The 288,358-nt window shown below is 47.7% G+C and overlaps 2 protein-coding genes across 3 annotated transcripts; one reads left to right on the top strand and one right to left on the bottom strand.

The window, feature by feature from the left end:
• Positions 1-71,891: 71,891 nt before the first annotated feature.
• On the bottom strand, positions 71,892-144,073 carry LOC147659629 (uncharacterized). 2 transcript variants are annotated; one of them, XM_086951586.1, is made up of 4 exons: positions 143,980-144,073; positions 92,969-94,661; positions 79,661-79,777; positions 71,892-73,550 (listed from the first exon to the last, which is right to left on the bottom strand). In XM_086951586.1, exons 2-4 carry the CDS (start codon positions 94,629-94,631, stop codon positions 72,385-72,387), a joined length of 2,946 nt encoding a protein of 981 aa, XP_086807712.1. In that variant the 5' UTR covers positions 94,632-94,661; positions 143,980-144,073; the 3' UTR covers positions 71,892-72,384. The 2 variants fall into 2 exon arrangements, with proteins under 2 accessions (XP_086807712.1, XP_086807713.1); XM_086951587.1 differs by having other exon boundaries at positions 71,892-73,547.
• A 25-nt stretch (positions 144,074-144,098) lies between these two features.
• LOC147659628 (uncharacterized) lies at positions 144,099-225,569 on the top strand. The gene is made up of 3 exons (XM_086951592.1): positions 144,099-144,322; positions 177,998-179,154; positions 224,169-225,569. The coding sequence occupies exons 1-3, from the start codon at positions 144,099-144,101 to the stop codon at positions 225,041-225,043; spliced, it is 2,256 nt and encodes a 751-aa protein (XP_086807718.1). The 3' UTR covers positions 225,044-225,569.
• The last annotated feature ends 62,789 nt before the right edge of the window (positions 225,570-288,358 follow it).

The following is a 288,358-nucleotide window of genomic DNA, read 5'->3' as shown; positions in this document are numbered from 1 at the left end:
AGGGGCACGATAGACGAATGTCCACCGACGTCGGGTGATTCAGGTGTGAAGAGGTGAAGCTTGACTCTGCAGCCATGAACACCAGGAGGCGTTGATGATGACCAGGAGCTGGATTCGAGCTGTCCCACAAAGGATGTTGCGTGCTGCCATGTCGATGGCCAGATTGCACTTAACAAACTTTGGCAACAGCAACCCACCCAGAAAGAGAAGAAATGCTTCGGGCGGAACAGCAAGGTCCGAGGGACTCACCAATTGGCAGGGAGTGAGGGCACATCTGGAGCAACCAGGGAAGCCCACGAAAAGTCAGAGTTTCCTTCATAGGGACCCACCAGTTGACAGACCAGGGATCGTGAAGGGGCCTCGAGCGGAAACACACAGAACTGGCTTACGGAACACTCGTGGAGTGTAGGCCTGCAATTTTCAGTGCAAAAGGTGCTTAGGGCTTGGGCTACAAGTAACCCAAAGCACAGCCTCAAGGAATGTTGAGAAGTGGATGCACTTGCAAATGTGTACGGTGTCCAGGAGTTCCGCTTCCACGGTACTCACAAGGGCTGCTGATCTCAGCTTTGCTGGGGACTTGGGTCGGCCTCTGAGAAGTCTGAAAATCCACCTCATGGGCTACAAATATTTCAGAGTCCGGCAGCAGCTTCGGAGATGCAGACCGGCAAGTGCTTCGTTGGTGCCTGCCAAGCAGGGGAGTAACTCCTTTATTCCAAGGGATATTCTTCAATCATCTAGTCGTGTAGATCGTCGTACTTCTGGGATTTCTATAGCAGCGTTTCGTCCAGGTGTAATCTAAAGTCCTGTTGCCAGGGGTTCCTTACTTATACTCAAGGAAGGGGATGGACATACTCTGGGGACCCACCTATGGGAGGGTTTTGAAAGAGGGGTGGCTACACCCATTTCCTTTGTCCACTTTTGCACCAGAGCAGGGGCTGGTAGCCCCTGCAACCGGTTTGAACTGGACTATGCACAGGGACACCAAATATGCCCCCACCCAGCCCCAATACTCTAAAGCCTGTCTGGGAGGTAGTCACACCTCCCTGTGACAGGAAACCTATTGTCCAGGCCTCCCCTGCCGGAATTCCGTCCAGCAGCATGAGGCCAGACTCGTGTCTGTGGCTGCAGCACCCATTTTGTGATGCCAGGGCTCTTTAAAACTGGTACCGGGTATACCGGTGTGTACATGTCTCTCCCTCTAGAAGGATGGGATCATACCCCGCTGCCAGGACTGGCAGGGGGTATGATTTCAAAGTGTTTGACGCCAATCACGACATGTTTCCGCGTAGCCATCCCAAAGTTAACATTTACTGCAAGTTTATAATGCATTTAAAAGTATATGGTATGGCTGCATCACAGAACAACCCCGGAGAATAGATACCGAAGGCTGCAGAGGTGCTCTGCTCATGCATGGGCACCCTCTCACACAAAACCCAGCACCCTCCCTTCAGGATTGATAAGGTCTGCCATAGGGGTGACAGGTTTATATGTGTTGTGATTTAAGGTAGATATAGGTAACCTATATCTAAGTATGGGGTGCAGGCACCACCTTACCCAGGCTGCAGTACCAGTCCTGTTGTGAAATTTTGGAAGGCTTCCCAGGGGTGGCATAATACATGCTGCAGCCCTTGGTAGGCCTCTGGGGTACCCATGCCCTGGGTACATAAGGTACTATATACTAGGGACTTATAAGGCAGCGTGAGGGGAGCTGGCCCTTGAGAAAAAGCCGCTCGTAGGTGGAGACTTTGTTCTGGGACACTCTCTGCTCTGCCTTCACGGGACTCCAAGGTCCAGGAGCCCTGCTCACATCTGCGCCTGTCCACAAGCGCTACATTAATGCCCATCAGCGTTATATCACTCCTCGCGGAGCTGCTCGTAGGAGAAGAATTTGTTCTGGGACACTCTCTGCTCTGCCTTCACGAGCAACTCACCGGCAGCAACAGATCGGGAGTCATGATGGCAACGGCTGGACGCTCTACTTCTCTCCTCCACGCAGTGGAGGCCACGGACAGCGTTTCTGGGAGAACTGCTATTCCCAGCAGCCCTGGGCACCCCAGGCGCACTTTTGACACTCCAGCCTGAGCCCGGAGGCGCTAGATAACCGCTGAGCGCCCCAGCAGCGCGGGACGCGCGCGGGCGGTGCCCACCCAAGGGCGGGCCCTTCCGAGGCCGGGCTTCGCCACCTTTAGATTTTGATATTCTATAAACAGCTGGACCCTGTAGCGGTGAGTGGGGCGTTCTTTGAACATTAATTGATTGTCTGGGGCAAATAATAATATGGCCAAATGGAATGTAAGCATTGTAACACGTAATACTACGTCCATAGACACCATGCCGGAGAGGTAGATGGACTTAGTCAGCAGCGAAAAATAGTACCCTTCAGTACAGACTGAGATTAGTGATGTTCAAACAATGACACTTGGTGAGGATGACCTTCGCGCACACCCATTAACTGGAGAGAACATATTGAGTGTGGAAGGGCCTGGTAATACAGGAGCAATAGTAGAACCAGACCTTGTACTTGGGAGTGGTCCAGATGATGCACTTGCTCTGGCTACTCCAGCCATATCTCCTTATCCCGAAGTAGGCGGGGCGAAAAGGAAAAGGAAGGCAGTAAAACCAGTTTATTCCAAACGGAAAGAACCACCACGCCAGAACTCACAATATGCAACATTAAATAAATGGGTTAAGGGCTCGAATGCCGTAGTAGACCTAACTCCCAGCAGTGATACAACTAATTTAGTCTCATTGGACATCTTAAGTAATTCTGCACACACCCAGACGGAATCCATACAGACTGCTTTCTCTAATTTCACACTCGGGGACACTGCTATGGATGTTATTATTGACACACTTTATGAACGTGTTAAGGGGCTTGTAGATGAAAGTTTTGTAAAGTTATGGAAGCGTTTAGACCGTATCGAATCCCTAATCACCAAGGTAAAACCATCTTGTATGGAATCCAAACAACCATCCCAAGAGGCTAGTCCTCAGGAAAACTTAGCCCTGAGTGGGCAACTAGCACCCCAAACTGCAAAACCACCATCTGATCCCCGTGAAACTAATAGTAAAACGAAAAGCTCTATAGTCCCTAAAAATTGCGGCGGATCTGGTAATACCCAATATATAACTCTTAGTGACACCCAGGCTGGCCCGACAGTCTATACGAGTACAGCTGACATTCGTACCAGTGGGGATGTGGAGCTCCATAAGGATGTTTTAAATCTATCCCCTGCTACTTGCCCGTATGTTCTGATTCTTGCAGAGGTACCCCCATTAAAGAAGAATAAACCAGAACCCTGGGACCATTTACGGAACAGATGTATGGATTGGCTGGGTAAATATAAAGGGTATAGGAGGACTGATATAGATGATATCATAATGGTACGAAGGGTAGGATGGGTGGGACCAGCAGAAAAAACCATAAGGGGCGATTGCATTGTTATCAATTTTCGTCGCCCAGGCACTGTTAGATCTATGCTGAATGCTAGAGAGACTAATTGCCCCTTACCCACAAATATTTGTGAATTATCTCTTGGTTTCTTCTATAGACCACCACATACACTTCGCCCATTCACTAGCCCAATTTTTCAGCGGACAAACAAGTTCTCTGCCATTTCTGATTTAGACACTCTTGATTGACCTCTACCCCAATCCCAACCGATTGATTCCGCTTTTATTGCTCCCATGGAGACTCTTATAACCAATATGATTAATGAGGTGGGAATCATTTCTTCAGGTGATCGTTCTGACTCATCCTTATTACGGGTGTTGAGCTGGAATGTAGCCGGTTTGGCCTCTACTGAAGAATGGATTAACATGACATATCAATTTGACATCCTTTTGCTCCAGGAGACCTGGGCAACTAAAGAGTTATACCTTGAAGGATATGAGTGTTTCAATATTTTATCCCCTCATCCCAAGCTTATCGATTTGGGTCAGCATTGTTTCAGGTGGTAGAGTGAAATCAATCCCCACCATCAATGCTAACTTTCAAGCTTTGGTTTACACACATGGTATTTCTATCTGTTTTATTAATTTTTATAATAATGACTTTTTAACCTCACCTAATGTAAATTTTGTTAATCTTTTTAATTTTATCTCGGGCATGGATAACTTGCTGGACAAGTATAAACCGGTAGGGATATGCCTGGGTGGTGACTTTAACTCAAAAATAGCAGGGGGAAACATTGCGAGCACCACTGAACATACCTCAGTCAATCCATGCAAGAGAGGACACATACTAATATCCCATTTATCAAACAGTAGTCTTTTAAACATTATGGATATTGCAGCTGTAAATAATGAGGCTAACTTTATACCTACTTATAGAGGTTTTGGACGAGCCTCAACTATAGATTATGTTTTTATATCTGCTCAGTTGGAAGATCATTTAGTTTTGGCAGAGGTCAGGGCAACAACTTTTGGGGACCACAATCCTATTTTTGTTTCTTTTAGGGCAGTCCCTAGACCTAAAAGCAGAAAGGAGCCAGGGTCTGGTAATTTAGTCATCTCTACTGATAACCTAAGAGTTAAATGGAAGGGTAAGGACTGTATGAAGGTTTTCCAACAGATGGTTAAAACCTATCCATCACTCTGCGAGACCTGTCTTACATTTGCTGATCCCAACCCAGAGGCAGTCTCTGCTTTCATCTCATTATGTGTAGGTATCAAAGAACTTATTTCTAGACCGATAGCCACACCAAAATCTGACCCTATGTGGTTTGATAGAATTTGCTCCAGGGCTAACAGGGAACTTAGAGCTGACCTGTCAGTTTCCCCCAGAGACCCTGACCTTATTAGAGTACTAAGGCATACTTATAAAAGTGCAGTAAAGGAATAGGCGAGACGTGATTTTAAAAGAGCATTGGAGTAACCTGGCATGTGCTGCCAAGCTTAATAACACAAACGGTTTTTGGTCAGCCACTAAATCATTAAGAGCGTTTGGTACTGTATCTACCCCGTTAAGTTGTAATATAACAAGCGAAGAGTGGGTAGCTCACTTTAAAAAAATATATGCCTCCTCACTTCAATATGAAGACATCCTTGAAAATCATATTCTCCAGTATTAGGGGTGTCTTTCATAGATTCACAGGCCTGAATCATTCCCCGTCGTCGGAGTGGGAGTCCCACGGTACATAAAAAAGCAGTATATGCCATTTGTACATAGCAAATAACAGTTATACCCAACCAGGAAGTAAAGTAGCCCCAGCTACAGTGGAAAAAACTTCCACATTAATGACTATCCAAGTCATTATGTATAGACCAAACTGCAGCCAATCAGGCCACAGCTCCCACCAGAATGCTCTCCCCAGAGACCCAGGCTCTCAGATTTTTTACCGCACGTCGTGTGATAGGGAGTCTCTCTGAGCTCTGCTCAGTTTTTTCTCTACTTCTAAAAGATTTCACTTTCTAACATGTCTAAATCAAAGTCCCTGTTCAGGGCCTGTGAATCCTGCGGAAAAGCAAGGCTGTTTAAGGAGGATCCGCATACTCTCTGCATCTACTGCTTGTACCCTGATCATCAGGCTAAGGAGTGCAAGATTTGTCGCACCTTTCCTCCAAAGACCCTCAGGGACAGAGAGGGTCGCCTGCTGCTGTGGATACAGCGGATTAAAGATAAGGATCACCCACTTTCTGAGGTAGGAAGTTTGGCCTCAGTGTCTTCTATGGGATCTAGAAAGAGGATGGCTGAGAGTAAGGTGACTACTCCTAAGGCTAAGGTGGCAAGACAGGCCCGGCTCACTGAAGACGCTGGTGAGCCTTCTACCTCTAAAATGAAAAAATCCTCTGAGAAATCTGGGAGGACAACAGAATCAAAAAAGACTGCGTCTTTATTGTCACCTCAGAGGCCTGTGACCAAGGCAGCGACTACTCTGCCGTTTTCCTGTCAGGCAGCCACTGCAGTGACTTCTACTATGACTTTTTCCTCACCAAAACCTTCAATGGTGATGTCCTCAGCGTCCTCTCCAACTTTTGTACATGTCCAGGTTCGTCCCATCTCGTCGACGAAAATAGTCACACCTCTCGTTGACGAGCCTCCGCGACGAAGCTAATACCACCGTCGACGAAAAGCTTGCTGTCGACAACAGCCTTACCGTCGACGAAGAAGACCTTGCCGTCGACTACATCATCGGCAGCGAAGCTGCCGTCGACGATCCCACCGTCGACGAAGAAGACCCCGTCAACGGACACGTCGACGAAGTCATCGTCGACGGCCTCGTCGACGAAGAAAATAGTCCCGTCGACGGCCCCGTCGACGAAGAAAGTAGTCCCGTCGACGGTTCCCTCGTCGACGACGAAGTCCATCTCGTCGACGAAGACTAAACAGCCACAGTCGTCGACGGAGCAATTATCGTCGACGAGTACATCGTCGACGACGAAGAAAAAGCCACAAGACACAGAATTAATAATGGCACAAGAGAATCCTACAACACCAAAGCTGTCTTCTTGCACAGATCTTCAAGTTTGGTCAGCAAGGAGCAATGTGATACCGCTGCCATCTCCAGCCACCACTGCGGCACTATTACAAAAGCGTTTTTTTTTTTTAAAGTAATTTTTATTGTAGACACACCTTACGCAGGCCAATAGTTACACATAGTCAGTATCAATCAGAGTGCTACAGTCTGGTATACCATCGTCTCGTTTACACAGCCTGCAGGCCCACATCCCGGGGGCCGGGCGGCAACAAAGTCTCTGCATCCACATGCCTGGTTGTACTTCCACAGGATTATTGTCTCAGAGTTGTGTGTGTGCCTACTTTCACGTCCTCAACTAAGTAAACCCTGAACTCCCCCCCAACTCCCCCCCCCCGGTTCGAAGAGTCTAACCCCCCCCCCCCTGCCCCCCCCCCCCCATCCCACCATCCGCACGGGAGCCTCTCGATGTGTACCTCTAATCTTGGACTTCAGGCTTTCCCTTCTACCGGTTCTCTTAACTCCTGATTATTGTGATGTGCTGCCCCCGGCCACGTCTAGGTCCTCCCCTTCATCCACCATTCCACTATCCCTGAGGCCCTGTACCATTACCTCCCAGGCCGTCGCTTGTTCTAGCGCTCGCTCATTAGCAGTTCTATGCGCTATCTGATATCTATGTGTGCTATCGCAGGCCGCCCACTTCAGGAATTCGTTGTACCACCTCTTATGCGTCGGGCCCGTCCTTGCCTTCCAGTTTCTAGTAATCTCATGCTTGGCTACCATCAATCCCATATCTATGAATTTACTTGAGAGCTTGTTTTTGGGGGTATGTGGGAACCAATGCAGGAGGCACGCCGCTGCGTCAAAGTCAACAGTCCGGTCCGTCACCTCGTTCATGGACTCACTCACGGCCCGCCAATAGTCCGACAGGGCCGGGCATGACCAGCGCATATGCACCAGCTCGGCTCCTTCTGCCGCGCAGCGGGGGCACCTCGCGTCGGTCGCGCCAAAGTATCTCAGGATTCTCCCAGGGGTCATGTACGCCCTGTGCAGTATATAATAATGGATAATTTGAAATCGAGCGTTCCTTGTGCTATTACGCGCCCTCCGCACCAGTTGTGCCCACGTCGTGTCCGGAATGGGCCTGCCCAGGTCAGTCTCCCACTTGAGTTTCAGCGCGTCGAGGGGCAACAAATGCTCGTGGAGCATTCTGTTATATAAACAAGACACCGCTTTCACCGTTCCCGCCGCCATCATGGTGTATTGGCAAGCCAGGGCCGTCTCCGGCTCCGCCAGTCCCAGTCCCCAGTGTTTCTGCATTGCCCTTATCACAGCTGCGTGAAGGAGATAACCCCCGTGCGGGAGGTCAAATCGTTCCTGGAGGGCTAGGAACGGGAGGAGCTCCCCGTTTTCGAAAAGATCCCCTACCACCTGTATTCCCGCCTCCTCCCACTGCTGCAGGCGGGACCAATCGCCTCCATGGGGCAGCGGAGTTAGTATGCCCAGTGGCATCTCCGGGGCGTAGGAGTGCTTAATCCCCGCTCGCTTCTGCGCCCGGTTCCAGCAGCGCCGAAATGTATCCTGTTCGAGGGATAAGTCCCGGGCGGCAAGTTTCTGTCCCAGAGCGATGTAGGCTAGTATGTGTCATGGCGTACCCCGCAGTCGCCCGTCTTCCGGGCCCCGGTAAAATTACAAAAGCGTTCATCGCAGTCTGCATCTATGTCGCCACTAAAAATGCCAGACAGGCTATTAGATTCTGAGGAAGATGAATCTGGTGATGAGTTATTTCAAGCAGCTAAGAGCCCATCTGATTTGCTTATACAAATAAAAGATCAGGAGGAAGAGGAGCAAGAGATACAACCGCCTAGGTTGGAGACTGAACCAACACCAGGGATGCAAATGCAAATGCCAATGTAACTTTTCCAAAATTTGCAGCATATGTTGAGCGATTATTATCGCCGTTTTCCGCCTTCAGAGTCAGGCGAATCACAAATCTCTTCTCCACGGCCTCGAGTAACCCCGACTCCAATGGCTACAATGACAGAAGAAGCGGAGCATGCCCGACCATCAACAGCGGTGTCCTACCACCAAACGGAGGATGAGAATACTGATGAGGAAGCTCATGAAGAAGGTGAATTAGATAAAACGGACTCGTCGGAGTATGAAGATTATTAAGCTGACACACCTACTCCAGAGGAACAACCAAAAGCTGAGTCACCACCGGTGGTGTTGGACTTGGCCCTTAGGGCAGGTTCACCCCTAGACTTTTTGCCTTATGCGTGACCCTGTGTCAGTGATTTTTGGGTCTCTGCGCACTTTCCCCTGAGTCCCAGAGTGAAAGTGCATGCGTGTAGTATGGCTGGCCTGCCCTCCCATCGGAATGCATGGGGAATGTGTGTGTCCCTGGTAGTTCCTGATGCGTGGGGAGTGCAGGCTCGAGTTTAGTATGTATAAACTCGTGAGAGTGAATGCTGCGAGATGGTGTCTGCGGCATGTGTGTGTCTAGTTGGGAAGTGCTACTTCTGGACATTGAGATATGTGTGCAGTGAGGGTGCTGGAGCGTGATTGGCTGGAGCTGGCTGGCATGCCAGGCTCCAGGAAGTCTAGATGGGTTTGCCCGGTGGTGAGTGGGAGATTAGCATGAGTGATGTGTGGGAGGAGTGTACCTGTGTCCTGGATGGGCTGGGTTTTCCCCACACAATGCTGGCTCCGCCCCCCTGTGGTGTGTCTAATGACCCTAGCCTCCCCAGTGAAAGGAATGGGTGGTTGGGCCATCAAGAGTGCTCCAGAACCAGCTGCGACTGGTTTTCCCCCCACCCTGCACCTTGTAACAAAGGATTTGTTAGTATAAGAAGGGGCTGTGTCCCCTTGGAAAATGTTCTACTTTTGGATCCTGCCAGAGGGGGCTTTTGCTGCTGCTGGGGCCAGGAGGACCGCCACTTGGGGAGTCTCCCTGCCTGGAGACCCAGTGTGCTGGCTCTGGCCCAGCCTTGCCCCCCTGCCTGCCTCCAGCCCCTGCTGGAGCCCTGTCCTGTCCTCCAGTGCTGGGGAGCACTGAGGATTCTTTGCCTGCAGCCTGAGAGCGCTGCTCTCTGCCCTTCAGCGCTGGGAGCGCTGAAATCGCCTGCCTAGCGCTTGGAAGCGCTTGATTTCGCCCCTAGCGCTGTGAGCGCTGCATTTTGTCCTGGAGGCGCTTGGGAGCGCCTGCCCTTCGTTGCTAGCGCTGCTAGCACTTGGTGTGCACAGCCGGTGCCCACCCTGCATCTGATCGCCCCGTGTGGTGTTTTGGCGGCGCGGGTGCCACCCCGCTCATTGCCGCGTTGTTTTGCCCGTTTTGTTGTTGATCCACGAGGGAGCCCACTCCTCGGATCATGGGAGCCCGCCTGCCTGCCTAAAAGCGAGCCGCCGCGCTGCCCGCGGCGACCCGGAAGCACTGGGCCGGCTGACCAATTGCAGCGCGGCCCGAGACAGGCAACCCGGAAGTCCCGCCCCTCGCAGCAGAGAAGCTGCCTGCCGGGTCCCCGAGGCTCCCCGAGTGGAGAGGAGAGCCCCGGGACGAGAGAAGAGGAGCCCCGCCGCCCAGGAAGAGTCCTGGAACTTCGAGGCCCCGGAGGAGAAGTGTGGAGAGAGCCCCCGAGGAGCGGGAGCTCTCGTGCAGGAGCCGCCGCCCGGAGTGAGGAGCCCAGCAGCCGGTGAGTGAAAGCCGGTCAGGGAGAGAGGCGCGAGGTCGCGCACCCTCTCCCCCCCCCTTCTGCCTCTACTCGAGCGGCCCCACGTGACAGCGGGCCGCTCCACCAGGGTACACAGTTGTTTCCCGAGTCAGAGGTGGGGACTCCCACAGAAGCGCCCCACGTGGTCGAGGGTCCCCCGTGAGGGGCCCGACGCCCACATCATTGTTGACGAGCCCAGAGAGGCTCTGAGGGGCCATTTCGTTCGTGAGCCTGCGAGGCTCTTACAGGGCATTTGTCTTTGCTCCGGGTCCCCAGAGAGGGACCCCACAGCCCAGCGAGGCTGCACCTTTGTTACTGGAGCCCTGAGAGGCTCAGCAGTGCCCTTATTGGTTTAAGAGCCCCGAGAGGCTCCCCAGTTGTGCCTGGGTCCCCCGTGAGGGACCCCCCCCGCCTAGTGAGGCAGAGTCCGTTGTCTGAGAGCCTGAGAGAGGCTCAGGAGGGCCAGTTCATTGTCCTTGTCCAGAGCCCAGAGAGGCTCGCCAGTGCCACAGTGGTGGTTCTTTGAGCCCAGAGAGGCTCCAACGTTGCCCTAACTTTCCCTGCACCAGTTGCCCAGCACTTTGTGGGCAACTGCTACGTTTAGGCCCCTGACATTGGGACACAGGGACTGTCACAGGTGGTGACTGATTTAAGTTTTGGGCAATGTTATTTCTACACCTCTGAATGTTAATGCATCATGTGTTTTGTTTTACACCCCTACAGGTATTGTGATGTGTAGGTGGTTGTTTTCTCCCTAGTACAGGTGGTGCTAGTGAGGTCCTGTTTCCAGTGTTTACTGGTTGTGTGCTCTATGGTTATATTGTGTGCTACACTGATTTTACTTTCTAAAGTGCTATTGCTGAAAGTATTGCTTCTAAAAGTGCTGATACCCTTGACAGTGGTCCAAGTGGCCCTGTCCTGTACAAATATCCCTTGTAAATTCCGCCCGTGCCTGTTGGCACAGTGTAACAAGATGTGTGTTTTATCTGATGTATATTTATTATAATACAAAGGCTATTTTTATATAACCTTGTGTGGAGTGTTCCTTTGTGGTGGGCCTTTGGTTGTTGTTGCTGGGGTGCGTGCGCAAATACTTAACTTACATCGCCTCCAAGTTTAGCCTTGACTGCTCGCGCCACGTTACCTAGAGGGCGAGTGGGGGTTGCCTTGGTGTGTGACTCCCTTGCCCTGACCCTTGGAAATGGCGATCCCTGACTGACCTCGACGCGAGTCTTGGCCGGCCAGGGTCCCGTTTCCTACATTGGCGGCAAGCGGTGGGATAAGGATTTGTGTTTGCGTTGTACCACAGTGGCAACTGGCCACTACAAAGCTCTGCTTTTTAGATGACCACATTTTTGGGGATTATTGTGTTTTTGGTGAAGTTCCATTATTGCTTCTCCTGAAGAGTGTCGTTTGATAATTGTGTTCAGTACATTTGTCCCCCGCCCTGCTTCCAGAGTTTGGTACCTGTGTCACATGTGGTCAGGTTGAGAAGTCAGGGGTGGTAGAAACTACCTTACCGATCCGAGGGGAGGGTGTGTGTGGATGAATGGTGTGTTTCCCTGGACGCATGAGTGAGTTCTTTTTTAAGGAGAGTGTGGAAGTTTTGGAATTGTGTACTTTTACTTCAGATTGCTAGGTCCCTTGTGTTGCATGTGTCTGTGAGCATCCTGTCAAGATGGAATCTCCTTTTAACCTTTGTGGCCTGTTTAAGTACAGTGTGCATGAGTTGGTACGGTTATGTAAGGAGAGAGACATCCCAGTGAGTGAGTCAGACACCCAGTCCAAGCTTAGGGATAACATGATCCTATGGCAGAAGAGTGACTGGGAGCGTGAGCACAGTGAGAGGGAGAGGGCCCGGACCGCACACCATGAGGGTGGTGGGTCTGAGGGGAGCCCTGAAGAGTCTGATGTGGAGAGTGAGTTTGACAGTGAATGGGCGCCAGCAGAGAGCGAGTACCCCCTAGATAGGGAGTCCCTTGCTGGGTCCCGTGTCAGATGTAGCCCCCCATCCCTTTCCCTGTCCCCAGAAGAGTGAGTGGATAGGAGAGAAAAGAGGGAGCACCAGCTGGCCATAGAGAAGCTCAGGTTAGAGCATGCCTGGAAGATGGCGCAGCTGGGTGTGAATGAGCGGACTGCAGAGGCTGAGAGGGCCTTGGCCAGGGAGAAGATAGCCCTAGAGTGTAGGTTATCCCCTGACCGCAGTCATAATTTTCTGGATCCCCCAGGGAGGGTGGAGTCCAGTGGTGGCAGCTTTTTAAGTGTTGGTGTTGACAGTCCCACTCCCAGTTCCCAGGGTATGGTTCCTGTTTCTCCAGAGGAGGAGAATAGGTTGAGGTTTAGGAACCTTAGAAAACCGCCTCACCAGGAATGGAAGTATTTTGTGGATGACTGTTCAGATGCAATGTGGGACTGGCTGAGGGCTAACTTGAACGATGAGGTGGATGATGAGGTGGACAGTGTGGTAAATATGTTCCTCAAAGAGCAGTTGCTCAGTGTTGTCTGTCCAGAGTTGCGTCAGCACCTGCTGAAGTTGAAGTGTTTTAGTCCTTGGGGCCTTGCAGATGAATCAGAGTGCTGGGAGAGCGCCAGAGGTTCTGTAGAGTCATTGGTGAGTGAGTCCAACAGTAGTGGTACAGGGAGCTTCCAGCCCAGCGTGGTGGAAGAGGCTCAGTGTAGCCCAGCTAGGTCCCAGTATAGTGAGAAGGGTGGAGGGGCTGACTGCCTGGCTCAGTGGAGCAGGAGTCAGTGAGTGGCTGAGAGCCCCCAGAGGCCCGAAGCCCTGTCTCAGAACTTGGGTGGTTTCTTGAGGGAACACCAGGTTGGGGACCTAGGCTGTCCTGTGAGTACACTTGAGGAGGATCTCCTAGTGTCTAGGGAACCTGGAGCGTCTGTAACTAGAGCTCCAGGGGTTCCAGTGTCCGGCAGTGTCGCTCCAGTTGGGAGGGCACAGAAGTCCGAAGCGAGGAGTGATTGGGGGATGAGTTTCCCAGTGGACGCACCAGTGGACCAGAGACTAGCCAGTTGGGCTAGATCTTCTTGGGTGGACCCGGGTGGCGCCACTTCTGTGCTGGGGGATCTTGGCGCACTGTCAGGTGGACAGGAGGCGGGTGATCTGCACCAGGCAGACAGTCACACGACACATGGGTCATGTGTCAGCCTCAGGGGGATTGCGTGTGAGTCCCCAGAAGTCCTGGAGTGCCAGGCAATTATTCCACCAAAGGTTTTAGACCGGAGGTTGGGAGGCCAGGTTCAGGATCGGCCTGACCTGAAGGGTGGGACTTCTGTAACCAGAGTCCTAGCCAGTGCTTCTTCCAGAGGAACTTCTCCAGTTGGGAGAGGGCAGACCTCTGGAAGGGGGTGCAGAGGGTGGGAAAGCCCACCTCTGACCCCGGTGCAACCTGAGGGGTTAAACCCTCGGTTGGAATGGCGTTCTAGGTGTCCCCCTCGCACGGGGAGGAGGAACCCTAAAAGAAGAGGTAAGGGGAGGAGAGCCTTCCCTGAGACTCCTGGTCCGCCTGAGGTTGTAGACCAACGGCTGGTGAACCAGTGGCAGTCTAGTCCTGTCTTGCAGACAGGGAGAGTGGAGAATGGACACTATGTGCCAGGGGTTACTACCCCCTGCTCTGCGAATTGGCAAGGACCGGTGGCACCTGGGTGGCCCAGGGCCTGGTCCTGGCCGCGGACAGCTGAGGAGTACCAGTGGGGTAGCCCAGTTGGTCCTTACAGTAGCTTTAGAAGGAACCATAGGGGTTCACCGTGGCATAGAACAGGAGGGTGTCCCGGCAGTGGCGGGCCTGCGTCCGTGTTCTATCGCCCCAAGCAGGGAAGTCCATCACAGTGGTGATTGTTCTCCCCTGCGTTTTGGCTGGAAGGGGGTTGTGTTGGACTTGGCCCTTAGGGCAGGTTCACCCCTAGACTTTTTGCCTTATGCGTGACCCTGTGTCAGTGATTTTTAGGTCTCTGCGCACTTTCCCCTGAGTCCCAGAGTGAAAGTGCGTGTGTGTAGTATGGCTGGCCTGCCCTCCCATAGGAATGCATGGGGAATGTGTGTGTCCCTGGTAGTTCCTGATGCGTGGGGAGTGCAGGCTCGAGTTTAGTATGTATAAACTCGTGAGAGTGAATGCTGCGAGATGGTGTCTGCGGCATGTGTGTGTCTAGTTGGGAAGTGCTACTTCTGGACATTGAGATATGTGTGCAGTGAGGGTGCTGGAGCGTGATTGGCTGGAGCTGGTTGGCATGCCAGGCTCCAGGAAGTCTAGATGGGTTTGCCCGGTGGTGAGTGGGAGATTAGCATGAGTGATGTGTGGGAGGAGTGTACCTGTGTCCTGGATGGGCTGGGTTTTCCCCACACAATGCTGGCTCCGCCCCCCTGTGGTGTGTCTAATGACCCTAGCCTCCCCAGTGAAAGGAATGGGTGGTTGGGCCATCAAGAGTGCTCCAGAACCAGCTGCGACTGGTTTTCCCCCCACCCTGCACCTTGTAACAAAGGATTTGTTAGTATAAGAAGGGGCTGTGTCCCCTTGGAAAATGTTCTACTTTTGGATCCTGCCAGAGGGGGCTTTTGCTGCTGCTGGGGCCAGGAGGACCGCCACTTGGGGAGTCTCCCTGCCTGGAGACCCAGTGTGCTGGCTCTGGCCCAGCCTTGCCCCCCTGCCTGCCTCCAGCCCCTGCTGGAGCCCTGTCCTGTCCTCCAGTGCTGGGGAGCACTGAGGATTCTTTGCCTGCAGCCTGAGAGCGCTGCTCTCTGCCCTTCAGCGCTGGGAGCGCTGAAATCGCCTGCCTAGCGCTTGGAAGCGCTTGATTTCGCCCCTAGCGCTGTGAGCGCTGCATTTTGTCCTGGAGGCGCTTGGGAGCGCCTGCCCTTCGTTGCTAGCGCTGCTAGCACTTGGTGTGCACAGCCGGTGCCCACCCGGCATCTGATCGCCCCGTGTGGTGTTTTGGCGGCGCGGGTGCCACCCCGCTCATTGCCGCGTTGTTTTGCCCGTTTTGTTGTTGATCCACGAGGGAGCCCACTCCTCGGATCATGGGAGCCCGCCTGCCTGCCTAAAAGCGAGCCGCCGCGCTGCCCGCGGCGACCCGGAAGCACTGGGCCGGCTGACCAATTGCAGCGCGGCCCGAGACAGGCAACCTGGAAGTCCCGCCCCTCGCAGCAGAGAAGCTGCCTGTGGAGAGGAGAGCCCCGGGACGAGAGAAGAGGAGCCCCGCCGCCCAGGAAGAGTCCTGGAACTTCGAGGCCCCGGAGGAGAAGTGTGGAGAGAGCCCCCGAGGAGCGGGAGCTCTCGTGCAGGAGCCGCCGCCCGGAGTGAGGAGCCCAGCAGCCGGTGAGTGAAAGCCGGTCAGGGAGAGAGGCGCGAGGTCGCGCACCCTCTCCCCCCCCCCTTCTGCCTCTACTCGAGCGGCCCCACGTGACAGCGGGCCGCTCCACCAGGGTACACAGTTGTTTCCCGAGTCCCCCAGAGGTGGGGACTCCCACAGAAGCGCCCCACGTGGTCGAGGGTCCCCCGTGAGGGGCCCGACGCCCACATCATTGTTGACGAGCCCAGAGAGGCTCTGAGGGGCCATTTCGTTCGTGAGCCTGCGAGGCTCTTACAGGGCATTTGTCTTTGCTCCGGGTCCCCAGAGAGGGACCCCACAGCCCAGCGAGGCTGCACCTTTGTTACTGGAGCCCTGAGAGGCTCAGCAGTGCCCTTATTGGTTTAAGAGCCCCGAGAGGCTCCCCAGTTGTGCCTGGGTCCCCCGTGAGGGATCCCCCCCGCCTAGTGAGGCAGAGTCCGTTGTCTGAGAGCCTGAGAGAGGCTCAGGAGGGCCAGTTCATTGTTCTTGTCCAGAGCCCAGAGAGGCTCGCCAGTGCCACAGTGGTGGTTCTTTGAGCCCAGAGAGGCTCCAACGTTGCCCTAACTTTCCCTGCACCAGTTGCCCAGCACTTTGTGGGCAACTGCTACGTTTAGGCCCCTGACATTGGGACACAGGGACTGTCACAGGTGGTGACTGATTTAAGTTTTGCGCAATGTTATTGCTACACCTCTGAATGTTAATGCATCATGTGTTTTGTTTTACACCCCTACAGGTATTGTGATGTGTAGGTGGTTGTTTTCTCCCTAGTACAGGCGGTGCTAGTGAGGTCCTGTTACCAGTGATTACTGGTTGTGTGCTCTATGGTTATATTGTGTGCTACACTGATTTTACTTTCTAAAGTGCTATTGCTGAAAGTATTGCTTCTAAAAGTGCTGATACCCTTGACAGTGGTCCAAGTGGCCCTGTCCTGTACAAATATCCCTTGTAAATTCCGCCCGTGCCTGTTGGCACAGTGTAACAAGATGTGTGTTTTATCTGATGTATATTTATTATAATACAAAGGCTATTTTTATATAACCTTGTGTGGAGTGTTCCTTTGTGGTGGGCCTTTGGTTGTTGTTGCTGGGGTGCGTGCGCAAATACTTAACTTACATCGCCTCCAAGTTTAGCCTTGACTGCTCGCGACACGTTACCTAGAGGGCGAGTGGGGGTTGCCTTGGTGTGTGACTCCCTTGCCCTGACCCTTGGAAATGGCGATCCCTGACTGACCTCAACGCGAGTCTTGGCCGGCCAGGGTCCCGTTTCTAACAGGTGGATATTGCAAATTTCCATAGGATTATGGACAAAGCAACTAAGAGATTTCTCATTACCATGGAGGCTTAACAGGACGTATGTTTCCTGTACGACTTTAAGAGTTTGTCTCAGAGGCAAAGTTGGTCTATTCCTATTATAGACTTTATTTGGAAGGAAGGTCTAAAGATCATGGCCACACCAAATTCTTTACCTGCGGTTTTACCGCAAGTGGATAAAAAGTACAGGGCACCTATTTCTTCACCTGCTTACCTGATCGGCCAGGCCAAGACGGAGTCAGTCATTGCGCAAGCAGCTCAAAAGAGAGAACGGAACCCGTCATCTCAGATCTCCACTCCTACGGACAGAGATAGGAGGCGACTCGATACCATTGGGAAAAAGGTATCGACTATTGCAGCGACCACAGTTAGGGCTGCTAATTCGCTGGCAATTCTCGGCAGGTATGATAGGCAGATGTGGTCAGACATATCGCCATACATTCAAAAACTGCCTGAGCGGACCGGACCGAAGCCACAAAAATTCTGCAGGAAGGGGAGTGTGCTTCGTCGGAGATCATTGATGCTGCAGTGGACGTAGCAGCTACAGGATTCAGGCGGTTGGCAGGAGCTGCAGTCCTTAGAAGAGAGGGATGGTTGAAATCTACATTCTTTAGGCAGGAGGTGCAAGCCAAGGTGCTGAATATGGCTTATGATGGCGAGTACCTATTCGGCTCGCATGTGGATGAGGCTTTGCTAGCCATTAAGAAGGATACAGAAACTGCACGTTCGTTGGGTACTCTGCAGTACCGGAAATCTTCCTTTCGTGGTGCTAGAGGAAGAGGTAACTTCACAAATAGAGGAGGAAATTACCAACAACGATCCTATACGAACAACCAAAATAACCAGAGGTACCAGCCATATAAGCAACAACCTTATGGCCAAAGAAGAAACAATTATTCACATCCCAGAGGGAAAACAACATATCGGGACAGAGACAACACTAACAAAAAGTGAGGAACACATCCTGCCACCACTTTGTCCCAGCCAGAAACAAATTGGAGGAAGAATATCCCTACATTGCTCAGAATGGTCAAAAATTACCACAGACAGATGGGTCCTGGATGTAGTTTCCAAGGGCCACATATTGCAATTTGTAAAAACCCCTCCAAATTCACCCCCAAAAGGACCGCCCCCAGCACATCTCAAGGAGCTGTTCATCCAAATCAATACAATGATTCGAAAGGGGGCAATCGAGAGAGTACCTCAACATCAGAGAGGAAAAGGTTTTTACTCTCGTTTTTTCTTGATACGCAAAAAATCGGGGGAATGGCGCCCCATCCTCGATTTGCGTGCCCTAAACAAATACATCAAAAAATTAACGTTCAGAATGTTGACACTCCAAGAGATCCTCCAGTTTCTGACAGAAGGGGACCACATGGCAACACTCGACCTTCAGGATGCTTACTTCCACGTACCCATTTTTCCCAGGCACAGGAAGTTCCTAAGGTTCAGAGTGGCTGGCAGGGATTTCTAATTCAAGGTGCTTCCTTTTGGACTAGGTTCAGCCCCGAGGGTATTCACAAAGATGTTAGCACCTGTAGCGGCCCACTTACGATTACAGGGTATTCAGATATACCCATATCTGGACGACTGCCTTATCAAGGCCAATTCCTACGCCACAACAAGCAAGCATGTCCAGAAATGCCTTTATCTGCTTCAAAGCCTGGGTTTCTCAGTGAACTTCGAGAAATCAGATCTGGTACCATCACAAAGAAAGTCTTTCCTAGGAGCGACGCTGGATTCCAAGCTCGCTCAGGTCTTCATTTCAAGCGAAAGACAGGAGAAGATTAAAAAAATGGCGACTGCACTCCTCAGAAAAGAGTGCGTTTCTGTTCGAAAATTCAAATCTTTCCTAGGGATGATCTCATTGTGCATCCCTCTCACTCCAAACTGTCGTCTGAGAATGAGACCCTTGCAAGAGGAACTCAGTCACCAATGGCTGCAGGTATCAGGTTCCTTCGAGGATATCATCACCTTAACGCCTCAAATGAAGAATGCAATCCTGTGTGGAGTCAGGAACACAACCTGCAGGTGGGCTGTGCTTTCCTCGCAGAAGTCCCCAGATTTATCGTGACCACGTGAAGGACTGGGTTTTTCTAAGACCCAGCGGTGCCAGGGATAACACCTAAAACCTTCGTGGGTAACCTGTTCCGGCGTACAAATGACAGAGACACGGGACACTTCCTTCGGCGTCAAAGATTCGAGGTTTATTACTGCAGGGAACACAGAAGTCACAAGAAGTACACCAAGTGTAGGTTCGTGGAGCCTGATTCGAATTGTATCTGTGGATCGCTCCTTTTATACAGTTTTCTCTCATAGGTTAACATGGTACACAAAGGTTTACAACTTGGTTCCCATCGTAAAGACCATAAGGGATCGCTTTCATGTATTCAGGGCCCGGAACATAAGTACAGTGGCATTTGGTAGTTCCCAACTGTAAAAGCACCTCTTCCCACCATTAGTACATTCCAATCAGCAGTAAACAAATCGAGGAAGAGACAGAAACAGGTGCAGAGGAAGACAGAAACAGCGAGCAGAACGAAAAGGGTGTAAAAGGGGTGGTATCGGGAAACACGAGCTGCAGGCATCAAAGGGGGCGTGCTTAATGAATGCACAACTAAGACAATAGACCGGCACGGCAAGATGAGCCTCGAGCGGGCCATCTGCCTTACAGTGCCATCCCCCTCATCATAAAGACACTTTCAAAGGAAACGTGTCTTCCACAAGAGTCTTGGGAATCCCAGGGTCGCGAAGCGGACAGCGTCCGTTTGCTGGCTACTTGAGGGCAAGAAACAAAATGGATGCCGTATCTAAGATGGAACCCGTGGGTTCAGATGGAGAAACCCACGAAACAGACGAATGGTTTAGGCTAGCACAGCGAAAACGCGTACACCCACTAAACTCGTCATTTGCGGTTCGTAGATACCAGACTCGACCATATTCGTGCGAGTCGAAAACATCACTTACAATTGTCACGGAACCTCAGACGCTCCTTTTGCCCTCATGTAGGCAAGCACTAGTCGGAATCATAATCGATCTCGATATTCATCAGACCATCTAGATGCTGCTGCAACATAACTCTATCCATCAGAGTTCCTTTGGTAACAGGCGGCTGTCTCATACACGTTGTAGCACAGAGGCCACATAAGGCAGGACCACACTGCACACAAAGGCAACACGTGAACAGAAATGCTACAACGACCCCGATGATCATCAGAATTTTCCAACCCCAGGTCGACATTAGGCCCCAAAACCACCCAAGTAACGTCCAATCCCCTACGTCCACGTGTATGGACTCAGAGATCTTGTGCAACTTTGAGATGGCTTGATAGACAGTCGGAGCGTTGTCTGGAATGAATATACAACAACTCGAATGGATCACCTTACATACTCCACCTCGATCTGCTAGAACAACGTCTAAAACCATACGGTTTTGCAACGTCATAAGCCTATCCGCCTGAAGCTCTGCCGTAATGTTGCCAAGGGCACTGGCAGTGATATTAGCAGTCGATTCCACCACTCGAGTCAACTGTCTCAGGTTCCTACTATTGACCATAGGCCCCCAAAACGGAAAGAAACCCTTGAAAAAGTCTCCTGCCTCTTGACCGGCAGTGTCCTCTTTTCCTCTTTACTAATCACGCCCCTCACAACTCTAGTCTTGTGGTAGTCTGCATCAACGGTAAACGTCGGTGGCAACAAGTTTGCAATATAACATGTGCCTGCGAAGTCCTGGGGCAACCATGTATACGCACGATCGTAGCAGACAAAGTACGTACCCTTGGCAGTCAGGAGAACAGGGGAAGAGAGCATCGGTAAGACATACGTCTCAGAGCAAGCACTCTCTCCAAGGAAAGCTCTCGGGCTTCGGCCACGGCCTTTCAAGCAGAAGTTACCAAGGTGGGGTACGACCCATATTGGAGACGAACTTCTAAGCTGTTTATCGCCTACGAGCGCACTATACTCAACCTCACTCAGATCCCTATATGCTCGCACCTCTTCCTCTGGGATGAGCGAAGGCTCATAGATATCCCTATCTAAATCAGCAATCGCTATCACCAAAGACTTATGGTACGGGCCGGGACCAAAGTGCGGAGGACGTGGCTCTCGATTGGGGTAGGAATCTAGTGCACTTCGAAACATTGTTTGCAATGCTCGAGCTGAACCCTGGGAACTATAAGGAAGGACCAAGTACGGAATTCCCTTATCCGTGGTATGTGGCATTAACCCACACACCCAACAATTGGTAGTGTTCACCACTAACTGATGCTGATGAAGGAGCTGAACGAAGGAATTGTTCATGAATTCCGCACGTCTAACCTGCTCGTGTTGGGGTAGGATGTGGAAGGAATGAGGAGAAACAGTGGAAGTAGGTTTAGGTTCAGAAGTAGGGGTAGGTAAGGCAGAAGGCAAGAAGGACTGTATCATATAATACACCCCACCCGCCAATAACGAGGAAACAGTTAGAAACAGAAGGAACACCTGAAACATGAAGCATTTTGTACGAGTAATTTGCTGGAGCTTGAATCTTTGGGCCTGAGCTTTTTCCAAATCCAACAGCTTTGAGAAAGCCATCCTCTAAAACCGTCCGCAACGTTTTTGACGCACTTCGTTCTGTGTAGTAGTAGTCAATCCCCAGGAGTTCCCAGGAACCGACGGTCTCCGACCTAGTGTCAAGACCTACTAACCAGAAGGAAGTACACGCGCGGCCCTACGGCTCACCCGGATGTAAGGCATTTTAATTTACAAATATATATACAAAATCTCCTAGCTGTGGAAGCAAAAACACATATGTAGAAAAAACTCAATATTACAAAAATCACAGTTATACGAGTGTGTTCAGACTGAATGGTGGCAATGGGGTAACGTGGATGTCAAGGGACAAAGCAAGAATTTATTAGTCCTTGTTATTGGATCGCAGAAAATATCGGCTTCTCCCAGGACGTGTCTGTTCGTCAAACAATGGATCCGATGAAGGGACAGAGTTCTGCTGATCAGTCAATTGTTCAGATCTTGAGTTTTGCGATGACAAATGTTCAACAATGTCGTTCTGCTGCACTGAGGATTCTCCGACAGGCTGAGCGTCGCTAAAAGGGACGAAGCTCGGCAATGTTTCTGTTTCAGACGAGGCAATGCCCTTCCTCACCCACAAGTCTGCTGATAAAGGTATAGGTACCTTTTTAGTATGGGTGGCATGCACCCAGTTTTTCCGTCCTTCCAAACGAACAGCAGTCCTCGTGGCAAGGAGCACCTGGTAGGGTCCAGTAAAACGGGGTTCAAGGTTTCGCTTTCGTCCAAAGTTGCGTGTTACCACCCAGTCTCCGGGCTGGAGCTGGTGGCCTGGACCCTCCGTCTGCGTCGGCAGTGCTTCAAAGACCTGTTGGTGAATTAACCTCAGTTTAGCAGTCAGATCATGAAGATAATCGATCAACATTGGGTGCTCAAGATCAGAAAACACACTCGGTCTAGGGACCCCCCAAACATTCGCAGGACGGCCGAACACTATTTCGTAGGGACTGAGCCCTACTCGGGAGTGTACAGTCGCCCTTGTTGACAAAAGAGCTAGAGACAAAGCCTCAGGCCACGAAAGACCAGTCGTAGCCTGAATCTTCGCTAACTTCAATTTAAGGGTGCCATTATACCCTTCAACCAAACCTGCTGACTGGGGATGATTGGCGCTATGGAATTTTTGAGTAATTCCAAGGCCCTTACACACACTCTTCATCACACTCCCCACAAACTCACTTCCGTTATCAGACCATACAATCCGTGGCATTCCATACCGAGGAAAGTATTCCTTCAGTAGGATTTTCGCAGTGGACAAAGCAGTGTTATCTTTGAGAGGATAGGCTTCAATCCATCGGGAGAATGCGCAAACCACAACTAAAACGTATTTAAGGTTATTGCATCGCTCCATATGGATGAAGTCTAGCTGAATCACCTCAAAGGGACATGAAGGGGGAGCAAAATGGCCAGGAGGTGTAGGGGTTCCTTTACCAGGATTGTACATCATACATATCATGCAATTCTTAACCAATCTCTCAGCACATTTAGTAATACCGTCATTCTTCCATACAGGGGACAATAACTTACAGATACCTTTCGCACTAATATGTGCTAAACCGTGTGCCATCGTCACGACAGCTAGCACATACGCATCCGGCAACATCCATCTCTTATGCTCCGACAGATCAATCCAGCAGCCATTCGCATCCAACTTTCCCGTACTCTCTTTCCACTTCGTCTTTTCAGCCTCAGTGGCCTCGTTCTGAATCGCTTTCACACTCTCGATAGTATCCTCACACATACCAGTCTCTGTAGGCCACCTAACCAAACTCGTCACATACATCCTAGTGCTAAGATTCCGGGCAGTCTCCTTAGCAGTCTCATCCGCAAACGCATTACCACGACCAACATCATCCGTCACCTTACGGTGCGCACTACATTTGACAATCGCCACCTGCTTAGGCAATGTAAGTGCATCCAAAAGATCATTCACAAGCTGTCCATGCTGAATCTTAGTGCCATGCGACGTCATAAAACCTCTCTCTCTCCACAACCGTCCAAAACTATGTGCGACGCCAAAAGCATATTGGCTGTCGGTAAACATATTCACCCGTTTCCCTTTCGACAACACACACGCTCTAGTCAAAGCAATCAGCTCTGCCGCCTGGGCAGAATTCTGATTCAATCTCGCAGTTTCCACAACAGTATTCAAAGTTACCACAGCATACGCAGTCGTCACATCACCATTCGGCAACTTAAAACATGAACCATCCACATACAGGGTCCCATCGGGATCTTCCAAAGGAGTGTTTTTCAGGTCCACACGACCTTTTGTTTCCTCCTCCGTCCGTAAGTAGCAATCATGAGGTGCTACTTCATCTGATTCCATACTAATTGGCAACAAAGTCGCCGGGTTCAGGACATTGCAACGTTTTATTTGAATGTGACTTGCCAAAAGCGTCAACTCGTACCCAGACAACCTTGCACTCGTCAAGTGTTGGGTTTTCGTACTATTCAAAAGAGTGTCAACTGCGTGTGGAACCATCACCGTAAGCATATTATCCATGACCAATCCTGCAGATTGTCGGATGGACACCGCAGCTGCCGCCATTGCTCTCAAACAACTCGGCAATGCTCTAGCTACCGGGTCCAAGGTCGAGGAAAAATATGCACATGGACGCTGCTTACCACCGAATTGTTGTGTCAAAACACTCAACGCGCAACCTTCCCTCTCGTGAACGTATAGTGTAAACGGCTTACTGTAGTCAGGGGTACCTAACACAGGAGCCGAACACAACGCGTCACGCAATTCAGAAAAACTTTTCTGACATTCTTCCGTCCATGGCAAAGGAGTTGGAACATCCCTGCACGTAAGAGCCACCAATGGTTTCGCTAGCAATGAAAAATTTGGAATCCATTGCCTGCAGTATGACGTGATACCTAAAAAGGCACGCACATCTCTCTGAGTCGTTGGTACAGTCATTCGAGCAATCGCTGCAATTCTCTCTGGGGTCAACCTTCTTCCCTCCTTTGACAATAAGTGACCTAGATAGGTTACTTCTTGGCAACAATATTGCAGTTTAGAAGGTGACACCTTGTGATGTAAGTCACAGAGATGCTGCAACAACGACACCGTAGCAATTTTGCAAATGTCCTGAGTGTCTGCAGCCACCAATAGGTCATCGACATATTGGATCAAGGCCGCACCAGCCGGCAACACAAACGCATCAAGTTGGCCTTTCAAGGCTTGACTGTGTATATCGATGGACTCTCACAGTAGCCCTGAGGAGCACGTTTAAACCTAAAGCTGCGGCCACCAAGAGAGAAACCGAAAAGGTCTCTACTCTCCTCAGCAATCGGAATGCTGAAGAACGCATTCTTCAGGTCGATCACTGAGAACCAAGATGCAGAAGCTGGAATCAGAGTCAGTAGAGCCGTAATGTCAGGCACCACAGGGAACTGAGGAATCACAATTTTATTCACCTCCCGTAAATCGATAACAAAACGATAAACAGGAGGCTTCGAAGGATCAGTACGTTTCAAAATGGGTAGTACAGGACTATTGCACACGTTTCCCCGAGTCTCCTCAATGACGTCTTTCTCAATCAAATCGTAGATGATTGCTAACAACGCTCGCTCACCATCAAGGGAGATACGATACTGGGGAATACGTGGCAATCGCACATTAGATTTCAAGTGAACAACATAAGGGGAGATATCAAGCAGGCCCATGTCATTGGGACCTGTTGCCCATTAAGATGCAGGAAGCGAACTCAATTCCGGTGGAAGCTTATCGAGAGACAAGTACATTGGAGAGATAACTCTCTCACCCAAAGTAAGCTTTACCCCCGCAGGAGAACAATACAAAGTCGCATACAGACCTTTAAGCAAATCCAGGCCCAAGATATTTTCGCCACAACCAGTGGTCAAAATCAGCGAGCTTGCAGCTCACGAGGCCCAATTGTAAGGGGCAAAGGGCGCGAAACTGGATTGCTAACAGGGGCGCCAGAGAATCCAACGGAAACATTTGTTAAGCCAGACAAAGGTGCGCCAGGGAGTTTCGAATGCATGATGGAACTTTTCGCTGCACCAGTGTCCAACAGAAAAGGCTCAACGACGCCCGAGGTGGCAACTGCGACGTAAGGCCCTCTCTGATCAACCGGAACTGATACTACTCCCTCTCCTTATCTATGGCTGTCCTAGTAATTACCGTCGTCAGTGCCCTGATCAACGTAATAATCGTCTACATTATACTGCGCAGATCTTCCTTGCGATGATCCACGCTGATCAAAACAATTATTAGAGTCTGAAGAATTGTCTGAACGATGATTTTGAACACCACGGCCTCTACCACGTGATGCCTGTTGCGGACCACTACGACCTCCTCTAGATGAACTACCACTATTTCGATCACGTAACACTGGACAGTCGAATTTCAAATGACCCTCACCCCTACAATAGGCACACTGATTGTACCCCAACGAAGATCTCTGCGAAGAGGAGTCATTTCGTGATTGTGACCTATTTGACTGAGACTGTGATCTATTACGCTGTTGCGAGTCATTCTGATTCGAACGCGGAGGATACGCTTGTTGCAACAATACTTTAGTTTTTAGCTCTTTCGTCTTTTTGTCAGCACGATCATTCTCCTCTTTCTCCCTATTTTCATAATACTGTGCCGTAGCCAATATTTGAGCAGAAGTAGAAACAGCCCACGCACTCTCAGAATTCCTTAATTTGTTGCTTAAGTCCGGCAACAGGTTAGAGACAAATTTGTCCACGAACAACCTCTGACCTCCCTCGGTACCCATATCCTGACCACTATGATCGATGAATGCCTCCTCAAATCTCGTAAAGAAATCAGAGACACTCTCGTCCTTCTTCTGTTTGCAAGCAGACAACTTGTCCCAATTCACCTTCATAGCTGGCATAAGCGTTTTCATTAGGGTGATAATTCTCTGAGGGAGATTAGCAATCAGCTGGTCAGGTTTAGCCCCGCCAACTTGCAAGGCATCCGCCGCAATAAGAGCAGCCCAATCACCACCTAATTCGTTTACATGATTTTCCTGACGAATCTTCGCCCATACCGGTTGCGGTACGACATTACCGAACAACATGTCAATGTCGGCAAGGTTCATAACCGTAGCATCCACTAGCTGCGACAATTCCTTATAGTACCCCGCAGGATTTTTGCGAGGGTCTGGCAAAGATTGCTTCACTTGCAAAACTTCTGATCGTTTCCACGGGAGGTGTATCCACACTCTCTGGAAGAATGGCAGTATTGGAGGATTAGCACCGGGGTCACCAGGCATATACACCGGTGGTACTTCGCGCATGGGATACTGACCAGGCGCTCCTAACGGTCCCTCAATGTCTTCAACAAACAGCATTATGGAGGGACGAAAAGACAACAACTGCTCGACAGCACGTCGAACATTGGTGCCTACTAACATTCCGCTCGCAAACTGAAGCTGAAGATTTGTCAAAGCAGTCAATACATCGTCAGATGCAACAGCCGATATTTGGTCACGTAAGAGCTTACACATTTCATCAAACACGAACCTTTGTGTCGGTACGTTAAATTGACAAAACGTATCAAGCACCACACGTGGAGGATTTCTAATGGGGTATTTCATCCAACCCATCGCCATATTATACAATGTGTCACGTTCCCTACTACCGGGAAGCTGACTACGTCTTTGAGGACCATCCGAACCAGCGGACTCAAATATAGGTCCAAGCGAATTGAAGAAGTTAGCGGCAACAGAAGGAGTACGACGTCGAACAGATGGAGAAGAAGAGTAACACAATGGATTAACAAGGGAAGTGTCGGAAACAGAAGGGACAGCGGGAGTAAGTAGAACGGTAGAAGCAGCTGGAGCAGGAGTATGAGGAAGTACAAGCGGAGGAGCAGTAGGAACAGAAGCAGGCAAGGGAGCAGGAACAGACGGAAGAACGGGTACAGGTTGGGGAACAGGTTGTCGAGCAGGTACAGGAACAGGGGCAGGAGGAACCACAGGAGCTGCGGTACCCTGTGCGTACGGAGGTGGTGACTTCAAAAGATAGGACAGCAAGGGGTCCTCAACTGATTCCTCCTTCTTATCCGTACCCGTCGGTAAAGCGGGATAACATTTATCTATAGTCATACGCTGCAATCTATCGAAAACTTCCTTTTCCTTTTCCTTTTTATCTCGCTGAAACTGCTCTGCATTTTTCACTGTTGTAACAATTCCTTCTCTCTTATTACGTTTTATCTGTTTGATTTCTCTCTGCTTGGCTTCTTTGCGCCATAACCGAAAGGAATCAAACATGGCCGGCCTTGCTTTTCTTTGGAACAATTTAGCTTCAAGATTATCTAAAATCGGGGTCTCGAAACTACCATGGGGTGGCCAACTGACTACACCATCTTTTTTAGTGTAACGAACCCAATACTCATTGAATGTAATTGGACCTAATCCGTGTTTGCTGTACAGTTCGTAAGTTGGAGTTCCAACCGGAGGTATCGGACACGTGTCCTCCAGTCGGGAATCCGCACCACACTTTCTAAAACAACTGAACAAAGTACTTCGGCCAGGCATCTTGCACACCAGCCGAGTTTCACAAACTTCAAGGGTTATAGGATTTACAAAGTCCCTGCAAAGAGCAAAAACCCTCGGTTTTTGGCGACTGCAGACGTCAAATATCACAACAAAGAACCAAGTACTAAGAACCACAAATGCAATGGAACCATGCAACAACTAAGCACCCACAACTAAGGACTATGGGAGCGACCCACAAATACTTAACTCAAAGATCGATGGCGTCACCAGGAAGGCCCGTCAATCGTCTCGCTGTACCAAGGTCTACGCCAGGCGCCAAAACAGGTCTACAGTCAGGGCAGCAGTCCGTCGCAGCCGTCAGGAGGCGGGAATCTTCGCGGGAAAATTCGTCGGGCCACTTGTTTCGACAACAGGATCGATGAAGCGGGGTGCACCTTCCCTCGGAGATTTCACACGAAGTTCCTCACGATCGTCGGGCTTGGACCGGTACCACTGATGCAGCCCCACGTTGGGCGCCAACTGAAGGACTGGGTTTTTCTAAGACCCAGCGGTGCCAGGGATAACACCTAAAACCTTCGTGGGTAACCTGTTCCGGCGTACAAATGACAGAGACACGGGACACTTCCTTCGGCGTCAAAGATTCGAGGTTTATTACTGCAGGGAACACAGAAGTCACAAGAAGTACACCAAGTGTAGGTTCGTGGAGCCTGATTCGAATTGTATCTGTGGATCGCTCCTTTTATACAGTTTTCTCTCATAGGTTAACATGGTACACAAAGGTTTACAACTTGGTTCCCATCGTAAAGACCATAAGGGATCGCTTTCATGTATTCAGGGCCCGGAACATAAGTACAGTGGCATTTGGTAGTTCCCAACTGTAAAAGCACCTCTTCCCACCATTAGTACATTCCAATCAGCAGTAAACAAATCGAGGAAGAGACAGAAACAGGTGCAGAGGAAGACAGAAACAGCGAGCAGAACGAAAAGGGTGTAAAAGGGGTGGTATCGGGAAACACGAGCTGCAGGCATCAAAGGGGACGTGCTTAATGAATGCACAACTAAGACAATAGACCGGCACGGCAAGATGAGCCTCGAGCGGGGCCATCTGCCTTACAGTGCCATCCCCCTCATCATAAAGACACTTTCAAAGGAAACGTGTCTTCCGCAAGAGTCTTGGGAATCCCAGGGTCGCGAAGTGGATAGCGTCCGTTCGCTGGCTACTTGAGGGCAAGAAACAAAATGGATGCCGTATCTAAGATGGAACCCGTGGGTTCAGATGGAGAAACCCACAAAACAGACGAATGGTTTAGGCTAGCACAGCGAAAACGCGTACACCCACTAAACTCGTCATTTGCGGTTCGTAGATACCAGACTCGACCATATTCGTGCGAGTCGAAAACATCACTTACAATGGTCACGGAACCTCACACGGATGCCTCGCTAGAAGGTTGGGGCGCTCACCTTCAAGGGATGACGATCAGTGGCAAATGGGACAGACAGCAAAAGAAATGGCACATCAATTTATTGGAATTAAGGGCCATTTTCCTCGCCATGAAATCTTTTCAAGCGATACTGGAAGACTCGACAGTGTTGATTCGAACAGACAACACAACGAGCATGCATTACCTGAACAAGCAGGGGGGCACAAGATCAGCCCGGTTGTCCCAGCAGGCTCAAGAGATCTGGAATTGGGCTCTGGATCACAACATCAACTTGTCAGCGGTGCATGTTCCAGGAGTAGCCAATGTGCTAGCAGATTCCCTGAGCAGATCCAAGAGCAGCACTCACGAGTGGGAACTGCATCAACCAGCGCTGGATCAGATCTTCCAGAGATGGGGTCACCCCGATCTAGATCTTTTCGCAACATATCGAAACAAGAAATGTACACACTTTGCGAGCTGGATTCCCCACAGAGAATCTTGCGGGGATGCTCTGTCAATGAATTGGGAGCGGATATTTGCCTAAGCCTTCCCGCCAATTCCATTGATTCCCAAGGTCATCAAGAAAATGAGAAGACAACCGTGTCGAATAATTTTGATTGCTCCACGGTGGCCACGACAATATTGGTTCACACAGCTTCTTCTTCTCTCAGAACGCAAACCAGTCCAGCTGCCTCAAATTCCAAATCTTCTGACAATTCAAGAAGGCAGGGTATATCATCCGGATCCTCATTCTCTGAAATTATCGGCTTGGCTCCTCAACACCATGAGTTTGCACACTTGAACATTCCACAAGACTGTCAAGAAGTCCTAGCCAATGCTAGAGCGCCTTCGACGAACAAAACTTACAAGCTTAAATGGAAGCGTTTTTGTGCTTGGTGCCAAACTATGAATTTACATCCCATGTGTGCTGAACCGGAAAAGATCTTACCTTTCTTTTTGCAGTTGGCTAAATCAGGTTTGGCGCACTCAACACTTAAAGTGTTTCTAGCGGCTATATCCCGATACCGTCAGGATGGTACGAATTCTCTATATTCCTCAAGAATAATCCAGCAATTCTTTAGGGTTTATTTCGTATGTTTCCACCAATACGTCGGCCACCTCCATCCTGGCATTTGAATATAGTACTAGCTCAGCTCATGCGCCATCCCTTTGAGCCGATCCATAAAGTTGATCTGAAGTTCATCACTTGGAAGGTCGCATTACTGCTGGCGTTAACATCAGCCAGAAGGGTTAGTGACATGCAGGCGTTCACGTCTAAACCACCTTTCTTGCAATTCACGAATGACTCTGTGATACTGCGCACCAACCCGAAGTACATGCCCAAGGTACCATCGGATTTTCATTTGAATGAGCCAGTGATACTTAAGACATTCTTTCCGAATCCGCAGTCGCCAGCTGAGCGGACTTTACACTCGTTAGATATCAGGAGATGTCTTAAGTTTTATCTTTCAAGGACAGCTGCCATCAGGAAGACGGATCAGCTATTTGTAGCGCATGGCAGACTGAGACAAGGCTGTGCAGTGACAAGACAGACTATCGCTAGGTGGGTCTCATCAACGATAGGGCTCTGCCATCAACAAGCAGGTAAACCCTTACAGACCTTACCTAGAGCTCATTCTATGAGAGCAGTCTCTTCTTCAACTGCTTTGTTTGCTGCTGTGCCTCTCCTGCAGATCTGCAGAGCTGCAACATGGTCCAGCAGGCCCACATTCACGAGGCATTACTGTCTGGATTCTTCAAGTGATACCGATGCCTCGGTGGGAAGAGCAGTCCTGCGTAATCTTTTTCAATAAGGTGAGCCTCTGATAATCTCTCCCACCTCCTCTTGCTCTTTTGACGCTTTAATATGTTATTGCATTACATTATGTTCATGCATGAAAACTGTGTAGCTTGGCGTCCAAGAGCGATGTATTGTATTACTGCTAACTACTCTGATTCAGGCATGTGAATCTATGAAAGACACCCCTAATACTGGAGAAGAACAATAGTTACTTACCTGTAATCTGTGGTTCTCCAGTATTGGTGTCTTTCATAGATTCACATGCACCCACCTACCTCCCCTCAGAGTCTCACTCAGGCTATGGATATATATATATATATATATATATATATATATACTCAGGTACACTCCGGTGCTACAAAATATGAGAACCTGGGTCTCTGGGGAGAGCATTCTGGTGGGAGCTGTGGCCTGATTGGCTGCAGTTTGGTCTATACATAATGACTTGGATAGTCATTAATGTGGAAGTTTTTTCCACTGTAGCTGGGGCTACTTTACTTCCTGGTTGGGTATAACTGTTATTTGCTATGTACAAATGGCATATACTGCTTTTTTATGTACCGTGGGACTCCCACTCCGACGACGGGGAATGATTCAGGCATGTGAATCTATGAAAGACACCAATACTGGAGAACCACAGATTACAGGTAAGTAACTATTTTTCATCCTTTCCAAATTCAAATATCTCTGACAGAAGTTAAGGATGCAATAGACCAGAGCTTGGGAAATAAAGCCCCGGGCCCTGATGGGCTTCCAATTGACCTTATAAAATCTAGGCCAGAGTTTTGGGCCCCATTGCTACTTAATGTTTTTAATAATTTAACAACAACAAAGATCCCAAACACCTGGTCCACATCTGTAATCGTCACCATTTTCAAAAAGGGAGATAGATCTAAACCCAGTTGTCACAGACCTTTCTCCCTAATTGACATGGATGCAAACATATTAAATGCCAGCTGGGTTTCTGAAGTCATCTTGGAATGGTGGAACAGTGTTTGAACCTCAATTTAATCATAGGGAAACATACCATCGCCCGACACAGTCCCCTTTACCTGGCATGTATGGATCTTACATCCGCTTTCGATTTTGTTAATCGATCTAGGCTCTGGCAATGCCTTTTAGATTATGGGTTGAACAAAGATATGGTGTATTTTTTAGCATATTTGCATAGGGACCTCAGGGCTCGGGTGAGAATAAGCAAGGACGGGGCAATTTCAGGGGACATAGTAGTAGGCAGAGGCATTAGACAATGGTCCTTGCCTCACTATTTTCATTTAATACATTAATGAGCTACATAATGTACTGTCCAATAAAACTACAGATGTCCCAATAATCAATGGTAATAAACTGCCCTCCCTATTATATGCGGATGACGCGGTTTTATTGGGGCGCACACCCAATGCCCTACTAATTTTAGTAAGGGGTTTTGTAGCTTTTATGAATAGTTTGAAACTTTGTACAAATTTTAAGAAATCCTTTTTAATGTGTTGTGGTCTCAAAAAAAACGTTCTATTAATGCTATTATTTTGGGCACAGATTCTTTGCTATGCACTCACACTTTTCCGAATCTAGGCTTACAATTTTCAGATAACGGGTCTTGCTCACCGCACCTGGCATATGGACGAACCACATTTTTAAAAGCAATAACTTCCCTTACAAGCCTCCCCCAACCAAAAAGGTTTGAGGTGGTACTGTCCCTACTTAAAATCTATAGGACAAAATGTGTACCAGTCATGACTTATGGGGCTGAGATCTGGGGCTACATAAATCTGAAAAGTGTCCAGGCTGAAGAAAATAGATTTTGTAGGAGAATCTTAGGTCTACCGATTTCATCATCTACTTTTATTTGTCATAATGAGCTAAGATTACCTTACTTGGAGGACTATATTAGGTCCCGCCCTGTCATGTTTTGGCTAAAAGTCTGGCAAAAACCAGCTGCCACGTTAACAAGGGAAATCTTGGCTGATTGCCTAAAATGTGACTCGGGTGGTGACATACCCTGGATTGCAGAAGTATGGGCAAATTTGACAGCTGTTAATCTTGGCCATATTTTTCACAACCCCGACCAATTAGATAGAATCGATGGAAAGACTATTCGTAAAATTTTATATAAACATTATGGGGACAAAAGATACTCCCAGGAGTCCACTAAAGCATCCGTGGGACAATATATATATCAATGGCAGAAGAAGGCGGACCTCCATCTTGTTTACCTGCTAGTTATTTGCTAGGAGAGCCCAGCCGAGCCGGCGTCGATGGCGGACGCGTGAGCCCTCGGCTCCTCGCAAAGCTCCAGAATTATCCTGCTTGACTATCCTTGATGTGCTCGAATTGGCTATAGCTTGTCTGGAACCATCGGCTGGCACCCCGGGCAGTGATCGATGATCTTTTTGGACGGCTGCAGGGCGTGAATTCCTGAACATCCCGGGGCATTGTGCCTGGTGGCGCGCCTGTGGCGGACTAGGCCGACAGCAGCGGGCTATCCTGGAAAAGAGGCCGGGCGACGTCACTGTGCGTGCGGCCACGATTCCGGCGGCTGTCGCACACCGTGCACACCGAGGCGCGATTGGAACGGACCCTGGATTGCAAAGCCCTCCACCTCCTACCCCACACTGCCCCGGTGGGACAGGGGACTGGAGAAGCAGCGGAGCGGTGGAGCACACGAACTGAAGCACCGCGCCACGTGGTGGGGCGACACCGAGCCCGGCGCTGCAACCTGGCTCACTTGCACAGACCGCATGAGGCTCTGCCATCTCCCCTTATTCTGCTGAGGGACTGATTATCTGGGACAGCTGAGAGGGACCTGACCCTATCTGGCACTGGGCCGTTCTGGAACCTGCGGACAAGGAAGTACTACCCGCCATTGCCGCCGCCATTTTCCACGCATCGGATACCTGACCGCTGGCGACGAGGTATCGAGGACCGGAGTAGACACCTGGCCGGCCAGTGCTCGGTGCTGCCACGCATCGTAAATACCATGGGGAAGAACGAAGCGACACAGGGGAAGATCTCCTTTGAACGGCGCCGTCTGAAGGGATCAGAGGTCCCGGCACCGGACACATCGCCGAAGGGTGCAGCAGCGGCGCCGACCCAGGCTCCGACGGAGCTCCGGGACATGTTGGCAGCCATGGAGAAAGGCATTCAGGAGAGTATAGCGGCGGTGGGCACCAAGATAGACGCTCTGTCGTACCGCATGGACCGTATGGCAGAGCGTGTGGACAAACATGCGGAGCGCCTTGACATGGCGGAGCGCCGGCTCACTGAGGCCGAAGAAGCCCAGATGGAGTGGGACAAGGAACGCAAGCAATTCGACAGACTCCTGACAGTCATCAGGGACAAGACAGAGGACCTGGAAGCACGTTCTCGCAGATCCAACCTCCGTATCACAGGAGTGGCGGAATCCACGCAAACGGGGAAAATGGAACTATTTGTGGAGAAACTCCTGAAAACACTCCTGGGAGAGGAAGTCTTTTCCCCCATGTTCATTGTGGAACGCGCCCACCGCACACTGGGCCCGCAGCCCCAGCCTGGCTTGCCACCTCGCCCCATAATCGCGAAACTGCTCAACTATCGTGATCGGGACACTGCCCTGAGAGTGGCGAGGGAGAAGGGCAAACTCCAGCATGAGGGCATGAACATCTCCCTCTATCCGGACTTCACAGCCAAGGTGCAGGAGGAACGGCGGCAGTTCGCGCCATATAAGAAGCAACTCAGAACACTAGGCCTGGACTATGCAATGATGTATCCAGCCAAACTTCGGATCAATACAGGTGGGAAATCGTACTACTTCACGGACCCGAAAGAACTGCATAAGTCCCTTAAGACCTGGACTCAGGAAAGGAAGGAGAACCGGAATGGCCGGGAGGACGAGGAGGAGGTATCTATGGAGGAACAGGACTAAAAAGCGGCTGAAGAGGGGGTTGATCCTCTACACACTGGTCGGATCACGGACCCGGATGATATGGGCGCCCCGGCCTTGCACTGGCACCTGCTCCATGATTTGGGGATGGACAACTTGGTTACCCTATGGCGCTGGTAAGGGGTTGTGTGCTTCGTGGCAAAATACACTGTGCCGGGGGAGCCAGTCAGAGTGGGTCTGAGTAACACTTTCTACCATGCCTTGAGCATTGACTCTTGAATGGAGCTGAGAGGGGAGCGGTACTTGCACTCTCTTGGAACAGTTCGGGGTGTACTGCATTGGTGTTCTCTGCCCTTGAGCTTTTGGTTGTTTTTACTCACTGAGGGGTTGGTGTCGGACTATTTGACACTACACCTGTAGGGGGTACATGGGGGGGGAGAGTGGGGTCTGTCTGACCAGGTTGGGGGAGGTCGGCTGTGGGTGGGTTGCTGTACTTGGGGTGGGAGCTAGACTCGGGGAGGAAAGGGGGGGGTGTTTGGTTGGGGTTGTTGACGGGGTTTGACTGTGAAGTGTGTGAATTGAAGTGTTCTGCTGTCCCTGTTCGCGAGCGCCGGAGGGCGATTATGAGTTGGGGTGTCCTACTGTGTCCAGCACTATCCATCCTTACGGCCCATGCTCTGAAACCACTTAGCAATGGCTGATGCCACACCGACTTTGCATGCACATGCCCGGAATGAGCTGAAATTACTGACTTGGAATGTGCGGGGCCTGAACGACTTCCGCAAAGTGAGGAAAGTCCTTAACTATCTTAGCAGACACCACGTTGACATAGCACTGCTGCAGGAGACACACCTGCCACTCTCCAGCAGAATGCTCAAATCCAGGGGTTTGTCGGGGAACACAGTGGCGGCCGGTTACACTACACATGACCGAGGGGTGTTAATTTGGGCCAATCCAAAGTCACAGTTGCGGCTCATTCCGGTGCATTCAGACCCAGACGGTAGATATGTCCTGGCGAGATGTGTGGGTAAGGGGATGGACATACTAATAGTGAACGTCTATGGCCCTAACTATGACCACCCTGAATTCTATAAGACCCTGTCAGCTATGGCAAGAACGCATGCTCAGCCCTGGATGTTGTGGGGCGGGGACTTTAACTTTGTGTTTGACCCATCAATTGACCGCTCTGCGGGCCCTGCCCGGAGACCTGTGGCCTCGGCCACGTACATGGCGGCTGAAATGATCAAATCTGACTTGCTGGATGTATGGAGGGAAAAGCATCCGAGGGCGGGTGGGTTTACACACTATTCTGCATTTCACGATGTACACACCAGGATAGACTACTGGTTGGCACCCCCCCTGGTACTTAACAACATTAGCACATGCACAGTCCTCCCACGCACGCTTTCAGATCACTCCCCTATTCTCCTCTGCCTCGCGACGCCCAGGAGGGGGATCCCAGCCTTCACCTGGCGGTTCCCGCCTTTTGCACTGCTTGACGAGGCCTTCAGGGGGGAACTAGCAGAGGAAATAGAGCAGTTCTTTACTACAAATATAGGCACAGTGGATGACTTCTTTACGGTGTGGGAGGCATTTAAGGTTTACATCAGGGGGGTAGCGATGTCGAAACATTCCAGTGTGTTACGATCCATACGGCGAGACCTAACTACTCTGGAAACGAAGATGGCGGATCTTGAGGCAGAGCAGCTGCGGCTGGGCGGCGAGGCGGGAGACGGGGCGCTGTCCCAACTCCTGTCCGAGTTTCAGGCACTGGCGGACAGAGAGGTCCTCTACATGGGCAAATACGCCACGGCGAGACAATATGGGGAGGGTGAGAGGCCAGGGGCGCTTCTAGCACGCATGGTTCGCAGCACCAGGCGACCGCTGGTCATAGAGGAACTGAGAACTCCGGAGGGAGACACAGTGACGGACGAGGAGCAGGTACTTCAGACGTTCAGGAGTTATTATGCGGAGCTATACCGAGCTAAAACACAGGGAGTGGAGGGTGAGATGGAGGACTACTTAGACCATATAGCCATGCCGTTCCTCAAGAACTCGGACAGGGAATTCTTAATGGCCCCCTTCCACCAAGACGAAATATTAGAGGCACTGGCGGGCATGCGCTCGGGTAGTGCACCGGGCTCAGATGGCCTCACGGTGGGGTTTTATAAGGCATTTAAGGATCTGCTGCTGCCACACCTAATCACCCTGTTTGACGCCATCTGCGAGAACGGTGAAATGCCGACCACCATGCGGGAGGCGCTACTCATCACCATACCCAAGCCGGGTAAACCCCCCGATCTCTGCGGCTCGTATAGACCCCTTAGTCTCCTTAATGTGGACGCCAAAATTTATGCCAAGGTCCTGGCCACTCGCCTGGCCCTGCTAGTACCTGGGTTGGTTGCCCCAGAACAGTCCGGGTTTGTCCCGTGCAGGAATTTAACCTACAATATCAGAACAGTGTTAGGCGCGATGCAGCATATCAAGCAGGAGAATAGCGCATTGGCTATATTCCTTGATATGGAAAAGGCGTTCGATTCGGTTGAATGGCCCTTTATGGTTCGGGTGTTGCGCAAGATGGGATTGGGCGAACAGTTCCTTCAGCAGGTTGGCGCGCTGTACCATCGACCCTTCGCGAGGCTCCGCCTGGGTGACAGGGTAACGGATCCGATTGACATAAGCAGAGGCACTCGACAGGGCTGCCCATTGTCGCCGTTGCTTTACGCACTGGTGGTGGAACCCCTGGCGTGCGCCATGCGGGAGTACCACAGCCTAGAGGGGGTTAGCTTCCCTACATATAAGATCGGGATATCAACATACGCTGACGACACGCTGTTGTACGTCAGAGAACCTGAAGTTAATTTGCCTGCGGTGCTCCGCGAAGTGGTCCGTTTCGGCTCGCTATCGGGCCTGAAAGTGAACTGGGACAAATCGATCGCGTTCCCGCTCACTCCGGTGACACGACAGTTCGACATGGACTACCCACTGCACTGGTCCGCCGACTCAGTTCGCTACCTGGGCATTCAACTCCACTCGGACCCGGAGGTCCTTGTTCGAGACAACTACGGAGTGGCCTATAACAACCTAGTGGATGACGTAGATAAGTGGATCCGTCTCCCGCTCTCCCTCTCGGGTAGGATTGCACTAATGAAAATGGTGGTACTCCCCCGATTTCTGTTCCTCTTCCTGAATCTACCTGTGGTTTTATCCAAGACCTTCTTCCGGCAGCTCACCTCGGTGATGGTGAAACTAGCTTGGGGGGGGAAACAGCCCAGAGTTAGTTGGAAGACTTTGATTCTACCTTGCGAAATGGGGGGGCTGGGAGCGCCGGACCTAGAACGGTATTATAGAGTCGCCCAGGCATCGCACTTATACTCATGGGTGCACGGTGACCCTCGGACCCCGCACCTTATACTGGAGCGGTTGTTCGCGGACCCGCTCCCTCTGCCTGCTACTGTCTGCCTACCCACAGACCGCGCCATTGGCCGGATGGTCTCGCTGAAGGCGACCAACCACGCCTGGAATTGCCTGGTGCGCTCTCGGGGCTGCACTCTGCTTTACTCCCCACTGTTACCGGTGGAGTGGGCCCTATGGCTCGACCCGCTCGGTGAGAAGGGAGTGGTCAAGGCGCTGAGTTCTCTTGGTGTAACGAAAATGGAGGACCTGTTTGAGGGAGGTGTACTCAAAACCTGGGATCAGCTACTAGTTGCCGGGGCAGGCCACACTCTATTACAAAAATTCCAATACCACAGGCTCCGCTCGGCCTTTCGTGAGCTACTGGGCCCGGATTTGGAGGAACCTGAGGAGATCCCGGAACTAACATATATTCTGAAATCCACCTCTGCGGCGAAACTCATTACACAGCTTAACAAGCTGGGTGTGACGCACCAGCGTCTGCAACAGTCGAAGGCCAGAGAGGCCTGGCAGGCAGACCTACAATCCCCCATAGATGATGGAATGTGGCGCTACTGCTGCACAAGCACGCGCAAGATATCTTTAAACGGACGGCACCGCTTGGTGCATTTCAAATATTTACAACAAGTGTATTACACCCCGGCTCGCCTCCATCGCTATGGCCTCCGCGCCTCGGCCGAATGCGAACGCTGCCGGACTCCGACAGCTGATTTCTACCATTTGGCATGGCAGTGCCCAGGAGTGCTGGCATTCTGGGGGGAGGTCTTTGCGGAACTCGATCAAATACTGGGGGAGCCTTTGTCTCGTGCCCCTGCTTTGGCGCTACTCGGTTATTCTAAACCACTAGCCCCGGGACTGCGTCGTCTGGTGGACATGGCGTTGCTCCTTGCAAGGAGGGTGGTAGCGACCTGCTGGATGAGGGGGCCCCTCCCCACAAAAGCTAAATGGCTGAGGGACCTGCAGTACTGCTGTACCCAGACAGAACTGTATAGCGACCTTCTTCCGCCCAGAAGCAGGCCCAAGAATTTTTGGGACCTTTACAAAGAGTACAAACAGAGGAGTGACTCTGACACCGCTGAGGAGGTGGAACTGCAAGATAGAGTAGAAGAGATCGAAGCCAGCACTGCACACGGTGACACGGGGGAGGCGGGAATAGGGTGGCTGTGAGAACTCGGAGATGGGCTGCTGAAGGATAGTAGGGTAAGGGCAGGTTTTAAGGGGTGACGGGGTGGGGACACGGGGTAGGAACACTCGGGTGATTGTATAGTCGGGACGGGTTAGGCAGACACACAGACACACACAGGTGGGTGGGGGGGCAGTTTGTTGGGCATTGTTTAATTTCTTATAGTAGATATGACGTTGGATCGCTGACTATCATGTGGACAGGTTGATTGCCAGTTGTCACACCACTACAATACGCTACCTGTGTTGGGAGCCCTCGATTGGCATGGTTGTGCTGCTACTTTACTACCTCGCCGCCAGGCCTCCGGGATGCTGGCACTAAGGCTGTGTACGACTTACATCTAGCAGTTTCTGAGAAATTGGCGCCGATCCCGGAGTTAATTCATGCACATGTGATAATGCTGGTGATGTCAATGGCTTTGCTGTCAATAAAGATCTTTTGAAATAAAAAAAAAAAAAAAAGTTATTTGCTAGGAGACATTACTCGGTGGGAGAGAAGCCTTCTTTTTCGCATTAGATCGGGTACAATAAAATATCTGCTATGTTTCCCCTTAGGTTACCAACCCAATATTGACGATCTGACCTGCCCATGTGGCAATTTAGGAAAACAGTCCATGCTGCATTCTTTGTTTTTCTATACCTTTTATCAAAAATACAGTATGCAGTTATTGATACCGTTTTTTAGGTCAAAGGGGATAAAGGATTTTAAGGTTGCTTACATAACAATTCTGCATGTTAATAATGATGATTTAATATACAGAGTATGCACCTTTTTGAAAATGGCTATCCGTTCATGCTCCTCTATGAATTCTTAAATGTTGGACCAGGTCGCACTTTATATATATTTATATATATTGTTGGATTGGTGATCCACTCCTTGCTCCTGCCTCGAGTGGTCGCTCCCCTGCCTGCTTGCTGCTGAAAGGCGGTATTGTGCTACAAAGCTGAGTGATTCATTTATTTTAATAGCGCCATATCGTTTCAGCGTTTCAGAGTTGCTTTACTTTCTATTTGCATAGCGCAAAGATTTTATAGCGTGTGAGCATTTAATTATTTATTTAAACAGCGCCAGGAATCATTAGCATTTCCCACCGCCTGGTCACTGCTTCACCGGATGCTTGCTTGGTCGCTCCATTACTTTCCTGCATTGTGTAATTGACATCGTGTGCTATCGGCGCCCTGCTCTGCCCTCCCCTCCATTTTGGCTCTGTTACTGTTGTTGTTGTTCCCTTGAGCCCGCCACGCCTCCCAGCTGAGCCGCCCTCGCCCCTCCCCCCTCCACTACCCATATATGACAGTAGTTCCCGCGCGCAGCGTTCACGCGCAGCGATCGCGCCCAACCCGCGCCGAAGGTGCGCCAAAGGTAAGCCCGTCTACGCCCGTCCGCGCCTGGACCGCGCCCAGTGCCATACCCCCTGGCCCCCGTCCCTCCCAGCCCCCCTGCATTACCTACGATGCCGCCACCCTCCTAGCCCTTAACCCCGGTCGCGCCCCCAACTGCGTCCAAGCCGCCCCTGGACAAACCCACGGACCTTTCTCCTGCTTCTCCTGCAAATTCAGCGGCACCAACAACATCTCCACTACGACCACACCACAGATACCCGACCCCAACCACCTACAATGCATCTTGCTCAACACCCGATCGGTCCACAGGCATGCCATCGACCTATGGAATCTACTAGACACCACTTCTCCGGACATCGCCTTCCTTACGGAAACATGGATGAACGCTTCCTCCGCACCAGACATCACCATTGCCATCCCTGAAGACTATAAGATCACTCGCAAAGACCGTACCAGCCACACAGGAGGAGGAATCGCCATCGTCCATAAGAAATCCATCCGCATCTCAACCAGCTCCGACGCCAACCTCGCCAACTCCGAACACCTTCACTTCCAGATCCACACCGACCCCAAGACCACACTCAGAGGCACACTCCTCTACAGGCCACCAGGACCCCGCGCAAAATTCAGTGAAGACATCACGGACTTCATCACCCCACACGCGCTCCCCTCCAAAGAATACATCCTTCTGGGAGACCTAAACTTTCACCTCGAAAAGATCAACGACCACAACACCGCCACCCTCGTGGACAACCTCGCCAACCTCGGACTTAAACAACTGGTCACTTCCCCCACCCACATCGCAGGTCACACTCTCGACCCCATCTTCACCTCCAGCAATCATGTCTCCTTCAGCCACACTACGGATCTCCTCTGGACTGACCACAGCTGCGTCCACTTCACCTACAACAAGCCCAAACCCACCAACCACCTCCAACCAACTCTGCAAAGAAACTGGAACAAAATCACCACGGACCAAATCTCCGCATCACTCCTTCAAAACACCCCAGCCCTCTCTTTTAACGTTAACGAAGCCGCCGCCAACCTCACCCTATGGCTATCCAACACCGCTGATACCTTAGCTCCACTGAAAAAACATCAAAACAAACCCGGCAACAAGAAGGCCTCATGGTTCAACGATGATCTTAAGAAATCCAAGAAACTCTGCCGCTCCCTCGAAAAGGCCTGGAAAAAAGACCCTACCACCAGCACCAAGGACGCCTTCAAAAACGCCACCCGTACTCACCACCAACTAATCCGAAAAGCCAAGAAAACAGCATTCAAGGATCGACTTGACAACAACGCCCACAACAGCAAGGAACTTTTCAACATCGTCAAGGAATTCTCCAATCCCTCGGCCAACTCCAACGACATCACCCCCTCTCAAACCCTCTGCGACTCCCTAGCCTCATTTTTCCACAACAAGATTGCAGACATCCACAACAGCTTTGACAACCAACACGGAAACCAACCCACCCTACCATCTGCTGTACACCTTCCCCCCGTGAACACCCTTAACGCCTGGAACCCCATCTCCACTGAGGACACCATCCGCCTGATGAATTCCATCCACTCAGGATCCCCCACAGACCCATGTCCTCACCACATCTTCAACAAAGCAGACTCCGTCATAGCACCGCACCTCCGAGACGTCATCAACTGCTCCTTCAACTCCGCTACCTTCCCAGAAGACTGGAAACACGCTGAACTCACCGCCCTTCTGAAAAAACCCACAGCAGACCCCACCGAACTCAAAAATTACCGCCCCATCTCGCTTCTTCCATTTCCGGCCAAAGTCATCGAGAAAGCTGTCAACAACCAGCTCGCCGCCTTCCTCGAAGCCAACAAATCCCTCGACCCCTCACAATCTGGCTTCCGAGCAAAACACAGCACTGAGACCGCCCTCATCGCAGCAACAGACGACATTCGAACTCTACTGGACAATGGAGATACAGTCGCCCTCATCCTCCTTGACCTCTCTGCAGCATTCGACACAGTCTGCCACAGCACCCTTTTACAGCGCCTCAGAAACATCGGGATCCAAGGAAAAGCACTTGATTGGATCACCTCGTTCCTCACCGGAAGAACCCAGAGAGTCCGCCTTCCACCATTCAAGTCCGAGGCCTCTGAAGTCATCTGCGGCGTACCACAAGGATCCTCACTCAGTCCCACCCTCTTCAACGTATACATGAGCCCCCTCGCGGCCATCGCACGCCATCACAACCTCAACATCATCTCTTACGCGGATGACACCCAACTAATCCTTTCTCTCACCAATGACCCCAGCACCGCCAAAACTAACCTACACGAAGGAATGAAAGAAGTTGCCGAATGGATGAAACACAGCCGTCTGAAACTGAACTCAGACAAAACTGAAGTACTCATCCTAGGTACGTCCCCCTCTGCATGGGACGACTCCTGGTGGCCGGAAGCCCTCGGAAAAGCACCCATCCCGACGGACCACGCACGGAACCTAGGCGTCATCCTGGATTCCTCACTCTCAATGAACAGACAAGTCAGCGGCGTATCCTCTTCCTGCTTCAACATTCTTCGCATGCTCAGAAAAACATTTCGCTGGATCCCCACCGAAACAAGGAAAACTGTCACCCACGCTCTGGTCACGAGCCGACTGGACTACGGAAACACCCTCTACGCAGGTACTACCGCAAAACTCCAGAAGAAACTCCAACGAATCCAAAACGCCTCAGCCAGACTCATATTAGACATCCCACGCAACGAACACATCTCTGGTCACCTTAAAGACCTCCACTGGCTACCCGTCAATAAGAGGATCACTTTCCGACTGCTTACCCACGCACACAAATCACTCTACGACATCGGACCAGAATGCCTCAACTCACGTCTGTCCTTTTACACCCCCTCCCGCCAACTACGCTCTTCCAGCCAAGCCCTCGCCACTGTCCCTCGCATCAACAAGACCACCATGGGAGGCAGATCCTTTTCTTACCTGGCTGCTAAAACATGGAACTCTCTCCCCGCATACCTTCGCCTCACCCAGAACCACCTAGCATTCAGAAAGCAACTTAAAACTTGGATATTTGAAAAGTAATCCTCCTCCCCTTCCTAAGCGCCTTGAAACCCTCTGGGTATGTAGTGCGCTATATAAGTTCTGTGACTTGACTTGACTTGACTATATTCAAATAGAGGAATATGCAATATAATCAATATGCGGGTGCATAGAGCACTTTGTTTAGATTTCAATAAGTTTTCTTTTTGCTATAATTTTTTCTTGTTTCTGCACACTGGCACTTTCATATAATGCTGCTATCTGTAATCTTAAATGTGATTTATTAATCTGCCTGTTCCCTGCATATAACTCTTTGCACATCACTCTTTGGCACTTTAGTATTGAAGCTGCAATTGTCTATGTGTGATATGTGTGATATCCTTGTAACATTTTATTGATTAGTTGTAGAATTGAATCTGGTTTTTATTATTTTATTGATGAGGGATTATGTAATTGTCTTGAGAAAAGTTTTAACGATGAGCTTGTAATACAATCAATGTTTAGTTATAACTTTCTTATTGATGATGGATTATGTGCAATATGTGTACTTTTATCAATAATACATATCCGAATTAAGATCAATGATTGATTGATTGGGTACCCCAGTAACCAAACTGGAGTGTACCTAAGGTACATGGAATCACTTTAGGGGAGAAAGCAGCTAGGCTGGGGACCTGAAAAGCAGGTTCCCAGCTAAACTAAGTAAGAAAACCATCAAAACACCAGAATAAAAGTACAGTTCCGTACACCCACCATGGGTGCAGGGCCCAAGAAAAAGGATCTAATGGTACTGATTGGTCAGCTGGAGACCGGTGTCAATATTGACTCCCAGGGTCTTCACATGGGTAGAGGGTGTGGGGTTGGCTCCAAGTAAGAAGGTCATCAGGCAGAAGTCGACAGGGAGGCATCCCACTGGTGAGAACTGCCTCAACCATTGCTTGTCAAGCCGTCTCTTTACACCAGGCTGGTTTCTCAGACTTCCATCATCCTTAGGACAGGATGTGTTTATGCTTAGGACAGGGCACAATTATCCTTAGAACAAGAAACGTTTATCTTTAGGACAAGAAATGTTTATCCTTAGGACAGGACGTGTTTATCCTCAGGATGGAATGGGTTTATCCTTACGACAGGATGCGTTCATCCTAAGGACAAAATGTGTTATCCTTAGGATAGGATGCGTTTATCCTTAGGAAAGGATGCGTTCATCCTTAGGACAAGATGCGTTTATCCTTAGGACAGGATGTGTTTATCCTTAGGACAGGATGTGTTTATCCTTAGGACAGAATGTTTTTATCCTTTGGACAGCATGTGGCTATCCTTAGGACAGAATGTGTTTATCCTTAGGACAGAATGTGTTTATCCTTAAGATAGGATGCATTTATGTCTTGGACAAGATGAGTTTATCGTTAGAACAGGATGCGTTTATTCTTCGGACAGGATGTGTTTATCCTTTGGACAGGATGTGTTTATCCTTAGGACAGGATGTGTTTATCCTTAGGACAGGATGTGTTTATCCTTAGGACAGGATGTGTTTATCCTTAGGACAGAATGTGTTTATCCCTAGAACAGAATGTGTTTATCCTTTGGACAAGATGTGGCTATCATTAGGACAGAATGTGTTTATCCTCAGGGCAGTCTGTGTTTATCCTTAAGACAGAATGCATTTATCTCTAGGACAAGACGAGTTTATCGTTAGGACAGGATGCGTTTATCCTTTGGACAGGATGTGTTTCTCCTTAGGGCAGTCTGTGTTTATTCTTAGGACAGGACACATTTATCCTTAGGACACCACACGTTTATCCTTAGCACAGGACCTGTTTATACTTAGCAGTGGACGTGTTTATCCTTAGGAAAGGATGGGTTTATACTTAGGACGGGATGGGTTTACCCTTAGGACAAGATGTGTTTATTCTTAGGGCAGGATGCATTTATCAGTAGGACAGGATGCATTGATCCTTAGGAAAGGATGTGTTTATCCTTAGGAAAGGATGTGCTTATCCTTGGACTAGATGGGTTTATCCTTAGAACGGGATGTGTTTATCCTTAGAACGGCATGTGTTTATCCTTAGGACAGGATGGGTTTATCCTTAGGACAGAATGTGTTTATCCTTAGGAGAAAATGTGTTTATCCTTAGGACAGAATGTGTTTATCCTTTGGACATGATGTGGCTATCCTTAGGACAGAATGTGTTTATCCTTAGGACAGAATGTGTTTATCCTTAGGACAGAATGTGTTTATCATCAGGGCAGTCTGTGTTTATCCTTAAGATAGGATGCATTCATGTCTTGGACAAGACGAGTTTATCGTTAGAACAGGATGCGTTTATCCATAGGATAGGATGTGTTTATCCTTAGGACAGAATGTGTTTATCCTTAGGCCAAATGTGTTTATCCTTTGGACAAGATGTGGCTATCCTTAGGACAGAATGTATTTATCCTCAGGGCAGTCTGTGTTTATCCTTAAGACAGGATGCATTTATCTCTAGGACAAGACGAGTTTATCGTTAGGACAGGATGCGTTTATCCTTTGGACAGGATGTGTTTCTCCTTAGGGAAGTCTGTGTTTATTCTTAGGACAGGCCACATTTATCCTTAGGACACCACATGTTTATCCTTAGCACAGGACCTGTTTATACTTAGCAGTGGACCCGTTTATCCTTAGGAAAGGATGGGTTTATCCTTAGGACGGGATGAATTTACCCTTAGGACAAGATGTGTTTATTCTTAGGGCAGGATGCATTTATCAGTAGGACAGGATGCATTGATCCTTAGGAAAGGATGTGTTTATCCTTAGGAAAGGATGTGTTTATCCTTAGGAAAGGATGTGTTTATCCTTGGGACGAGATGGGTTTATCCTTAGAACGGGATGGGTTTATCCTTAGGACAGGATGGGTTTATCCTTAGGACAGAATGTGTTTATCCTTAGGACAGGATGTGTTTATCCTTAGGACAGGATGTGTTTATCCTTAGGACAGGATGCATGTATCCTTAGGACAGGATGTGTTTATCCTTAGGAAAGGATGTGTTTATCCTTAGGACGGGATGGTTTTATCCTTAGGACGGGTTAGGTTTATCCTTAGGACGGGATGTGTTTATCCTTAGGACAGAATGTGTTTATCCTTAGGACAGAATGTGTTTATCCTTTGGACATCATGTGGCTATCCTTAGGACGGAATGTGTTTATCCTCAGGACAGAATGTGTTTATCCTTTGGACAGGATGTGGCTATCCTTAGGACAGAATGCGTTTATCCTTAGGACAGAATGTGTTTATCCTTAGAACAGGATGTGGCTATCCTTAGGACAGAATGTGTTTATCCTTAGGACAGAATGTGTTTAATCTTAGGACATAATGTGTTTATCCTTAGGACAGAATGTGTTTATCCTTAGGACAGAATGTGTTTATCCTTAGGACAGAATGTGTTTATCCTCAGGGCAGTCTGTGTTTATCCTTAAGATAGGATGCATTTATCTCTAGGACAAGACTAGTTTATCGTTAGGACAGGATGTGTTTATCCTTTGGGGAGGATGTGTTTCTCCTTAGGGCAGTCTGTGTTTATTCTTAGGACAGGACATATTTATCTTTAGGACAACACACATTTATCCTTAGCACAGGACCTGTTTATACTTAGCAGAGGACGCGTTTATCCTTAGGACGGGATGGGTTTATCCTTAGGACAGGATGTGCTTATCCTTAGGACAGAATGTGTTTATCCTTAGGCCAAATGTGTTTATCCTTTGGACAAGATGTGGCTATCCTTAGGACAGAATGTATTTATCCTCAGGGCAGTCTGTGTTTATCCTTAAGACAGGATGCATTTATCTCTAGGGCAAGACGAGTTTATCGTTAGGACAGGATGCGTTTATCCTTTGGACAGGATGTGTTTCTCCTTAGGGCAGTCTGTGTTTATTCTTAGGACAGGACACATTTATCCTTAGGACACCACATGTTTATCCTTAGCACAGGACCTTTTTATACTGAGCAGAGGACGCGTTTATCCTTAGGACGGGATGGGTTTATCCTTAGGACGATGTTTTTATCCTTAGGAAAGGATGTGTTTATCCTTAGGAAAAGATGTGTTTATCCTGTTTATCCTTAGGACAGGATGGATTTATCCTTAGAACAGGATGGGTTTATCCTTAGGACAGGATGTGTTTATCCTTAGGACAGGATGGGTTTATCCTTAAGACGGGATGGGGTTATCCTTAGGACGGGATGTGTTCATTTTTAGGACAGGATGCATTTATCCTTGCGTTTTAGAACAGAAATGTGTTTTAGAACAGAATGTGTTTATCCTTCGGACAGGATGCATTTATCCTTAGGACAGGAAGTGTTTATCCTTAAGACAGGACCTGTGTATTTTAGGACAGAACGTGTTAATCTTTAGGACAGGATGTGTTCATCCTCAGGACAGGATACATTCATCACAGGGACTGTCCCAGTGAATCAGACTGACAGCACCAGAGGTCTGCGGTTCAGTGTTACACCGAGAGGAGAGGTCAGTGACCCCCAGGACCTGCCCTCACTGCAGGAGCTAGGCAGAGCACATAAGCTGCTGAGCGAACCCTAGTGACCCATGAGATGCGTGGGGAAGTGACTGGCATCTACCCTACCACAACTGATTGGAGCATGGAGGTCAGAGAGCCATAGCTGGTGATGCAGGAAGAGGACAGTGTAGACGTAAACCTTCCAGCGGATATTATGTCTGTGAAAAGAAGTGGGAAACTCAGGTAAGTAAGAGCCTCTTTATTATTGACCAGTCCTGACAACTCCCGGGCAGCAACTGCCAGAGCGCCCACATTCCATGTTCCACGCAGGGAACATGGATGCAAGAGGTTCCATGCAGACACAAAGAAAGGACCCAACAGTCTGCCACTGATTTGTCGATAATGCGTGACTGTCACCCCTGATGCGTTGTTCTTGTCCTGCCTGAACAGTATTGAATGCATCAGAGAGGATTAGAGCCTGACCCAGGGGCTGTGGCGGTGGCGGTGGCAGTGGCATGAGTGGCCAGAGCCGCTGTTGTCCCTTACCTCGCCAGATGCTAGAGGCCAACCCGAGGTGTGGGTCCGCGGATCTCATTAGTGTGGCCCCAAGTTTGCGGATCTTGCTAGTGTGGCGTCAAGTTCGCGGATCTCGCTAGTGTGGCGTCAAGTTTGTGGATCTCGTTAGTGTGGCACCAAGTTTGCGGATCTCGCTAGTGTGGCGTAAAGTTCGCAGATCTTGTTAGTCTGGCGTCAAGTTCGCGGATCTTGTTAGTGTGGCGTCAAGTTCTCAGATCTCGCTAGTGTGGGGTCAAGTTTGCGGATCTCGTTAGTGTGTCGTCAAGTTCGCAGATCTCGCTAGTGTGGCGTCAAGTTCGCGGATTACATTAGCGTGGCGTCAAGTTCGTGGATCTAGCTAGTGTGGCGTCAAGTTCGCGGATCTCGTTAGTGTGGCGTCAAGTTTGCGGATTACATTAGTGTGGCGTCAAGTTTGCGGATTACATTAATGTGGTGTCAAGTTCGCAGATCTCGCTAGTGTGGCGTTAAGTTTGCGGATCTCGCTAGTGTGGCATCAAGATTGTGGATCTCGTTAGTGTGGCACCAAGTTTGCGGATCTTGTTAGTGTGGCGTCAAGTTCTCAGATCTCGCTAGTGTGGGGTCAAGTTTGCGGATCTCGTTAGTGTGTCGTCAAGTTCGCAGATCTCGCTAGTGTGGCGTCAAGTTCGCGGATTACATTAGTGTGGCGTCAAGTTCGCGGATCTAGCTAGTGTGGCGTCAAGTTCGCGGATCTCGTTAGTGTGGCGTCAAGTTTGCGGATTACATTAGTGTGGCGTCAAGTTTGCGGATTACATTAATGTGGCGTCAAGTTCGCAGATCTCGCTAGTGTGGCGTTAAGTTTGCGGATCTCGCTAGTGTGGCGTTAAGTTTGCGGATCTCGTTAGTGTGGCACCAAGATTGTGGATCTCGCTAGTGTTTTCTCAAGTTTGCGGATCTTGTTAGTGTGGCGTCAAGTTCGCGGATCTCGCTAGTGTGGCGTCAAGTTCGCGGATCTCATTAGTGTGGCGTGAAGTTCGTGGATCTCGATAGTGTGGCGTCAAGTTCACAGATCTCGTTAGTGTGGCATCAAGTTTGCGGATCTCGTTAGTGTGGCGTTGTTGGACTTGGCCCTTTTCCCCCAAAATTTTTCGCCTTTTGCCCCCTAATGTAGGATGTCTCCCCCATGGTAAAGGTTACTGTATATGCCATGTGTGGTGTGAAACGCCATGTTAATGTGTAATGTCATGCAATAGTGTGTGCACTGATTTAACCCCCATTGTAAACATGCACCCCAATGAAATGCTGTGTTTAAAATGGCTGCCATGGCTATGTGTGTGCCACCTGACTGCAGGAGGTTAGCGGTCTAGTCGTTAGGCACCCAGCCAGCCCAGCATTTGGAGGGTGAGCCTGGCACCCAGGGTGCTCTACTCCTCCCCCTGAGCTAGTTTAAACCAGTTCGCCAGAAAATTCCAGATGCTGCTGGCACTGTCTGGGAGGGGGATATAAATAAGGGGGATGTGCCACCATGGGCAGAGACAGAGCTGGGACAGGAATGTGAGGGGACCTGCTGCCAGGGGATACCGCCACTTGGGCCTGTGTGCTGGACCCTGCTCCCATCTATCACCCCCTCCTACTGTCCCCAGGGCTAGTGGAGCCCCACTTCAGGAGTTCAGGCGGCTGTGTAGGAGGAGGGCCATGCTACAGTGGGGATGGTGAAAGCCTACCGCCCTGTTTTGATGACGCCCCCACTAACTACTGACCTGGCCCAGTAGTGCCTACTGCTCTGTCCCCCGGGCCCCTGAAGAAGGAGGGCTCCGCAAGGTCCCTGAAGCTGCCGGGGCCTTGTGCCATGCAAGCGCTGCGCCCAGAAGCGCCTAGAAGGGAAGGAGCATCTTGGACCCCCCCCAAGGAGGTGAGGAGTGTTACCATGGGGCTTGCTGCTGGGACTGTCTGTCCCCCTTTCGCTGTGTGCGGGAAAAGGCCACTACAACGAGGCCGTTTCCACGAAAACCTTAACCACGCATGCATTACACCGCATGCGTGGTTACAACGAAAGCCTTTACCACGCATGCGTTTACTACGAATTACGTAGTAAAGGCATGTGTGGTAAAGGGTACAATTAAAAAAGGGGGGGTTAGGGGGGGAATCCCCCCCACAAAAAACCTAAAACTAACCAAGTCGGAATGGGCTGGCAATCGGCGTCGTATAAGAGGAAACGGAAAAAGAAACCGCTTCCTCTTTACGACGTATGACGTCACCACGGAAAAATACGTGGAGAAAGATTAGCGTGGAACTACCATTCCGTTGTAACGCATGCGTGGTAAAGGCATGCGTTACAACGGAGATCGTTGTAAGAACATACAACCGCTGTGTGCATGAGAAGAGCTGTGCCACTGGAACCTGCGGTGGCTCGTGAGTGCTGCCTGCTAAGCGCTATACTGCCTGAGCCCCCAGCGCTGTGGTAAAGAAGCCATGCCCACCTGCCCTCAGAGCTGTGCTTTCTAAGCGCTGCGCAGCTGGATGAGGCTGCTTTTGTGCCCACCACATTGTATTGGCCTAGGAACTGTGGGCCCTTTGAATCGTGGGCCCTTGAAGCGCTATGCCCACAGAGCGCCTTGCTGCAGAAGCTCTGTGTGGCCCACAAAGGAACTGATTGTCTGAAAGCGCTGCGGGTGCCTATCCCGCGTGAGGACGCGCCACTGGTTGGCCATTTAAATAAAAGCGGGAGCCTACCCCGCGTTTTGATGCCTCTTTCGTAGGTGCCCACCCCGCGTTACGCCGCGCGTTGATGCAAGCAACTCACTGCCGCTGCCCTGGGAACGTGAGAGAGAAGAGGCGCTATCCCGCCTGATCACCTCCGCGGCCCGGCGCCCCCTTGTCGAGGTGCCTGCTATTGCCTGCATTCCTGTCGCGGCCCCCGGAGAAGGAGAGGGCCGCCGTGACATTGAAGAAGCCGGGCTGGGCTCTGCGAAGCCGTGAGGGGCGGCATCACGTGGCTGGGGTGCCAGTGACGTCACTGTCCGCGCCCCTCAGCCGCCGCACACAGATTGGCTGTTGACAGCTCGTCCCCTGGAAGCTGTGCACCGATTGGCCGGCCCGCAGAAAGAAGCCGGAGGGGCTGTGGAGCGCCCACAGTACCGCGCGCGTCTTGTGAGGGTGGAGGGGGCCTCAAGGCACTCTGTCGGTGCCCGCCCCCTCCGCGGCAAAAATCCCTGCGGCCTTGTCAGTGTCCCGGGCCCCCAAGAGGAGGGACCCAGGTGGAGAGCTAGGTGGCGGCGGCTGCTGAGACGTGAGAAGAGGCCGGCTAAAGCGCCAGGTCCCCGTGAGAGAGGAGGGGCCCGGGTGAGGCTGGGAGAAGAGCTGTCTTCGGTCAGGGCTCCAAGGAAGGGCTGAGGAGGGCCCCAGTGCCACGGGAAAGTGTTGCCTGCCCGGAATAGAGCCGACCGACGCCTGCAGGGCTCCCGGTGGTGAGTGAGCCCTGCAGCACCTACAGAGCCACCCAGGAGCCCAAAGACATCACAAAGAGCCCGGTGAGTGGAGCTCAACTGTGAGAGGGTTGGAGGTGTGTCGGGGCATATGGTCGGTGCCCGCCCCGGGGACCATCGTGTATTTAGGGAGCCCCAGAAGAGGGACTCCCTCACGCCACCCACACAGGACTGCCGTCGCACCACTGCCCCGCTGGACAGAGGGTAGATGCAGCGATTTGAGGCATTATTAATTTTAGGGCCACCCCATGTAGGAAGCCTGACCTGTCAGGAAGAGGGATATGTTGGAAATGCCTTAGTGCTTTACGCCCCGGTATAGGGTTGTGCCTGCAGTAATGAGTTTGCCTGATCCCATGCCGAAAGTGGAGGTCAGGCTATGAAGTTTATTTGCAGAAGGTCTTGCCTAAGGTTTGGATGCCCAGGGTTTCCATGTTACCACTGTGTACCTGTGCTGGATATGCCCTATTAAAGTTATGCTCCTGTGCTTCGCCTACATGATGGTGCCCATGTTAAATGTGATTATGCCTGCCTCGGCCAGATGTTAGTATTGTGTCTATTGTTCCATTTTGCAGGAGGTGTTACTGCAAGTCAGGCTCTGAAGTTTATTCGCAGATGTTCGTGCCTCAGGTGTTATGCCACTGTTAATAGGGTGATACCGGCCGTGAGTGCCTAGGGTTTTCAATGCTAAGTTTATGCCTAATGTTTTATTGTACGCTTAAAGCCTGCTGCTAAGGTTAGGACAAGGATTAAGGCCTGTGTTTGCCCTGCAATACTGACCCGGTGTTTCATGCATTGGATAACGTTCTTTTTATTTCAGCTGGACACTAATGGACTTACTTACCTTTTTCTTACTTTTCCCATTTTTCCTTGTAAATAATCCCCCTGGTATCCTTTGCCCTGGCGCCAGTTGGTGCCCCATTGTGATTACTGTGCATTACTGTGTCTTACCTTTGCTGGTTGGAACTAATACTAAAGTTGTTCTTTTTCCATCCAGAAGCGGTGTTGTGTCTCTTTTGTGATGTGCCTGGTGTGTCGTCTGTGGGTACTGCGTGGATGCTTCACACATGTCGTCAGGAGTTTGGCCTGCCCGCTCTGCTCCATGCTATCCCCCGTAGAATTGTCAACCCCATTTCTAATAGGCGTCATGTTCGCGGATCTCGCTAGTGTGACGTCAAGTTCGCGGATCTCGTTAGTGTGGAGTCAAGTTCACGGATCTCGTTAGTGTGGTGCAAATTTGCAGATCTTGTTAGTGTGGCGTCAAGCTCGCCGATGTTGTCTCTGCAGCTTTGCTTCTATCTCACGGTACATGGAGTCCAGCCGTGTTGTACGAGGAGCACACAGTGTGCTGCGCTTCAACAAGTCACCTGGGAGTGGATCAGGCTCTGCATCTCCACACGCAGACAACAGACTATGGCGCCTGAGAAGGAGCAGGGCAGAAGAGCCTCTATTTCATGACGCTACCCAGGAATCAGGGAGGGTGGGGGTCCCGGGAGGGTGGGTGTCCCGAACATAACCATGTATTGTTGGGCAAGTACCCTACAAAATATCGGACACATGCTTAGCTCAGCACAATCCCGCTCAATTCATAAACTTACAATGGGGGGAAAACTAATGGTTTGTTGTTGAAAAATCTGGAACCTAGCTACTACAAAAAAAGAAAAATGTAAGTTCTTGTTAGGGGCTTCTTGGGTATGGCGACAATGTAAAAAGAAAATAAATGTACCTAAATATAATTACCATGTGCCGCTATGGAGGACACCCATGCTATTGGTGAAATTCCATGACTCGATAGTAAGGAATTAGTCGCTAAACGTAATCCTACAGTTGGGCAATTAATTTTTTGGAGAATATATAAACTCATTTGGGGATCTTTGGGAGAAATTTGGGAATATCAATCAGCAGTTCTTTAAATAGCTCCAGCTTCGGGATTTTATAAATAGGTTGTTGAATACCTCCGGGTCAATGATTCGAATGTCTACTATCGAGGCAATCGATAAGGGAGCTAAGATTGGTCTTATTTATGACCTATTGATGCAAAACCTACCGGACCATTTAGAATCTCAGCATGCTAAATGGGAACATAGGTTAGAGACAGAGGGCTCGATACTGCAAAAATCCTTGGATATCGGTGATAAGGTGTTACTAACAGCTGGCCTAAAGAGCCAACACTTTAAAACTCTAGGGCATATTATCAAGCACGATGTTAACATTATCGCTGCTTTAGCGGCAGAAAACTACTGCTAAATCGGCAATAATGGGCTTGATAATACGCTGTAGAGAATTCCCAATGAAGCCCGTGTTCACACCAGACCATGGGATTCTATGGGAATTCACATGGGCATCTTATCAAGCCCATTATCGCCGCTTTAGAGGCAGTTTTCTGCCGCTAAAGCAGCGATAATGTTAACGCTGTTTCTTGATAAGAAGCGGCAGTTAAAGGATACAGTGGGCATCTGGTTGGGATGGGCGAAGATCAGGTTAAGCGTATGACCCGCCACTTAAGCAGCACCAATTCCAAGTTTGGAGCGAACGTGAAGAGTATGAGTCATTAAAGTCTGTAGTGGTGCCTGCAGCGAACCTTAAATAATAAGGGGACAGGCGGGTCGTAAATGCAGGAGAATTAATAAATCAAAAATGTATGTAGTAAGAGTATTGCTAGGCCCATCAGGTCATATGTACTATTGGACAGAAAAGTGAGGAACAGAGACTAAATGAATCTGAGCTTCAAGAGCTTAGCAAGCGGCAATGTGTTCAGAGGAACTGAGCAGAGTCTATGACTGACTGCCAGCATGCCCCTGGGTTTCTCAAAATAAAGATGAGAGCGATAAAAAAATGAGATGGAACAGCAAGAGGGGGATGAAGCCACATGTTTCCAGATTCAGTAACAAATAAAACCTCAAGTGTATGTTCAAGAATCAAACCATGTATGTAAAAAACTGCATTAATGCGCTCTCTCTTAAAAAACACGTTTGACATACATTCTTGAGAGGATCAGTCCATTATGATGGTCAAAACAACTGTAACCAAAGTGTTCGTTTTCCCAGTACTCCTCGGAAATGATTTTGGCTGATGACAAAACAGCAACAACTGGGACTACCTTTATGGCTCTCCGCGGAGCATTACTGTAAATAAATTCTGCATGTTGTGTTATCACTAATAGCAGTTGTTAACCTGTCTTTTACAGTACAAACTCTATAGACTGGTTCACACGTTCCATCCGTATATCAGTTTGTGGATGATAAACGAGCATCAATTTTATGATACACAACCAGCCTTCCAAAATCTGGACAAAAATTCATGCCTATGGTCAGTGATTATCACAGAAGGTAATCCAAGTAACCTAATGGCACGTTGTGAGGAGATGTTAGTTAATTCTTTACCGCTGTGTATTTTTTGTAAAGGCACAATTTGTGCCTTTTTGATCAGTAAATCAACTACAACTTTAATTGCAGCGAATCCTCCTGTTTTAGAGAAATAAGTGACAAAAACCAAGCTGATTGGTATGAGTTGTAGTAGACTAAATAGCGGTGTGTAAGAACGTTTGGCAATTGCAAACATCGTATAATGAATGAATGCACATCCTTGAACTGAGTTTTCCACTAAAACCATATCTAATAAAGTCTGTAATGTTTTTGTTTTTACGGAATGACCCGCCTGAGCTGAGGGATGACACTATTAAAAAGCTTGCTCTTGTAATTCTGTCATTAGTTAAATAGACCATCGTTAATATTAGGAATTGAGTCCCTCGACCACTCAACTGAATTTAGTTATTTTGATTCTAATCATATTTTGTCCAGAAATGAGTCCATATCAATCAAGCCTATTACAGTTCTTGTAATAAACTCAGTGGTACGTGAGGTTCATCTTGTTTCTCAAAACTTCCTATCCTCAATAAGGCTCAGGCTTTTTCATTCGTAGACCCTGATTGAGAAGTTACTACAAAATCAAATTCCCTACAAAATAGCATCCAAATCATCTGAATACAAAAGTTGTAAATTCCTGTGGTACAAACAGTTTATAAGTGTGTGATAAGCTCAAGAGGTAATGCGTCCACTCTTGGAACGCCATCTTGATCAGTAATAACGCGTGTTCACCGATGGTGTAATTCTGGTCTTTGGGAAGAAGTGTCTTGGAAAGATCGACACTGGATGCAGATGTCCAGACTTTGAATCCCTCTCAAGACAGAGAGATGCAACGGCAAACTGAGAAGCTTCTACCAGAAATGTAATGCAGGGTGCAGATGCGCCACACTGAAACGATTGCTGAATTCTCCTTTAACCTTTAAACACCTGCTCAGCTTCTGTCTGCTACATAAAGAGACCCCCGTTTTACCAAAATTGTGTGATGGGGAGTCACAAGATTGAAAAAAATTCAATAAATCCTCTATAAAATAGATGGACTAAAAGTAACTTTGAATTACCATTAATCAGTTAAGAGTAGTAACAGAAATCCTAAAAATTTAAATTAATTTCTTTAAAATGTGCAGTTCTATTTTGGTGTAAGGAGGGCGCTCTCTCAAGCATTGCAAAACTCCTTGAACAGGCGCAATTTGCTCAATTATGGACATATTGAAATATCACTAAATACACAATGACAAACACATGGAAAAAGTCTTGAAGTAAGTCATTTATGATTAAAAAATAAATAAAATGAAAGCAGCCAGGTCATTTCAGAGCCTAAAGGTATAACATATTACTCATGGAGCCCATATTTAGTCCAAAATGTGGTCTTCCACTCACCTCTATCTTGAGATCTGATAAGATGGTACAACCCGGGCAAGTCCACTTTGGAATAAATAGTTTCTTTGCATACCTGATGAAATAACACTTAAAGGCAGAGGATACAACTTAATTATGATTTAGTTTAATACCGAGTACAGGTGCAGAGGCCACCTGGTGAAGACACTGGCAGCAGTGAATGTCGTACAAATCCTGTTAGCAGAGGGTCAAAGTATTATTGTAGGTGCTCACTTTCTTGCTCACTTAAAGTGAAGACTACATTATAACAGTTCCTGGTTGAAGATCAATACAGCAGTCTGAGTGTTGGTGGGATACTACTGTGTACATCGTGAAAGCAATCAGAGAACTCCTGTTGCAAAAGGAAAATGCTACTTACCAGTATGCATCTGTTCTTGGCATGTAGAGCTCACACTGAGCGTTAGATCGCCACCTGGTGCTGGGCTCGGATGATTGCATGTTGTTGTCTTGGAAGAAGTCTTTGTAATCACGAGATAGGTGACTCCTCCCTTGGACGATAGTGCACATGGGCATCGACTCCATCCTTAGATTGTTATTTTCCGCCACTGGGTTCGGATGGAACTTTTACGCTGCTGTTCGAAATCTACTTTCTAAGTAGTTCGACGTGTCAAAAACGAACTTAAACTCTTCTAAACAACTTTCGACATCAAGAACCATCGACTCAACCTCATGCATTTGATGACAGTTTGTGACTTCATCATGCCACAAGATAATTCAGTGTAAATTACAGACTGAACTGGCTCACATTCAGTCCCCCTATGGAGTGAGCTGTATATCTGGTGAAGCACCTGGAGAGCACGGGACCCACATCAGGGCATACCCGTCCCACTTAGGGCAACAAATGCAAAAAGAACAATTGATGGTCGTAATGCTGAACAATGTCAAATATTCACCCCCGCGCTTGCTGTGCCACTGGATTCAAGCTAGCCTGGCTGATGAGGAGTGATACCCCACAACTAGTCCCAGGATGCTTGTTTACCAGTCCGGGGACCACCTGGCAGTTCGGGATGGACTTTTCCCATGGGGAGAAGAGTCAAGTTTGATTTGCATGTGGCTGGGTTTTTCCACTGATCGATTCCTGCTGCTCCACGGCCAGTCCGCAGTTTGCAGTGATCCCACTGACGACGAGCACACCGGAGTACGTGGAGCTCCAGCGGCCGCTGATCCGCGCTTTCCAGGGACGGCTTTCTAGCGGGGTTCGAAGCCGACCGAAGTCGCTGGGGGGGGGGCTTCTCCATCAGCGCTTTGCCACAGTTTTCTCTGTCTGAAGCCCGCGTTGAGCCCACATTGAGTCCGACAGCCGACAAAGGAGGGGCGTGGCGGAGCTTTGGAACCTTCGGAGACGCGAAGGCTGTTGAGCTGCGTTGCGCTGTCCTGTGCTGCGCTGTGCCCCCCCGGACTGCCATCCCAGTGGGAACACGGACAGCTTTCCGGCCAGAGGCAGCTGAGCCACTGAAAAAGCCACCGAACAGCTGCTGAGTCTCCGGGGAGGGTGGGGGGGAGGGGGTATGGGGTCAGCTTGCTCACATCCAGCAGCCAGCGCTCGTCATTTTCCAGCATTTCCAGCCTGCCTACAGCCCACAGTCCATCGCCCGCTCTCGTCCTCTCTGGTTCTTTTCACTCACAGGACGGGCGGAAGCGAGTAGGCAAGAGCACCTAGCATCTAGCACCTAGCGGAAGCTCGGGGGAGCAGCTGACGTTGGGAAGATAGAGGGAAAACAAGCATCAGCAAAAGCAACTGGCAACGGCAATAGGCTACAGGCAACAGGAAACAGCGCGCCCCCGAGTCTGGGGGGGAAACAGGTGTTCACAGCGGCGCTTCACCAGGTCCATGGTGCAAAGAGAAGTAGAGCAGGGCAGAGAAGAGAAGAAGGGCGCAGGAGAGCTACGATTAGAGAGAAGCGAGTCGAGGTGGTGGAAAGGGGAAACGCACGACGACGAAATCAGCAGCAGCACACACACCGTAAGTCTGTGAGTCTTCTGCTTCTATGAGTCTTTTGCGGTTCCCAAAACCCTCCCAAAACCCTTCAGCTGCTCTCACTACACTGCACTGCTGTCCGCTGTCCCAACAGAACAGATCAGAGGATCTGAAGAGGATCAGACGTGGGAGAGGCCAGAGGCCACAGGACAGTGGGGGGTAAGACTGTGAGACCACGAGACCGAATTGCTGGCCCCCCCGTACCCTACGGGGGCTTGCAATACCAGGCACTACGAAGAGGGCTGGGGGAAAAACCTGACTGACCCAACACCCCTACCACCCCAACTACATCTCCCCAACCTCCCTTCTTAGGCCCTATCCAAGCATGAGGTCAGGCAAGAAAAGGGCCCAGCCCGAGACTAAGTCCAAATCCAAGTTAAAGTCGAGGGCCACAACAACAGCCAAACAAAAGGACAATACAAACCAAGCCAGTGGGAGCCGGGACTCATCTCTAGAAGAAATTGGAGCATGTAGCGATCAAGCCTTCCAGGCTGTGATTTCTCACCCGAATCTTCGCCGACCAAAAATCACATCAAAATTTCAATTTTTGAAGGACCCACTTTCCACCATCTTTTCGTCCAGTTGGAAAATCTTCCTCCCGGACTCCTTACTTCCACTATCCCCTCTTGAACTGCAAAAAGATCAACCCTCTGGCCAAGCTGGAGATATCATTAACACTCCTCTCATAACAGGCGGCTTACCTGCACAGGGTCAACTTGCTCAAGGTAAAACAGGGCCAGCGGGAGAGGGGGAAGGGGAGTTTATGAACAGGGCCATTCGCAGCCCACTTGCACCACGGTCAGGCAACAGGGGGGCCAGGCCAGGCCTGCGCTCATCCCCCCCTCCCAAGCACACTAACTCCTCACCTACCCCAACCACTTCACCTTTACCTTCGACTAGTCAGAAGGTAAGGCATACTCTTTGTGCAACCTCACGTCCTGCAGTGGTAAGGACTCTAACCAATGGCAAGAAGACCTAAGCACCTTAACCCAAACAACAAAGACGGCCAATATCCTCCCGCACAAACTGGACGTCTCAAAATCGTGCCAACAACCCAATGAAGAAAATGCAGAAGAGCAGAGTTCCGATAAACACCGGAAGGAGGCCGTGGAAAACAAACCAAACTCTGGGGGTGACGGCCCCGTCAACCTAACTTATCTGGGATCACAGGAGTGGGCTGATCTAGTTGCTTCCTACATCCCAGCTACACCGGTTAAACTATCTCTGCCCACAGATGAACTAAACAACAAAACCCAGTCGACCAAACGGCTCCGGACCAGGAGGCTATACTCTCGAATTTAATAATTTCACAACATTTTTCTTTTTCCTCAACACCCAATAAATCTTCAACCCAAAAAAGGCCCAAACCTAGGACTCAAGCACCAAAAGTGTCGAACACCTGGGACATTCTTTTAAACACTATGCAACGAACTGTAGACACTCTCCACTTTCAATCTGACAAAATGGACTTACAGTTGACTCTACTTGACACCCTGGCTGTCTATGTGGGGCGGATTGACGAGAAACTGGGCCAACTAAATTCTTTAATCGGCAGAGCCCATCAGGAAGCAAAGTTGGCGTGCAGCTGCGGCCCGATCATCGACAAATTAGCAGCACTCCCAGAAATAGTATCTACTCTGCTAGAAGGTCTGCCAAAAGGGCCTCACGTAAGGGACCAGTACATCAATCCCCGTGAAACACCCATTCTCGAACCCTCAATAGAAGAGTCCATTACTGCTAGCATTATAGACAAGGATGTACTGGCACCACCAGCGAGCTACTTGTCAGCACGCTACTCTTCACCTCCCAAGGTCCACGTACCAATTCAGAATGCCAAGGGTCGGTGTCAGCAAAGAAGGTACGGTCGTAACAAACTAACAATCTCAAGTACGGCAGAAGTTTACCCACTCTTTAGGTCTGAAACCAGACAGGAGCCCCAAGATCAGGGCCCAATCACAGTAAACAACGCAAGTACAGAACAAACTTCCACGGCGCTCAGCGTTTCTTCAAAAGGGGAACACGTGGCAGTAATCATAGAGGCACCTACACAGGGGACCGGCAGGGCCCTGCCCTCCTGCGAAACCGGCAATTCAAATATTACGGTAAATCGTGGCCCTGGAAAAGGGTAGGACGTTAGCCCTTCCATAGCGCTACCAACATTCCAACCAAGGGGGGCCCCTCCAAAGCACAGTCTGGATTCGGCACGGGAAGCTATGACCACCGCTCACTGTGAAAAATCACTGGCTCAAGAACCCATGTAAACAGGGCCTTCGTGCACCCAAACCCAGTCATACTCCTTTATAGTGGGGAACCTCACAGCTTATCTGCCTCTGAATCCCATAAATTCTCCTCTGGTGACACCCTCATAGAAACCTTAACACAGTCCGACACTAACAGAGGGATTCAAGCCCGTAGCAACCCCCCAACAGCTCAGACGGAGGATCAAAACAGGAATTCTACTATTATCCTCTTTACCCCAGAGTACGAATCAAAGGGTGCATTCGATATTCTGAATAGAGGTAATCTACTTTGTCTCCTTAGCACCATACCATCTCTAAATGGTTTATGCTCAGCTGACCTATCTGTAGAATTCATAAAAACTGATAAAACTCACGATAAGGAAGCGACAAAAGCAACCTGGATTTCGTCCGAAATTGTAAATAAAATCCTAGATGAGCAAAACATTCTCAAAGCCTGGGGGATTAAACCTGCCCTACATCATAACATAGGATATCCGCTTCCTCTGCTCAAGAGACCCCGGTACAGACCAGTTACAAAAAACTTGATGACAACGTCAGTGCTTAGGGGCGCATTGGGTCGATCTACAAAAATACAGACAACATTCACCCAAAAGAGCTTGACGGTCTCTAACTTGGACAATCCAGATGATCATCAGCTATTTAGAATAATGAACGCACCAAGTCACCCACAATGACAAGGGAACACAACAGAGCCAGGCTCACATTTGGCCACTTCACTTCTGAAACTATGCTCGTGGAATCTACATGGGCTCAACGACATGGCAACAGACACTGAATTCCTACAATATGTGAAATTATTTGATATTATCCTCCTTCAGGAAACATGGCTGGAGGATCCATCACACATAGAAGGCTACACCTGCTTTCACTCCCCAGCCACAAGAAAAAGTAAATTCATCCGGCTGGCGGGCTGGCGGGTGGCTTAGCAACTTGCATCAAAATCTCATACGTCGGCAGTGCGCAGGAATTTACCACCAACTCTCCTGCCATAAATACAGTTCGGATTACATTAAATCTTAGGGTGAAAAAAGAAGAGGTGCTGCTGATTAACACCTACATCAACCCAAAAAAGAAGAAACAAGAGTCGAAACGTCTAATGGGCCACTTATACCACTTAATGACTTCGCAAACTACACCCAATTTAATTCTTTCTGGAGACTTCAACCGATACATTTTAGGTTCATCCTCAAATAGTGACGTTCAGGCCCAGTCCTACTACTGGAATATTCCAACTCAATCCTTCAGCAGCCAAGGTAAAACCTCCAAGCCAGAGAAGGAGCTGCTGGAAGACCTGGAGCACATCGGCCTGAGGGTCCTAAATGGAAGATTCCCTGAGGACTCTCCATCTGTGGCCTCGTTCAATTCAGGCAATGCAACCTCTACAATAGACTACACACTAGTCTCCCTCCCACTTTTTCAACATATACTGGGCTTTAACCCAGGAGACAAGGAAGATAGTGATCACCGCCCCCAGGAAGTCTCTTTTCTTGCCTTTTCGGACTCAATTCTCCCCAATCCAACAGGACCACACGCCTGTCACACCATAAATCTTAAACGAATTAAAACATCGGTTGCAATCACGATGGAGGCCCTTCAAGCAGCAAAACTACAATTAACCAGCTTAAATTATCCTGTGGGTAAACCAGTAACCGTATGGGAAATCTTTACGGCTGAATTTGCAAACACATACTCAACAACAGTACGGCACTTTCCAACTTTTGGCTCTAAGGTCACAGGGAAGACTTCAAGCACCCAGAAACTAGCCTTAAAAGACCACAAAAAAGTGATTAATAAATCCCTAAGATTATTGAGAAAAGGCCCGGGCGAAAGGGATCTTCTCGAACAGCTTCGCAAACACCGGGCAGACCTTAACAAACTGAAATGGTTGGTCAAAAGATCTAATGAAGAAGATTTCTGGGCTAAACTTCACTATGACTCTAAGGGAAATAACAGCACCCGATTTTGGTCCACGCTAAACAAACTTTTAAATCCTAAACATGGTGGAATAACATCGTACATAACCAAAAGCTCCTGGGAATCCTTCTTGGACACTCACTTCAATCAACATGCCGCGGTGACAAAAAAGCCTCAGGTTGCCCGGGAGAACCATCTCCGACAAATAATAAAACTACAAGAAAAAGTTAAAATCGAATTTAGTGCTGCTACACTTAGGAAATTAATCTCCAAAGGGAGGAAGGATGGTGCACCGGGGCCAAACAGAATTCCTCCAGCCGTCTTCAAACTTGATCCGGAATACTGGGCAAAATCCTTGACCCCCCTCTTCATGTCTGTCAGCCATTCTAGGTGTCTTCCTGCATCATGGAAGGGTTCCGTTATTTCACCGATTTATAAGGCGGGAGACAGAACGTTACCAAAGAACTACCGCCTGATAGCCCTTCTGGACATTGAGGCAAAATACTTCGCAGGGCTTTTATTGACTCAGCTGTGCGAATGGGCAACTCAGTGCAATATAACTCCATCTAGTCAAACTGGATTTTGTAGAGACACGGGAACTACAACAAACCTCCTGGCACTATCGTTAATTATTGACAAAGCAAAACTGACTAAACAAACTCTTCACTTTTGCTTTGTGGACTTCAAGGCGGCTTTTGACAATGTCAATCGAGCCAACCTTTGTAGAAAACTAGCCTCCTGGGGAATCCCGGCCCCTCTACTAAACCTGTTGATCGAATTGCACTCTAACACGTGGGTGCAGGTAAAGCTTGGGAATGGCACGCACCTTTCTAGGCGTATTCCGACTGTAAAGGGCCTTAAGCAAGGGTGCATCATAGCGCCTACCCTTTTTAATTTATTTACAGCCGACCTGCCACCTGCTCTAGAAGCCTGCAATGCGCATTCACCCCGACTGGGGGGTAAAGCCCTGCCCAGCATATCCTACGCAGATGATGTGGTCCTGGTTAGTCACACCAAAGTCGGACTACAGAATCTTATCAACACGCTGCATGGATACGCCGAAGAGAATTTACTTGAAGTAAATATTGACAAAACCAAAGTACTGTCAATAACTGGGAATAAAAAGCTGCACACTTGGGTCCTTGGAACACAGGTAGTTGTAAACTGCTCTGAATATAAATACCTTGGAATCTTAGTTGACAAAGGAGGTCGCTTCTCAAACCATCTTGAGGCCACAAAGAGAAAAGGTATGCTGATTGCGACAACACTCAAACAGCTAAAAACTAAGCTGACCGGCCCCACTCTTTTGCCACTGCTCCGCGTTGCCCAAGTAAAAATACAGTCATCGATCACCTACGGCAGCGAGGCATTAAGAGGCACAAACGCGAACCTGCTGGACACAATCATTTCAAAATCATACAGACTTCTCTTAAATTTGCCATCTTATACCTCACAAGCCCAGATCCGGTTAGAATTTGGACTTATCAGCCAAATGCTTGCAAGGAGAGGATCATATATCAAGTGCTGGCACAAAATGAAGAATTCACCAGAGAATACACTGAACCATCAGCTCTGGCAAGATCTGTCCAGCTGTTCCAAAACGCCGGCGAAAAAACACTTGGAGGAGTCCTTGATTGTCACAGGACTGGAAGAACTATGGGAAACCCCACTACCGCAGGCGCAATTCAAACGCGCAGTAAATAAGAGCATAAAGAGACTCTTGCACGTAGAGGACAAAGCTACTTTTTCCAACCGGCGTCACGCCTGGATGACTCTGTGTACATACAAATCACCTGGGTTACAAGCGTATTTTGGACTGGGGTATTGCAGGAAAACAGAAGAAGCCTTTTTAAAACATAGGCTAGGAATCCTACCAGCGATACCACATTTACAACCATGGTTGAGAAGGAACTGTGGGACAAAATGTAGGCTATGTGGCGCAGGGAATGAAGATATCAAACATTTGTTATGTACCTGCATGAGGCTGAAAGAGGAAAGAGCAGCCCTGCTAAAAATGTCTTTTAACAAACACAGAATACGCACACGCAGACAAGCAGTTCTTGCTGGTTTTGATCCAGGACTCCGTCACTAAATGGGAAGTTGGTGAAATTCCTGAAATTAGTGGAGCTGAAATTAACAATCCAAGAAGTCGACCCAGACAAGACTTAATGAATTATGTTCCAGACATGATTTAATGAACTTTGGTCACTTCCCAAACTCCACTGTTATACTAGTATAACTATTAATAATCCTGATCTCTCTCTTTTTAATCTTAAAACTTTTAATTGATGACATGTGCACTCAAATGTATTTTTGTAATGGTTTTAATTAATCAGAAACAATAAACTTTTACTTACTACGTGGCTGGGTCTAAACTGGGGTGACAAAGTGAGCTAAAGAACGATGAATTAAACCCAGATCTGTGACTGGGAGTGAAGGCTTGACAATGTTCAGCATTTTAGAAAGTGTGCATTTCTCTCTTAGCTCTTTTTGTGCCTTACAGCCTGTCTCCAATACACACCTGGGCTTCGGTGACAACTACACTTTGTGCATTCCCTCGAGGTAGCCACAAACGCAGGTCACTCAGCTGTATCTGCATACATCTGCTTTCTGAGGGGGCCCACTGGGCAGGAAGTGGAGGAGGTAGCACACTTCAATAGGTAGTGTCCTGCCCTCACACAAAGCACTGATCAATCCCCTAGGGTAGCCCGGCAGACAGGGCTGGGCTGAATGGGGACCTGTGCTCATCAATAACTTTCCTTTGAAGTCACCTCCACTCCAAAGTCATTTTAGGCTGTATATACTGGGGCTCTGACCCCTTCTTATCAGACATGTTTGGACCCGTAACCAGACATCACTGGCTCTACATCTACACATTGCCTGAAGGCACTGTTGTGCTGCCAGGTGGGACTGCCACTCTGTTAACTGCTTTGCTGTGTTGACCTTCTGCTTGTTAGGCTGCAGCAGGGAATGCCACATTTTTCGACTTGCCTTGCTGTGCTGGCCAGCTGCCTACTACCTCTGTGAAATGCAACCTATTTGTGTTCTCCAAGAGCTTGTTCATTTGCCCCCTGTTGCCCCCTGTTCCTAGAAGTCTAAAGGCCATGAAAGAGTTTGCGTACACAACGCTTGCTGCTGGGCTGTACCAATCTCAAGTTCAACTCTGCTTGATTACTTCAGTGAGATCTAAAGTCAGGGCAGAGTGCCTGCAACTGTTTTTGGTGTACAAATCACTCGCACCCACGCTGTGTGATGTCCATGTATCCCTGTGCCTTACAGCTTGATTGCCGACCATTGCTTTTCCCTGCAACACCGAAGGTTGCCCGGCATGGCTCAGTGCACCCCGCCCTACATGTGGGATGGATTCCTCGTAGCAGTGCTGTGCAACCTGCCAATGAATCAATTTTCCTGCCGGTCAATCACTGATCACAGTACGATGCCACATCAAAACCCTGTGCTTCCGGTTCCCGTGCCTGATTTCTGTGTGGCCCGCACTGCTTCGGATTGCATTCCAGGAGCTCCCACCATCCTGGACCGAAACCGAAGACCAACAACATAAAAGGAAAGGAATTGAGACCGCCGAGACCCCTGTGGTCTCGACCGTCTACCTGCACTCTCGTGGGCAGCCCACCCTGGGTGATTTCCTCAGCCTCCCATAATCCATTAGGACAGTTTGTCCTTTAGCAACTCCCAGCAAGTATTGTTTTTGCGCTAACATGAAAAGGAAGCAGAGGGTCCGTTCCAACTGGGATCATAGCAGTGGCAGCTCCTCAGCTAGGGCGGACAAGCATTGCCCCTACGCCAGCACTCTCAAAAACATAAAACTATAATAAAATGGGTTTGAAACCGGTTTTGTTTTTCTTGTGCTGAGTCTTGGGGTGCAGCCAGGGCGATGACCAGCTGGAGGGGGAGTGGTAGGCACTGCCATCAGTGTGCATGTGGGTTTGGCCAGCCGTCTCAGGCCTGCCACAACCACATGCGCAGTGAAGCTCTCTCCAACCCCTGTGGCATTGCCAAGTAGGAGAGTGCATGCATAGGCTCCCAGTTTGTAAGAGAGCGCAGCTCATCTGCGCTCAGGCCAATCCTAAAGCTGCTGTCATGCATGAGAGCAGCTTCAGGATTGGCTGCAGGGCAGTCTGGGAGGATGTGCCTGCCTGCAGTGGAGAGAAGAAGAGCAGAGGAGCCCGATCCTGGAGGGCGGCAGGTAAGTTGCTATAAAAAAGTTTATAATTTGTCTCCATTGTCGTCCCCCCTCACCCCTCTTTTTTCCCCAGACACGAGCCGCTTCTGGATCATAGTCGATTCACACTGTGTACCGTAAGGAACAGACTAAACGAGCAAGTGTTCTTGTAGCACCATGATTGCATACTCTCTTTAAAAGCTCATTTGCCTGCTCTAATCATAAAGTATTGAACCCAAGCGAAGCCAGTTTAATTTTAGTGCTAATGTTATTGTTTCTAAGCATTGAATGTGATACTTAACAAACATGATAACTTGAAAAGTACTTATATAATGCTTATGGTTTTGTTTTGTTCAGAATATAAACCTATGTGGAATCTTTTTGTGGTGTATTCATTGTGTTACTGTGTGTGTGTGTGTTGCACAAATACTTTACTCATTGCTTCTGATGATAAGTCTGCCTGCTCTGCGCCACGCTACTAGAGGGTGAGCACAGGTTATCTTCATTCTGTATCTAGATTACCCTGAATAGAGTGGTGGGTTATTCCTGGCATAGCCTAGCCGACCAGAAATCCCATTTCTAACAGGGACCTTTCATTGGATATCCCCCACAGGCAAACCGCGATAACAGAGGAAGGAGTGGAGGTAGAAGAAGCGCCCTGTCCATGTCCATCAGTTCTTTCCGATTCTGCCTCTTTGAGCCTGTGCGGATCATTGAGGAAGTCCCTTCGGTTGTATCTTCTCTCGGTCTTTGAAAGGCCATGTAAAAATCTTACAGATTCTTTGAGAAGAAGGAAGGCGAACAATACAAACTGCACAAGGGTGTGTTTGAGCCTCATTTATCCCACAGTTAAAAAAAACGACATTTTGTGAAGAAAAAATATTTGTTCCGGCAAGAAGTAGAACAAAATGTGCTGCCTGTATTTAAGGACATTGAGTGAACACATTTTTCAAAGATTTGCAAAGGTTTACACATAATAAAACGTCCACAGGTGAAGCTCAGTGCTCCAGGATCCTTGCAGCAGGACTCGGAAAACAAACAAGTGGCCCACCTGCAATCTCCAGGGCATGATGGGATACTGGAGGTATCCTATACATTAAAGGAGCAGCAGAGTTTTACCAGCTTCTCAGTCTATTAGTCAACATTGTACCTGTTTTTTCATCCTTCCTTAAAAACGGTTTGTATACCTAGTGAGTACCTAAAAATAGTTTTTAGGTAAATAGCTGAAAATTGGCCAATATAGCACTTCAAAGGTTGCTCTAAAAGTTTTCTTCTTCTTTTGTGTTTTCCAAAATAAAAGCGTAAATTGATTTGTCATTTGTGTTTTGTAAGAATTGCTTGTGGATCCCACGCGTGGGTGGGTCGGTTCAGTGCTCATGTCTATTAATGACGATCCCGTCAGGGGGAGCAGAGTTGAAGCCACAGGTTGTGGCAGTGACTCGATTGGGTGAGGAGCTGTAGTCAAGGGCTCAGAAACACTTGAGGTGGGTGACCTGTTTCAAAAGAGACAGAGTCAATGTAGGGCCCAGGTTGTGGCAGTGACTTGATTGGGATGAGGAGCTGTAGTCGAGGGCTCAGACACACTTGAGGTGGGTGACCTGTTTCAAAAGAGACAGAGTCAATGTAGGGCCCAGGTTGTGGCAGTGACTCGATTGGGATGAGGAGTTGTAGTCAAGGGCTCAGACACACTTGAGGTGGGTGACCTGTTTCAAAAGAGACAGAGTCAATGTAGGGCCCAGGTTGTGGCAGTGACTCGATTGGGATGAGGAGTTGTAGTCAAGGGCTCAGACACACTTGATGTGGGTGACCTGTTTCAAAAGAGACAGAGTCAATGTAGGGCCCAGGTTGTGGCAGTGACTCGATTGGGATGAGGAGTTGTAGTCAAGGGCTCAGACACACTTGAGGTGGGTGACCTGTTTCAAAAGAGACAGAGTCAATGTAGGGCCCAGGTTGTGGCAGTGACTCGATTGGGTGAGGAGCTGTAGTCAAGGGCTCAGACACACTTGAGGTGGGTGACCTGTTTCAAAAGAGACAGAGTCAATGTAGGGCCCAGGTTGTGGCAGTGACTCGATTGGAATGAGGAGCTGTAGTCAAGGGCTCAGACACACTTGAGGTGGGTGACCTGTTTCAAAAGAGACAGAGTCAATGTAGGGCCCAGGTTGTGTCTAAGGCGCTCAAGGAGGGGCAGGGGCCCAGGTTCTCCCTGTGGTCTGTATTCTTCTGATTCTTAGGTTAACCTTCGGATTTCCTGACGTTTGTCTGTAGTTCCACTTGTACGGCTGATAAAGAGGCAGCCAACGCCTTCTTTGCTGAAACAGGATTATTTCTCTGCGCATCTCCTGGAGCCGCAGTTTGAGTCATGTCACCTGGGAAGCAAAACTATTGTGCACTAGTCTGCTACTCCACAAGCAGATTTTGTGAATCATCCCAGTCACTCTCCTGGTCCGCAATAACATAACGTGTATTTGTACAGTGTGCGTTCACCCAGAAGGGCCTCTTGGCACTGAATAATAGAGGTTTATTGTTACCCAACTCAATGTTACTCATTTTTATCAAACTCAGAAGGAGTAAAGGCTGGGTGGACCCACCGGGATTTGAACCTAGGACCACAAGGTCAAACACAGGCCCCTACAGAGGACGCATTTGTCTATTAAGCCACCAGACCCGACTATCAATCACCACAGTAGCCAACTAGCTTGACTCAAAAGAGTGCACATGACCTGTAAGCCCCATATGTGTCACAGTCAAATCAGTGCCCAGCTCTCTCTGTGGTAAATTAAGGGAGCATCTGTCCATATGCACATGGAGAACATGGAGGAAAGGACACATCTTCACTATTATAATGCAAGAAGGTGTTCTTGAGAGTGTTAAAGTGTAATGACATTCATCCTGCACTCACATAGAATTACTGCCTTTAACCGATTCATCTTGGTTTGTCCTTCAGACGATATAGTTAACGAAGAGTATATCTCCAGGATGTTTCTGTTTAGCCAGACACATTATATGACAGGTTCGATTGCGATCATTTCAGCAATAGAGAAGAGTTTTTTTAAAAATGAACTGCTGCCCTGAAAAACAGCTGCACAATGAAAGACTTGCAGGCACTGATTACGACTGAATCAAGAGGAATAATTCTGGAATATTATCTGTTATCGTTCACAAAGATATATTTTGGTCCCTCTCAAATTATTTGTGTGCATCGACATGAGTACGTATTTATAACATCACAGTGAGGCCTCTCTGGAACAAGACCGAAAAAACATAATTTTACTGTTTTTATCAGTGCCGGCATCCAAATCTTCCTGAAAAATGGGTTCTGCTGTAAGAATCTCCCTGGTATATTATCCCTGTGTACTACAGAAACAGACAATGAAGCTGATCCGATAAATAATGACTACACATACAAAATCCCACCAATTTGCCTCTAGAAATGCACCAGGTTAGCTATTACTCACCTTATACAGGCATATGTGAAGATCTTTACAAATATAGAAACATATATTACTCTCACTAAGGTCCACTCACTAATGCCAGAAGAATTTCTTGCAACACAGGAGTCCATATTTTGCACTCCAACATTCTGACATGTGCAATCCACACGTTCTGAGCAAACTGAAGGACAAGAACTCAGCTCCCTTCAGTAAATCAGCTGTTTGAAAAATACCCTTGAATGACCTCCATTATCAGTTTCTTCTTCCGAAGTGATGGGGATTCATCCAACCACTATATTTTAATAGGAACCGTGTCCGATGACCGGAAAATGTGGATTACGTGCACAGTGTGGCTTGTGCCTTAGGCAGACCAGTAGCCATGGACGTTGCTATGTGAAAGATCACTTTGCGGCTCCTACATCAATAAGATAGATTTCTGCACACAGTATACTTTTATACTTGTAATGTACTTGTAACACTTAAATACTTGTAACGTACGTAAAATACTTGTATACTTGTAATGTACGTGTAATATTTGTATACTTCAAATATACATGTAGTACCTGTATACCTGTAATATATGTGTAATACTTGTAATGTAGCTGAAGTACTTATATACTTGTAATGTAGGTGAAATGTTTGTATACTTGATATGTACATGTAATACTTCTAATGTACGTGTAATACTTGTAATTTACATGTAATACTTTTCTTGTATACTTGTAATGTGCGTGTGATACTTGTGATGTTTGTGAAATACTTGTATTCTTGTAATGTGCGTGTGATACTTATAATGTACGTGTGATATTAGTAATGTACTTGTGATACTTACATGACATATTCTACAGCATGTCAGGTTCAAGGCAAAAGTAAAATCTAATGTATATCCATTTACTGTGGATTTGGCCAGTGGAAAAGTGTCAATGTTTACTGGTAATGTCAACAAATATATTATACTAGGGAAGTCCTATTACAAATAAAAAAAGAAGAGAGTATTTTCAGTGCATTCTATATTTGCAATATATTATACATACATGGTTGAAATGTGCTTTATAAACTGATTAATTTCTTAGCTAATTATATAACTTTAAATCAAGGTGTGATTGTTTCCATTACAAGATTATCAGGAACTGCAAAAGGACCCATTTTGTAATTGTTTACAATAATTCTGAACAAAGAAATGTTTTTTACCTGCACTGCAAGAGGCAGGGAAATACTGATTTAAATGCAATTATTCCCTAGTAAGACACAGCAGATAAAAAAAATACGTCTTATGAACCAGTTAGTTCAAAGACCACCTAGGGTAGTACAAAATTACATATAATACTTGCAAAATTATAGTTCACTCTGTTGAAGGAGGAGTCAAATGTCAGAAGATCGGTCGCCGAATGAATTAAGGGACAACAGCGATGCGTTACGTCAGTGCATTACATAAGATCAATGAATGTCAGCAGAAAACGGGATGTTGCCAGCATAGTTAAAGGATCCGTGCCCTTAAGGAGCTGCACTCTCCGTTACACCAACTCCATCTTTCTTCTCCGCATGTAGTCTCAGATGTCGTGAAAGAGATTGTTTTGCAGTGAAACTCTTCTCACACGCAGTACAATTAAAAGGCCTCTCTCCTGTGTGTGTTCTCTGGTGTTGTATTAGAGTTGTGCTCAGAGTGAAACTCTTTTCACAGACAGTGCACTTGAAGGGTCTTACACCTTTGTGTGTTCGTAGGTGTTGAATGAGGGATGGTTTCAGAGTAAAACTCTTATCACACTCGGTGCAGTTAAAAGGTCTCACTCCTGTGTGAATTCTTTGGTGTTGTAAAAGAGCGGTCTTATCAATAAAACATTTCTCACAGTTTGTGCAGTGAAAGGGCCTAATCCCCTTGTGAATATTTAGATGCCGTAATAGAGTAGATTTAACAGTGAAACATTTTGCACACTCAGTGCAGGTAAAGAGCTGCACTCCTGTGTGTATTCTTTGGTGTTGTGTAAGAGCTGTTCTCACCCTAAAACTCTTTTCACACTCCGTGCACGTGAAGGGCCTCACTCCAGTGTGTATCTGTTGGTGTCTTAGAAGAGAACCCTTTTCAGTAAACCTTTTCCCACATTCTGTGCAGGGAAATGGCCTCACTCCGGTGTGTGTTCTCTGATGATTTAGGAGATTTCCTTTTTTAGTAAACCTTTTCCCACATTCTGTGCAGGGAAATGGCCTCACTCCGGTGTGTATCTGTTGGTGTCTTAGAAGATATCCCTTTTCAGTAAACCTTTTCCCACATTCTGTGCAGGGAAATGGCCTCACTCCGGTGTGTGTTCTCTGATGATTTAGGAGATTTACTTTTTTAGTATAGCTTTTCCCACAGTCAGTGCACTGAAACGGCCTCTCTCCTGTGTGTATTCTTCTGTGAATTACGAGATCAGACTTTAGAGTAAAGCGTTTTTCACAGTCTGTGCAGGGAAAGGGTCTCAGCCCTTTGTCGGGTCTCTGGTGTGCCGCAAAAAATATCTTAGTCCTATATGCCTTCTCCCACTCACTGCTGGTCAAGCGTCTTTCTGTTGTCTGGAGACCGTATTGTTGATTTAGGATGAAATTGTCAGTAAACGTCTTACACTCCGTGGATGTACTGGTCTCTCCCCTGTTCACACTTCTTTCTTCTGACTGGAAGGCTGCTGAATGAAAAGAAATGTAAAAAAACAGGGAAATAGTTTACATAAACGAGCACCAATGTGTGATGTTACATCTCAGTGGTTGGCAGTACTGCTACAGGAATGTTTTGCATGTTACAATGAGAGACAGTACCAAGGATTCCTATGATACACAAATGTTGGACACTCAGGTAATTTCAGACAGATAACAGACTCTTGTCGCTCATGAGACATACTTATGTCAGTCAGGTGACAGACCCACATTAGTCTAATGAAGGACGCATGTTGGACAGCCATGTGGTATGCCATGTTATGCAGATTTGTAGATGGCACTGTTCTGGCCCTGAGCAGGTTTGAGTCGAGCCAAACATATGGACTAGTGGCACTACTCGAAAAGTCAGGTCTTCATCTTATTGTTGCATTCAAGAAGTGAGGGGGAGGCTCTTATGTGTAGTGACAGGTCCTTCCACACTTTACGAGTGAAGTAGGAAAAGGTGTGACTGACAGATATGGTTTTTCGTGTCTGTGGGATTTGGGCAAGGAGTGCGGACGAGCAGAGGTGTCTGGAAGGTTTCTTTGAGCAGATGCAATTGTTGAGGCATGCTGGGCCAGTGCTATGTAATGCTTTGAAAGTGTGGGTGAGGAGTTTGAATTGTGTTCGTTTTTGTATGGAAAACGAGAGGGGGTGCTTCAGGTGAGGAATGATGTGAGTTCGGCATGGGAGCTTGAGAGTGACTGGCCTTAGAGTTCTGAATAGTCTGCAGGCCTCTGTGAGTTTTTTGTTGATCCTGGCATATAGGATGTTCTCGTAGTTCAGCTTGCTTGTCACCAGGGTGTGCATGACGGTTTTGCTGTTGCTGATTGAGAGCCGTTCAAAAATCATCTTCAGCATCTTCAGGGTATGGAAGCATGAGGTTGTGACGGCATTGACTTGAGCTGTCATGTTGAGTTTGCTGTCGATGACAAGCCAGAGGTTATTGGTGGGGATGAGTGTCAGTTCAAAAACTATTGCCCACCACGTAAAGCCCCAGGTGAAGTGCTATTCTCCAAGATCATGATTTCAGTCTTGTCAGCTTTAGACAACTGGTCTTCATCCAGTGGGTGATTTCAGTCATTCTGGTCTGTGAGGGAGGGCTTGAGCTGTGTGTCGTTGGCATAGGAGAGGATGTTGGGAGAGTGGATGATGCTGGCTAAACAGATCAATTCTGTGTTGCAGAGGGTCAGGCTCAGGGAGGATCCTTGCAGAACTTTGCAGATGAGGTCACCGGCATCAGAGGTGTGTGGTGTCAGGCTAATTGCCTGGGTCCATCCAATCAGGAAAAAGCAGATCCATCAGATTGTGTGTCCTTAGATTGCAATGTTGTGCAGGCTTTGGATGAGGATGGGGTAGGGGACTGTGCTGCAGAGTGTTCCAGGAGAATGAGGCCACCATGTCTCCTCCATCCAGAGTCATACGGATGTCATCTGTGGCAGCGATGATGGCAGCTTCTGTGCTGCTGTTGGGTCTGAAATTAGACTGAGTGATGTTGAGCTCTGGTCCTGTCTCCTGATCCTGATATGACCTGACCTCTTGTCACCCCCCATGCCGCACGGCTCCTCCTGGTGGCCCGTGACTGCCCCACTGCTGCTGCTGCAGAGGGTTCGCTGCAGGTGTTCCCCTGGTACCTGTTTTGTTGGTTCTGTATTGTTGCTCTGTTTTTCCCCATACCTGGCTGTTTATTACTGTACCTCTGATTGCCGTTCCTTTGTGCCCTTGCCCTCTGTGCCCCCCCGCTCCCCGCCGCTGCTCCCATGTGGCCCCGCCCCCTCTTTCCTTCTGTGCCCCGTGCCCTCGCCCATTGGCCGCCCGGCTCGCGCCTCCCAGCTGTTCCTCCCTCCCACTTCGCCTCTTATGGAGGGCGCCACGCAGACGCGCAGCGGGCACGCCGCTGGAGCACCGAAAGCGCGAAAGGCAAGCCCGTCTGCGTCCGTCCCCGCCTGGACCGCGCCCAACGCCAGAACCCCTGGACCCCGCGCCCCGCAACACCAGACTGCCCTACGACTCCAGCACCCTCCACGCACGCAACATCGGACGAGACCACCCCTGCTACCAGGCCACCCCGAAGCGCACCCAAGGGTCCTTCGCCTGCCGGAACTGCAGATACACCAGCATCCGGCCCACCTAACCATCAACCAGAGAACCCAACCACCTCCGATGCACCCTCCTCAACACCCGCACCGCTCGCAAGCACGCCATCGAACTCTGGGACCTCCTAGACTCCACTGCCCCCGACGTCGCCTTCCTGACGGAGACCTGGATGAACGCCACCTCAGCACCAGACATCGCCATAGCCATCCCACAGGGCCAACCCCAACACCACCTTCAGTGGGACTCTCGTCTACAGACCACGACCAAAGTTCTGCGACACCATCGCCGACCTCGTCAGCACCCACGCCCTCGCCTCCACAGACTACATTCTCCTCGGGGACCTGAACTTCCACCTCGAGAACAACAATAACGCCAACTCCACCGCCCTGATCGACAACCTCGGACTTAAACAACTCGTAACGACACCCACCCACGCGCTGGACACACACTGGATCCCATCTTCTCCACAAGCCCCCACGTCTCTTTCAACCACACCACCGAACCCCACTGGACCGACCACAGATGCGTCCACTTCACCTTCAGGAAACCCACCACACACCACCGCACCCTAAAGATATCATGCCGCTGCTGGGGCAAGGTCACCAAGAACCAACTGACTACCACCCTCGCCCTGAGACCACCCGCTGACCCCACCAACCCAGGCACCGCCGCAACCAACCTAAAACAATGGATCAGCGACTGCGCCAACACCCTCGCCCCTCTCAAGACCTCCACTACTAATCAACTCCGACACCCCCACACCCACCACCGATTCCACCACCCCTGCGATCACCACCCGCACATGCCGCTTGACCGCCTGGACTCACGACAGCGACAAAGACACCATCAAAACCAAGAACTCCATCCACTCCGGATCCCCATCCGAGCCCTGCCCTCACCACATCTTCAACAAAGCCAGCACAACCATCGTACCCCACCTCCGGAAAACAATCAACAGCTCCTTCGAGACAGGAACCTTCCTGGTTAGCTGGAAGCACGCCGAGATCAACGCCCTTCTGAAGAAACCCAAGGCGGACCCCAAGGACCTCAAGAACTTCCGGCCCATCTCCCTGCTCCCGTTCCCGTCAAAAGTGACAAAGAAGATTGTCAACAAACAGCTGACCCGTTACCTCGAAGACAACAACGTCCTGGACCCATCCCAATCTGGCTTCCGTAGCAACAACAGCATTCAGACCGCCCTCATCGCCACCACCGACGACATCAGGATCCTGATGGACAATGGAGAAACAGCCACCCTCATCCTCCTTGACCTATCAGCTGCCTTCGACATGGTCTGCCACCGCACCCTATCAGCCAGCCTTCATGACGCCGGAATTCAAGAGAAGGCCCTGGCATGGACCACATCCTTCCTCTCCGGCAGAACCCAGAGTGTCTGCCTCCCTCCCTTCCGGTCAAGAACCACCGAGATCATCTGCGGCGTCCCACAGGGATCCTCCCTCAGCCCGACGCTGTTCAATATCTGCATGGCTCCACTCGCCCACGTCGCACGACAACACAGCCTCAACATAATCTCCTACGCCGACGACACCCAGCTGATCATATCCCTCACCGAAGACCACAACACCGCCAAAGCCAACCTCCACAGAGAAATGAAGGCCGTCGCCGACTGGATGAAGGACAGCAGACTGAAGCTGAATTCAGACAAAACGGAGGTCCACATCCTCGGACCCACCCCATCAGCCTGGGACAACTCCTGGTGGCCCACATCGCTAGGCACACCCCTGTAACCCACCGACCACGCACGCAACCTGGGCTTCATCCTCGACTCCTCCCTCTCCATGACCAAGAAAGTCAACGCTGTCTCGGTGTCCTGCTTCAACACCTTCCGAATGCTCCGCAGGATTTTCAAGTGGATCCCTCCCGACACGAGAAAAACCGTCACCCAGGCCCTCATCACCAACAGACTCGACTACGGAAACGCCCTCTACTCAGGAACAACAGCCAAGCTCCTGAGATGACTACAACGAATCCAGAATGCCTCAGGACGACTGATCCTCGATGTCCCCCGGCGCAGCCATATCGCACCCCACCTGAGAGACCTGCACTGGCTCCCAGTCAACAAGAGGATCACCTTCAAATTCCTCATCCACGCACACAAAGCACTACAAAACACCGGACCATCATACCTCAACAACCGGCTCAGCTTCCACACCCCCACCCGCAACCTCCGCTCTGCCACCCTCGCCCTCGCCACAGTTCCTCGTATCCGGAAAACCATCGCCGGCGGCAGATCCTTCTCCTACCTCGCCGCCAAGACCTGGAACGATCTCCTTGCCAGCCTACGACAGACCCAGTACCTGCTAACCTTCAGAAGACTTCTCAAGACCTGGCTCTTCGATCAGTAGCAGCCCCCCCCCCCAGCACCTTGAGATCCTCACGGGTATGTAGCGCGCATTATAAATGCTTGATTGATTGATTGAGAAGTTTGTAGTCATTGAGGTATTCAGTGAGGAGTTTGTTGATGATTTTCTCTAAGATCTTGGACGGGAACAGTAGCAGGGAGATTGGTCTTCAGTTGGTAAGCATTGACGGGGAAGTGGGGGGTTCCATCAACAGTGGGAGGACCAGTGCCTATTTCCAAGCATCTGGGAAGGTCGTGGAAGAGGAGGAAACATTCAGAATGAGTGTGAGCATGGTGCTGATGGATTGCAGTACTCTGGAGATAGTGTGGTGGGGGCAGGGTTCTGATGGGGCTCCTGAGTTGATTGACTTCACGCTGGGAGCAGTTCTTATGGGGTGATGGCGAGCATAAGTTATTTGGATAAGATCAGGAGGCCTTTGGAGAGGTCTGTCTGGTCCATTTGAGGGTTGAAGTTGCTGTAGATAGTGGTGATTATGTTGCTGAAGAACTGAACGATTGTTGCAGAGGTCCTGCGAAGGGGTGATTGAGTTGAAGGCAGCCGCCTGTGAGGTCAAATCCTTCACAACAGTGAACATTTCTTTGCTTCTGTTGGTGCTGGCATTGATGCGATCCATCAGAGCGGCACGTTTGGTCTTCTAGTTCCTTTGGTGGACTTGTCCGTAGGTGGATTTGGACGGTGCTCCTGTCTGCATTGTCCTGGCTCGTTCTCCTTTCCTCTCCAGTTGTTTGCAGTGGTGATTCATCTGTCTGAGTGTTTGTGTACAAGTGTCCTGGGGTCTGGATCTTGCTGTGCTGCTGTGCTTGGGGTGAAGGGGGGAGGAGTCCGTGCAGGAGGTGACAGATGTAAAACATTGGGCAGTGGTATGACTCACTCATGTTGGACAGTAATATGATAACTGTGGCAGACATGTGATAGACGAATGTCAAGGCATCATGTGACAATCACATGAGGGACAGTTATATGACACTCCCAAGTGAGACAGACATGTGACAGATCCATGACAGTCATGTGAGAGACCCATGTCAGATTTGCAACAGAATGATGAAACAGGCCCATGCCAGTTCTGAGTCAGACCCATGTTGGGCATGTGACAGACCCAAGTCTGCACTTTTAAAAGTAGACAGAGATTCCCTGCAGGTAGGTGCAGTGAGTGACTGCACCGGCCAACAAGGGGACCCCTAGGAGTCCATGGCGCCCATTCCCCCCTCCAGAGGCCTGCTCTCAGGAGGCGCACTGTCAGCACAACTCCTGACAGCTTCTTTGCCTGTGCGCCCGCGTCCCATGCAAATGAGAGAACACACTCTGGTGATAGCATTGGCACTATATTGGTGCAAGCACTATCTGTATTACAAAAAGGACAGCACAAGCGTCTGTGGCCCCTTCAGAAATATCAAAGTGCCCCAGGGCACGTAAAGTGGGCAACCATGTTCATTTTGCCCCTGGGGCACTTTCCATAATACGACCCCGGAAGTGTAGATGGCCAGGTGCTCTGTTGAGGCACGTCTTCCCCTAATACCAGAAGTAAGGCTAGGCAGACCCTTACTGGAGGCATGTGTCACTGTAATCCCAGCTGGAGCTGTCAGTTTGCGTGAGATTCTATGTAGGAAAGCATCATATCTTACCTGGAGCACAACTGACATTTTGTGTTTCCTCTGGCCTCGGATAGGTAGTGGGATGGCTCTCCTCCTCCTCCTCCTCTTTAATGACGACCGAAATTATATTGGTCATCGTCTCATAGCCTAAAATGAATTCAAACCAAAAAATAATTACAACATTTACATTTCAATGTACTGTCTGCATGAGTGTGAAATCTGCTGACTGACTGCATAAAGCCCCAATACTCTGCACAACTGGAACATAGAACTCCAACTTGATGAGCGAAGAATGAAGGGAAAAGGAACTCTTTACACAACTCCCATAAGTGTATCCGTGCAGGTGCCGTATTATGAAAAGTGCCCTGGGGGATCAACGGGCATGCGCCCCGGCTTTGCACGCTCCTGTGGCACTTTGGCATCACAGGAATGGCCGCAGAAGTTTGTGCGGCCCTATCTGTAATACAGATAGCGGTGACGCACACATAGCGCCAGTGCAATTACCAGAGGACGTTCCCTCATTTGCATGGGGGCGTGGCTTCTTGCAAATGAGGGAATCTCTTTGGCTCTGAGCCCGCATATGATTATAGACACGGGCACGGAGGCAAAGAAGGTGTCTGGAGGTGCTATGACAGTACGCCACCTAAAAGGTGGTGCACTGTCAGTGCACCTTCAGAGAGAAGCCCTCTGGAGGGTGGAAAGGGGGGTTTTATGGACCCCCGAGACATCCCTTTGCAGGCAGATGCAGTCACTCACTGCACCCACCTGGAAGGTGGTCTCTTTCCCTTCTTAAAAGTGCAGGGGAATTGCTGCCCGTCCAGTGAAACACAGGGCGGCTGCTTCAAAGCTGCGCTGTATTTCACTTGAATGCGCAGCCCCCAGGGCAGAGTTTGCAGCTGCCCCGGAGGGCAGCGCATTGAACATAAGAAGGCGCACTTTCCCGGGTTGCACCTGGCACACCTTTTAAAAGCTGCGCCCGGCACTAACAAGGAAAATGCACCACATTTAAAAACGCATCTCCAGGTCTTCATGGGCATCTAGGCTATGAAGCAGACTCCTAAAAGTACACGCTTCTCTTCCTCCTGAACGATGGATTGACACACTCATCTCTCACCTCCTAAGCGTGGCATGAGTTACAGTCAATAAGTGTCTGCCGCGATGTCGTGATGCATCCAGTGTTCAATCAGAGTGACGCTATTGTTTATTGCAGCCTGATCTTGGTTTGTATCTTTAGTTTATGTGATTTGTTGTATGGGTGTCAGCTGAGGAGTTAGATTGGAGGGATTGGATATGTTTCTCCGATGCGGATTCACCCGCTCGTCTTTAAACCAGCGGCCGCCACATCCCTCACCCTCTCTAGTAAGACAGAGGTACCCAGATTGTAAAAAGTCCCAGAAACACAAACACATCAGTCGCTGGGGTGAAAATGATACTCTTTCTGGGGTGGTTTTGAGCAGAAGGTTGAATCATAGTTGGAAGCCTGACAAACACCGGTCTCATCTGAATTACGCCCGTACCCAGCATTAACAGCAGACGACAGGGTGGAAGGTAAAACCCTTAAAATTTGTTTAAATAATTGAATGGAAGACAGCTTGTCACAACCCTTTCTACCTGATAATCTGTATATATTGCACCGGTAGAGTTCAAAGCAGGGGAGCCAAAACCAACTGACACCGAAGTACATCAAACTGATTAAATGTGTTTGCAAGAAATTTCAAACTTGTATTAATGTAATCTGTTTTGTGAAAATAAAGACATGTACTATCCATGTCTCATAACTCAAGTGACCTTTGAGTTCCATTATCTTGCAAAACCACTTGCCCTTCAGCCTCATTCATGTTTCACAAGGGAAGTCCTTGGTGACTTGTAATATGTTTATAATTACAGCAGAGGATACTTCATCCTGTTTTTAGGTCTCGCCTAGGCAGCGCTTTCGCTGTCTCTTCGAGACAGGCAGTATCTAGGGTAAGGGATTGAAAAAACGCCCATTTTTTTCACTGGTTCCTATTGCTGTCCTTTAGAAATGCTGTCTTTTCATTGGTGAATACACTTAATAGTCCCTGCTTTCAGAATGTTGTATCCTCCCATGAGGACTGTCACTCTTTCACATGTTCTTACTGTTCAGGTTATTTATACTTAGACAGAACTCTTTTTTTCGATTGGGCTGTGTCTTTGCTCCTTAAGTGTTCTGTTTACTTGTGCAATTAAACTTCCTTTTGCTTAATTTGCTTGCAGTGGGGTCCCAGTGCCTCCCCCTGACTCCTCCCACAGCTCTACTCCAGACCCCGGCACCCCTCTGACGCCGTTGATGTTTTCCTCACAACACTGCTTTTATGATATTTAAAAAATGTTGCTTTTATTTATATAGCACACTTGCTCATGGGGGGGAATTAAAGAATCCAGCTGACGGCAGACTTGCTTCGGGATCCTGAGCTTCCCAGTTGGCAGCTTCCACCGCTGCGCCATATCCTTTCCTCAGGCAGGTTGCAGGTGAAGTATTATATGCGGTCAATAAGATCCCTCAGGACACCTAGTGACCGTCTGTGGTACTGCACCCTCACAACACTGCCTGTTTTTGCTGATGTGAGGCTTCTTGCATTTCAAATGTTTGGCCCGCATTAAGACAAGCTACATTCTTGCAGGGAACAACCAAAAATAAGTGTTCTTTGCGAGAGCCAGAAGCACCTGTGTGCCTCTGCTTGTGCATGTCGTATGTTTGAGTAAGGGGAGTTTGGGAAGTTGCCGGAGTCCTTCCTGCTCGGTTATAAAGAAGCTTGCACAGCCAGTGCCCAGGCTGCACCTGTTCTGTTTTAAGGACTCATAGTTCTTCTGCCTGCACTGTAACTAATCTGCGTGCGAGGGGAGCTTGGAAACAACCCGTGCCTATGCTGCTGCCCATCACACACATACCTATGCTACTGCCCATGCCAACAGTGCCTATGCTACTGCCTGTGCCACCAGTACCTATGCTACTGCCCATTCCCCACATACCTATGCTCCTGCCCATGCCACCCGTGCCTATGCTCCTGCCCATGCCACCCATGCCTATGCTGCTGCCCATGCCACCAGTGCCTGTGCTACTGCCCATGCCACCAGTGCCTGTGCTGCTGCCCATGCCACCCGTGCCTGTGCTACTGCCCATGCCACCAGTGCCTATGCTCCTGCCCATGCCACCCTTGCCTATGCCACTGCCCGTGCCACCAGTGCCTATGCTACTGCCCATGCCACCAGTGCCTATGCTGCTGCCCATGCCACCAGTGCCTATGCTACTGCCCATGGCACGTGCCTATGCTACTGCCCATCCCACACATACCTATGCTCTTGCCCATGCCACCCGTGCCTATGCTCCTGCCCATGCCACTCGTGCCTATGCTACTGCCCATGCCACCAGTGCCTATGCTACTGCCCATGGTACGTGCCTATGCTACTGCCCAGGCCACCCTTGTTTATGCTGCTGCCCATCACACACATACCTATGCTACTGCCCGTGCCTATGCTACTGCCCATGGCACACATGCCTATGCTACTGCCCATCAGACACATGCCTATGCTACTGCCCATCCCGCACATACCTATGCTACTGCCCATGGCACGTATACCTATGCTACTGTCAATCCCACACATACCTATGCTACTGCCATGCCACCTGTGCCTATGCCTCTGCCCATCCCGCACATACCTATGCTACTGCCCATGCCCCCCATGACTATGCTACTACCCATGCCTATGCTACTGCCACATGCCACCCATGTCTATGCTACTGCCCATGCCAATGCTACTGCCTATGCCACACATACCTATGCTACTGCCCATGCCACACATGTCCTACACGTGAGAAACGTGTGCAGTGTTTGATCTGTGTTTGCAATCCTGTTCGCTACACAAAAGCCAAAATGATGCCTTTGCCACTGCTTGTTTTATTATTGTTGCTGCGTAGCGTTGTTGTTGCTGTTCGGCCATTGTTGTTGCTTGTTATGCAATGCACTATGCTTGCAGTGCCTGGAGGTCCTGCAGAGAGCCCAGTTGGTTTAGTGGTGGCACATGAGCCCCTTCTGAGACTGTGTCCGAGGGAGGGCAGTGGTTGGGCATGGGGTAAAGGGGGCACTGCTCTCTTGCCACCGCTTTGTGGTTGGTGTGTTGTCCACCTTCATCCAGTTCCATTAGCCAAGCGTTGGGTTTGTCTAGAATAATGAAGTGATTTTATTTACTTTTCCTGACATATTTTGTCGGACTCCCTGCCGGGATTAATGCATCTGATTTCAAAGGGGGTTCTGGGAAAGCAGAGCGTGCAGCAGGCGTAAAAAACAAAAAACAAATACCCACTACTATAAATGAATAAAAGTTACAGTTCTGTTGAACCTAATTCTATGGCAGTCCACGGCGGCTTCGGATTATGCTTCTCTTTCTTTACTGAAAAAACACCGCAGCCAATCAAACTTTAAATAGCATAGCCCGGAAGGAATGCCCCGCCATAGTATGCACCAATCAGGTCCCCCCAAAGGTATAAATGTCCTGACACTAATCTTCTTTCTCTTTCTTTGCTGCTGCAGCAGCGAGTTAAGTGCATTCATTTTATTATATTTAGAGTGATATGTGGTTACTATGCGATTTATTTCAAATGTATACTGTGTTTTAATGGTCACGATCAATCCGCGTTACAAGTAAATTGCTGTATTGTTGACGATATATATTTACTGGTGGCTTGAGTGGAGCAGGACAGACGCGCTCTGGCCGCTCGGGGAGCAGTCCCCTTTTCATTGCCACTGGATTCGTGCATGCGCAAACAGCCGTATCAGGTTTTTATTACCTATCGGCTGAGCGCGCATACGCGTCTAAGGACAGCTCAATCCCCGGTCCTCAGTGAACGCCCGACGGGGGGGATAAGCGTTGCAGGGCACCGCCCTAGAAGGAATGAAGGGGTGGCTCCCTCCACACTTAAAGAAAATAGTTTTTCCTAGTTAGTTAGTCTCCTAGTTAGTTGGGATACAGAGTTTTGGCAAATATATTGCATATAAAAGAGATAGGCTTTGGGCCTAGAATAACTTATACTCAGGTTAGGGAGGGATTGTAGGGCCTTTGTCACCACTGGGTCCCCCCCTCTGGAACCTTCTCCACACCTTCAATAGCACGATGGCGTACTACCCCCAGGCGGTTGACCAGTGGGCAGATTATAAGGACTACGTGGAATTTGAGGAGGTGTCCTATGAGCAACAGATGGAGGAGCAGTTGGTGGAAGCCCTGGATACCCACGTCCAGGGGTCTGTGAACAGGGCGCTGGTCGAAGCTTTACAACCATTTACTAAGCCCCTGGAGAACTATGGAAAGCGCAAATTTAAGGCATCTCTGGGCGAGCCATCATTTCACTCTTCAGCTGAAGTCTTTTCCCTGGTGGCGCCTAATGTCAGTAAAGACCATGGCTATGGCGGGTCCCTCCCTTCTCGAATTTCAGCTCTATTGAACCCAGGGGAGGCGGAGGAGTCTCCTCCTGCCGCCCTGGACACCTCTGACTCTGAGCAGGACAGGACAGAGAAAAGCCTAAAAAGCAAACAAAAGAAAGCCCAAAACTCACAATGTGAGTAGTGGCCCACCTAATAAAAACCTGCTGTTCGACCCCAGAAACATTACCACCCAAGGTCTACCGAATGGGTACCGGGTGTTGAGGTAGCATACCATGTACAGGAAAACCTCTGACAGGGATCTGAGGGCGAGGTGCGCGCTACATTGAGGTCAGAATACCCTAGACCATCCTTATTGGGCAAAGTGGCAGACACGCTAGAGTTGGATCCTAATAGGGCTACGTTTATGAAAAAGCTGCTAAAGAACCAAAAAAAATGGCTAGACGGCATGGAGAGGGTGCCAGGATAAACCACTGGATATACCTGACTAACAAGTATTCCCAATGCACTCAAAAGTAAAACATAAATTCAGTAAATTGTAGACAACAATAAACAGTATGCAAAAGTAACAGAGGAATGTGGGAATCTCCAGAGGAAGAGTAGTCGATGGAGTCCTTTATTTAGTGTAACAGCCAGCCGACACCTGTTTCATCGCTATTGCGAATCCTCAGGGCTTAGTATGGCTGTGTAAATACCAGAAGGTCGCTCTGCTGGTGATAATTCCGACCCAGCCGGGCCCTTGACCATAGGTGAACGGATATCGGTATCAGGGCTGTTGACCCTTGTGTATGATGATGGTCTCTTGTTAAACGTAGCGTAGGAATCCAATCAGTACTTCTTAAAGAGTATGTGTACGAGTCGTGGAAAACTATATGTCTTCAACCTTTCGGGGGCTTCGAACTGCATATGTGACGGTTGACCGGGAACACATCCAGGATTAATACACTGCGACGGTTGCTTGCACACCGGTATCGGGCATTCTACTCCAGCAGCGAGTCGCACCTGACTTGTTGGCTGCACATATGCAGTTCGAAGCCCCAGGTGCACCACTCCACTTGCTATACCCTATCAGTGTGTCTACTTGAGGTTGTGCACCCATTGTTCTTTCCTGACTAAAAGCCTTGAGGTTTTGTCCCACTGGATATGCCTGGACCTCTCACTAAGATCCTTGATTCAACTGTTCAGGCTAAAGATTCCAACACCCCAATAGATGCAACAGAGATGCTAGAAAGGGGGCAGAGAGCACTCTGTTTTCTTCGCAATCCAAATTGCGCTTTATCAACTGATAGGAGACTGTCATTCCTAATGCGAATTGACCCACAATTTGTGGACATGGCTACGACGGAAGCTGGTACCCTGGAGATGAGCTACAATTTGGTGACAAATTTGTAAAAGAGTTGGTGAAATATGTGGCGACATTCACGGCACTAGACAAAGCCCAAAGTAACATCAAGAAGGTTTTTACCAGGGTCGGACGCTTCAGGTGTCGAGTGACCGGCCGTGGATTCAATCAGACATCCAGAAGCTTTGACCAAAGAGGACGTGGCGGAGCCCAGCGATCCAGCCTCTACCCCACTCGAAACTGTGGTGGCAGAGGCAGGCAGCACAAGGGAGGGTATTGAGGACAGAATAACAGCAGAGACGCCACCTGTTCAGGTAAACCGGATTCAGTGTGGACGTCACAGTGGGAGGCCGGATTGCCTTGTTTCTACACAGGTGACGAGCGACCCGTGGGTACTTCAGACAGTACAGGGTTTACAGGTCGAATGTTTTATGCAGCCCCACAACAGACACCAACCTCTACTTTTTTCCAGTGCAGAAATGTCTTTCATAGACAACGAAGTGGCGTACCTGATGAAAAAAGGGGCAATTGTAGAGACAGCCCCTCACAATCACAGTTACATCAGCACCGTATTCTTAGTTTCAAAGACGGATCAGGGGTTCAGATTAGTTTTAAACCTCAAGGTGTTCAACTCTTCAGTAGTGTATCGCTACTTCAAGATGGAGGGCATTATTATTATTATTAATAATTAAATGTATTCAGCGCAACAGCTACCCGAAGTTTTCCCGGCGCTAGGAACGCAAAAGATGAAAAAAACAGACAGCTCAGTGCAGATGGAGAAACTATTGATTAAAAAGCCAAGTTTTTAAGTCCTTGCGGAACTTCTGATGCTGTGGCTCAATGCGAAGCAAAAAAGGCATAGAATTCCAAAGTACTGGAGCCAGATGGGAAAATGAGCGTCCACCCATTCTGGTTCTTTTAATCCTCCGGATTTGAAAATTGTGCTGATTAGCGGATCGAAGGGAGCGTGTAGGTCGGTATTGATGCACTAAGGCCTGAAGATAGTGAGGCGCTACTCCAGCGTTAATCCTGTGCATATAGCATAGAGTTTTAAACTTAACGCGATTCTCAATTTTCAGCCAGTGGAGATCACGTAATGCGGCTCAGGCAGATGTTCTTGTATGAAGATTGCAAAGCATTCTGGCGGCAGCGTTTTGTACCACCTGTGACCTGTGTAGCACTTCCTTGAGCACTCCCAGGTACAGAACGTTACCGTAGTCCAGTCTAGATGTTATAAGAGCTTGAACTACCGTTCTTTGAGTGGGCAAAGGAAGCATCCACAGGATTTTTTTCAGCCATTTCAGGATGACAAAGCAAACCGAGGCTACCTTACCAGCTTGTTGCCTCATGGTTAGTTGGTCATCAACCATAAATCCAAGATTCCGGACAGATTGTACAGGAGTCGGGAGTGGCCCCATCTGAGAAGGCCAATGCTGAGGGCCCCAGAGGGTTTTATTTTTGCCGAAAAGAAGGAGCTCAGTTTTACCACCATTTAGTTTTAGTTTGTTGTTATGCATTCAATCTGCGATGTTTAACAATCCGGATCTCAGCAAAGAGGTGTTGTTGTTCGATTTGGTCGAAAGTGAAAAATAAGCTGGGTATCATCGGCATAAGAATACACCGTGAGCCCAGCTTGTTCCGCAATAGCAGCTAAAGGGCATACATTTACTTTGAGATTTGCTCTTAGAAAAAGACTGGATGTGCGTCTCGATTTAAAAGATGCGTATCTAGCGGTGCCTATTTTCTCTCCACATCAGAGGTTTCTTCAATTCCAATGGTGAACCAAATGGTACTAGTTTTCTGCCATGCCGTTCGGACTTTCATCTGCCCCTTGATGTTTCACCAAAGTCCTCAAACCAGTGGTTCAATTCTTGAGGGAGAGAGGTGTGAAACTCATCATTTATTTAGATCACATCCTTATTATGGCACAGAATGGGAATACAGTTCTTTGACATCTAGCACGGACGACTCAACTCTTACAAGATTTGGGGTTCGTCATCAATTCAGACAACTCCATTCTGACTCCGGCACAATCGACTGAGTTTTTGGGGTTCCAGGTGAACTCAATAGTGGCACAGTTATTGCTCCCACTGAAGAAAAGAATAGCGATCAAGAAGGAGTTGAGGAGAGCACTTGCTACTCCGACTATATCCTTGAGGACGTTAGCCCGGTTAGTAGGCCGGTTAGCCTCATCGATTCAAGCTATCTTCCCGGGGTCCCCTTCACTACACGGCTCTCCAGAGGTTGATAATTATTTATTTACACAAAGGCCTGGGCGTAGGGGTCTCCAACCTTTTCTGTACTGAGAGCTACTTATGTTCAATAAAACACATTAACAGCTACTAATATTATTAATGCAGTATAATTTCAATTTCTTTATATGTATATTCATTCAACTAAGCAAACTCTTTCTAATTTAATAAGCTGGGCTGCACACAGGTGAGCTACTCAGAGTTAGTTCAAGAGCTACAGTAGCTTACGAGCTACAGGTTGGAGACCCCTGTACGGTATGCGGACCAGATTCTGCTTTCCGAGGAGGCCAAGACAGATGTCTCTTGGTGGTTGGAGCACATGGACACATGGAATGGCAAGGCCATATTTGCATCAGTCCCAGAAGTAGTGATAGAATCAGATGCCAGCAGATGGGGCTGCAGAGCCCGCAGCACTTCAGTGGAGATGAGGGGCAGATGGTCCGCGGAGGAATTGAAACTCCATATAAATTGTCTAGAGCTTTTGGCAGGTTTGTTTGCGGTCAGCAAACTTTCTCCACAGAAGGAGAGTTGCTGTATTCTCCTGCGGATGGACATTTCTCAGCAGTGAGATACATCAATCGTCTAGTTGGCACGAGGTTCTTGTCTTTTAGTGGAAATGGCCATAGAATTTTGGCACTACTGCCTCCCTCATCACACCTCGGTGACAGCGGAGTACATTCTGGGCACCTGAAATGTGTTGGCGGATTGGAACTCACGTTTCCTTCGAGACTCCAGTGATTGGAAACTTCATCCCAGGGTATTCCAACAGCTAAACAACAAGTGGGGCCCTTGTTCGATAGATCTGTTTGCGTCCAGACTGAAGACGCAATTGCCTCAGTGTTATAGTTGGCGAAAAGATCCTCTGGCGATCAACTCAGATACATTTCTTCAATCGTGGATGACGGATATGCTGTATGCATTTCCTCCGTTTGTCAGTATCCAGAGAGTATTGGTGCAGATCTGTGGGCTGGAAGGTGAGGTGTTGTTGATATCTCCGTGTTGGAGAGCACTAGCTTGGTTCCCAGCAGCGCTGACCTGGTGTTGTACTCCTCCAAAAAGTCTGCTATATATGCAGAGATATTGACGAACCCTCTGGGTCAACCGTATTCATTAGTGGTTCAGGAACAATTGTCCATCATGGCATGGAATCTTTCAGGAGACGTTGGTAAATGCTGGGAGTTTCGCGGGAAGTAACGATTTTCCTGTCTCAATCTTGGGCGCCCTCTACGCATAAACAATATGAATTAGCTTGGCGTAAGTGGGTTGGTTGGTGTTCTGAACGACAGGGGATCCCGTGGGTTCCGAAATTCATATGAAAGTTAATTTCCTGTCGGAGATGGCGACTAAAGGTTTGGCCTATCAGACAGTTAATAATTTAAGGTCCGCCATCTCAGCCGGTCATCTTCATGTGGACGGTAGGACGGTGGCGTAGCATCCTTTGGTATGTAAGATAGTGAGAGGCATCAGATTGGGGAATCCTCCAAAACCGCAATATTCACAACTCTGGGATGTAGACGTAGTTCTGTGTTTTCTCGGGAATTGGCTCGCAAATGATGGTTTGTCGCATAAGCAACAGTCGGCGAAACTGACACTTTTGTTATGTTTAGTTTCATGCAGAGGAGTATTTGACGTGCGAGCACTGAACTTAGCAGGTAGGGTTTTCACTCCATCGGGGGTCTAATTTACAATCTCAAAAAACAAACTCTAAGTGTGCTTCTTATCCTGCGTTTCCTCTCCATAGTAAACTGTGTGTTGTACAATGTTTAAAATGCTATGAGAATTGTACTCGAGAGTTTAGAAATGAAGTTTCAGGACAGTTGTTGAATTCCTTATAGAGACCTTTTCGCCCAGTCACTGCAGCAACCTTAGCCGGGTGGGTCACTAGGTTATTAGGTCTGGCAGGTATTGACACTTTGGCTTTGGGAGCCCATTCGGTGAGAGGAGCTACAGCTTCTAAAGCTTTTGCTGAAAGTTCTCGATTAGAGGACATTATGACTGCGGCAGATTGGTCTTCCGATTCTACTTTTAAGACATTTTATCATTAGCCATTTGTTGATGTGGCATCTACAGTGGGGGAGTAACTTTGAACTAGCATAATCCGAAGCCTCCGTGGACTGCCATAGAATTAAAAGAATTCTAGCTGACGCGTCAAGAATTTTCAATTCTATTAAGGACACGGAGGCGAGGATTATCCCACCCTAGAAACATTGATATTCAATATGTGATATGGATTGTTCATAATGGAAATTGTGATTTCATGCATTGTTCTGTATAATGATGTTGGGTTTCTTCCCGCCTGTAATAATGTTTGAAGTATATCCAGTGAGTGGTATGTTACGGCTTTCTATGATCTCCTGAAAATATAAGAGAATATAAGCCGTAATATACCACTCACTGGATATACTTCAAACATTATTACGGGCGGTAAGAAACCCAACATCATTATACATAACATTGCGTGAAATTACAATTTTCAATATGAACATTTTGATGTTTTGTAAAGAAGGAGGAAGAAGATTAGTGTTCAGGACATTTATACCTTTGGGGGTTACATGATTGGTGCATAGCATGGCGTGGCGTGGCAGTCCTTTCGGGTTATGCTATTTAAAGTTTTATTGGCTGCTGTGTTTTTCAGTAAAGAAAGAGAACCATAATCCTCGCCTCCGATTCCTTAATAGAATTAAAAATTCTTGACGCGTCAGCTAGAAACATTTTTATCCCTGTGTTTCTTCTGAAAGGCTGATGAAGTTGATTACCTTTGATTTCTTTTGGAAACTTATTTCTTGCTTTGGGAGTCTGAATGGACTGAGTGAGTCCTTTGTGGTCTTTGGCTGTTTTACACCGGGCGACTGTGGCTACAATATCTCTCCTCTGCGCCTTTTTTGCTGTGGGGCCGCTGTGGCTACAATATCTCTTCACTGTGCCTTTTTGCTGTGGGGCCACTAGTGCATTAAACGGCCATGCATGCGCCGTCCCAACTCAGTGCCCCGATCACAAAGGTGGTAAATCAACTTTAATGGAAACCAGAACAGTTTCATTATTGTCATGCCCACACCACCAAGATATTTTTTATAAACGGGGCCAACTTTTTATTCTGCAGCAAAATTTTCTAAATATGTTCGGTGAAAATAGTAGAATTTGATAAAAAGGCCCCAAGATACATGTACAAAATATTAAAATCTGGCGCAGTGCCCATGAGCGGTGTGAAATAACGTGCCCACACTTTGCCTAAAGGTGGTAAAATAAATGACTTTATATTTTCTGGTGAATAAAAACAGCATGTACTCTGGAAAGACCCCTCCAAATTAGACCACACATGCTCTTCATTTTCATTCTTTCTCACATAGACTGCACACTGGTGCCAGCCTTACCCATGAGCATACATCACGAATGGGAACTCCACCACTGCCACCTCCCACGCCCAGTCTCCAGCCGCCATGAAAGAGCCAGTGAACCTGTCGACAGGAGAGGTGGGAACAGATCTTAACTCCAGTCCCCATCACATACCAGAGGGCTACAGGCGTTAAACGCTCAGTGCTGACAAATACCGTGATCTGCAGGTCACGAGTAAGGCCAACTCATGCTTTCATCCTTTCAAGGGTGGCAAACTGAGTGCCATTAATTTAAGTTTTAGAAACACACCTTATTTATAGCACTTAGAACCAGTAGAAGTACTGTACAAAGTGCCACATAAAGATGTTATTATAATGAACAGATTTTCAGGATACCTCAACGACCGCCTCAACTTCTACACTCCCACCCGCCAGCTTCGATCGACCAGCCGTGCCCTCGCCGCCGTCCCCGTATCCGAAGAGCCACAACAGGAGGAAGATCCTTCTCCTACCTGGCCGCCAAGACGTGGAACTCCCTCCCCACCCACCTCCGCCTGACCCAAGGCCACCTCGCCTTCAGGAAGCAACTCAAGACCTGGCTGTTCGAGCAGTAGCAGGCCCCCCCTCCACAAGCGCCTTGAGACCCTCCGGGTGAGTAGCGCGCTATACAAATGCTTTGATTGATTGATTGATTGATATTCAACTCTCCTCAAACCTAGAACAGAGACATTTTCTGGTTTCAGACCTTCTTGTACAGTGCACAATGCCCGAAACCACTCCACAACCACAGCCCCTTCTTAGTTTCCAGGGCCCTTGCACTGGACATAATGTCCCACACACCACATCACACAGGCTCCGTCTTGTACGCAGAGGTTCTTGTAGGGTGCCATTGCCCGTCCCAGCACCCGCAGCCCATGCCTTACACCTACAGATCTTGAAATGTGCACATTAACCAACAAACCACCACCACACAGCCATGTACCCTTCTGCGTAAACACAGACTGTGAAACAAATACCTGGCATGGCTGGTAGTAGAACCGATTCCAGACTTCTCCTCGCCAATGCGCCTGTGAGAGCCGTCCCACCTGCACGGAGAGTGTCCCGTCCGAGGCATGATGTGGGCGCGGATGTACTGTGGGCATCAGTACATGGTGACACTACCTTGTAATCCACGTCTGCCTCATGTACATCAGGACGCACCGGCTGCGTGCGCTGGTTCCACTCTGAGCCACGCCCACCAACGGGCAATGGGTCTGGCTTTAGGTGTTCACCTGGTTCCTTCCCATCGGGAAGCACTAGATGCAAGCTGTGGTGCTGCTGTGGTTCATGCCCTGGTTCCTTGCATGGGCCCCGCTGTAGTCCCTGTCCAGATGGAAGCACTTGTTGCAAGCTGTGGTGCTGCTGTGGTTCATGCCCTGGTTCCTTGCATGGGTCCCGCTGCAGTCCCTGTCCAGCTGGAAGCACTCGTTGGAAGCTGTGATGCTGCTGTGGTTCATGCCCTGGTTCCTTGCATGGGCCCCGCTGTAGTCCCTGTCCAGATGGAAGCACTAGATGCAAGCTGTGGTGCTGCTGTGGTTCATGCCCTGGTTCCTTGCATGGGTCCCGCTGCAGTCCATGTCCATCTGGAAGCACTCGTTGCAAGCTGTGGTGCTGCTGTGGTTCATGCCCTGGTTCCATGCATGGGTCCCGCTGTAGTCCCTGTCCAGATGGAAGCACTCGTTGGAAGCTGAGGTGCTGCTGTGGTTCATGCCCTGGTTCCTTGCATGGGTCCCGCTGCAGTCCCTGTCCAGCTGGAAGAACTAGATGCATGTCGAGGTCTTGCCCCCCCAGCAGTCCTGGTTGTAGGTACAGTTCCTTCTGCTGGTCCAGCCGAGTCTGAAGCATGGGCCCTGTATGTTGGTCCTTCTGCGAGTCATGCACCCCTGGAGATGGTGGTTTCATGAAATGGCTGTCTTGTGGGTCCCAACTATCAACAGACAATGGCTCTTCCTTCAAGGGTTCATCTAACTCCGGCTCACTTGATGGTAAGCCGGGGACCCGCATTGGGTCATGACTATCAGGAAAGACTTGTAGACTTGGGCTAGGCACCCCTGGGCTCGCTGGACGAGCAGTTGGAAGGGACCTGGGGAAGCTACAATCTCTGACGCCTGCTGGACTCACTGCCTCCAAAGACACTGCACCGCCTTCTAGGAAATCTCGACCCTTTTCTACCCAGATCTTTTCCATAAGATGTGCAACTCGAGAAGGGACCTCTCCCACTGAATTGTGCAAGTTATCGAGTTTGGCTTCCAGCCGCTCTAGCATGGCCAACACTACCAGAGTGGGAGGGTGCCCCACATGGGACTCTGGATTAGGACCACTGTCCGCATTGGAGGTCATGTTAGGGGGGGTGCGAGTCCTGCTTACAGTTGTGCTGTAGTTGTTCACATCCTTCTCCAAAGCATTTATGAGGATGCTTTCTTGAGTGTCTGGCATTGGTAGCTTTCCAAACTCTTCCTGGGCGGTCCATTCACAGATCTGGGAACCCAGGTTGTTGGCACCTCCAGGCCTGTGGAGATCTTCAGGTCGTGGTCTTGCAGCAGAGAAGTTATGACTTGGAAAGGCTGCAAGTGTTGCTCTTAGACCTTCAGGTGAATTTGGGACTTTTCCATCCCTTTCTGAAGCCTGCGCTCTCCACATTCTGAATGTTGATGTTCTGCGATCCAGTGTCTGCAAGGGGGTTGAAAAAAGAGCAGAAACATTTTAAAACGAGAAAATCAAGGCAAAATGTTCAAAGTAACAAGAGAACGGCCAACCTATATAAAAACTCCCTTGGTTTTGTGATGCAACTCACTCCTTATACAATCTCCTCAATAGTTTGAACTGAAAACTGAGCCTTATGCTCACAATGTGTGCAACTCCCCTGCCCCTGCCGTTCCTCTGGGGCGGTTAGAACAACCCAAATACACTTTACCAACTGTAGGTTGCACCACCTAACATAAGAAGTCCATAAAGAAGTAAATATACGAATGTCCGCCCAATGTTGAGAAAAATAAGAGTTCTTTATTCTTCTTTACAATATTGACAATTGTACACCAAACAGCCAACACGTTTCATTCTATACGAAGAACTTCATCAGGGCTGTAAAACAATATTTAAAAACACATATGTAGGGCGTGGCCAAGATGGCGGCTTGAACGGACGGCGATTTCTGTGGCTCCCCGTCCCGATCCCCATTGCCGCCCTTTATATTGCGGTTTAATCCACCCCCCAGCACCACACAATCTGTCAGCCTTGCGGGGGGAACCCTACAACTGCTCCGCTGAGCCCAGGTCCTGACCAGCGCGATCTCCGGGCTTCCTCCAAGCGGTGGGACACTCGCTGACGAGGGCAATCGTAATGGCGGCTGACTCCGCCGAGTAACAGCGGCCGGCCGGGCTCCCTGCTGCCGACCGAGCCCACCCACGGCACATCGCCGGCCGTGCTCCCGGCCCACCTGCTTGAGGCCGGGGACCCGCGACAGCGGCGAAAGAGAGAGCACCCGCCGACGCGTCACCCCCGGCGGTGGGAGGCAGAGCCCGCCGGGAGGAGCAGCACTCGAGGCCCCGGCTCCGGGCCTCTGCGGGAACCGCGGCGGAAGACCTTCACCGAGCCGGCACTACGCGGGACCCCTGGCGGCTCCTGGGAGACCCGAGGAGGCAACCGGCTCAAGCCCACACGGAGGTGAGGAGGACAGCTCAGGCTCGTGGGAGCGGAAAGTCAAAAGTCAAAGTCAAAGTCAAAGAATTTATATAGCGCACTACATACCCATAGGGTCTCAAGGCGCTTAGGGAGGGGAGGAGGATTACTTGTCAAATATCCACGTTTTGAGTTGCTTTCTGAATGCTAGGTGGTTCTGGGTGAGGCGAAGGTAAGTGGGGAGTGAGTTCCATGTTTTAGCCGCCAGGTGTGAGAAGGATCTGCCTCCCATGGTGGTCTTGTTGATGCGAGGTACAGTGGCGAAGGCTTGGCTGGAAGAACGTAGTTGGCGGGAGGGGGTGTAGAAGGACAGTCGTGAGTTGAGGCATTCTGGCCCGATGTCGTAGAGTGATTTGTGTGCGTGGGTTAGCAGTCGGAAAGTGATCCTCTTATTGACGGGTAGCCAGTGGAGGTCTTTCAGGTGGCCAGAGATGTGTTCGTTGCGCGGGATGTCTAATATGATCCTGGCTGAGGCGTTTTGGATTCGTTGGAGTTTCTTCTGGAGTTTAGCGGTAGTACCTGCGTAGAGGGTGTTTCCGTAGTCCAGTCGGCTCGTGACCAGAGCGACTGTTTTTCTGGTTTCGGTGGGGATCCAGCGAAATGTTTTTTTGAGCATGCGGAGAATGTTGAAGCAGGATGAGGATACGGCGTTGACTTGTCTGTTCATTGAGAGTGAAGAATCCAGGATAACGCCTAGGTTCCGTGCGTGGTCTGTCGGGATGGGTGCTTTTTCAAGGGCTTCCGGCCACCAAGAGTCGTCCCATGCAGAGGGGGATGTACCTAAGATGATGACTTCTGTTTTATCTGAGTTCAGTTTCAGACGGCTGTGTTTCATCCATTCGGCAACTTCTTTCATTCCTTCGTGTAGGTTAGTTTTGGCGGTGCTGGGGTCATTGGTGAGAGAAAGGATCAGTTGAGTGTCATCCGCGTAGGAGATGATGTTGAGGTTGTGTTGGCGGGCGATGGCCGCGAGGGGGCTCATGTATACATTGAAGAGGGTGGGACTGAGTGAGGATCCTTGTGGTACGCCACAGATGACTTCAGTGGCCTCTGACTTGAATGGTGGAAGGCGGACTCTCTGGGTTCTTCCGGTGAGGAACGAGGTGATCCATTCAAGTGCTTTTCCTTGTATTCCGATGTTTCTGAGGCGTTGTAAAAGGGTGCTGTGGCAGACTGTGTCGAAGGCTGCAGAGAGGTCGAGGAGGATGAGGGCGACTGTGTCTCCATTGTCCAGTAGAGTTCGAATGTCGTCTGTTGCTGCGATGAGGGCGGTCTCAGTGCTGTGTTTTGCTCGGAAGCCAGATTGTGAGGAGTCGAGGGATTTGTTGGCTTCGAGGAAAGTGGCGAGCTGGTTGTTGACAGCTTTTTCGATGACTTTGGCCGGGAATGGAAGGAGCGAAATGGGGCGGTAATTTTTGAGTTCGGTGGGGTCCGCTGTGGGTTTTTTCAGAAGGGCGGTGAGTTCAGCGTGTTTCCAGCTTTCCGGGAAGGTGGCGGAGTTGAAGGAGCAGTTGATGACATCTCGGAGGTACGGTGCTATGATGGAGTCTGCTTTGTTGAAGATGTGGTGAGGACATGGGTCTGTGGGAGATCCTGAGTGGATGGAGTTCATCAGGCGAATGGTGTCTTCAGTGGAGATTGTGTTCCAGTCGTTGAGGGTGTTCAGGGGGGGAGAATGTTCAGCATATGGTTGGGTGGGTTGGTCACCGGGTTGGTTGTCGAAGCTGTTGTGGATGTCTGCAATTTTGTTGTGGAAGAATGAGGCTAGGGAGTCGCAGAGGGCTTGAGAGGGGGTGATGTCATTGGAGTTGGCCGAGGGATTGGTAAATTCCTTGACGATGTTGAAAAGTTCCTTGCTGTTGTGGGCGTTGTTGTCAAGTCGATCCTTGAAAGCTGTTTTCTTGGCCTTTCGAATTAGTTGGTGGTGTGTGCGGGTGGCGTTTTTGAAGGCGTCCTTGGTGCTAGTGGTTGGGTCTTTTTTCCAGGCCTTTTCAAGGGAGCGGCAGAGTTTCTTGGACTTCTTAAGATCATCGTTGAACCATGAGGCCTTCTTGCTGCCAGGTTTGCTTTGACGTTTTTTCAGTGGTGCTAAGGTGTCGGCGGTGTTGGATAACCATAGGGTGAAGTTGGCGGCGGCTTGGTCTGGGTTAGAAGAGTGGGCTGGGGTGTTTAGAAGGAGCGATGAGGAGATCTGGTCGATGGTGATTTTGTTCCAGTTTCTTTGTAGAGTTGGCTGGAGGTGGTTGATGGGTTTTGGCTTGTTGTAGGTGAAGTGAACGCAGCTGTGGTCAGTCCAGAGGAGATCCGTAGTGTGGCTGAAGGAGACATGATTGCTGGAGGTGAAGATGGGGTCGAGTGTGTGACCTGCGATGTGGGTGGGGGAAGAGACCAGTTGTTTCAGTCCGAGGTTGGCGAGGTTGTCCAAGAGGGTGGTGGTGTTGCGGTCGTTGAACTTTTCAAGGTGAAAGTTGAGGTCTCCCAGAAGGATGTAATCTTTGGAGGGGAGCGCGTGTGGAGTGATGAAGTCCGTGATGTCTTCACTGAATTTTGCGCGGGGTCCTGGTGGTCTGTAGAGGAGGGTGCCTCTGAGTGTGGTCTTGGGATCGATGTGGATCTGGAAGTGAAGGTGTTCGGAGTTGGCGAGGTTGGCGTCAGAGCTGGTTGAGATGCGGATTGATTTTTTATGGACGATAGCGATTCCTCCTCCTGTGTGGCCGGTACGGTCCTTGCGTGTGATCTTATAGTCTTCAGGGATGGCGATGGTGATGTCTGGGGCGGAGGAGGCGTTCATCCATGTTTCTGTTAGGAAGGCGACGTCTGGAGAGATGGTGTCTAGTAGGTTCCATAGGTCAATGGCGTGCCTGTGGACCGAACGGGTGTTGAGCAGGATGCATTGTAGGTGGTTGGGGTCGGGAATCTGAGGTGTGATCGTAGCGGAGTTGTCGACGGTGCCGATGAATTTGCAGGAGTAGCAGGAGAAAGGTCCATGGGTGTGTCCAGGAGCGGCTTGGACGCAGTCGGGGACTCGACCGGGGTTGAGGGCTAGGAGGGAGGAGGCATCGTAGGTAATGCGGGCGGGCTGGGCAGCGCGAGGGGCAGGGGGTCTGGCGCTGGGCGCGGTCCAGGCGCGGACGGGCGTAGACGGGCTTACCTTTGGCGCACCTTCGGCGCGGGTTGGGCGCGGACGCTGCGCGTGAACGCTGCACGTTAGGGCATTGGTCATAAATGGATGGTGGAGGGGGCGGAGCGTGGGAGGGGCAGCAGCTGGGAGGAGGCGGTGGCGGGAGGAGGGGCGGACCAGGGGATAAACAAATGCACAAAATGGAGGGTCAAAGGCGAGCACAGCCAGGGCCAGCAAATGCACAGCGTAATGAAAGCCTTACACGCACGAGACAGCTGAGAAGTCAGAGTTACTGCCTCAGCGACGTCGCGCTGCTAATGAAATAAATAAGGCGACAGTGCGGCACAATAAAATAATTAAATCAGCAGAGCAGCGCTATTCAGGAGGTACAAATTAAATCGGCAGTACAGCGCTATGGAGCGATAGTGCAGCGCTAGCAAATAAATGGATGCAGGGCAATGCAGCGTTGGGAGCTGAGAATTGGTAAAGCAGAACGATACCAGCGTGAGGGTCAGCTGGAGCGTGGAGGAGCAACCGGGCTGAATGAGGGTCCAGGGCACGATCGAGCCCCCGGCGAAGGGCCCAGCTAGGCCCACAGACCGCAAAGCGAAGGCGGCGAGGAACGCGCGCCTGAAGACAGGGCCACTGAGAGGCGAGGCAGGGAGCTGAGAGTGGAGGGGTCCTCACAAACCTCCGCCAGGCGACCAAAAAGGTGGAACTAGGGGGCCTTGCGTGCCATAGCGAGGGACCTGCCCATGACGCAGTGACCGTTTGCCTCGGGGAACGCAAACAGCCCCTCACAGACTCCTCGTGGTAGGGCCCTGGGGCTATAACCACAATAGAACCTTGCCTGACTACCAACACCCTCTGGCCTGGGAAGCCAGATCTTCGTACCGGCCGCTTCACGCCGGGACCACCCATCACCGGCCACTGAGATCAGGAGGACGGAGACCTTGCCCTTGGTCGGCGCTGCCACCTACCGCGATATCGGGGACAACTGCGTTGGGGGACACACACACGCACAATTCTGCCCTAGGGGCCCCGACGGGCAGGGCCACCGGTCTGACAGAAGCGCAGCGGACAGTATGGCGGGTCTCAGGAAGAAAGGTAAACGCACGCTTCCAGAGATGCTTGCAAAAGGCAACGCCAAACACGACAAAGGGCCACCCTCCCCCGAGGTCCCCAAGTCACGACGGATGCCCGCTGACGATAATGTGCCAATCACTAAATCTTTCATGGAGTCCTTGTTTAACTCCCTTAGAGACGACTTCAAAGCCCTGAAGCAAGCGGTGGCCGGAGAGGTTAGGGAGCTTAGGAGAGATGTGGAGGGCCTGGGAGAGCGCGTGGCCGCCATTGAGGAAGCCAATCAAACGAGAAGCGAAGAGGTCGAGCAACTCCAGCAGGAGGTCCTACGGCTCAAAGATCAACAGGTGGACCTCCAGGCCCACGCGGAGGACGTAGAAAATCGGTCCTGCCGTAATAACATACGTGTCCGGGGGGCCCCTCAAAAAGCAGAAGGGACGGACGTCACTGGCTATTTACAAGATCTTTTCCGTGAGATACTGGGAGAACCCTCCGACTTTGTCATTAGGATAGACAGGGCACACAGAGTGGGGCTCCCCAGGCGCTCATTTGCCCCGCCACCGGATATTTTAGCGTTCCTCCCTGATTTCCCGCTCAAAGAAAGGATTCTCCGAGAAGCTCGACGGAACCAACCCCTTCAGTACCGCGGCCACCCCATCGCCCTGTATCAGGACCTTTCTGCTATCACTCTCCAGAAGAGGAAGACATTCAGGGTGGCTACGGACTTTCTGCGTCAACAAGAGGACCCCTACTCCTGGGGACACCCGTTCCGTCTGATCTTCAAATGGAATGGGGCCCTACAACAGCTGCGTTCCCTCAAGGACACCTGCACACTACTGGACATTGAAATGGTAGACAACGCATCTCCAGTGGGGCCCTCCCAGGGGTCCTCCCGGGGAGGCTGGCAAACGGTAGGTCGAAGACGATCCTCGGACCTACGCTCCAAGCTTGAAGCCCACGTCATCTCACAGGAGAGAGCTACGGCCATTCTAGAAGTGGCCAAAGAGACATCGTCCTCTGATTGACTTCTCTGACTGGGGGGGGGTTGGAGGGGCGGGGGGGCTGTGTATCACAGCATTGTTGCATACTAAGAGGAGGGGACGGGCGGGGGGCCACGAAGGCCGCCATTGGACATCACCCCAATAGGTATTGTTACCACAGACCTGTGTTGGACTGACAGGACTGGGACATTGTATCCACAAAGTTGGGAAGTTGGGATCCGGGTGAAGGGAAGCGGGGGACTGGTCATTGGGACTGGGGGTTTGTTGGGGTTGGGGATGGAGGGAGGGCCGGGAGTTTTTTGGGGGGGTGGGCGGGGAGGGGTGGAAGGGGAGGGAGGGAAGCCGGTGCGTCACAGGGAATTCCACATTCTGGGCTTGTCGCCCTTTACCCTCGTTTCAGAGCGCAGCGCTGTCATCCTCATACAACACCTCTCCTTTACCTGATTTGTAATGGCTAATTCTGCCTTGAAAGTGTTGACCCTAAACGTGAAGGGCTTGAACAATCCCATCAAGCGGAGGGCAGTGATCTCAGATCTAGGAAACTCAGGGGCGGGGATTTGTCTACTTCAGGAGACCCATTTGCTTACGAAAGATTGGAATAGGATGCGCTCCCGCGCTTTTCCACAGCAGTTTTTCTCCTCACTCCCATCGAAGAAGGCGGGTCGGCCATTCTGATTTCTAGGCACTTCAGAGGGCGGATAGAGGATAAAGTGGGGGAAATTAAGGGCAGACTCCTGGCCTACACCTTTCACATTGGCGATCAACACCTCACCATTGGTTCCTTTTACGCCCCTAACACAGGTCAATAGCCCTTTATGAAGGGTGCCATTTCAGAGGCGCTTCAGTCACCCGACCCCCTCTTGCTCCTTGGGGGGGATCCCAACCTAGTGTTGGACACTCATATGGATAGGTCCGGGCACAGATATGGGGACACGGGCGCCCTTTCCTGTGCAGGTAAGGCTTGGTTACAGGAGCGGGGCTGGGTGGATTTGTGGAGGACTAAGCACCCTACTGCGTCCCAATTCACTTTCTACTCCCATGTGCACGGCACTTACGCCAGGCTCGACTACTTCCTAGGATCCTCCGACCTGGCCACTTCCCTCGCTGACGTCAGCATTGTCCCTGCCGCCCTCTCCAATCATGATGCCGTTGAGATATTGCTCGAGCTTCCTAGCCCTAGTCGCCCCCCGGGGCGTGGAGACTACGCGAGACTCTGTTACAACGCCCAGAGGTAACTAAACAAATCCGTTCATGTATCACTGATTACTTAACCATTAACGACACACCGGAGACGCCAATCACGGCTCTGTGGGGAGAGCTGAAATCGGTGGTCCGTAGTGACCTCATTGCCATAGCGGCAGCAGAGGCTAAGGCTTGTAAAGCGAAGCGAGAGGACCTCTCTGCCCAGGTCTCTGAACTCGAGAGAGTTCACAGTCGGACCGGGGCTCCACGGGTGTGGAAACAATTGAAGGCTGCCAGGGCCCAATTAGCCAGCCTAGATACCGACAGGGTTGAATTCGCGGCTCTCCGACTGCGCCACTTGTACTACATCGGGGGGAATAAAACGAGCCGACTTCTGGCCAGCGCGCTGAAAGCCAAGTCACAACACTCGAAGATTTCCGGCCTTCGAGACGACAATGGTGTGGCGGTTGAGGGGGAGACAAAGATCGCGGAAACATTCAGAGACTTTTATGCCTCACTATACCACACTGATAACGCCCTGAGCGGGGCTATTGACAGCTATTTGGAGACAGCGGAGATTACCGCACTCTCCCCGGGAACGGTGGATACCCTGGAGGCCCCCCATCTGCCTGGAGGAGGTGCTGGCAGCTATCTCTCGCCTCCGCCCTCTTAAATCTCCGGGGCCTGACGGCTTTTCGGGCGGTTTTTATAAGATCTTCAGCTCACTACTTGCTCCTATCCTGACCCGGCTCTTCAATTCCTTCACCGGCCCGGGTTCCATATCCCCCGGTATGCTGACGGCCGAAATTGTGGTGTTGCCTAAGCCCGGCAAAGATCCCACACACTGCTCGGCATTTTGCCCCATTTCTCTTCTCAATTTAGACCTGAAGCTTTTCACTGGAATATTGGCCACGCGCCTCTGGCCGTGTCTGCCCGGGATTCTGGAACCCGACCAATCAGGCTTTGTCCCGAGCCGCCAATGTAGCGATAACACCAAACGGATCCTACATTTGGTCGACAAGGCCCAGTTCCAGCAATCGGACTCAGCTCTTGTCGCCATCGACGCAGAAAAAGCGTTTGACCGCATCGATTGGAACTTTTTACAGCGGGTACTAGCCCGCATTCGGCTTGGGGATCCCTTCCAATCCTGGATTGCGAGTTGTTACCATCGTCCCTCCGCACAGGTCCGCTTGGGCGGCTACCGTTCTAGCCCCTTCGAAATACAAAGAGGCACAAGGCAAGGGTGCCCACTCTCACCCCTTTTATTTGCCCTTTACGTCGAGCTGCTGGCGCAAAAAATTTGCGATAACCCCAATATTCACGGCATCACTTTTGGCGGGGAGCCACACACGATCGGCCTATACGCCGACGATATTATTGCCGCCCTCGATAACCCGGAACACTATCCCTGCTTTTTTGGAGGAGATTGACACCTTTGGCGCCATATCTGGCTTTAAAATTAACAGGGGGAAGTCGCTGATCTTGCCCCTGGGCAGGAACGCCCGAGCTCTAGGCGATGCGCCATCATATGGCGGAGGTCTGCAGACGACAACACAACTCCCTTATTTGGGCATCGTGCTCACCTCCACCACGGAATCAATGGTTTCCCTCAATTACGATACCCTCTCCTCCGGAATTCGAGCTGACCTCGTGCGGTGGTCTAAACAACCGCTCTCTTTGCTGCGCCGTGTCGCAGCAGTGAAAATGTCGGCACTGCCCAGGATTTTGTATATCTTCCAGACCATTCCGGTAACTCCTCCAGCTGGGGCTATCGCACATCTCCAGACTGCCTTTCACCATTTTATCTGGGGGGGGAAAGCGCCCGCGCCTACACAAACAACTGGCATATCGCGGTGTCGATGAGGGCGGCCTTGGGATCCCCAATCTCCAGCAGTACTTCCAAGCTTCCCAACTCTGTTATCTGGTGGAGTGGTATAGGCCGGAATCTGAAAAGAGATGGCTATTTCAAGACAGGGCGATGGCCCAGACTTCCCTTTGGAAAATCCCGTTCCTCCGCCGCCAAGACCGACCGAAATACCTCCAGAAATCTCCTATCACTCGCACTATCTTACGCATGTGGGACGTGGTTGCAAGTAAGAGAAAATTGGCAACTTTTCCCTCCCCGCTCACCCCCCTCCTGGACAACCCCCGAATTCCCACCGGGCACCGACCCTGCACCTTTTTTCAATGGCGAGGCACGAGCTGCAGGTCGGCGGGCCATCTCTTCGACCCACAGGGTTTTCTCCCTCTCTCCGAACTGTCAAAGGGTTATGATGTTGTCTCTCCCCACTTGTTTCAGTACTTTCAAATCAGGCACTGGCTCACGCACCCGGATTATGCTCCCCTGGTGAGCAGGCATATGACAAATTTTGAGTGGTGGCTGGTGACAAGAGAAACGGACAAACCTCTTATATCGGACCTCTACGAGATGCTCACACCCCCAACCGCCTTGGGTCGAGTGGCAGGACAGCGATGCTGGGAGACGGAATTGGGGAGGACATAGTTGGCCCAGGAATGGAGCTCCATATACTTTAGGGCCTCTCACACTACAAGTAACACAGCGGGCAGAGAAGCGGCGGTGAAGCTAGCCCTTTACTGGCACCTTACTCCTGTTAGGCTCAACAAGGGGAACCCGGCTCGTAGTGCGCTCTGCTGGAGAGGCTGCGGGGAACAGGGCACCATGACTCATCTCCTCTGGGACTGTCGGGAGGTCAAAAACTACTGGACTGCAGTCTTAAATGATATAGATAAGACTTTTGATACCGAGATCCCACACTTCTCTGCCTATGCTATCTTAGGCCTTCCCAATGCGCTCACCTTCCCCTTGAAATCAATCCGAGGGCGCCAGATGGGAATTGCGATGCAGGCAACACAACACATTCTGTCACTCTGGGGATCCTCCACCAAGCCCACCCACACAGGATGGCTGCATAAACTCTAGTTTACGCTAGGCATGGAGCGCGTTCAAGCTACACTCACACAGTCCGCAGACACGTTTCGGAAAGTGTGGCTGCCATTGCTGTCCCTCCTCTCCACCGAATTCAACGAGATCACGTGTCCCAGGTATCTCCGCTTACTGCGCCTCACAGAAATCCCTGAAGAACCTCCATGACCTCCTGATGGGACAAACTATACCCCTTACGGGTGGCTTAACGTTTGTTTCTCAATTTTGGCACTCCGGCTGGGGCGGGGGGGAGGGGGGGCAGTTTGAGGGTCTTGTTTTCAAAGTTGTGCGTCTCTGCTATACTTGGCATATATGAGTTTTGCATGTACCTTGCTTGCAACTCGATTTGTGGAGAAGCCTTATATGTCTGTACCCGGTGCTTCCTTTACATGATGCCTTTCTACTGCGATGCATTGTCTGTCATTGTTTTTGAGACCAATAAAACAAATTTAAAATTAAAAACACATATGTAATACAATATAATGAAATGCATATTTTTATACATATAATTCATTGTATACAAACAATTAATAGCATAGCCTAAAAAACAGGAGAGCCTGACTTATCTCCAAGAGATTGACAATACTCTCATTCTTAACCCAAAAACCTCACAGATGATTATATTTGTTAGTTAACATCATTCACTTTTATTGCCTTCGTGTCTTTTACCAATAACCTAATTCCTACTTGTTGACGTTTCTCACAAGTGTTCCTTGTTAAGACCTTTAAAAAGTATGCATTATTGCCCATTGGTTGGTCATAATTTCTCTCCAGAGTGAAAAGAATTGTACATTAAATCTGCATTTTTTTTTAGAAGAAGAGTCAGCATCAGAGCATTTTAGAAAGCATTCCCCAGTATCTGAACTCAGGTATACCGAGTAATCAAACTCAATTTCATGAAATATGACCCTCACATTAGACAGCCAAACCCATTGTTCATAATGACAGAATTGCACAGGTAGGGGGGGAATCAAAACAGGTAACTGGAAGAACTTGTGATGCAGGCATCATTAGCATGGCTACTCGTCTAGGTTTAGAGGGGCTTGTGGTGGCACTGTGAACTAGCTGGCCGAAAGGTCAACACATCCTGAGGGGGTGCTTGGAATCAGTCTGGCACCATCCCAACAGTTAAGCCATCCTCAAACGTGCAGTTCCTACCGTGGAGTGGAAACTATATGGCAAAGTCATGGTTGGAGTAAGGTGAGAGTAAGCATGGGCGGAAAATCCGTTTCGCTCGCGGATTTTGCGGATTTTCGGGAAATTCGCAATCCGCGAGATTCGCGAATCTCCCGCAAAATCCGCAAATCCGCGAGCAGCGGATTTTGCTCGCACTGCTCGCACTGTTCGCGTGAGTTCGCGTGAGTTCGCGCCCCGCGAATAAGTGCAAAATTGCAGAAATACGATTTTAGCAAACTGAAAGTAACTACTTACCAGGTTCAAAAGTTCAGGCTCATCATTAGTAGCCATTTCCTGTAGTGCTTGCTGAGGGGCCCCTCCAGAGTTGCCGCAGCAAAAGCTGTCTGCAACAAAAAAAAGTATGATTCTGCCACAAGTTGTCTGAGAGCTTTACTCTGGCTGCCCATGAGACAAAGAGCCACGTTTAAGATGCTATGCATTGCCTACAAAACGCTTCACAATACAGGCCCTTACATTCTTCGAAATAGAATTAAGTTCTATGCCCCTGCGCGGAACTTACGTTCACAAGCCTCTGCCAAAGCAGCCACTACTCGGATTAAGCTTTCCAGAATGGGCGGAAATGCTTTCTCACATATTGCTGCGAAATGCTGGAATGAACTACCGATTAACCTTAGACTCACGGACTCCTACCCCACCTTCAAGAAGAAACTAAAAACTGCACTGTTCCCCACTTCAGAATAATCAATATGCTCCCTGGTTACTGCCTTGGTTTTGACTGTTGTTTTTTTTGCAGCGCCGTGATATCCTTGTTGGATGAATGTTGCGCTATACAAATACAAATAACAATAACAATAACAATAACAGTTCAGTTGCCAGTTGCAACTATTATGTGACCCTGCTCTGAACCTCAGAATAGTTACACATATGCCACAAAGGTCCTGAATTACAGCTAAGGGAGACAAGCAGGAGCCAGGCTGGCAGTTCAAATCCATTAATCAGCCCCTAATTCATTATTGTCAGTTGGGGCAGGGCAGGTGTTGTAACTAATTTTGCAACAATGAAAGCACTTAGCAAGTGCAAAAGTTCACTAATCAGGAAGCACTAAGGAAGCAGGTGCCAGCTAAAAAAATATTCTGTGACACATTAATCAGCCCCAAATTAATTCAGGTCACTTGAGGCAGGGAAGGTGTGCTTGCGTTGCCACAATAATGTACACTGACTGGACAACCAGAGGGTGCTGTGATGAAACAGAGGGTGGCATGGGTGGGCCAGAGGGTGGCATGAGTAGTCAGAGAGTGGCAGTGGTGACAGAGAGTGGCAGTGATGAAGAAGAGTGTCCCAAACAGGCTGGACACGTAGAAACAACAAGTTCGCGAAACTTGCGACCCGACAGGTAAGCTCGCAATTTGCGACATTGTACAAAACCCTCGCGAACTGGCAGAAACCCGCGCAAACACACAAAAAAAAAAATCCGCAAATTCGAGAGAATTCGCGGATTGCGAGTTCGCAAATCCGCAAAATTCGCGAACGCGAGATTCGCAAAATTCGCCCATGCTTAGGTGAGAGCCTGTTGTTCCCTCTAAATGAACATTACCAGGCAGGCTTGTGTTGGCTGTTTAAAGGACCAGTTACAAATCAAGAATTTTAACATCTTTCTTAAAGGTGAAAATGCTCTGCTCGGAAAGGGTTTCTATTAAGGACATAAAGTTTCCTTCCAGCTGGTGGGTTTCTTTTTTTGTTTAGGACATTTCCTGCCTCTCAGACGTACTTCCATTGGTTGACCTGGGACTTCCATTGTTTCAGTCTGCAAACAGTGGTCAGCTCCATGGCCAAGACAGGCAAACCATACATCTAGGCAATATTGGGAAGGTCTTTGCTGGGATAATCTTGTGTCACCTAGATACTTAAATTGGTATTGAGTGACATCGTGTGGCGTTGGAAGCTGATTTTGGAAAATAACATTCCCCCTATGATCTGGTTTTGTCAGATCTTAAAAGCTCTTTAGATGCTGCATAACACATGCTGGGCAATGAGGCTCTACCATGACCAAGCACAGATTAAGAATCCTTTTGCCCAGTCACTCGTGCTCTCATCCTCTCAGAGGAATATATTAGGAATACACAGTGGGATGTTTATTGAACCAACGTGATTCTTGTGTAGAGTATATGTGCTGCAATGATCAATAGACAGAAGCAAATGAAAGCTATTAGAAGTATTAGGACAGTGAACAGAATGAAAAGTTCCACCATCGTGCTAAAACAATTTATACATGCAAGCAAATAAAGCAATATAGAAATCTGGCATACTCCTACTATGCAGTCCTTAACCGGAGTGTGTGTGTTCTGCCAAGAATCCACGTACGCCTGTACGCCCAGGACCCCACCCCCCTGCCCTGGACAGACCACATGCTGATACCAATGCACTGGTCACTCGATACATCACCAGGGCCCTCTCATAAAACCAGGGTACAAACCAGACGATGGCATAAATTAGTTCCAGAGGTATGGGAAGCCAAACTACGCAATACCATCCCCTCTTTATCCACGGACCCCAATACCGCGGACAGAGAACTCATGGATTGGCTAGTTCAACCCCTAGATAGCTCCATTCCACTAACCACCTCGCTAAAACACATGAAAAGAATCAGTCCCTCCCCCTGGTACACACCCGCCCTTGCCTCCCTCAAAAAACATTGCAAAAAGACAGAACGCCGATGGAGAAAATACAAATCAGCTGAGGAGAAAAGCGCCTACCTCTGCTCCATGAAAGCTTATAAACAAGCCCTACATGACGCTAAAAAGACTTATTTTGAAGAAAAGATAAAAAATTCTGCCTGCTCATCCAAGGAGACCTTCTCCATTTTTAAAGAACTCCTCCGTGTCCCTGCCCCCCCCCAGAAACCCATGGACCCCAAAGAAGCAGAGGAAAAATGTGCCATGTTGGCCTCCTTCTTCGATGAAAAAATAAAAAAAATACTCTCCTCCCTCCCACCTGCCAACTCCAACATCTCAGAAAGAGCCAAGGAACTGGCGCCTCTCGTAGACAAAGCGCCTCCCGTAGACAAACCCTTTCTAGAGTCGCTTGGCCCAGTTTCAGAAGAGGAAGTTAGAATCACATTTACCTCAACCAAGAGCGGAGCCCCTAGCGACCCGGTCCCCATACGCTTCGCAAAAATCATCGTGCAGACTATAGTCCCTCAACTAACTGCCCTGATCAATATCTCACTGGAGCAAGGAGTGGTCCCTTCCACCTGGAAGGAAGCCGTAGTCAAAGCGCTTTTCAAGAAACCGTCGCTTGACCCTACCGACCTCTCCAACTACAGACCCATTTCACTTCTCCCCTGGATAGGCAAAGTCGCCGAAAAATTAGTTAACAAAAAGTTGTCACAATACCTCGAGTCTAACCATCTTCTCAACGACTCGCAGACTGGCTTCAGACCTGGCCAAGGCACAGACACTGCACTCCTTGTGGCAGTGGAAAGAACCAGGGAAATTATCGACTCAGGAGGATCAGTGGCAGTGGTCCTCCTCGACCTGAGTGCGGCCTTTGATACGGTCAGCCACCAGGTCCTAATCCACCGCCTCGGGACTGTCGGGGTCAAGGGCAAAGCCCTGATGTGGCTCTCGTCCTTTCTCTCCCGACGCTCTTATCAAGTAAGGGAAGGCGAAAGCCGCTCATCTTCCATCCCCCTCCAGTGCGGGGTGCCACAGGGCTCCTCTCTGAGCCCTACGTTATTTAACGTTTATATGGCCCCACTGGAGGAACTTGTCTCACCCTTCGGAGTCACTATCGTCAGCTACGCCGACGACACACAACTGGTGGTTACACTCTCCCACCCCAAACTCGAGCCCTCCAACCTCCACGACTGCCTCTCCAGCGTATACCAGTGGATGAGCGACTCCGCCTTGAAGCTCAATGGCTCCAAGACAGAGATCCTGGTCCTTGGACAAAAAACTATCAACATCCCTTCCAACTTCTGGCCCGCCTGCATGGGCGATCCTCCCACTCCCAAAAAGGAGGTCAAGAGCCTCGGTGTGTGGCTGGAGACCGACCTTACCTTCCGGACCCAGGCCAGAAAGACTGCTGGAACCTGCTACGGGTTACTTAAATCTTGCAGGAAAGTAATCCCTCTCCTACCTCTCCAGTCGCGCCTTATGCTGATCCGGGGCTTAATCCTATCCAGGCTGGATTATAGCAACGCCATCTACCTGGGCGCCCCGGAATCCACCTTCCAAATTCTGCAAAAGGCTCAAAACGCCGCCGCCAGACTCCTAACAAGCACCCCGGCCAGATCATCGGCCAAACCCGCTCTTAGGAAGCTACACTGGCTCCCGATCAAAGAAAGGGTCACGTTCAAGGCCCTCTGCCTGGCCCACAAGGCTCTCCATAACACCGGCCCCCCCATACTAAACAATTGGATCACCCCCTACAGACCCACGAGAGCGCTCCGCTCAGAGCACGGAAACCTTATCACGATCCCCAAGGTGAAAAAGGCCCGGATAGGGGGCCGCCGCTTCTCGGTAAACACCGGACTCAAGTGGAACGCACTCCCCCTGAACCTCAGAACAGAGCCTGATCTACTCCGGTTCAGAAAAACCCTCAAAACTCTCCTCTTCCCCTAAACCGGTCTCTTACCTACCCGCTCCCCCCCCATGAGTTACAAGGTCCTAGCGCTGGGATACCCTCGTGGTGACTACGCGCTCTACAAAACTTTAAAATAAAAATAAAAATAAATAAATGATCCAACCCTTGTTACTTGAAGGGAAAGAATGGAGGTCTCCATCGTGGTCACGAGCAGGACATCCCTTACAGAGATATCAGCAGGCTGCTGGGCCGAAGCATCAGCATGTAGAGACCTCGCCAATAACGGCAAATCGCTCTACTTACAAGACTAGGAAACGGATGTTTATTTATAATGTAAAGCATCCTTGCGAGTCCTGGGCAAGACAGCGTTGTTATGGTCTACAGATAGCTATGTCACCCATGAATGAAAAATAGAACATTTGCACAATGTATGTCGGGCCTTGGTCTTCAAGGAGTCGTGATAATCTTAAGCAAAGTGGACGCTGTAAGCGAAGAGGTTTCAAAGAAACAAATCCAACATTGTCACACATGCAAATGTGTGTAAAAGGTTATTGTGCGAAAGGGAAGGCAACTTAAGAAAAAGGTTCATGATGAAAGACAGCATCGTTCTATGTGAGCCTAAGAACTTTGCAGAAATGCTTGGGAAGGGTCCATTTACTTCCCAACACTGACCCTTTGTTACAAGACACATAATCGCTCTTGCAGCCCGCAATCAATGACCTTACACAAGGCACCAAAGCACTCTTGCATCCCACTATCAATGCCTTTATACAAGACACCAAAGCACTCTTGCATCCCACTATCAATGACCTTATACAAGACACCAAAGTGCTTGTGCATCCCACTATCAATGACCTTACACCAGGCACCAAAGCACTCTTGCATCCCACTATCAATGCCTTTATACAAGACACCAAAGCACTCTTGCATCCCACTATCAATGCCTTTATACAAGACACCAAAGTGCTTGTGCATCCCACTATCCATGCCTTTATACAAGGCACCAAAGCACTCTTGCATCCCACTATCAATGCCTTTATACAAGACACCAAAGTGCTTGTGCATCCCACTATCCATGCCTTTATACAAGGCACCAAAGCACTCTTGCATCCCACTATCAATGCCTTTATACAAGACACCAAAGTGCTTGTGCATCCCACTATCCATGCCTTTATACAAGACACCAAAGCACTCTTGCATCCCACTATCAATGACCTTACACAAGGCACCAAAGCACTCTTGCATCCCACTATCAATGCCTTTATACAAGACACCAAAGCACTCTTGCATCCCGCAATCAATGACCTTACACAAGGCACCAAAGCACTCTTGCATCCCACTATCAATGACCTTCTACAAGACCACAGTAAGTGAAACTATTTTTCCTTTTTTTAGGTCGAGCCTAGACGCAAGCAATGCTAAGCATTGCTTAGTCTGCTCGACAACTATTGTCACCCGTTTCTGGGAATGTGGACACAAGTTGGGCACGAGCGCAGATTTCAGCTCGTGGGCGCGCACGGCGTCGTGCCCATCTCCTGCCTCAGATTCCCGTACGCAAACACAAACACAGCCACACTCACGCATGTGCACATACACAGCCACACGCATACACAGGCACACACACACTGCATACACACACGCACCCCCCCTTAAACAGACACACGCGCACACAGACAGACACACGCACAGACACACTGGAACACGCACAGACACACTGGAACACACACAGACACATGCGCGTACACCCCCCCCTCCCCCTCCACTCACCGGGCTCTTTCCGCTTGTCCCTCGGCAGCCACCATTCAGCTTGCAGGGTTCCAGGATGTTCTCCCGGCAGTTCCTTCCTGTTTCTTTGCAGGCCCCGCCCACGTCCCTGCCTGACTTCCGCTAGCACTCTGTGGCATCACGCTGAACTTGGCTTTCGGTCACGAAGCAGACAATGCCGGACACGGGTGAGTGACGACAATGGTTCCCTACAGAGGTGTTTGGGTGCTGCTTGTTGTATTATGTATTAATAACGTGGAGTTAAACACACCAGTCTGCAGAGCCGCTTTCCTCGAGTACCCCGTTGCACATTTGATGGACAGCGCCGTTTAGCCTGCTGGGGTCCCACCCCGCCAGCGCGAGGGCACCGGAGGATGCTGGAATGTTCTGTGGGGTAGAGGCGGCCGCGAGATGCCCTGTGAGGAGGCTCTGCTGACTCGGCCCGTGAGAGCCTCCTCTCCCTCGGGTTCTGGCACCAGTCCTCTGCCCTGGAATGCAGACTGCCCAGGAGGTGGGAGCCGAAGGCGAGCAGCCCGTCGGACAGCCCCTCTCCCCCTCAGCGCCGAGAAGCCTTGTGTGTTTACAGTGAGCGTTTCACTGCTCGCGCATTATGTTAGGAACGAAAATAGTGCACAATGGGTGGGACGGGCCGCTGGCTGTACAAAGCTCTACTGATGACGCGCATTATTTATATTGGGAATTACGTATTTCAAAGAAACAGAGAGGATTATGTTTCTTAAATAACCCGGGTGCAAACCAAATAGCACCTCAGCTCTGAGGTTATGGTAAACAAATGAACCTCAGTGGCCATGAACGTTAACTCTATAAAAGCAATAATGGACGCTAAGGGTGGGAGCCCGAAGTATTCCTCTGACGTTTAGCGGGGCATGTACACTCGGCTGTCTTGTTTTCAGCAGTGTATAGAAAACTCAAGTGTAGAGATATGATTTAGACATACTTTAGACAGCCAGACACAGGAACCGCTTAAATACGGACTATTACGTTTTTTTTTCCTGCATCCTCTCTGGCCTAAGGTTAATTCGCAGTCTAGAGCGGTCGCGCTCCCTCACGCACTTCCTTGATGATCAATGGATCTATCACAGTTCAGAAGTAGTGTCCTCCTTCTTATTAATTTTTTTTCTTGATATGCCTTGTATATTGTGTTTGATTATGTAAACATACAGTAGGTTGATCCTTCTAAATGAATAGGTGATAATTGTCATGTTAAAAACAGTTGTTTATTTATATCTATTGCGTAAAATATATGCACTCTCTTTTTTTAAAGTTACAGTTTCCCATATATGTATAAATTAACGAATGTATTGCTTCTGACTTCACTGCAATATTCATTGGAAAGAGAATTACATCGCTATTGATACTGTTTTGGGGGGGACCACATAATTACACTCCACATAATTACACTGCGCTCAATGCAACATACACTCCAAATCCCACTCAGTGCCACATAATTACACTGCGCTCAATGCAACATACACTCCAAATCCCACTCAGTGCCACATAATTACACTGCACTCAATGCAACATACATTCCAAATCCCACTCAGTGCCACATAATTACACTGCACTCAATGCAACATACACTCCAAATACCACTCAGTGCCGCATAATCAAATGCCACATAATTACACTACACTCAATGCAACATACACTCCAAATCCCACTCAGTGCCACATAATAAGACGCCACATAATTACACTGCACTCCAAATACCACTAAGTGCCACATAATTACATGCCACATAATTACACTGCACTCAATGCAACATACTCCAAATCCCACTCAGTGCCACATAATTACACGCCACATAATTACACAGCACTCAATGCAACATACACTCCTAATGCCACTCTGTGCCACATAATTACACTACGCTCAATGCAACATACACTCCAAATACCACTCAGTGCCATATAATTACACGCCACATAATTACACTGAGCTCAATGCAACATACACTCCAAAGACCACTCAGTGCCACATAATTACACAGCACTCAATGCAACATACACTCCAAATACTACTCAGTGCTACATAATTACACTACGCAATACCATTCAGTGCCATAGAATTACACGCCACATAATTACACTGCGCTCAATGCAACATACACTCCAAATGCCACTCAGTGCCACATAATTACATGCCACAAAATTACACTCTACTGTCTACAACATACACTCCAAATCCCACTCAGTGCCACATAATTACACGCCACATAATTACACTGCACTCAATGCAACATACTCCAAATCCCACTCAGTGCCACATAATTACACGGCACATAATTACACAGCACTCAATGCAACATACGCTCCAAATACCACTCAGTGCCACATAATTACACGCCACATAATTACACTACACTCAATGCAACATACACTCCAAATACCACTCAGTGCCATAGAATTACACGCCACATAATTACACTGCACTCAATGCAGCATACTCCAAATCCCACTCAGTGCCTCACTCAATCTATGTATCGCCCTCACTCTATCTATCGCCCTCCCACTATCTATCTATCGCCTTCCCTCTATTTATCTATCGCCCTCCCTCTATCTATCTATCGCTCTCCCTCTATCTATTGCACTCACTCTATCGTATCACCACAGCATCACTCAGCACCACCACAGCATCACTCAGGGGCACCACAACATCACTCAGGGGCACCACAACATCACTCGGGGGCACCACAACATCACTCGGGGGCACCACAACACCACGATGCGCTACCACAGCATCACTGAACGCCACAGAATCACTCGTCGCCACAACAACATCACTCAGCCGCACCACAGCATCAATCTGTGCAACCATTCAACAACAACTGGTTTAAATATGTTCTCTCAGTGGTTCAAGCTTTATTACCAATGTCACAAAAAGATGTTAATATTTCACTTCTGTGCTTGGATTTTCGTCACAATAAAATCCAATGAACATAATCTTCACAAAAGTTATTTGCAAAAGTTTAAGCTATTACCATTATAATAAATTACAATAACTTTTTTTAAGTATTAAATATTAAAAAAATTACAAGCCATTGTTATTTGTAATATCAATAAATCGAAGTCATGTAAAAACAACACATATTGCGTTACAAATGCTATAGGTGTCACATTTGCGAAAGTTAAAACTATTGGCATTGTAAATGACAAAGCTATTAATTTCGCTATTTTCAAAACCAGCACATAAATAAAAAATGTGTCATTTACAATACCAATAGCTCAAAATTTCCTAATGCGAGACCTATTGCATTGCAAATGCTTGTTTAAAAGAAGATATCTAGTGATTTCTCACCTTCCTCAGTCCCCTTAAGGGCACATCCAGATCAAAAAGCTGGGCTGGTGCTGAACGGAGACCTTGTAATCAAGGTCAGAGATCTCGAGGTCTGACAACCACTTTCCCCACTATAACCAGTGCTCTGCCCAGGAGTGTATTCTCCAGCGTACATATTTGCCCTTGGAATAAATTTGGAGATCTTACCCGGACAAGGTCTCTGAAACCCCTATTAGCCTTGTCCGCCCAATCACATAACGTCAAAGGAAGCTACCTATGGAATAGTACTAGAGCATTAAGACTAAGCCTAAGAGATTTTTTGGAAATTATAATCACTTTTATAAGTTTAAATAATTGAAAATATTAATGACGATTTTCAGAAACTTCAGAAAATAGACGCGAGTTAGTGAAGATCCTCCGAAAGACAGAATAGTATTCACCGTGGATGTGACAGAAAAGTAACTCATCTAACATTTCCAGAGTGTATTGAAAGGACGACTGAGTGACAGCAGGGAGAAATCCATCTAATATGACCAAAGGTTACTTAAAGGACGACTGAGTGACAGCGAGGATAAACCCATCTAACATGACCAGAGGTTACTTAAAGGACGGCAGAGTGACCGAAAGGATAAACCCATCTAACATGACCAGAGTTTTCTGAAAGGACGGATAAGTGGCAGCAGGGATAAACTCATCTAACATTACCAGAGGTTACAGACAGAATGGCTGAGTGACAGAAAGGATAAACCAATCCATCATAACCCGAGGTTACTGCCAGGACAGCTGAGTGACAGACAGGCTAAACCCATCTAACATGACAAGAGGTTACTGACAGGACGGCTGAGCGACAGCAAGGATAAACCCATCTATCATAACCAGAGGTTACTTAGAAGTCGGCCATTTTAAATTGCGGTCTAGTTGTTGAAGCTTGGTTTGGACCAAAACTGAAGGCATAATGCAGCACAGATGCAAGCTTTGCAATTGTCTCCAGTTGCCAGCATCTCTCCTGAACTGCTACTATCACGGACAAGTGCTGCTAATATACTTTTAATTTTGAATTAGGGAATTTTAGGCGTCCGTTTTTTTTGTGTTTTACGGTGTTTTGGTTGAGCATTTTTTTTATATTTCTTTTTATTGAAACAAACATGAGCAAAAATATACCTTACAGAGGGTCAATTATGGCAGCTGAGCATACATCGTGGGATACAGGTAAAACAATACTCGCAATTACATTGGAACTTCACGGGGATGGGGATTCTTCCAGGACAGCGGCCCTTGGTGGTGTACAAATTTCTCCCCTATAGCTGTTCCAAGGCCCCCACACCAATGTCCACTTCCGGGGGCGTCACTTAGCTAGGTACGTAGTTTTTTCTCTAAACATAGACCAATCTAAATCTCTCTCCCACCCCTCCAGGGAAGGTGGCTGCTCCGCTCCCCACAGCTGGGCAATATTTTGCTTGGCGATCATATAACATAGAGTGACCCATTGCTTCTGTGAAGTGTTTAAATCAGTGGGCTCCCATACATTAAGCAAACATCTCCTGGCCTCTGGAGATAGGAACAGTCCAAGTACTCCATGTATGATGTTATGAATGCTACTCCAATAGGGGGCAACATGCTCGCACTCCCAGATGATATGCATAAAAGTACCGACTTGACCACATTTTCTTTTACACAGTCCCGAATCTGAAAGCCCCAGGCGTACTAATCTGGGTCCCGTACGGTAAATTCTATGCAAGATTTTGAGATGCACCAGTTGGGGGTGAGCTGGGATTGCCACCTCCCTAGGTGAGGACACAGCTATCTGCCAGTCTTCCTCATCCAGCTCAATGCCATCCTGCACCCACATATGTGGAGAAGTGTGGCTCAATGGTTAGAGCGGCAGACCTTGATGCAGAGCTCTGGCCCGGGACCAGGGTTCGATTCCCGCCTCCGCAGGTCTCGGGCTCAAATTCCTCTGACCGGATATTCTCGCCTCAGTGCCCATTATAATCATGGGTCCCACGCTGCAACTCTGGGCAATAGCTTGCTTAATCTCCACAACGGCCCCAACAGCGCGAGGATGCCTGGTTTCACCATGGGGGTGCCCAGGAGTGGACACTTCACAAGGAAAACCAGGAAGGGTTCCTTAGCGGTACGAGTACAAGCGCCGGGAGACCCGGTCCGGTTAGCTGCGCGCTATACAAGTACAAAAACATTTACATTTACATTTATCTCTTAATGCCTTAAGGGAGTCATTCCTATGATTAATCAGCTTTCTATATGTTAAAGAAATTGTAGGAAGGTGCCCATCTAATATTCTATCTTCCAAAGGGGAAGCCTCCGAAGGTTCCGTCTCACAGGGCAACGCCGATCGGAGGGAATGTCGAACCTGTCCTTATCGAAAGTACTCTGATTGAGTGAGTTTATATTCCCTTTGCAATTCTTCAAATGATTTGATCTTCCCCTTCCCCCAGATATCTCCAACCGTGGAGATGCCAATGAGTTCCCACCTGTCAAAGCCTTTCGACTTCCACAGCTTACCAAGTTGTTCGGAATCCCATAGTGGGGTTGCCATGGTCACTTTATTTCTCCAACCCATGGATCCCGTGGCCACATGCCAGATATGTGTAGAATGTTTAGTGGGACCTGTTAACAGCACCCTGTTGGGACGAGAGTATAGGGCCCTAGTGTAATTACCGCCCGGAAAAAGCCACTTATCCATGGCGTAGCCTGGGTCATCGACTCGGCCATAGGTGCAGTGATTAATTGCTGCAAGGTGGGCCGCCCAATAATATCTCTTGATATCAGGGAGGGAAATGCCTCCGTCATACCAAGAAAGAGTCAGCTTGTCTAAGGCAATACGAGGTCTGCCCTCCCACAACAAGTCCCGCTGTAAGCTTTCAATTTTACGGAAATAACTCGAGGGGACTACATCTAAGGTATTTTGCAGAGCGTAAATAAAACGGGGGGGAGCCATAATTTTAAAGAGGGCAGCCCTACCCAGCAGTGAGAGAGGAAGCTTCTTCCAGTTGGAAACATTACTCCGAAGCAGATGAAGAGGGGGAAGAAGATTTCGGGAATATCTAATGGAGGGTTCCAAGGACACGAAGATCCCAAGGTACTTAAACCCCTCTGCATTAACCCGAATGGGACAGTTTCTAGGAGGTACTGGGGGGTCCCCCCTTAATACAAACAAGACCGAGTTCTTCCAGTTGATTGATAGCCCCGAATTCCTCCCAAAGGATGCCAAGACATCAAAAACCACCATAAGTGATTTTCGCGGTGAGGCCAAGTAAAGCAAACTATCGTCAGCATATAAAGATATGAGGTCCTCCCAATCATGGGACCAACACAGACCCCTGATTGAAGGCACCCAACGTATCCAAGCCGCAAGGGGCTCCACCACCAGAGAAAATAGAAGGGGGGATAGCGGGCAGCACTGTCGGGTACCTCGCCCCAGTATGAAGGAACTCGAGACTCTGTTATTTACCACCACTTGGGAGAACGGCTCTGAGTAAAGCAAACGTATACAGGCAATGAACCCTGGTCCAAACCCAAACAGCCAAAACCGCCCATAAATAAAGCCATTCAATCGAATCAAATGCCATTGTTGCGTCAAGTGACCCGATTATAGCTGGTTCCTGCAATGTCCGGGCCCTGGCCAGAACACTGTGTAGTCTACGTAAATTCAGAGCTGTGTTCCTGTGGGGCATAAAGCCCGACTGATCGGAGTGCACTAAATTGATGTGCACGCTACAGAACGTGTCAAGTGTGTGCATGGTGTGCACACTACAGAACGTGTCGTGCACGCTACAGAACTTGTCAAGTGTGTGCATGGTGTGCACATTGGTGTGCACGCTACAGAACGTGTCAAGTGTGTGCATGGTGTGCACGCTACAGAACGTGTCAAGTGTGTGCATGATGTGCACGCTACACAACGTCTCAAGTGCGTGCATGATATGCACACTACAGAATGTGTCAAGTGTGTGCATGATGTGCACGCTACAGAACGTGTCAAGTGTGTGCATGGTGTGCACACTACAGAACGTGTCAAGTGTGTGCATGATGTGCACGCTACAGAAGGTGTCAAGTGTGTGCATGATGTGCACGCTACAGAACGTGTCAAGTGTGTGCATGATGTGCACACTACAGAATGTGTCAAGTGTGTGCATGATGTGCACGCCACAGAATGTGTCAAGTAGGAAGGCTGGGAAGGGAGGAGGTTAGTAAGAGAAAAAGAGATGGAGAAAACTGAAGAGATGGAAACATAGTCATGGAGAAAACAGAGGAGATAAAGGGAGATAGGTGACAATGCGTTGAAAAATTATCATATGGAAGGGTGAAAGGGGCAGGGTTACGGAGGCAGAGAACAGGAAGCGAAGTGGAAAAGAGGCAATGAGAATAAAAAGGTACAATATTAGGCAAATTAAATATGCAGTTAAGTGGCAGAAAACGAAACCATAGGATTGTCGAGAAAGGACAAGTAACTGCCAACCAGTGAAGAAAGACGGGCAGGGGAGAGGGCAAAAGTGAGTGATCCGGAGATAGGCAAAAGAGTCGGAAACAGGCAAATGAAAAAATAGATATGGCAACATTTAGATGTTAGTGAATTGGGTAAACAGCAAGTTTTCGTGCTTAGCAGAAGAGACAAAAATAGGGAGAAGGACAACAACAAACAAGCATTGGCATAGCCAATAGGTCACGCCTTTGGGACCTTATAAGTGTTTAGCCAGCAACAGTTGATGTTGTTGTTGCACCAAGGATATTGTGCTGTATAGCTAAACACTTATAAGGTCCCAAAGGCGAGAGCTATTGGCTATGCCAATGCTTGTTTCTTTTTGTTTGTTTGTTGTTGGGTGGCCTGAAGTTAGGAGTAGAGGCACTTGTAGGATTACGTTTTTTTTAAGGGGCAATGCTTATTTGTTTTTAGGGATGCTGAAGGCCTGGGGCTATAAATAGATTTTCTCAATTTCCTTTCATTCTGTGTGAAATTACTTTTCCTCAAACTTTCTTTATTGAGTTTTTAAAGCACATGTAAGCAGTATGACAATGTTACTATGGATGAGGACCCTCTGTACCTACATGGAGCTAATGAAAGGTTCAGATTCATAGCGAGTCGCTCTCAGTACCTAGTAATATAGGGAATTGCATATCAGTAAATAAATGCAACATCATCTGCCCGGTAGAGAATATTCAAACATGTCAGCTGCCCATTAAAACAATAGCACCAAAACATCCTAAACAAGGGATAAATGAAAACAATTAACATGCGTGAGAGGAATACTAATAGTTTACATCATCGGAAGGAAGGCTCAGGATAAGCAAATGGATGGCGAGAGCCTATTGGGGTTTGTGAGGTGACAATGAGGTCTGGAGACATCAAATTTGAAAGAGATGGAGTGCCCTTGTGTGGGTGGGGCAGGAGAAAAGTGGAAGTCCGAAGAGAGGAATTGAACCAGAGGAGCCCAAATAAAGTCAAAACTCTTCTTAGTGTCTGTAAGAATGGCAGAAATACGCTCCATCGTTATGGCCTGCCAGAGGCGAGCATGCCAGTGCAACATTGACGGGCTGCAGATGTTTTCCACACCACTAAGACCTCTCTGTAGGGCTGGAGCCATTTTGCATGCAAAACTCAGCTACACAGATGCATCGGCAATACAGGAAACACACGTTTAATATAAAGCAGTAACCCGTGATGGAAAGTATGCTAACTTTTTGGTCAACTACCAAGAGCATCAGCGTTCTTAAATAATTAGCGCCCTTAAGCAATCTGTTTTGATTGTTGCTGCGTTGTCAACAATTTTAAACAGCCACATGCGCACCCGCTTAAAAGGGGGATTTGCGTTTCGCTAAACAACCCTGGGGATTATTGATTTAAAAGCAAGGGGCGCTGATTTGCATCAAAATGAAACACGCAGGCTCTGGCCACGGCAAACCCCTACTGTCCCGGTGCAGGGAGAACGACTGTCTGACATCACGGCCTCATTAGCATGCAGAGAAGGCACTGCAACACAAACGACTCTGTATCCAGGAGCAAGCTGGCAATTAACCTCAATGGGCTGACTATGTCCCTTTAAAGCTGGGTGCTTAAAAAGGTATTCCAATCCGATGCTCGTGTAAAGCGCCCTAATGCCCTTGGGCCAAGTTCGCGCTATGTTAAAACAAAGCACAGGCTCCAGGCCTCTAGGGAAACCCAGTAAAATAAAGAGGAAAAAAAGAATACAGAGGAGCACGAGCAAAGTACATAGAGGTGCTTGCAATAGGGGAGACCAAGGCATAGGGGACAATTATTTCTAAGCTCTGTGTCAGGAACCAATGCACGTTTGGGAGATCAGTCGAGTCGACCTGTAGGCACCAAATCACTTATGAGTCTGTCTGAGAGACCAAAGCACTTTTGGGCTCGGTCTTAAGAATGACGCGATTCGAGAAAGTGTGTGTAAGAGACTGGAAGTCTTCTAGCCATCATGTGAAACCTGATATTTTTTTAAGAATTGTATAAGAGAACATCACACAAGCAGTGTGAGAGACGATGGGTAACTGCCTCTGGAGATCATGTAAACAAGAAGAGAGCTGCCGTGCGGCCATAAAAGTAACGGTTGCGCGGCCGTGAAAGCAAAAGTGATCGCGATCAAAGCGAAAGACGTGCGGCCGAGTGGTACTAATAAAAGACAGATGGCTGGCCTGCGCGCATGAACGCAAGCGCTAGGCCAGCCAGTAGCAGTTTGAAAACTCACCTACTAAATGTCTCTCCGAGCAGCGCATGCGCTGGCTCAGCGAGACCTAAAAAGACCTATAGGTGCAAAGTCACTTCCCACCGAGGCAAGTTTACACATAGTGCACCACAAACAATTGACAGGCCAGTTTCTGATCTATATAGCTGCATGAAATGTAATTTTCCAAAAGGTTTAGTTGATCAAATTGGGTGGGGGCTGTTACTGAACTTGAATGTTGTGTTAGGCTTTTTTTCCCACTCAAAGTGAGCCAACTAGTGGATCTTCTGGGACTGGCTTGACTTGGACCAGGCCAACCATTAATAGCTGAACTACAAACCTGAGCCAGTTCTTGAAGCCATCTATGCAGTAACCAGGACTGTATGAAAATGATGCCTGGTGTGACGGTTATAAAAGTTGGACTTTAAAGGTTTATAAAATGTTTAGTAAAGCGAATGTTCGAATGGAAACTTATTCTGGTTGGATGATAAAATACAACTTTACTTTAATTAACATGCCCTGATTGGGGGAAAGATACTCAAAATTAAATACATGGCATCAAAGTACCTGGAATTTGAAATGCCCAAAGAAAACCACAAAAAAAACCACAAGGACCATAGAGTAGGGCGATATTGAAAGCATGCATCATTTGTCAAGGACAACAACAAAAGTGAGATGCTGATCTATGCACTGAACTAAATCCCATCTTGCAGATGTAGTCAGTTCTAAACATCCTGGGGATATCCAACTCTGATGCACCAGTTTCAATGTATAGCTAACTTACTGTATTTAGTTATATGTCCATTAAAATGGAGTACCCGCAGGGCTGCACCAGCTGAGAGAAGCCCCCCTTATCTTGCCTGAGGTGGCATCAGAAGTGATAATAGTAGAATCCTGACACGGTTGTGGATTCTAGAGTACATGAAGATTAAGAAAGTACTAACTCCAGGCTGAAAACCCCAGTGGCTCGGAAGCTCTTCTCAGGAGTGGGGAATGCATTATGGAACCACATACTCTCCTGCAAGTAGACTTACAATTGGATTTTGTGAGGGGGTCTGGGAGCCCAATGGGTGCATAGGAGATGGGGCGGAACAGTCAGAGCAACTCTTCTCCAGAGATCCCTGTGGTATTCTGGTGCACTGCAAGGGTCCTGACGCAGGCCTACTTATAGGCAGCAACAAAAGGCACTGGACATGGCCCATCGCAAGAAGCCATGCGTGTTCTTCTGCTCGACTAAGATCTGGAAGACAACTCCATAGACAACTGCACGTTATAAAAGAGCACAGGTTTCAGCAGGCTGGGAACTAGAGTTGCAAGTTGAGGATTCTCCTGGAGTGTAGCAGGCTGCTTTCCCCTCAGTTACTGAACACTAACTCACCCAAGGAACAGAATTCTCCATAGGGATGTGTAAAATCCACGCAATTTGTTTTTGTGCAATTATGCACAATTTCAGACAACTGCACAAAAGCGAAAGCAACACTGACTTTTAGCACCATATTTGAGCTCAAAATGCACCCTTGCGCCATTTTCTGCAGCACGGGTGAATTTCAGTGTGGGGTTATTTTAACGTGCTGTAAGTTTACTGTAAACTGTGAGCACTTGCATGACGTTGCATATTGATGCAGTTTCGAACAAGCATAGTGCGACATTACCCACATTTCACTAGTGTCATTTACATTCCAGCCAGCCTTAGTGCAACGCTCTTCTGGAGAAAGGGGCTTTATTTAACCCAGTGGCAATCCTCTGAAAGCCTTCACCTGAAAAGAGGAGCGGGGTTTGAAGCAGGGGGTGAGACTCATCACGGACTATTACAACTGACTGGCAGTGCTCACAATGTACACATTTTGAAGATCTTGCCTCCAGAACTTCAAGTATTAAGAAAAGTTAAAATCCGGGAAAGAGGCATGGAGACAACTGTGGCTATTTGGCAATCATGCAATAGAGAAGCCAGGACCAGCAGAAACTGGAAATAGTCAAAGGAACCAGCAAGCTGCCTTGAAAAGCCATAGCATCGGTATCGTAGGCAAGTAGCAGCTGTGTGTTGTCTGCGTAGGAGACCGGGATAAACCCGATCTTCCTAAGTAGAGCAGCCAACGGGGCAATATATATATTAAAAAGGGTGGGACTAAGACATGATCCCTGAGGGACTCCCTTAGTAACCGAGGTGGTCTTAGCTTTAAAGGGGCCCAAGTTAACGGTTTGGGTTCGGTCCTTGAGGAAGTCTGTTAGCCAATCCAAGGCTGTGTCCTGAATGCCAATAGTGAGCAATCTGTCTAGAAGAATCTGATGCGAGATGGTGTCAAAGGCGGCGGATAGGTCGAGCAGTATAAGAATGACTGCTCGACCCCCGTCCGCTTGCAATCTAATGTCATCTAGAACCTTAACAAAAGCAGATTCCGTACTATACCGGGGACGGAATCCCGTCTGAGAGTGGTCAAGGCAGTTGGAGATCTCAACAAAAGAAGAGAGATGCTTATTGATATGTTTCTCCAACAGCTTGCTATATAGCGGGAGCAAGGAGATAGGTCGGTAGTTTGTGATCACGTCCGGTGGTAGTTTTGGCTTTTTCCTAATTGGCATAACTTGTGCATCTTTCCATTCCTTCGGAAATTTACCCTCAGTGATTGAGCTGTTGAAAACTACCCCCAAAGGTCCAGCAAGTTCAGCAGCAAGAGTTTTAACAATTTTTGCCGGTATGAGGTCTTTGGGGGATCCTGACTTGGCTGATTTGAGCAGGGTTTCGGTTTCTCCTATGGTGAGAAGAGGGAACGCTCTTAACGGGAGCTGGGAGAGCGTGAGGGAGCTCATCAGGGGGATGTCTTTATCTGGCTCTCGGAAACTGGGGGGGAGAATTTTGCGTAGCTATCCTCTATTTTCTGTGTTAAAAAGTTGGCAATATTGTCACAAAGTAATTGGGACAGTTCGTTCTCAGGGCTGCAGGCTTTTGGGTTGACTAGGGAGTTAAGAACCTGAAAGAGTGTTTTGGAGGGGTTATCAGCTTGCTCCAATTGAGATGCTATGCGTTTTTTGCGGGTGTTTCTGAGATTCTTATAATATTTTCTCTGCATCTCTTTGAAGTTATCCCTGTCTAATTGTGTTTTAGATCGTCGCCAGGTACGTTCCAGTGCTTTACATGTACTTTTTTCTGCTTTCAATTCTTGTGTGTACCAGGCGGCTTGTGGCCGGCGGGCCAGGGTGGCAGCCTTCTTTGTGGGTATGGTGGCATCTAAGGTTAGATTGATAGCCTCATGAAATGTTGTGAGGTGTTCCTCAACTGTATTATCAGGGGATAGCGGGAAGACATGAAATGTTTTTGCAAAGGACGCCGGCGAAAGATTGCGCCATTGCCTAAAACTGCGCGTTCCTGGATTTTTATTGGGTACGTTCGCCTTGGGACCTGCTAAGTTGAATGTGATCATATGATGGTCCGACCAGGTTAGTGGAAGTGTTTGTTTGTAGATTAGGTCTGAGGAGTTCGATAGTACTTGGTCTAAAGTATGACCTGCATTATGAGAGGGTGCATTGTTTTTCTTAATCAGGCCTAGGGGGAATATTTCTCCGGAAAAGTGTATGGTCTCTGAGTCCTGGTTGATTTCACTGTGGATGTTAAAGTCACCCAGTAGGATGAATCTGTTGGTGGATATGACATGGGGTGCAATTATCTCAGAGAGAGTGTTGATCGACTTAGCGATAGGGCCTGGGGGACGGTATACGAGTGCACCTTTCCAACTGAGTTGTGAATGGAGATCTATCCTAAATACAATCACTTCTAGTACTGTGCTCATATGTTGGTCTAAGATGATTGCTTTAATGGGGTCCTTATAAACAATTGCGATCCCACCACCTGTTTTCTTGGGTCTATCTAATTTCAGGATCCTGTATCCATCCGGCAGGGCTGTAGCTATGGCCGGGGCGGAAGTGGTCTTGATCCATGTTTCTGTAAGAAACCCGAGATCCGGCTTCGAGGAGGTAAGAAGATCCCAGATGTGGGTTGCATGTTTGGGGAGAGAACGCACGTTGGCTAAGAAAGCTGTCCACTTGTGGTCAGCCTGAGTATCCTCCATGACATAGGAGTTAACATGAAGACAATGGAATTTGCAGTGGCGACAGGAAATAGGGCCTTCCAAATATATGGGAAACTGATTTTTACAATGGAGCATCAGGGCGTTAGAGCATTCCTGTTTATATTCAAGGTTGGCAAGCTTGAAAAGCTCTTGCCTAGAATAAATAATCTTCACATTAGCCATGGGGTAGGGAGCCCCATCTATGGGGAAACTGGCAGAGTGGCTGGCACCTGGCAGCAGTCTGGCGCGGACGGGCGCAGACGGGCTTGCCTTTGGCGCGCCGCCGGAGCGCCGCCGGAGCGCCCGCTGCGCGGTTGAGTAGCTGAAGTCATTTATACCCTGGAGGGCGGGGTATACCAAGCAACTAGTCCGCACCTGCCCGTCCTCCCAAGATGTCCGCTAACCCCCAAAGCGTCCCCCGGCAGCACCTAGTCGTCTGCGGGACCGGGGTTCGAAGGTGGTGAGAAGGAGACGGTAGGTAACGGAATGCCTAAGATTAAAGTGCAAATAGTGCCAGACGAACAGTTTAAACATATTAAAACAGTCTGTCCTAATTCCCCGGTTTTCCGCCTCAGGGAGGATAGATTACCTCTGTTAGTCAGCCAGTGCTGCAAAAGAGCGTGGTTTGTGTAGTAGCGGAGGGCGGGGTATACCAAGCAACTAGTCCGCACCTGCCCGTCCTCCCAAGATGTCCGCTAACCCCCAAAGCGTACCCCAGCAGCACCTAGTCGTCTGCGGGGTCCGGGGTTCGAAGGTGGTGAGGAGGAGACGATAGGTAACGGAATGCCGAAGATTAAAGTGCAAATAGTGCCAGACGAACAGTTTACAAATATTAAAACAGTCTGTTCTAATTCCCCGTCCAAAGTGAAGAGCCCCCAATTATTTGTTTTTTTACAGAGTTTTATATCACGCGAAGTTGACCCAAAGGAATCAGAGCGCTTTACATAGCATCAGTTACGTCACATGAGGACACATTCATTTTTGTTAGGCACGGAGAGATTAAGTGATTTGCCCAGAATCACAGGATGTTCAGCATCACTGCCGAGACTCGAACCTGGTTCCCCAGATTCAAGGTCCACCACCCTAGCCGTTGGGCCAACTCCTCTCCTTAACTTTACGGCTTGTGTGAAGGGAAGTAGAAGAAATAATAGCCAGATCCCTGTGTGTTGATCTGATTTTCGCAGATTAGGGACAAGCAAAGAAGCCATTTGACATGGTCAGGCAGGGGCGGCTTTGGCGCGGTGACTGGTGAGACTCTCTTTGTTGCCCCTCCCCCTCGTATCGCCTACCCCATAGATACCATAACTACCACCCTCAAACAGAGCCCTTCATCTTCCCTCTCACAAGTATTCCATTTATAGCACTAAAAGTGCAGGGTGTCCAAACACTTACAACACACACAACAAAGACGATCTGAAGTGTGTAAAACTGTGTATACATAACAATGAAGACTACAGGGTGCAGAAGTCACGTCAGCCACACTGGGAGGCAGGATACTTCAAAACTGCTTGGTCTGCTGAAGCACACACACAACATTTACAAGGAATGGCCTTAAGAATGTATTTCTACAAAATCCATCAACCTTAGGATACTGAAAGACTTAAAAAAATATACATAACTTTCTAACCTTTACCATACCGCTCTGATGAGTTCATAGCTCAATGCGTTATATTAGGATTGTAACTTATGAACTGTAAGAAAAGGATCTGTGACATAAGCAGACCACTGAGCTATCTACAAAAAACTGTTCCGTGCTGTACAGGTTACACATTCTTTGTAGCAGGTATATAAACCTTCTACGCAGGGTACAAGTCCTAAAAAAGAAGTGGGGGGATGCTGTCACCGGAAGTGACGTCACAACAGGAAGTGACGTCAGAAAAGGTGACTTGCCCCATCGGGCTCATTGCCTCCCCTCGCTCACCCATTAGATCCCATTGCATCTGAGAAGTCAGCGCATGGTACCCAGACTCGAGCCCTGCTTCTACGATACTTTAGGATGACCCACCAGACTTCGCTGGCTCTCCAGCAGAAAGATCATTTGAGTTATCTTAACATTTTCATAGTTGCCTGCTGGACAGAATGAGCTGTGCGGCTAGTGAGTTTAAACTCCCACGCTATTTCTAAAGACGCTTGTATCCAGGGCCTGGTCTGCAGGGCACGGTGGAGTGTGCTCAATGCCACCAATGGCTTAAATGCCCTTTGGGGTCTTGAACATCACCCAGGTGCCTGCACTGCCCCGTTGATACAGCTGCTCTTCGAGAGTAAAACTTCATGACTTGGTCAAGCGCAGGATTTGGGTTCACTTGTTCCAGGCCATTAGCGATAAGCCTCATCTTCAGGAGGTTTTCAAACTGCTTCTCTGACTATGCATCTTTTAAAAAGTATCACCATACACTACATGGTCTACCTCACACCTCACACAATCACCTGTTTCACTCCACTTCATTTATAGGAATAGGTACTTCTCAAGTCAGCGTCACCACAAAAAAAGCTTTTTTTTTATAGATTTCCTTCCCTTTATTGTGAGTGTCTATAGGCAACAATGTCACCGGAGAGCATGGCATTGGGGGGGGGGGGGGGGGCGGGGGGGAAAGAGGGCAAAGATGCATAATTATCTGGATTCCCTTGGGCATCACCGTTCTACAGAGCCCAACGGGTGTTGAAGAACTAACAAGTATTCATTCCCTTGCAAAGGTAGGACGGCCTGATTTACATCTCGGTGAGCGACTAGCCGCCACTGTACCTTTTGAGTGGTCAGAGGCCTCCCTGAACCCTAGTTGGACTCCTCTCCTGATAAAAGTGGAGTTAGAGCATTAGGTGATCCAGCCCCTCAAATGCACCACTGGGAAGCTTGGCCAAAGCTGCTGCAACTCTCCTCACAGCACGTACCCAAAGGAAACCATACGCCAAACGTACCCAGAGGGTGCAATTAGCACCAGGCTGCCTGCCAGGCCTGGGATAAGGCCCCAATAATAAGTAGGTCAGCTACAGATGAAGCCAATGCTAGGAGTGCCAGCCTGGGGGGATGAAGAGATTGACCCGGTGAATGTATGCCACTTCCCTGGTGCTCCGCCAGGTACAGATCCGGAGGTCTTATGCCAACCGTCACAGAGTAAACCAGTTTGCATTTGTTCCATTAAGAGTGCCCGTTTAGAGCCCCCCCCCCCCCCCCCCCCCCCGGGTCTGCACTGCCTTTCATTCAATACTGCCTATACCCTTACAACGTCGGAAAGGTGCTCTAAAGGCAGCTCCACTGGAATCACCGGATTGTATACCATGGAATACTAGTAGTTTTACTGCAAGTGACAAGTCACCATCCCTGCAGCATGACACTGTCTTGCCTGTTTTGAAGGCCCTAAAGAAGGGTTAGTTTGAAAAATATTTAGTTTTAAGTACCCTTAAGAGCCCACCTTCCTCTTCACACTGCTCCTTACACCCACTCATGTCCTGCTTTTCATGGTCTATTTTAACAAGCATTCCCAGTGAGATTGTTCGGAAAATCAGAACTTCATTGTACCCCAATCTTACTGACCAAGCTGTGCCCTTGGCCTGAGCAAGACAGTACATGACAACCACAGGAAGAGACTCAGAAAGCAAAGTACATGAAGCTGTGATCTGTGGAGAGGTAACATGCAGCTCCTAGAATGGGAGAGAGAGAGAAAACTCACACACCCTTTGGGGTCACTCTTGTATTATGGGGTTTTTTATGCCCCATGTGCCCACAGCGATGGGCATGACCCCTGGGCCACTCTAGTTCAAACACAATAGGGGAGAACTGAATATTACTCACAAGCAGTGGGTTGAGTGCAGATGAATCACTGCATTATAGACAACTTGGTTTTCCAGAATAAATATTTATCCAGACTGGATGAAGCATTCTCAGACCATGGGCTGGTTTTGTATCCTCACAGGGTGAGCAAGGAAGACCTTCATGACATGGCCACTTACCTCTATGCAAACCACGTGACAATGGTGTACTCATCAACAACCCTCCCAAACCAATCGAACTTTTTACTAAGAACATGGGGACAAAGGGAGGAATGGCTCTCCCATTAAAGTAGGTTAAAGTGCAATAAACCACCCTCTACAACAACATCTACCCTGGGAGACTTAAATCTAGCCCGTCCCTGCAGCCTCTGCCTCTAAAGCAACAATCCCTGGCTACAGAATAGCGCTCAGCATTCGTTTCTGCACTCTCCCCTACCTCCTGCGCCTCCACAACTAACATTACACAGAGCCTGCATACGTCCGAAGGCGCATCCCTCCAGAGATAAGCAGCCACGAATTGTGCATGTGCAGGGCCTGTGCAACAGAGTGCATTCAGCTACTGCCACCTCCTTGCTCCCACGTCGCACCTTCACACCGCCAAGCACTGAAAAGCACACTTCTAGACACACAGGACCCCAAAACATGAACGCAATTAAACACACATTCGTTCATCCAAACACTACCCCAGGGTCTACCGTGCTGGCTTCAGCTGATGCTCCTCGACACCTCAAGAGGGTTTAGGCGCTATACAAATGCAATTACAACAGGGACAGTCAACGTAAGGGTGGGGTGTGGGGGGGCTGAAGGTACCAGGTGCAACACCAAGCAAGATAATGAATAGACTAACGTCCTCTTGTTGCACATCGGCAATATGCATACAACCTGCCGCCTGGAGCTGGGACAAAATGCCGCATTTGAGCCATTAAGCAACACCTTTTGTGATGTGACCGGCTATTGTTGACCTGGATCCCGTTTAGAGTGGCTCGGCCCCATCAGGCTTCAGACAGCACCACAGAAAAGTAGTCAACGAACTTTACACTCTGGCTGTCCAACTCCCTTCAAGCATCATTGGGTGGGAAATAGCGTCCTCGCTCTAACATAAGAGGGAACAACTATGTTTTAACTCTCGCAAACGTGTCAGAAGAGACTGTGAGGAGGCAGGGATACTACAGGGGCAGATGTGCGCAATAGTGTCGAGCCACGAGCAAAGCAGAACGTCGATGTTTAGTGTGTGTGTGTGTGTGTGTGTGTGAGGGGGGGGTCGCAAAGCCAATTAGTGAACCCCTGAAGCCCAATGCTACTTAAATAAAGCATTTCCTTTTATATTAACTAAAGGTCACTGATAACTTGTCGCCTTAACGCAGCAGTTGGTCGCGTATATGCGTATCAGACAGCAGGAGTTACTACGACCTAATGACATCAGAAGGATGACAGGCCGAGTTGGCGTTACCTGAATTCGAAGGTGTAAGTGCAGATCACACGTAAATCAGGAGCATGAGTTTACTCAATAGCCCACTTTATTAAAATGACCGACAAATCGGCAGCTCTTTGCCAGCTGTTCCTCAGAGGAGGTAATTGGCGTAAAAGTAACGTCCGCGCGGCCGTGAAAGCAAAAGTGATCGCGATCAATGCGAAAGACGTGCGGTCGAGTGGTGCTAATGAAAGACAGATGGCTGGCCTGCACGCGTGCACGCTCACGTGAACGCAAGCGCTAGGCCAGCCAATAGCACTTTGAAAACTCACCTACTAAATGTCTCTCCGAGCAGCGCATGCGCTGGCTTAGCAAGACCTAAAGAAGAGTGTAGAGCAGTGCTTAATTTGTGCCGGTGTTTCCAAGTGTTCAAGTGCTCAGCACTTATTTTTTTAAACACTGCCAATTGTTTATGAGAGAACGCCATATGGCGGTGCTCTCAAATTTTTTTGTTTTTTAAGGAAAGCCCGAATGGTTAGCAGCGCAATATATTAACTAGGAACAGTGTATACCCGCAGGCTGCAGTGGGACCTTGGAATCCCAGGTGAAGAGCATGTTGTTGATTGAAGTCACTCATTTCGAACATAAGCTACTGTTTTGGCCCTTGGTAGCTCTAGTTGTACCTCCCCTTGTGATGATACACTGTAGGATTTCTGCCATTGCTATAGTGGGTTGCGTGCTGTCTGTAGAAATATGTATTCGCCGTAGGACATCCCAACCTTTCATTGTATTGCTGCCGATAAGAGGGCTGCCATTGAGTTGAGTAATGATCACCCGTCTTGTTTCAAAACCCTGAGTCGCTCGGTCTGAGTCCCACGGGAATTAAATTGCTGTGTCATATTCCTCGTCTCATGCGCCTTGCAGAGGCATAGCTATCAGTGGGACAGCAGGTACAGTGCCACCGGGACCCAAAGCGGGTAGAGGGGCCTGAATTAGGATTCTGACACAAGCCCATTCTTGCGAGGGGTGGAGCATGCTTTCTTTACCAAGTATGGTTTACTTCTGTACCCGAACTGTTCCTACAGGTGTCATGAGTGTTTATGTCGGGGGGGTAAACTTGTTTTTAGGTCGAGCCTGCAATGGCTGTGCCGGTTTTTTAGTCATTGTCACTAGCGGGCTTTAAGCCCCGTCCCTCTTTCCCATTGGCCGGCGTCACCGTTTATGCTAACGGTGGCCAGCCTTTGGGAAATAGGTCCTGGTGACGTATTCTTTTCTCTATTTCTGCCGTCCCACTTGGACGGACTGCCCTGATTTCCTGCTGGCGTAAAAGGTTTGTTATCTTCATGGGGCCGAACAGATGGGCCCATAAAGAAGATAATAAACCTTTTACGCTAGCAGGAAGTCAGGCCAAGTCCGTCCAAGTGGGACGGCAGAAATAGAGAAAAGTCGGCGTCATGGCGAGCGTGTTTCCTCACTCCTGCTTGTGTTGTTTTCACCTGACTCACTGTGACTGTTTTCTCCTCTTCTTAAAAGGATCGGCTACACCTTATGGGAGGATAGATAACCCCTGAGTTACCGTATCGACTGTAGAAGCGTTTGGAGCCCGCTTAATTTTTAACAGTTTCCCGGCAGAGGACACACCACCCTGCAGTGAGCGTGCCAGCACCAAGATATAATTCAAGCCCAAGGTGCCCAGCGAATACATCTACATTGTGGAAACAGTTCCTGAACCACCCCAGTGAGATTGTGAGGATTTATTGGTGTTTTTAAATTGAAAGAGAACATTCTATATACATTGTCCTGAGGAAGGTGGCGCATAATAATATACAGGCCATCGAAACGCATCGACGTACTATTGGGTGTTACATCCAAGGATTTGGTTGGGTATTGACTAAATGAAATGATTCATGGACACCCAACAGATAATACAACAATGAATCCTACATGGAGTAACAAATTCTTGATTATACATTGTTGTTTGTTGTTCTCTCATTTTTTATTTTATTTGTTTATCCTGTTAGCACACTGGTGTTTTTTATTACGTATGTATCAGATGAAATACCTTTTTGTGTAAGTACTTTTTTTTTTTTTCTAAATTTTTGAAAACCTTTATTAGTGCATCCAGGAAAGTACAAATAGTGGCCCACAACCCTCAGGCCGGCCACAAATACTGTTGAGCACAGGTGCATGCAATACGGTGGCGCAGCAGCACAACAATAACAATTAGCAAGCAGTCAGCAGTTACACTGTAGATCGTGTGCTTACGCGCCTCAGGATCAATGAAGGTTAATTTTTAAAGTTTTCATAGCAGCTAGTAAAGTCCAACTATTTCGTTTCGATATAAAAGTGAAAAATAAGCCAAAAGCAAGAGCAGGGTCCATGTGGACTTGATATAGTAATAGCGACATAGGCACACACAGCCCAACAACTTAAATGACGAAACCCCCAGGCGGTCTGGCAGCCAGAAAGTGTGCAACAAGGATATGAGACCCGAGGTCCTAACAGTTATCCACCGCCACAACATCGACACGGACCCAAGAGAGAAGAAAGAAGGGATACATTAAGGAGAAAAACAAGGCACCATAGAAACAGAAAGGAAACAAAAACCCATCCCCCAACCCCCACCCTACACGCATGCGAAGGCTACGGCCTACCCCCCCCCCTGCAGCGCATCTGTCGCCCCATAAACCCGAAATATAGAATAAGAAATAAGAAAAAGAAAGAAAGAAAGATATAACATCACCTTAGATATAGGGAGCAAGAAAAGAGAAATCTAATCTAAAACTCCCGCGAAACACCTAACCCCGGAGGAGGGCCATAATTTCCGAGTCCCGGTTTCCACTACCCGCCCAAGACCTACAACCCATCGACCATATCAGAGTGAATACAGAAGTCATTGCCACTAATGAGGAGGGATATCCCACATAGCGCCCCAACTTAAATCAACCTAAATCAAAATAGTGTTCCAACCCGATTCCCCCCCAGCCGAACAAAAACAAAGTTCGTGACCACCAACAACAATAGTGACACCCAGGCCCCCAGTCCGCACGTACACCCACCACGTTAGGAAGGGACAAAAATCAGATACATCATATGTGACCCAAAACGAGGAAGACCATGGCAAGTATTAGCAATTGCAATCTAAAATAGTGAATTACACGTATGCAACACACCAAATACATCGGCAAATATTCTAGTCCGGGTCACGGCCAGGCGATCAGGCAAGATCATCGAGGGGGACAACATCAGCCCTGGCCTGAACGCTGAAACCTTTCCAAGCATGGCCACCGCTGGGAGTGCACTGCAGGCAGAACAAAGGAGCAAGATGGCCGCTCCCGGCATAGAAGAAGCAGAGGAAGAGGAAGCGAGTGTTCCCAATCACCGACCATCACCATGTCCAAAATGACGAACATACTTTTTCCCACAGAACGGCACACACTCCAGCAATGTTGAAAAAGCCGTGGCAACACTTGCAGAGGCAAAGTCTCAGCGTTCAGAGTGGAAGGAAACTTTGTAACTGCAGTTTCGTCATTAAGAGAACACTCGACACTGTAGCCAGGGACAGAACGTTCCACAGTATTCTCCTGTCGCCACATGGTATCCGCCTCGAAGGGAATGAGAGGTAGTGGGGGGCCAGACAGCAGCAGTAGTTCCCTGGAAGGCACAGCTTCTTCAATCTTCCGCTCCAGCTCTCGAGCGTTTCGCCGCCATGTCGCCTTTAGGTCTGTAAGGGCTATAAGGATATCGCCATAGTTCAGGTCTTTTCCCAGCATCGGCCTGGTAGCAGTGTGCAGCGGCGCCACCGGAGCACCCTCCATCTCGACAATAGGCAAGGCAGCAAGTGTCGGGGGTATGGGAGCATCCGCCTTTTCGGCGAGGTAGACCGGCGCCGTCACCATCTCTGCAGTTAGCCCACATCGGAGGGGGGGGGGCGACTCCATAGCACGGAGGAACAGCAGTCAGAGCCACAAAGGGAGATACGGCTCGTAATACGGGGCTCGCGCGGTGTGAGAGCCCCCAGCTGTCTGACAATGCGGGTGGTACGCAGCGGAGGAGGCGCTCTAAGATGGAAGCCGCTCAGACCGCTGGCCGCACAACAAAGGAAGTGTCGCCTGCCCGGCCCCAACCACACAAGTATCCACTCCGTCGCTAAAGGGAGTTTCGCCAAGCTGCCCACTCCACAGCCGGTAACGTTCCTCCAGACGCCGGCCCTGCCCCAGGTTGTCTCACCGTACGTAACCAGCGGTGTCCGGCGGCGGTGATCGGGGCAGAGTCGGAAGTCAGCAAACTCTGCGAATCCTCGATCAAAACAGCCGGCGGGGACCTCGGGGGAACGCGGTTAGCATCAACGCGTTCGTGGCTACATTAGCTCGCGTCGTAGGCGAGAATAAAGATCAGGATTTCGTGTAAACAGCAGACGGGTTGCGGAGCCGGGAGCTCAGACGTCCTGTCCGTCCGCCATCTTGGCTCCTCCCCCTGTGTAAGTACTTTTAATCATTGCGTAAGTTCTATACATTATATTAAATTCATTTACTTTTGCATATCATGTGTTTATGAGTATTGTTCTGCCTAGCTGACTATTGGGGCCCTGGTTGTCTCTATTTGTGGTTGTGATCGGGGACGTTATAATGGATGGTTAGGATCAATTAGTACAACAAAATAAATTTTCCAGGAGAGATTTGCTCTTTAATTACCTGTGGTACCCCTTCTCTTGGGTGTGGGGTCGCTCCCATTCTCTCTTTTTATCGTCTCTTTAGTGTGCGCCTGTCTTCATTCCTCTCCTTACCAGCGGTGCGACGCGGCGGCGGAGGGGCGAGGGTGTGCGGGGACAGGGAGAGGAACACCTTGGCCCCCACACCGAGCTCGGTTCCGGTCTCTGCCCCCTCCCTGGTCCCCAGTCTCCTCCCTGCTCCCCGTCCCTTCCCCCCTGCCCCGGTGCTCCAGTCCCCGCCTCCCTCTCGTCTGCTCGTCACTCCCTGGCAGTGTCTGCCAAGGGCACCTCAGGACACATCCCGGCGGCTGGTAATTAGGCTGAGAGCCCGGGGAGCCCTGGCACGGCCGGAGGGGTGAGAGCGCATGGAGCACGGCCCCTCCTCCCCAGAACCTGTGGATGGGGGCGGGGGGGGGGGCAGACTGGCGCCGCCTCCCCCCACACCTACCAGTGCCCCCTCCACCTACACAGATGATACTGAGCGGAGTAGTTCATGCTGGTGGGTAGTTTCAGGATTTCAGCGCTCCATGATTTCAGCACTCCGACCTCTTGATAAAGCTGCTCTAGCCGCTGTGAAAAGACTCCCGCGAGACTCCCTACCAATAAACCCTAGGGAACGACATCAAACGAGCCCTCACATCCCACCGAAAGGTAAAGCACCCAAACTATCCTCCACATGTGCGCAAAACGCAACCCCTGGTAAACCAATTCAGTGCACCCCTCCTTTGAGCATGACCACCAACATGTGCTGGCAGCAGATAAACAAAGTAAGTGCCATCAACATCACCATCAGATGAAGGACGATGTAGACGCCAGTAAGGTCAACTCCCAACCAGCCCCAGCGCCCCTGCATGCTCCCTCGAACCAGAACTACAAAGAAGGTGATACCAAGGTGTTTTCTTCAAGAAAATTAATTATGAGAACAAGAAATATTAATTATCTGTCTCGTCACAACATCAGTTGTATGATATCTATCTATCATCTATTATAACGTTCATCCGATGGTCATTACCAGCAATTACAAATACAAATAACTTAAACGACAAAACACCACAAAACAGTAATTCGGTTTGTGAATTATTTTAAAGATCCTTTTTTCATTTTATACATTCTTAATATAAATCAGTCAACCAAACAATATTCAATCTTGTAAGGAATGACATGTTTGAATCCAAAAACCAAATATTCAATTCTAGATCCAGGTGGTCCAAGTGTCCTTTTGTTGTGGACCCTCAATCCAAGGTTTGTGTAAGAAGCCCAATGATTTATTTACAAGGAAAACATGGCAATGTTTTTTCTTAGCCTAATTTCCTTTTCGGACACCAAACTAGCAAGAAGCACGGGAAGCCAAACAAAGTTTTTATGGCTTCAGAACCAAATAATGCTCTTGGGGAATATATCCACACAGTCTCCAAATCCAAACAGGTGCCGAAATAGATAATAACTGTCGACGCGTTTCGGCCTTTCAATTACTTATACGCCTCATCAGGACAAAGGGCAACATTTCTTTTAACTGATCCAAGATGTTATTATCCAAATAACAAAACCAAATATGGGTAAGGTCGTCCAATGTTGCGGATATAGTTCAACAATGTCACTTAAATCCGGGCGAACTTCATATATTAGGCACACCTGTGCAATCCAGGTTTCTTTAGAATCTCATAAATGTGATGTAATCACCGGCATCTGCAGGGTATCGAAACCCACATTGCATCCGGGAAACGAGCAAGAGTCTCCTAACCCTCGGCGTGCTCCCTCGAACCAGCCCCACTCTCCAGTCAAAGTAGATTTAAGCAGTCCCCACACCCCGCCAAAATAAGACCAATTAACAGCTACTTTCCAACATCCTGTGTGTCTGAGTAAGTCCAACCCTCATATCTACCCACCCTCTTCCAAACAAACCTTACTATCAGCACAGTCATGCACCACATGCAACCAAAACAATACCAATCAAAACTCAATTTCAAGGTACACCAAGCCCAACATCCTGAACAACCCTCCGCAACAGCACCCATGCAATATCCCATAGTGTTTCCACGTTCAATCAAGAGCAAACCACCAAATGGACTGACACCGTGGCAAGCTCTTCCCAAGCTCTACATTGCATAAAACCAAAATAACACTTCGGCAACTAGTCCCAAAAGCCAAGCAAAATTAGCCCTGTGAACACCCACATCTTAAGGAGAACACCCCATCCATTCCCCATATTCAACCATATAGCCACCTGCATTGGAAACTGCCCCCAGCAACCCACATGCCTATACAATACCCCAGAGACCCCCACGCCCAAAGAAAGCCAGCCCCAACAACCCATCAAGCTCTTCACAACCAGTCTCCACTTCCAAGCAAACTATTTCCCAACGAGCCCCCCCCCCCCCCACACACACAATGAAAATAACAACCCTCAACAGCCATTCGATGAAGTCACCCAAAAGGTTTGTGTCCAAGCAATACTCTATTGAGCCACAACTTCCAAGCAGGGACCCCCCATACACACACACACACGTCTAGTCAATCACTTTCAACAAGCCACAGCATACTAGAAGGTTCTTCACCAACCATCCCCACACCAAAACAAGATTTCCCCACCTGCTCCCACATTCAAACAAGACGACCCCAAGTAGCTTCACGTACTCTCATCCACAAGCCCATCCATGCAACAAGGCCCCTCCAAACATCCCCTCGAAAAACTAAGCTCCCCACAACAAGCTCCCGAATACAAAGGTTCCCCCCCTAAACACCATCCCCTTGCAAATAAGACAAGCATTGGCATAGCCAATAGGTCTCGCCTTTGGGACCTTATAAGTGTTTAGCCATGGAACAGTTGATGTTGTTGCACCAAGGATATTGTGCTGCGCCCAACACTGACAGCACGGGGAAAGAGGTATTTTACTGTAACCTGCACTAGTGGGTGTAAGACGGGGAGAGAGGCCTTTTACTGTAACCTGCACTAGTGGGTGTAAGACAGAGAAAGAGGCCTTTTACTGTAACCTGCACTAGTGGGTTTAAGACAGAGAAAGAGGCCTCTTACTGTATCCTGCACTAGTGGGTGTAAGACGGGGAAAGAGGCCTTTTACTGTAACCTGCACTAGTGGGTGTAAGACGGGGAAAGAGGCCTTTTACTGTAACCTGCACTAGTGGGTGTAAGACGGGGAAAGAGGCCTTTTACTGTAACCTGCACTAGTGGGTGTAAGACAGGGAAAAGAGACCTTTTACTGTAACATGCACTAGTGGGTGTAAGACGGGGAGAGAGGCCTTTTACTGTAACCTGCACTAGTGGGTGTAAGACAGGGAAAAGAGACCTTTTACTGTAACATGCACTAGTGGATGTAAGACGGGGAAAGAGGCCTTTTACTGTAAACTGCACTAGTGGGTGTAAGACAGGGAAAAGAGACCGTTTACTGTAACATGCACTAGTGGATGTAAGACGGGGAAAGAGGCCTTTTACTGTAAACTGCACTAGTGGGTGTAAGACGGGGAAAGAGGCCTTTTACTGTAACCTGCACTAGTGGGTGTAAGACGGGGGAAAGAGACCTTTTACTGTAACCTGCACTAGTGGGTGTAAGACAGAGAAAGAGGCCTTTTACTGTAACCTGCACTAGTGGGTGTAAGACGGGAAAAGAGGCCTTTTACTGTAACCTGCACTAGTGGGTGTAAGACGGGGGAAAGAGACCTTTTACTGTAACCTGCACTAGTGGGTGTAAGACGGGGAAAGAGACCTTTTACTGTAACCTGCACTAGTGGGTGTAAGACGGGGGAAAGAGGCCTTTTTCTGTCAAACCGACTCACGGCCGAGTTACAAGAGTTGCAGTAAAAGGTCTCACATCACTGAGACGTAACGTGTTTCTTGGATAGTGTATGTTCACCTTGAAGGGTATCTTCTACAACAGATATTTATTGCTGAGCGAATCATCACTAATAACATTGTAACATATGGTACAAGAATATTTGGATATAATATTTAAAAATATCTATAAAAGGCCAAGTCTTGGCTTTTTTATTTCACTCCCACCTTAAAGCCCACCGGGTCCACTAAGACTCCCCCCCTCTGCCCGCCTCCTCTGCCTCAGATGCTCCTAAGATCCCCCTCACCCATCCTCCCCGTCCCTCCTCTGCCCCCCTTGTCCCTCCTTCCTCCGCCCCTCGCCCCCCTCCTCTGCCCCTGAAATGAAATGAAATGAAATGAAATGAAAGCGGGATTTATATAGCGCATGGCTGCCCGAGAGCGTCCCAGCGCTGAGATTGCATATACAACTGAGGGAAGGGAGGGGGGCAGAGATGGGATGGAAACTTTATAGTGGGAAGAGGTGAGTTTTGAGTAGTTTCCGGAATTTCATGTGGTTGGGTTCGGCGCGAAGCTGGGTTGGCAGGGCGTTCCATAGAGTAGCAGCTGTAACAGAGAAGCGGCGTCCTCCAGTGCGGGCTTTCTTTACTCTATGGACAGTGGCCAGGTTACTTTGGGAGGAACAGAGGGACCTGTTGGGTTTGTATGGGTAGAGCATGGTCTTCAGCATTGGAGGCCCTAGGTTTTGCATGGCTCTATGGGTGGTGCATAGGGCCTTGAATATGACCCTTTCTCGGATAAGTAAACAATGAAGTGCCTTTAGGGCTGGTTTGGCAGATGCACTTCGGGGGGTTCCTGTCAGAATCCGAGCAGCGGCATTTTGTGTTCTCTGAAGAACATTGATGGTGGCTTCTGGGGCCGCCAGGAAGAGGGCGTTGCTATAATCTAACCTAGATAATATTAGGCCCTGGATGAGCATTTTTTGTGATTGTGCGGGGAGTAGTGGGAGAATCTTCCTGGCTGAGCGAAGTAAGCCCACACAGGTACCGGCTGTTTTTTTTGTCTGTGTTTTCAGAGATAGATCCTGTTCTAGCCAGAAGCCTAAACTCTTGAGTTCCGTCTTGGGCTGAAGAAGGGGACCCAGGCATGAGGGCCACATGGCTGAGGGAAGAGGTGATATTTGATGTCCCATCAACATGAGCTCGGTTTTGGAGCCATTAAGTTTCAGTCTTGAGTTGGACATCCAATCATGGATTCCCTCAAGACAGTCATGGAGGTTTTTTATCTTTTCGCCTTCAAGGGAAAAGGACACAACCATTTGGGTGTCGTCAGCGTATGTGACGGCTTTTATCCCAAAGGGAGTGACCACATCCTCCAGTGGGGCCATGTATGTGTTAAATAGAGTAGGGCTCAGTGAAGAGCCCTGTGGTACCCCACACTGGAGGTGGAAAAGATCTGATCGTTTATTCCCTTCACAGACCTGGAAGGTTCTGTCCTTCAGGAAAGATGAAAGCCAAGTAAGCGCCTTATCCCTCACTCCTAGTTTGAGTAGTCGCTGGATCAGGATCTTGTGGTCCACCGTGTCAAATGCAGCGCTTAGATCCAGGAGGATCAGTAAAACTGATCCCCCTGAATCCAAGATGCATCTGGCTTCCTCGACTACTTTCAGGAGGGCGGTCTCGGTCCCCTGCCCTGGACGAAAACCTGTTTGCGATGGGCGTAGGAGATTGTTGGTTTCGAGGAAAGCCGACAGTTGCTGGTTGACCAGTTTCTCTGCAATCTTACTCATGCCTGGTAAGACAGAGATTGGGCGCAGATTGGAAAGGTCTGAAGGATCCTGGCCTGGTTTTTTTTGAAGAGCTTTGACTATTGCATGTTTCCAGTTAGGGGGGACTACTCCTTGGCTAAGAGAGGCATTAATAAGATTTGTTGCAAGGTGTGAGATAGTTGGTCCGACTTGTTTAAGGATACGAATGGGGGCTGGGTCAGTGGGTGAACTGCTTTTCATGCCTGAAAGAGTTTTCAAGAAGTCTTCGTTGGACAGCTGGTGAAAACTGTCTAGAGTCGGGCCGGTTGTGGGGGGTACCAGTTCATAGTGGAGTTTGTTATCCGTTATAGGTGGGAGGGTTTGTAGAATGTTGGTGATTTTGTTCTGAAAAAAGGTTGCTATTTGATTGCATCTAGAGACTGTAGGTTGCTGAGTGGAAGGAGGATTGGGGATTTTGAGTAGCTCTTTGACTATTTTATAAGTCTCCCTGGATGAATTGGATGCATTTTTAATTTTTTCATTGAAGAAGGATGCTTGGGCTGATTTTCGGGCTAATTTGTAGGTCCTCATTGCTTTTTTATATTCATCTTTGATGATGGGGTCCCAGTTTTTCCTCCATTTCCGCCCTTGGATCTTACAAATTTTTCTAAGGTTCCTTAGTTCCTGGGAGTACCATGGGGATTTGAAGGTCATGCTTTTTTTCTTTATATTTTTCTTGGGAGCGACTACATCAAGAGTAGAGGTGAGCCATCTAGTGAAATTTTCGTCTGCTTTTACGGGATCAGGGAGAGCGGAGGGGGCGGAGCTTATCAGTTCCTGGGTCCAACGCTCAAATGAGAGTTTGGACCAGATTCTATCCTGTTCTCTAGAAGACGAGGTTTGGGGAGTGTTTAGAGTAGTTTGCCAAGTGAAAGGAATGAGGGAATGGTCAGACCATGGCAACGGGAGTGAAGGTCGTGTTTCTATTTTTGACAGGTTGGTGAAAAGAGGATCTAGAAGGTGACCCTTGGTATGAGTTGCCTCTGAATTTAAGAGGTGTACGTCAAGTGCCTTTAGTTCAGAAATGAGGTCCCTTGCGGTTTTGTCTGAACTGTCCTCGAAATGGAGGTTTAAATCTCCAAGCAGGATAAAATTAGAGGTTGAGGTGCAGGAGGAGATCGTGGAGTCTAGTAGTGAACCGACAAAGTTTTCTAGATTGCCGGGTGGTCGGTATACGAGGGTACCCGAGAGGGATTTGTTGGGAGTTATTTGGAGGGAAAAGTGGACGCTTTCGCAGTCTTCGATTCCTGCTTCTTGTAGCCTGCATATGAAGGTGCTTCGGTAAACAATCGCTATCCCACCTCCTTTTCCCTCCCCCCTCCTCTGCCCCTCGCCACCCTTCCTCTGCCCCTCGCCCCCCCTTCCTCTGCCCCTCGCCCCCCCTTCCTCTGCCCCCCTTCCTCTGCCCATCTCCCCCTCTCCTCCTCTGTGCTCCCCTCCTCTGCCCCCTCCTCTGCCCCCTCCTCTCCCCTCCCCTCCCCTCTCCCTCCTCTGCCCCCCTCACCCCCTCCTCTGCCCCCCTTACCCCCTCCTCTGCCCCCTCTTCCTCCACGGCTCCCCTCCCTCTGCCCCCTCCTCCCCCTTCCCTGCCTCCCTCCCTCCTCCTCCCCCTCCTTCTGCCCCCTCCTCCCCCCTCCCTCCTTCTGCCCCCTCCTCCCCCCTCCCTCCTTCTGCCCCCTCCTCCCCCCTCCCTCTGCCCCCTCCCTCCTCCCCCTCCCCTCCTCTGCCCCCTCCTCCCCCCTCACTCCTCTGCCCCCTCCTCCCCCTCCCCCTCCCTCCTCCTCCTCCTCCTCCTCCTCATTCTCTGCACCCCTCCTTCCTCCTCCTCTCCCCCTCTTCCCCCCTCTCGCCCCCCTCCCTCCCTCCCCCTCCTCCTATGCCCCCTCTATGCCCTCCCCTCTGCCCCGCCTGTGCCCTCCCCTCTGTGCCCCCCTCCCCTCCCTTCCCTCCTTAGTCTCACCGCTCTCCTCTCTCCTGGGTTTCTTCTCCTTCACTGTTGGAAACTCATGAACAGTTTCACTTCCGGGTCACCCGCGGCAGAAGCAACGGGGCCGATAGAGCTCTCCTCAGGCCTGAGAGATGAACAGTGTTTGGGTCACCGGGGGCAGCGTCAGCAGAAGCAGCGAAGGCGGAAAGAAGCCCCGCCCCCGCCCTCTCACACGTGTCTGCTTCCGGGTCAGCGGCGGCAGAATCAGCACCAGCAGCGGAGCCAACCTGCAGCAGAGGAGGGAGAAGCCCTGGTGCTCTGTCCGTCTGTCCAGCGCAAGGAGGAGCCGGTCTGCAGGTCCCTTCACTTTCAGCAGGTCAGTGAGGCGTTAGATGGAGGGGGTGCCCCGAGCCTCTCACACTCAAGTGTGAATGCAGTAGGCAGGTGTGTGTGTGTGATGTTTAATAACTGTGAGACTACATGGCCCACTGTTCTATATGAATCCCTTCATTTAGCCATGGCTCTTTAAAGGACAGAGCATTATGATATTTAAACACCCCTATTAACAGTGTTTAGATCCGAGCTATGTATCCTTGCTGAAATTCAGGACTTGAGGTGTACTGTGCAAGGGGGTCACTTTGTGACCTTGTTATAATACATCAAAGATTTAGTGTGGCCTCAGTGTGTGGTCTTAACTCCTTTATATCTGGAAAATGGGAATCAACCTTTACAATGCAACCATTGCATCGCACTACACTTACAACACAGGCATTACAACGCAACATCCCTTACAAGGCATTACACAACAACGCAGGCATTACAACGCATGATACTACATCGCAATTCACTACTACGCAGGCATTACAACGCATACCATTACAATGCATACCATTGGAGTTAGAATAGTAATTTTTACCCCTCCACTATCCAACACTTACCCTACTGTTGCACCCCCTGGAGTTGGAATAGTCATTTGTATCCCCATACTATCCAATACTTACCTTAAATGCAATGTAATGGTTTGCGTTGTAAAGGTAGTATGCGATGTAATGAAATGCGTTGTAAAGGTAGTTTTTAAAAATGCGATGTAGTGTCATGCGATCCAATGGAATGCGTTGTAGTGGATGTCGCAATATAAAAACTGCGTTGTAAGTGCATGTGTTGTAAATGTATGCGTTGTAACGTCAGACATTTGTCCAGAATGGGTCAGTTTGGAGTTGTTACTGATTTTCACCAATACCTGCTCAGACCTTGTTCTTTGATGTTTGTATTCAGTGGGAGGTTGTCTCTGCAATGGATTAAGAGGTATGCTAGGAGGAAACAAAAGCATATTTTTACAGAACAATATTAGTTTCTTCTCTCAGAATACATGTCTTTATTAAGCACCTTTGTCCACAGTACTGTACATTGAACCCTTTGATAGCTGCACTTTGTTCCCTAAAGTAAGGTGGTTGTTTTATTCATAACTAGCATATGAAGCTGACTTCTAGTTTGCTGATATACTAATGATTTGTGGGGCCCGGCAACACATATTTGGGGCTCCCTATTTAGAATTGAAGCGTCGTACATGTTTCCATATTTCTGCGTGTCGCTAATATATGAAGTATTGCATGTCCATGGTAGTGATAGAGAGGAGGAATTTATATATTACAGAATGCTCCACCCACAGAACTGCTTCCTCCTCAGATACTGACACCTTCCAAATGCCTCAGCAGCATTCCACATTGGGTGTTGCCTCAGAGACTCTGGGATGACACAGCTCTGTTGAAGAGACTACAACACCTTTGTGAGAAGAGTGAGCCGTGATTATTTGGGGTGTTACATGTGATTGTACAGATCTGTGTCCACCCTGTGTGTAGGTCTCTTGGAGTAGTTGATGCCCGTGAATGGCTTGGTCGAAACCTAACCTTTCACTACAAAATGTATGGAAGTGATTTGTGTGTGCGAGACAGTGTGCATGTGTTTGTTTGTGATTGGTTGTCTTGGGTGGAACATTATATATGAGCGTGTAAGCGACTGATCCATCTGATTACTTATTTCCAGTGTGTAGGTCTTTGTGCCTGGGGATGGATTGTCTTTCATGTGTTCGTGCACAGCAGAGCACAATGCCTGTGTAATTGTGCAGCATTGAAAATGTGGTTAAGAGATATCTGGTTTGTTACATTAATCCATTTATAAATGAGGTGTGAAGTGTGAGGCTGTACAAGTGAGAGTTGGAGTTTGTGTCACATCTGTGAGTTCACAATTGAATGGACTTTTTAAAGAGCAATTATTGTTTGTGTGCGTGTTTGTTGCAAACATTTGGCATGTGCGTTGCAAGCATTTTGCCAAAGACAAGCCTGTCTGCTCCCAGGCACACCTGGCTGCCACTGCTGGGACCAGAAATCAGGTAGTATACTCAATATTTATTTTATTCTGCATAAGATCTAAAGTCTTTCAGGTACACAGATTTTAGTATATCCCTCATGTTTGTCTTGTTTTTAGAGGCAAATGGCGTGTATGCCAGCCACACATACTGGTACTCAACAGCCCTCACTGCAGACCAACAAACAATAAGACTCTTCTACATCCTCAGATTGAGGAGTCGTTAAAAGCGGCTTTACTAAACCCACCTTCCCTAGGCAAAGATGAGGTGGAAATACTCAAATTATTAGAATCTTCTAAGCTGGATATCCTGTTCTTAACTGAAACCTGGTTGTCAGAGGAATCTACTCCAGATCTCCAGAAGCCATACCCAAGATGACCAAAAGAGAATGAGCTCAGAGAAAGGAGGTGGGATAGCAGCAATTATTCACCAGTGGATCCACACATCTCTTTTATAAATTACTCCATTTAAAAAAAATTTTTTTTTCAAGATTTGCAAAATATACAGAGCTTGACATAGTGGTGTCCCCCCGCTCCCCCACCCCGTTTTTACACAATAGAAGGATAAAGTTCAGAATATTAATCAGGAACATCAAAGTGCATACGAATAAAGCATCGTGAGAGAATTTCAAAAACTAGAAGTGTAATGGGACTTGCAGAACAGAGAGAAAGAAAAAGAAAAATGAAAAGGGAGATCTGGAGGTTGGAGGTGCTAAGGAATTGAAGAGTTAAATATAGAGATTTAATCTGAGCGTTCAAGCCATGTGGTAATAGGTTCCCATATGTCTATCCCTCTCCTTTTCCCTTTGCGACCTTTTTTAGCGTATATCGCTTTCTCAAGATGATATTAGCCTGGCTAGCCACTGAGAGAATGGTGGCGGGTCTGCGTCTTTCCACCCGTAGGCTACACCGATCCTCCAAAGTGTCATAGCTACAAACACCAAAGCGCCTCCTCTAGTCCACCTTAGTGTTTCACAGGTCCCTAGCATAATAGTTGTGGGGGTTAGTGTGTAGTCTTGTGAAACAACCTGTCCCAAGAATTCCTGTATTCTAGACTGGACAGAGGACAGTTTTTGGCAGGTAGCAAACATATGGATGGAGACAGCTCCAACCGCTGAGCAGCATGAGCATGTTGTTCCCTCCCCCGTGCTCCACTTTGCAATTCTGCTAGGAGTTAAATATAAGAAAAAAATGGTTTTGAAGTGCTGTACTTGCAATTTAGCTGACAGTAAGTCTCTCTGTGAAAGTTCCAAGGATTTAAAAAACAGGCTACGTGGTGCTTCCAATTTTGATGACCACTTGTCAGCTATTCTAGGAAGATCATCCGGTGTGTTCAGAGTTAAAATGGCATAGATAGACCCTATTCGTGGGGCTATCGAAGTTGATAGCATATTGATAATTTTAACCTCTGAGAACCCAGCCAGTCCCCCCACCTTCCGTGAGAGAAAGCTATAAATAGCTGTGTACTTGAAGGCATCTTGCTGTTTTAACCCAAATTTGCTTTGAAGTTCTAAAAATGTGCTCACTCTCTCGTTTGAAATTAGGTCCCCTAGTTTTAAGATACCAGCTTTGTACCATTCTGCTAGGTAACTTAGGTAAAATATGCCAGGCAGATCTTGATTTTGAGTAAGGGGGGTGTAGTGATTAAACCTTCCAAGACCATAAATCCTGCGTATACTAGAAAATACCTTAAAAGAGTTCATCAGTGTCTTAAACCAAACTCGCTTGTAATATCCGTAGGATAGCTGTCTGAAAAGGCAGCCGCGAGCTTCCTCTCCTATTAACATCCGGAAAGGAGATGGCAATTCAGTAGAAGAGGTGCAAGGATGTGTTGTGATTAATTCGGTACTATATTGTAAGACTGATGCCCAATAATAGAGTACTATGTTTGGCAATGCCCACCCCCGTTCTTTAGCAAGTGTCAGTTGTTTCAGGGCCCGTCTTGGCTGTGAGTACGCCCAAATAAATTGTGTAAAAATTTGCTGAAACATTGCTAGCTGTATCTTGGTGAATTCTAGCGAAATAGAGCGAAAATAATAAAGTAATTTTGGAAAATATGTCATCTTAATTACGTTGCATCTTCTCACTATTGTAAGGTGCAGATTGTCAATTGCCTTAAGGGACTTTTTTGTATCAGTGGCCAAAGGGACTAAGTTCTCTGCTACCAGGTTGTCCAAATTTGCAGTTATAGTCACTCCCAGGTACTTTGCTTTTGTTACTACCCTGCTGTTATTCCAGTGAATTTCACTATTAGTTATTATCTGAGTTTTGGAGCTGTTTAGCGCGTATCCTGAGATTTGTCCAAACCTATAGGCCTCTGCTTCTAGTGCCATCATAGCATTTTCGGGATCAGGGGTGGTGATGGCCAAGTCGTCTGCGTAAGCCAGTATCTTTGTTTGCAGTCCCTCTGTGCTCATGGCTTGAATGGCCGGATCTTTCTCTATTTTTTTTATTAGGGGATCTATATAAAGAGCGAACAGCAGAGGGGAGCAGGGACAGCCCTGCCTGGTGCCTCGTGAGATACTAAAGTTTTTGGAGAGCCTCCCGTTTAACACTAGACAGGCTGTCGGATGGTAGTATAGTGCTTGCACTGCCTGCTTAAACTTTTGTCCAAACCCCATCCTCTCCATGATGCCCCACAGGAACCGCCAGGAGACCCGGTGAAATGCCTTTTCGGCGTCTAATAAAATCAGGGACATCGGCTCTCCTGACACCTGTGCGGCATCAAACAGGGTGATGGCTCTCCGTGTATGCTCCGTGGTACCCTTTTTTGGAATTAATCCATGTTGCCACTTGGAGACCAGAGATTCTATTACCATGGCCACTCACGGACTAGCGCTTTGTTTTGAACCTGATCTGCTGCTCATCGAGGATTTACAGAGGCGAAAACAGGCTGTGCTGTAGCTGGGGCTGGTGAGCGCTGAGAGTAGCACTCGCTGGACCAGAGTGCTCTTGTTTGCCACATCTCCGCTGCGGGACTGCGAGGCTTTCGAAACAGCTGTTGCCTCTTCCCGCAGCGCCACCGCCCCCCCACCAGCTGAGCGCATAACTTTTCGCGGCACCCGCTCCGCGGGTGCCACTCACGGACTAGCGCTTTGTTTTGAACCTGATCTGCTGCTCATCGAGGATTTACAGAGGCGAAAACAGGCTGTGCTGTAGCTGGGGCTGGTGAGCGCTGAGAGTAGCGCCGCACTCGCTGGACAAGAGTGCTCTTGTTTGCCACATCTCCGCTGCGGGACTGCGAGGCTTTCGAAACAGCTGTTGCCTCTTCCCGTAGCGGCCCCGCCCCCCCACCAGCTGAGCGCATAACTTTTCGCGGCACCCGCTCCGCGGGTGCCACTCACGGACTAGCGCTTTGTTTTGAACCTGATCTGCTGCTCATCGAGGATTTACAGAGGCGAAAACAGGCTGTGCTGTAGCTGGGGCTGGTGAGCGCTGAGAGTAGCGCCGCACTCGCTGGACCAGAGTGCTCTTGTTTGCCACATCTCCGCTGCGGGACTGCGAGGCTTTCGAAACAGCTGTTGCCTCTTCCCGCAGCGGCTCCGCCCCCTTATGAGTAGAAATCCTCATAAGCAGCCAAGGCCTTACGCGAAGCGGAACGCGAGCGGGACGAGACCCGGACGAAGCCCGGTCAAAGGGCGGTCCCTCTGAGTCCCTCAGAGGCCGAGGAAGGCTGGAGCTGGGCCTATCCCCTAAACCTTGTGATTTCGTGAAATATTCGTGAGGGCAGTTATATTATACTTAATTTGTTGGAATCCTTTTTGAGGTGCTATTGTATTTAAGAGCTCCAAAGCTCTTATTTAAATAATGACTGCAAAGAAACTAAGGTCGGGGAGAATTCTAATGGGCAGAGTATGTTCTAAAACTAAATCTAACCCTCTTAAAAATAAGAGTAGTCTCTCAAATCTCTTAAAGGGAAACTGTCAACTATTCAGTTTGTGGGAACGGGGTTCGAATAAAGCGGCACGGGCAACTCCGCCCCTGGCTGATAAGGCTGAAAACGGCCAGGATAGGATAGTTACACAACACGCAAAGGTCCTTTATGTACCTGAGAGATCATCTGAGTCAAATACAAATGAAGAGGTTAAACATTATACAAATCATGTAGCTGTCATTGCTTCATTGCCCTCACATTCTTCCTGTACTCCTGTGAATAATCCTAACATTAACTGTGTGCAGGCCTTAGTATATGACACCCCCTCCAATCCCCTTATGCATTCTCCCAAACCTGGCCCTAGTGGGTCTAATCAAAAATTAAGCTTATCTTCTCAGAGAGAAGATAAGATTAATAAATCCATACCCTCTGAAACAGACTTGGAGCTTTATAAACGTTATGTTTCCGATGAGCCTAGTAGGCTCCACTTTGGCAAAGACTCCGGCAACATTCGTTCCTTCTGGTCTTCAACTTTACAGCAGTACACCTTCTAACAAATCTATTGCCAATAGTACTTCAATGAGTCCCGTTTTAAATTTAACAGGCCTTGACGACTCCAACCCTGTTAGTTCTGATAAACCTATTTCCGAGTCTTTGATCTCATTAGAGTGCTTGTTGTCATCTATTTTATCTTTATTAGAGAAATTTGTAGGGGGCTCGGATTGTGTCTTGGAAACGGTAACTCAAATTTTAAAAGTACTATTAAATAATCGCAAGGAGAAGGTTCCTCTCTCCAATTCTGACGTCTGTTTACCGGAAGACAAAGGGCTGAATAATACATTCTTAGAAAGTGTACCTGTCCCCTTGGAGGTTTCCCAATCACCCAGAGTTGATAAAAAGCTGATCTCCCCTATACATAACCTTGCTTCCAATTGTGTAGTGGAGCATGATTGCTCTATAGTTGAAGTCCCGTCCACTCAGAGCGCGAAACAGGATAAGGAATGTTTTGCGATTTTCAACCAACAGAAGGTCAAGAAAAATAGAGCAGTTTTGGGAACGACTGTTAGTGGGGGAAAAGAAAAAATGGGGAAATTAAATAAGAAGGGAAGAAACAAAAGGAAGTTAATTCGTAGGATTGAAAAAAATAGGCGGAGGAAAATCTTCTTTGAAATCCAGCAGGAAACCTCTATCAAAGATGATGTGGTTGAGGAGCCTCTAAGTGGTGTCAAAGATATGGCATTGGTCTCAAAAGTATCTCATGACCGTCCCCAGTCTTCATCCCTAGAACCCATTATTATTATTTCCAACAAAAAAATGCCATCCCCGCCCAAAATGCCCTTTAATCCTTCTTCTAACTCTGTCCCCACGGGTTCTAATGTTACAAAGGATGGATGCCAAGTTGTTAAGAGTAAAAGTGAGTTACTCTGGCCAGGTCAGTTAGGGGCAGCTACTGATAAGTCCATGGACATGGGTCTGTCAGTACTTAACCCCTTGGCTAGGCCATTTTCCGGCTTTAAGGTCGATGTAGAGGATACAAGCAGAACGACAAGCAGAACCTCCGTATTTAGAAAAGAGGAAAATATAAATACATTTATCCTCGAGTTTTCCCCCTTGTTCGAGGCTGATTGCATTTTGAATAGAGCTGCTCTCCTTAAATGTTTCCATGAGTCCGAAAAATTGGAATTAATCCAATCTTCGGATATAGATCAGATTTATATTTGTAAAACGGATGGCAGATTTCTAACGAGGGCTAAATTTCATTCCAAACTCATTGTAAATTTAATTCTTCAGTGTTCTGAGAGATTTCAGAGTAAGGGGATTGATGTCATTCCTTTTTGGGGGAATGACTTAAAGGATGGATTTTCGATCTCCCCAAGGGGATTATGCTCTTCCACCTCTCTTTTTCCATCAGCTCTGGGTAGGAAAGAACGTTTTGATGCTTAGAGCGACATAAAAATCTTCCTCTCTAAGGATATTCGCTGTGTATCCGAAATCAATCCTCCTCTTCTCTCTGTGCATAACAGAAATGAAGATGAGAGCTCCCGTTGGAATTGGCTGCCTGGTGTTCTTGCGAAGAAACCCATTATGAATCAGGAAAGGCGATCTGATCTTTAGCAGTAATTTAAAAATCCTGTCTTGGAATGTAGCTGGGGTAAAGAACAACTCTGAAAAAATTGAGTTCCTCCTTTCTTCAGGGGCCAGTGTGATCTGTCTCCAAGAGACATGGCGCACTGAAAATCTTATGTTGGGAAGTGACTACATTATCTTGGAGGGTAAAGCCTCTGCTTCCATAAGAGGCCACGCAAGAGGGGGTATTGCCTGTTGCTTAACAAATCAGATAAAATGGAATTTTTCACATTTTTTGGATCCCAGTAACCTGTTTCAGGCTGTTACTTTAATTTGCCTTGATTGTATAGAAATTCCGTCCCCACTAGTTTTGATTAATGTGTATATTCCTCCTGATGAGTATTTCAATCCAATTTTGAAGAAAGTTTTTTCCTATGCTAAGAAAGTGCGTGAGAATACCCCATCAGCCCATATAATCTTGGTTGGAGATTTCAATTGCAAGGTTTCTAACTCAAGTTTGTCTTTATTTAGAAATAAATATAGGGAAGAATCCTTGCACATTCCCCAATCTGTCTGGCCCGGGAATATTAAAACTAATAAAAGAGGGAAAATCCTTTTGGAGGAGGTACTCAAGCTGGATGGGATTGTGGTTAATGGACGTCTTCCGTCTGACTCCCCGGCAAATTTCACTCATGAATCATACCAGGGAGAATCTATATTAGATTATGTTATAGCTGTTAATTCTTCCTTTGTCATATTGAATGATTTGGTAATCTCTAAAACATGTTTTAGTGACCATTCCACTTTGGTCATCTCTTTAAACATTCTCCCCCCCTTGGCTGACCGTTGGTCGCTAAATAAGGATTTGGTCAGTTTCAGTAGCACATCAGGGAGATGTCATTGGGATAGAAAGGCTCTTAGTGGACTGGAGAGCATCCTTGATGAAGCAATCTCCGATTTGGTCAATTGGGAGGGGGCTGTAACTGTACATTTTTCAGATCTATTGATGAAAGTGACCTCTTTAGCTAGATATCCCAAAAGAGATAGGCCCCCAATCCCTCCTTCTAGTTCCCTTTGTTTGTTAAACAAAGAAATAAACAAATTGGTAAGAGATCAATATTTGAATATTCTTCCAGAAAGAGCTCGATATATAGCCCTGTTGAAAAGAAGAAGGAAAAGGTTGAAACTCAGATTACGCAAAGATAGAGAGGACCAATTTTGGATACAATTGAGGGAGGCAGCCTTTCATGGCCGAGCGAGAACATTTTGGTCCATAATAGGTAGGGGCTGTGGCGCAAGGATGATGCCCACTCCCATCTCCATTGAGGAATGTGCCTGGGTTGATCATTTAAAAAATCTTTATGCAAGTAATGGCGTTTCTGTTCCCGTTGGAAGTTTCAAGACGGCTGTCTCGACCGTAGAGGAATCTCCATCTGAAAAGTCTATAGAACAGGCAATAATGGAAATGCGCGCTTCTGGAGCTATGGGCCCAGACGAGCTGCCTATTTCTGTTATAAAGCAGAGTAGTTTAAAATGGAGTAAAATTCTCTATCCCTTATTTGCATACTGCTTTTTAAGCAGGTCAATCCTTCCTTCATGGAAAGGGAGTATCTTGATCCCCCTTTTTAAGAAGGGCGATCGACTTTCTCCCCAAAATTATCGCCAGATTGCTCTCCTGGACGCCGTTGGCAAAGTCTTTGCTAAATGCCTGCTAAGATTATTGAATGAATGGGTGGATCAATGCGGCTTATTACCTCTTGAGCAAACGGGCTTCCGTAAAGGCCACGGTACCCTGGATAACCTAACAGCTCTTCAGGTGATTATGGATAAATATATCCCGGTCCGGGGGGGAAAAGTATATGCAGCCTTCATAGACTTCTCCACAGCATTCGATAAAGTTGACCGCCCTCTGCTGTGGAGGAAACTATCAGCCTTAGGCATGCCACCTATACTGTTGGATTTAATACAGGATCTCCATACAGATACATGGTGCCGTATAATGATGGGAGGGGAAAGAGGTTTGTCGCATCCCATCCCTTCTGCCAATGGTCTTAAACAAGGATGCCTACTGGCCCCCTTATTGTTTTCCCTCTATGTGTATGATCTCCCTCAAGCTTTGTCTCTGAGTAGTGGTATTGCCCCTGTTTTGGGAGATAAAGCCATTGCATGTTTAATGTATGCCGACGATATTTTGCTATTAGATCTGACTCCGAAAGGCTTACAAAATCGTCTGCATGCATTACAGGTGTTTTCAGAGTTGCATTTTTTACAGATTAATATTTCCAAAAGCAAGGTTATGTGTTTGACTGGTAAGAAAAGATATTCTCATGGGAATTTCACGTGGTCAATAGGCGGCCAAAAGTTAGAAACTGTGAAATCCTATATGTTTTTAGGGAAAATAATATGCGGTAACATGAGCAACAAGGCTCATATTGAGAATAACAGGCGTAAGGCTCTGATGCAGGGTAAGGGCCTAAATGCACTTTATAAAGCCACAGGAAAACGGCATTTTCCCTATTTGCTTGAAGCTTTTCGTGCAAAAATTCCTGCTTCCCTGCTTTACGGCACTGAACTTATCGAAGTGAGTAGTTGGGGTTTTCTTCACTCTGTTGAAGGTAGACTCCTGCGTCAACTAACCTCTGTTAATACCGCCTGCCCTGTAGCCTCTCTTAGGCTTGAGTATGGCATGAGAAGTAGTTGTAAATGTAAATGTAAATGTATTGGCATTTATATAGCGCACTACTTACCCGTAGGGTCCCAAGGCGCTTCGACCGCTGCGAAACCCTTCCTGGCTTCCCTGAGAGATGGTCCCTTAATGGGTATCTCCAGGGTGAGACCAGGCATCCCCGGCGGTCTGGTGGGGCCGTTAGTGAAGATGAGGCAAGCTAATGCCCAGAGTTGCCGAGTGTGATCGCTGATCAGAGTGGGCACCGAGGCGAGAGAATTATCGAGTCCGCTGACCCTGGTCCAGAAACCTGCCGCGCCGGGAATCGAACCCTGGTCCCGGGCCGTCCTCTGCTCTCGGGTCTGCCGCCTCTAACCAGTGAGCCACACTACTTCAGGGGCTAGCCGGACTTGTGAGATGGATCTTTCATCTAGCTAAATGTGATCCATCCTCATTAAGACATCTTATCCAAAAGGAATTACTAGGTCCTTTAAAGGAGTTTTCACCAATTGTAAAAAACTTCGGAAAGGCGGTCATGTTATTGCAATTGGAGGAATCTACCCTTTTTTCTCTTTCCCTTTATCAGTTAAAAGCTTCCTTAAAATTTGCAACATGGAAGCTAAGCTTCGCCTTGGATAGAGATCAGATAAGGACAAAGAAAGGCGATTTGCCCGTTATTAATTCCCTTAGTCTTAAAACTATGCAACTCTACACTACCTGGAATCTCCCACACGGCATTCGCCGTTTTTGGTTCTTATTAAGGCAAGATATGTTACCACTGAATAATCTTTTAGCTAAGTGGAATGGTTCCTCTAACAAATGTACCTTGTGCAATGTTTCGATTCAAGATCTCACCCATGTCTTATTTATATGTCCGGCTTTGACAAAATCTCGCCGCAAATGGGTGAGACCAATTTGTTTAGAACTCGGAATCTTATCTGCTGGTGCCTTTTCTGATGCCATTCTTTCGCCCCCTAATGAAATATTTTGTTCTAGAATCTTCAACTTTTTTAAATGCTTTTTAGATTTGTATTAATCATGTGTGTAAGTTTCTCGTTTTGTATAATATTGGAGTGTTATTGTGTATGTAAATTTTATGTGGACCTCTCACGAGTTCCCTAACATAAATAAATAAACTTGAAACTTGAACTTACCATGGACAGTCTGATTGCGAGCAACTTGGAGTAGATCTTAGAGTTGCAGTTTATCAAGGTAATGGGTCTATAAGAACCAATTTCTAAAGGTGATTTATCCATTTTTGGGAAGATAGAATTTTTTGCATTAGACCAGGACGTGGGGGTGGCCCTCCGTTAAAAATAGTGGTGATTATGTCAAGAAAAATGCTTTATTTGGGGCGCAAAGACCTTATAAAATTCTACTGGGATACCATCTATACCCGCCGCTTTACCATCGGGTACACTGAATAGGGCAGCTGTAATATCGTCCCATTCTGGCACATTCTCTAACTGGGCAGAGTCGCCTGTATTAAGTTGCCTTAGTTCGATGTCCTGCAAGTAGTTAGTAATTTCTTGCTCTGCTAAGTCGTCAGGCTGGGTGTTTCCTTCTGAGTAAAGAGTTCCATATAAATCTTGAAAACCCTCTTGTATCTTATTAAAATCACTGGTTTCTATCCCTGAAGGTAGACGTATTTCGCAGTTTACCGTTTTTTGTCTTGTTTTGACGGCGAGGTGATGGCCAGTACTGTTGCCACACTCATATAGTGTCTCACCGGCGGCTGCCCACTTAGATGCAGCTCTTTCCGAGAATAATGCTCCTATTTTAGCCTTAATCAATGTTGCTTCAGTTTGTATATTCTTTGTTTCAGCTCCGTTCTGGACCCTTTGGATTAATGCGGTTTCTACTGCAGTTAGCTTTATTTGTAGGTCGGTTATTAACTGCTTTTCTGTTTTATTCTTCCTAATTGAGAATCTTAGCGTTTCCCCCGGATACCAGCTTTTACCGTGTCCCAAACTACTGTGTTGGACGCTGACCCCACATTTATTTCAAGAAACTCCTGAATCCAGGCTTGCATATGGGTCTGATAGCTAGTATCCTGTAGAAGTTCTTTCTCAAAGCTCTACCTGGGGGTGTCCTTCCCAATCTCGAACCCCCTAACCGTCAGAATGAGTGGGTTGTGGTCTGATTTAAACGTGGGGCTAGGCCTATTGTGCATTTGTCTAGCAGAGAAGACGAGATCAGGAAATAATCTAACCTGGCGAATGTTTGATGTGGAAACTCTCAGCGGGGATGCGGAACAAGATGCCCCCCAGGTTTCAGTCTGGACTGAAGGCGGTGGCTAGCTGGTTGACAGGAAACTGTCTCCAGCTTAATGCCACGAAAACGGAGGTAATGGTTGTCGGGAAGGGAGTAGAGCTTTGGGGCGATCAGTGGTGGCCTTCTGAGCTGGGCCCTACTCCGACTCCGGTGTCGGAGGTGAAAAATCTAGGGGTCTGGTTGGACGCAGGTCTCACCTTTGTAGGGCATACTAAAAAAACTGCAGCCTGCTGCTTTGGACTGTTAAGAGGTTTAAGACCTGTTCTTAAATTCTTTGACGCCCCAACCAGACAGCTTGTAGTCCAGGCAACTATCATCTCCCGCCTGGACTACGCTAGCTCTCTACTCACAGGGGCCAACCAGGCTGAGTTAACTTGTCTGCAGCGGGTTCAAAACGCCGCGGCTAGGGCCATTGTTGGCCTACCTAGATTCTGCCCGGTGGTTAATGTCCTCCGCTCCCTGCATTGGCTCCCTGTTAGGAAGCGTATTCTTTTTAAGGTCCTTTGTTTGACCTTTAAAATCCTAAGAGGTATAGGCCCTGAAATTCTGTCCAACTGTATCTCCTTCTATGTTCCCACCCGCAACCTTAGATCCCAAGGTCAGGCCCTTGCTATTGTCCCCAGATTCAGGCTCAGCCGGATGGGGGGTCGTTCTTTCAGGGTGAAAGCTGCACTAATCAGGAACACCCTCCCAGTTGAAATCCGTCTGCTTGATGACCTGCTGTCTTTTCGGAGAGCCATTAAAACATTCCTGTTTTAGTTATCCCTTTTAGGTCTTATCTTTTCCTGTTGTGTTATGTTTCTCCTTGTCTCTGCGCCGGGACGCTCCTTCGCTGGAGTCGCTGTGCGCATAATAAATTAATATAATATAACATAACATAACAAATGAGAAATATGTGTATCCAGGTTGTGAAGGATTAAGTTTAGACCAAACATCCTTAAGCCGTGTGTTTGCGCTAGGTTCATTGATGCGTTATAGACTAGAGGTTTCCTGCCTTTGTAATTCCTTTCACTCCCTAGTTCTAGATTGTGCGGCAAGTTGATGTTAAGATCGCCACATAGAATTATTGGAGTGGGCCAATGGGCTAGCTCCCCGGATATCTGATTAATAATTCTTGGGTCGTCAGTATTGCTGCCGTAGATTGAGCATAGTGTGAAGGGGGTGCCTGTAGGAAGATGACATTCCGCTATCACCCATCTACCTAGTGCGTCGGATTTCACCTTTGGGCTCTCTTAATAGATAGTTTTCTTTCAGCCAATATTCCCACCCCTTTAATTTTTGCTCCTTGTGTGGTAGCTCCTATGATTTTATAGCCTAGCGTGTCCAACAGCTGTTTTTGTGACCCCTCCAGATGGGTTTCTTGGAGACATATAACATCCCCTCCTAAAGACCTTAATCCTTGCGCCACTTTCTGTCTTTTCCCGTTATCATTCAACCCACAAACGTTAACAGAAATAAACCTAAGAATTCCTTTGCTAGCCATTAATGGTTTGTTTTAAAGAGATGGCGAGTCGGAAAATCTCTGCAATTGTATTGTTCTCCTCCCTCCTTTCTTTTCCAATTTCCCCCCCAGTCTCCTCTCCCCCCCCTCTCTAAAGCGAATCTGGACGTAGTCTTCGTTACAAGTATCTAAATAGGTGAATAACTGTGAAACATAGGATGGCCCTGAAACATGCAGAACTTCTTTGTGTTCCTCTCCTCCTGCCCCCCCCCCCCCGAGACCCGAGCACTCAGGTATAACCTGAGTGATGGTTGCCGTGAGTGAAGATGTAAAAAAAGATAAGGAGGCCCCCTATCTTGGTTTGTGGGACCAGGGGAGATAAGTAGAGAAACACAGGGGTGTCCCAAAATAACACAAATGTAATATCCTATCAATTACTGCAAAGCTTAATGCAACAAAGTGCAACTTAATTGATCACACAAACATGAAATACCGATTTATGAGAGAGGCAAGGTAGAACTAAAAGTATATTGTTACAAGTTTGGTATAGTAATCATCTGCATCAGACCAACACATTAGCTCCAGAATTAATAAACAGTCTATTGTCAATGTAGTAAAAATATTATGAATATTTATTACATATAGCTGTCTGGAAACAGTTTACAATTTGTAATGTATTTAGAAAAACATATGCTAATCAACATAAGTATATACGAATCACAAAATTTAATAATCAATCACATAATACATAATTACATAGAGTACATAAATGGTATAAAAAAGATAAAAAAGAATCAGGAACAAACAAGTGTCGACGCGGCGTTTCGTTTTTTTGTTAATAAAACACCTTCTTCAGGACAGATTCTGCATTGTTACCAAACCGTAATTGGTCACAGACATTCCTTTTCTTTTTTTAAAAAAAAACAATACAATATGCTTAATCTAGTAAGCATTAATTACGAGGGGCAATTTTCTTTTATTGATTTAGTGCTACAGTTATGCTCCTTCGTGTTCTTTTACCACCAACATACATTTTGTTCAATATCTTTTAATGCCTCTCTCTCTCTAACCTTATACTTGAGAAATACTTAGATCTTCCATCTGTGCAAACCACTATTTATTCTAATGTGTTCACCATAATTCCAATATGGTACGTACCTCAATGTTAAAAACAGGGGGGATGTGTTAGACTCAGTCATGTACTGGAGTTGTTGCGCTATTTCTTAATTCTTTATTTGATTAGAGTGTTCTGCTGGCATATCCCATCGATTTTGGGGACTGTAAGGTATAAGAGTATTTTTGCAGCCAGATTTTACTTAATATCTCTTATAGAATTGCCATTCGTTATTCAAATTTTTGTCATTTTTACCTTTGACAAGTTGGTGCCAGCTATAAGCTGTCCGGGGGAGCCACCGATAATGTGTAGAAAGATTTTTTCTCAATTAAAATTCTACAAACAAAGGGGAAGATAACGTTATGAAGGGCCCTATACCCTGAACCGGTATGTATAGATCGTTGGCATGAGTCGGCACTCACCTTTTATATAATATGGCAATCGCTGCAGCCGAAGGGCTTCTTTTTGCTATGGCACTACGGGCTTGGGGGTTGACCTCCCTGCATTCAGTTACCAAATCTGAAAAAGGGCAGGGCAAGTGCCTTTAATCAAAACCAGCTCAGGTTCAACATCCCCACGTTTAATCACTTTTCCGTGTTTGCGGGAATGGAAGGAGTTGATTGACTTTGTAGCCAGGCCCCGGGGGTCATCCCTACTCATGACCATTGTGTTAAAACTAGTCTTCACATTAATATGGACATTGGTGTCCCACCACACTCTATGGGGTTGGGGAGTTTAGAAAATGATGACCGACAAACAATTGGTAATGAAGGCAGGGTGATCATTGATGAGGCCACCCACCGCAGGGGTGGGAACCCTAAGTTAGCGCCCATAGTGGATAAGTCCACAATTTTAGGCTTAGGAGGTATATCCCCAGACCTAACCACTAGCAATGCTACTCCAAAGACGAAAATTATCAAGTTAATTTCTTGGAATATAGCGGGACTCCAGAAAAATATGTTAAAAGCAGAATGGAGTGAATTTATAGAGAGGTTCGATATCTGTATGTTCCAAGAAACGTGGAGTGTTTCCCCCCAATACAAATGTGGTTTCTCCACCTACTTTATTCCTGCTACTAGTATAGGGAGAGGCCGACCTTCAGGGGGCTTACATATTTGGATTAAAGTAGCACTCAATCTGATGGTCACTCCTCATTCCCTGCCATCCCGGGACATCTTGTATATCTCTGTAAAGGGCCAGCATTCCATAAACTCTTTTGAGCTGTTTAATGTCTATGCACGTGGGTCCCAGGGAGGACAAATTTCACCCACTATAGCTCTTTTTGAGGGGACGCTAGCAGGGATTTCTCGACTGTCCAGTGTTGTCATAGGGGGAGATTTTAATTGTACATATGAACCCCTAACGGTGGAAGACATTATGGACATAAACGAAGATGACTGTAAAAAGTTAATCCCATCCCTGACTCTCGCCCCTATTAAAAAGTGGACCCCAAGAGCGATCCAATTAAACGCCCTAACTGTAGACTATAATTTACGTGCCTTAACCGGCAGGACAATTTCGGACCCAAATGGTGCTATGACCTATAATAAACTTAGCTGCCCGTCCCGTATTGATTACATCCTGCTCGATACTAGCTCATGGAGTAGATTAGTGTATATGGTAGTCACACAGTCACAGGACAGTGACCATAATCCGCTCTGTATGGAAATAAAATGGGGGAGGGCGAGGGACTCACTTGAGGCTCCTTTAATGACCACAAAAGAAGTAGTCCCGTCTGATGGCAATCGTAGACTTAAATGGAACAGGGTGCTGTGCCAAGAAGATAGTCTACTTTGTATTAAAGGTTGGGTGGAATTGGAAGCAAGGGTATTTGCTTCTAAATCCATGGATCCCTACAGTGACCAAAACTTCAGCCTTGTAGATTCTTATAACACCCTAATAAAGAAAATTGGTTCCTTCTTCATGATAAAAGATAGTTCAAAAAGGAAGAACCCTGTAAAAGCTAGCACTCCATGGTATACAGCGCAGTGCAGGCAGAGGAGAAGGGCCATAGCAGATGCTATTAGAAGGAAGGATACAACTGCATTGCGGTTAGCTAGAAGGGAATATAAGATTTGCATTATAAATGCTAAGAGGGACTGGGAAGAGGAATTCTGGCAGGAACTAAAGTTGGCTGCCAGCACTAAGAACCTTAGCCCATTCTGGAACCTGATAAATACTCTAGATAGAAGTGGAGTAGAGCCCCTCGCCAACCTCATATATACTTATGTTGATTAGCATATGTTTTTTAAATACATTACAAATTGCAAACTGTTTCCAGACAGCTATATGTAATAAATATTCATAATATTTTTTACTACATTGACAATAGACTGTTTATTAATTCTGGAGCTAATGTGTTGGTCTGATGCAGATGATTACTATACCAAACTTGTAACAATATACCTTTAGTTCTACCTTGCCTCTCTCATAATCGGTATTTCATGTTTGTGTGATCAATTAATTTGTACTTTTTTGCATTAAGCTTTGCAGTAATTGATAGGATATTACAGTTGTGTTATTTTGGGACACCCCTGTGTTTTTCAGCCGTGAGTGAAGTACAGCCACCCGCCACACCTCTTTAATCATAGGGTCAAAAAACGGCTAAGTGCCACCCTGTGTGGCTGAGGCCAGTATTTTCAGCTAAGCTGAAGAAGTACCCCTTATAAAATATATCTCGCACGTGGAAAGGTGAAAAAGCAAATGCAAAAACCGTGATCTGAATTATTCTTAAAATTAGTATGACATTTTTAGAGAAAAAAGAAAGACATTTCATGTTAATATCTGTTAATGTCTATATTTGACAAGTTCCTTTAGCATTCCTCTTGATGCTTTTAATCTAGTTACTTCTTTTTTTAGATTTAATCTCGTCAAGGTATTCGCCGGCTTTAATTTCGGACAAGAAGACCTGAGAGTTCCCTCTAAAGATGACTTTGAGCCTGGTAGGGTTCATGAGATAGGCTTCTGCTCCTGCCTGCTGAACTGGAGAAATCAGTTGCCTTAGGCGCCACCTTCGCTCCACTGCCTGGTGACAGAAGTCTGGTTTAGCAAAGAATCTGATCCCATTAGCCCCTTTTTTGGAGTTAGGACGGGCTTGATCGTAGATGAGTTGTCTTAGTAAAAAGTTTCCAAAATAAACTAGAAACACCCTTGGGTGCCCACTTTCCGTGCCGCTGTTGCCGCCGATGCGCTGTCTCCTTAGGTTGAACGGGAAGCGGTGGGCCCTCTGCACCTCTTGGTCCCAGTCCCAGGTAGGATGGTCAGGAAAAGAGTCTTGTAGGAGCTTCACAATAAACCTTCTGGGGTCCTCCCCCTCTTTACCTTCTGGAATGCCCAGCAAGCGTAGGTTGTTCCTTTGCTGGCGATTTTCCTGCTCCTCCATCTTTGTCATTATATCTCCTAGGCAAGCGGTGTTGGCTTCGCTTTGCTTTTTGACTGCCGTAACTTCGGTCTCCAGATATTCCGTGCACCCATCTATCATAGTAACACAATCACTTATGTCTGTTCATGTTTTATTTAGACGTCTGAGGCCACCTTGCACTTTCTTAGCTGCACTCTTTGCTGCCTGGCTGTCCGCCCACACCTCCTCTTGGAATTCTTTGATAGACGCCAGTATTAAAGCTAAAGAGGGTTCGGATGAATCAATGGCGGCTGGCAGTCTCTTTACCTTTTCCCAGTCGGTCTGCTGCGCCTCCTCGTCTTCATCTAGGGGGTAGGACATTTGCGAGTCTGAGTAGTCCCACTTCAGTTGGCTCCTTCTTTTTCCTTTGCTTCTTCCCTTTTTGGCGCGCACTGGCCCTGTGTCTTTAGCCTGTTCCTAACTGTCGCCATCCCCTTCGCTTGAGCCAAGGCCCCCTTCGTCTGAAGATGTCCCGGTACCATCAGAGACAGAATAAAAATGTTCGGGCCCTACATCCGGGGTCCAGGGTGCTTGAGACCCAGCCGCTGCTTCCACGGCCTGGATATAGTTGATTATCCCGGTCTCGGGTGTACTTAGTTTGGCTCCAGGCTTCTCAGACCTCTGTGCAAGCAGAACTCCCTTGTGTGTTCCGTTTAGACCCAGTTGACTTGCCTGGTCAGTGTCAGTGTTGGTGTCGGTGTCGGCTGGGAGAGATGAGGGAGTAAAGTCTTCCACTCCACCTACTCGTTCTGATGCAGCCACAGGGTTATTTTGAGACGATACCTCCAGCCCCCCATGTACTACGTCAATCTCAGGGTCCTGGGCTAATGTGGGTACAAGAGTTTTAGACAGGGTTATGTCCAGGTCTGGGGAGACTATCGGCAGAGGGTTATTGTTTGCACTAATGTTATGGCTTAATCCTTTACTCTGTCCTTTAATCTGCCCTTTTGCCCCTTGGAAGATTTTGGCTAGTGTTGGCGCGCCAATTGTATTAGTACAGTCTTTGCCTGCGCCTACGTCTGCCCCGGCTCCACCGGGTTTTACAAGCGTTTTTTTAGCGCCACTAACCTCTTGCCGGGTGCGGCTGTTGCAGGTGCCGCCCTCCATTGAAGCATTCTCTCGAGGCTCCGTGGCGTTCTTGGCTTTGCTCCCTCTCTTGATCCCCTGCAGCTCATATTAATACAGTTTTTCAGGCCCCTCCGGGACTCCCCTGCTCTACACCACGAGCTGCAACCGGTCGCGAAGTTTCCCAGAATTATAAGGGCGGCCAGGGAGAAAACTGCCAACATCCAGGTCAGCGTCTGTATTTAGTGGGTCCTCTGAGTCCGCTCCCGCTCCCGAGGATTGCGCGGGTCTCGAGGCAGAGAGTAGAAGCCCCAAGGACTTATTCTTGCCAAAGCTACCGCTCTGGTTCTTCTTAGCAGCGCGTCTCTCCTCGTTGCCTGCCAGCGCCTCTGCTCGTGCATCGCAGGCCGCCTAGCCAAGCATACGCAACTGGCGTGAGGCGGATGGCTGCTCGACCGCTCTTCACTCCGGAACCATCACCGCTCCCAAATTACTCCAACTGAAGGAGTAGATCTGCTTTCCGTTCTCAAGTTTTGAGTTGATGACGAAAACTTGGTCCCAAAAGATAATGAATTTGCTGATTTAATGATTTTGAATTTACACCAACACATTACATGCTCAGGTCACATAAAATGAAATCCCTTAGATCTGATCTGGGCGTATAATTCGAATTGACTGAATATAATCATCCTTCCTTGCATATGGTCCAATCAGTATTTGATCAGCGTTTGTATTCCGGTAGATTTTTCTAACTTGATCTACAAGCAGGAAATGAAACCATACACACATGGCGATACATTAATACAGAGCCAGTGTTATCAACACTTTCAAACCCCTCCCCCCTCTTTCCATCAATTGAAGACTTTCTCTCCAAAGAAAAATAATCCACTCTGTGGCTCAGACATGCTAGTGACCCACACCCTGCAAATCCAACAGCGTGTTATAAACCGCACCAGACCAGTGCCCTGGTACAAGCCAGAGTTAAAGGAGGCAAAACCTGGCGGGAAAGTGATGCTAAAGAGAGCAAAATCACATTTTTAAATTGAGCTTGAGGAATATAAAGGCAAACCCCGTTCCATGCAAAGTCCTCTTAATAGGCAAAACATATCTTAGAAGTAAATGAAAATACTTTTTTGAAATCCTGAATGATTAGTCGCCCCCAGATGAAATGAGAACTTCCCTGACTCCTAGTGAGGCATTCTGTGACAATCTAAATACTTAACAAAAACATTCTTTAAAGATAGTATAAACAAATACAGCAGCAGTAATTCTGAAGTTGAGTCTGAAAAAACTCACCCACCTTATCCATGTTTGAAGAAATAAACGGGCTTCATGAATTTAATGATCAAGGTCAAATCTGGGTCCAGCAGTCATGGAATCTCTGACCTCATCAATCAATCAATCAGCATTTATAAGGCGTACCTCAAGGGTATCTGGGCGCTGCGGGTGCTGTGTCTCCATCTAAAAGCCAGGTCTTGAGCAATCCCCTGCAGAGCGTTTTCATCAATTCAGCAGCTCAAGCTATCGATCCAAGCACGTTTCAAAATGCTGTAGAGCTCTTATTACTGAAAAACCAGGGAGAAGTCCCGGATATAACCAAGAATTTTAGGGCAATACCTCTGCTCCCTTAACCTTCAAAAACTATTGGCCAGAGAACTGTCTTCAAGAGGTTCCAGGCTTTATAACTACACCGTTTCTTATCAATGGAATGTCAGCCTCACAACTCCAGTCTCAAAATATGATTCAATTTGATGATTACTTGATGAGGTTGAATCAGCTAAAACTGAATATTGACCAAACTGAGGATTGTAATTTGAAAGAATAAGACCAACGTTTGGAGCCAACTTTACTCTCCAACAAAAATGAGATTGCTACCGGAGCCTAACCCCCCAGCTAAAACCCTCTGAGTGATAATCAATAGCAATCTTAGCAAGAACCAGCAGGCTGGAGCAGTAGGATCTAAATGCAGATTTATGCTGAAACTGCTTCAGAAACTAACCCCACTCCTCCCACTTTAGACAAGAAAATCAATAGCGGTGGCTGCAGTCCTATCTAGATCGCATTATGCCAACAGAGTATATGTAAGAATACCCAATATCACCATTCATAGACTACAAGTAATTCACAGCGACGCAGCTTGTGTACTACATCATCTTCAGAGGTGGGCACGCGCCACACCTATATTGAAATAACAAATCCACTATCAGACCCACTGCCTCAGCCCCAAAGGGTTGTGATGTCTAGCCCCTCACTTCATTGCAAACCAGGTGGAAATGCATACACCCGTACAAAAGCAGAGATCTCCTGACTTGAATTTACTTGCTATTGCAAAATTACAGAGGATCAGATCAGGTGGACGCAGCTTTGGTACAAGTTCCTTTCATCCAGAAATCTGACAGCCCACAAGCCTATTCAGACTAGATTCTTCCCCGTTATGGTTCGTTTTCTCCTCTTTTATGTACTGAGGTACTGTTTTTTTCAGAACCGGTACTGATCCGGTAACCCAGCGGTGTCAGGGCAACACCCAAAGACCTCGAGTCCTTTCCTGATTCAGACCACAGAAACACGAGTCTTCTAGGTGATGTCAAAGATCGAATTTATTGGCTGCAACCAAGTAACAAACGTCCTAGAAGTACAACAGCATATAGCTCATGTATGTTATCAAGAGACTGCTCAAATTTACAAAGCCTGGCTTCTTCTTTTATACAGTTTTTTAGCATTAGGCAAGCATTCTTAGATTTGCAGTCCAAACATTCTAGGATTTACAGTGAGCTATTCACATATTTTCATTACAAAAGAAAAAGCAGAGTCATGATGACAAGTACACATTTAGTGTGTCCAGTTCGTGATCAATTACCCGGCAAGGCCCAACATTTCCATCAGATATCGGTGTACCCTCAATAAAACCGGGCTCCTCCTCATCATAAAGCACAAGAAGAGAAAAGAGCAGAGACAGGTGTGAGCAAGATTTGGGCGGGGGTGTGTGCGATGGGAACAGTTTATGGCCTGTTGTGCGTTGATGCTATCTCGTTCAGCCACTGGGAGAGAAACTGCCCAAACAGGTTTGGCTTGGGGCAATGGTTCCAGCTTGCCCAGGTCACAGAGAAGTCAATTAAGGTGTATGTGTCCTTTGATATCGAATTCAGCTGAAGTTACAAGCCTATGTGAAGGGCAACTCACAAAATGGCTGCTGAGCTAAAATGGAACCCAGGGGTTCAAAAACGAAAATGGCGATTTCGCGGTGAAATCGTTACTCGATTATGACGAAAATGCTTGTGCATAGCGTACTAGTCATTATCGGTCTTTTGACACCAAAATCGTCATGCTACGACAAAGTTTGTTGCACCAGAATTTTCGGTACTACAAACCCTCCTTTTGCCCTAACATAGGCAATTTAACCTAATCTCATGCTAGTCTGAGTCCAGGTCTATATTCCTAAAGTGTTTGAGATGTTGCTGCAACATCATTCTGGTACTTAGTTCGTCTTTTGACACAGGCTTCCTTGCACATGATGTAGCGCAGAGGCCACATATTGCAGGAGCGCACTGTACGCACAGACAGAACAGGAAAAGAATGGCTAAGACCATCCCAATGACCATTAGAATTTTCCATCCCCAGCCGGATATCAGTTCCCAGGACCATCCCATAAAAGACCAATCCCCTTTATCCGTATGATTAGACTCGGAAATTTTATGCAGTTTGGAGATGGCCTGGTACACTGTTGGAGCGTTATCTGGAATGAATACACAGCAACTCGATTAGATCAGTTTACATACCCCACCTCGGTCTGCAAGTATGACATCTAATGCGACCCTGTTCTGAAGGGTCATAAGACGATCCGATTGGAGCTCAGCAGTTAAGTCACTAAGGGCACCAGCAGTTTCAATTACGGTGGATTCAACCACCCTTGCTAATTGCCTTATGTTTCTGCTGTTAACCATGGGCCCCCAAAACGGCAGGAAACCTTTTGCGAAATCTCCAAACTCCTGTTCTGCGGTGTCGCCTTTACTCACAACACCCCCAACTGTCCTTGTCCGATGGTAATCTGCCGCGGCCGTGTAGGTCGGAGGCAACAGGAACGAAACAAAACATGTGCCCGAGAAGTCAGGGGGCAACCATGTATAGGCTCTATCATGGCAGATGAAATAGGTACCCTTTAGCAGCTAAAAATGAAGGGGAAGTCTGAGATGCAAAAACATACGTTTCAGTACAGACACTCTTCCCTAACTGAGCTCTGGGATTCTTGCCAGTACCTTGCAGACACAGATGACCCTGATGGGGTACAATCCAAATCGAGGAAGATCTCTTAGCTTGCTGTTTCTCACTCAGAGTAGCTCCATATCCGGTCACGTTCCATCCTATGTATACTAGTGTCTCATCTCTAGGGATAGTCTCATAGGAAATATCTTCCTTAATCATATCCACTATACCCTTAACTAGAGCACTATTCTTAGGGTTGTCTGTTACAGAACGTAGGGGGTAGACTTCGTGTGCATAAATGAACATTGTCCTGTATGCCCACACAGAGCCATTGTGGCTGAATGGCAGGACAAGTTAAGGGATGCCTTTATCCGTTGTGTGAGGCATAAGGCCACACACCCAGCAGTTAGTCGTGTTCATTACTAGTTGGTGAAGTGTAAGAGCTGGATGAAGGAGTTATTAATAAACTCTAATCTCCTAGCTGACTCATGTTCAGGAAGAGGTTGAAAAGAATGTGCAGAAATAGTAGGAGGAGGTATGGGCGATATAGTCAGTGCAAAGGTCACTTGTAAAGAAAACAGTACATATCCTATTAAAAACATCATTGCACTTAATAACAGGAAAATGCATAATAATAAAGAACATTACTTTGTCATCAATCCACATATTCTTGTTTTAAAATTCACAGCTTTGGCAGGTCTCTCCATTTTGAAAAACTCCATCCTCTCTATGTCGCTGCCCGCGGTGGGAGATTGATTCTGCTAAGGAGTGCTTCTGTTCAGTCCAGGGTAACTCCCTTAGACCAACCAGAACTGTCGACCTAACCGTCTACAGCTGCACTCCAAAGACTGTGGCAACCGCGACCCTAGCAGTAGTGTCCAATTGGGCTGATGATGGTACGGCTGGTTGCAGAATATTGTCACTCTCTTGTTCTGTAATTGTTCCTTTCACACGAGCATCACTGAAAGGGATGAACCTTGGCACAGATTCAGTCTCTGAGTCGGCGACACCCTCCTGGACCCACTGGTCATAGGGCAGAGGCAGGGGGATCCGTTTACAATGGATCCCGTGGATCCAGTTTTTCTTTCCCTCCACACGAACGGCTGATCTTGTGGAAAGAAGGACGAGGTGTGGGCCGGTCCACCTGGGCTGTTCGTTCTTTGTTCGCTGGAAGTTTTTCACCAATACCCAGGATCCAGGATTGATTTGATGGCCTGGATCTTCAGAGACCGGAGGCAGAGAGTCATTGACCTGTTGGTGTAAAACACGCAATTTAGCTGTCAATTCGTACAAATAGTCAAGCAAAACAGGGTGTTCAATCTCACTGAACCTGGTGGGTCTGGGCTCCCCCCATATGTTGGCCGGACGGCCGAAAACAATTTCATAGGGACTAAGTTTTACTCTGGAATGCACTGTCATTCTGGTGGATAGGAGTGCTAGAGGCAGAGCGTCAGGCCATTTAAGACCAGTGCTCGCTTGAATCTTGGCTAGTTTTAGTTTTAGGGTGCCGTTATAGCATTCTACTAATCCAGCTGATTGGGGGTGATTTGCAGCGTGGAATTTTTGTCTGATGCCTAGCCCTTCACACACTTCTTTCATCACTGGTCCCACAAATTCACTCCCATTATCACTCCAGACCATTCTAGGCATTCCAAATCTAGGGAAAAACTCTTTCACAAGGGCTTTCGCTGTGGACAAGGCAGTATTGTCCTTTAGGGGATATGCTTCTACCCATCTGGAGAAGGCACAGACAACAACGAGTACGTATTTTAGATTGCTGCACCTTTCCATGTGTATGAAATCTAGCTGCAAAACCTCAAACGGATACGTAGGAGGTGCAAAATGACCAGCTGGAGTTGGGGTTCCCCTACCAGGGTTGTGTTTCAAACACACCATCCAGTTCTTGACCACATTCTCTGCACATTTAGGTATTCCACTGGCATACTGGAGCCAACAACTTACAAATCCCTTTCACACTGATGTGCGCAATTCCATGAGCCATTGTCACCACTGCAAGCACATACGCATCGGGTAGCAGCCATCTCTGATGCTCTGACAATTCGACCCAACAGCCATTCGCATCCAATCTACCCGTACTTTCTCTCCATTCATTCACCTCTTTCTCAGTGGCCTCGGATTGTATAGATTTCACACTCTCAATCGTGCCCTCACACATGCCAACATCACCAATCCATCTCGCAGGGCCTGCAACATACATTTGACTCATTACACTCCTTGCAGTTTCTTTCGCAACTTCATCCGCATATGCATTTCCACGACCGACATCATCAGTCACCTTCTTGTGAGCACTACATTTTACAATCGCAACTTGTAGAGGCAAGGTCAGTGATTCGAGAAGCTCATTAACTAGCTGACCATGCTGTATCTTTGCACCATGCGAAGTCAGGAACCCATGCGAAGTCAGGAACCCACGTTCACGCCACAAACGTCCAAAACTATGAGCCACGCCAAACGCATACTGACTGTCAGTGTACACATTCACTCTCATTCCTTTTGACAACACACACGCCCTCGTAAGTGCAATCAATTCTGCCGCTTGAGCCGAGTTATGTGGAATACGTGCAGTTTCAACAACTGTATGCAAAGTGGTGACAGCATATGCTGCAGTCGTGTCACCATTCGGGAGCTTGAAGCATGAACCATCCACCCATAAGGTACCATCGCATTCAACAAGAGGAGTGTCTTGGAGTTCTATTCTCCCTTTTGTTTCTTCTTCTGTTCTAAGAAAACAATCGTGTTGTTCCTCAGCACTCTCTGCCTCAACCGGAATTGGCAACAATGTGGCTAGGTTTAGTGTGCTGCATCGTTTGATGTGCACATGGCTCGCTAAGAAAGTTAGTTCGTAACCTGACAATCGAGCACTAGTTAAGTGCTGTGTCTTGGTTCTGTTCAATAACGTGTCCACTGCATGTGGAATCATTACCACTAACGTGTTATTCATCACTAACCCAGCAGACTGTCGAATAGAAACAGCTGCTGCTGCTGTTGCTCTTAAACAACTTGGCAATGCTTTAGCTACTGGGTCCAAAGTCGACGAAAAATATGCACATGGACGCTGCTTGTCTCCAAACTATTGGGTCAACACTGATAATGCACAACCTTCTCGCTCATGGACATACAATGTGAAGGGCTTACTGTAGTCGGGGGTACCCAACACAGGAGCCGAACATAATGCTGTGCGCAATTCAGAAAAACTTTTCTGACACTCTTCGGACCAAGGCACGGGATTCGGTGTATCTTTACATGTTAATGCCACCAATGGTTTGGCCAGTAAAGAAAAATTTGGAATCCACTGTCTACAGTACGATGTAATACCCAAGAAAGCACGCACTTCTCTCTGTGTTTTTGGCACACTTAATTTTGCTATTGCCTGGATTCTATCTGGGGTTAGTTTCCTTCCCTCATTCGATAAGAGATGACCTAAGTAGGTCACTTCTTGTCGACAATATTGTAATTTAGACAGGGACACTTTGTGATGCAGATCACACAAATGACGCAACAATGACAACGTGGCTTCTTTACAGATTTCTTCAGAATCTGCAGCAATAAGTAAGTCATCAACATACTGAATGAGTGTAGCGCCGTCAGGTAACACAATCGTGTCAAGCTGTGTTTTTAGAGCTTGACTATATATTGATGGACTTTCACAGTAGCCCTGGGGAGCGCGTTTAAAGCGAAAGCTTCGTCCTCCTAAACTGAAGCCAAAAATGTCCCTACTCTCCTCAGCAATCGGGATGCTGAAGAAAGCATTCTGCAAGTCAATCACCGAGAACCAAGTGGCTGAAGCTGGAACCATAGTCAATAAGGCAGTGATATCAGGAACAACTGGAAACTGTGGCATCACTATTTTATTCACCTCTCTAAGGTCAATCACAAATCTGTACACAGGTGGCTGGGACGGGTCAGTTCGTTTCAAAACAGGCAGAACAGGACTATTGCAAACGTTGCCTCTTGTCTCTTAAATCACATCTTTTTCAATCAAATCATAAATGATCGCTAACAACGCTTTTTCGCCTTCACTGGAGATCTTGTATTGGGGAATGCGCGGCTTTCTAACATTGACTTTCAATGTCACAACATATGGTGGTATTTCCAAGAGACCCACATCGTTAGGACCAGTAGCCCAAAGAATATCGGGTAGAGACAGCTATTCTGTCGGAATTTTATCCCTCGACAAATACATTGGAAAAACCACTTTCTTACCTAGTGTAAGTTGTACTCCTGAAGGAGAACAGTACAAAGTCGCATACAATCTTTTTAACAGGTCCAATCCCAACAAGTTTTCACCACAACCTGTTGTTAGAATAAGGGGTGCTTCGAATCCACAAGGACCAACAGACAGGGACATAGGACATGAAATCAGGTTCCTAACCGGGGCACTTGAAAAACCTACAGAAACATTCATTTCGCCAGACAAAGGTGCGCCAGGGAGTTTTGAGTGCATCATAGAACTCTTTGTAGCACCAGTATCCAACAGAAAAGGTTCTGACACACCTGATGTAATCACCTCAACGTATGGTCCACTCTGATCTACTGGAACTGAAACAACTCCCTCTCTTTGTCTATGGCTGTCCTAGCAATCATTACCTTCCATATATTCATCTTCTGCATAGTAATCATCAGCATAGTACTGAGCTGTCCTACCAGTTGCGTTATTCTGCTGATCAAACCTATTCATAGAATTTTGAGGTGGAAGGGAGCGTGTATTCTGAGGGACGTTTCCACGTCCTCTAACTCTAGGTGTTTGCTGAACACCTCTACCTCTTGTGCTTGACACACCATTTGCGCGCTTTAACAGGATAGGGCAACTATATTTAAAATGACCTTCCTCCTTGCAGTACGAACACTGATTGGGACCTACAGGAACGCGTGGCTGATTGTACTCTACTCTTGGTTTTTGAAACTGTTGAGGTTGCTGATAATTATTCTGATAGTTATTCTGACCACCATTATGCTGACTACTACCACCACGTGGCGGGTATGCTTGCTGTAACAGGACCTTCGTTTTTAACTCTTTAGTTTTCTTTTCTGCTCTTTCTTTCTCATCTTTGTCTCTATTTTCATAATATTGCGCAGTGGCCAGTATCTGTGCTGAAGAGGAAACTGCCCATGAACTCTCTGAATCCTTCAACTTTTTACACAACTCTGGAAGTAGATTGTGCACAAATTTATCGACGAACAGTCGCTGACCACCTTCTGTACTCATATCTTGACCACTGTGGTCGACAAACGTTTCTTCAAACCTGGTGAAGAAATCAGACACCGTTTCATCTTTCTTCTGCTTACACGCAGACAACTTATCCCAATTTACACGCAATTCGGGCATCAAAGTCTTCATATACGTAATAATTCTACCAGAAAGCTCTGTTACTAAAGGCTCAGGTTTAGCACCACCAACTTGTCTAGCATCAGCAGCGGTAATATGATCTAGAATCTGTTATGGATGTTTTCCATCAGTGGGAAGCATCAAAGCAGAGATACGTTTTCGAGAAAATGTGTGTTATCCTATGCGAAGATTTAGAGGAGAATGATTTGGACTCTAGCCCGCCCGAGTTGAACCATGTGCGGTGCGAATTTTCAAAAGGTACCGTTGTGGGTTCAGATGTTAGGAAAGCCGTTGCAACATTGTTATCTCTTAGAACCCTTAGATTCCTTAGAACCGTTTCATCTTTCTTCTGCGTGTAAGCAGAAGAAAGATGAAACGGTGTCTGATTTCTTCACCAGGTTTGAAGAAACGTTTGTCGACCACAGTGGTCAAGATATGAGTACAGAAGGTGGTCAGCGACTGTCCGTCGATAAATTTGTGCACAATCTACTCCCATGTGTCGCCTAGCTCTTGATCATGATCCGTATGACGAATCTTTCCCCATAAAGGCTGTGGAACAACATTCCCAAATAGCATATCGATATCAGCTAAATTCATGATACAGGAGCCTGCAGTCTGTGATAATTCCTTGTAATACCCTGCAGGATTTTTACGGGGATCAGGCAATGTCTGCTTGAGGGCTAATACTTCAGCTCGTTTCCATGGGACATGTACCCACACACGCTGAAAATGAGGCTGAATAGGTGGGTTAGCTGCTGCGTCTCCCTCCCTCCATACTGGGGGAACCTCTCTCATGGGATATTGTCTTGTTTTCTTCTTGGTAGAAGAATCATAATCAAACAACGATTTGGAAACACCTTCAGTTCTAAGGGATAACAATGTCGCAACGGCTTTCCTAACATCTGAACCCACAACGGTACCTTTTGAAAATTCGAACCGCACATGGTTCAACTCGGGCGGGCTAGAGTCCAAATCATTCTCCTCTAAATCTTCGCATAGGATAACACACATTTTCTCGAAAACGTACCTCTGCTTTGATGCTTCCCACTGATGGAAAACATCCATAACAGATTCTAGATCATATATTGTCGGGTTAGTCACCCATCTATGTGCCAAACGATCCAATATTTCTTTCACCCTAGAATCAGGCTGTTGGCTACGCAACTGCTTGTGTTCAGAGGCAGGAGTCGGGCTTGCCGCTCCAAACAAAGGATATAGGAGACTAGAAACAGTGCTTGCCACTCTCTGGCGGACAGACGGAGAGGTCGAGGAAAAGACAAGAGGGAAGGCAGGGTGAGACGAGGCAGATGCAGAGGCAGTGTCAGGAGAGTACCAGGAGTGGTAGTCGATACAGTAGGTAAAGTTGCAGGAAGTATAGGAAGAGCAAGTGTAAAAGCCGGTAACCTTTGGGGAGGCTGCACCGGAGGAACAGGAGCCAGCTGAAGGGTAGCTGGTGGGTGCTGTGGAGGAACAGGAGGTATAACAACCATGGGTTGCACAACTAAAGGTTGTGGAGGTGCTGTAGCATTTTGCGCATATGGCGGTGGTGAACTTAACAAATGCGACATTCAGGGTATCTTTTTCAAGCTCTTTGGCTGCTTCTTGCTGAAGAGGCGGCAAAACTGGATAACATTTATCTATTACCATTTTACGTTGCCTGTGCAACTGCTCACTCATCTGTTCTTCATTGTCTTTATACTGCCTAGCAGCTTGCATTATCGAGATACCCCTTTCTCTCTTATTTCTCTTTTGTAATTTAATTTCCTTTTGTTTGGCCTCCTTACGCCATAAGCGGAAAGAGTCAAACATTGCCGGCCGGGCTTTCTTCTTAAAGAGTTTAACTTCGAGATTGTCCAGGATTTCCGTATCAAAACTACCATATTGGGGCCATTTTAAAACACCGTCCTTGCGGGTGTATTTGAAGTAGTGTGGCTCACTGGTTAGAGGCGGCAGACCCGAGAGCAGAGGACGGCCCGGGACCAGGGTTCGATTCCCGGCACGGCAGGTTTCTGGACCAGGGTCAGCGGACTCGATAATTCTCTCGCCTCGGTGCCCACTCTGATCAGCGATCACACTCGGCAACTCTGGGCATTAGCTTGCCTCATCTTCACTAACGGCCCCACCAGACCGCCGGGGATGCCTGGTCTCACCCTGGAGATACCCATTAAGGGACCATCTCTCAGGGAAGCCAGGAAGGGTTTCGCAGCGGTCGAAGCGCCTTGGGACCCTACGGGTAAGTAGTGCGCTATATAAATGCCAATACATTTAGATTTACATTTACATCCACACTTCATGGTATGTGATGGGGCCTACTCCATGTTTCACATACAATTCATAGGTTGGAGTTCCAATCGGAGGAACCGGACAAGAGTCCTCCAATCGGGAGTCCCTATTATTACAACCAAGACAAAACAAATTTCCAAGTCTGCTAAGACCAGGCATCTTCGCTCTCTAGTCTAGCTTCAAACTTCAAAGGATTATCGATTACGATATTCTCGTGAATACACGAGTCCTTCGGCTTTGGCGCTTGCAAGTTCCAAACAAAGCGGTCCCACAAAGGGGACACCAAACAAACTAAGGACTGGGAGACGCTCCACTTATACTTAACTGAGGTATCAATGACGTCACCAGAAGACTCGTCTAACGTTTTGCTCTACCAAACATCAAGGGTCCAAATCAGGGCGATAGTCAGGGCAGCAGTCCTTCGTAGCCGTCGGGACGCGGGGAACCTCGCAGCAAAGACCTTCGGAACCACGTCGACATACAGGGGTCGCTGAAGTGGCTGGCCGTCCTCTGGAATTTTCACACAAAGCTCCTCACGAATATCTGGCTTGGAACGGTACCGCTGATATCGCCCCACGTTGGGCGCCAACTGAGGTACTGGGTTTTTCAGAACCGGTACTGATCCGGTAACCCAGCGGTGTCAGGGCAACACCCAAAGACCTCGAGCCCTTTCCTGATTCAGACCACAGAAACACGAGTCTTCTAGGTGAAGTCAAAGATCGAATTTATTGGCTGAAACCAAGTAACAAACGTCCTAGAAGTACAACAGCATATAGCTCATGTATGTTCTCAGGAGACTGCTCAAATTTTCAAAGCCTGGCTTCTTCTTTTATACAGTTTTTTAGCTTCAGGCAAGCATTCTTAGATTTGCAGTGCAAACATTCTAGGATTTACAGTGAGCTATTCACATATTTTCATTACAAAAGAAAAAGCAGAGTCATGATGACAAGTATACATTTAGTGTGTCAAGTTCGTGATCAATTACCCGGCAAGGCCCAACATTTCCATCAGATATCGGTGTACCCTCAATAAAACCGGGCTCCTCCTCATCATAAAGCACAAGAAGAGAAAAGAGCAGAGACAGGTGTGAGCAAGATTTGGGTGGGGGTGTGTGCGATGGGAACAGTTTATGGCCTGTTGTGCGTTGATGCTATCTCGTTCGGCCACTGGGAGAGAAACTGCCCAAACAGGTTTGGCTTGGGGCAATGGTTCCAGCTTGCCCAGGTCACAGAGAAGTCAATTAAGGTGTATGTGTCCTTTGATATCGAATTCAGCTGAAGTTACAAGCCTATGTGAAGGGCAACTCACAAAATGGCTGCTGAGCTAAAATGGAACACAAGGGTTCAAAAACGAAAATGGCGATTTCGCGGTGAAATCGTTACTCGATTATGACGAAAATGCTTGTGCATTGCGTACTAGTCATTATCGGTCTTTTGACACCAAAAATCGTCATGCTACGACAAAGTTTGTTGCACCAGAATTTTCGGAACTACAGTATTTCTGATTCAGTTCCAAAAAACCCCAGGTTGAGCATGCTCTCTATATATGCAATGACATAACAAGCGTTTTGTAGATCCTGTAGAGGTTTGGCATGTTGGCGCGTGCTTCAGTCACTGACCTGAATACTGCAAAAGAAAGGTGTACAGTGCAATTGAGGATGATAGCGCAGTCTTGTCTGCCAGGGTATTATAAACCTTTCATTGCTGCAAGGCAGTTACAGTATTCTCTTTTTGTGGTTGCACAGTGTACAATTTGAGCAGGAACTGACGTAATGTTGGAAACACATTTCAAATCCGTGCCTTTCATAATATATGAACTATGTTGCGGGTATTGTGAAATTTTAATGATTCCATTTTTTTCAGGTTTTAGAATTTCGCATTTTTCTCTGATCAGGAATATTTTGACCTAACTGTCCTGTGATAACGTGTTGTCTTTTCTCTTTTCCTCTCCTCTGCAGACACTTGAGACTTGAACATCAATTTACCAGAATGGGCAGAAGACGGGCTCCAGAAAAGAAAGTGACAGCACAGTGTTCACATGAATCCGTAAGAGCCACAGGCTCATCTTTAGCTCTTCATGATGTCTCAACTTCAAGATCCCGAAATGATGCTCAGAGGGACCAGGACATGGAACCGCTTTCGGAGAACCTGCCCCACATTATTCTTCTATCCATGCTGGAGGAGTTGGAAGCCAAACTGGATAACTTGATGAATACTGTGGAGGACGTACCTTCTAGAGTCGCTGGGCTGATTAAGAAAATCTTTATAGAAAAGGATCAAGGTTCCCTAGATAATGGCGCAGTGTCTTTGGAGGTGGTCTGTCCGGAGAGTATTAGAGATTGTGCTGTTAGCCAGTCTCCTGCGACACTTCAACCTGATAGGCCAGGGGAACCGAGCTTGTGTCTCCAGACAGTGTTTTCTGATGGGCATGCACCAAAGCAGTACTGTACGCTCTCCTCGCCAACTGATGATCAAGTGCCTCCATATGAGCCAAGCGTTTGTCTACAGCCAATGTTTCCTGATCTACGTCACCCACACCAGGACCAGTGCGTGCAACCTGGGTTTCCAGATAGAAATGGAGTACAGCAGGATTGTACTCTATCCAGATGCCCTCAGACAGATCCTCCAGGCAGATCACTGGAGGCAAACCTGTGTCTTCACTCAGAATGTGTTGATGGGCAGACACCACAGCAAGACCAGAGCGTACAGTCAGCGTTCCCAGAAGAGTGGGAGCCAGATGAGCCTCTGAAGCAAGAACCATCCCTATTGTCTGATAATAGCTGGGACCAGCAACAGAACCTCTGCCCACACCCACTATTTCCTGAAGGACACGAACCACAGCAAAACCACTGTATACAACCCACGCTACCAGATGGGAAGGAACCTGATGATCACTTGGAAGAAGAACTGATGTGTTTTCATTTCCAAGATCCCCAGGAGAAGCAGTGCCTACAACCTGTGTCACCTGATGGGAAGTCATCAGACGAACACTTGGAGTCTGGGCTATTGTCCTTTGATGAGCTGAGGTCACAACAAACCCAGTGCCTACAGCAACACCTATGCTTGAAGCAGAAATTCCCTAATGCACATTTATTGCTGTTCGAAGCTACCCCAGGTATGTGTTTCACTATAAATGGACTCTCGGAGTGCATACTAACACATGTAACCTCTTCAAAATGTGTAATATCAGATTTTAGAAAGTCTCTGAGGGGAGGATTATGGTTTGGATGGAACCCACTGAGCGATACTGACCCCCAGAGTACGAGTACACAGGGTGCAGATGTTTCCCTGCAATCTCCTCCTCTGTTTCCACACAGGACTGCATCCTTCCTGTGCAGAAACAGGCCTGGTAATGGGACTCTGCATGAGACAAATAGGCCAAAAGCTCTTGACGTTCCATGATCGTCCCCATTCCAGGCTGAGGAACTGGAAATAGCGCTATTCATGAAAGGAATTACTGGCCAGAGTCACAAGTAATAGTCGGATGCAAGTGATGTGGTGTTCATTGAGAATAGCAGACATGCTCAGTCTAGAGAGGGAACTGTGTTTCCAGTTGCACAGTTGCATTGGGTAAGACGCAGTCGTCTGCAGTTCCTGATTTAAAAATCCTAGTCTGTATTTGGCCTCAACAGCAGGGCTGACCAGGGATGTTGTTGTCACTGCAGAGTTCTCCAGGAGTGTACACCACCTCATGATAGACAGATACACAAAGGTTTTGGAACTCTGAGGTGACTTGCAATAATCTTATTATATGCACCAGGTGGTACTTTATCCCGTATAATACATGGAAACACCTTCACCGTTCATAAAAAAATCTTGATGCGTAGCTCCTACATATGCAGCAGCTATCATGTTTGCAAACATGAAGAATGAACTTAAAACATCTTGTGCAAAAGTAAACATCAAAACTGTTAGATATTTCTTCGAAAAAGATGTTAGAAACTGTTCAATAAAAGTCCACTGAAAAAAAAAGCTGCAGTAGCTCGAAACGTGTAGAAACATGCAGAAATATTCCACCCTTCCCTTTATCTAAGGAAACTAATAAGCATATTCCCTCTGCTTCTCATAGTAAGATAGTAACATACAGCAGAAGTAATAAAAGCAAAGTTCTGTTTGTTGCTGTGAACAGCTGCTTCAATTATGCTTCGTGACTTGACCTTCTTTTCACATCAGCTGCTGGCCCTGGCAGCAGGCATTGTGCCCTCAGGAGTCGATTGTAATAACTTCTAAAAGCCGAGTTCTGACGTCTTTTCTTCATAATCACTGACTTGGTACGTCACAAATTCCTGATTATAAAGAAATTAGAGACTGCCATTTATACAGGGATTACAGAATCCCATGGACTATAATTATATAATTATATATATAATAACTTTGGTACCGTTCAATGAATCGGCACAAAATTATTTGGGATTGGCTTGACTAGTTTTATGCAGTGTTTTTTTGTGGTCCTCAAATTAAGCCACTAGTCATTTAAGATAGATCTAGCTGGACCTTTAGCCCATGAATGGTCCGTGCATCTGGACTCGCGGACCCAAATGTAAAAATCTATTGGATCCGATTGGATGAGAGAGCTTTTTCTTCCGTCATCCATTTCGGATACGTAAACCCAAAGTTGGGTTAGCAGACCTGAAGCTCCCTGATTGGCTGGCTACATCTTGAACCATTACATGATGAAGAGACTTGTTCCCCACATCCTGTAAAAATACTAAAGAAGCCATAAAGAGTCATGGTGCCATCCTGTCTCTCCATGGCACAGGGGCTGCCTAATGTTAAAATGTAGAAAGAAATTGCTGATTTTGAGACAGAGGTTGGATTCCACATCATGACCCTTGAGGTCCGCAAACCTTAGGCAGGTGTCTGCGCAGGCTCAGTAATTGGCCTTGTACCCTGGTGGACATTTGTGATGGTCGGAGACCTGCTGCTCGGTCTGAAACCCTATCGATGTCCAATAAGGATACACAAGTTTGCAAGGGTCCGAGAACCCCAAGAAAGTATCCGGGAACCCTTAAAAAGAATAAAGAAAAAAACATAAGCCAGGCCCTTTAGGGAATCCCCTGCTGTGCCCAGGCACCGTTGAACACCTGTGCCTGCTTGGAGTTGGCTGCAGGGAACTGTTGCGTGTGTATATGATGAAGAAAAAAACCCCACTGAAAACAAGCATTGGCAAAACAAATAGGTGTCTTCTATCCGAAAGCTATTGGCTTTGGCAACGTGTTTTAGCCATTATGTACCCCAGTGTGACTGCTGTTCGGCATGGCTAAAAGTTAGTGGCACGACGCTGAGTGTTGTAGTTATAAGGGAGATAAATTGGGGTAGAGTGCAATGGGGTAGATTGGAGTAAAATTGGGTAGATTGAATTGAGGTAGATTGGAGTAGATTGAGGTGAAGTGGAGTAGATTGAGGTGGAGTGGAGTGGATTGGAGTGGGAAAGATTGGGAAAGAGTGGGGTGGAATGAGGTAGATTGGAGTAGAGTGGGGAAGACTGGAGTGGAGTAGATTAGAGTGCAGTATATTGGGGTAGTTTGGATTGCGGTACATTGGACTGGAGTAGAATAGAGTGGAGTTGTATAGAGTGGTGTGGGGTAGATTGGGTTGGGGTGGGGTAGAGTGTGGTGGAATTGTTTGGAGTAGATTTGAGTGGGGTAGATTGGGATAGGTAAGTTTGGCGTGGAGTGGGGTAGAGTAGATTGGATTAGGGTGGAGTGGATTCGATTCAACTGGAATGAGGTAGGTTTGGGTAGAGTGGGGTGGAGTGGAATTGGATAGATTGGAGTGGAGTGTTGTGGGGTAGATTAGGGTGTAGTGGAATGGGGTAGATTGTGTGGATTGTAGTGGGGTGGATTGGATGGAGTGGGGTAGATTGGATGGAGTGGGGTAGATTGGATGAAGTGGGGAGGAATAGATTAGGTGGAGTGGGGTAGATTACAGTGGAGTGCAGTAGATTATGGTAGATTTGAGTTGGGTAGATTGTGGTAGTTTGGAGTGGGTAGATTGTGGTATGAGTGTAGATGAGTTGGATAGATCGCAGTGAGGTAAATTAAAATGGAGTTGGGTAAATTGGACTGAAGTAGAGCGAGGTAGATTGGGGTGAAGTTAGTTAGATTAGAGTAGATTAGAGTTGGGGTAAATTGAAGTGGAGTGGGGTAGACTGGGGTATATTGGAGCAGAGTGGGGTAAATCTGAGGAGTGCGGTAGATTGGGGGAGTGGGGTAGATTGGAGTGTGGTGGGGTTGATTGGGTAATATTGAGTATAGTAGGGTAGATTGGAGTGGGGTAGTTTGGAGTGGGATGGGGTAGATCAGAGGTCTTCAATCTTTGGGGCGCGACCCCCAGGGGGGTCATGGAGTCCTGGGAAGGGAGTCGCAGATTGTCAGTTTGCCTTAGATGGCGTGGGGCTGATTGAGGGTGCTCACGGCGGAGGCCTAATTCACACCGAGGGGTGAAAAACAACAAAGCCTCATTAACAAATAAAAGGTCTTTTAAAGACGTGTGAAGTACTGGGGTGCGGCTTTGTGTGTGTCCCTGAAGGTGTTTAAGCCCGGCTCACATACACGAGGAGGGGAAGGGATGGGGGGCAGGGGAGGGTGGCTGGGGGAGGAGGCTGTAGCCCTTTGAGTTCAATGGGCGTTGCGCGCCTGGAGCTGTGGGTTCTGCCTGTAAAGCACAAAGCACGAACCCTCCTACCTGGCGCCTGTGCAGGAGAAATGTGCCTTAGTCTGTCACTTCAGGTGAGATGTTGTTACAGCCTGTCCGCCCCCAGCGGGGAGGCACAGAGATGCCCTCCCATGAGAGAGGAAGAAGACGACGCAGAGAGATACGGCCCCCCCTCCCTCCCCCCCCCCCCCCCCCCTCATGAGTGGCACAGAAAAGGTGGGTGGATGAATGAATGAAAGGATGGATGGATGAAGGATGAATGTATGGATGTAAGGATGAAAGGGTGGTTGGATGAAGGATGGATGGATGGATATGTGAAAAGGTGGGTGGGTGAATGATGAGAGGATGGATGGATGGATGAAAGGGTGGATGGATGGATGGATGTGTGGAAAAAGTGGGTGCATGGATGATGGGTGAAAAGATGGATGAAAGGGTGGATAGATGAAGGATGTATGTATGGATGGAAGGAAGGATGAAGGATGGATGTATGGATGGATAAAAGGTTGCATGGATCATGATGTATGGATGGATGTGTGAAAAGGTGGGTGGATGGATGGATGAAAGGGTGGGTGGATGAAGGATGGATGTATGGATGAAAGGGTGGATGGATGAAGGATGGATGTAAGGATGGATGGAAGGATGAAAGGGTGGATGGATGAAGGATGGATGTATGGATGGAAGGGTGGAAGGGTGAAAGGGTGGATGGATGGATGATGGATGTATGGATGAAAGGGTGGATGGATGAAGGGTGGATGTATGGATGGAAGGATGAAAGGGTGGATGTATGTATGGATGGATAAAAGGTTGCATGGATGAATGATGGAATGATGTGTGAAAAGGTGGTTGGATGAATGATGGATGGATGGATGGAAGGGAGGATGGGTAAACAATGGATGTAAGGATTAAAGGGTGGATGGATGAAGGATGGATGTATGGATGGATAAAAGGTTGCATGGATCATGATGTATGTATGTATGGATGTGTGAAAAGGTGGGTGGATGGATGGATGAAAGGGTGGGTGGATGAAGGATGGATGTATAGATGAAAGGGTGGATGGATGAAGGATAGTAGTGTAGTTCCTAGTTTCCCACTAGGCCCTGCGCATTGGAATAACATGAACAGTAGTATCGACGTGGAACTGCGGATATTCCAGGCCTCCACTGACTATGCTAAGTTTATTTGGGTTGTGTTACCAACTAGCTCAGAGGTCACTGGAAACGTTCTTAAGTAAGTAGCTTTAAGTTAAGTTGGTTTTGCCAAGGTTTGTTTCAAGAATTCTCGTCTAAGGGTTTAGTCAACACCATACCTCTGAATAGAATGATGGAGGATTGGTATCTCCTTCAGGGGTCACTCTCGATATCCCAGTCACCCGCGAGGGTAGACCGGAAACGCCGGGGCTGGATTTCTCTGCAGGAGAAAGGCAGCGGGTCTCTTCAGCGCGTCGAGGAAGGAGGGGGGACAGCGTCCGCGGGCAGCTGGAATCTGCTGGATGTCTTCGCAGAGGGACGGCTGTTCAGCTCCTAAGCGTACTGCACCATAGTTCGCGCTTTAGCAGCGATAATGGTATCAGTAGCTTCACCACCACAGGGACAGCAGGCTGCAGCGACAGAGTGCTAGATTTACCAACACGGGGTCTTGCAGGCAGCTGGCATCAGCAACAGTAGCTCGCATTGCTTAAGGCAACGTTGGTAATATTTATACCTGACAGGTGCCGGGTTTGACGCAAGTTTGCTGGACATAAGACGTCAATTAAAGATGTCACTCGGAAGTGATAGTTATCAGTTGCTCATTAGAGTTCCATTACTAATCAAAACACAGCAAGCGGGGATTTCCAGGTTTGCTGAGTTTTTATCTTGTTGCAGAACTCGGAGTGTTAATCTAGGAATATCAGATAGTGACTTCTGCTATGTCATTGCACTAATTGGTCGCAAAGGAAGTGGCAGAGAGCTATGCTGGAATGTGACTCTGTTCGTGTGAGGCCAGAGATGACTTTTCTGAAAATCGCACTTGAACGGTTATGCCAATATAGGGAATAAATGGATTTATAGCCGAATAGGGGCATAAGGTCACAGTATCGATCAGGAACCTAGATAAACACGCGACACCCACTCCACGTATTCATGTCCATCAAATTACTAAAACTAAAGCAATTAGATGCATGTGTAACATTGCCCACCCCAAAATACATAAATGCATTCGAAATAGGCGTACTTGAAATACATGAAATTTAGGTACTGTACGTTGTTTGAAGCATAGAAAGCATTCAAAAAATTATTGCATATGAAATTATTGAACGATTATGCAAAAGAATTACACATGAAGTATCTCTGACAGAAGAAGGGCGAGATAAATCATCACATAAAAATGCATTGTAATAACATGTACTAGAGGCTGGTGTAATGTTGTTATGTCTCTAGATGTGTTTAAAAATAGAAGTGTGAAGCTTCTGTTCTCTAAGAATAGTTTTTACGTTAAGCAAAGAATTGTTCGTGCCAAAAAAAGGTCAATATTAAAAAAATAGTCCAAATCAAAAAATTATTGCTTGAACGGGGAAAAATAGATTTCAAAAGCTCTTGGCAGATTTTTGTTGATCAAAACTGAAGGCCAAACTCAGAGTTCATGGGAACGCTGTGTGTCGGAAAGCTTCTAAAAGTTATTGTTTCTGTACGGGTGAGAACATCGTATCAGACAGGCTCTCAAAGAATTGGTCTACAAATTCAGGTGATAGTTCAACCAAATTAGATAGCGCTGTAACTTGGCAGGTGTGAGAATGATTGCTGTCGGGACCATCAATGCTCACAGAACGTTGTACCTGGATGATGTTGCTTTTGTCACTCGCTCCACTGTTACCACTTGGTTGTAGCACAGGAGTCTCCACGAATGCCGTCATCAGGATTGGTAGCCGCTGGGGACAACACAATGCGTGAGCCGTTATTGGACTGAGCAAAGTATCGACGTCCATTGGTACTGCTGATGGAAGTGAAAGACAGATGTCCAACACGCATTCATCGCCGCAAAGCATACACCGTAGCACAGGTAAAATGCAATTTTGCCATATTGGTCTGAATGAAAGGAACCAGGTCATGTTTAGATCTCTCAGCCTGGCCAATCCAAGGACGTTAGTTATCCTGTCCCGGTAGCGCATTGCTAGGATTGTCTCTTCCATTCCCATGGGAGCTATGTCTGAGCCGAGGCTTGCCATAACGAAGCAGGAGAGTCAAAAATAGAATCCCTGCGACGAGTCCCAAAAATAATGGTATGCCGCCAAAAACAGAGTGTACAAAATTAGGAACGATTCCCAAAATTGCCTGGGAGGGTGTTAGCAGTCCCGTAAAGACTGTCTTAAATATGCCTGGGATGCTTGTTGCACTAGACATGTTAAGGAGTTGGCTGAACATTTCTACGAAATGCACGGGGCAGTTTGTTGATAAAAGGTCATGAACTTCAGTAGCTGTCCTTGCAACTAGAAGATCATACGTCTCTTTTGATGACGTTATAGGCACTGTTGTCTGTAAAAGTACAGATTTCATTTTGCTTAATGTATCAATTCGTATAGAATAGAGATTCAGACGAGGCCAGATGGGAGTCACTGTGTCTGGAGGCCCACTCGGAAACAATGCTTGCATACAGCATTTGACCATGGATGTTACTTCTACTAGATAACTTTTCCCTGGCACGAGGCCACAACATCTGTGATCCGTTCTAAGAATGTAACTCCCGTTCGAAAGTTGCATAAAGAAGGGCTCTATCTGAGTTGCAGGTGTGACTAGCTGGTGGCATGAAAGGTTGTTTGAATTTCCATCACATGCTCCGTGTAAATTAATACCCTGACACAAAAGTATACCGCTTAGTGAATGTTTACAGTTCTCACCACTAAGAAATACATTTTTGTCGCTGTCACTATAGCAAGAATGAGTGTATGGTAATTTCCATTCAGATTTTACATATCCTTTACCCAATTGTTCATACTGGCCAGCAGGTATGTACTCAAGGCACTTTTTAAATCGGAATGTTGTTATCGGAATTGTGATAATTCCGTGTATTATCCATTCAATGACAGGGCTCTCTGACATTGTCAATGGTAATCTCTCGAGTTTTTCGATGCTCAGGATTGTATAGTCTGCTCCTTTCTGTGCCAAACTGATCTGTTTATCAGTAAGGTTAAAACTGGAAAATAATGACGTTGTGTTGATTAAACGCCAAGGCACATAGCCTGAACGAAGATTTTGCAGCGTCCAGCCTAGTTCTATAATAGAGCGTAATTGAGACTGGCTATGTTGTAACATTAGCAAATCTCTGTCTATCACATCAAAGGCAGAGGATACAATATTGTCCAACGAATATATTCTGGAAGACAGAGTCATTAACCCATTGTCTACCACAGAAAGTGATTTCTCCAAATTAATACGATCAATTTCTCGTATTTTCTCAGCAGTTTCAATTTGCTTTACTTTCCAAGCCTCGTTGTAAGCAGCATAGATACTGGTCGCTATGAAACGCTTTTGACGCTGTTTGCGTGGTCCAAGAATGAAATCGCGCAAATCAGCACCATCTTTTAGTAAAGACAAGTGTTGCTTAATTTCAGCCAGTGTGGACGAAGTTAGCCATTCAAGGCAGAGTTTCCCTACACTGTATGTTGTTATAATCCCTGGATGTTGTCTCTGGGAATATCTTGAGTCTAATCTGGTCATTTTTAACCCCTGTGTTTTATTCAGGAATCTATCTTGACAGCTATTTGTGTCTGTAGGCCAGATTAACCACTTTTTCCAATCAGGATGTGTTCTGTTGAAATGTAAAATTTGTGACACGTCTAACTCAATATCTGCGGTTGCATTTTCTGGTATTGGCTTTGGTATAGACGGTGTTTTAAGGTCTTTGTTCTTAGCTAGGCCAAGACAAGATGTTTGGTGTATTGTGTCATTTAAAAACAACATTTGTTCTGGTATCATGCAGGTTCTAAATAGTGCTTCAATGCCTTGCACCTGCCAATCTTTTGTACCCCAAATTGTTTTTGTTTCAATATTATTTTTCCAATAATCAAAACCAAATGTCATAATTTTGTCATAAAATGCTTCTGAATATATCAATTTAGAATTTGTCAGCATTGTTTTCATTCCTGTTTTATCTAACAGTTTGTAATAAAACGTTTCTGCATCACTGGTGTTAAACCCTGAGAAGTATTTGAATTTCTCAAAAAATGCTTTAGAACTGCTTTTAGGTGGTGTAGAACAATGTTCCCATTGATTATACATAAAAACATTTCTAGGCTGTGCAGATTTATGCAAGTAATGATCCCCATAGTGGGTGTAACAGAATAACTGCTCATAACTAGATGAACCTTGTAAATAATCATGATCTGTGAATCTAGCTGACATTACTAAATCAGACATCATGTCATTAATACTGTTAAAGTCCCAATCATCAGAGAATGTACTAGGTGTCACAAAGTCACTTAAGGAAACCTTTAGTTGATGAGGATACTTCAGGATTTCGACCGGACCATAGATCTCATAGTCTGTTTTCTCCCATACTACCCCACCAGGTATTGGAATTGCTGTGACATTTACTGTTGACAGTTCTCTTTTCTTCACGTGGGATGATCTGTGTGGTTTCAGGACTAGGTTGATGTTCTGACTTGCTGTGTCCATTGTAATATATTTTCCTTCAATGAATTTTCCCAAACACAGTACCATGATGAGCCAAAGCAGGAGGAAAAATACACCTAGACCGAACCAGAACTCTAGCCAAGGGGAAATTAGGTAGATTTCCTTCAGTTGATGAAAGAGTTCCGTTGCTTTTTCTTTAAAAGTCGTTTTAGTTTCTGGCATCACTTCGGGGTCGTTTAAATCTTCAGAGAAGTTGTCGAAGTTGATGAAATAACCAGAGGCAGTTCTGTCAATTGATGGGATTGTTCTTTCAATCTGTCTCTCGGTAGCACTTTTTGATGCCACATCATTGTAGACTGGTGTTGTTTCTTGACGAACTGTTTCAATCTGTGTTTCAAGAGGCACGAGTTCCATGGCATTATTGCATAGTCCTTCATTGTGCACTGCAGGCTGATCGAATGTGATTAGTCTTTCAGTTTGAACCTCTTGGATTGTTGCAAGTTTGGGTATTCTGTTGTTTCTTGGGAGTCCACTGGGCCTACTGTTGATTATAGGCCACATGCTTGTGGTTTTACCAGATCGATAGACACGACTCTGTTCTCCTTTTTACCAGCAAGGGGCGGTAGCACAACTGATCTTGTTCCGGTGACTGCTAAGACAGGTACTGCTTTTCTGTAAGAAGGCCCAAATTCCTTCTTCACCGCGATCTTTTCTCTGACTAGATCCCCAATCTTTGGAATCCAGACAGGCCTTGCTGGGGCTGTTGCTGGTGGTGCCTCGTCAGTGGTACTTGGCTGTTGCTTTAACTTTATGTTGCTTAATGATTTTCTTGTTTCATTCAGTTCCTGTAAAACAGCCAAACGATCCTTTACATCAAAGTGCGTTGTTTCTTCTTGTACCACTGACATCTGACTATCGAGGTCCTGAACTCGCATTCTAATTCCGAACAATAGTTCGTATGGGCTGAAACCTTTTAGAGAATTTCTTGGCATGTTGTTAAGACTAGTCTGGACACTTATTAAATGTTTGACCCACCCAGCGCCTGAACCTAATACCTTCGCTGTTATAGATTGCTTTATGTCACGGTTTTTTCTTTCTACCACACTGTTCCCTTCCGGGGTATGACGGACAAGAATACCGCAACCCAATTCCCATGCTGGCCATGGCCTCCTTATAGGCTCGAGAGCTGAAAGCAGGACCCTGGTCAGAATGGAACGTGGTAATTGCGTATGTGCCGATAAAGACTCGCAAATCTTTTATAACCATTCTAGCGTCAGCCGAGCGCTGGGGGCCTCATTTTTTTAAGTGCTTTTCGTCTTAATGGTGTACACTGGGACGCGCTTCTCTTCTTTGATTGCGCAGATAGACCGCCTTATGCTGTCTAGAAGGGATCCTGAAACTACACTGGCCTGTTCATTACTGCGATCTCTGTTGCAGTCTTCACAATTTTGATCAAAACATTGAATATCTATACTCATTCCTGGCCACCAGTACTCTGATTGTAATTCTTTCAGAGAGGCTTTGATTGTTTGGTGTCTCAGACCCAACCCCATGTGTGCTTCCAGTAAGAGGAAGCCCCTCCTGCTCCTGTTTGGAATTACTCTGTCCCCCACTCTAGGGATTCGAGCAAAAGGAACGGAGTTTGCATCGATTATGTATGCATAATTGAGTGGATAGTTTACGGGTAGTGCTGCACAGTCGCCTTTTACGGTCGTTTTTACTGCCAGCATGGTTTCCCCGTCTATGTAGTGATCTGTACGCTTTTTTGTGGCTACGGAAGCCGGTTTAGTTGCTTCCGCTTTGGCTGTATTAGCCAATGAATTCCCTGCAACGTGAACGCCATCACGTCGAAGACTCTGTGCGTGAATCACGTGAGTCTTTTGTAGTTCTTTGTGTAAAAGAGCTACCTCGTTCCAGAGCAATTTATGCTTTATTGTGGCACCTGTGTCATCTTTGTAGTCGTTTTCGATCCAACTCTGCAGTTTATTGTTGTAAGAGTTGACGCAAAAATGAGAATCGCACACTATAAGTGTCGGGAATTCACGTTCTGCATTTTCGAGCGCCATCTTTAAAGATCTGATTTCAGTTCTCTGAACCGAACAGTTTCTTACAGATTCAGTTTTTGTTACTTTCGGTCTGAATTTACCGCACAGCCAACGACCTTTAATGATCGCACACGCTGCATTGTAGGATTTGCTCTCTACGTTGAAATGCTGTACAAAGCTATCTGTATAGATTATACAGGCGTATTGTGGGAGAGGCAGAATTTCGATTGGCAGAGGATATTCTTCTTCATATTCTAAATCATTCAGTTCTTCAAATTGCGGGGCGAAATAGTATTTCACGTCTTCCGCTCCTAGAGAATCTATGCACTGTATCCATTTCGGATCCAGTGACACTGTAGGCAGGTTTACTGGGCTGAATAGCGCTTTGAAGGCGGATTCCGCTGTAAGGATATTAATCCGTTTGCCGTGTGCTAGTTCTCGTTCATTTGCTAATGCGATTTGCACTGCTTTCACAGTTCTTTCTGTGTGACTGAATGCTTTTTCTGCTTGTGTGTACAAGTGAGATTTAATTGAAATTGGTACCTTTTCTCCCTCATTAGAGGTTAGGTATGTGAATCCGCATCTTCCTGGGATGACTCGGATTACAAGATCACGTGTGTTGTCACGTGTATCTAATTTTGTTTTTGCTAACATGTCTGTTTGCAGTGATCTCAAAATTTCTGTGTGTTTTTGAGTCCAATTGATTTGTTTAAAATCAGGTTTTATTAGTTCGTAGAGAGGTTTAACCCTCTCTGCGTAATTTAGTATGTAAGTTCTTCCGAAATTCAGAAAACCTAGTATGGATTGTAAATTCTTCAGCGTTTTTGGAGCTTGGAGTACAGCGCACTTCTCTAAGAAGTTGTCCGCTAGGCTTTTCCCTTCACTTGATAATTCGTACCCTAAAAATAGTACTGTCAGATGGGCAATTCGAGACTTTTTAAAGTTGAATTTGTAACCCTCTGCTGCGAACCCAAGTATAATGGTGTTCACTCTTTTCAAGTGAGTATCCAAGTCGTCGTCTGTGAGATAAATATCATCTACGTAAGACAATGCTTCATCATCATAGATTTGTAGTAACTCTGTTACCCTAGCTGAGAATAATCCTGGGCTATTCTTGAACCCCTGTGGGAGTCGACAGAATTTTTTCTGTGACCCAAATGCAGAGAAAGCGGTCAAATATCTGCTTTCTGGTGCAATGTTTTGACAAAAGAAACCATTAGAAATGTCTAATGTCGTTTTATATTTTTTCCTAACTATGTTATTTATTAGGGCTGCACTATGCGAGTTTTGTACTGCAAAAGTTTTGCAACATGTATTAAGGTGTCTGTAGTCCAAAACTAGACGATATGAATTGTCTGGCTTGGAGACAGGAAACAAAGGATTGTTCATTTGAGAGGTGCATGTTTCAATCACCCCCTGGTACTCAAGTTGATCTAAGATCTCCCTGACTTGTTTTTTAGCTTCTTGCTTTATGGGATACTGCCGTTGGGCAGTTGGTTCACTTTTTAATTGGATTTTGTGAGGAGGTGAATCCTCATCCCATCCTACATGATTTTTATATAATGCAGGTGCCTGGGCCACTGCCCATTTCCTTGCATATGTATATTTTTTGTGAGTCGGAATGTGATTCGAGAAGGCAGGCATAATCACTTCTTCGCCACGAGGGCACTCCCTGACAAACTCTGGGGGCCAATCTTTTTCAGCTAACAGAATATCATAGCCTTTTGAGAGCTTATCCCAAAATAGACCCTTAATTTTCCTAGTCTTATCACCCTCTATACGCAGTGTTATTTCGTATATTTTATGGGGCTCGCTAAGTCTGGCGTCGGTAGTTTCAACTTGAATGTATTCATTCGTGTCCACTGTCTCCAGATGACTCATCAAGATCTTGCGCGCTATACTGATTTCTGCTGCACTGTCCAACATTGTCAATGCCCACTCCCCGTTTTTCAACTGTGTCCTCAGTATTCTCGGCATGGTTGATTACTCTAATACTGGCTACCTTCTTTTTCTGAAATTGAGATTTTTTACTCTGAGCAGGTTCCTTGTCTTTGGACTTGGTGTGCTCTCCTGGGTCTGACCGTCCTCTTCTTTCCGAATTCTGTGGAAAAGATCGAGAGGGACGTGTATCAATACTTTGATATCTATCAGGTTTTTTCAGATTATCCCTATTTCTAAGGTTATATCTTTTCTCAGAGGGCTCCCTCTGGGGAGACTGGTGTTCTCGAGTCGGAGTTCTTCCCCTCTGTCGAGGAGACCTTCCTCTGGACTGGAAAACTTTTTCCTTGGGAGTGGATTGTTTATTTCCATCCCAGCTCTTTTTAGGAGTGTTTGAATTATTTTTAATAAATAATTTTTCAGGATTTTCGAGCAGTTGGGGCTTTACCGGTTTCCCACCCAAGCTGTCTCTACCTAATTCTTCATAGCATTTTTCTATGATTTTTGCAAGTTCAACAGGATCTTTTATATCTGTTTCCTTCAACTTCTGGCGGATCGCCACAGATGCTGCTTCTCCTTTAATGTTGGCTAATAATATAGCCGAGACCTGCTTGAAGTCTTTCAGTAATTTCATACCTAGATTTAAAGCGGGCTCTGGACCGAATTCATTTTGAATCTGTTTTAGCACTTCTGGTATTACCGCCATAGACGGAACACCGTGTGTTTTTGTGTAAATGGAAGCAAAGACTGTACCCCAAGTGTCACAGTCCTCCACGTGTGGTGGGATTCCCATAGGAAGGCAGATGGTCAAGATTCTGTGTTTCTCAATAGGGGTAGTATCAGGAAATACTGCCTCTATTTGAGTGATTTTCTGTGCTAACCAGAAAGGAATTTGTTCCTGTTTTACGGGTGTTTTACCAAGACATGACTGTATGTTCTGTGGTGTAATTTTATTTGTGTTCCCCTGATGGGGGGTCAGCTGTGGTGTATTAACAGCTGGCTGGACTGTTGCAGTCCGCATTATATATTGGACTAATTGCCTATGTATTTTTATTAATGTGTTTAGCTGGACTAACAGCTCTTCTCTAGACATTTTTACAATGTCAGGATGTGGTGTGTAGCTGGCTAGAACCGGCCACGTGGCTCCTGGTCTACCTAGTGGACCGAGCCTGGTAATGTGATCATTATGTTTTAGGGCGCCATTAAACCAGAGCAGGTGCTCTTGAAATTTAAGTGGAATTTCAATCTCCTCGAAAGGAGCGTACTCTTCCGGAGGTTTCTCTATTTTGTAATAGTGAAACTCTTTTGTTCTAGCGTTTACCGCTGGAAAGTTTATCCATGAATAGAATACCTCTGTCTGCCGATACTCGTGAGCCTCTATCACGAAAATTACTGTACCACCTTGAGGTGTCAGTCCGTTTTCTATAAGTTTTAAAGTTATAGATCTTCTTAAGTGGACCGGGATGATAATAGCATCCGGGTCTGCGTATTCGGGACCTTGCTGAGTCGCATCTGCTGCGCCCCCAGTGGTTCCGTTTTCTCCTGGCATTTGTTAAAATGCAAGGTTTGCAGAGTAGGTCTCCAAGGAGACAAAGGTTAGGTGCACAATATTTTGGAACACTGTATCCTTCAACGTTGAATAAACCAGAGCTTTACATAGGAATCTCTTCCTACTAAGGTCGGGCGGATTTTAACCTTTCACCCACTCCAGACGTCTATTGGAGTATTTACGGGAGAAAGCGGTCTGTGAAATATGCACGACTGAGTTACTCTAGCTGTCTTGCGTTAGTTTATCGCCTTACCAAACGTTGGGCGCCATGTAGTGTAGTTCCTAGTTTCCCACTAGGCCCTGCGCATTGGAATAACATAAACAGTAGTATCGACGTGGAACTGCGGATATTCCAGGCCTCCACTGACTATGCTAAACTTAATTGGGTTGTGTTACCAACTAGCTCAGAGGTCACTGGAAACTTTCTTCTCTGCATAGGAAGTGATCAGCTTCCTTGGCACAGACAAGAAGGGATTCAGCTTTCCAACAACCGTGCAACATGACAACTTTGCTCCTCAGATCAAGAGTCAATCTCTAGGGTCATGTGAAACAATAGACATGTATTTCACTCAGTCAGTCTAGTGCAGTTTACTTTCACGAGATGTAGAGAATAGAGAGACGGGCGTTTTGTCAATAAAGGGTTAACATTTATTGAACAGTCTTTCTTCTCGTACAAGAGAAATGTATTGCCACAATTGCAAGACTTGTTATTATAAAAAGTACGTACAGTAAGATAAGGATTGCGAAATAGAACTGTAAAAGCATTGATATGGTTTCTTAGCCATATAATGGTTTAAAAGTAATAAAACATATATACAGTCATATATACATTAGGCTAACATACTCAACTGGTGCTTCTAACTAAGCCTACCCCAGTGTGCCTGACCTAAGCCTAACACGTGGAAGGGGAGTAAGTAAGTAGCTTTAAGTTAAGTTGGTTTTGCCAAGGTTTGTTTCAAGAATTCTCGTCTAAGGGTTTAGTCAACACCATACCTCTGAATAGAATGATGGAGGATTGGTATCTCCTTCAGGGGTCACTCTCGATATCCCAGTCACCCGCGAGGGTAGACCGGAAACGCCGGGGCTGGATTTCTCTGCAGGAGAAAGGCAGCGGGTCTCTTCAGCGCGTCGAGGAAGGAGGGGGGACAGCGTCCGCGGGCAGCTGGAATCTGCTGGATGTCTTCGCAGAGGGACGGCTGTTCAGCTCCTAAGCGTACTGCACCATAGTTCGCGCTTTAGCAGCGATAATGGTATCAGTAGCTTCACCACCACAGGGACAGCAGGCTGCAGCGACAGAGTGCTAGATTTACCAACACGGGGTCTTGCAGGCAGCTGGCATCAGCAACAGTAGCTCGCATTGCTTAAGGCAACGTTGGTAATATTTATACCTGACAGGTGCCGGGTTTGACGCAAGTTTGCTGGACATAAGACGTCAATTAAAGATGTCACTCGGAAGTGATAGTTATCAGTTGCTCATTAGAGTTCCATTACTAATCAAAACACAGCAAGCGGGGATTTCCAGGTTTGCTGAGTTTTTATCTTGTTGCAGAACTCGGAGTGTTAATCTAGGAATATCAGATAGTGACTTCTGCTATGTCATTGCACTAATTGGTCGCAAAGGAAGTGGCAGAGAGCTATGCTGGAATGTGACTCTGTTCGTGTGAGGCCAGAGATGACTTTTCTGAAAATCGCACTTGAACGGTTATGCCAATATAGGGAATAAATGGATTTATAGCCGAATAGGGGCATAAGGTCACAGTATCGATCAGGAACCTAGATAAACACGCGACAGATGTATGGATGGATGGAAGGATGAAAGGGTGGATGGATGAAGGATGGATGTATGGATGGAAGGGTGAAAGGGTGGAAGGGTGAAAGGGTGGATGGATGGATGATGGATGTATGGATGAAAGGGTGGATGGATGAAGGATGGATGTATGGATGGAAGGATGAAAGGGTGGATGTATGTATGGATGGATAAAAGGTTGCATTGATGAATGATGGAATAATGTGTGAAAAGGTGGTTGGATGAATGATGGATGGATGGATGGAAGGGAGGATGGGTAAACAATGGATGTAAGGATTAAAGGGTGGATGGATGAAGGATGGATGTATGGATGGAAGGAAGGATAAAAGGGTGGATGGATGGATGGATGGATAAAAGGTTGCATGGATGAATGATGGAATGATGTGTGAAAAGGGTGGATGGATGAAGGATGGATGGATGGATGGATGGAAGGATGGATGTGTGAAAGTGTGGGTGGATGAATGATTGATGAATGTGATGAGGTCTAACAGTCGCATTAATGTTTGTCGATAGTTGTTGATGATGAGGAGTACCAGTTTCTAGAAACTTTTGTTGGAAGGGGGTCCTTTAGCCTAAAAAGGTTTTACAAGGGGGTCTCGGCATCAAAAAGTTTGAAGACCTCTGGGGTAGATTGAGTTAGAGTGGGGTAGATTGCAGTGGGTAAATTGGGAATGGATAGATTGGAATAGGGTGAATTGTAGTGGGATGGTTTGGGGTATTTGGGGTGGATTGGAGTGGAGTGGGGTGGATTGGAGTTGGGTAAGTGGTGTGGAGTAGAGGAGCGTGGAGTGGAGTGTTGTTTCATGGAGTGAGTGGCATAGATTGGAGTGGAGTGGTGTGGAGTTGAGTGCTGTAGTGTGGAGTATATTTGGTGTGGTAGCGCACTGCCATTACAGACAACACATTTTCAAATTAAATGATCATTACAGTTACATCGAAATATGGTTTTACTGCACATAAATGATGTTTGCAAATGTTATCCCCTAGTGTATTAATGTGTTTTAATCCTATTCAAATAATTTTTTTCCACACTTCAGTAATACAAAACAAATGTGCTTCATTTGTACTAATTCTGATATATTCTGAAACATCAGCCCAGTTCTTTTTTTTAGGTCTTGCCACAACAGCGCTTAACTTTGTAGGCTTACTGCCCACTCATTGCTTTTTATTTGTTTCTTCGAATCTCCTTTAAACAGCCTTGTTTCCAAATGGCTAATCTTTCCTACCTGTCCCTCCTTTTCGTAAATTGTTCCCTCCCACGGAGCACCGTCCCGTTACTTGTATCCTTGCAATGATCCCATGTTATTAACTGCTTTAGCACTTGTTCTAAGAGCACTTCATATGAGCACTTTTTTCACTCGCTCCAAGCTTTTTTGTAAATGGCTGTAATTCTTGTTCATATCTCGTCACATTTGCTGTACATTCACAGACTGAGATCAAATGTCAGATGATGTTTCTTCTAAACAGCCTGTTCTTTCTCTGACTTCCAAGTAAGAGAGCCAGTTCCTTACCGTCTCACTCATCGCTGCTTGCCTCTCCTTACTGGTTATTTATAAAAGCAAATTACTTCATTTTCTTGCCTTCACCACCTCCCCTTCGCATAGTGGTAGCAGCCGTTTCAACTAAAGTGCTCATGTCTACTGCTGCCGACCAGAAACTTCACTGTCGACTATAAAGTTGGCACCTAAGGTAATGGAAGGACGGCTTGGGGTGGAGGGGACATTGGCATGTACAGAGGGCCGTGCCATTGAAGCATCTTCTGGCAGCTTTCACCAGCAGCATCATGACGCGACCCTGCCACATCTGTACGAAGTTTCCGGGCCAAAGGCAGTTTAGGATAATAGCTATGTATTCTGTAACCGGGCTGTTGGCTATGTACAATCCACTGTACTAAATGATATGAGGCATTCTTGGTACATGTATTTTTAAAATGTCACATGTTGTAATATTTAGGACACATACTATTGTAATGCAAGTTGATCTCTAGTAATCTTCAGGACATGTATTATTTGTAAAGTGGAAATGTTTTCCACTTAAAATTGAATATATGTACTTGGTAGTTTGTTTAAAGGACTAATCAAACCAAATGTCAGAAGTACAATGCTATAGAATTGTGAAGCACTCTGATACCCATTTGGGTCATGTTCGATCTATATAAAACACTGAATTAATAAATGAATAACACACCTGAGTGTGGGGAAACCCCCCCACACACACCTGGTGCCTGCTGAGAAGAAGGTGTGTGAGGGCCGAAAAATTACCTTCACGCCCTGTAAGGCCAGCGCCCTCGATGCTGCCTGCGTGGTGGCCATATTGAAGCAGAAAACCATCAGGACATCTCAGGCATTTACATCCAATACGGCAAGCCCGTGGGCGGATTTGGACATTATTGGGCGCTTTGCTAGTGGTATCTTGAGGAAAATAGTCAAATAAAGTATGACGGCGTGGCCAAGCTTCTTTTCAAAAATAACATCCTCACACTGGGGAGAGACGTCTCAGGCTCTGATTGTGGGCTGGGATTCCCTGCAACAGAGAGCAACCATATCTAGTTTCTTATCAGACTCATAGTTCCCTTTCCCTGCATTCAGAAAAAAAATGTAATATCAGCATTTTTAGGTGCAGCACCTGAGGAGCTTAATGATGGCACAGTAATAACTCTCTGTTCCCGGCATTCTATTTTCATTAATCATATCCACCACATTTGATTGAAATTCAAAGGGTAGGCCTCAGTAACTACGTGCCACTCTTTGTAACCCCGCAAAATGCAGTAGGATATTTCTTTTTTGAATGATGGTGTAGGACACTGCTAAAAGTCATTTGCAAAGTCAGTAGGTTTGCAAGGCAAGACCAATTGGCTTTGCCAGTGCTTATTTTTTTGTTGTGTGCTAGGAAAAAAATCTTCCACCTTCTCCTCTTGTATGGATACTCAGCAGAATTGTCACATAAATTCTTTCATTTTGAAAGTCATAGGAAGAAAAGTAAACACCAAGCTTCCTCAAAGAAAGAAAAGCGTGTTTGTGGAAAAATACAGTAAACAAGGTTTTGGGCAGCGGGAGGGACGGATGTGAGTTACAAACCACAAATCCAATGGTAAGGAATGGGTGGAATGTATTCCCACTGATGCTTCCTGAATATCCCTACGATGTCTTGAGCGCTGTCTGGCAGTCTTGGATCTAAAACACAAAGGTTACAATGAAGTTATTATTGGGATTGTTTTTAGCATCTTAATTTATGTTTAAAAAGTATTTGAAACTCACTTAAACCATAGTGTCTCTCTCTCTCTCTCTCTCTCTCTCTCTCTCTCTCTCTCTCTCTCTCTCTCTCTCTCTCTCTCTCTCTCTCTCTCTCTGGCTCTCTCTCTCTCTATCTTTCCCTTTCTCTCTTTCTTTCTATGTCTCTCTCTCTCTCTCTCTCTCCTTCTCTTACTCTTTCTCTTTCTTTCTATCTTTCTCTCTTTCTATTTCTTACTCTATCACTCTCTCTCTCTCTTCTGCTCTTCCTTCCTTCCCTCCCACGTAGGTTGTGGTTATAAGAGTTTCTATTGAAAAGCAATTATTTCTTTGCTGATAACTTTGAAATCTTTTGACAAATCTGCACAAACTTTTCAAAAAGATGTTTTTCTGGTTTCTCTTTATTATACCAAATGTGTTTATTTTTGTGGTTTTATACAGTACAATCTTGACTGAAGGGCATTGAAGCACTTTTCTAAAGAAGAAAGACCAAAATGCAGATTAGATGTGCCATAAAATAACAGATAAGCAATAGACGAATCCCACAGATCACGTCAGGGGAGAAAGTTCAAACAGTTAATATCTGGATACATTGGAAAAGTAGATGCAGAAAAGTGACTACAGATTTATTATTCAGAGCATCTCTCAAATAGGAGGATTTTGAGTTCATTTTTAATTGTGGCAAGACTTGTGGTTGTTCAAGGTGGTTGTGGGAGGGAGTTCCATATCCTTGTAGCGCTGGCAGAGAAGGCGAGCTTTATGAAGCGTTCTTGCCTGAATGTCGCTTGTTCCAGCAGGAGGGCTTTACGAATTCTCGATCCTTGTTCAGATCCAGAGATTTGGAGTTTTTCAACCACGTAGGAGGGTGTGGAGTTGTGGAGGGCTTTGTGGGTGATGTATTCAGTGTTACATTGGTCTGTTGGAAGCCATTGTAGGATGCGAAGTATAGAAGAAATGTGATTAAAACATGTTGTGACCTGTCACAAAGTGGATAAGTGTATGAAGCATTTCTCTCAGTGATGTTAATATTCTCGGGGAAGGCCAGACAGGAAAGAGTTCCAATAATCCAGTCTGAAAAGTACCAAGTATGGACTACTAAGTTCGTCAGGCACTCTTGTGCTTTGATGAGACTTGCTTCCGAAGGTAAATGTGTATAAATATAGGTCTGTAATTGTTACGGTTGTTCTAGTCGGCGTCTGTGTTGTTTGATGAGGGGGATGACTTGGCCGAGTTTGAGGGAGGTTGGCATGGAGCTGCTCGAAAAGGAGGAGTTGATGATTTTGGTCCATGCAGGCGAGATATGATGTGACTGAGATTCTTGACACGCTCAGGAGGGAGGGGATCGGAAATGTGCAAAGTTGGTTTCATGCAAAACAAGTAATTTGAGCACTTCTTCTGAAAGGACATTGTCAAATTCAGTCCAACTGGCATAGGGTGAGTTTGGTGAGATGACCATTAGTTGGAGGTAGGGCCGTGGGTAGACACTCTTTGCTAAGGGGGACATCTTTGGTGGAGGATGCAGAGATGGGTGGGTCAAGAGAGATTTCAATGTTAGATATTTTTTCAGAGAAGAATGTTGCAAACTCTTCGCAGCGCAAGGTAGAGTCATTTATTGAGTGTTGAGGGAAAGAGGAGGTTTGCTGTTTGATGATGTTGAGAAGGTCTTTAGGTCTGTTCCTAGAACGGTCAAGGTGGGCTCAAAAGAAGGGGGATTCTTCTCTGAAGATGTGTTTTTTGTATTTTATGCGTTTAGCTCCCGGTATCGCAAGATGTGTTAACAAGGGTTGTTGTCTCCAGTTTCTTTCAGCTAATCGGCGTTGTTGCCTCTTTGTTAAGGTCGTTGTTAAACCATGATCTGGAAGGGATGCTTCTTGATTTCTTGAGTTTCAAAGGGGCGTCTATGTCAAGTTGTTCCCCCATTTTTCTGTTGTAGTGGGCAGTGAGATCATCACCTTGGAATTTGGGAATAATAATAAATAATAAGCATTTATTAAGCGCCTGGCTGCACAATACTGTGTGTCCCCGCGCTGACTGCAAATGCAAAACCACCTAAAGGAAGAGATCAGGCAAGCGGGGATTAGTTTTTGGGAAATAGGTGGGTTTTGAGTCTGGCTCTGAACCTTGTTTCAGATGGCTCCATACGTAGTTGAATTGGCAGAGCATTCCAAAGCTTAGTGGCCAAAAAGCGGAAGGATTTTCCTCCCATCTTCGCTTTGGTGATGCGAGGGATTTTAAACAGCATCGTGCCCGCTGATCTAAGATTTTTGATTGGCCTGTGGATGGTCAAGAGGCCTCTTAGATAGCTGGGGCCTTTGTTTTGGGCAATACGATGTGTATAGCAGAGAGTTTTGAATATTATTCTTTCTTTAACAGGGAGCCAGTGAAGCTTGGCAAGTGCATTTTTTGCCGATGCTCTACGGGAGAGACCGAGCACCAGTCGCGCTGCAGAGTTTTGTATGCATTGTAACTGGTGCAGGCTCTTTTGATTAAGACCCAGTAAAAGAACATTACCATAGACTAGATGGGGAGATATTAGAGCATGGACTATAGTTTTTCTTGCTTCAATTGGGAGTAGGTCAAGTACTTTGCGCAGCACTTTAAGGGTGCTGTAGCATTTACCTGTCACTTTATTTACCTGGGCTCTACCTGAGAGATTTGGGTCAAGCATGACACCGAGGTTCTTCACCTTCTCTGCAGGCACAGGAAGTTCTCCCAATTCGCTAGGCCACCAGGCGTGTGACCAGACGGAAGGGTTCTTCCCTACAATCAGTACCTCCGTTTTATCTCCGTTCAGACGGAGGCAGTTGGCGTTCATCCATGTCGCTATCCCTAACATACAGTTTGAGAAGTTGGAAGCTAGGTCTCTACTGTCTGGTGTTATTTTGAACACCAACTGGGTGTCGTCAGCATAGCTGACGATGCCCACCCCAAATTCCTCTACAATGTGTGCCAGGGGTTCCATGTAGATGTTAAATAAGGTAGGGCTCAGACTTGAGCCCTGTGGAACCCCATGGCTAACACTGCGAGGAGATGACTTGAAGGGGGGGCAGTGAAGTTGGAAAGTTCTGTCAGAGAGGTATGACTGGAACCATTTGAGAGCAGAGTCTTTAACTCCCATGTCTGAGAGTCGAGATAGCAGCGTGGTGTGCAGCACGGTGTCAAATGCTGCACTTAGGTCCAATAGGACCAACGCTGCTGTCTCTCCCTCATCCACCAGTTTCCGGATCTGTTCGGTGGAGAACAGAACGGCAGACTCCGTTGAATGGCCTGCTCTAAACCCTGATTGGGATGGGTGGAGGAGAGATTCTTTCTCCAAAAACTCCATGAGTTGGAGATTGGCCACCTTTTCTATGATCTTAGCACAGAAAGGGAGAAGTGAGATTGGTCGCAGATTTTGAAGCTGGGTAATTGGGATGTTCGGTTTCTTTTTTAGTGGTATTACCTGGGCAGATTTCCAGTTACTCGGGACAATGCTCTCACGGAATGAGGTTGTGATCATGTTGCTTATATGATCCAGTAGTACGCTTTCCATGACCATTTTGTACTGTTCCGGAGGGCAGGCATCCATAGGGGAGCCAGAACTAATGGTGTTTATGATATTCATCAGTTCCTGTTTGTTGGGGGTCCTGAAATTAGTAAGCTGGGGTTTTTGAGGGCGGACGTCTAGAGTCTCTGCCTTATTGTTATCTGACCTGGTGCTGCTGGTGAATGTGGCGTGAATATTCTCTACCTTTTTCACAAAGAAATCGGCTATTTGTTCACATATCTCCGTGGAGTTGGTGTCTTTAGTGTCCAAGCGAGATAGTATAGTGATTTCTTTATAGATACCGAATAGTTCTTTGGTAGGGTTTTTAGCTTCCATAATTCTGCATTTGTAATAAAGACTCTTCTCTACTCGTACCAATTTTTGGTATTTTTTCAGCTCAGTTCTATACTTTTCTTTGAGTTCTGGGGCGTAGTCTTTCCTCCACATTCGTTCAATGAATTTGCATTGTGCTTTGGCCTTTTTCAATTTTTCAGAGAACCAGGGGGCACTTTTAGTTTGACGAGCTGGGGGCTTGGTCGTCCAGGGAGCAGTTTTGTCTAACGCTTTTGTTAGCCATGATTCAAAGTTGTCCCATACCTCCTGTATGGACGTGGCTGCAGTCGGGGGGTGATCGGTAAGTTCCTGCAGCAGTATTTCAGGGGTGCATTTTTTAAAGTTGCGGCGTCTGTAAGGGGGGTTTTTCGCATATGACTTGGTGATAACGTTTTTAGCTATTCTGAATGGCACCATACTATGGTCAGACCATATCAGTGGAACTGGTGGGGAAATTTCAATACCCATACAGTTCGTAAATATGGGATCTAATAAATGCCCTTGTTGATGCGTAGGTAGGATAGATAGGAGCTTCAGATCGATAGTATTGAAAGCATTCAGAAGGAGTTGCGCTTCCTTAGAGTGGCTATCTTCTAGGTGGATGTTAAGGTCACCCAATATGATGATATTTTTATGTCTTACGGCTAATTGGGTGGCCAGTTCAATAAGTTGGTTACAAAAGGATGTTGCAGCTCCAGGAGGTCTATATATTAATAATCCTGTAATGGTATTGGTGGTGTCTAGTTTGATAGTGAATCTTCCACATTCCGTATCTGTGATTTTTTGTTCAATTAGAGTGCACTCAAAGTTATTTTTAAAAATCATTGCCAGTCCTCCCCCCCCGTTGTTTCTGGCGGTCGATTCTTAGAAGGCAATAATTACTCGGTATAGCCTCTAATATCTCTGGAGAGGAGGCTTCCTCTAACCATGTTTCAGTTAGAAACACGATGTCGAGGTCTCCATTAATCAACAGGTCGTGAATTTCATTTTTATGCTTAGGCATAGATCTGCAGTTCAGTAGTATCATATTTAGGTGCTGAGTTTTGTTTAAGGTGAAGGTAGCGTTGGGAAGTAGTTGGTGGCATATGCTGCATTGTGCGGGTAAGGATAGCGGATCTGTGGCATGCATACAATGAGGTGATGTAGGCTTACCGAGATTCAGCAGATGTGCTTTAGTGTACTGATATCGTAGACTTTGATTGTTCTGAGGTGGCATAGGAGATTGGGAGGTGGCTCTGTGGTGTCCTGCCCCGAGCCCCGTCCTGTCGCGGACGGGCGCAGACGGGCAGGACTCTGGCTTGACTCCGGCGCGCGAACGACGCGCCCGCAATGCGCGTCCGCTGCGCGGAGCCATGCACGTATGTATTTATAACGTCGTCAGCGCGACGATTCTCAGCGAGCCCTCACTAATATGGCCGCTTTAGTTTTCACCTAGTCCCTGCAGATGACGGCTCTGTTAATGGCCACACCCACCGGTGAAGTCCGAGCAAGTAGGCTGCTCTGGCTGGGGAAACGGGGCGATTTACTAAGTTTTGAGCCTCTTTCCTCCAAAAAGAAAATATGGGCGTAGCTATGTGGTAGTAGCTGGAATTTTAAAATAGCACAGGCAAAATCGCGTCTAGCTCTTAGCGCGAAGGGGGGGGAAAGGACACACAGGGAAAATTCACAGGTCACAGTTAATTTAAAAATAGAGCGAGTTAAAAATGATGTAACCTCCCGGCTCAAGCCTCAGGAGGGAAAGCAGCAGACTAATGCTTCTAACTCTGCCTGGGAGATTCAATGTATGTTCCTCGCCCAGTGCTTGTGCCGGGTACTTTGGGGGTGGGCCTTTGGTTGGATGGCATTGAGATTGAAAAGAATTAGGTGGTGGTGAGTCGAGTCGGTGGGTAGGATAGAATGGAGGGATAAGGTGTTCTGCTTAGAGCCCTTGGTATGAGTTTGTTTATTGAGTGTTGGGTGAGATTGTTCGCTTCCAGGAGGGTGGATAGGGCTTGTACTGTTGGATCATCGGCATTGTTCAAGTGCAGGTTCAGGTCTCCTAGTAGAACATCTGCGCTGCCTTTAAGGGAGTTTTGCGTTAATAGGTTTGTTTAGTCCTCAAAAATTTGTCATTTTTCACCAGCTGGGTGATAGATGACATGAATTTTGATAGAGTTGGGGCCTTTGGACAAGAGTTGAACTCCTACATATTCAAATGAAAGGTATTTTGTGTTGAGGAATGGAGTTAAGCACAGATAGCTTTTGTGTATAATGGTTAATCCACCGCCAATACTATCCTAACGGTCGTACGGATGATTGAGAAGCCCTGTGGGTTGAGGAAGTTGATAAAAGTGGATGAGTGGTCATTCAGCCATGTTTCAGTTGGAAAGCAGAAGTCAATTTTGTGTCCTAGGATGGTTTTTGGCTATTTGAGTGGCATGCTTGACTGCTGCCTGACAGTTTAGTAGCAAGCAGCAACGCGTAGGTAGTGATCTTGGACCAGGCTGACAGGGTTGGATGGTTGTTAATTGGGTAGGCCGCCTGGGCGGGCGAGTGGTGTTCGGGGTTCTACTCGTGCCAAGGATGACCGGGATCTTGCGGCGGCAAGGCTTGCTCAAGGCATTGTCATACGTGTTGCTCAGCATTTCAGCTTCCCGTTGCGTGATTTCAGTCGTAGTGCATCTATGATTGAGTTGGTGATGGATATAGGGGATAGTTTGTCTAGGTGTAAAGGATAGGGGATCAGAGTGTATGTTTGTTGCAGGATCAGTGTTCGCTATAGATGCGTGAAGCTGGGGCAGGAAGTAGGTAATCTTTGCGTTCTTACGTAGTGATGAGATTTCATCCAGAATAGTGTTGATTGTGAGTTCAAGCTGGGCTGTTGTAGGGATCAGTTGAGTGGCGGTTGGGTCAGTGGTAGGAAGTGGAGTGTGATGGCGCTCGGCAGAGTTTGGGGCGGAGGCTAGTGCAGGAGCGGCCCGTGCAGGTAAGAGCCGTGAGGCTGGGTGGGGGGATTCAATAGATGACGACGAGGGGGAAATTATTTATTTAATTTTCCCTTGTCGTCGTCTTTTGGCGGGTTTCGTAATGTAGAAGATGAAGTCCATTTTAAGACTTCCGTGTGTTGGAATGTAGAAGATCTCTGTTATTAGTGTCTCTGGGTGATTTTGTGTTTGTACTTTTTAGCAGCATGTTTGGAGAGGTTTTGCAGAAATGAGTTGGGGGCGTATCTTTCCACCCTCCCGAAGTTGAAGTGATACTCAGAAGTTGTTTGGTAGGAAGTGGATGGCGCTCGGCAGAGTTTGGGGCGGAGGCTAATGCAGGAGCGGCCCATGCAGATAAGAGCGGTGGGGCCGGGTGGGGGTGGCATGTTCTATAGACGACAATGAGGGAGGAAATGATTTATTTGATTTTCGCTAGTCGTCGTCTGTCGCATTCCCCCCGGCCCCTCACCGCTCTTACCTACACTGGCCGCTCCTGGGCTAATATAGTATCCAGCCTGCTGTGGTTGGAGGACTGAGAGGATTCCGGTGGGATAGATAAGTCAAGCTGGGCAGTGGAAGTGTGCCATGCAGAGCGGGCAAGTCGTTTTGATATCGAAACAGAAGGTTCATTGCGTCTGGGGATTAGAGAGGCTGTAGGGGAGGTAGAGGGGGGGGCAGTGCAAGGGGGTTTGGGAGTAGAAGGTTCAGCTAGTAGATGATGATGATGATGATGATTACGCACTTGTATAGCGCATCACTACCTGTAGGCATCTCGGCGCTTGTACGAATACCGCCAAGGAACCCTTCCTGGTCTTTCCCTGTGAGGAGCCAACTCCTGGGCATCCCCAAGGTGAAGTCAGGCATCCTCAGTGTTGTTGGGGCCGTTGTAGAGATTAAGCAAGCTATTGCCCAGAGGTGCAGAGTGGGACTCATGATTAGAATAGGCACCAAAGCGAGAATTATCAGGTCCGAGGAAATTGAGCCCGAAACCCGCCGAGGCGGGAATTGAACCCTGGTCCCGGCCAGACTACTGCATCAGGGTCTGCTGCTCTAACCATTGAGCCACACTTCTCTAGATGAGGGCGTGCATTAGAGAGGGTGGAAGGGTGGTGGGAGGAGCAAATGGCATGGCGGCGCAGAGAGCCGGAAAGTGGAAAATAGATAATTTTGTTCAGTGGCTTCGATTAGGACGTTCCCATTTCTGTATATAGCGATGGACAGATCTCTGCTAAAGTTCTGGGATAGGGATATAGTTTGTTTAGATCCATAAGGGACATTGGTGGAATTAGTTACATGAAGGTGTTGAGTGACGTTTTCTCTCCTTTTGGTGGGTTTCGTAGTGTAGAAGATGAAGTCCATTTTAAGACTTCCGTGTGTTGGCTTGCAGATGTCTGTTGTTAGTGTCTCTGGGTGTTCTTTAAGGATTTTGTGTTTGTACTTTTTAGGCAGCATGTTTGGAGAGGTTTTGCAGAAATGAGTTGGGGGCGTATCTTTCCACGCTCCCGAAGTTGAAGTGATACTCAGAAGTTGTTTCTGGGGATAACCAAGGTTAGACTTCAGGAGAAGCATTCAGAGGTGTGCATAGTGGTCAAGAGGCAGTCTCCAACAGCTGAGATGGCTGCCTGATTGTAACATTGGGCCCTTCAGTGGACGGTTGGTGGGCACTTCTTTGGAAGAGTGGGATCCAAGTGTCAGAGGCTTGTGAAGAAGGTCACCAAGGCGGTCTGGTAGGATCCCTTTGAGGAAAAGGGGGCATTGAATGCTGAAAAGCGCCAGTGGGCCTGTTGATGTCACTAGGTTCTTAGTGGCCATGGTATCTAGGAGCTGGAGGTTGTGATGGAGTTTATTGGTCAGTCTGCAGAAACGTCCTTTATATTCGAGGGCATATATTCAAGTTACACACCCACATCATAGGTAGTATATCAATATCAGCATAGACTAGTAGACATCGCCAAGGATGGGTCACTGCTATAGGCACATGGTAGGATAGGAAGCAGCATCAACTTGGGATAACAGTATATGCACTAGATAATGTTGGAGGAAGATGGGCAAAACAATCACCATGTAGGCTTAGAATAGCAGTGTCGATATAAAGACACAGTATACCCACAAGAGAACAACTTGCACTTTAGCATTGTGGAACTTCGTTGAGAGTTCATTTTAATGGTGAGATCTGTTAGGAGGGGTCACTAGGTGTCAATGATGCAAATTGTCTCTGACACTATAATTTTGTGGGACTTTTTTGAGAGTTGTTTTTACTGGCATGAAGTATTAGAAGGGACAGTAGGTGGCACTGGGACCTCATTTAGTCTTTTGAGGTCTGGAGTCCAATATTTATACCTAGCGCCCACTAGTAGGAGTTTCTAGAGGCATCCATCGCCATGACGTGTCAGGCGCCCGCTTCTTCATTGCCCTGGGTCCAGCTTGTCTGGAGTCACAAAAGACCAGTGATAACTCCTTTGTGAGAGTGCTCATCCAGAGCCTTTGTAATGTGCAACTGTGATAAGTGACAGCTGCTCCCCCTCGTTAAGTCAAAGAGGCCTATCCTGCCAACACCTCGCTTCCAAATGAGCAGAGGAATACCGAAGCACTCAGCGAAGTCCAATGGCCATGCCTTGTGGCCCGTAAAGAAGTACTGCAAGATCAGAGATGTTTGTTGTGATTTATTGTTTCCACAATTATTCGCCTTTCTTGCATCTGAGACGTAAAATCCATTACAGACAGGCAGCCGTCACGTGTTTTGTAATAGAGCCTTTTTCAAGGCTGCAAGAGGATATAGAAAGTATCTTACACAATTGTAACAATGACATAGGGATAAGAAATGCAGCTGTTAAGTCCCCACCACCAGATAGAACAAGAAGAACCCCATTGTGATCCTGAAGAATACCCTGTGAAGAGCCAAGTGCATCAGGTGAAATCCTAAAACAGATTGGGCCTGATAATCTGGCCATGCTAAGTTATTGCAACTTGCTGTAAAATCATACTACTCCCGATAAAGTCATTGTTATCCAAAACAACAGTAATCAAATCTATTAGCATTCCAGAATGCTCTAGTAGAGTGGCGTCTCTGATTTTAAAAAAATGCTGTTTGGCGGCAATCCCCCCAGATTTGGGGATACTAGTATATAATGGACAGAAGTCCAAGGTAACCAGTCGCGCTTCAGCCTGAATTAGTTCGTATATAGTCTTAAGAGACGGAATCAAGTGATACATTGGTGCGGCTCGTCAAACATTAGATGTAAAAAACTAACCACCAAAATGAGCAGACATTTTTTGGAACTGAACCATACTACCAACGACATGCAATGGACTATCATTGAACATTTGCATAGCGGCAACAACATGAACAACCGCCTTTTCGAGAAAGAACAAAGGTGGGTGTACAGACTTGGTACCCACCTCATTGGTTTGAACGATGACATCCCCTGGAATACTGTGATCAAGTGAAACAATTAGTGAGTCTAGCATCGGTCGCATGGAGTCAGATTAATCACCCCACACGCCTCTATCATTGGTCATTTGACAGGAAGCTAAGCTCCACTTCACTCACAGCCTGGAATAAAACCAGCACTTTATATCACACAAGCGGCATGCTGTATGAATTTTAACCAGGGGCAGACATCCCTAAAATCGTTGATTGTCTCCTTGTCCTTATTTATCTGCCGCCCGTTTTTATCTCCAGGCCTGCTAAATTTCACCTAGCATCAGCTATGAGCTCTTTTGAAGTAGTAATGATATCCGATTTATGTGAACCATTAATATAAACGAGCCGCACCAATGTATCACTTGATTCCGTCTCTTAAGACTATATACAAACTAATTCAGGCTGAAGCGCGATCATCTTGTTTATTTTTGTTCACTTAGCAACCAACTCCCAATGATTTCCACTCATGTGACCACAACGTCACCAACCCCCTGTCCTTCTGATTGGCTGTGACAGGCCGATGACGAGTCACTTTTCAAGGCCACGCCTACCCGGAAGCAATCGCCGCCTCGCCGCTTTCTTACATAAACAGCAACCAGACCCAACGCTTTCATCTTCAGGGTCCGGTTCGAGGGTGATGCAGGTAGACTGAGGGTGCCGAGCGTCAAGGGCGTGAGTAAATCCATGCAAACAAGACCGCTAAGCTAAGTACCGATCCTGCTACTAATAACTATTGGTATTTACAATGATGTAACATCTCTTGTCTTTTCCTATGTCCTGACATTGAACAGGGTGTGCAGAATATGCTCCCACCCCCCTCCTGAGACCCATGGTGATTTATTTTAATACCTACAAAGTGAGACATTTTAATTTGCCTTTTGCGATCGTTCTATGACCATTAACTTGATCGCTAAGCTGAAGATTTTCTCCTTGAAGATTCTCTTCTCACTTTTTCTTTTAATAAATCCACAGTCACACTTAGTTCATATCACGCATAGTGCACCGCACTTCCCACGGATTAGCAATTATAAACCCAGGGATAAAAGGTGGTGATAACAATAGCGCTATCTAACCACATTCGTCTCTATGCCACCAAATGGAGCACCATAGACGTACAGTAGCAATCAGTACCAGTACTAAATGTCTGTTCTGTCCTATATGTATGTCTTTGTCCCCCTTTCTATTCCAGGTGCAGAAACCGCAAAGTTGAAGCCTCCTAAACCAGGAGTTATTGGGAAGATATTTATTCTTCCTAATTTTTTGCACTTTTTTTCACCTTTTTGTTCTTTTTCACTTTCACGTCCCTAGGTAAGGGTGGGCCTTAGCGTGTCCATACCGCCAGGGTATAGAACACTTATAGTCCTGAAGAATTGCCGGGTAAAATCACACCGTTTCTATGGCAAGAAACATGTCGACCAATATATAGGAATCTACCATTCAACTAAAAGTGGACTGCTTCCATACACATAAAAATTTTAATACTGTCTTTAGTGATAATAGAATAAATATTTACCTTCTGATACACTACTGACTATTTTAATACCCTCATCACTCACTAATTTACTTTCACACAACACGTCCTGAACTCACCATCCCGCTCCGCAGTAAATCTGGCGTTGCAGCACACCAAAGAGACACTCGGTCTCTTTGGTGGAGCCCGATGATGAAGCATGTCATCACTAGGTGGTGAGTGAGGGCTTTCTTTAACATCCCAGTGAGGTTGTTCCTGTATCTTAAGTTTGTTGCTCCCTACTGTGGTCAAGCCTATTCCTTAAGACACTCTTTTATTGTTTATTGTTGATTACAATTGTGCCAGCTATTTGTGCCTGCGACCGCATTCTGTGCCATTGATTGTGCCAGTGATTGTTTTTTGTGCCCACGACCTCCTTTGTGCCAGTGATCTCGCCCAGCATTGTTGTTGTGCCCTTAGCCCGTCCACGCCGCTGCTCCCCCGCAGCCCCACCCCCGCTCCCTCCAGCTCCTACTGACCCTACCCACTCGCCACCCCGCTCCTGCCTCCCAGCTGCTCCTCCCTCGCTCTGCCCCCCTCCACTATCCACTTATGTCAGAGCAACATACGCGCAGCGTCCACGTGCAGCGGACGCGCCCTATGTGCGCCAAAGGTAAGCCCGTCTACGCCCGTCCGCGCCTGGACCACGCCCAGCGCCAGACCCCCTGCAAAATCCACTCCACCCGCCTAACGTACGACGACGCAACCCTCTCTGCACTCAACACCGTCCGTCTCCCTGACTGTCACCAAGCCGCCCCAGGACGCACCCATGGACCCTTCACCTGCCAATCCTGCAAGTTCGACTGCTTCAAGACCCACACTATATCCACAAACGACAAACAGAGCTCCGACAACAACCACCTGAAGTGCATCCTGCTCCACAGACACGCCATTGAACTATGGAACCTACTAGACAACACCACGCCGGACATCGCCTTTCTTACAGAAACTTGGATGAACGCCTCATCAGCGCCCGACATCGCCATAGCCATCCCGGACAGTTTACAAGATCATCCGAAAGGACCGCATCAACCAGACAGGAGGAGGCATCGCCATCGTCCACAAGAAAACCATCCGCATCACGACCAGCTCTGACGACACCCTCACAGCCGCCGAACACCTCTACTTCCAGATACACACCGACCCCAAAACCACACTTAGAGGCACACTCATCCACAGACCACCAGGACCCCGCACACAATTCTGCGAAGACATCACTGACTTCATCAGCCCACACGCCCTCCCCTCCGAGGACTACATTCTCCTAGGGGACCTCAACTTCCACCTGGAAAAGAACAACGACAACAATACCATCACCCTTCTGGACAACCTCTCCAATCTCGGACTCAAAAAACTGGTGAATACCCCCACCCACTACGCCGGACACACGCTCGACCCGATCTTCTCCTCCAGCAAGCACGTCTCCTTCAATCACGCCACAGGACTCCACTGGACGGACCACAGCTGCGTACATTTCAACTTCAGAAAGACCACGACCCACCACCACCCACAACAAGTCCCCCGCAGAAACTGGAACAAACTTACCACCGACCAGCTCACCACATCGCTAAACCAAAACCCTCTCGCCAAATCATCGGACCCAAATCAAGCAGCCATCAATCTCGCACAATGGATCACCCACTGCGCCGACAAATTAGCTCCCCTGAAAAAGCAACACAACAAGCCAGGTAGCAAAAAAGCCTCTTGGTTCAATGACAACCTCAAGAACTCCAAAAAGAACTGCCGCACCCTCGAGAAAGCCTGGCGAAGAAACCCAACCACAGACAACATGACCGCCCTCAAGGAGGCCACCCGCAAACACCACCAGCTGATCAGATCCACCAAGAAATCAGCATTCAAGGAGCGACTTGACAACAACGCCCACAACAGCAAGGAATTCTTCAGCATCGTCAAAGAGCTTACCAATCCCAGCGCCGACACCAACGACATCACTCCCTCTCAAGGCCTCTGCGACTCTCTAGCCTCGTTCTTCCACAGTAAAATCGCTGACATACATAACAGCTTCGGCGACCAGTCCACCCCCCTTACCCCCACCACCACCCTGGACGCCTGGAACCCGATCAGCACCGAAGACACCATCCGCTTGAGGAACTCCATTCACTCCGGATCACCAACTGACCCATGCCCCCACCACATCTTCAACAGGGCCAACTCCATCATCGCACCCCACCTCCGGAATATCATCAACTGCTCCCTCAACACCGCTACCTTCCCGGAAAGCTGGAAACACGCCGAACTCAGTGCCCTCCTGAAGAAACCTACAGCAGACCCCACTGAACTTAAGAACTACCGCCCAATCTCGCTCCTCCCTTTCCCTGCCAAAGTCATAGAGAAGGCCATCAACAATCAGCTCGCCGCCTTCCTCGAGTCTAACGGCTCCCTCGACCCCTCACAGTCCGGTTTCCGAGCCAAACACAGCACAGAGACCGCCCTCATCGCAGCCACAGACGACATCCGATCACTACTGGACAATGGGGAAACAGCTGCCCTCATCCTCCTGGACCTCTCCGCAGCGTTTGACACGGTCTGTCATAGCACCGTTGTACAACGCCTCAACAACATCGGAATACAAGGAAAAGCATTGGATTGGATCATATCGTTCCTCGCCGGAAGAACCCAGAGAGTCCGCCTCCCTCCTTTCAGATCAGAGGCCACCGAAGTAATCTGCGGCGTTCCCCAAGGCTCCTCGCTCTGCCCCACTCTCTTCAACGTCTACATGAGCCCCCTTGCATCCATCGCACGCCAACACAACCTCAACATCATCTCCTACGCTGACGACACACAGCTTATCCTCTCCCTCACCAAAGACCCAAACACCGCCAAAATCAACCTACACGAAGGGATGAAAGACGTAGCCGAATGGATGAAGAACAGCCGCTTAAAACTAAATTCAGACAAGACGGAAGTCCTCATCCTAGGATCATCACCCTCCGCTTGGGACGACTGATGGTGGCCACCAGCCCTAGGCAACGCGCCCAAACCAACGGACCATGCTCGCAACCTGGGATTCATTCTAGACTCCTTCCTCTCGATGACCAGACAAGTCAACGTCATCTCATCATCATGCTTTAACATCCTACGCATGCTCAAAAAGATCGTCCGATGGATCCCCACCGAAACAAGAAAGACGGTCACTCAAGCACCTGTCACAAGCCGACTTGACTACGGAAACACCCTCTACGCTGGAACCACAGCCAAATTACAGAAAAAACTCCAAAGTATTCAGAACGCCTCTGCCAGACTCATCCTAGACATACCCCGCCACGACCACATTTCCGGTCACCTGAGAGACCTTCATTGGCTCCCCGTCAACAAGAGAATAACGTTCCGTCTTCTCACCCATGCACACAAAGCCCTCTACGACCTAGGACCCAAATACCTCAACACGCGCCTGACTTTTTACACCCCCACCCGCCAACTACGATCGTCTAATCAAGCCCTCGCCACGATTCCACGTATCTGTAAAACCACCATGGGAGGAAGATCTTTCTCCTATCTGGCGGCCAAAACCTGGAACTCTCTCCCCACCCACCTCCGCCTTACACAGAACCACCTCTCCTTCAGAAAACAACTCAAAACTTGGCTATTTGATAAATAACAACCCCCCCCCTCAAGCGCCTTGAGACCCTCCGGTTGAGTAGTGCGCTATACAAATCTTGACTTGACTTGACTTAACAGTAGTGCTAATGTGCTGGTCTCTCAAAGCAATGACATGTTTATCTAATGAACGTTCCCCATATTTTTCCCTCCGTTTCAATGCTTTAGGACCACTAAGTTTAGCGAGTGATAACTCCATTGTATGTATTTCATGGATAATATTCCACCATTCCATGACACTTAGGAGGTTCCTTCGAGATCCAAGTCCGCGCGATGACCAACCTAGCGCAAGCAAAGACTATGGATGTCAGGTCTTTATAGTTACTATTAATATCTTGTATATCTAACAATATCAAATGTGCCGAAAGAGCTGGTACTGTTATTTGCCTACTATTAAGAGCCCCTGTTATTCCTTCCCAGAATGCTGTAAGTTCCGGACACTGATTGAGCATATGTTCTATACCAGCTGCTTCCATATTGCATTTTGGGCATTTAGAACGCTCACTAGAAATATTTCCAGAGGTCCAACTAGCAATTCTTTGAGGCGTATAGTAAATTTGAGTAACCGTTCTATGAAATTGTAGCCTCAAATTTGAAGATTGGGCCACTCGATTTATTTGTTTGAGCGATCCTGCAATCTGATTGGAACTGATATTGACTCCTAGTCTGCTGGTCCATTTGTCCGCCATTTTCGCGCAATCCCCTACCCGGCCACTATTAAGACAAGCGTAGCTCTTACTAATAAGTGATTTAGTATACCTAGAATAAATACATTGTAAAGTGTCTGAGTGTTCTACTCTCTCTATTTTCATTTTATTAACCAAGAAATCTTGTATCTGTATATATTTAAAATACATAACATCACTAATTTTATACAGTATTTTTAGTGTACTAAAGCTCAAAAGACCATCCTGCCCATATAGATCGCCTAAAGTATTTATGTCATGACCTATCCATTGTGCGCTGGCGCCATCAGAAAATATGCCAGGTATCCCTGGATTCCCCCAAATTTGTAGCTCAGCATTAAAAATTGAGATCTTGTCAGTGATCATAATTTGTTCCCAAATTCTTTTAATATCTCTCGCGGTCTTAAACTTGACCCTCTTGTAGTAATTGGGGTCATGCACACGAAACAAGAACTGGTTGCTATTTGATCCCAACATAAATTGGTGATAGAATAAGGAACTTTCCTTTAACAAAAGACTACGTATACGTTGGACAAAAGTTGCAAAAAAATAGATTTTGAAATCCAGGAAATGTAATCCTCCCTTTTCTATTGAGAGTTTCAATGTGGCCATTGATCTACGGGCTTTTTTATAGCCCCAAATTGAGGTGCCAGGGGATAACACCCGAAGACCTCTGAGTTCTCCCTGTTCCGGACCACAGAAACCAAGAGTCTTCTAGTTGAAGTCAGAGATCGAGTTTTATTGGCTGCAACCAAGTAACATGTGTCCTAGAAGTACGACAGCACGGGCCGTAAGTTCTCAGGAGACTGTTCGTTTTTACAGAACTAGCCTTCTCCTTTTATACAAAATATTGCACTTCAGGCAAGAATTCTTTAGTTTACAATATGGTCATAGACATATTTACACAATAAAGCAAAGAGCGAAGTCATGACGGCCAACCCATATTTTAGATGTCCAGTTTGTGATAGATGACCCAGCCCAGCCCGGAATTACAATCAGATATCGATGAAACCTCAATAAAACAGGGCACCTCCTTGTCATAAAACTGGCCATAAACAAGAAACATGGACAGGTGTATGTGTGTAGAAAACATGGTCTGTATGTGGTGAATGGTTTTATGGCATGTTGTGCTTTGATGGTATCTTACTCGGCCACTGGGCGAGGAGCTGCCCAAACAGGTTTGGCTGGAGGCAGTAGAGTCAGTTCGGCCAGGTCATGGGGAAGTCCGCTAAGGTGGACTTGTCCTTTTAGATCAAGCTCGGCCTTAATCAATTGACTTATATGAGGGCAAGTCATAAGATGGATGCCGTTCACAAAATGGAGTCCGAGGGTTCAGAGCGGAAACCACGATTTGAGGGTGTTGGCATAGCTTAATCACGACGCAAATGCACAGGGATAATGTCCTAATCATTATCGGTCTGTCGATACCAAATTCGTCATGGTACGACGATATTTTGTGACACGAGTGTTGGACCTCGGTACCATATCACAGCAGGGTCCGGAATTCCAGAACCACAAAATATAGCTACTACATATGCTCTCTATTCTCTTAATTGGAAAGATAGATTACAGCGTTTGCTGAACAGAAACAGAACAGAAAGCTAACGCTCTGCTTACTTAGAGTTATCTGCGTATTGATTGCTATTTTATCATTGTGTTTTTAGCAAAAGATAGAAAATGTTGTGACCTCTTCGAAAATCTCACAGGAGACACTGACACTCCCTGTTTTAAATTGCTAGCGTGTAACTCATTTATAATTGCATAGTATCGCTTATAACTAGAGTAACTTACTTCAGCCCATTCTATCGTCTTGATGCTCTTTCCGGGTTTGCTGTCCTACCCACAGCGCTACATGCCCCCTGTTGTCCCGCCCACTCTCCACATAAATGAGAGTGCACCGAGTGGACAAGTGAAAGATAGATTACAGCGTTTGCTGAACAGAAACAGAAAGCTAACGCTCTGCTTACTTAGAGTTATCTGCGTATTGATTGCTATTTTATCATTGTGTTTTTAGCGAAAGATAGAACATTTTGTGACCTCTTCGAAAATCTCACAGGAGACACTGACACTCCCTGTTTTAAATTGCTAGTGTGTAACTCATTTATAATTGCATAGTATCGCTTATAACTAGAGTAACTTACTTCAGCCCATTCTATCGTCTTTCCGGGTTTGCTGTCCTACCCACAGCGCTACACGCCCCATGTTGTCCCGCCCACTCTCCACATAAAAGAGAGTGTGCACAGCGGACCCGCGCACCGGCGCGCCGGAGTCGCGCCTGAGTCAAGTCCTGCCCGTCCGCGCCAGACCAGCGCCACCCGCCATACCCCTTGCGTGTCCATCTCCAGAGGAATATGCCCATCATAAAATATTCGAGAAATGACCTACTTGCCTTAGATTTATCGTCTATGGGAAGTGGTAATAAAACTATTTCCACAGCACCTCACCCAAAGCCCCCAAGTGTGTCATGCTTATACTCTAACGCCCGCTCGCTTCCAATGCACGCCCTGGAAATATGGGATATACTAGATCAGATCGCGCCTGATCTCTTTTTTATAACGGAGACCTGGCTGCAGGAAACTTCCACACCTGATATAGCCGTGGCCTTACCTGCAGGGTATAACATCTTAAGATTGGACAGAGTTTCAAAGCGAGGGGGGGGAACAGCCATTGTATACAAACCCCATATACAAGTCAGATTAATTGATTCCAACCTGGCCAGTTGGGGAGAAATTCTATCTTTCTCCCTGGCTTTAAGTGATAAAGAAACTTGGAAAGGATCCCTTGTCTACAGACCACCAGAAAGCAAGACTAACTTCCCCGCACATCTGCTGGAAGTATTAGCTCCTCACGTATTAGCAAGCAAGAACTTTCTTCTACTGGGTGATTTTAATTACCATGCAGAGCTTCGACAGGATCCCAACACAATTGAATTAATCAACTGTTTACAGACTCTGGACTTACAATTATTAGAAACAGAGGCTACCCATGTGGCGGGCCACACTCTCGACTTAGTGTGTACAAACTCTAACAAAGTCCACATCACAGAACTCTTCCCAGTTCTATGGTCCGACCATTCAATCATTAAATTTAATATCAACCTAACCTCCCCTAAATTGGCCCAGCAGAAGGAGATAAAAATGACACGTGCTTGGAACAAAATAAATGTAGACTCCTTTATGCTTTCCTTTACACCCCCTACCATCAATCCCGATTCAGACCTGAATCAAGTAGTAATTGGCCTCGACTCAGCCATAATGGCCTCCTTGGATACTATAGCACCCAAGCAAGCTAGGAAGTTTCCAAATAAAAGATCCCCCTGGTTCACCACAGAGCTAAAACCGGCCAAGCTGGCTTCAAGAGTCGCTGAACGTAAGTGGCGGAAAACAAAAAGAATAGAAGACAGAATCTTATACAAGACCCTTCACAAAGAATAAATGAGCCAGATAACTACAGCGAAAAAGACCTACCTAGGCCTAAAGATCACTCAAGCTGGTAATTCCCATAAGGAACTATATAATATAGTAAAAGATTTTACAAACCCCGCGGCATGCCAGCCCCCCGCAGTGGAGTCCCAGGAATGGGTAGATACTCTTTCATCATATTTCTGTGACAAAATTAACATCATCCACGATTCTTTTCCAAAACTTAATCTGGTTCCAAACCCTGTAAACAACGATAGTCTTAAAAATTCTGAGCCTCCACCACTTCACTTTACTCTAAGTAAATTCAATAAAATATCGGAGGCAGAGATCGGAAACACAATGAAGAAAGCCAAATCTGGATCTCCCAGTGATGCTTCAGCCCAAATCCTAACCAAAATAACCTCGGCTTTAGTACCCCAATTGTGTACCATCTTCAATATTTCACTGTCCCAAGCAATATTTCCGGAACTCTGGAAGGAAGCTACCGTTAGACCCATACTGAAGAAAAGCAACGCAGACACAAAATTACCAATCAATTACCGCCCTATATCCCTCTTACCTTTGTTCGTCAAACTATTGGAGTCTAGTGTAAATAAACAGCTGACTAACCATCTGGAAAAGCACAAATTGCTGGATCCATCACAGTCTGGGTTCAGAGCCCGTCATAGTACGGAGACTGCCGTCTTGGAGGTAGTTGACAACATCCGCTCTGCACATGAATCCAAGAAATCAGCAATTCTGATTTTACTGGACTTGTCGGCGGCCTTCGACACCATCTCACACAGCATCCTACTGGAACGACTGCGTGGGATTGGTGTCGAGGGCACGGCCCTTAGATGGATTCAAAGCTATCTTTCGGGGAGGAAATCCAGAGTTAAAATTGGACCCTTTTCATCTGGATTAACTAACAATGACAAAGGTGTCCCTCAGGGATCTATATTAAGCCCAACGCTATTCAATATATATCTGTCGCCCCTTGCCAAAATAATTACGGACTATGGATTTGATACGGTATCTTATGCCGATGACACCCAAATCCTAGTCACCATGGGCCCAGATATCACCGACACAAGACACAGGTTCCAGCAGTGCATGATATCGGTGAAAAAATGGATGTCAAATAACTACCTCATGTTGAATGAGGGTAAGACTGAAATTATTTTATTCGGCTCAGCTAAGAAGACATGGACAGAGGAATGGTGGCCAACTACTTTAGGGCCTTGTCCAAAACCTAAGAGTGTAGTAAGAAACTTGGGTATAACTCTTGATGACAACCTGTCAATGATCCCCCATGTCAATAAAACCGTGCAAACCAGTATAGGCCTAATGCGCAGCCTGAAAAAGGTATTCAAATGGATACCCCTCGCTTCGCGCAAACCGCTAGTCCAGGGGCTCATAATCAGCCGCATAGATTATGGCAATTCACTACTGGCAGATATTAACGAAGGATGCCTGACAAAACTCCAGACCCTGCAAAATACGGCAGCCAGGATGATCCTGGATCTACCTCCCCGTACCCCCTCTCTTCCTTGCCTGAAAAAACTCCACTGGCTGCCAGTTAGACAGCGTATAAAATTTAAAGTTTGCTGTCTTGTGCACAAATCCTTACAGGGCCAAGGACCAAAGTACTTGATGGAAAAACTTACACAATACTGCCCCACAAGAACCTTGAGATCCTGTAACAAACGCCTCCTAAAGATCCCGAAAGTGCGTACGGTTAGAAATGGTGACAGAAGTTTCTCAAAAATCGGCCCGGTTAACTGGAACTCTCTCCCTCTTACTTTAAGAAGCAACAATAATCACAAATCATTCAGAAGAAATTTGAAAACTTGGTTATTTTAATTATCTCTATCTAAAAAGTTCTTTCACAAATAGGGTAATCTGTCACAGCGCTATGAGACCTAAGGGTGACCTATGCGCTATACAAATTAAAATACATACATTAATATATAGATTATTCAGTTGCATAGGGATAGACCTAAATAGATACAATAGCTTCTGTACAATCTTCATTTTAATTAGAATTATAAGTCCTACCAAGCTAAGTGGTATCTTATGCCAATTTGTAAGAGTGGCAGTTATCTCATTGAGTAGAGGGTCGTAATTCAGTGCTATGATTTTCTCCATATCGGCAGTAAGCTTAACTCCTAGATAAATAGCATTTGGACAAAGCCCTAGTATCGGTTGCGTAGGTTTATAGTTGGCGATTGCTTGAGTTTTACTCACATTTAACTTGTACCCCGATATGCCCCCAAATTTGCTAGCTTCCTCAATTATCGTAGGAATGGCCAGGACTAAGTCGGTGGTAAATATAGCTATATCATCAGCTAAAGCTGTAATTTTCAAACTCTTGCCTCCATGTTCTGCTGGGATTATATTATCTTGAGCTATTAATGCATTTAAGAATGGCGCCAAAGCTAAAGCTAAAAGCAGGGGTGATAAAGGACACCCCTGCCTAGTCCCCCTTTTGATTGAAAAATTAGCCGAGTTGGCTCCTACATAGCTAACTATTGCCGTTGGTGATTCATATAAAGATCGGAGCCATCCGAGATATTGCCCCTGTATACCAAATGCACTCAGCGTTGCCCATAAATACTCCCACCCCACTCGGTCGAATGCTTTCTCCGCATCTAACATAACCATTCCGAGTGGGGTGAGAGTAGCTGCAGCCACGTCGAAGGCAGTAACAGCAGTATTAATATGGGTAGTGGTGTCTCTCCCCACCACAAACCCATGTTGTTGGCAGTTGACCAAATCTGGCATAATAGGAGCGAGGCGATTTGCCAAGACTTTTGCAAACACTTTCGCATCAGTATTAATTAATGAGATTGGCCTATATGACCCCTGTTCCTCCGGCGGTTTGTTCTTTTTAGCAGTACGCCATGATATAGGAGCACTTCCTGTTTGCCCCATAGAGTCTATCACCAGCTGGAAGAGAGGAAGTAATTCCTTTTCACAAATCCTATAAATCTCTATCGGCAAACAATCTTCTCCCGCAGCCTTACCTGAAGGCAATGCTTGTATAGCTATCTCAAGTTCCTCGATTGTAATCTTGGAGCCAAGTTGTCTGATTGCTTCCACATCTAATCTCCCGGGTAGGTACTTCTCTAAATATAGTCTAATTTCTTCTGAAGTAGGTGAGTTTTCTGGAGTATATAGGTGGCAGTAATATTTAGCGAATTGGTCTAGAATCTGCTCCGATTTTCTGTATTCCTTAGAGTCTAGCCCTTTTATTACTTTTGTAGTAGTTTTGGCTTTTTTATCGGCTACCTTGGAAGCCAAAATGTTGCCAATTCTGTCTCCCCCTTCGTACTGTGCCAACTTGTATTTGTGTATTTTTGAGCTGTATTTCTCCCTGAGGGTTCTCTTTAGTGCCGCCCTCAATGACACTAATCCTAATCCTAACTCTTCAATATTAGTTTTGCCCTGTGTTATGGCATCAGCCAATTGTTGTTCAACAAATAAAATATTAGTTGTATTCAGTTTTTCTACACCACGTTTTTCAGCGTTGTCCCTTAAAATATATTGTTGTACATAGCCACTAATGTTGCATTTACATGCATCCCATACAAAATTAACAGTTGTTGAATTAATATTCAATATTATGAATGCCTTTTAATGCCAAGAATAAATTCAGAATCTGTTAATAAATATCTAGGGAATGTAAACTGTTGGGGCGCTTGTTTACTATCCACAGTTTTAAATTCAAACAGTATCTGATTATGGTCAGAAGTCACGTAGTGTAATCAAGATGTGTTCAACTACTCTCCACGTGTGGCTTGGTTATTGGTGAGTACCTGGTCTCGCAGGAAGCTATAACTGGTGACAAGATCGGGGATATGAAGTCCGTACACTGAAAGCGCTCTTCCAGAGAGTTTGCCGTGGTCCAGCACACTGCTCGTGCGTGCCACATGTGCCTCAGTTGAAGTGCAGAATCGATGCTGGCACTGGTGGAGTCTCAGCGCAGTGCCAGCCTGAATAAAATGCTTAAAGATAAAGACAGCGACACTGAAAGTCCACATGTCGCTGGACAGGAACTGAACGAAACAGCTTCTAATAGAATATATGACGCCATTACGCAAATTAATACGATTACGCTATGTGGAGTAAGAAAACTAAAGGTGGACAAGGAAAGCACACAGAAATAGTTCAGTTCACATTACACTGAAATTCACATGCTGTGAAGCAGAGATTAACCAGATGTTTTTGAAGAAACATTTAAGCACAAAATCGACCAGTGTTATCTGCTTTCATGTACTTGTAGTGTACAAAGATTTATCTCCTTCTCTAAATCATCACCAAATCATTGTCTCACAACATGCCGGAGAAGAGTCCCAGAAAGAGGGTCGGGTTGGGTTTGCCGAGTTTCCCCAGACGAAGCGGCCCACCACCAAAGCTGCTGCATAAGGGGCCCAGAACAACTCCATAGATAGCAACATAACATACAGAGCTCCGATGGAGAGCCAGGACGAGATCCAAGCTCCAAAAGTCATTAAGGCTAACCTCAAAGCCAGCACATCGCGAGGCACTAGAGAAGCTCTGTCTGATGAAGTTCCACAGGGAGTGCCTGCGAGACCACTACTGTCCTCTAATGTATACACGGCTGCTGCATTCTTAAAACGCCAACTGCGTTTGATATTGCAAAAAAACAGAATATTGGCGATAGATGGATGGATAGAGACTTTTGAAGATTTCATAGATGCAATAGATGAAAAAGAGTATAAAGTATCTTGAGAAACATGGCCAATAAAGGAGTGAAAGAAACCATGAAAAAGAATTTACAAGAAGGTGAAAAGACATGATCAAATCGAAAAGGCCTTTAATGTCAAGTTTAAACGAGTGCCAAATGTGAAATGTAAAAGATATAGCTTCATCCAGAGACCAGGTAAGACCATTGATGAGTTTGTTGAAAGACTGGATATTTGGTAAAGCACTGTAAATTCAATTAATTTATGATTAGGAGGCTGCCCTCCTCAGAGTGATCAATGGATGTCTGTCGGAAGCATTTCAACGACGAATGCTGAGGGAAACTGAGCTTGTATCAAGTCCTCATGGCTGCTTGCGCTGACAAGCGTACTTATCGCCAAGTGACTGACATGGAGGCTGTAGGTGCCCAAAGTGCATCTGTCATGAGCACGAAAAGTAAGCCAAGGTACAAGGCCGAGGGAAACAAGGTCCAGTCTCCACAGAAAAACAAAACGTGTTACAGATACGGACTGTAATTTCCACACAAAGGTAAATGTCCCGCCATTGGACAGATATGCATAGACTGTGGTAAAGCGAATCATTTTGTGACGACTTGCAACGCGAAGATAAAAGTAAGTGTGTAATATAGAATCTATTTTTACTTAATCCTGCGTGGATTCCCTTTTGTGGTTTACTCACTGTGTTGCTGCACTAGTGTGTTGCACAAATGCTCTGCACATTGCATCTTTAAACTAGCCTGACTGCTCTGCGCCAAGCTACCAGAGGGTGAGCGCAGGTTATCTCAGGTGTGTATCTGGCTTACCCTGACTAGACTGGTGGATTCTGCCTGGCTTAGGTGCCTACCCTAGCCAACCAGAAACCCCATGTCGAACAGTGGTTCTTGGGAATCACTTGATTTCCCAGCATGCTCCTGCTGCAGGACCAGGTCAACGCACTTTGTGTAGGAGGACTAGCCACCATTTGTGTCTCAAAGGGAAGTGTGACTTTTTCCTAGAACATCCATTTTTTCCCCTGAATTGTAACTGTTCACTTCTCCATATTATATCAAAGCAGCTTTTTCAAGAAATAATTTCTTCATGTAATTTTAAATGTTTTTTCTATTTTGCAGAACAACAATCACATCTAGAAAATATGAATGGGAAAGAAAGCCATAAAGGTTCCGGAGGCAAGATGAATTTTACTCAAAACATCTACTTAAGGAAACGGCGCAGAATGCACATGAAGGAGAGACGCTTTGCTTGTAATGTGTGTGACAAAGAATTTATCAATATGAGACTTCTTGTGAGGCACAAAAAAAGACATACCAGCCTCAGGCCATATCCCTGCGAAACGTGTAAAAAGTGTTTCAGTCAAAAGGCAACTTTTTTACAGCATCAAAGAACACACACTGGAGAGAAGCCGTATCACTGCACCGAGTGTTCCAAGCGCTTTGCTCATAAGAATAGCCTTGTACGGCATCAAAGTGTACACACAGGAGAGAGGCCTTATCACTGTACTGTATGTGCAAAGAGCTTCAATCAAAAGGCAAATCTACTACAGCACCAAAGAACACACACAGGAGAAAAGCCTTTTCACTGCATTGTGTGTGAGAAGAGCTTCAATCAAAAGGTGCACCTACTAAAGCACCAAAGAAAACACACAGGGGAGAAACCTTATCATTGCACTGTGTGTTCCAAGCGCTTTACTGATAAGAGATCCCTTGTACTGCATCAAAGAACACACACGGGAGAGCGGCCTTTTCACTGCACAGTGTGTTCCAAGCGCTTTGCTCATAAGAAAATCCTTGTACTGCATCAAAGAACACACACAGGAGAGCGGCCTTTTCACTGCACTCTGTGTTCCAAGCGCTTTGCTGACAGGAACTCCCTTGTACGGCATCAAAGAACACACACAGGAGAGAAGCTTTATCACTGCACTGAGTGTTCAAAGTGCTTTTCTCGTAAGGCGACCCTTGTACAGCATCAAATCGTACACACAAGATAGAGGCCTCATCACTGTACTGTGTGTTCAAAAACCTTTTCTCAGAAGGCAACCCTTGTACTGCATCAAAGAACACACACCGAAGAGAGGCCTTATCTCTGCATTAAGTGTTCCAAGTGCTTTGCTTATCAGGGATCCCTTGTACGGCATCAAAGTGTACACACATGAGAGAAGCCTTTTCACTGCACTGTGTGCGAGACGAGCTTAAATCAAAAGTCAAGTCTTGTAACACCAAACACACTGGAGAGAAACGTTATCACTGCAACGTGTCTTCCAATCGCTTTTCTTAGAAAGAAAGGCCATGTACGGCATCAAATTGCACACACAGGAAAGAGGCCTTATCACTGCACAGTGTGTGGGAAGAGCTTTAATGGTAAGGCACATATGCAACGGCACCAAATAATACACACTAAACTGAACCCTATCACTGCACAGTTTATGCCAGGAACTTCACTCAAAATGAACGTTTCTACAACATCAATAAATACAAACTAGATCCATTTTCATTGTAACAATCTTATGTCCTGCTTACCCCAAAGTAAGTTTTACTGGAATGTTGTAACTTAGCAAGGGCTTATAGTCATAAATTCCTAATGGCCAGTGTTCCCTGTAGGGAGCGTGCATTTAGTGTAATAACCCTGAGTGCGCAAACTCCGTTGCGAAGCGCATACACTTCATACATCACTGAGGCACCATTTACAGCTCTTGCTTTTAAAAAGCGAGCAGCGTGGAAAAAAAGATCTCTTGCGTGAAGGAGCACAGAGAGCAGATCTTGGGCCTAGCAACATACCACCGTGGAAGAGGGGAGAACGAGCAGCATGCCTCTTAAACTGCAGTGTATCGGATTGCCGAGGGTCACAAGTTGTGCAGCATCTTTTTTCTTCGCATGCTGTTTGCTGCACTAGTTTCTGAGAGAGGCTGCAGGGCTTTACAGGCAGCAGTGGCTGGCAGTAAACAACTCAAGACCTGGCTGTTCGAGCAGTAGCGGACCCTTTCCCCCAAGTGCCTTGAGACCCTTCCGGGTGAGTAGTGCGCTACAAGACCTGGCTGTTTGAGCAGTAGCGGACCCTTTCCCCCAAGCGCCTTGAGACCCTTCCGGGTGAGTAATGCGCTATACAAGTGGTATGATTGATTGATTGGCTGTCCGGGCATGATCCGCGCCTTGCAGATTAATTTATTTTAAAAGTCCATGCACTAATTAGCATTGTTCGGTATTTAAGGGCACGATGTACGGCATACTGATGTTTAAGTCCCAGCTAAAAGTGTTCAAAAGGCAAGCACTCTGTGCATAATGGATGCCTGCGCAAAATTTATTTAGAGAAGTCATTTCTGACCCTGCCACAAGCTTGCCAAGTCATATGTGCCCCAAGTGAGGCAGCATCATTCAGATGAGTCATTTTCCCGGCCTAGACCTGGTCTCTGCGATTGCAGATCTGGTCACCTGTGAAGCGTCATTGCGAGCCGCCGTACAAGAATGTAAGGAGATATGATCGGTAACCAATCACATCCTTGTGTTATTTCTTTATAAATGTTCTGAGTCTTTCTCACTGCGAGTTGTTTCTTTTGTACCAACCGAATATAGGATTCATTTACCACCTCGCTCATGCCATTTCATGAGGGCACAGCCGCAACGCTATCACACCGTCTTACAAAACACACACTAAACTACTACTTACACGTCACAACAACTTTTAGCACACGGCTAGGGCTCTCAGCACAGCCCCCTATTCACAGATGCCAAAGTCCCTACTCGCCTCTCGGAACGGAGTTGCGTCCATCTTCAGCCCAGGTGCTGCTCGCTCTTTGTGGTGTGTGATTACCGTTGGAGCTGCAGAAAGAAACGTGGGCTCTTTTCCCTTCCCATCATACCTTTTATCACATATGTTTAAGAGTTAGTAGTTGAACTGTAGTTATTGCAGATGTATGTAGACCTCTTTTCCTCAATAAATCCTGCTGTATCTTGTATTGCAATGGGTTCGAGTCAGCTTTCTGTGCATTTAAGATCCCCTCCTATAGGGCTCACGTTTATTTTTTTGTCACTCTGTAAGCTCTGCAGCGCTCAGGCTTCGGTAGTGAAGAGCGCTGCCGCAACCAACTGCAAATCAGCTAACCCACTGAGCAGCCCCTTATCTATGAGTGATGCCAGGTATACCTTGATTTACCTCTTGTAAGAAGTAAGTACTGTGTCCAGACTGATTTTTTTAAATTTCTTTTTTCATCCCAGTTCTTTTTTGCTTATCGCATTTGAAGAATGCAAAATACAACTAGACTTAGGTCAGGATGTACTAGAATCAGGAATACTGATTTCCTATTTGCGATTCTCTATGAGTCGCAATTTGGAAATCGGAATTCCTAATGTATGAAAGCAACTCTTTTGAGTTTCATTAGCAATTGCTAGCGAGATTCAAATAGACCTACCTCATGCATAGTAGTGATAGGTCACAATTTGAGACCCATTAGGAATCACAACCATCACAGAGATGGCAGCCTGCTGCGGACAGCAGACCACCATGTCTATGATTGGGTTTTAATAACCCAAAAAGAAAAATAGCATGGATGCTTCCGCCAGACACCCAAAAAACTGTGGTCCAGGCTTTAATACCCTCCAGGTTGGACTACGGTAACGTGCTCCTCCTTGGGGCTAGCAAGGAGGTAACACGTAAATTACAGGTGGTGCAAAATATGGCAGCTCGTCTGCTCTGTAATCTGCCTAGAACTGCCTCTGTCAGCGCTTCCCTGCGCAGCCTTCATTGGCTGCGCATTGAATCAAGAGCAAAATTCAAAGCCCTCTGTTATATGCACCGGATTAAAACAGGCAACTCCCCCTCCTATCTCTCCATTTTGGTTCAACCGTACTGTCCAGTGCGCACCCTTAGATCCTCCTCTCTTGGCACCTTCTCCGTGCCCCGTTTCAAACGCACCAGAGTTGGCGGTCGCTCCTTCTCCTATCTGGCGCCATCACTCCGGGACACACTCCCCATTTCTTTGCGTTTTGAAACTTGCTACCTGAAATTCAGGAAAGGCCTGAAAACCTGGCTTTTCTCTGCTTGATCTTCTTCCATCTTGTGTCTCCCTGCTTCTTGTTCCTCTGTCAGCGCCGGGAAACCCCTGGGTATCTGTGCGCTTTACAAACCCAAATATAATAATAATAATAATAATAATAATAAAGCAGTCTGTTTATTTTTTTTTAATGCAGCCCGTTTTCCTTAAAGGATAATGGTATGCATTTAAAAGAAAAAAAAATAAGCTTTTTCGTTTAATTTTTTAAGAGTAGACAGTGGGGTCCATGGGACAGCCGCCTGCCCTTAAAAATATTTGTTTTCCATTCTTCAAAGGACCCCTATCTATTTGCAAATGGGTTTTACCTTAATTAGGTAGCAAAACTTTCATACAGCCCATTCAGATTCAGTAATTGGAAGAGATGCCGTAAACACGCCCCTTTTAAATACCAAATCGCAAACACTAATTGCAAGTAGGTAGCGTGTTACTGAATCACAATTTGTATTTGGTACATTTGTAAAAGCATTTTTGTGGTTGGGCGTTTCCGACTGCAAAAATGCTTTGTACAAGGGGCCCCTAATGATTTACTCCCCCAGCTGGAGAACTAGCAAATAGGGCACTACACTAATGGTGCAGCGCCAGCTTTGCACGTGTGCAGCAACAGCGATGGCATGAGCACCGGCACAGGTTTTCTTCCTAAAACAAATTAATCACTGCAAGCATTCATTTATTTGTGCTCCTCATGATTGAAGATGTCTCTTTCAGCCTTAGGTTTGGAGATACTATTTTGTTTGAAGTCCATGTTCGTGTTTTCCCAGCGGACGGCAGATGCTCCTGCTGTTCTAGGTCCATTCATCACACACTCCTGCTGGTGCTTGCTGATTCCTCATGCTTCTGTGCAATTTATCAATGGGTTTGTTTGTTAGACCATGCAAGGCGAATAAGGCACAAACTAACCGCTCTTCACGCTGGTATTCAAAAGAATGTAGCAAGCACGTCATGATTTGGGTCAGGCTATAAAGTTTGGACTAGTATCGCTGTACGCCTTGCAAGGGCAGCCTATAAAAGTGTAATATCCGAGGAGGAGGAGCCGTGCCAGCGACCAAGATGGCCGCTTGAGCATCGGCTCCGCCGGGCGCCATATCCTGACTTGCCATCCAGCACATACTCCTGAGTCCCATCCCTATCTTTGTGTGGGGGACCAGCAACTGAACCAATAGGTGAAATTCTGAGCAATTTGAGTGCTTTAGCGACATAATAACGTCGTCTGTAATTCTTTGGCCTATCGGTGCCGATGCCGGGACCCTGCGTGTGGCGCTGCCCGCTCTGGAGTCCGACAACATCTGCGAGTGGGACCGGAAGTGCTCGGTCGGGGCCCGGTCTACGGACGCGGTGTCACATCTGAAGTGTCTTTGGGTCCCCCCTACTTTTTGCTTCTACTGCGACCCCATGTTGGGACGGAACACACTGCGATCGACTGGTTTTGATGCACGTTGGTGACAACATTGACTGGGCCTTGTTCGATCAGCAGAGGTGGTGTCTGAATCGGAGGTGAAAATGGCGGCAAGAGGGGATCCTGAAAAGCCACCGCCGAAAACATCTAGGAATACCAGACTGGTTCAGTCCAACAAACTGGACAAGTACAACTTTTCTAAGGGTTCCCCGGTCGATGAGAAGCGTACTCCGACGGGAGGTCAGGAGAGTGATCCCACCGGAGAGGACCCAACGATGAAGGACTTAATGGCGGCGATTACAGGGGTCCAGTCTTCCCTGGGTAAGATGGACACTAAATTGGACACTGTGTCAATCGAGGTGGGTCTCATAATAGCGGATCTTACTAAATCCATAGAGAAAGTCAAGACGTTAGAGACCAAAACATCGAGTCTCATTGACGATGTGTCGGAGTTGCAGCGGGAGGTGAGAGACCTCAGGGCGGCTAGGACTCAATTTGATTAAAAGTTCAAGTTCAAGTTCCAAAATGCACTACTCACCCAGAGGGTCTCAAGGCGCTTGGGGGAGGAAGGTGTTTTTACTTGTCGAATATCCAAGTTTTTAGTTACTTTCAGAAGGAGAGGTGGTTCTGTGTAAGGTGGAGGTGGGTGAGGAGAGAGTTCCAGGTTTTGGCCGCTAAGTAGGAGAAGGATCTTTCCCCCATGGTGGATCTGTGGATGCGCGGAATTGCGGCGAGGGCTTGATTGGACGATCGTAGTTGTCGGAAGGGGGTGTAGAAGGATAGACGCGTGTTGAGGCATTCGGGTCCTAGGTCGTAGAGGGCTTTGTGTGCGTGGGTGAGGAGACGGAACGTTATTCTCTTGTTGACAGGGAGCCAATGGAGGTCTTTCAGGTGGCCGGAAATGTGAGCTTGCCGAGGGATGTCCAGAATGAGTCTGGCTGAGGCGTTTTGGATGCGTTGGAGTTTTTTCTGTAGTTTGGCTGTGGTTCTGGCGTAGAGGGTGTTTCCGTAATCCAGTCGGCTTGTGACCAGTGCGTGGGTGACCGTCTTTCTTGTTTCGGTGGGGATCCAACGGAAGATTTTTTTGAGCATTCGTAGGATGTTGAAGCAGGATGATGAGACGGCGTTGACTTGTCTGGTCATCGAGAGAGAGGAGTCCAGGATGAAGCCCAGGTTACGTGCATGGTCTGTAGGTATGGGTGCGGTTCCGAGGGTATGAGGGATGAGCGAGGCGCAATAACATTCGCATTCTTGGAATACCGGAGAAGTCGGAGGGCCTGGCCCCGGATCTCTTTGTGGAGGATCTCATCCTCAAATATCTCAAGCCCAAGGGCCTAAGCAACTTTTTCACGGTGGAAATGGCCCACAGGGTTCCTGGCGGCCGCCCAAAGTCGGCGGCGCTTCCTCGTCCCATGATAGCACGGATTTTGAATTTCCGAGATCATGACGCTATCCTGCAGAAAGCACGGTCCTTTGGACTGCTGGCGTTTGAGAACGCTCCCTTACTAATTTTCCCATATTTCACCCAGTCAGTACAGAAATAGCGGCAGAGTTTCATGGCAATCAAACGGCGGCTGCGGGCCTCGGAAATGAAGTACTCCATTTTGTTCCGGCTCGTCTCCGGATCGAACACGAAGGAAAAACTTGTTTTTTTGACAATCCCGAGGCAGCAGTGGACTGGCTAGACCGAGTGCGGGGACCGGATTCAGAGGTAGGCGCCCAGGCGGAAAATGAGGAACAGTGACTTTTATCCTGCACTTGTGCCGACTTGACGGTGGTGGTGGCGGTGCTGGTTCAATTGGGGCGTTTTTATCCCCCCTTGATATTTTTGTTATATCTGAACTCTAATTGAACAATTTTTGGCGGGGGGAATGTGATCGGGTTTGGGATTGTGGGGGCTGGCGGCCTTTTGTAAGTTCCTCCTCCATTTTTCTACGTTTAGATAATTGTAGTTAGTCTTGGGGAGACAGGCACACTGCTAGTTGGGGATGTGCATATGTTGCATGCAGGGGTGCAGGGTGGGGGGTTGGGTCCTGGGGTTTTTTGTTTGTTGGTTTGTTTGTTGTATGTGGCCTGTGTCTGCTATGGTTGCAGCGGAATGCTTCAGAATCTTTGAGAGATAAGTATGGCTTCCGCTAGATTGGGCTTGGGTTTATCCGTCCTCAGTTGGAACGTGAATGGCTTGGGGGATAAGATTAAGCGTGCTACGGTGAGGCAACTAATTAGACGGCGCTCGCCAGATGTGGTTCTGTTACAGGAGACCCACCTTATGAGCAAGCGCTGTATGGCACTACATTGAGGGGGTTATAAACTGGTGGCTCACGCAGGTTTTACTTCTGGATCTAGGGGTAGGGATACTGGTGAAGAACTCCTTTCCGCTTACTATACAGGCGACTTGGTCTGATAACCGGGGCCGCTATGTCGGCATCTCTGGACTTTGGGAGGGTAGGACTGTTACATTTCTTTCTATTTATGTCCCTCCCGCACTGCAGGTGGATACCTTTCGTGATCTGAGCAGGGTGTTTCTTACATTGCCCATCGGAAATATGATACTAGGAGGAGACTTTAATGCTGTGATGGATGGTGAGCTTGACAGGCATCCCTCCCATGTGTTGTTGCCCTCCCGTAGGTGGCTGGCGGATTTTGTCTCCGCAACTGGTTTGGTTGACGGGTGGATACTTCGACACCCGGTGACTCGGAATACACGCATGTATCCGCGGCGCATCACTCTTTCTCCAGGATTGACCATGTATTGGTGCCGGCGTCCCAGGCGGTGTTTATTCAGGAAGTGTGTCATTTGGCAAGAGGAGTGTCCGATCAGTCACCGATCTGGCTACAACTAAAAATGGGACTAGGTGATGTGGCCAGGGTAGCCCCGATTGGCGCATGGCGCTTGGGAGACCCTATTATTAAGAAGGAACTGGTGCGTGTCACTGATAGTTATTTCCAGGAGAACGCAGGGACGGTCAATTCAGGATGTGTCCTCTGGGAGGCCTATAAAACTGTTGTCAGGGGGGAGGCGCTCTCCCTAATTTCCTGGCAGAAGAAGAAGAGGAGGGCGGAGATAGACAGGATTGAGGTGGAGTTGTCGGCCTTGGAGAGGGAGGTGTCCTCTGATGGGGACCCGGGGGCGGGGCACCGCCTCGGGCTTCTCAGAGATGAATATAAGAACCTGGCGCGTGATAGGGTGAAGGTGCAGCATGCTCACACCCAGAGCAGAATTTACGAACACGGTGATAAGGCCGATAGCGTGGTTGGAGAAGGGTGACTGGGGGTCTCGTCTGGTGCCGGAGCTGCAGATCGCGGGCTCAGGTGCCACGACAGATACACAGATTATAGTGGACGAATTTGCCCGGTATTATTAGGAGGTTTACACATCGATCGGGGACTATACTGTGGAAGATAACGCAGAGGTCATACGGGATATTCCGATGCCCGTCCTGTCCGCTGAGCATAGGGAGTTTCTGGACTCCGCCCTCACGAACGACGAGGTGGCGGCGGCCATCAGGGTGGTTCACTCCGGGAAGGCCGCGGGCCCGAACGGTCTCCCCATAGAATTGTATAAACTGCACGCCGACCGACTGGCTCCATTTTTGAAAGATATGTATGTCGAGAGTAGAGATAATGGTATATTGCCTTATGACCAGCGCATCGCGAATATTGTTGTAATTTATAAGGAGGGTAAGCCTCGATTGGAGTGTCCCTCCTATGGACCAATTTCCCTCTTGAATGTGGAACCTAAGGTGCTGGCCAAGTTGCTCGCTACCCGATTGGTGAAGGTTACTACGACGCTGGTGCATCGGGATCAGTCTGGCTTCATGCCGCGCCGGAATACTGCCCTAAATCTCTGTCGACTTCATGGAGTAGTGGCGGGAGCGTCCCGCGTTCACGAACCGGCAGTGCTCTTGTCGTTGGACGCCACTATGGCCTTTGATAGGGTAGAGTGGTCTTACCTTTTCGCAGTGTTGGAGAAGCTGGGGTTTGGTCCGAATTTATTTGTTATATTCGTCTTCTTTATTCTGCTACGTTGGCTCGAGTGGTAGTTAATAACCATAAGTCCCGGGATTTCCCGTTGGGGAGGGGCACCGGTCAGGGCTATCCCCTCTCCCCACTTTTGTTCGCCTTGGCCCTGGAGCCACTCGCGGCTTGGGTACGGTGGGACAGATCAATTAAAGGGCTGCGATGGACATCGGAATGGGAGGATAAAATCTCGCTCTGTGCGGATGACATTCTTATGTATTTAACCTCCCCCCGACATTCCTTGATTGTATTCCTGGACATCATGGCAATTTATGGGAGGTACTCAGGCTTTTACTCATGGCAGTTTTGGAGCCCGAGATACGCGGAGCAAGCTAGACATATACGAAACGATAGCTGCCCGTTATAAGACTGCTCAGCTCTGTGGAAACGTAGCATAAATCATGACATATACGTTGCTGGCGTAATATGATAACATCTTCAGGCGTCCCCGAGCAAATATAGAAGGTCTATCAATCGATGATCAGTACTAAAAATGCTGACACATAAATCAACTTATATCAACAGAGCGACCGTGTGAGTAAACCGTCCTAAATTATGTTCAGACCTTGTTCGCTAATCCGCCCATGATAAATTGAAGTCCACTTCAAAATTAAACACGGAACTGTTGGAAAACCCAAAACCAACTAAATGATCGAATATTATTGAATACTCAACTATACTGTCAATCAACATATGGGATATTCGATCCCTTGCCTTTTATCTCAGCTAAAATGATTGTTTTTTAAATAAAAAATGACGCTAAAAGACGGTGCCCTGATGATGGCAGCAGTGCCGAAATGCGCGTAGTCTCTATTCTGCCGCTAGCCATCATCATACATATCCGCTTTTTATGTTTTGAAATATACATGTAAATAATAACTGTAAATAATGTGACCAAAATGCATCTGACACTTTTATAAATGGTAAAGAATCAAAAATACCTAAAAAAAAATTATCAGAAAATAGAATAAAGATATATTTTTCTAAAATATCGGATTGTGGACTATCCATTTCTGCACCCATTAAAGTTCAGTTATTTAATGTATGTTTGCTATTTTTCCTAACTTGTGCTATTTCCCTACACATAGCAAACCAATTTGTTCAGTAGGGGTCCCTTTTGTTTTTCAAAAATAGGTACTCGGGCTTTGCCATTATTTGGGCGAAGTCAGTCCTCTTCGTGTTGAGCGGTGATCCGCCTAGGGTAACAGCGAACTGTCCAGTGAAGGTAGAACTTGTGAGCTTTGGCTACCTAGGAATCCAAATATCGAAGGATCCTAAAGTGAGGTTTAGTGCGAACCTGGGACCCCCCTTGGCCAGACTTAGTTTCGATGTGGCAAGATGGAGGGAGTTGCCGCTCTCTTTGTTAGGTCGGGCAGTTCTATTTAAGATGATGGCTCTCACACGTTTTTTGTACGCTTTACAGAATTCCTTCGATCCAATACCCCCCTCATACTTCAACGAGATTGAATCTTTGCAGCGCCGACTTCTCTGGGGAGGGAAACCACAGATTGTGCTACCTAAATTGATGCTACCTTGGTACGACGGAGGGATTGGTTTGCCTAACATTAGGAAATACTACTGGGCTTCCCAACTATCTCCTATTAACCACGCAATTTATGGCTCGCCGGTTGACCCGGGGTTTGCTATGGATCGCGACCAGCTGCCGGGGGGTGAGTACACTAGGGTTTTGTATGCTAAACGTGGTAGGTTTCCTCTGGTGGGTCCGACGTCGGTGGTGACGCGAGTCTGGCATGAGGCTAATCGTGCTCTTAAATGGGAGGGTAGAATAACAATGGCCACGCCTTTGTGGAACTCAGAGGGACTAGGTGGTCTGTGGAAATCGAAGGGTTTCGATTGCTGGGATCTAATCGGAATTTCGCAGGTGCGAGACTTGTGGGGCAAGGATGGGATTGTAACATTTGAGGAACTGCAGGTCAGGCACCAGTTACATGAGAGCGAGCTGTACCGTTACCTACAAATCAAGCATGCACTGGTGGCGGCTATTCCTCGTGATGTGAAGCAACCGGTGGCCTCTCCGCTAGAGAACCGACTGTTGGATGGGTACCTTCCTACCAAGGCGATTTCCCTGGTGTATAGGAAGCTGGTCAACCACACTGAGGATCCCCTAGTGAAACTTAGGGAACAATGGGTTGCTAATGGCTTGGTCCTGGATGAAAAGGCTGTGTCTTCCCCTCGTGTAGTAGCGGTCCCTATGAGACTTCGACTGGTGCAGCTTAGGATTCTTCATCGATCCTACAACACGGGCCCCGGGTTGTTGCGGATGGGGCTGGCCACGAATGCAGATTGTCGCAGAGGGTGTGGGATGACTGGACCGTTTGTGCATATCTAGTGGGAGTGCGCAGAGGTCCGTGACTATTGGATTAAGATCCATGAGAAAATGAGTGAGGTGTGGGGTGTGCAGATTGCACTCGAGGCAAGCCGTTGCCTGCTCAATGTTTGGGAACCTTCTGACCTCTCTAGCCATTGTAAACTGTGGGTCACTCTTGCATGCATGATTGCCAAGTGGAATATTGCACAACTATGGAGCGCTAATCGAGCTCCTCAGCTTCGGAAATGGATGGAGGACATTGACTGATGCATGTTCCGGGAGAGGTCTGTGTATGTGGCCAGGGGGAGACCCCGTAAGTGGGGAAAGATCTGGGATGTTTGGAATGCTTATCGTGGGGACATCTGTACACCACTGGATCTAGATCCTGTCCGTGAGGAATTGGATGTCGCTTGAGCCCTCTGCACGTACTCCTTTATATTTTCTGTAGTGATGGAAGTCTATATTCTCCGCTTATGGTTTGCAGATACCCATGGCACACTGGTCACTTTTTCGGTTTGTGTATTGTTGTTTTGTGTCCAATAAAAAGATTTTTTTTTTTTAAATAAAAAAAAGTGTAATAGCCAAATCAAAGCGAGCCTGGGATGAGAAGAGGTGGCAAGGTCTCAAGGAAGCCAGCGCCCCCAAGAATTCCAAATGTTTTTGGAATATACTTAAGTGGGGTTGTGAGGGCCGACCTGAAAAGCCACAAAACTGGGTAGCCCAAGAAGAGTGGGTGGCTCATTTTAAGCCGCAATATGCAAAAAGTGTGGACCCAAGTACAAGTGTAGAGGTTATACGCACACCCTTTTCGGAAGATCCATTCAATATTGGGGATATAAATTGCGCCTTAGCTTCTGTGGTACCTGGTAGGGCGCCAGGTATAGACGGCATACCAGCTGATACCTTTTTGCATGATAGAGAATCTTGGGGGAGGTATATATTATTGTTGGCAAATCTAATAGCGAAGGGAGCACCTATACCTGAATCGTGGAATGGTGCGGAACTTATACCAGTTTTTAAGAAGGGGGATAAGTCACTCCCCGGTAATTACCGCCCAATCAGTCTGATTGATACCATGCAAAAGATCTTTGGTAGACTGATTTTGAACAAAGTGCAGGAATGGAGCGCGAGCAGAATATTTTATCCCACCTCCAAGCAGGATTTAGAGCCTGTATTAGCACAGTCGACCAAATATTGCATTTTGCAATGCTTCATTGGAAGACTGTGCAATTAGGTGGGGGTAGTTTGTATGCTGCCTTTATTGATCTAAGGGCAGCCTTTGATCTTGTTCCAGGCTCGATCCTGTCGTCTGTTCTACATGATATGGGTATGCCTTGTGCCCTTCTTTCGCTAATTATGAGACTCCATGAGCATAATTATGCGCAGAAAAGATGGGGTTCTCCTGGAAGCGTTACCAGCCAGTTTCCAGTAGAAAGAGGGGTGCGACAAGGCTGTGTGCTAGCACCAACCCTGTTTTCTCTATACATTAATGATGTGGCTAAACTACTGATTGAAGCTAATGTTGATGCCCCAACTCTAGCAGGTGCGAAAGTACCCATTTTAATGTTTGCTGATGATTGTCTAATTATTGCTAAGACCCCGAGTGGATTGCAAAAAGCTCTAGGTATTTTTGAAAATGTTTGCACCAACCGAGGTCTAGAAGTAAATGTTTTAAAATCCAAATTTATGTCTTTTAATCAACATAAATCATATAAGGGCAATATATTCATGAATGAATTACCCCTTGAGCAAGTCAAGGCTTTTAACTACTTGGGTGTTAGTATTCAACATGATTTGCGATGGCACCAACAGGTTGAGTTGGCAACACTCAAGCATCGCCAACTGGCTGGAGCCTTGAGCTTAGAGACTGCTAAGTCATTAAGAAAACCAGTTGCCCCTGATCTACGTGTTTACGATGCAAAGGTGGTTAGCTCAGCCCTTTACGGCGTAGAGATCTGGGGCTTTGAGAATTTAGGTAAAATGACTGTATCTGAAAATAGGTTCCTACACAATCTTATTAATCGACCCCCGAGTACCCCTGTGCGTCCTGGTTTATGATTTAGGAATGAGAACAATTGAACTTATTGCTAACCTGCGACCAATATTGTACTGGAGGCACCTATGGTCAACCCCTGAACTAAGAAGATTTGCTGCAGGACTCATGGATATAATTAAGAGTGACGCCTTTCACAAAATCAATTGGTTATCGGGCGTTGGTGGGATCCTGGCAGAGTTCGGAATGCAAGAGCTGTGGGAGGATCCACTCAACGCTAGGTTTCCACCACAGAAGGTCTTAAAGGGTATGTACTGGGAGTTAGTGGCCTCAAAAGCTTTTAGGACTACTGCTCCACTTTCGCTCACGGGGATCTTCCGGGATTTTAAAGATGAGATTATTTTAGAAACATTCTGGGATGACATAACCAAACCACTGGATAGAAAGCTCTATTACCAGCTTAGAATTGGTGTTTACCAATCAGAGCATTCACATCTAGGGGGTCAAATGGTGGAAAGGCATCTTGTCCCTGTTGTCCGGCCCCCTTGGAGTCAATCGGCCACATGCTGTTTGGGTGCCCTGCGTATTCTGCCCCACGGAGGGCATGGCTGCACCCAATGTGTAAACTATTGGGTACCAGGAGTGGTATGGCAGCTACTAGAATTATTTGCACAAGTACTAACCCTCCTGTATATATAGCAGTGGCAAAGTTCCTAGGGTGGTCTTGGACTATTAGGAGTAAAATGTTGAAGGGGTAATTTGGCCATATTGTGCTTACGTTGTATTTTGTGGTATATTGTATATTTTAGCTATTATGAATTTTATGCAGAATTTTAAGATGAATTGCACTTTAGATATTATGTATTTTAAGCTTTTTTAACATTTGACATACATTCTATGTATCTTATGCTTTTATGACATTTATCGAATAAAGCTTGCTTGAATGTATGCTTTAGTGACACTGGGTCTGCGCCTGCCTGTGCGTAAGCATAGAGCACTCTTACAAGCTTGTCTGGGGCTTCTTCTGTTTCGGGGCAGAACGTGCCGGCATGTCTGGTGGCTCTTGCAAGTCTTGTCCTAATAGTTCTCTCAATTCATGGCAGTGATATCGAGTCAGGGCTGATGGTGGGTGCCTTGCTCAGGGATATTCCTCCAATTCCCAAACTTTCCTTTGTGAAAAAGATCTCCCATCTCTGTTACCCCTTGCGTTTGCAGGGCAGTTCTCATATTTGTTACCGGTACTAACGAGAGCCAGGTGCACCGCTCCAGTTTAACATGCGGGAATACAAGAGTGTGCCCCTTGTTTATCTCACAAGCTCCACCATGCATGTGATGTAGTGTTCAGTAGATCAAAGACTCCAATTTGGCGGGTTGGAGCCTCGAAAGTTTCTGTGGGAGTGTGTAGGGGTGTGCGGCGTCTCTCTCCAAGCACTGATTAAGCAGATTGTGTGGGCCATGAATCCAGTAGTAGGCGAAGGAGCTTTGCACCTCTTTATAGTACAGTTATAGGTCTGGCGCATTAAGACCCCCCATGTCATAAGGTAGAGTGATGACCTCCCACCGAACCTTTGGCTGCTTTCCCGCCCATGCTCATTTTGTCAGAAAACTGCATAATGTCACAAAAATAGCTTTAGGCAGGAGAACAGGTATGTTCAGAAACAGAAATCTAGGGAGGACTACCATTTCCATAAGAGCTATGCGCCCAATGAGAGAGAGTGGTAGTTTGACCCAGCGGTTCACATCTTCTAACATTTGTATTGCCTTACCGTATTTCTCAAGTATGACTATTGCTGGATCTGTATGAATCTGTATTCCCAAATATCGTTCTGCTTCTGTCGTCTATCGTAAGGGGGATTCCAATACTGGTGGTGACGTGGATGGGGTAAGTGGAAAAATGATGGACTTATCCCAGTTAACCTTTAGCCCTGAAAGACCCCCAAATCGTACCAGTTCTATTAGCATAGGGGTAAGATTCTTGCCTGGTTCCCAAACATACAGTCTTTCTTTTTTAAGGGACTATTTTTAATGGGAAGAGACTTCCTCTGCATAGTACTCGATATCAAGATTTTAGTACTTTCAAACTAGGAGATTGGATTGGCTCTCTTCTTGGTTTGCTCAAGCGACCGAAACTCAATTATCCTATTAATTGTTTTGTTAATTTGCTTCTGATTCTCGCTATTCCAAAATATTCGGGCAGACTTTTGTTTGATTAATACCTCTCCCCTACCATGTGATAGAGACCATGTAGAAACTGGCTGAAGACGGAGGTCTATTTCCAGACGAAGTATTGTTTGGTCACTGCTTTGGACAGATTGTGTTGATAAACTGAAAAATTTATTGAAAACGTCATAACTGCTGATAATATAGTCTAGATAGCCCTTATGGACCCTTCCGCATATATGAACCTGGCACATCTCCTCTCGTTCTTCCGTTTAAAATTATTCTGTTGATTTCATTGATTCGTTCCAATATGATTTCCTTACTTTATTAGTTTTGATATGGTCTGGTAAAACTGCCGCTGGGATAGAGCAGAACTGAATTCCAAAATGCATGCAGTAAAGAATTAGATATTTTTGCATTAAAATCACCTGTTAGGAGTATCTGTGCATTCTCATTTGAACCTAGGGTAATATTTATTTGTAGAATATGTTTAAGAGTATTGTATCGTGTTCAAACCCAGGAGGAACAAAAATGTTAAACAGAAATATTGACTTAGTACGAGCATTTGTATCTAAGTGCTTTAGGTTAAGTCATTGTACATTAGGGCTAGTTAGGGGAATATTTCTTGGTCCCAGCTTAATTCTTCTGATAACAGGATAGCAAGGCCTCCCTTTGCATGTCCTCGTCTGAAGACGAAGTAGTTTTATTTTGGTCAAAATTATCGACTAACCAAGTTTCCTGTAGGCATACTATTGAAGGTTGGATACCTAGCAACCAAGATATTTTATCAAATTTTAAACTGGTTATGTTCTACGAGACGATAGTGGAGCTGTTGCTAAAAAGGAAGGTTGGGGGGGCGTGGCTTGGCCGAGCAGCGGAATGGCCGCATTGTAGAGCGGCTCCGCCGGCCGAGTCACTTAATGTGCTACACCATCCGTAAGAACACATGCAAATGCAAATGAGGTCCACCAGCTGTGAACCGTCTCGGGACCTGCCCAGTAGTAATTGGTGACCCGACTGCCGGGAGAAACGGCCGAACGAAGACTGCCTGACTTGCGCGTCGCTGTGGGGCATGGATGCGCTGTGCTTGCTTGAGGCCGGGGACTGGATTCCTATGCCGCCCGTGTGGAGACGAGATGGCGCATCTGTGAGAGGGCACATCGGAGCATTGGAAGGTGGGGGCTGGTGGCGCTGCTGGAGAGAGACGCCGGAGACCAGGAGACTGGATCGGCTCCTAGTGAGACCCGCTAATTGAAGGCATATCGGAGGCAGTGCTGACTGGAGAGACCGCCGCTGGAGCCGCAAGATTGTGATCGAAGGTGCCCAGGCGGTCCCGGCTGAGTAGAGGTGAGCTACCGGGATACGCATGAGAGGGGGAAGTGCTCCGGGAGACAGTGGAGTTGTGCGGACCCCCCCCCCCCCCCCCTATGGCGCAGCGGTCTGTGGGAGAGAGACAAGGCAATTAAGGAGTGGGGGCCGCCATTTTGAGTTATTTTGGGCACCCCCTACCGGCAGTCCCCCACCTGAGTGTTTGGGACGGCAGAAGGAGACCAGGAGTAAAATATTGGCTGTGGGAAACACCCTCCTGAGCATTTGGTACAACAGAAGGTCACCGGAGATAGAACATTTGATGTTGGTGATACCCCCATAAGTGTTTTGAACGATAGATGGCCAACGGGGGTAGAATATTGGCTATTGGTGGCAGCACCTTTGGACCAAACTCGGTGGTCGAGGAGGAGTACAGCGGGGAGCACTGGAGGGCGATTTGCAACCTGGGAGGCACGGAGTTTTGAAGGCAGGACTAGGAAGCCTCCGCACAGAGAGAAGTGGGTGACTCCAGCGGAAGGTGAGGGAGTGCGTGAGCCAGGACGCTCCTCTGCTGGAGCAGCTGTGTGCACAATAAATACCAATAACATAACATAACATAACATTCCTGTAACTTTGAGGCATTGAGAAGGGGCCAGAGAGGACAGTTATGCACTCGCCCTGCGGTTGTGACAGGGAGGCAGAGGCAGCAGTGCAGAACACCGTGTAGAGAAAGCAGCATAGTGGTAGAGAGCCGGATTGCGGGCTGCTCACCTGGAGAAGCACTCTAGGACGTGACAACTGCCCAGGCTACAACACCTCGCGGCGTACAGAAGTACACTGGAAATCTATATACAGATGCAGAGCGGCCACATTGGACTTCGCAGAAGTGACAAGTGGGCAGCCTACGGAGGCAGCGGAAACATCCAACAGAGGCATACGACAAGAGTCGTGACATGGAATGAGCTGTGTCCTGCTGCAGATCCGGGTCAATGCACATAAAAGAGTGCTTCGACTGGATCATTATGTATAAGCTAGTTTTTTGGTGACGTAGATACATCACGGAGCTGAAACAGCAAGATTGGAAAGCCGGACACTAGACAACCAAAGATTTTATTTGCTAAAAGAAAAGCTAAGGGAATGGATACGGATATTAGCCACCAAGAGCAAGCGGGGGACACCGCGTCGCAGCAACCTCCGGACGAAGACATCCGTGAAATGTTTTGGGATCTCAAATCCAAACTACAGGGCCTCGACACTAAGATGGACTCATTGGCGGACAGGATGGACAGGATCACACAAAGGATGGACAAGCAGAAGAGCCGTGTGAGCGTGTTAGATACGAGGGTCACTGAAATGGAAGAGGGCCAAATGGAAATGGACAAGAAGATTCGAAGTATGGACGGAGTCTTGTATGCGATACAACAGAAAAATGAGGATTTGGAAGCCAGGTCTAGGCACAACAAAGTACGAATTACAGGGATTGCGGAATCTACGGACATTCAAATTATGGAGCAATATATTGAGTTGATGATGAAGGACTTATTTGGACAAGATCTATCTCCTATGTTTCTTATAGAAGGTGCATATCGCACACTGGGACCACGACCAAGACCAGGAGCGCCGGCATGGCCCATCGTGGCGCGCATGTTAAACTACAGGTTGCGAGACACTATTTTGCGAAAGGCAAGGGATAGAGGAGAAATACAATACCAAGGCAACAACATCGCGCTATACCCAGACTTCACATTGCAGGTTCAGGCGGCACGGAGGGAATTTGTACCGGTCAGGAAGATCTTCCAACAAATTGGTACTAAATACTCTTTAATTTACCCTGCAGAACTGAGAGTCCAGGGACCGGGAAACCCTCCTTTTTTACAGATGCAAAAGCAGCGCTACAGTATGCTAAGCAAATGGCAAAAGACCACAAGCAACAGGAAGGGACTAGCTGCCTGCAGACTGTATGAGCGATAACGACTGAGAGCGGACAACTGGAGCAGATCACGTAGATAAGTATTGAGTCCTGAACTCTGGGGCAAAGGTTATGAAGTGGCGGGGTGTTGATAACGAAGGTAGAATTGGAAGATCGGCAGAATGCTGGGACACTATTGTACAATATAGGTTCCCTGATGGTGGATAATCATTGTATGCAATAGTGTACATATTAGGACCATGGATGCATGTGCTACACCAGCAACCCTGTCATGAATACAGGGGAGTATTGCCGGCACACTCATGCACCCCACTAGGAAGATTCCCGTGTGTTCACTACTGTGGACCATTTGTTTCCAGTTTTGGGGAGAGGGGGAGGGTACTACACAACCTGTTTGGGGGGTTGGTGTGGGTTGGGGGGGGAGTACGGGTGTAACGTTCGACAATTTCCTCCTGCATAGACAACTGTCACTGCTAATGGAACACAAATGTATGATGCATGCACCCTGTTGGTTAGATATTGATATTACGGGTTTAATATGTCGGTGTTAAAATGCCTCTCCTGGAATGTGCAGGGTCTGATCGACTGTAGAAAGGTCAGGCTGATCCACTCATATTTAGTAAGACACGAAAAAGACATATGCCTGCTGCAAGAGACCCATCTGACGACTACAGCAGCTACTACTATTAAACATACAAGATGGGGGAGGTGGTGGAAGCTGGGTATTCAAATTATTCAAGGGGTTTGGCAATACTGATTCACAGAGGGCTACAGTGGCGGACACATCACAAATATATTGACAGAGAAGGGAGGTATATATTATTACAAGGCATACTGTATAACACCCCAGTAGTGATGATAAATACCTATGGGCCAAACAGAGGCGATCCCCTTTTCTTTAACGAGCTGGGACAAAAGATAAGGATTTTAGGCGACAAGGCGATCCTATGGGGAGATTACTTTAACCTGGTACTCTCACTGGGTGTGGACAGGCAGGGAGCACTGCGGGAACATCACCTGAAAGCAACTGAAGTTCTGTTGTGACTTATAGAAGAACACTGTTTAGTGGACGTCTGGAGAAGGTTACATCCGACAGATAGGGAAGGCACGTGCATGACGTATCATCGTAATGCCTGGTCTAGACTGGATTTCTGGCTTGCGTCAAGAGACATACACGTATGGGTACTGGATGCTGTACATTGCCCCCGAACTGTCTGATCATACACCCACACTGATAACACTGCAAATACCAACACCATATCGCCAACCCTTTAGCTGGTGTTTCCCTTTCAAGAGCGCTCCTAGATCAGGTTATTCGTGAGGAGCTAAGAGAGAAAATACACAAATACTTCACAGTGAACGAGGGAACAGTAGATTCTCCGGGTACCCTGCGGAAGGCGTTTAAGGTGGTTATCAGAGGGAACTGTATGGCACATAAAACAGGTGTACTTAGGGACATACGCAACCCAATGCATAGGCTAGAGCGCGACAAAGGCGAAACTGAGAGATCAATCCGACAAGCCCCGTCTCCCGGCGCCCTCGCTCACATGAGAACCAAACTAACAGAATATCAGACAGAGGCAGAACGAGAAACAGCGTACATGTGCAAATATACACAAGTGAGACGATATGGTGAGGGAGAAAGGGCAGGCAAAACCTTGGCTTGTCTGCTAAGAGGACCAAGAGGAGTTAAGTATATCACTGAGCTGCAGACGGAGAGTGGTGAGGTAAAGAATGCCCAGCAACATATTGCACGTAATGACCACATTCTATAAACAACTGTACACTTCGCAGACGAATCCCGCCCACTCCACCATTGTAGAATACCTTGAAACCGTGGCACTAGCATGGTTTAATAGGGGAGCCCGGAAATATATGGATTTACTGATAACAGTTGAAGATGTGAGGCAGGTGATAAGTGGAATGCCAGCAGATAAATCCCCTGGGGCAGTCGGATTGACAGCGGCCTTTTATAAGGAATACACAGAGGTACTGGCCCTGCATCTATTGCGGGTATATATGGAGGCAACGGAAACAGGTGTGCTGCCATCCACCCTTAGGGAAGCCACAATAATTACGATATTAAACCTGGCAAAGACCCCACTAGACCGAATTCCTACAGGCCACTATCATTGATTAATATAGATGCCAAAATATGCGCCAAATTGCTTGCAAACAGACTACAGCTGATGCTGCCACAAATAGCGTTGCCAAATCAATCTGGTTTTATCCCAGGCCGGTCAATGGCGCACAACTTACGAACTATATTTGGTTTACTGCACTACATGGCCCCCCATGTGAAGGCAGTGACTGCTTTTCTAGACGCAACCAAAGCATTCGACTCACTGGAGTGGAAGTATCTTTTCACTCTGTTGCCCCGGTTAGGGTTCAGCCCTGCATTTGTAAAGCAGATACAGGTAATTTACTGCAACCCGATGGCAGGCGTAAAGGTGAATGGGTGAATGTCTGGCTCGTTTGATATCACGAGAGGGACATGTCAGGGGTACCCACTCTTGCCACTATTATTTGCGATCGCCACTGAGCCACTGGCTGCCAGACTCAGCCAACATCACACCCAACGAAGCATAGGGTTTACGTCTCAGGGCTTACTAATTTCTATGTACGCTGATGATACGACAATATATCTCGTGAACCCAAGTGAAAACCTTGATGTAATTATGAGAGAACTGGTGAGATTTGGAGGCTTAACGGGAATACGGATAAACTGGGAGAAGTTGGTAATGTTACCACTCACTGACGGCACTACCCCCTGTGAGACGGAATTATCCATTCAATGGGCGGAAGGCACTACAAGGTATCTCGGCATATGGATAAGTAGGTCCATACAGGAGATATGGTTGGCTAACTATGGGAAGGTGATGGACTGGATTGAAAGAAGAGTCCGGTGTTGGAAGGGGCTCCTACTGTCATTAACGGGCCGCATAGCTATAACACAAATGATAATACTCCCCAAACTCCTATACCTCTTTGTAAACATTCCGATGCCGCTAAATGTACACATTTTTAAAAGGCTGCATACCAATAACATCAAGCTAATCTGGGCGGGTAGACTACTCAGGGTATCATGGAACTTGTTGACATTGCCATTTGCTCAGGGGGGGTCCTCATGATGAAATGAACACGGTAGAAGTAACGAGATGGGCCTGGAGAAACATAGCTAAAAGGGCAGGTTATAGCGAACTGTACGCACCATCAATGCCGCTGGGAGACAACCCACTATTGGCGCCGCTAACTGACCGAGCCACCGCACTAAGAGCAAAGGCACATGACTTGACGAAGGGGGGGGGGCTTTATTCAGACAATGCATTTCTTGAGCTACAACAGATGTGCAAACAGCAGACACCATCGGCATCAGACATGCTTCTTTATTATCAACTAAGGGCGGCAAGTAGAGCCAGATATGAAAGCTTTCCGCAGGCGCCCCCTACTCTGGCAGCACTAGAAGACGTACTATCAAATGCATCTCCTCACAAATTGATAACTCGTATATAGAGTACCACCCAGAATTCGTCCCCTATCACTACGAGTACATCTAAAGGGCAGTGGTAGGCTGACACGGAGACCACTATAACCGAGAAACAGTGGCAATTTTGTTGCTCGCAACTAGAACGTTTATCACCAAATTACAGGTTACGAATTATACACTTCAAGTTTTTAAACAGGATATACAGAATACCGATACAGCTACACCGAATGGGTTTACAGGCTTCCACAAGATGCTGGAGATGTGGGGTGCAGGAGGCTACGTTCCTCCATCTAGCCTGGATGTGCGTGCCGATTGCGAATTATTGGGAGGAGGTTGGCAGGCACATTGGAGACATAACTGAGACACAATTGCACCTCACCCCATTGATTGCATTGTTGGGCTTTGTAGCGGAAACACCAAAAAGCTTGCGGTGTTCATATTGCTGGCAAAATGCAGGTGGCTATGCACTGGAAGAAGCACCGGCTCCCCACGATAGCGGGATGGCTACATGCAGCCATGTACTGCAGAGATCAGGTGACAAATTATTGGGAACTAACACCAGTAAGATCCAGACCGGTAGATGTATGGGAGCTGTTTGCAAGGTGGTTCCAATCCAGGGACGCAGAACTACAGAACGCTATTTAAAGAAAAAAAAGTACACAAATTGGGGGTGGGGCAGGGTGATCGCGGGGGGAATGGCCAAACTGACCCAGTTAACTGTGAGGGCAGAGGACTATACACTGACATATACAGGAAGTTTACAGTGCACTTATGGAGATTGATAGGTGGGCAGGTAGCATCAGTAGGAAATTTGAAATATCCGGAGGACAGGGTAAGGGAGGTTACTATGGGGTTGTTGAGATCATAAGTTAGTTACAGTGGAAGTGACTCAAAGAAACTATTACATTGCATGTTATGTAGATCCTTGAATGTTTGGAGGGCTGAACCTCCGCTGAGCCTCAGGGATGTCGGCAAAACGGCTGTGTACGACGAGTTTGAAGATGCTTTAAAATGCTGCCGGCCCCAATGGTTGTAGGCACCAAGCTGTGTTCACTGTACTACTGTGAAAATAAATATTTTGAACAAAAAAAAAAGAAGCTTGGCAGTCTTTTCTTGTGTGTGTCCATTTAAATTGTTTGGTAACCACAACCATACATTGTCATTTTGACTGGTACTTGTGTGATTTTCATCATCTTGGTTCCATATCCATCTACCTCCAACCTCAATGTTTATTATTAGTTTATCCGGCAGTCCCAGTTTACACTGAACAGCATATGCATTCCTAAAACCACCGCTTCCATTTCATACAGCCAAGAAACAAAATATTGGTGTGTTGTGGACTGCCTGCATTGAAACATTTGATGATTTCATTGATGCGCTGGAAGAAGTAGATAACAAAAGGATAATCAAATTCCTCAAGAACCTCGCAGGTGAAGGAGTGAACCAACGGATAAAGACAATTCTACAAACTAAAGAGGCTTCTTACCATCAAATCAAAGAGGGGCTCAATATAAAATTCAATCCAATGGCAAATATTTTATTATGAGCAATATATTTTCAGGCAAGAAAAACAGAACGTTGGTGAAACATTCGGTGAATTAGTAGAAACTTGATATTCAATTCCATTCAAATACTTTATTGCGGTCATTAGACCATAAAAACGCAAGTGCATAAGAATGAAAATACATACAAGCATCCACCAGGGCCTAAATTCAAGGCCCCAGGGTACTATATTACTATTACAAGTTATCCCGCACCCCAATAAATAAGCACGGTACATAACAACACATACGTAGTGCAGTTTTTTTGTTTGAATTTTTTTATTAACCATTGGAATCAATCACAAGGCAGTATACATAGTAGAATGGCTTTGCTTATCTGAATCAAGGTGTTCTGACATTTACAAATACCCAATGTAGTTATTGGTGATACATGCCATATCTACAACGGTTCATCTTGAGCTGGCACCAGCGGCGGGGTACAGAGATCCCCCTATATTCATTCCAGCCCTCCCAGATTCTGGACCACTTCCTGGGACATCCCCTGGGCAAATAGACATATTTCTCACGAAACATGCACCAGTCCATATCCTTTTTCCAATCACAGCCTGTGTCTGCGCTGCCCCCCACTTCTGGGCTATGTTACGTTTAGAGATCATAAGCCCCAATGTAACCCAGGTGACACGATTGTTGTTCAGATCTGTCGGTTCCCACACGTTCAGGAGACATCTCCAGGGGGAGTATCTGATTTAACACTTCTCTCAGAGTCTCATGTATTGACTTCCAGTACCTCTGGGCGTACGGGCAGTCCCATAGTATATGAAGGAACCTACCTTCGCCTCCACAACCCCTTCTGCATTTACCATCAGCTGCCCTACCCATGAGCAACAGCCCAGGTCCCGTGATATCGATGCGGTGCAATATTTTAAGTTGTACTAGCCTCAACTTTGCTGCAATGGCTACCTCTCGTGTCGAAGACACTGCCGCCACCCAGTCCTCATCATCTAGAATTATGCCGTCCCCTTCCCATTTCTCTCGCAATTTCACTAAGGGGCCTCCTGTGTGATTCACAAGCTTTTTGTATGTGAGCGAGATTGCCTTTGTCGGTAAGTATCCATCAAGGAGCCTATCTTCGAGGGGTGCCGTGTCAGGAGGGGCATCTCCCCTCTGAAGACAGGAGTACAGGGCATGGCAGACTTGCATGTACCTAAAATGTTCTGCGGCGGCAAGCTCATACTCTCATTGTAACGTGGAAAATGACTTGACCTCCCCTTTCACACATAGGTCGCCTACTTTCGAGATGCCTATGAGGTCCCATTTGTCAAAGCCTTTAGTGGACCATAGGTTCCCCAGTCTTTGGAAGTCCCACAGTGGCGTTGCAAGGGTTACTTTATTGTCCCATCCCATGCTCCTGGAGGCTTCTCTCCACACCAGTACTAATAGTCGGCCCGGTTAGAAGGTGCCCCCCGGTCTTTGAATAAAACGCCTGGTTATAGTTCCTTCCCGGTAGTATCCAGCGATCCATTGAATAGTCCGGGTCACCGGCTTGCCTATATGTGCCATGGTTGATAGCTACCAGATGGGCCGCCCAATAGTACTTTATGAGATCAGGGAGAGCGATCCCTCCGTCGTATCAGGTGAGGTTGAGTTTGGATAGCGCAATGCGCGTTTTCCCATTCCATAGCAGACGGCGTTGTAGGGATTCGATCTCCTTAAAATAGCTGGTGGGAACCAAATCTAGCGAGTTTTTTAGGATCTATAGGAATCAGGGCAGGGACATCATTTTGAACAGGGAGGCTCTACCTTGCAGTGAGAGTGGGAGTTGCAACCAGCACTCAGAGTCTCTTTTAAGTCGCAGCAGAGGTGGGAGCAGATTCCTCGTGATTCTTTCCGCAGGGTTGGTGGTGATATAGATACCAAGGTATTTGAAGCCTTGAGTGCTGATTTGTATCGGGCAGCCCCTGGGGAAGCCTGTGAGGGGTCCCTTGAGGACATATAGAACTGACTTGAGCCAGTTTATGGTGTACCCTGAGTATCTGCCAAAGGTGGCAAAGATGTCAAGTACTGCCGTGAGCGAGACCTTCGGGGAAGTTAGGAACAGCAGTATGTCCTCCGCATAGAGTGAGATGCGGTCCTCCCAGGATGCTGCCCATCTGAATCCGCGGATCATCAGATCCCCCCGTATCCAAGATGCCAGGGGCTCCAGGGCTAAGGCGAACAGGAGGGGGAGAGCGGGCAACCCTGCCTCGTGCCTCTGCCTAGTTCAAACACGTCCGATTTTCTATTGTTTACCACAATCTGGGCTAGTGGTTTTGTGTAAAGGAGTCGTACCCACTGGATGAATTGGGGTCCAAACCCCATTTTCTCTAGCACTGCAAATAGGTATTTCCATTCAAGCATGTCGAACGCCATAGAGGCGTCCAGCGGGACCAGGACCGCCCCTTCTTGGATTGTAGTCGCCCGCCCCATTGCACCGTGTACACTGCGCAAATTCAGCGCCGTGTTGTGCTGAGGCATGAAGCCCAATTGATCTGGGTGTACGAGGTTATTGATGACCTTAATTAACCTATTAGGAAGGAGTTTTGCTAGGATCTTTGGTTCGGCGTTCAATAGGGAGATCGGCCTATAGGAGGAGCAATCTGTCCGGCTTTTACCTTCTTTGTGGATCATCACCAGAGTGTCTAGTCTTTGGTCCCTTGGCCGTTCCCCTATTTCCCTACTCTCCTTGAACATATTGCAGAGGTGGGGGGCGACAATATCTGTCCCAAGTTTATAGAGTTCTATCGGTAGCCCGTTGGGCTCCGACGCTTTCCCTGAGTTGAAACCTCTGATTGCTAACACTACCTCATCTGGTGTGAGTGCCCCCTCCAGATACTCAAGCTCTGACTCCAAGAGTTTAGGAAGTGTTACATCTCGTAGAAGGGCAATAGAGTCTGGCATTGAGTATGGGTGTGGGAAGCATATATCTCCTATAAGTGTGGGGCAAATGTGTTTGCTATGCGTTGGGGATCTGTAATTATGTGTTCGTCTTTATCTATTAGCTCTGAAACCAGTCTTTTTGCCAGTTTTTGTTTGTCGAGCCAAGCAAGTAGTTTCCCGGCTTTGTCTCCTTGATCGTAGATTCTGCCCAACATGTTTCTCCCCAGATCTTTGGCCCTATCAGTTACCAGGGCCCTGTAGCAATCCTGTTTTAATTGAAAGGTGTGTAAGGTGTCTGGGTTAGGTCGATCCGCCTGTTCTTCCTCTAGTCTGCAGATTTCCGTCTCTAGTGCTTCCACCTCCTTGACCCTTTCCTTCCTCACCCGGCTATTTGGGAGAGGGCCTGAGCCCTGACCACAGTCTTAAACGCCTCCCACAGTGTCTGGTATGAACTTACCGATCCCTCATTCTCAAGTAGTGCTTGATGGAGGCATGGACCGCTTTATGAACCACTGGGTTACAGAGCTGCCAGGGGTTGATGGGTGCCACTCTACCCACTCTCTGTTGGCCCACCACCAGTTGCATCCACAACAGGGAATGGTCAGATATGCCTCTCGCCTTGTGTTTGACCTCTTGGACATATTTTATCTGGTCAGGGGGGACCAACATGTAGTTCAATCTGGATTGTGAGTTGTGGGCACCTGAATGAAAAGTGTACTGGGTGGTGCTTGGGTGAAGTGAGCGCCATGCATCCTGTAGCCCCAGCGCCCCCAAAAAGTTAGGCAACCAGCTGTTAGATGGGCGAAGTCTTCTAGACGGGTGTATGTCTTGTGTGCCATCTACCAATGCGCTCAGGTCCCCTCCCACTATCAACAGTCCCTCCTGGATCGTCATCAACATAGATCCTAGGTCCTGGAGGGCTGGCGGTACGTAGACCGACATGAGTACTTTCCCCTCCCATTGGCCCGTGATGCCTGCGTATCTCCCCCCGTGTCCACTCATGTCGATTTGAGCGTGAGGGGAAAGGAGTTTCTCAATAGTATGCCCATGCCTCTCGATCCTGAGGTGAAGCCCGCGTGTGCTGCCAGGTTATACCCCCACATATTGAGGGCCTTGTAGGAATTACCCACCAAGTGTGTCTCCTGTAGGAGTACTATGTCAGGGGCGTGCCCTCTGATGTGTTGTAGCACCACCGTTCTCTTTAATTTGTCCCCTAAGCCGTTAACATTCCACTCATCATTCTGAACCCTTTATCCCATTGCGCCATTCCTGACATTCACGTATCACCTACGTGTTTAAGTCGCCGGATTGCGGTGCCTGGATGATTCCTTACAAACAAATAAACTAAACATGAACCCCGCCCAACTGCCCCACTCCCTGCTCCCCGGCACCCAGGGCTCCAAACTGCCCCTGTTACCAACTATGCAGAGTGCCTGTCGCCCTTTAACCTAGAATAACTGAAGAAAATCGGGGGTACACTCTCTTTCATCTCTCCTCCCCTCTAATGGTGATTATGAAATGGATACCCCATACCATTCGGTTACATTTGTTCTCCTGTTTGTCCCGTTCCACATATGGAGTACAACTGGGAGACACCCGGGACGGAACCCAATGATCCCAAAGTCAAATCAGCAGAGCCTCTGTCCCTCCTAATCACGTTGGGAACCCTGTTCTGCCGGATCCTTCCATCCATCCAGCCAATCAGCAGCGTCCTCCGGAGTTTCAGAAACCTAGCCTGTCCCCTGGCCTCCACTCGAAGCTGCGCAGGGAACAACATGGCGTACTTTAGGCCTCTGTCTCTCAGACGCTTCTTGATCTCAAGAATGATCTACGCTGTCTTTGTACCACTTGGGTAAAATCCGGAAAGAAGCTGACCTCTGAGTTTTCAAGCCGTATTGGAGGTGCCACCCTGGCCGTTTGCAAAATGAGGTCTCTGTCTCTATAGTTCAGGAGTCTGGCCAGTATGGGGCGGGGGGGGGACGTAGTGCGTTATTAATAAAATATACAGTTAATACACAGAAATAGATCGGATACATCTCAGAATAATAAAACATTAAAAAGCACTCTTTAAAATCACATATAAAATTTTTTTTTTTTTTTTATTTTTTTTTCGCAAGACCTTTATTGAAAATCAAGCATTTGACACAGCATGAGCCTACAACCCGGAGGCCGGCCCGCTACGTTTATTCCATTAACCATCATTGTGATCCAATGTTACACAGGTTTCAGAATATTGCAGATTGTTGCACGTATGGTTAATAGCTGGCATTCTAACTGAGTCTTACTTTTTTCCACTTTTTATAACAAGAACATTAGAACAACATACCCCAATTCGGCCGTATCATGTAATCTTAATGTACTATCCAGCAGTCGCTACAATTTACCTAGGGTCCCTCTCCCCCCGCCGCCATCTCACACCTGTCCCATCAGCACTCATGCAATCATGCAACCCATTCAGTCTATGTGTGGAAGTTCCTCATTATCCTGCAATGACGTCAGATAATCCTCTAGATAGACCCACATGTTTTTGGGTCTAGACTTAGCTGGTAGCAGTTCTTCGAAAGTTTGTAACTTGTCACGGCATGTGGACATGTCATGCAACCATGTTTTTAACTTCGGCACTTTCCGACTATGCCAGCATTGTGCCACTTGTCTCTTAGCCAGTAAGAGCGCTATCGCACAGAACTTCTTCTTCAAGGCTCTTAACTGCGGTACTATCCCCAGTAAACAGAGCTTGGGTGTGCAGTGTACCTCCTCCTCCAGCATGACAGATAAAGTAGTAGTCACCTGCCCCCAGTACCCTGCCACCTTTGCGCAGTCCCACGCTAAATGCGCAAAGCCCGCACCCTCCATGTTGCATCTTTTACATCTGTCCTCCTCTTGCAGCCCAAATTTAAACAATTTCTCTGGTGTGTAATATACTTGATGGAGGAATTTAAAGTGAATCAGCCTCAGATTACCATTCGGTGTGAGTATTTGTGTCAAAGCGCATGTGTTAGCCCACTCCTCATCAGATAATGGCGCTTCTAGTAGTGCATCCCACCGCCCTCTCGCTTTCAACGCTTGCCCGTCCAGGTCCAGTTGTGCGGCCGAGTACAGCCTGGACACCAGGTGTGATAAATCATTAGTTGTGATTAATAGTTGCAGTGGTGCAAGGCATTGCGGTTCTGAAGGGAACGTGGGGTAGTGCTCCCTCAGGGCTCTATTGAGTCTGTAATATGTGAACCGAAACATGGTTGTCTGGTTATTAACATAATCTAGGTTGTCTAGGCCCACGAACTCCCCATCTCGGAACACGTCCCCCATCCTATCGATACCGGCTTTGGCCAGTAGTGACATTCCGACGCTCTCCCCAGTCACCGAGAGCTCCTGGTGGTGGTGTAGCATCATGGCTGGCGCATACAGTGGCGTCTTGTGAGCTAGTTGCCCCAATTTATGCCAGGCTTTGACCGTGGTATCTACCGTGTTGATATCCCTAGCGTGTAGCTGGGGCGGGTGTGTGAGATGATTGCCGTGAGTGGAATAGGGTGCGCGTCGCTTTCCTCTATAGCGGTGTGGGCGAGGTAAGGAACTGCGTGATACCAATAAGCCGCATATTGTGCTTGCGCGCACAAGTAATACAGGAGAAAGTCAGGTACCCCGAAACCGCCTCTTGCAAGTGGGAGTTGCAGAGTTCGCAGATCCACACGTGCCTGTTTACCTGCCCAGATCAGGGTCCGCACCAAGGAGTTAATGTGTCGGAAGATAGTCTGCGGTGGAGTGATTGGTATGTTGTTAAACAGGTATAATAGCTTGGGTAGTATGTTCATTTTAACAATCGCTATCCTGTCCGCCAATGAAAGGGGCAGATGTATCCATCGTTGCACACTTTCCTCCAGTTTTGTCAGCACCACTCCGTAGTTTGCCCTGAGCACCTCATCCGGATCTCTGTGGTACATGACCCCTAGGTATCGTATAGGATCTTGTTGCCAACCCAGCGGAAAGTCCACCGCAAACGCAGACGTGGTGTCCGTGAGGGGTATTATAGATGATTTGGACCAATTTATGGCTAGTCCCGAATGTCCCCCGAACCTTATGTATTCCCTGAGTATGGCGTTCAAATGAGTCTCCGGGTCCCGGACGTATAGCAACATGTCATCTGCATATAAGGAGATGTGAAGTGGCCTGGCTATGAAGTTCAGTGCCGATTCTCTGTAGTTTTGACGTATCAGGCACGCCAACGGTTCTAGCGCTAATGCAAATAATAGTGGCGAGAGTGGGCAGCCTTGCCGCGTCCCTCGCTCAATCGCAAATTGGTCCGAAATATACCCATTAATCCTGACCCTAGCATTCGGTTTCGTGTAAAGCAGGGTGACCCATTGCACAAAGCGTTTGGGGAACCCCATTCTATTGAGGACTGTTATCATGTACCTCCATTCAATAGAGTCAAATGCCTTCGCTGCGTCTAGCATGACCGCTACGGCTTTAACTGAAGATTGTAGATAGTGCGATAACGCAAATAGAGTCCGGGTGTTATGTGCTGTCGATCTTGTGGGTACAAAGCCGGACTGATCCGGTAGTACCAGACTAGTCATCAGTGGTGATAGCCGCTTGGCTATAAGCTTAGCCAGAATTTTCGAGTCTACGTTGATTAAAGATAACGGTCGGTACGAGTCACACTCCTCCGGATCCTTAGATGGTTTCAGGAGAGCAATAATCATGGCTTTGCGTAGCGTGGGGGGAAGTATGCCTTTCTCAAAGGCGGTGCCATACATATCTACTAAGTGTGGCGCTAACATGTCCGCATATTGTTTATAAAATTCCGGGGTAAACCCATCCGGGCCAGGTGCCTTGCCATTCGGAAGTGAGCCTATTATTTCTTTAACCTCATCTGCCGTGATAGGCCTTGCTAAGTACTCCCTGTGTGCATCTGACAGCCACCCTATCGCTACATCTTGTAAGTATGTGTAAGTGTCCTCTGCCGGAGCCGTGGGTTGTGATTTGTATAGGGATCCAAATGAATGTACAAAACATTTCAGTATGTCATTAGCATGGGTTTGTGCATTGCCCTCACCACTCTTAACCCTAAGTATCATAGTCTGGCCTCTACCTGTGCAAATTTTCCTAGCCAGTACAGCCCCTGGCCGCCCTCCTTCCCCAAAAGCTCTAGCCACATGTGTGCGGTTTAAATATTTCAGTTCAGAGTCTAGAAAGGTCTCGTGTTCTGTGTGTATTTCGCGAAGCTTGGCCAAGTGTGAGGTGTCCTGAGTGGATTCATATAGGGATTCCAGGTCTCTCATTTGTTGTTCGCATCTGCGTATCTGAGTTCTAATATCCTTCAGAACCCCCACTGTGGTGCTTATACAGACCCCTCTTATCGTGGCTTTGAAAGCTTCCCAGAGGATGCCAGGATCGTCAATCGATGGGGCATTAAGGTCAAAGTAATCTTTAATCGCCTTCTGAAGCGTGTCTGCATAAATGGCATCAGTAAGAGCACGCGCATTAAAGCGCCATTGGAAGGGGGGGGGCGTGTATAGTGGAACGTCTAGCTGTAGTAGGACAGGATTGTGATCGGACAGCGTGCGAGGAAGCACCTGTATTTGTCTCACCCATAGTGCCAGATCAGAGGAGCCTAGCCAGTAATCCAACCTGGACCAGCTATTGTGGGAAGCATTAACGTGCGTGGCCCCAGGTGCATCAGTGTGTCTCAATCTCCAAAGATCCTCCATACCCAGATCCTTCATCATGTGTCCCACCATTGTGCGTGATTGCTTGTGCTGTTCCACCGAATTAGCTGAACGGTCTAAACCGTCACGGAGTGTCACGTTCCAATCCCCACCACACAATATATGCGCGCTATTGTGTTCCTGCAATTGTCCCCATACCCCCCTGAAGAAATCCGGGGCATCAGTGTTAGGACCGTACACATTCAGCAATGTAACTTTCTGTCCCCTCAACGTCCCTGAAACCATTAAGAACCTGCCTTCGGGGTCCTGTGTGACTGTGTGACTTACAAAACCCACCCCTCGTTTCACCAAAATGATCACCCCCCTAGAGTAAGAAGAGTACGAGGCCCTGAAAACCTCCTCCGCCCATCTTGCCCCCAGTTGTGCTTGTGAGTGTGGGGCCAGGTGAGATTCAAGGAGGAAGGCTATATCAACATTCCACCTCGTCAGGCTCGCAAAAATCTGTCGTCTTTTACGCGGCTGCGAGAACCCTCTGATGTTCCAGGTTAGTATGTTTAAACTGCGTCCACCCACCTCTCTAGTCCCCATTAGTTTTCAATGACATAATGCCTGAGCGTTCAATACAAAGCATTTGCAGAATGAATATAAGCAGTTCCCCAATAGGTGTTCCAACCGATCCAGTAGTAGCGGGGACCAACTCGGAACCAGTACAAAAAGACATTACATATTCTGTTGGCCTAACATTACAAACACACATCCTGCCCCCCCAGAACCCACCCACTCCAGCAACCCCAACCTGCCGAAGCCAGTCCCGTCCAGTGCACCAACTCAGAACTCCCATAAACAGTAACATAGTGCCAGAACCAAATCCGTATTGGGTAATACCCTCGCAGAGGTCCGCCAGGGGCACAACTCTCCACCCGGTGTACAGGTGTGGGCGATGCTAAAACAGCTGTATGAGTCGCAGTTCTGGTGCATACCCGCCGCCCCCCTCCCCCCCCCCACCCCCCGAACAACCAACAACCAAGCCACCGGCTAAGTGACATGACCGGCATAGTGTGTCCCAATTGCAATACAAACAGTTCGTCAGCAAGGCACATTATTCCTCCCTCCATATTCTCCCTGCTAACCACACAAAGTGCATTGGACCTCTCCCATAATCAGCGATGGAGGCCACCCATAGTTCAACTATATCGAGCATAGTACACCATACAAAGGGGCAGTTTCTCGCCAGTCGCGCATTTGCCTGCATTGGGAAGTTGCCACCTGGTGATAGCGTCACTACATTGTGTATGCCCACACCGCCCCATGGGATGTGCATGAGTTGTAATGTACTCCCAGTGCAAAGTTAGTAGTGAGTCGCATCTCCAAACAGAGTCCTTTTAGCCCCAACTGGGTCTCTATACTCAGGCACTTTGTATATTTTGAGTCAGTCCCACCACCGGGCGAACCGGAAAACAAGTTCTCAGCAGGTTAGCAAGTGTGGAAATGAAAGGCCATGCTAAAACGCATGATTTAGTAACTGAATTGGACACTCACCAGTGGCATAACATGAAAGAACCCTTCATTGTTAGTCCGAATCTTGTCGTTGTTCACGTTGCGAATTGTCCTTGATCTCCCGTTGAACCCTTTTGAGAAATTCTTGCGCTGCTTTCGGAGTTGGTAGTATTGTCGCTTTCTCCTTCCACATCACTCTGAGGCGCGCTGGATACATCATGGAGTAGACAATGTTCAACTCACGCAATTTAGATTTCACTGTAGTATATTCTTTCCGGGCCTGTTGGACCGCAACTGTGTGGTCTGGATAGAATTCCAAGGAATTCCCTTGATGCTGGATCTTCCCTTTCTCTCTTGCTAGCCGAAGGATCGTGTCCCTGTCGCGATAGTTGAGGATACGCGCAACAATCGGTCTCGGCGTGGCACCGGGTGGTGGCTTCGGGGCCAGCGATCTATGAGCACGTTCCACGATAAAGAGGGGCGACAGGGCCTCAGCTCCGAACAGATCCCTGCACAATGTTTCCACGTAGGTTTCCATGCGGCCTGTGTTTGTGGACTCCGGCAGGCCCGTGATCCGTACGTTGTTGCGCCTCGAGCGCGCTTCTAAATCCTCCTCCTTCGCCTTTATAACCTCCAGTAGCCTTTCCATATCTGCGCACTTTGAGGTGGAGGCCCGCGCCTCATCTTCGACCGCAGATATCCTAGTTTCGGCCTCGTCCAGTCTTTCCCCATGCTTTTCCTGTCGCGCTGCCATGGTGTCCATTCTACAAGTTAAGTTATCTAACTTGCCATTAATATCCTGCAGGTTTGACTGTATCGCTAGCAGGATCTTCTCGATGTTGTTATTGGGCGCCTGACCTGCCTTCTCTTCCGGTACCCCGTCAGTGGATTTCTGCGTTTTCTTCGTCTCAAAAGGCAGCTTCTGTTGGTGCTTGTCCGGCTTGCCCATGTTCGCAGATGGGGAGGTTGGCTTTCTGTACGTGGACCCCGAAGCCCTCGTCTGTCTGGTCGCTGACGCCGTGTTGAACCCCGCCCTTAGGGCGAATGTCTCCTACTAGACCCCCTGCACTTGGTGAATCTTAGGCTTTCCAATCTCGTAGAGGATATCACAGGCCCTCCGCGGTCCGCAGCCGGTATGGCGTCGTTCTATGGCTAACACTCTCCCCCCCACTCAGTGTTAGAGTAGGCAGCCTTTCACGTTGGTGCGATACTTCCGCAGGGTTAACATATGCCAGGCGTTGTCTCTCCGTGTGGCCTGTGCCGGCGTGTAGGCTCGGGGGTCCGTGAGCGTCCCACCTAGAGAGGCCGCCCCGCACGTGGTCGTCTGAGAGGATACGCTATTTACAGCAGGCTCCAACCCCGGCGCCAGGGCATGCAGCGATCCGTTCACATGGGCAGATGGGGTCCGGCAGCGGCGGCCACAGGTCTCTCAGCCATGGGCTAGCCCCCGCAGGTGACTTGGCAGCACTGGCCACTGCAGACCGTTCGTTCCTCACAGCGCTCACCTCCAGCAGCCAGTACCACCCACCCTAGAGGAGCGCGGGTACCTCCACCTCTTCGTTAGCAGTCCGCACTGTGCATAACGCTGTGGACTCTCCTGCTAGCTGACCTCCCCTCCGTTGTAACAGGCCACCGCCAGTATCTAGCCACTTCCACAGGAGACGGGGAGCATTCGATTATACCCGCGTTTTTCGGGTCGCCGCCGCCATTTTGTCAGGCAATGCCTCCAGCGCTGGAGTATGGCTATCCGGGGCTTTGCAGCGCCACAATTCAACACGTAGGGGTAGCGGGGGGATATCCCTCAGAGTCCTACCTCCGCCATGTGTCCCTGCTCCTTGACAGTAGTGGGGCGCCTGTCCTCCGTTCGCCCGTTGCGTGGATGTCCCAACACGGCGGCCATCTTGTCAGGCGCCCGGGTTCCTCGCTACTTTTAATCGCAAATTATCGGGTTGCCGTTGTCTGCCGGTGGCCGGTTCTCATCCCGACCTGTGCACGAACAGTTCACACAACATGTCAGGCTGCCGAGGGGCCGGTTGCACGGGCGGGGGCGGCGAAAATCACCACAGTTTGTGATCGCCCGGCGGAGCTGCTTCTCAGGCAGCCATGTCGCCGTGCGCCCCCTAGCGCCTCCCTCAAATCACATATAAAAATTACTTTAAGAAAGATAGAGGGAGCCCGATTAAAAATAGAAAAAGAGAGTCTTGTCAGCTTATTCCTGTGCACTAATTTTCGGAAGTGACTTGCGCATACACCACATAGCTAGTAGGAACCGTGACATCGCAAATACAATTGGGGATAGAGTTTTGTATTTCAGCAATCTAAAAGCCTCTACATAGTATTTTGTCCCGAGGTTTCTACATATTTGGACCAGCCGACGGCTTCTGGATTTTCTGTAGCCATGGCAGAAAAAGAATAGATGCAGCTCTGACTCCACTGCATTGTTACAGGCCGGACAACCTGGAGAGAGTGTACATGCCCATTTGTAGAGAAAGCGCGCAGCGGGAGAACCTCAAGTCTAAACTGAATACACAGTTTCCTCGCTAGCGCAAGTTGTATCTCATCCAGGGCAGACTCTAAGATGTACTGGTCTTTTATTCTCAGAAATGCAACTGTTAGTGTACCTGTTGCTGCGCACCCCTGTAAACATATTTTATTTGTCAATTGCACATACGTCGCAGGGCTCCGCACTCCAGAGACATCTGCAGAATCAAAGCGTACATTACCACAGGAGCAACCGACTTTTGTGAGCGACATCAAGATACATAATGAAAATAAACAAAGTAATACAACAAAGCCCCCACCCCCAACTCCCCCCTCCCTCTCCCTTCCCCTGAAGCCGCACAGAGTCCGCATAGTCCTGGCCACAGCCTTTACACAGAACAACAGAGTCTTAGCACGATAGCACTCACCTCCCCGGATCCCCCCCTGCCCTGACCACCACATTCCTGCGTACATCAGAAATTATCCCATTGGATGCAGTGTATTGGACCCCATGAGTCGTCATTCCAGTGCATATGCCGGGTCTCTCCTGTCGCCATACCACCATTTATAGAGGACAAGGAGGTGTGAGGCTTGGTAATACAAGATAATGTCTGAGGACGCAAGTCCTCCACAATAGGTGGATAGAAAGCATGTTCGTAGAGCCACACGCACTTTGCCACCCTCCCACAGAAACTGCCCAAGCACAGAAATCACCAGCCGGAAACATCTGGGCGGGATCGGGTATGGGTGATTCTGTAGCTGGTAAAGCAGCCGAGGAAGCGCCACCATCTTGAAAATTGCTGATCTGCTGTCAAGGGTATACGCGCCCAAGACTTAAGATCAGCACGGACTAACTCCCATGCCGGGGCCAGGTTCCGCTCCCAGGAAATGGCTGGCACGTCCGAGAGGAACACCCCTAAGTATTTCAGACCCCAAACAGCCAACTGGATCGTGCTCACCCAGTCGCCCACCCTCGTTCGAGCTCCCAGAACCCAGAGTGTAGATTTGTGGGGGTTCATATATAATCCCGACGTCTCTCCAAAGATCTACATGACCTGCAGGAGTCGCTGCCCCGTCTTTTCCAAAACAGTAAGGAAAAACAGGACAACACCTGCATATAGTGCGATCCTGTCGAACAGACCCGGAGCCCACTCGAAACCCCAGACCTGAGCATCAATGCGCACCCATGCCGCCAACGGCTCCATGGCTAGGGCGCATAAATATGGAGACTGGGGGCATCCCTGCCGTGTGACCCTCTGAATAGAGAAGGTGGAAGAGACCACACCTGCCACCCATACCGTCGCCGTCAGATCTGTATATAGAAGCATTAGGTAAGAAAGGAAATGTGGGCCAAGGTTAATTCTGCACAGTAATGCAAATGAATATATCCAACTTAGGGAATTAAATGCCCTGTCCATGTCGGCCAAAAGAAGTGCCGCTGATTCCCCTGTCTGTCGAACAGCCGCTAACGCCACATGTGCCCACCATATATTATGCCTGGTCGTCCTCTAGGGCATGAACCCAGCCTGATCAGGGTGTATAAGCGTCAAGATGTGAGGCAGGAGGCGATTGGCCAACACCTTGGCCAAGAATTTAGCCTCTACGTTTGGAGGGAGAAAAGGTGATATGAGGCCTGTTGTTCGGGAGGCCGGCTGGTCTTAAGGAACACCACCACCTTTGCGTGCCTCCAATCCAGGGGGAGCAGGCCCTTTTCCCAGGCCTCCTCTACCACCGCTCGATAATAGGGGGCCAGCTGTGTATGATAGCAACTGAAGAATACACTCGGGAACACATTGGGTCCAGGCGCCTTGCCGGAATTGAGCTCCCCCAGGACCATGCCCAGCTCCTTGTCAGTCAGGGGTAGCTCTAATTGGTTACGCACCTCATCCGACAACGCTTAGGGCGGTAGATCAGCTAAGAATGTATCAACGGTGGATGCTGGCAAACATTCTCGGGGGGCGTATACAAAGCGAAGCTCTCTGCTACAGCCGTAGGGTCAGTAATCGGTGTTCCCACTTCATCTAGAATACCCGGAAGCGCCTGGGAGTGAAAGTTGCCCTGACAAAGTCGATGAAGCATCTTGCCAGACTTGTCCCCCCATTGATATATCCTGCTGCGCGTCGCTAGCCAAACTTGGCGGGCCTCATCCATCAGGATAGCGGCACAGGACTGTTGAGCTAGGAGCAGTTGTCTCACATACCGTCCTCCCCCTTCCTCCTTAGTCCGGGGCTCAAGTCCCTCTATGTCGGCCTCCACCTGAGTCCACTCTTCCTTATGATTCCAGCGGGCCGCCGCACACCATGATATGTCTACACCCCGCAGAGTTGTGTTCAGAGCCTCCCATAAAATCTCAGTGCTGGACACCGACCCCTCATTTGAGGTTGGGTATTGAGCAATAGCCTCCCTCATATGCATCTCATACTCGTCATTCTGTAGGTGCCACACCGAGAGGCGCCACCTAAAGGGTTGTCGCCCCCTGCCCATATGGAGCTCAAGAGACACCAGGGAGTGGTCCGAGAGGCAGCGGGGTAGAATCTCAGCCAACGCCACTCTACTAACCATCGTCCTGGGAATAAAGAGTTAGTCAAGCCTGGAGAAAGACATAAGAACCGCCGAGAGGTATGTGTACTCCCACCAGTCACCGTGGACACGCCGCCACACATCAACCCAGTCAAGGCCTGTCACCAGCGAGTGTAATTTCGTGGGATGTCCACTCCCTGGGCCAACCCCACATCTGTTCATGTCCAAGTCCATAACATCATTCCAGTCCCCACCCATCACGGAGAACGCATTGGGTAGTCAGCCTATAGGGCAATTAACCTCTCAACGAGAGTCTACTGTAAGGGGGGCGGCATATACACAGCCTAAAACTAGGGGGTTCTCCCCAATCTTGCCCCAGATAAACAGGTACCCTTCCTGTGTGTCGGTCCACTGTTGCGCGTGTATGTATGGGACCCTGCGGTGTCCCAAAATCGCGACTCCCCTTCAGCCCCTCGTGAACCCAGCATGAAAGACTTTCTGAAACCCATAACGCTGCAAGCAGAGTGCCTTCGTGCCCATGAGGTGCGTTTCCTGCAACATAAGGATGTCAGCCCTAGCCCTCTTTGCCTAATGAAGTATAGCCCCACGTTTGATTTTGTCCAGAGCTCCTCGCACGTTCCAGTTTATAATGTGGAGAAGTGTGGCTCACTGGTTAGAGCAGGCAGACCCTGAAGCAGAGGTCAGACCCGGGACCAGGGTTCGATAACCCGTTGCGGCAGGGTGTTGAGCTCAAAATGTCCACGGACTCAATAATTCGCGCTTCCGTGCCTGACCTAATCATGGGTTCACACTCTGCAACTCTGGGCATTAAGCTTGCTTAATCTCCACAACGGCCCCCCCGCGGCGGGATGCCTGGCTTTCACCTTGGGGATTCCCTGTAGGGGCTATCTCACAGGGAAAAACCAGGATGGGTTCCCAAGGCAAGCGCGGAGATAACCCTTCGGGGGTCGATTCTGGCGCTATATAAGAAATATAATAATAATAATAATGTGGAGAGTACCCGGGGTAGCCAATCTCTATGAAGCACGTTAGCCATAGGGGAGGGAATCTTCCTGCAGCACCGATAGAAGACCGTGGCGACGTGTGTATGTAGAATAACGGACCCATAGCGGAAGTGTGACACGTAACCTCAAACAACTGTCCCCCAACAAACCCCCCACCCTATACCTCAAAAACACTGAAGTATCTGTCGCGGCAGGGCTAGGTCCCGATTCCCAACGGGGGAACGAGTACCGCCCCAGCCAATAGATCCCCAACTTACAGCCCATGTTCCTCGGGCATGACCCCGACCAGCACGAGACTAGCATAGATCCAGCCCCCATTAAGATTCCCCCGACAATTATACATCAGAATACACGCTGAACCAAAGAGAACTCCACAGCACTACATCGGCCCCGGATGTCAGGGTTCCAATGTCTGGCGCCCAGGAGTAGGGCCCCCCTAGGGGAGGCCCCGCAGGACAAGGAGCGTCTCCGGGATCGCGACCGTCTAATGCCCCTATGCTGCTGTCCCCAGGGACCCCTCCGGGCCACCTCGCTGGAGGAGTAATCCGGCTCTCTCCCGGGCGACATGTGCGCCCTCACTAGTACTGTTTCATCCTTCAATTTTAAGACCTCCCCCGGGGAGTCAAAGAAGTGGGTGCGGGAATGGTATACCACCCGCAGGCGAGCAGGGAACAAAAGGGCGTATGGAAACTTAACCCCTTCGCTGCTCATGACGAGCTCAGCTCGTCATGCAGTACACTGGTCGTGTACTTATGACGAGCTGAGCTCGTCATGAACAAATGGCACCAGGGATTTTCCAGCACAGGAGGGGAAAACCTCTAGCAGCCAAGGTGTTAAGGTCTCTTAGGCGGGCCTTCGCGGCCATGAACAATTGGTGCTGTTGTTGCACTTGCCACATGTAGTCAGGAAAAATTAAAATGCGCACATTTTCATAGAGCAGAGGGTCCTTGGCCCGGGCCTGCTTCAGTATGGCATCGCAGTCAAGATAGTTCAGGAGCTTTGCTATCACTGGCCGTGGGTGAGCCCTAAGCGGAGTTCTCTGCATGAGTGCTCTGTGGGCCCACTCCGCGACAAAACACAATGGGGAAACATCCTTTACCACGCGGATGTTACTCCGCGTGGCCTTACAACGCGTCCCTTACAACGCAAGTCGTTACCACGACTTGCGCTCGAGGGCGCTAAAGGATTAAATACACTAAATTTACTATCCCAACATCCTTCCCTAGGGTCCACGGGGACTGGTGTTAGAATAGTAAATTATACTATTCGAAATCCACGCCCCCAACGCAAGTCGTGGTAACGACTTGCGTTTTAAGGGAAGGGATGCGTTATGACGGTACGCGTTGTACCGTCATACATCCAACACAATTACATAACTTCTGGAGGGAGCCAACTTTCCAACCGCTGCGTGAGGAAGCGTTCCATATTGCCGTCTTCACAGCCCTCCAGAAATCCCACAAATCTCAGGTTATTACGCCAGCCCCACCCCTTTGCATCCTCGACGCGGAGTGCTAGACCCTTCTGAGCCGACTCCATATTCGCCATTTTCTGCTTTAGAATCGTGACTTCGTCTTCCCCTTCCGAGATGCGAGTCTCAGTTTCGGTGATACGGGACACTGCATTACGTAAGTCCTGTCACAGCAGCATAACATCCGACCCTACTGCCCCGATTTTAGCATCCAGCATTTCCCTGGATTTTGTGATAGCCGCCATGAGGGCTTCGTTGTCCGGAACAGCCTCAGGTTGACCCCCCCGGCAGCACCAGCCGCCGCTCCCAGACCGGTGAATTTGTCAATGGGCCCATGCTTGGTCGAGCCACTGCCACCCTTGTCCTTTGTGATAGCTGCCCATGGGTCCTCTCGAAGACCTGGGAAGAGCTGGGCCAGGCACAAACACGAAGATCTTCTTCTGGGCAGGCTACACAGTCGATCTGAATCCCCGTTTGGTGCCTATGAGGGTCGCTGCGGACAAGGGCTGCTGAGTCACCCCTGGGGCTCGAGTCCGCTAGGGGCCACCCGCAATGTGTGCACGGTCCAACCAACCGCCAATATTAGTATGCTTATGAGGTGATGGAGTGGGCCCAAGCACATATCAGGCCGTGTGCCCCCACTGATCACAGCAACCACCAATTTCCAGGGCCCTGTGGTCTGATTAACCGCTGATGTTGGTGTGCCGGGGGGGGGCGCTTGTCTTTTGCGGGCGTGATTGCGGAGCACCCAGTCTCACCCCATGCGGCGCGGCTGTGCCACCGATCCCCCGCTGCGAGGCTAGGCTGCTGATCCCCTCCTGCAGCCCTACCTATGGGGGAACTGCTGCGACGAGCCGTCTCTTCGCCCACACCAGAAGACTCCACCACAGGCCACAGCGCTCGTTTCTTCCCCGCTCTCCTTACCTGCGCGGCCCGGCTTAACCTCCATGCCTCTCTCTCCAGGCCGCACTACAGAGCCGAAATGTGGCAGTCAATCCCAGAGGCCGCGATGTCTCCAGGGCCTCCCGGGTGATCCGCCACATGCGCTTGTGGGGCCAAGATCCTACCGGCCACTGCCGTGTGCACTCCCGGCCTGGGAGCGCTCAAGAGGAGGGGGGTCCCAGAAGCAAAATACTCAGTCCTAACCCACACGGCCTGACCGTGCCGCCGATCCCGCACTGCGGCCCCAGGGAGGGTGGAAATCCTTGCAGGCTGCCCCCAGCACATGTGTCGCTGGCCTCTCCCCACCAAGGTGCCAACCGCTGAAAAGTGCTCCGATAATCAGGGGTCCAGGCCACAGCTGATGGTCCGGCCTCGCTACGGCTCTCCACACCAGCGCGGCCCGATCCGGCCGCCGTCCGTTTCCCCGTAGTCTGGCCGCCGGCCTCACTTCAAGGCCACAGGACGGCAGGTAATCTTCCCACCACTGCCGCTGTCCCCCGATGTCTTTAGGCCCGCAAGATAGTCGACTCCGCCTGCAGGTGGTACCCACATAGGCACACGGCACTCAGCACCCTCTGGAGATCACCACGCAACGCCCTGGCTCCTCCGCCGGCAACCAGGTCATGTCCCTCACGTGGCGCGATCTCTCTGCCAGTAACCTGCGTGGGCGCCTCAAAATCACACCGGGCATCCTTCAGGGGTGAGTCAGCACTGTGGAGACTCCTCCAGGATCACTTGGGGGTCAGAGGAACCAGGATAATTGCAGGATGAAAAGCGGGCTAGATGGAGCTCGCTCAGCACACGTCCGCCATGATGGCTTGCTAAGCCACGCCCCTGTAAACAGGTAAGTTTGCCCTTCCTGTAGCTCCAAACCAGTTCCTTTCTAGCGATTGTAGTACAAGCTTCCTCAGAGATATGCCTTAACCTCGCTTTGCCCAGCTCCAAAAATGAGTTCCTGACATACGCTAGCCACTGTAGTTTCCCTGCGCCCTGCAGGCCCAGTATCTCCTTTAACTCGTCCCTATACACAGCCAGTTTCGGGTTTACCCATATGTGGTGCCAATATATCAGGGGTCTAAGGGCAATTTCGTCTGCAATTGGCTTAAGCCCCAAGTCCAAACGAAGCGGTGTAAAGGGAGGGGTGGACCAAATAAGTGCCTGGTAAAAGTGTTCTCGGACTTGGTGATATTTTTGAGAGAACTATGGGGCATATTAGCAAGATCTTCGTTAAAATTATCGCCGTTTTAGCAGCAGGAAACTGCTGCTAAAACAGCGATAATGGGCTTGATAATATGCGCTATAGAATTCCAAAAGAAGCCTAGGTTAGATGTCCTACACATCTAACCTGGGCTTCTATTGGAATTCTATAACGCATATTAGCATATTATTATTACCTATTATTGACATGCTTCCTCATCTGGGTCTCCTCTTGACGTCACTCTAGTGACACTAAGGGCTACAACCCCATCAGAAGGATCGGGAGCCCGAGGATGTTTTATTAATAGACAGAAGAAGCAACTATACTCCAGTCTACCTCACCAGAAGAGAGCAAATGAATTATGTGGGAAGTAGATGCAGTGCAAAAGAACAAGGTGATATTTGAATCTAAAATTGAACCATGAGAAACCCTACTTTTATTAATGTCTCACACAGTCCAAGCTAAAAACAGTGCAAATGACAGTGTGTACCAAATAACTGTCTGGTGTTAGTAAAAAAGGTCAACATGTTTCAGCACATCCAGAAAACTTTCTATCCTATGCCTTCTTCAGGACCACTATAATATTGCTACTGCAAATGTGACAACAGTGAAAAAGTAAAAAAGTAAATAGATACAAGTACACTTGAAATGGTTGGAAATGATACAACTGGATCACCTGTAATCAGGAATGTACAATCCTTCCTCAGCAAAACCCGTACAGCTGATGGTATCCGACATGCATGAGGAGAATACTTCACCTCACCTGGCAGCGGCTCAGGGGATAGGAGGCACCACTCTATCCGTTGGAAGACAGTCAATAGGTACTAACCCCTGGTGCGTGGCACTTGGCACGGCTGATACTTGAAAATGCCTCCTCCCTGGTGCAACATCATGAAAAGTCTTGCACCTAAATTCAAAACGAAAGTGAAAAACAGAATCAACAAACAATATCTTTCACCTACTTTAAATGCAGAAAGGCACACTCTCTGATCCCTGATCCCTAGAAGATAAGTGAAAGAAGCCATCAGCACCCACTCCCTATAAAGATCAACAGCCTAGGAGAAAGAAACACCAGTAACATTAAATACAGAAGCAATTTCGCTCAAGATTAAATAAAAGCGTCTAAAAATGAAAGAATTCAGTAAACTCCTCCTTTATTCAAGCATGTCCATAAATTGCAGATTTGTAAAGTGTGACTTATCACCCCGAAGGGTACCCAGGCGCTGGAGCCATCGGGGAGATGAAGTGAGCTGTTGCCCAGAGTCCCATGATGCTGAGCTGCTGCCAATGCTGGGGCTCGAGCAGTGAACCCTGTGCGGCGGAGTCAGCTGCTCTGGCCGCTGCCCCACACCTGTCCCTAAAGAAGAAAACTACCAACCTGATACTGCAGGCTGACTTGGGAACTTGACAGATGTATTAAGTGGGACGAAAAGTTGGATACCTTTCTTACAACTTTGGCTGTCACTCCTTATATTTACATTTATAAATGGAACTGCCACTATTTAGTTTCTCTTTTACCTTTCTTGTATATGGAGAAATGTTTAAAAATGTTATAAAAAGATATATTTTAAAACGTATGCTTTCGAGTCAGTGAAGTGAAAGAGAGGCTAGCTGTGGAGATGTAGAACCGGCTTTTGGAGACCCCCTCCCCACTGGAGGGTCAAAGCCAGTGGTGCAGGGGACACCTAGAATCTACGGGTTCACCTTCCTTACTCATACATTACCAAAGAGACCAGGACAACTTAGCTGTGGAGGAAAGTATGTTACTTTATTAGCTCGAGCTAATGACAGGGTCCCAGAATGGTATAAAGACAATTCTACGGAGACTGCTGCTTCACTCCATACATGGATTGTACCACTAGATCGTCATCAGTATTGTCAACCCTCGCTCCTCTTTGTGAGTATCCATACCCTTATGATTTTTATTAGTTGGACCCTGTATTTACATCAAAGCCAATTTGCAGGGTGTGAGTGTGCAGGGTATGAGGGGGTCGTCTTCCCTCTTTTTAGACATCAGACTACATTACTGAGACCTCTGCATGTCCTACAGGTTAATCCATGCATGTTTTTAATTTTCCTTTACTGTTGTTTGTACATGTATCAAGCATCTTGTGTTGTCTGATTGTCTTTCCTCATGTTATGCTGGTCACTTTTATCGGGATGTCTCACTGTTGTTTTCAATTATGTGAAATATATACTTCTTTTTGGTGACAATGTGATTATTTATATATTGTAGACCCCCTGGATATTTGGGTTTCTTTACCGGAAGTGGTCCTGAAGAAGGTGGCCCTGAGCCGCCGAAACGCGTCGACCAAGTGCGGGGTCTCTTATTGACCTTGGAGACCTTCACTCATGATTTTTCTTCCGTGTTTTAAATGTTGTGGGAATGTGTGAAGTTTGAGTGGTAATGTGGAGATTGTTATGAATGTGTTTGGATGTTGTTATCTTTTTTCTTTTTTCCAGGGGTTGTTTCATACATGCATTAGTCTTCAGTCATTTGATTTGTTATAAATGTTTGACTCACTTGCATTTGATGTTATATTCTTGTGTTCTCTTTTTCTGTATTTATAAAAATATTTTGTTTGCATAAAAATTATAAATTTCACCATACCTGATGAATTTTTGAAACAATGTTATTTGAAGCAAATTTATGGAGCATATATTTATAAAAATGAAATAAATAATATATACCTTGTTGTAATATTGCAAGTTATGGTCTTGTTCTTGTCACCTATTTTGTAGTAGTTGCATTTTTCAATTATGTGGTAGGTAAGGGAAAATTGTTCTTTCTTGTCTGATCATTTCACTCCATACAAGTTCCTTATTAGTCTCAGGTGGCATAATCGTGGCCAGGGAGCATCTGTCTCTGAATGCACAATGTACAAAGCCTCTGGCTTCCGCGCCCAGATGGCGTGGTCAGGGAGCACAGCAGCTGGTCGTAGGAGGCTGAATTACAGACAGTTCACAGGATGTGGCTAAGTCTCTGGCACAACTGGGGGCAAGGTAAACAAGCAGCTTCTCGGATTTGGCTCAACCACAAGGAGCGGGGAGGGCTAAGCAAGTTCTAACAGAGACATAGAAAACAATCCTTCACCAGGTTGCCGAGAGCATGGCAACACAAAATGGAGTCTCAGCGGCCATTTTAAGCACAGTTCAACAGAGAGTGGGGTCAAAGAAATGAGGTCTGGGGTCAAAGGCATGAGGTCAGGGGTCAAAGGCATGAGGTCAGGGGTCAGCACTCAGATTTGCTACAGGATTAATCAGTCTTTTCTTTAAACTCAGAAGGAGGGGCTGACAGTCTCCTCCCTGAGCAGACATTTACAGTCCCTCTCCTCCCCCTGGGGTCTGAGGTCTGTGAGGGTCTGAAAATTAGGATATGTGCACAGACCCTCAGTGGCCCCTCCCCCTGCAGGAGGCACAGACCCTCAGGGCCCCTCTCCGCTGCAGGAGCCTGGGCTGGACTGACAGACCCTCAAGGGCCCCTCTCCCCCCTGCAGGAGGCACAGACCCTCAGGGGCCCCTCTCACCCCTGCAGAAGGCAAGACCCTCTGGGGCTCTTCTCTCCCCTGCAGGAGGCACAGACCCTCAGGGGCCCCTCTCTCCCCTGCCGGAGGCACAGACCCTCAGGGGCCCCTCTCCCTCCTGCAAGAGGAACTGACCCTCAGGGGCCCCTCTCCACCTGTAGAAGGCACACACCCTAAGGGGCCCCTCCCCCCTTGCAGGAGACACAAACCCTCAGGGGCCCCTCCCCCCTGTAGGAGGCACAGTCCCTCAAGGGACCCCTCCCCCTGCAGGAGGCACAGACCCTCAGGGGCCCCTCTCCCCTACAGGAGGCACAGACCCTCAGGGGCCCACCCCCCTGCAGGAGGCACAGACCCTCAGGGGCTCCTCGCCCCTGCAGGAAGCACAGACTCTCAGGGGCCTCTCTCCCCCCTGCAGGAGGCACAAAGCCTCAGGGGCCCCTCTCCCCCACTGCAGGAGGCACAGACCCTCAGGGGGCCCTCCCCCTGCAGGAGGTACAAACCCTTAGAGGCCCCTCCCCTGCAGGAGGCACAGACCCTCAGGGACCTCCTCCCACTGCAGGAGGCACAGACCCTCAGTGGCCCCTTCCCATGCAGGAGGCATAGACCCTCAGGGGCCCCTCTCCCCCCTGCAGGAGGCACAGACAATCAGGGGCCCTCACCCTGCAGGAGGCACAGGCCCACAGGGGTCCCTCCCCCCTGCATAAGGCACAGGCCCACAGGGGTCCCTCTCCCCTGCAGGAGGCACAGACCCACAGGGGCCCCTCCCCCTGCAAGAGGCACATACCGTCAGGGGCCCCTCCCCCTGCAGGAGACACAGACCCTCAGGGGCCCCTCTCCCCCCTGCAGCAGGCACAGACCCTCAGGGGCCCCTCTAACCCTGCAGGAGGCACAGACCCGCAGGGGCTCCTCCCCCTGCAGGAGGCACAGACCCTCAGGGCCCCTCTCCCACCTGCAGGAGGCCCCGACTCTCAGGGGCCCCTCCCCCCTGCAGGAGGCTGGGACTGGGCAGGACTCACTGCTGGTGCTTACTCTGCCCCCGCTGACCCGGACACGATCTCACTGACAGGAAGAGAGGAGCTCTCAGCTGGGCCTCAGCTGCTGGTGCTGTCTCTGCCACAAATGACCCCACACTATCACACCCACAGACCTGAGGAGAGCTCATCTGTCGCTGCCGCTGCTGACCCGGAAGTGAAACTCTTGATGTGCGGATTCTGTCTTTATTACTCTCTGTTACATCTTAGCTATGTTGTAGTTTGTATCGTCCATCTCTCCATCAGTAGAACCCTGTAAGGATGATGTCACATGGATTACATTTTAGCTATGTTGTAGTTTGTATCATCCATCTCTCCACCAGTGGAACTCTGTAAGTATGATGTAACATGGATTACATTTTAGCGATGTTGTAGTTTGTATCTCCATCTCTCCACCAGTGGAACCCTGTACGGATGATGTCACATGGATTATATTTTAGCTATGTTGTAGTTTGTATCGTCCATCTCTCCACCAGTGGAACCCTGTGAGGATGATGTAACATGGATTATATTTTAGCTATGTTGTAGATTGTATCATCCATCTCTCCACCAGTGGAACCCTGTGAGGATGATGTAACATGGATTATATTTTAGCTATGTTGTAGTTTGTATCATCCATCTCTCCACCAGCGGAACCCTGTGAGGATGATGTCACATGGATTATATTTTAGCTATGTTGTAGATTGTATCATCCATCTCTCCACCAGTGGAACCCTGTGAGGATGATGTAACATGGATTATATTTTAGCTATGTTGTAGTTTGTATCGTCCATCTCTCCACCAGTGGAACCCTGTAAGGATGATGTCACATGGATTACATTTTAGCTATGTTGTAGATTGTATCATCCATCTCTCCACCAGTGGAACCCTGTACGGATGATGTCACATGGATTATATTTTAGCTATGTTGTAGTTGTATCGTTCATCTCTCCACCAGTGGGACCCTGTACGGATGATGTAACATGGATTATATTTTAGCTATGTTGTAGTTTGTATCGTCCATCTCTCCACCAGTGGAACCCTGTAAGGATGATGTCACATGGATTACATTTTAGCTATGTTGTAGATTGTATCATCCATCTCTCCACCAGTGGAACCCTGTGAGGATGATGTAACATGGATTATATTTTAGCTATGTTGTAGTTTGTATCGTCCATCTCTCCACCAGTGGAACCCTGTAAGGATGATGTCACATGGATTACATTTTAGCTATGTTGTAGATTGTATCATCCATCTCTCCACCAGTGGAACCCTGTGAGGATGATGTAACATGGATTATATTTTAGCTATGTTGTAGTTTGTATCGTCCATCTCTCCACCAGTGGAACCCTGTACGGATGATGTCACATGGATTATATTTTAGCTATGTTGTAGTTGTATCATCCATCTCTCCACCAGCGGAACCCTGTGAGGATGATGTCACATGGATTACATTTTAGCTATGTTGTAGTTTGTATCATCCATCTCTCCACCAGTGGAACCCTGTAAGGATGATGTAACATGGATTATACTTTAGCTATGTTGTAGTTTGTTTCATCCATCTCTCCACCAGTGGAACCCTGTAAGGATGATGTCACATGGATTACATTTTAGCTATGTTGTAGTTTGTATCGTCCATCTCTCCACCAGTGGAACCCTGTAAGGATGATGTAACATGGATTATACTTTAGCTATGTTGTAGTTTGTTTCATCCATCTCTCCACCAGTGGAACCCTGTAAGGATGATGTCACATGGATTACATTTTAGCTATGTTGTAGTTTGTATCGTCCATCTCTCCACCAGTGGAACCCTGTAAGGATGATGTAACATGGATTATATTTTAGCTATGTTGTAGGTTGTATCATCCATCTCTCCATCAGCGGAATCCTGTAAGGATGATGTAACATGGATTATATTTTAGCTATGTTGCAGTTTGTATCATCCATCTCTCCACCAGTGGAACCCTGTGAGGATGATGTCACATGGATTATATCTTAGCTATGTTGTAGTTTGTATCATCCATCTCTCCACCAGTGGTACCCTGTAAGGATGATGAACATGGATTATATTTTAGTTATGTTGTAGGTTGTATCATCCATCTCTCCACCAACGGAACCCTGTAAGGATGATGTAACATGGAATGTTGTTGTATGAAAACCACAGTTGGAGAAGGGCTGAGCGCCTTGCTGGCTACTCCTGGTGGGGCTGTATTACTGATGTACTCTTGATCTACAATAAATACTCTTGAAACATCTCAACAAGCTTGGAGTGATTACTACACTCTCACAGGCCAGGGAGAAGCAGCACATGCTGACCCGGAAGTGAAACTGTTCAGTTTCTTACAGCAGAGGAAGGTGAGGAGAGGAGGGCCCGAGGGAGGGGGAAACAGAGGTGGAGGGAGGGGGGTAGAGGAGGGATGAGGGGGCAGAGGGGGGAGGAGGGGGCAGGGGTGGAGGGGCAGAGGAGGAGGAGAGAGAGGAGGGGGCGAGGCGAGGGAGGGGGACAGAGGAAGGGGGAGGAGGGGGCAGAGGGGGGCAGAGGGGGGCAGAGGGGGGAGGGGTAGAGGTGTAGGGAGGAAGGAGGGCAGAGGGTGGCAGAGGAAGGTGAGGAGAGGAGGGCCTGAGGGAGGGAAGAACAGAGGAGGGGGCAGATGAGGGGTGAGGAGGGGGAGAAGGAGGGCAGAGGAGAGGGGAGGAGGAGGGTAGAGGAGGGGGGTAGATGAGGGTGGAGGAGGAGGGCAGAGGAGGGGGAGGAGGGGCAGAGGGGGGAGGAGGGGCCAGGGTAGATGGGGCAGGAGGGGCCCAGGGCAGAGTGGAGAGGAGGGGCCCGGGGCAGAGGGGGAGGAGGGGCCAGGGCAGAGGAGGGAGGAGGGGCTGGAGCAGAGGAAGGAGGAGTGTCCGGGCATAGTAGGGGGAGAGGGGGGGCTGGGGCAGATGAGGGAGGAGGGGCCAGTGCAGAAGAGGGGGGAGGAGCCGGGGTAGTGGTGGGAGGGGCGAGGAGGGCATGAGGCAGAGGGGGAGGAGGGCCCTGGGCAGTAGAAAAGGGAGGAAGGGCCAGGCTAGAGGAGGGAGGAGGGGCTGGAGCAGGGGAGGAACAGAGGAGGGAGGAGTGGGATCTGGGGCAGAAGAGGGGGAAGGGCTGGCGTAGGGGATGGGGAGGAGGGGCTGAGGCAGAGGAAGGGGATGAGCTGGGGCAGAGGAGAAGGGGGAGGAGTAAGGGTAAGACTTAGGAGGGCCCGGGCAGAGGAGGGGGGCGAGAGGCAGATGATGTGGAGGCGAGGGGCAGAGGAGGGGGGAAGAAGGGGAGGAGGGGGTTGAGGGGCAGAGAAGGGAGGAGGAGGGGCTGTTGCAGAGGAGGCGGTGGGGGGCCGGAGCAGAGGAGGGGAGAGAAGGGGATGAGCAGAGGAGGGGGAGGGCCCGGTGTAGAGGAGGGGGAGGGCCTGTATAGAGGAGGAGGGAGGGGCCAGGGCAGAAGAGGGGGAGGGGCTGGGGCAGAAGAGGGGGGAGGTTAGAGGGTGAGACTTAGGAGGGCCCTAACAGAGGAGGGGGGCGAGGGGCAGCTGAGGGGGGGCGAGGGGCAGAGGGGGGGAAGAGGGGGAGGAGGGTGGCAAGGGGCAGAGGAGGGGGTGAGGGCAGGCACAGGAGGGGGATGGGCTGTTGCACAGGAGGGGGTGCTGGGGCCGAGGCGGGGGGCTGGGGCTGAGGAGAGGGGCTGGGGCAGAGAAGGAGGAGGGGGGCCAGAGCAGAGAGGGGAGGAGGGGCTAAACAGAGGAGGGTCCGGTGCAGAGGAGGGGAGGGGCTGGTGCAAAGGAGGAGGAGTGGCCGGGGCAGAAGAGGGGGAGGCAGAATATGGGTAGGAGGTGCCAGGGCAGAGGGAATAGGAGGGTCCAGGTCAGAGGGGGAGGAAGGGCCTGGGGCAGAACGGGGAAGGAGGGCCCAGGGCAGAGGAGGGAGGAGGGCCCGGGGCAGAGGGGGAAGGGGCCCAGGGCAAAGGGGGGAGGGGGAGGGACCCAGGGCAGAGGGGGTGGAGGGGGGAGGAGGACCCATGCAAAGGGAAAGAGGCCCCGGGGCAGAGTATGAGGGAGAGGCCCGGGTAGAGGGGGAGGGCCCAGGGCAAAGTAGGTGTGAGGGGGGCTGGGGCAGAGGGATGAGGAGGGGCCGGGGCAGAGGTGGGGGGAGGTGGGGCCAGAGGCAGAGGAAGGAGGAGGGGGAGGGTCTAGTTGGCACGATACAAAACTAAAAAACAAAAACCAGTGGGTGCAGAGAGTTTAGCAGCAAAGCAGGGGGCAGCACCAGGTCTCCTGCAGTCCTTGTTTGCAGCAGTGGTAACACTGCATGGTGCAGCACATGAGCTCATACAGATGTGAAGTGCATATGACTTGGGGTCAGATGCAGGGGGCAGCACATAATGCTCACACAGTAGTACGACCCCACAGTGGGGTAAGTTAGGCGTTGGATGTAGTGTGCATGCATGGGCCTCTCACACTCATCGTGCAATCTAGGAAGTGTGAATGCAGTTCATGTACTGCCAGCGCTCATAGCATGTCTCTCTGAAAGGTTATTTACTGAGGGGTTATCGGCCCTTCGAGTATCATGGGGGTCAAAGGCTCTCTGTCCCCCTCCTGCTGCCCCTCCCTCCGTTCATTTAGGGGTGTCCCACCCAAGGCTCACCGGCGAGGCAGAACATGCATCAGGGGGGCCACAGGTCTTATCCAGACCAGCCCTGTGAACCGTTCGGTCGACCAGCACTCTACAGTTTGACCACACCAGATGAGGGCTGGTCAGGTCCTTACTCCAGGCACTTCCCTCCTGCCTTCAAAGTTTTATCTGCTCTGGACATAGCTCATCTCCTCCACTCGCCTCTATCTCCGCTGCTCCAGGATGTGGCTTGGAGGATCCATCAAGGTACCAGTAGATTCACCCACCTCTGTCAGCGGAAGGCCTGCCCTACCATGATAAGGTTTGGAGCTGGCATGCTTCTCTTTCGGTTCCTCTGGGTGCTTCTCTTTCGGTTCCCCTGGGTGCTTCTCTTTCGGTTCCCCCAGGTGCTTTTCTTTTGGTTCCCCAGGGTGCATCTCTTTCAAGCCCCATGGGTGCTTCTCTTTCGGTTCCCCCGGGAGCTTTTCTTTCAGTTCCCCTGGGTGCTTCTGTTTTGGTTCATCTGGGTGCTTCTTCTTTGGTTCCCTCGGGTGCTTCTCATTTGGTTCCCCTGGGTGCTTCTCTTTAGGTTTCCCCGGGTACTTCTCTTTCAGTTCCCATGGGTGCTTCTCTTTCAGTTTCCCGGGTGCTTTTCTTTTGTTTCCCCTGGGTGCTTCTCTTTAGGTTCTCCAGGGTGCTTCTCTTTCGGTTGCCCCAGTTGCTTCTCTTTCGGTTCCCCCAGGTACTTCTCTTTCGGTTCCCCCAGGTGCTTCTCTTCCTTAGCTCTTTTGCTCACAGTTCTATACATTGAACTCTTTGATTTCCAAACTTTGTTCTCCAGAGTATTGTGAGTGTTTTAATAAAGCAGATCTATAAAGCCCAGCTAATTACCCACTTGGGGATACAGGCACTGGTAGCCATGCTGCTCGGGTGAATCAGTTGAACAACCAGGTCTTGAGTCCCTCCCTGAATGGAGGTTGAGGCTGGAGGGGGAGGGGGAGGATGTTCCAGGACTTCGCTGTGAGGTAGGAGAAGGAGAGTCCTCTATTGTTGCTTCGGCGGATGCAGAGCGTTGTGAGACAGGGAGGTGAAGCGTAGATGTCTGAAGGGTTGATGGCACCTTAGGTGGTGGTTGACGTATGCTGGTCCTTGGTTTTGCACGGCTTTGTAGTTGTGGGTTAGCGTCCTGAATTAACAACTTTTGTGGACAAGGAGCCAGTGGAGTTTCTTGAGGTGTTGGGTAATGTGGGTATGTCTGGGGAGGTTGGCTGCCGAGTTCTGTATGGTTTGCAGTCTCTTCAGGGTGTGTGTGGTAATTCCTGCATAGGGTGTGTCTCGATTGCCGAAGTCAAGACCGGCAAGATGGAGGTTCCGGAACGCGCATGCACAAGGAGGTCAGGAAAGCTTAAAGCCTGACTCTCCTATGACACAGTGCTTCGGGTTCTAGTTGTATCATTTCCGGCCGTCTGCACTTCCGTTTTCCGCTGTGTTTCCCCACATTCCCTGTGTCGGGACCTCTGAAGTACTTCTCCAGCATTTCTGCACCGGATGCCTGTTTTGTTTATCGAGGACCTGCCTCTTTGCGGTTTTCTGCCTCTCCTGTCTTTTGCACCGGACATCCGTCTGGATTATTGAGGACTCCCCTTCTTGCCCAGACCAAGCAAACCCGAACTGGACTGTGTCACCTCTTCCTTCCCGCATCCCTCCGGCTGTCCGGACCTTCCAGTCCTTGCTCCTGTTGGTGGGCCAGACATTGGGGTACAGCGTTCCGCTGACTAGCTGGACCAATTGAAGCCTGGTTTCGCTGGTCAGCCGGACGTCTGGCTCCTTGTTCCACCCTCTGGCCATTCTCCTTGGCCTCTATTCACGTCGGCCAGCTGGACTTGGTTGCAGTTCCCTACAGGACAGTGGAAACCAACAGACTGTAGATACGGTAACAGCGTTATAGGCGCTGTATTTTTATGTTTCTTTAACAAACTTAATTGATATTCCTGAACATGATGAAAAGGTTCCTTAAATGTTCCAGAGGTTATCAGACACACAGTGAGACATCCACAGGAGCTTATTGTTTTTTGGGAATTGAACTAGCACAGGTGGGCTATTTATTTGATACTAGATACATACTGGAGTGTAAAATTTTGAATACTCACAACCTTATTTCTTTCCATGCAGATAGACACTCGCTCACCACTACACCTCTTATCCTCATTCCTACGTTATAGAAGGGACCAGTAAGGTAATCCATAAGATAAATCCAGAGTATAGTCCATAAAGTGCTTACATTACCTTCTAACCCATTGTACCTATTTTTTAGCTTTCTTTATTTATGACGAAAAGGCCTGTGGAGTTTGTTTCGCGTCAAGGGATCTCTTCCCTACATTTCCTTGTTTTGTTTCCCTTCTTCCCCTGGATTACCATTGTAGATTGGCAATAGTCATTCCCGATAGGTGATTGGGAGAAGTTGTGGATCTCTCTTCGGTTCTGTGGCGCTTCCGCATAAACTAAGGTGAGAACCTGACAGAACGCCAAGCCCAAAAAAGAAAAGGATTACTTTTTGCCTAAGCGTCATGGAGCTGAACCAGGTGACCGTGGCTGATCTAGCCCATATGATTGGAAATCTACAGGCAGAAACACCATCCCTATCCGCTAAAGTAGATGCTTTACAGAAGGAGAGAAGGGCAGATGTTAATGTAGTTAGTCCAGGTCCTAGCACACCCCGTAATACAGGTATCCACTCCTCAGTCTGTACCGTTGGTCCTGCCTGAACATTTTTTGGAAGATACTACTAAGTTTGCAGCTTTCATTAGCCAGTGTCAGTTGCTCTTTATATGCAAAGCTGCATGTTTTCCCACAGACCAAGCTAAGGTGGCCTTTGTTATTTCATATCTCGGGGGTTCCGCTGCTAATTGGACCATACCTTTGATAGAGAGAGATGACCCTTTGTTATGTGACTACAGTGCATTTAGAAGAGAACTTAGAAAGTTATTTCTCAGACACACATTCACGCATTCAGCTGACACGGAATTATTGAACCTAAAACAGGAGACCAAAGATTTAACCACTTATATTTCCACATTCCACAGGTTAGTGGCGGAGGCAGGGTGGCCCGAGGAAAAACTAAGTGCCTTATTCTATAAAGGGTTGAGAGATTACATAAAGGATGTCTTCGCACAGGTAGTAGATCCCCCTGAATCATGCTCTGCGCTAATTGAGTTGGTCGTCAAATTAGACCACAGAATAAGAGAGTGGCAAATCAGAAAATAGGTGGATAACCTATTGTGAAAAGAAACCTGAGTCAGAAAAGGTAGCAGGTGAGAAGGAATCTATGCCGATAGGAATGTAGTGTAGTTCCTATACTCCCAATAGGCTCTGTGCATTGGAATAACATAAACAGCAGTGTAGACGTAGGACTGAGGTCATCTAGGTCTCTACTGACTATGTTAGACTTAATTAGGTTTGCCAGCTAGCTCAGAGGTCAATAGAAACTTTCTCGAGTGAACAGGAATGAGTTAACTTTCCTGAATAGACAAGAAGGGATCAGTTTCTGACAACCGCATAAGGATGACAACTTTGCTCCCTTAGAATAAAGAGTATATGTCTAGAGTCATGTGAAAACAATAGACAGCTATTTCACTCAGTCAATCAGGCATGCTTAGTTTCACCAGAGTGCAGAGAAATAGAGAGACGGGCGTTTTCAATAAAAGGTGTTATTTATTGAGCAGTCTTCTTTCTCATGCAAGAAAAAATGAGTTGCCACAATTGCAATACTTGCAAACAAAACAGGTGATGGACAGAATGTGGATCAATGTCACACATTCACCCCAGTCCAAAGATATGGGCCCAAATCCATCGTTTTTTTGCACTCCACACCACCCTGGGTTAGACAATGGCGATATGCAAATCAGCTCTGACCCTGTGCCCCATGGGAACAGTCCAGTCCGAACTACAAAAGCCACGTCCTTCCCAGAACGGAATCAAGCATCCGAGGACCGGACCGGTTTCGAGGTAACACCTCTCATCAGCCCGGCTAGCTTGACTCCAGTGGTGTGGAGTGCCTGGGACCCACGTGTGAGCATCCCCAGCGCACTTATGGCGGCAATTGCAAACAAAACAGGTGATGGACAGAATGTGAATCAATGTCACACATTCACCCCAGTCCAAAGATCTGGGCCCAAATCCATCGTTTTTTTGCACTCCACACCACCCTGGGTTAGACAATGGCGATATGCAAATCAGCTCTGACCCTGTGCCCCATGGGAACAGTCCAGTCCAAACTACAAAAGCCATGTCCTTCCCAGAACGGAATCAAGCATCCGAGGACCGGACCGGTTTCGAGGTAACACCTCTCATCAGCCCGGCTAGCTTGACTCCAGTGGTGTGGAGTGCCTGGGACCCACGTCTGAGCATCCCCAGCATACTTATGGCGGCAATTGCAAACAAAACAGGTGATGGACAGAATGTGGATCAATGTCACACATTCACCCCAGTCCAAAGATCTGGGCCCAAATCCATCGTTTTTTTGCACTCCACACCACCCTGGGTTAGACAATGGCGATATGCAAATCAGCTCTGACCCTGTGCCCCATGGGAACAGTCCAGTCCGAACTACAAAAGCCATGTCCTTCCCAGAACGGAATCAAGCATCCGAGGACCGGACCGGTTTCGAGATAACACCTCTCATCAGCCCGGCTAGCTTGACTCCAGTGGTGTGGAGTGTCTGGGACCCACGTCTGAGCATCCCCAGCGCACTTATGGCGGCAATTGCAAACAAAACAGGTGATGGACAGAATGTGGATCAATGTCACACATTCACCCCAGTCCAAAGATCTGGGCCCAAATCCATCGTTTTTTTGCACTCCACACCACCCTGGGTTAGACAATGGCGATATGCAAATCAGCTCTGACCCTGTGCCCCATGGGAACAGTCCAGTCCGAACTACAAAAGCCATGTCCTTCCCAGAACGGAATCAAGCATCCGAGGACCGGACCGGTTTCGAGGTAACACCTCTCATCAGCCCGGCTAGCTTGACTCCAGTGGTGTGGAGTGCCTGGGACCCACGTCTGAGCATCCCCAGCGCACTTATGGCGGCAATTGCAAACAAAACAGGTGATGGACAGAATGTGGATCAATGTCACACATTCACCCCAGTCCAAAGATCTGGGCCCAAATCCATCGTTTTTTTGCACTCCATACTTATCATTAAGTAAAGTGCGTACAGTAAAAGGAGTATTATAAAATAAAACTGTAAAAGCATTGATATGGTTTCTTAGCCATATGATACTTTAAAATGGATAAAATATATACATACATAAAACATTGACTAACGTACTCAACTGGTGCTTCTAAGATACGCCTACCCCGGTGTACCTTACCTAAGCCTAATATGTGGGAAGGAGTAAGTAAGTTGCAGTTTAAGTTAAGTTGTTTTTTTGCCAAGAATCTGAATAAAGAATTCTCTTAAGGTTTTAGTCAGATCCGTACCTTGGTTCTAGAATGAAGGAGCTCTTGTATCTCTCTCTCAGGACTCGATATCCCAGCAACCCGCAAGGGTGACTGGAAACACCGGAGCTGGAATTTCTCGGCAGGAGAAAAGACAGCGTCTCTCTCAGTGCGTCAAATGGGAGGGTCGGCTTCCTTCGGCTCTCGCATAAGCTGGGCATCGGGCTAGTAGATAGCCGCTCTGCTCCAAACCACTGTGTGTTTGCTCAAGGCAACGCTGGTATATTTATACCTGAAAGGTGCCGGGTTTGACGTAAGGTTGGACATAAGACGTAATTAAGAACTAACAGTTCTTTCTGGACTCCAGGGGCCCGATTCACAGAATGAACTTAAGACTAAATCCTAAACTTACTACTGTTTTGGTATTCACAGATTGCACTTACTACTTTTGGTATTCACAGAATGAACTTACTACTTTTGGCATTCACAGAATGCGCTTACTACTTTTGGTATTCACAGAATGAACTTAATCATTTCGGTATTCACGGAAGTTAGGACTCCTAACTTTAGGACTCCTAAATGCCTTCTGTGAATACCGAAAGTCCTAAAATTACGATTTTTCTCAATTTAGTAGTAGTAAAGTTAGGACTACTAACTTTAGGACGCCTAAATGCCTTCTGTGAATACCAAAAGTCTTAAAATTACAATTTTTGTCATTTTAATAGTAGTAAAGTTAGGACTACTAACTTTAGGACGCCTAAATGCCTTCTGTGAATACCGAAAGTCTTAAAATTAGGATTTTTCTCAATTTAGTAGTAGTAAAGTTAGTAGTCCTAACTTTACTACTACTAAATTGAGAAAAATCATAATTTTAGGACTTTCGGTATTCACAGAAGGCTTTTAGGAGTCCTAAAGTTAGTATTCCTAACTTTACTACTACTAAATTGAGAAAAATCCTAATTTTAAGACTTTCGGTATTTACAGAAGGCATTTAGGAGTCCTAAAGTTAGGAGTCCTAACTTCTGTGAATACCGAAATGAGTAAGTTCATTCTGTGAATACCAAAAGTAGTAAGTGCATTCAGTGAATGCCAAAAGTAGTAAGTTCATTCTGTGAATACCAAAAGTAGTAAGTGCAATCTGTGAATTCCAAAACAGTAGTAAGTTTAGGATTGAGTCTTAAGTTCATTCTGTGAATCGGGCCCCAGGAGTTCTTGTGCAAATCAAAACAAAAGCAGGGGGAATTCCCGGGCTGCTGGAGGCTTGGTTTGTTTAAAGAACGCGTTGTACTTTCTAGGAGTTTATGGGAGTAGCCTTGCCGTATTTGGACTGCATTGGCTATGACTAAATATGGACATGATTCTTATGCCTTTATAAGGATATGTTTTGTTATAACCACATAAGGGCATGAATTGGGAATATTTAAATAGGGTCCTAGATAGATTCACAACACCCACTCCACGTATAATGTCCATCATTACTAAATACTAAGAAATATATAAACATATAAGTATGCATGTATTTTCCAGCCCACCCCAAAATACAAAAATGCATTTGAAATGGTATAGATACACGAAAATGAGTATTATACTGTACGCTTTTAAGCAGTGGTATCATTCAGGAAATGCATGTATAAATATTGGCTGAATGAATTATGAAAATTACATTTATGAAATGGCTCTGAATACAGAAAAAAAGGTCGAGACCATTTCATCACATATTTATACAATACTGTACATGTGCTAGAGGCTGAGGTAAAATATTGTCTCTAGTGTCTCTAAAAATAGAAGCTCTGTTCTCTAAGAATAGTTCTACTTTAAGCAGAGTACCATGTGCCAAAAAAAGGGTAAATATTATGGAAGTGGAAAAAAAAAATTCGCTTTCAGGGGAAAAAATAGTTCCAAATGTTTTCAGTAGTTTTGTTTATCAAAAACTGAAGGCCGAATTCAGAGTTCAGGGAACGCTGTGTGCTCACTGTTTTAAAGTTATTCTCGTTGTTGGGAGAGGACATCATATCAGACAGGCTTGCGAAAAATTAATCTACAACAGTAGGTGAAAGTTCCACCAAGTTTGAAAAAACTGAAATAGTGCAAATGTGAGAATCATTGCCATCATCGATTTCTACATCAGCAATGCTCACAGAAGGTTGTACCTGTGTGGTGCTGCTTTCATCTCGTACTTCACCGCCACCTAATCGTAATGGTGAAGTCTCAACGAATGCCGTCATCAGAATAGGTAGCCGCTGGGGACAACACGTTGCATGAGCCGTTACCGAACCAAGCAAAGTATCGATATCCATAGGTACTGCTGATGGTAGTGTAAGACAGACGTCCAACACGCATTCTTCTCCGCATAGCAGACATCGAAGCACAGGTAAGATGCAATCTTGTCAGATTGGTCTGAATGAAAGAAACAAGGTAGTACTCAGATCTCTTAGCCGTGCAAAACCGAGGACATTAGTCATCCGTTCTCGGGAATGTATAGCTGGGATCATTTCTTCCATTGTAGCCTGAGTTTTGTCTGTTGCTTGGCTCGCCATATCGGAGCAGAAGGACCAAAAATAAAATTCCTGCTACGAGCCCCAAAAGAAGAGGTAGGCCGCCGAATACAGAATGCACAAAATTCGGAAGATGCCAAGAACTGCTTCGAAGGGTGTTAGCAGTCCCGAAAAAATTGTCTTAAATACATGTGCGATGCCACTGGTAACAGACATGTTTAAGATTTGACTTAACATTTCTACGAAATGCACGGGCCAATTTGTCGATAATAGGGAATGTATCTCTGCCGCTGTCCTTGCAACTTGCTGATCATACGTCTCTTTGGACGAGGTTAAAGGTACAGTTGTCTGTAAAAGAATAGACTTCATTCTGCTTAAAGTACCAATTCGAATAGAAGAGATATTCAAAGAAGGCCAGATTGCCGCCTCCATGTCTGGATTGCTGTTGGGATACAATACTTGCATACAGCAAATGACCCTGGAAGTAACGGTTACGAGATAGGCTTTCCTGGCACCATGCCACAACAGCTGTGGTCACTTATTAGAACATAAATGCCGTTGGAAATCTGTCTGAAAAATGTCTCTATCTGTTTTGCAGGAGTGCCGTGCAGGTGACATGAAGGGTTATGTGCTGAACCCTCGCAGGCTCCATGCAAGTTAATACCTTGACACAGAAGTGTACCGCTTAGTGATTTTTTACAATTGTTACCACTAAGAAATACCTCTTTTTTCCTTTCACTATAACATTTGTGTGTATAAGGTAAATTCCAGGTCGATTGTAAGTATCCTTTCATACAGGCCTGCTGGTATATATTTTTGGCAATACTGAAACTGAAAAGTTGTTATCGGAATTGTAATTGTTCCGTGTATTATCCATTCAGTGACAGGTCTCTCTGACATTGTCAATGGTAATCTCTCAAGTTTTTCAATGCTCAGAATCGTATAGTCTGCTCCTTTTTGTGCCAAACTGATTTGTTTATCAGTAAGGTTAAAGATAGAAAATAATGACGTTGTGTTGATTAGACACCATGGCACGTAGCCTGAACGCAAGTTTTGTAACGTCCAGCCTAGCTGTACAATAGAACGTAATTGGGACTGACCATGTTGTAACATTAGCAAGTCCAGCTCTATTATATCAATAGCAGATGATACAATGCTGTCCAGTGAATATATTCTGGAGGACAGAGTCGTTAACCCATTGTCCACTACAGAAAGTGATTTCTCCAAATGTATACGATCACAATTTCTCGTATTTTTTCAGCAGTTTCAATTTGCATTAGTTTCCAAGCTTGGTTGTAAGCAGCGTATATACCAGCGTATATGAAATGTTTTTTTTGTAAACCTTTATTGTGCAGTATCAGCAGACAGTTACGGGCCTACAGCCACCTGGCCGGCCTCGACTTCAGTTTGCAGCACATACGCAAATTATATGAGAACTCAGCAGTACACCGATATAAACATCAAGCATTCCAAGTTGCACTGGAAACAAACGTGACCACTGAGATACAGGAGTAAATAAGGTTAATTTTTTAAATTTTAGAATATAAAGGATCAAATGCTACACAGTCGATCAGAAAACCCTGAGTGGGCAATACGTACAACAGGGTGGCAGCATAGCGAATATTCAGAATACCGGTGCTGGATCACTCAACAGGATAAAAGGTATCTGTACGCGTATCACACCAGTCATCGCCCATCCCAAGAACATAGGACAACCCTAGTACCTCCCGCAGTACTACAATAAGCGGAAAACAGCAAGAGGCACTACACTGACCCAGCATATTGATCTAAAGGAGAGGGGATAGAGAAAGGAAACAAAAGGGAAAAAGAAGAAGAAAAAGAAAAAGCCCATAGTAACTAAGGGAGAATAAAGCAATAAACCCATCCCCTAACTGCCCACCCTGCACCCCTGCAGAGGCTACGGTCTACCCCCCCGACAGCGTGCCTGTCGCCCTTAAAACGAAAACCCGAAATATAGAGAGGAAAGACTTGACCAAGAAAAGGGGCCATAGAAATGAAGAGTATGCGAAACCAAGAACCCCACCCCCCAACCCCCCACCCCCCCACCCTGCACTTCTGAAGAGGCTACGGCCCACCCCCCGACCAACGTGCCTGTCGCCCCAGAAATGAACCCCAAAGAAAGGGAAAAAACAGAGGAGAGTCATTAAAACCAGACCCCTGCCCTCCCCCCCGCTCACATCCAGTAGCTCAGGCTCGATCACAAATAAGCCCACGAATCGACAATCCACAGTGGCATTGTAATAACATAACAATAAAGCATCCCCCTCTCAGTAGCTGGCCGGGTATCCGCCCCTTGTCATCTGGAAGAAAATTTCAACCCTGACCCACTTTGACCCGTCCATCGGTACGTGTCAACTGAATGTCAGCCATACAGTACAATCTCACACGATCAGGGTCAACAGGAAAGCAAGGCAAAGCCAACTCCATGGGAGACACCAGCATCAGGGAACTGAGAAAGCAACCCATACGGACATCCAGGTGCAACAGCAAGGTTCCAAGCCATCCTCCCAAATCGCGACAAAGCCAGGGCAACACAGCTCGGGTGGGCAAAGGTACTGTTCCGTGGAAGTAGTCTGCCTGCAATGTAGTTCCAGGCCCCCATGCCGCACTCACGCGATAGGTCGCACTGAACCCATCTCTCACATTAGCCGGGGCCCCCCACTGAACCAATCGTAGGTGTACAACAGTGCCACCGGGTGCCGGTGCGGGGCCGCGAGCGGCACCACTTATCCGAGGATCATCAGGGCTCCCATCCATCGGGACAACAATGGCGTCTAGTCTCCGTCCAAGCTCTCTGGCTCCTCCCACCCAGGCGGTATGGAGGGAGCCAAGAGCAACAAAGAGGTCTCGGACCGTGGGCTCCATCTTGCGTGTCCGGTCCAATCTCTGTATCACTCAATGTAGCTCCTTACCTAACCCGGCACCAGAAGCCCGGTCAGTTCTACCTGGCAGAAGAGCTATGTGTAGATCCACCAGATGGGGGCCGACAACACCCTCAGCAATTAGGGGCAATCCGCCATTGCCACCATGATCATGCACAGATCACTCAGTCTTTGGACCCCTTATGTGAGGCGCAGGCAATAGTAGCGCTGTGTGAAACGGGATCATATTATTAAGGATTGACCCTCCAAGCGCGTGTTAAATCGCTGACCTCCATATCGCTGACGTTCGGAAAACATGCCACACAGGTCTGCCCCAAGTCCGACAGTGGTTGCGGTGCTGTACCCAATCCAAAATGGCGGCCCCCCGTCCTGCCGACCCACACAAGCAGCCTCCCGAACAAAGATAAAGTCTT

Source organism: Lissotriton vulgaris, unplaced genomic scaffold, assembly GCF_964263255.1.
Source record: "Lissotriton vulgaris unplaced genomic scaffold, aLisVul1.2 SCAFFOLD_557, whole genome shotgun sequence".
Lineage (NCBI taxonomy): Eukaryota > Metazoa > Chordata > Amphibia > Caudata > Salamandridae > Lissotriton > Lissotriton vulgaris.
This window is presented reverse-complemented; position numbering and strand designations above follow the sequence as displayed.

Excerpts from the sequence above, each read along its gene's own strand:
- LOC147659629 (XM_086951586.1), bottom strand. The coding sequence starts at position 94,631 with ATGTGGAGAGCGCAGGCTTCAGAAAGGGATGGAAAAGTCCCAAATTCA. Across the intron at positions 79,778-92,968 it reads TCTACTACCAGCCATGCCAG|GCTATGAGACGATGACCAAT; the intron begins GTATTTGTTTCA and ends AATTCATTTTAG. Across the intron at positions 73,551-79,660 it reads AAATGTCAGTTGTGCTCCAG|CAGCCTTCCAGTCAGAAGAA; the intron begins GTAAGATATGAT and ends CTTTTCATTCAG.
- LOC147659628 (XM_086951592.1), top strand. The coding sequence starts at position 144,099 with ATGAACAGTGTTTGGGTCACCGGGGGCAGCGTCAGCAGAAGCAGCGAA. Across the intron at positions 144,323-177,997 it reads GGTCCCTTCACTTTCAGCAG|ACACTTGAGACTTGAACATC; the intron begins GTCAGTGAGGCG and ends TCTCCTCTGCAG. Across the intron at positions 179,155-224,168 it reads GCTGTTCGAAGCTACCCCAG|AACAACAATCACATCTAGAA; the intron begins GTATGTGTTTCA and ends TCTATTTTGCAG.